Source organism: Strigops habroptila, chromosome W (assembly GCF_004027225.2).
Source record: "Strigops habroptila isolate Jane chromosome W, bStrHab1.2.pri, whole genome shotgun sequence".
Taxonomy (NCBI): Eukaryota; Metazoa; Chordata; class Aves; order Psittaciformes; family Psittacidae; genus Strigops; species Strigops habroptila.
The window spans coordinates 22,168,142-22,455,243 of NC_044301.2; the positions used below are offsets into that span (position 1 = coordinate 22,168,142).

General features: G+C 47.0%; 1 protein-coding gene and 1 long non-coding RNA gene across 2 annotated transcripts; both read left to right on the plus strand.

Annotated features, from left to right (window-relative positions):
* Positions 1 to 42,159: 42,159 nt before the first annotated feature.
* LOC115619057 lies at positions 42,160 to 53,458 on the plus strand. The gene is made up of 3 exons (XR_003994903.1): positions 42,160 to 42,170; positions 45,315 to 45,320; positions 53,356 to 53,458. It is a non-coding gene; the product is annotated as an uncharacterized LOC115619057 (long non-coding RNA).
* Positions 53,459 to 98,421: 44,963 nt separating this feature from the next.
* On the plus strand, positions 98,422 to 239,461 carry LOC115619129 (zinc finger homeobox protein 3-like). The gene is made up of 10 exons (XM_030511174.1): positions 98,422 to 101,044; positions 106,253 to 106,749; positions 146,804 to 147,035; positions 194,497 to 194,571; positions 194,642 to 194,653; positions 205,218 to 205,345; positions 205,550 to 205,750; positions 226,512 to 226,614; positions 227,982 to 233,405; positions 237,864 to 239,461. Exons 1-10 carry the CDS (start codon positions 98,422 to 98,424, stop codon positions 239,417 to 239,419), a joined length of 10,851 nt encoding a protein of 3,616 aa, XP_030367034.1. The 3' UTR covers positions 239,420 to 239,461.
* Positions 239,462 to 287,102: the final 47,641 nt, after the last annotated feature.

Below are 287,102 nucleotides of genomic sequence, written 5' to 3' on the forward strand. Positions count from 1 at the left end.
GCAATGGCATGATGTAGTTTTAACAGACTGTCAAGGCTCCACACAACATTTGGAGTTGCGAGCCGTGGTAGAAGTGTTTGCTCGATGGAAGACACCACCAGTCAGTGTTGTTTGTGATTCACTGTATGTAGTAGGAGTTGTATCAAGTATAGAACGAGCATTGCTGAAAGAGATAAACGATGAGGTATTGTACAAACTATTTTGGAGGTTGTGGCTATTGCTGTCAGAAAGACAATGTGAATATTTTATCACCCATATTCGGAGTCACACAGGAATAATCGAAGGCTTAGCGGAAGGCAACCGGAGAGCCGACAAGCTGGTAGTGCCGCTATGGGCGGCTCCCTCAATGGACCGGTTCGCACAAGCCAGACGGTCTCATGATTTTTAACACCAGTCAGCCAAAGTACTGCGCCGCCAATTCGGGCTGTCTGAATTAGATGCCCGAGGCATTGTCCAGTCGTGCCCCGATTGTCAACAGTGTCCCGGAGGCTTGGCTCCTGGAGTCAATCCTCGTGGTACTGGACCTTTAGAAATTTGGCAAATGGATGTTACGCATGTCCCAGAATTCGGTGAACAAAAATATGTGCATGTCTGCTTGGATTGTTTTTCTCTTGCGTTTTGGGCTACAGCTCAGACTGGTGAATCTAGCAAACATGTGCAGCGTCACATGTGTCACATGGCTATAGCAGCCCTTGGTGTGCCACGAGAAATCAAAACTGACAACGGCCTTGGCTATGTAGCTCATTCCACGCAAGCGTTTTTCCAGCTCTGGGGCATTACTCATGTGACGGGTACGCCCCATTCACCTACCAGTCAGGCTATGGTCAAACGTATGAATCAGACATTGAAGCGTTTGCTTCAAAAACAAAAAGGGGGAGAAAGTGCTATATCACCAACAGATAGATTAAACAAAGTCCTATATGTGTTAAATTTCTTACAATTGCCGCAAGATAGCTTGGTGCCACCAATGGTAAAACACTGGGCTGGTCTACAAGGAGGGTTGGAAGAAGTTAAGAGCAGACAATGTAAGGTAATGATTAAAAACGGGATAACAGGGGCCTGGGAAGGACCAGTTAAGTTAATCACATGGGGAAGAGGATATGCATGTGTTGTTACGGATACAGGAACCAGATGGATACCAGCCAAGTGGGTAAAGCCATGGCAAGAAAAGTTGCATGACCCACCCGAAAACACCCCAGCACCTAAGGACTCCGTGCCATAACTGTGGAACTTGGGAGCCTTGGAGTTTGTGTGTTTGCGAGTATTGTGGGGCCAGATGGTATTGTCGAAGTTCTAGGGCACTCGCGGGGTAGAAGGTTATCAGTCACAATGGTTCAAGGGATGTGCTGTATGAATCTCTCTGACCATTCGGAGTCAATTCCTAAAAGTCTCAAGGAGATAAAAGACAACATGAACAAACTAACGGTGGTCAATTCAGGTTTAGATAAGTGGTTAAGGGGTTGGGGCATAATGGGATGGCTTTTAGATCTTTGTAAACAAGGCATTGTAATTTAAAGTATAACTGTGATTGTATTGTTAATCGTTCCCTGTATCTTCAAGGGAGTGTCTAACATGATTACTAATTCCTTGAAGAAAGTTTGGCTGGTTCAAAGAGAAAAAGGGGGAATTGTGGGGTCGTATTTGGAGGACAGTGGACATGTGATGAGCCAGCCGTATGAGGGCGTCTTCTAAGCATGCAGCTGCATACCAAGAAGAAGATAAGAGGATGTGAACCAGCCATCAGAGAGCTTCTTCTAAACACGTAGCCGCATACCAAGAAGAAGATAAGAGGAAGAAAACATCTGCAGTCAGATACATGGGAAGAACACCAGGAATTAGGTGATCCAATAAGGACACTTACCGAGCCATGTGATTGCCTCGTGCAAGAGGGCTTTTACCAATCAAAAGGCACGTGACCGCATGTAGAGATAGAAAACTCTGTATATAAAGGGATCGTGGGAACAATAAAGTGGCTTCTGCTTGATTCACATTGAATCGTGTAGGGTCCATTGTCATCTCTCCTCATAGAATAGTTAGGGTTGGAAAGGACCTTAAGATCATCTAGTTCCAACCCCCCTGCCATGGGCAGGGACACCTCGCACTAAACCATGTTGCCCAAGGCTCTGTCCAACCTGGCCTTGAACACCGCCAGGGATGGAGCATCCACAACTTCCTTGGGCAACCCATTCCAGTGCCTCACCACCCTCACTGTAAAGAACTTCTTCCTTATATCTAATCTAAACTTCCCCTGTTTAAGTTTGAAGCCATTACCCCTCATCCTACCACTACAGTCCCTGATGAAGAGTCCCTCCCCAGCATCCTTATAGACCCCCTTCAGATACTGGAAGGCTGCTATGAGGTCTCCACACAGCCTTCTCTTCTCCAGGCTGAACAGCCCCAACTCTCTCAGCCTGTCTTCCTACGGGAGGTGCTCCAGCCCTCTTATCATCCTCGTGGCCCTCCTCTGGACTCACTCCAACAGCCCCATGTCCTTTTTATGTTGAGGACCTCAGAACTGGACACAATACTCCAAGTGGGGTCTCACGAGAGCAGAGTAGAGGGGCAGGATCACCTCCTTTGACCTGCTGGTCACGCTTCTTTTGATGCAGCCCAGGATACGGTTGGCTTTCTGGGCTGCGAGTGCACACTGCCAGCTCATGTTAAGTTTCTGGTCAACCAACACCCCCAAGTCCTTCTCTGCAGGGCTGCTCTGAATCTCTTCTCCACCCAACCTGTAGCAGTGCCTGGGATTGCCCCGACCCAGGTGTAGGACCTTGCACTTGGCTTGGTTAAACTTCATGAGATTGGCATCAGCCCACCTCACAAGCGTGTCTAGGTCCCTCTGGATGGCATCCCTTCCCTCCAGCATATCAACTGAACCACACAGCTTGGTGTCATCAGCAAACTTGCTGAGGGCGCACTCAATCCCACTGCCCATGTCGCCGATAAAGATGTTGAACAAGATTGGTCCCAACACCGATCCCTGAGGGACACCACTCGTTACAGGTTTCCAACTGGACATCGAGCCATTTACTACAACTCTTTGCATGCGGCCATTGAGCCAGTTCTTTATCCACTGAGTGGTCCATCCATCAAATTGATGTCTCTCCAATTTAGAGTTAAGGATGTCGTGCGGGACAGTGTCGAACGCTATGCACAAGTCCAGGTAGATGACGAATCCTAACAGATGTCTTTGCACAGACACCCTCACTCCACATGCATACTCCTGAATCAGCCCCTGCTTAGGATCTTTGATTTGTAGGCTTGGAGAGAGGAGTGGAGCATGCACAGAAGCAAGAGCTTCTGCCAAAGGGGAAGATTCAGTTCTTAACCCCACTGCTAAAAAGCCATAGATCAGACACGTCCATCCCAGAAAGCCTCTCAGAGAAGTTGCAAACACCTTTTCTGGTTGGTTTATACCTGTGCTACAGCATCTACAAACTTCCCAGTGAAATGTTTATTGTTATAGGGTTGATGCCATTCCCAAAAGGACCTAATCAACAAGTAATAAGGCCTCAAGAGAGCAATTAGAAACCTGAACTTTAACTCCTTTATAACCATGGTGTAGAAAGCAACTTTTGCTTTGGTTTGGGCTATGCAGCCTGGCATGTTACTGAGGAAGAAATACTGAAAATCCAAAATACAAAATAACTGCAGAGGAGTATTTGAATTTGAACAGTGAGGTAACAGATTAGTTTCTGTAGCAGGGTGAGTGTGTGCCTGGTTAAAAGCATTAATGGGTTGTGGGGATTCATGCCCACATATACAGCCTCTGTCATGTGTGGATTTTTTCAATGTTTCTTAGCTTTAGGCAATCACCGAGGCCGTTCGGTGCTTGCACACTTGCAGCATCTGCCCCCCCTAAAAAAATCCCCTACCTCAGTTTTCCCATTTGTAAAATAACTGTAATATCTGTGTAAATGCAGAAGCTTGAGATGTGTGGTTTGCTTGAAACTTGTTTTGAATACTTTGGATGGGACATTTCAGACAGGAACTGCACATTGGGTAATTCTTGCCATAGAGAGTCACATGGCTACTGGAAAGCAAAAAGTTGCATAAGAATATGTCTGTGTGGCAGGGCTGCACCAGCAAGGATTCGCCAAGAGGGCAAATATTCCTTACTGCCTGCCTGAGAGCATGGAGGAAGCACTTGACTTGGCAGGTATTTATGCAGAGCCATGGCAATGCTAACATGCACTTGCAGGTTGCTAACTTCGCTGTTATTTGAAACGCAAGAGGTATGTTTCTAAAATATGTTACAGAGTGAAAAAGGTTTGCTTTCTTTTTCTTTTTCTTTTTTTTTTTTTTCAAATACCTTATTTGAAGACCATTTGCCCTGGCAGAATGTGTGTCTGTGTATAGAGAAGAGAGCTGTAATTGTTGGACATTTTCTTTTCAACAGGAACTATAGAAAGAAAGCAAATACTATATAGCAACACAAGAATCCAAGAAGAAAAAATTTCTCATGCACCTCTAAGGTTGCTCATCCATTTTGAATTTCTTGACTCTTCAGAAGAGAATTGCTTTTCCCAGGCCCAATACTCAGTATTTAGACTATGTTTCAGGCCAACTTTTAGTGGACTGGATCAGTGGGTTCCACTTAGTGGGTTTCCAGATCACAGCAGGATGAGCAGACTGACCTGTGTAGTGGTAGTTGGTGCCTTGGGTCCTACAAGGATGCTGGAGAGGGACTCTTCATCAGGGACTGTACTGATAGGACAAGGGGTAATGGATTCAAACTTAAACAGGGGATGTTCAGGTTAGATATAAGGAGGAAGTTCTTTACTGTGAGGGTGGTGAGGCACTGGAACAGGTTGCCCAAAGAAGTGGTAAATGTTCCATCCCTGGCAGTGTTCAAGGCCAGGTTGGATGGAGTCTTGGGCAACACGGTTTAGTGTGAGGTGTCCCTGCCCATGGCAGGGGGGTTGGCACTAGATGATCTTAAGGTCCTTTCCAACCCTAACTATTCTATGATTCTATGAGTATGAAGTGCTTTATGTTTCAGTTGTTCTGGCACTGTTCACATGGTCCTGTGAGTCCTGTGAGTGACCACGTAAAATACTGAGAAGCCTAAAGCTAAGCATGCAGCTGTGGCTCCCTTATTCTCTTACACCTCCTACATGTCCTGGTCTTGGCATTATCTTGGTGTTATCCAGTAAATGTGGATAGACATGCTTACAAATAGCTTCTTGCTGATTTCTTAGTTAACTTCTTCAAAAATAGGAATTTTGCAAATTGATTAGTTCTCAGCATCCAGTTGGGATTTATTTTAGACTCATCTTCAATGTGTCTTCAAACACTGAAATACAATTTCCTCTTTTGATTTTTGTCCCTCCTTGTTCACCATTTGATTAGAATAGATAAGAAATGATCTTTATTAAACCAGTTACTTATGTGTGAGCTTCCTCCTAGCTACTTCTGAAGGAGAACTGGCAGGAAAATGCCAACTTTAGTGGTCAGAGACCAGTGTGGGGCTTGGACTGAGAGGCACAACACGCTCATTTAAAGTTGTTTTTCCGGGGGCTCTGCAGACTCCAGCAGACGTCAGTTTACACATGCCTGATGTCATCAAGGTTATATCTGTAAAAAAAAAAAAAAAAGAGGCTGTATTATTATTTTTCACTCAAGCTGGAATTTCTGAACAGTAATACAAAAAAAAAAAAAAAAAAAAAAAGCAAATTCCATAGCCATGGGGCCACAAAAGGCCTGTGCCCCTTCACCTGCTGTTACCCATCCAGGGGGAAGTTCCACTTTGAGTGTACCAGATTTCCCTCAGTATGACTTCAATCTGATGTATAAACATTATTGTCAGGCCTAATTTAAGTTGTTACACTGAGATTTTGTTGTTGGTTACATGACACTGCAAATGAGATACATTTTAGCAAGGGAAAGCAAACAAACCAAATCAAACCAAACCAAAACTAACCAAAACTAACCAAAGAAACAGAAGGTTGGTGAAGCATCTCTTGGAAGTGTGTTTTTCTGAAAGTCATCCCCAGCCTGGATATTTTCAGAAAGTTTTCTTTCCAAAAGTGCTAAGTACTCCCTCCCCCAATCCAGGTTATGAAGAATGAAGGGAAGTAATTTTTTTCTGCTAATTCAGTACTATATTTGATATCTGAGGGCAGGTGAATGCTCGTGAGCCTTAGCTTTCAGGTTGCTGTTTCATACCTTCAGGAGGTAAATGATCATTTCCCAGAGATATGAGGGCGGTGGAGTATGAAATATTGATGTAATCTGTATACACAATAAATAGTTGTGTGTTCTGTACCTATGCTGTATCTGTGTACTATGCCAAAGTTTGATGCATAGATTAGACTGGATTTGTTTCCCGTGGGTCTGTCTGGTGATGGTGGCTGAACAGGCTGCATATACGGGACCTCTTGGAGAGAGGAGAGGAGCATGCACAGAAGTGAGTTGGTCTCGCAGTCTTTTCATCCCAATCTGTAGTCAATCTGCACCTGAAATAAATAGAGAGTTTAGGACATCATTCTCATTGGCTTTTAATTTATTTTAACTTTGTAATGTTTTCAGTTTGCATTTGATGGCATACATGCCAATATGTGATAAATACTGAGAACTGGCAGTAGTCTTTTAGTCTAAAATGTCTGAAAAATTTTGCTATATAGGGGGCAGATGAGCCTGTAATAAGTTTATCTCAGCAATTCCTACTCATTGACCATACTAGCAAGAGTTGGAATTGATGTAGCTTTATGAAAGGCATTTAACACTAGTGTATCAACAGGCAAGCTTTGTGGCGTGTATGTCTGGTGACCCATTAGCTCCTATTCTCTTTTCTCTGGAAAAGAAAATTCAATGCAGAGGTAGTTTGGGATCCAAAATATGATGTGATCAGCCTGCAGCATCCCAGAAGTCAATGTAAGGGTCTCCCAGGGCTGCAATATCACTCCAGTAACCACATGTTTGGAGTTAGAATTCTTGCTCTGCAGGACTGTTGAGAAATTTCCAACTTTTTACAGTCTCATGTTGTTTTCAACGAGAAACTATTCATATAGTTGTATATCCAATATGCTTTTTTTCTGTTTTTAAATCTGTGTTTATACATCAATCTTCAAAGAAATGTTGTTTTTAGCAAAATACAAAAAATTTACAAGTTGGTAGTCTCAATAATTGTGTTGAATACTGTGGAATTAGTTTAAAGTGAGTGTTTCCTCTTTGAAATGATTATATTTGTGCCTGAATAAAGCAATTCTGCATGAGTCTTGAACTTGAAAAAGACAAAAATCAGAATAACCGCTGCAGTATTGAAAAGGTAAAATGAGAACAAAAAGGCATTTGGCCAATGTTTATGAATCACAGAATATGATCATGAAATCATAAGAATAACCACCAAAAGGTAAATAAATTACCTAGCCTATTACTTATTTTCATGTACAATTTGACACAAAAGCGGAAGCCATGAATGACTTATACCTGTTTTAACAATAATACTCATTTTCCTGTTGTCCAGGGTTCAGCAGTAGCAGTCATTTTTCATGCTTAAACCACAACACCTGTGTTCTGGGTTCAGGTGCAGCAGTCATTTTTCTTCTTTTTAGTAGCTGGTGCAGTGCTGTGTTTTTGACTTTAGTCTGAGAACAACACTGATAACACATGGATGTTTCTAGTTGTTGCTAAGTAATGTTTACCCCAATCAAGGACTTTTCGGTCTCATGCTCTGTCAGTGAGAAGGGGCACGGGAAGCCAGGACAAAGCAGAGACAGGACACCTGACCCAAACTAGCCAAAGGGGTATTCCATACCACAGCATGTCATGCCCAGAGTGCAGGCCACAGTTCGCTTTTACTTGGAGGGGCATCCAGTACACTTGGAACCGACTGCCCCAGGGGTGGAAACACAGCCCTACCATCTGCCATGGATTGATCCAGACTGCACTGGAACAGGGGCAAGCTCCAGAACACCTGCAATACATTGATGACATTATCATTTGGGGCAATACAGCAGAAGAAGTTTTTGAGAAAGGGAGGAAAATAATCCAAATCCTGCTGAAGGCCGGTTTTGCCATAAAACAGAGTAAGGTCAAGGGACCTGCACAGGAGATTCAGTTTTTGGGAATAAAATGGCAAGATGGACATCGCCAGATCCCCACAGATGTGATCAACAAGATAACAGCAATGTCTCCACCAACTAACAAGAAAGAAACACAAGCTTTCTTAGGTGTTGTGGGGTTCTGGAGAATGCACACCCCAAATTACAGTCTGATTGTAAGCCTTCTCTATCATGTGACCCGGAAGAAGAATGATTTCAAATGGGGCCCTGAGCAACAACAAGCCTTTGAACAAATTAAACGAGAAATAATTCATGCAGTAGCCCTTTGGCCAGATGTGAAAAATGTGCTCTACATGGCAGCTGGGGAGAATGGTCCTACCTGGAGCCTCTGGCAGAAAGCTCCAGGGGAGACTCGAGGTTGACCCCTCGGCTTTTGGAGTCGGGGATACAGAGGATCCAAGGCTGGCTATATTCCCACTGAAAAATAGATACTGGCAGCCTATGAAGGGGTTCGAGCTGCTTCAGAAGTGACTGGCACTGAAGCACAGCTCCTCCTGGCACCCTGATTGCCCATGCTGGACTGGATGTTCAAAGGCAGGGTCTCCTGTAGACATCATGTGACCACTGCTGCCTGGAGTAAGTGAGCTGCACTAATCACATGACAAGCTCGAATAGGAAATCCCAGTCACCCAGGAATTCTAGAAGTCATCATGGACTGGCCAGAGGGCAAAGATTTTGGAATGTCACCAGAGGTGGAGGTGATGCGTGCTGAAGAGGCCCCACCATATAATGAACTGTCAGAAAGTAGGAAGCAATATGCCTTGTTTACTGATGGGTCCTGCTGTATTGTGGGAAAGCTTCGGAGATGGAAGGCAGCTGTGTGGAGTCCCCTATGACAAGGTGCAGAAACCTCTGAAGGAGAAGGTGAATAGAGTCAGTTTGCAGAGGGGAAAGCCATCCAGCTGGCCTTGGACCTTGCTGAATGAGAAAAATGGCCAGTACTTTATCTCTATACTGACTCATGGATGGTGGTGAATGCCCTGTGGGGGTGGTTGCAGCAATGGAAGCAGAGCAACTGGCAACGCAGAGGTAAACCCATCTGGGCTGCTGCACTGTGGCAAGATATCGCCGCCCGGGTGCAGAACCTGGTGGTGAAGGTACGCCACGTAGATGCTCATGTACCCAAGAGTCAGGCCACTGAGGAACATCAGAACAGCCAACAGGTGGATCAAGCTGCTAAGATTGAAGTGGCTCAGATGGACATAGATTGGCAACATAAGGGTGAATTATTTTTAGCCCAGTGGGCCCATGACACCTCAGGCCATCAAGGCAGAGATGCAACATATAGATGGGCTTGTGATCGAGGGGTGGACTTAACAATGGACACTATTGCCCAGGTTATTCACAAATGTGAAACGTGCTGCAATTAAACAAGTCAAGCGATTAAAGCCTCTCTGGTATGGAGGATGATGGCTGAAGTACAAGTATGGGGAGGCCTGGCAGATTGACTATATCACACTCCCACCAACCCGCCAAGGCAAGCGCTATGTGCTTACCATGGTGGAAGCAACCACCGGCTGGCTGGAAACATACGCTGTGCCCCACGCCACTGCCAAGAACACTATCCTGGGCCTTGAGCAACAAGTCCTGTGGTGACACGGCACCCCAGAGAGAATTGAGTCAGACAATGGGACTCATTTCCGGAACAACCTCATAGACACTTGGGCCAAAGAGCATGGCATTGAGGGGGTATATCACATCCCCTACCATGCACCAGCCTCTGGGAAAATCGAACAGTAAAATGGGCTGTTCAATACTACACTGCGAGCAATGGGTGGTGGGACTTTCAAACACTGGGATACACATTTAGCAAAAGCCACCTGGTTGGTCAACACAAAGGGATCTGCCAACAGGGCTGGCCCAGCCCAATCAGAACTTTTACGTACTGTAGAGGGGGATACAGTTCCTGTGGTGCACATGAAGGATTTGCTGGGGAAGACAGTCTGGGTTATTCCTGCTTCAGGTAACGGCAAACCCACTCGTGGTATTGGTTTTGCTCAAGGACCTGGATATACTTGGTGGGTAATGTGGGGAGATGGGGAAGTCCGGTGTGTATCTCAAGGGGATTTAATTTTTGGGGAGAACAGCCAGTGAACTCAATTGTATGCTGTTGTCTGCTATATAGCACTTTTATAGTCCATCAGCTAGATGCCCATCTCCACCACTCTGGGCTTTGAAAAGAAGATATGTGCCGTCATGGTCATCAGCAGAGAATAAAGTCATGGGAAAAGCCGGCAGCAGCAGCAGAACTCTCCTTGGATCACCATCTACTGACCCTGACTTGCCTCCGATCATCACCTCAACAAAGAATGAACTTTGAGGAAACCAGACGAGCTCAGCAGTGACAAGATGAGTTCGGCATTGTTGTTTGCAGGCAACAACCCAACACTGCACACCGTCCTTCCTGCCCTGAAAGACTATTACAAGAGATGGAGCCTGACATCATGGACTGAATGAATTCAGCAAACTTTGTAGGGATGGTCCATAGACTAAGGAATGTTATCTCTCTTTTTGTGTGTGTATGTGTGTGTATATGAGACAAAAATCGATGGCATATTGAAGAAAAAAAAAGGGGACCTGAGCATGACATGAATGGTATGGAAAAAGGGGTGAATACTGTCCTGGGTTCAGCTGTAAGTCATTTTTCTCCTTCTTAGTAACTGGTGCAGTGCTGTGTTTTTGACTTTAGCCTGAGAACAGTGCTGATAACACTGATGTTTCTAGTTGTTGCTAAGTAATGTTTACCCCAGTCAAGGACTTTTTCGGTCTCATGCTCTGCCAGGGAGGAGGGGCATGGGAAGCTGGAAGGAAGCAGAGACAGGACACCTGACCCAAACTAGCCAAAGGGGTATTCCATACCACAGCACATCATGCCCAGTGTATAAACTGGGGGGAGTTACCCCAAAGGCCCAGATCGCTGCTCGGGTCGGGCTGGGTATCATTCGGTGGGTGGTGAGCAATTGTATCCTCTCCCCTTGTTATTTCCCTTATCAGTATTATTATTGTTGGTAGCAGTAGTGGTTTTGTATTATACCTTACTTACTGGACTGTTCTTATCTCAACCTGTGGGATTTATATTCTTTCAGTTCTCCTCCCCATCCCTCTCTCTGGGAGTGGGGGGGGAAGAAGGGGGAGAATGAGAGAGCGGGTACGTGGTTCTGAGTTACTGGCTGGGCTTAAACCACAACATCTTGAAACATCATCAGCATTCAGGCTGCTGTGGGTATCGTGCCAGTTGTTGAAAGGTTAATGTCTCAGCAGCAGTACATTAAATTATGAATTATGCCCATCTCAAAATGGAAGGTTATTAGCTCAGTATGTTTATTTAGCCAAGCTCGAACTTTACCATCTTCTAGCACTGCCCGTCACTAATACACAGCCATGTGGAATGGGAGGGTTGGAAATAAGATGCCAGAAGCAGGAGAACTTCTGCTTCCATGCATCCTAACTTCAGCTGCTGAGCCTGCCGGGATGCCAGTGCTCTGAAAACCTTGGTAGGTCCAAAGGCTCATCCACAGACCTGCCTCTGGTGATGTCCTCCTTGGTGACAACCAAGTTGATCCCCAGATCCCAAAAGGCACTGCCTGCCGCACAGACCACGCTGAACGTTGCAGAGAGTTCAGGAGTACGAGGAAAACACAGCTTTTCTCCTGAGTCTTTAGGGCTGGTTCTTCTGCCAAAGCATTTGATTGATGCTCATAAATTCCCATTAGAGTTGCGTCCTGGTTACATGACAGACCTTAACAGAAGAGGAAAAGGTAGAAAGGTGAGGGCCCAACATGTACAAATGCACCAGGAAAAGAGCGACGGCTGAGGCTGGAACAGCAGGGCATCTGCCAGGCCAGCGCTTGGATATCTGGGAAGCAACAGCTCGTGGTGGTTTTATTTGCACAGCATCTCTTGCCAATAACTGCAGAAGGCTACAATATTTAGTTTTCCAATAAATATTTAAATTTCACTTAGAATCATAGAATCATAGAATAGTTAGGGTTGGAAAGGACCTTAAGATCATCTAGTTCTAACCCCCCTGCCATGGGCATGGATGCCTCACCCTAGAACATGTCACCCAAGGCTCTGTCCAACCTGACCTTGAACACCGCCAGGGACGGAACATTTACCACTTCTTTGGGCAACCTGTTCCAGTGCCTCACCACCCTCACTGTAAAGAAATTCTTCCTTATATCTAATCTAAACTTCCCCTGTTTAAGTTTGAACCCGTTACCCCTTGTCCTATCACTACAGTCCCTGATGAAGAGTCCCTCCCCAGCATCCTTATAGGCCCCCTTCACATACTGGAAGGCTTCAATGAGGTCTCCACAGAGCCTCACAGCCTTCTCTTCTCCAGGCTGAACAGCCCCAACTTTCTCAGCCTGTCTTCATACGGGAGGTGCTCCAGCCCTCTTATCATCCCCGTGGCCCTCCTCTGGACTCGCTCCAACAGCTCCATGTCCTTTTTATGTTGAGGACACCAGAACTGGACACAGTACTCCAAGTGGGGTCTCACGAGAGCAGAGTAGAGGGGCAGGATCAACTCCATCGACCTACTGGTCATGCTTCTTTTGGCAAAATCTTGGAGCAGATTCTCCTGGAAAGCATGCTAAGGCACATGAAAAACAACGAGGTGGTTGGTGACAGTCAACATGGCTTCACTAAGGGGAATCCTGCCTGACCAATTTGGTGGCCTTCTATGATGGAGCTACGGAACTGATGGACAGCGGCAGAGCAGTTGACGTCATCTACCTGGACTTGTGCAAAGCGTTTGACACTGTCCCGCACAACATCCTTGTCTCTAAATTGGAGAGACATCAATTTGATGGATGGACCACTCAGTCGATAAAGAACTGGCTCAATGGCCACACACAAAGAGTTGTGGTCAATGGCTCAATGTCCAGTTGGAAACCTGTAACGAGTGGTGTCCCTCAGGGATTGGTGTTGGGACCGGTCCTGTTCAACATCTATGTTGGCGACATGGACAGTGGGATTGAGCGCGCCCTCAGCAAGTTTGCCGACTACACCAAGCTGTGTGGTTTGGTTGATACACTGGAGGGAAGGGATGCCATCCAGAGGGACCTTGACATGCTTGTGAGGTGGGCCAATGCCAACCTTATGAAGTTTAACCAAGCCAAGTGTAAGGTCCTACACCTGGGTTGGGGCAATCCCAGGCACAGCTACAGGTTGGGCAGAGAAGAGATTCAGAGCAGCCCTGCAGAGAAGGACTTGGGGGTGTTGGTTGATGAGAAACTTAACATGAGCTGGCAGTGTGCGCTTGCAGCCCAGAAAGCCAACCGTATCCTGGGCTGCATCAAAAGAAGCGTGACCAGCAGGTCAAAGGAGGTGATCCTGCCCCTCTACTCTGCTCTTGTGAGACCTCACTTGGAGTATTGTGTACAGTTCTGAGGTCCTCAACATAAAAAGGACATGGAGCTGTTGGAGCAAGTCCAGAGGAGGGCCATGAGGATGATAAGACAGCTGGAGCACCTCCCGTATGAAGACAGGCTGAGAGAGTTGGGGCTGTTCAGCCTGGAGAAGAGAAGGCTGTGTGGAGACCTCATAGCAGCCTTTCAGTATCTGAAGGGGGACTACAAGGATGCTGGGGAGGGACTCTTCCTTAGGGACTGTAGTGGTAGGACAAGAGGTAATAGATTCAAACTTAAACAGGGGAAGTTTAGATTAGATATAAGGAAGAATTTCTTTACAGTGAGGGTGGTGAAGCACTGGAATGGGTTGCCCAGGGAGGTCGTGGATGTTCCATCCCTGGCAGTGTTCAAGGCCAGGTTGGACAGAGCCTTGGGCCACATGGTTTAGTGCGAGGTGTCCCTGCCCATGGCAGGGGGGTTGGCACTAGATGATCTTAAGGCCCTTTCCAACCCTAACTATTCTATGTTTCTATGATTCTATGATTCTTTTGATGCAGCCCAGTATACAGTTGGTTCTTTGCTTATTTATTTTTTCAACAGAACAAACAGTAAAGAAAGCATTTTTCTAGAAGTTAATTTACTTTTTTTAATCCTAATTATTTGGACCTGATGATGTTTTGAATTATAAGAGTTAATTCCATGGAAATAGAAAAGGGAGAGAAGGGCAAGTGAGTGTGATCAGTGGTAAATGGACATGATTTTGTGTTACTCCACAAAGTCATTGTCTATATGGCTGGGTCTGCTTCCTCATGGTGAATTAGTATTATTCCCATTCTACATGCTGGGAAAACAGGACAAAATGTGGAGTTTTGAAGTCCACCCCCATATGTTTTCATTTTGGGGCACTTCTAGTATACCCTGTGTACTGTTTTGGCTGATCCTTCAGTGCAGACAGCAAGTCTGTGGCAGAGCCAGGAATAGAAGCCAGTCCCTTGTCCCAAGTCCCAGATTCTCAAGGGTATTTTTAGGCACTTAATAACATTAATTTCATACTCTTTTTGGCCAAGGATCTTGGAAACAAGATCATGCTTCCTCTTGAAATAATTTTAAAAATCGTACTTATGTGCTCTTGGTCTTTTTTTTTCAGGGTTCATGTACAGTTTAGCTCTATTTAGGAACAAAGGGGCCTCAAAATTAGTTTGGGGACGAGTTCTGCATGGACTGTGCTTTTGTGCAGCATCAAAGTATGACTAAGGCTAGAGAAGAGATGGTGCAGAATCTTGGTCTTCCGCAGGGCAAGCGGTGTTCGAGAAGGGCTTTGGCAGAGGACAAGGGAGGGCTTCACTTAATGCCTGTACATTTCGGGTTTCTTTTTTCCTGTGTCTGATGGGCAACATTCTCTGCTTCTGTATCCTTTCTATTTTGGTTGTGACTTCCTTCTCTCAAACACAAAATCTTTTACATTTAAAATACAGCAAGACCATTGTTCACCAGTATTTTGATTCCGATGACGCTGGGACACACGGGCACCCAGAAGCCCCGAGAATGCAGGTCTACAATGCGCTGGAGCTTCTCCAGCTGCAGAGGTGCAGCCCTTGTTTGCGCAGCTCACACTGGTATGTTAAAGGTGGCTGAAAAGGCATAGAGAGATACACAGATTTCTACATACGATCATATTTCTATTGTGCTAACTTGGCAAACCCAGCTGAAGCTCTGATCCTGCATCTTATCTATTATTAAGTAATTGATTTCCTATAAGCTCATTATTTAGTTCGCTGTGACTTCCTCACAGCGTGCACAGCTTTGCAGACAATGGAAGACAGCTCCCGTTGCAAAGTCCAAACACATCGAAAACACCAAGTCAGGTAGAGGCGGGAGAGCAGCACAAGCAGCAAATGGGTTATCCTTCTCTTCTTGGTTACACAAGCCAAGATCCTGAGAGCTTTTACTGTGCACCCTCCATCCCCTGACCCCCACAATCACCCATTTTGCCCATCTCATGTGCCTGTGGCCATGTCCAGCCCACATTCCTCCCTGTGGAAAGCTGCTCATCAGATGAGCAGACAAGCTAGGTGTTCTTCAGTGGCTTCCTGCTACTGCAGGAAGAGAGGGTCTCAAGGGGGGTTTGGGGGGCTGGTCACGCGGCCCTGTGCGGGAGGAGTGTGGCTGCCCTTGGGCAAGCGTGGGTGCTAAAGGCATCTCTGCAGTCACACTGCAGAGGGCACGGGCCTGCTCCAGTTGTCGAGGGGCTCCTCTCCCCACTCCATCTAGCTCCCGTGGTAAACGTGCTTATTACAGTGCTAATGTCTTGCAAGTGGAATCCTACCTCCAAGTATATTAGGGTAATGAGTTCACACCTAACTAATGGAGACTTAATAGAGTTACTAATAGGCTGCTTTATGACCCAGCGGGCTGGAGCTGTTAGGAGAGGGAGAGGTGAGAGGCCGTGCTCAGCTCCTTGGCCACCACAGCCCACACCCCAGCTTGGCCTCCAGCTCCCAGCCTGTGCCTGGCCCAGTGGCCAGTTTCCAGGGACATCATCTCTCCACCTTTCTACAAGGAAAAATAAACAGTTTGAGGCTCCTGTGTCTTTATTAAATATTTCCTTTAAACTGCATACTTTGGCTCCCTGCCCAAATGTACCAAGAAAGCTTCCACAGAGCAACTCCAGTCTGGAGCTCTGCTGTGGACTTCCCGAGATAAATAACCCCTGGAGCAGCAAGCACCTGTGCTGCCGGCTGTGGTCCAAGCGTCCCCAGGCCTGCCGAGAGAGGCTGATGCAGCTGGCTGAGCTCCCCACACCAACGGCACCCAGGAGCAGCCCTGGGGAGGAGAGTGAAGGAGGCAAGGAACTGGCAGCACCATTTGCCTGGCTCTGCTCTCTGGCACAGACATGACATGGCAGCGAGGTGGGTGGGGAGGTGGCTGGTCTACGGTGGCTAAGTTCATCCAGTTCCATGGGCCAAGAGGGTTTGAGCTGTAGATGTAAAAGGGGTTGGGAAGCTGCTTCAGCTGGGAAGCAAAAGCAACCATATGTTTAAGCCTGTGTTGCACCAGAGGAGTGATATGATGGTGTTAAGTGTGCTTCACCCGCTGTCGGCACAGGGTCAGGAGTGGGTTGCGTCCCTGATGGCATGGCGGCCACAATTGCACCCTGGGTGCGGAGGGAAGCGGCGTGCCAGGTTGCATGGTTGCAGTGGACAGGACAACATGTCTCTGAGCTGCCTTAGGAAGCAGCAGCAGCAGTAGCACTATGGCTTTGCAGGCGTGGGCTGGCCAGGCAGAGTGACAAGGGCAGCAGGAGAGGGGCCGAGCATGGTGGGCAGTGGGGAGGGGGCATGGTGGCGAGTGATGTCAGTGTTTCCTTCTGGATCGGTCATGTGTGCTTGCCAGGTAAACAGTCTAGAAATAGATGGCAGGAAGGCAGAGGATGGATTGTGCAGCTGGGCTGGAGGAGCTCTCCTTAACCCTTGCCTCCCCACTGCCATCCTCACAGGCAGTTTCCCTGCCTTCAGGGGGGCTGTGGGAGCAGAAACACAGAGGAGTAAAGCAAACCCACGTCTCTCCTGTGTCATGGCTTTAAAACACAGTGCCTGCTCTGGAAGACAGTGCTGGCAGAACAGAGGAAGAGTGTGTGGATTTTCCAGGCAGTGGTTGGAGCAGACATGCTCCATCAAGAGCCCAGGTGAGGCTGGTGGGGAGCCCTGGGCGCAAGGTGCCGAGGAGCACTCTCTGGACCAGGGGCCAGCCAGGCCAGGAACAGCTCCCCGTGCTGGGAACAGGTTAAAATCCAGGTGTTTCTTACAAGCATTGAATCTGGCTTAAATCGAAGGAAGCATTCCCAGCAACTGAACAACATGAGTTCAGGTACAGAAAGCTCCGCAGTGTGCCAAGAATATTCTTAGTTTGCTCTTTCCTCATTCGCTAGAAATGTGCCTTTTCTGTGATGCTTTTCAGAGCAACCTAGCAGTTAAATTAGTAGCTATGAGAAAAACTGCTTGGAGACAGGCAGTTAAATCCCCTAAATCCCCACTCATCCCAAACACAACACAGGGACTGAGCATGGCTGGGAGCCTGGCCCTCCAGTCCCCTCCCTCATCACTGATCTCAGCAGAAGAAACACGCAACACCATGCAGGCTCCTGCCGGAGACAGAGACCGTGTCTTTTCCAGGCAGGACAGGGTATTTTTTTCAGGCATTTTCCAGGCATGATAGTATGATCTGTGCATCATCCATATGTCTGTCCTGTCTGGAGCAGCAGAGAAAAACTGCAAGGATCAAAAGCTGGGGAAAACACCCTCAGAGGCACTGCTGATGGCCAGGTGCCTGCTTCTCCTTGCTCAGCACTTTCCTTTTCCCCCAGAAAACAAAGCTGCCGTCATAGCAAGTACCCATAAAATGCAAGGCATCCTGAGTGCAGAGATTAGTAGTAATTTTACAAGGATTCAAATAACGTTGGTCTACAGGGTGCAGCACTGCCTTGAAAGGGAACAGCGGACATTTCCCCTGGAAGCAAGTTTCCTCTTTAGAGCAGTTTACGGCTGAGGCACAGTGTCAGATTGTGGCACAAATATACTATCAGCCTTTGGGTTGGAAGATGAACATTTGATACCACTTTCTGTTGCCAAAACATGCTGCCCAGACATGACTCCCAGCACGGTTATTTTTTGAAGCATTATGTAATTGGATTGCATGGTCACTAGTGCTTCCTTAACAAGCCTTTCAGCAAACCCTCTGCCTGCCGCAGCCAATCCTCAACCTTTACATACACACTTACTCATGCAGGCTCAGTCTGGAGTAAACTTGCTGCTAAATACAGTTAGAAAACAGATGAAACCAGGCTGGGAATAGATCATCTGCTCCCTGTGCTATGTGAGACGTGGTGTGGCCAAGCCCTGGGTGCTGCTGGTGTGAAAACAGGGTTGTGCTGGCATCTCCTGGCTGATGGGTTGCCTCCTCTGCCGTGCCTGTCTCTAACGGGAGAAAAAGACCTGGTTTTTGGAGCACAGAGGGGCAAATGAATACGGGGCTGGTCCCAGTGTCCCTGTCCTCTCTTGCCCTGCCGTGATGGCCCTGCGTGTTGGGGACCAGCTTTGGGAAACCTCTCCTATGGTGCTCAGGCCCAGAGGGACACCTTTATCTCCTGGGTTTTGGTGTAAGCTGAAGTGCTGAATTAGGAACTGAGTCTCCAGATACCTTCACGGGTCTGTTCACCAGTCCTGCAATACAGCCAGCAGCAGTGCCCAGCCAGCCCCAGTCCTGTGTGGGCTTTTGCAGGATCTTCCCTCTCCTCTGGCCACAGTCAGCCCGCCGGTTCTGGCTCTGCTGAGTCACGGCTTCCTGTTTGCGATTGCTGACTGGTGGCAGCAGTTGCAGAAGCAATAAGAGATATTAAAAAGTGTGAACTTTCACTGGGACCAGAAGATACAATTAGGGCTGTGCCAAGAAACACACTAAAGTGAAATGTTGTTTAAAGGGATGTGGAGCACTGCAACCCCCCTATTCCCTTGCTGCAGGAAGTAGGAAAAATGAGCATCACTAGCCTTTTATCATCTCTGAACCCGAATAAAAATTGTGTTTGACTTCTGAAACACGCTCTGGCTCTTTTCCATGCTCTTCCTCAAAGCGTTTGATCCAGCCTTCCAGTTTGGGTCTCCTCTACCTGCTGCTGCTGAGAGGTAGGGATCCTTGTTTCTTGCTTTCACCGGAGACTGATTCTCCATGGAAAGCCTACATGCTACTGTGTAAAGGGGGCTGCTTTAGAAAGCTTGCACAACCGTAATGCTATTTCCATTCTTTTTTTAATGGGAAATATCTCTGGGGAGAAGCATGAAAGTATATGGAGAAGGTGCCCTTTGATCATTAAGATCTAAATGCAGCATCGAAACAGCATGTCTGTTTCTTCATATTATTCTAGAAATTCATCTTCAAGTGCTACTCCTGGGTGGGCATTTTCCTGTTTCTCCTTTCTTGGCTTGAACTTTTGGAAGCATTGCCACCAGTTTCATCTCCAGCCCTGGTGATGATTGTCTCCAAAAGTTATTTCTCCACCCTATTGTTTACTGTATTTATATCAGGCTTTCGATTTGTGTTTTAATTCCACAGTAACTTTTTTAGCCTTATTGTCAGAATATGCATCCTGGTTATTCAGTTAAGGACAGGAATTAGAGGATGGTGTTCTATGGATTGTGTGTCACTGAAGGACAGAAAATGTGCTGTCATGGTTTAAACCCAGCTGGTAACTCAGAACCATGCAGCCGCTTGCTCACTCCCCGCCCCTACTTCCCTCCCCACTCCCAGAGGGATGGGGAGGAGAATCGAAAGAATGTAAATCCCACGGGTTGAGATAAGAACAGTCCAGTAACTAAAGTATAATATAAAACCACTACTACTACCACTAATAATAATAATGATAAGGGAAATAACAAGGGGAGAGAATATAAAACTAAAAGGGGAAAAGGAAAAGAAAACAATAAACACAAGTGATGCACAATACAATTACTCACTACCCGCCGACCGATACCCAGCCCGACCCGAGCAGCAATCTGGGCCTTCCGGGTAACTCCCCCCAGGTTACATACTGGGCATGATGTGCTGTGGTATGGAATACCCCTTTGGCTAGTTTGGGTCAGGTGTCCTGTCTCTGTTTCCTCCCGACTTCCTGTGCCCCTCCTCACTGGCAGAGGATGAGACTAAAAGTCTTTGATTGGAGTAAACATTACTTAGCAACAACTAGAAACATTGGTGTGTTATCAGCATTGTTCTCAGACTAAAGTTAAAAACACAGCTACTAAGAAGGAGAGAAATGACTGCTACAGCTGAATCCAGGACATGTGCTTAGGCAGGTCTTTTCTGGATTGAAGCTATAGTAGTTTGCAGCTAAGATTAAAAAAAAAAAAAAATCTTAATTTTTGTACTGGCATTAGACTGATTTTATTTTTTTTTTTTAACCTTGTGACAGACATAAGGCTGAGGACTGGCACACAGAACATACATTAGGGGCAGACAGAAACACCCCACAACATCAGTTATTTCAACAAATACCAAAAGTGGATTGAGAGTGGATGAAGAGGAGGAGGAGGCAATAGTGAACACACAAAACAGTTCAAGCTGGCAAGGAGCCCTTTCTTGAAGAATGTAAGTTTAACTTTTAGTATTCAAGTGTCTGGGCTTAAGTGTCATTATGAGCAATACTTTCCTCCAGCACAGCCTCTCCTGCCTAGAGGAGGGTTCTGTGCAACCTCATCAGTTTTCCCCTTTCCTTTACCGACTATAAAAATGGGTCTGTCTGCTTACATATGCTCAGCAAAGTTACTTTTAGTGGCAGCGCCTCACTTGGCAAAGCGAGGATGGCTCTGGAGGGGTCCAGGGAGGGTCTGCCCCATCCCGGGGTGGCCGATGCAGGTTCTGCTGCAGCTATGGCCTGATAAAGTGAGCGCTGTGTCAGACCAGTGTTCCCTGCCTGAATTTAGGTTAAAGTTTCTGTGCCCCAGGCTCCCCAGTGGAGCCAGCTGGCTGGGGCAGGGGCTCCCCCAAAGCCACTGCCTGCAGCCAGCCGCTGCATTCAGGGCTTTCGGCTGCCCAGCAGCCACACCAGGTACTGCTGCTGTTCCCACCGGCTTGTTTTGGCCGCAGGAAGAAAGAGGATCTGCTAGCAAATTGCTTTTGTGAGAAGCAAACTAAAATGAGAAGGAGGGAGGGATGGGCCTGGTGTCATCATCATCACACACCCCCTCCCTGTGCTAATCTCACCTTTTGATGGAGACAACAAAGAAAAAACTTAGCAGCAGACAAACATCAGACCTGGCTGCAAATGGACAGGCTAGATGTGCCCTCCCAAATCATCTGCAGCTGTAAAACACTTCAGGGCTGATAAAAACCATATGCATCCCAGGCATAACCCAATCTGCAAAGCTGCATTCCAATAAAAATGCAGCACAGACCTAAAAGAAATACTGCCTGGGATTCGTGCCTTGGGCTGGGTGCTGGGGTGGGGGGTGACCCCTTCACTGGATGCAGGGCTGGGTGCCCACTGGGGTGCAGGGGTAGCAGTGGGGCCCTCAGCCATCGCTGCAGCTCCTTGTCCCAGCCCACCCAGGGGACAAATCAAAGCAGCTACCCAGCTAATAGGGGAGGGTTGGGGTTAGCTGCAGGATATATCACCAGCTGAAATCTGAATTTCAATAAGCATGCCTCACATCAGAGGCTATGCTGCAAATGTCAAATGTGCTTATGTTAAATACAGGTAATACCGCGAGTGTATGTTTAAGAGCATGATTCTTTCAGATATCTTGTCTGATGAATTTTGCATCTTATGTTTATGATTTTTCCATGCAAAGAAGTACGTTTTCAAGGAATGAGATCTTTCTTACATTTAGAAAGAAGTAAAAATGAACTATTTGATTAACTGTAGCAAAGATGCTATGTCAGATCAGATTTCTCACTGCTTACAACTTAGGCTTTGAGTACATGGTTACTGTATAGTAAGTACAGTTTGTATTGGTGCTTCACTCAGAATAATTTGATGTAGGCTTTTCTGTAAATCTCCATCTTAATCCTAAAATAATTTCGAAGGGAAGAAAGTGGAAGGAGCATTTGGTAGCAGTCTTCTACTGAAAGATGAAAGGTTTGCAGTGCTGTCCCTTGTTCCTGGCCCACAGTGGGGGATGACAATAGGAATGTACCAGCCCTGGGCCAGGGTCCCTCTGCCACTGGTTCAGCCTGAAAGACCCAGACTAGCCCCCAAGATAAGCCACATTGTTTTAGTCACTGTGTTGACATACTCTGAATGTTGTGGAAGCTATCCTGTAAACCAGAATTCTGCTCAGTGCTGAAAACATTTTTGTCTTTCTAATTCCGTGGGAACTGTAATGTTATTTTGTAACTTATTTCCCTCTTTTTCTCCTTTAAGATAGTTCCCAAACATTTATTGTGGGATTTTTCATTTAAAATAGTTTTCTAGGGAAATTACTGTGACAGTGATTTAATTGTTTAATTAAAATCTGACATTGATGACAACAAATACAATAGGCATGAGGTGATATAGGCATTAAACAAGTGCAATCGTGGAATACATCAAGTACTCCGAGCACGCAGAACAGCTCACAAAGAAATGATGTTCAGTATTTACCAGGTTAGCGAGTCCTAATTAAATGCCAAGACTTTTTTCTTAATTTCTCTAAAAAAAGCAAAGAAACATATAGATGTATTCCAAGTGTTTATTTCCATTGCAAACGCATCTATTCATGTTGTGTTGTGGCCTGCCAAAAAAGAAAATTCATACTAAAAATCTGCTAGTTGACTTCAGGGGTATTTACTCAGCCTGACTACAGGAACCTAGCCAGAGGTTTGGAGGTGGCTGGAATAGCCCAGTGATGTCCCGTCACTCCTTGTGGCTATAGTAAATCCAGTGATTACAAAATGGATTGACAGATTTATTAATAATTGCGTAAGACCCCAGAAATATATTGAAGACAAAAGAACAAACCTTCCTCTGAATTCCTCCCCCCCCCCCAGCCTAAATCTCTCCCAAATCCTACAGCATATATTTCTTCTAAAGAAATACGTATGCCTCCCTCTAGCATACCCCTACATCTCAGCAATAAAGGAGACAGCCCCATGCCCATTGAACCACGCATACGTGCCTCTGTTATCTGGCTAGAACCGCTTGGCAGTGCGTGTCTCAGCCCTCTCCTTCAGAGCCCTGCTGCATTTCTGCATCCCAACAATGAACGCACTGCTGTTGGAATATCCCTTTCCATGCTTCTTGCCGAGCATCTTTAAATAGTATCAGATCACTTCTGCAGCTTAGACAGCCCTTTGCAATCAGTCGCTGCCAATTGTCTGCCCTTTCCCCCTTCCCAAACCCCTAAATACTGCATCTGCTCCAGCCTAATTCATGTCAGCCTTCCCCCTTCTTGTATGCAACTTCATGCAAACAAACTTTCTAAATGAAAAGATAGCTTACCTGGGCAATGCTCAAAGTATAAATTAATAACAACTGATAAAGGCAGACATCCCAACTCCAGTACAGGGATTTGATTGCAAATTTCCATTGCAAAGGAATAGAGGGAACTGGAAATCTGACAAATGCCTTCAAATTGACCTGTGTTTTCACAATGCATGCTGTGTTTAAAATGAACAGCAGACTTTATAATTTGGAACTCCTTCAAGTACTCTGGCCTTCTACGCTTTGTTCTGATTCTTCAGACACGTTTCCAAAAAGCACAAAGCTACATAAGTGGATAAAACTGTGGAGATTTTTCCTAAGCAGGATTTCCTCCCCCTCCCTCCAATAATTTTTAAAGCCTAAATTTAAACAAGCTAGCCTGGAACATCTTTCTTACTCTATCCATACATTAGTCCCTCATGTCCAGTCAGCCTCTTCAAAACATCAGCCCGCTCCGCACAGTGCCAGGCAGATGGAGGCAGCATGCAGCCACCTCGTGCTGAGCAACAGGACATGGTTGTGGTCCTTAAAAATTCACACTAGTCAACTGCTTTCACCACAGCCCTGGGCAGATCTGGCCCAGGACAGAGCTGCTCCGAAGCCACTCGGCAGCCAAGTCCTATTTCTAGGGGAGGACTCAGTCTCCCTGCAGAACCCAGGGAACTGAAGCCACTTTACCCTTATTTTACATGTCCAAGATAACAACTATCTTTTCCAAAAGTTATGTCCAGAAAGCCATATATGCTGCCTCAGAAAAACCTTTTGCTTCAAAGTCGTTCCTGTAATCCATATACATTTTTACAAATAATTTTCCTTTAAAGCACTGGTATTAGTTCCATCTGTTCAAAATAACATAGAAATGGAACTATACAATTCTATGTGCAAATAGATCAGATATGCTGTGAGAGTTAACCTAATAATTCAACTGCATCTTTAACAAGTTTCCTATGGGGAAGGAAGAAAAAAAAAAAAAAAAAAAAAAAAAAAAAAATCAGTCGTCTTTTCTCCACAGATCTGATACTGACAGCTTTTTTCTACTAAGCACATTAAAAGCTATTTGGACCAAAAATCCCACCTATGCATGTGTAGAGATACATACACAGAACCAAGTGGTATCTGTAGCATTACAGATGAGGTTGTATCAAGATTTCTAATTAAAGCAAGGGTAGTCCCTTGTTGTATTTTAGTAACTGTCTTTTTTAGCAATTATCTTTTTGCTTAGAACAAAGAAACCTTGAGGGAAGTAAATTTTCAAGAGGAGAAACACATGCACATATGTGTAATCATACCTAATGATTCCTGTACAAATTATTCCTCAATTCCTTAGATTTATTTTGGTACTTGTGCAGTGGTTTATCTGGGTAGTCCTGCAGCCATCACTTGTTTGGTCCCTTCTTTTCACACACATCATCACCTTTTTCTGCCCCCCAGTAGAACTGGGAGCTCTTCCATCCCCCAGGCTCTGGACAGCCATATCTAAGACACAGGGCAAACCTCTGCCATGGCTCCATCTGGCCGTTCCCCTCCCCAGCCTCACCTTCTGCCCTCACCAGGAGGGGAAGGAAGATGTCCTAGGACTTGAACCCAGCACCGAGCCTGCACAGGCTGGACCCAGCTCCCTGCTTAACCCCTGAGCACCTCCAACCCTGGCACCCACTGCCCTCCTCCCTTTCAGGGCACTCAGGATCACCCTGGGAGCATGAAAGGACAGGAATGTAGGAGCAGTGAGAGGCTGTCACAGGAGCACACGGCACGGCCAGAGGAGCAGCAGAACCACCAAACAGGGGGATGTTTGGTTTGTGTTAACTACCCAGACAGATGCACTCCGGCATATTTGCATTTATGGGATCCATATGTTGTCATGGGAAATTAGAGGACAGCAACACAAAACTAGAATTCGCAATGCAAATGCAAAAAAACCATACATGGCTACCAGACTGTGTTTGCACATGTTCCCATGAAGCTGTCTATTTCTGGAGCATCGACAGTTACCAGATCTACTTGCCACCTTCTCCACATATTTACTTTTTATTTGCTCTGCAAAAAGTGTGTACACAGGCAGCAGCCATTCCTAGCCTGGTCCACCGGATCTACAGCCTCTGGTGGAAACATGCACTACTTCTAAGTTACACCAAGTACCAAAAGACAAGGGCTACTTTATTCTCGCCTCAACTTCATCATCCAAACATGTTTGTTTCATATTCAGCAAGAACAACAGTTACCAATTACATGCACCTTTACAGACAGCACACCAAGCAGCCCCAAAAAATCCAACCAGCCCCAGGGTTTGTTGGTTTGGGCTCCATCCCCCCCCTTTCTTTTTTTAGTTGGGGTTGGTTTTGTTTGGGGCTTTTTCTTTTTTGGAAGGGCAAGTAATTTAACAATTATTCTTCCATAAAACTAGACAAACCTGTTTTGACACATTTTTAAGGACAGTTTATAAAGGCAAACTGGTAACGTACTAGAGTCTATGCATTTAACAAGCCATCAGAACCCATACGCAGCATGCACATCACAACAGTACACCTCAGTGCTGCATTTATAAAACGTATAACTATGGTACATATTAAACCTCGAATCTAAAAACCTAGGAATACCTTCCAAACGCAAGACACTTCCAGTACCTTATCAACTAGTATGGCCCTTCTTCAATTTCTGATCATCTGCCCCCTTCTTTCATCCCCCCATCCCACCAAAAGGGACTTGCCAAAATTCTAAAGGACTACCCCCACTGTAAGAAACCTAGATACATTTCATTACAAATACTTACTAACAAACATGCAGTTTATTACCTTTCAGTATAAAATACATCTACATTAAGGTTTTCCCAAATGGAAAAACTGACTGCAACTACATTCCTTTTTCAGTACGATGAAACAAACCAGGAAGTTAATTATTTTGGTTACTAGGGGAGGAAAAAAAAAAAAAAAAAAGAAAGAAGGGGGGAACCCCAAGGCAATTTGAAAAGCTTCTTTAGATTTTCAAGAGATAATTCAGCTGCATTTCTGCCAGTAATAAAATAGCCTCTTACAGAAAGATGAAGAAAATATATTCTTGAAGCCTGGATAGAGGTTCTTTACTGGTCCTTCTAAAATTCAAATCCCACATTTCCAACGATTGTCTACATTTTTCACTAGGGCTGGAACAGGGAGGGAAAATCTGCTGGAAATAAAACTTTAAAATAACAATCGCAGATGAACCCGAGCAGGAAGTGAAAAACGTTACCGTAAGGCTAGAGAAATATTTATTTAATCAAACCAGACGTTCTGTTAGGACTAGAGAAATGTTGCATCCTTTCTTAAGAAAAAAGAAAAAAAAGGGGGGGAGGGGGAGAAAAAAGAAAGCAAAAACTCCTGGAGTTCCCCATTGTCCGGGGCTACAGAGACCCCCGGAATAGCATTAAACTCACAAAAGGCACATTGTACGGAGGACAAAAAAAGCCTCTCCTTCTACAATAACTTTTAGCTTCTTATTTTTAGAAAATGACAAAGCTGTTACCAGCGACGGCTAGTGAAACCTGTAGCCTGGCTCCCAGCGAGGCCGGGCACAGCCGTATCGATCTGATGTCCCGCCTCAGAGCGGCGGCCGCAAAGTTTAAGCGGGCGCGGGCCGCGCCGCAGGGCCGGACGCCGCGGGGATGAGAGCCGCAAGGCCGCTCCGCCAGGTTCCGCGCCCGCGGCCTGCCCTAAGCGGGGGCCGGGGCGGCGCGAGCACAAAGTTGCGCTTCGCTGCCAACGCAGCTTTCCCGGCTCTTCCTAGGGAAACTTCGGCAGTAGCCGTCCTGGCCTGGCCCGGCTCTGCCCTGCGCGGGGCTGCACGGCCCCGCCCGGGGCGAGGGGACAGGTGGCCCCACGGAGCGTCCCACCGTCGCGGAGCGGAGCCACCCGGCTACCCGCGTGCCCCCTCCCCGGCACGGCTGGGCGCGGAGCTGCCCCCTGCTGCAGGCTAGGGGCCAGCTGCTTGCCCCAAGTTTCGGTGCTGCCGCCGATAGTCGCAGTCGCCGTCGCCGGTCCCCCCCCCTCCCCCCTAGGCTGAATCTTATTGATCCAGAAGGTGGCTAATTAGCCCTTCCCGTCGTGCCTGGGTGATGAGGCACATGCGCACTGCACTAATCAGCCATTTTTTGGCAGGAAACTAATTAGCAGAATAAAGATCCAAAGAGTTTTTTTTCTTCCCAATCATCAGATTTGAGTCTGGGCGCTTCCTGCTCTGGCGACCGCCAGCCTTACCGCCCGCTCCACCCCGACTGCTGCTGCTGCTGCTGCTGCTGCCGCCGCCGCCGCCGCCGCCGCCCGCGGCCCCCTCTCTCCGGGGGACTGCAAACTCCCTGACAACGATGCTGCCGCTGGGCAGCGGCGGCGGCGGCGGCGGCGGCAGTGGCTCCCGCTCGGCTCCGGCTGCTGCCCCTGGCTCCTGCTGCTGCTGCTGCCGCCCCGGGCCCCTCCGCGGAGCGCGCTCCTGCCGCCGCAGCTGCCGTAGCCTGCGTGGGATCTGTAGCCCCCGTGCTACTGCCCGGGATTAAAAACGCCGCCGCCGGAGCAGTGACCGCGTAAGTGGCAACTTTTCTGCCCTATCTCCTGCTCGGGCTCCTCCTGCTCGGGGCGCCCGGGCTGCTTTGCATGGGGCTGGTCCGGTCCCCCCTCCCGCCCGCTCCTACCCACCACCTCGGATCCCCTAGCAAACTTTGTGCCGCTCGCCATCCCGGAGCCCCGTCGCCGGGGACGCGCAGGTGCCGGCGCCATGGGGGCCGCTGCGCGCCAGCAGATCCCCTGTCCTGCCCGCCGGCCACGGCCGTGGGGCGCGGAGCGGCGCGGCTTTGTCCGCGGCTGGGCGCGGGCGGCGGGGGCCCGGTGTCCCCCAGGACCCCGCGCGGAGAGAGGCCGCTCGAGCGGACCCCGCGGGCGCGCCGAAAAACAAAGGGGTGAAGAAGTGCCCGAAACTGCCCCGGTGTCCCTGGCCCGGCCCTCCGTCTGTCTCCGCCTGGCCGGACCCCGCGCCCGAGCGGCCTGGCGAGCCCGAGTAATTCTGATTTTTGTTTTCCGCGGGCAGGCTCGGTTTTAGGAAGAATGCGGCTAGGGGGATGGGGAGGTGAAGCAGCGAACGACGCTATAGGCCGTTCCCCCTTTCTCAGTTTCAGTTTTTAATAGTTTAATGCTGAATCGTACGGTGCTTATCTAAATATTTGTAAATGCTCTTTCGTGTTGATTTCTCTGAATAAACTGTGCTCCTCTCCCGCGGAGGGAAGGCGGCTCTTGAGCCAGCCCTCTCGAGCGGAGCCGGGGTGCGCGGGGCCGCGGCCGGCAGCCGTGGGGCTCTCTGTACACTCGTGTGGCACGCATCCGCGGGCTTCGGGTGCGATATTTATCACTTAGGTTGCATTTGTTGTAGTTTTGTTGTTTGTTTTTTTGCTATTAATTAATATTATTTTTAATTTAAATTGTTAAACTCCCTTTCCTCGCTTTTTTTTTTTATTTTTTTTTTTTCTTCCTCCAAGAAAGTCTGCTTCTCTTTTAAGCTGGGCTTGAAGCCGCTCGCGGGTTTGTCCTGTACTTTGTGTGGATATAGAATACAGACGCGTCCCTTCCTTGGCCGTCTGTCTTTCTCCTCACTCCCGTTTAATATGGAGCAATTTTCTGGAGGCTCAGTGACTCCCTCCTTAGGGTCACATTGAGTTTGAATCCCACTGAAGGTGCAGGGATCCTGCGATGGGGGAAATAAGAGAATAGAGAGAACGGGGACAAGTTGGCTGCTCAGAGGCCAGAACTCCCACAGCTGCCTTTAAAAAAACAAAATATATATAATATTTGTATTTCCTCACTGTATCACAAATTGCAGCCTCCCCTTTCAGGTATTTTCTTTACAGCTTAAAGCCTTTTCTTCCTTTTGCTCCCCCCCCCCCCCCCGTTAGGGGAGAAGGGGGGAGGAGGGAAAATGAAAAGAAAAGAAATTGGGGGGGGAGAAGGGGAAAAAATAAACCCCATTGAGTTTAGGCAAATAAGGTTTGGTCTCTGTATCCTATTACAAAGCACTTTGAATATGCAAGACACCACACAAGACCAGTTATTCCTGTTACAACAAACTTAAAAAGGGGGGGGGGGGGGGAAAGGCATGTTTAGATCGTAATTTGTTAGAGCAAGAGTTGTATTTAAAACTGTCATTTAATTTTTTTTTTTTCCCCAGTCTTTTTCTGTCTAGGGCTTCTGTGTTTTTGTGTGTGTGTGTTTTTTTTGTTTTTTTGGTTTGGTTTTTTTTTTTATTTCATTATTATTATTAAAATCTTTCTGTTGAGTTTAGGAAGACTGCTGCGAGCAACACATTTTCTGTATTTTTGTTCCTGTATCTTGGAGGAGAGTTGGCAGGGATTCTGTGGTTTGCAGTTACACAATATGTTATCATGTTTTTAATCACTAAATCATTGCAGTGGTTATAGATTTACAGTCTTAGGGTATTACTGCAAGGAGCAGCACAGACTGCGTGTACAGAACATATGAGAGCATGCAGTTAACATGCTTGTGAACTTTGCTTTTAAACTGCTTCCCGGCCGAGCTCTGGCAGAGAGGAGAGCGAAGCTTTTGGCATCACCCCTCCATGTGTTTAATGAAAGTTTGTGCAAGGCTCCCGGCCAGGCACAAGCTTCAATGGGTGCTGCGTGCGCCCTGTCCTGCAGCACTGGCGGTAAGCAGCAGGTCAGGGGTGTGGGGGTCTGCTGGGGAGCCGGGGGAGTGGGCACCCCTCTGGCCGCCCCCTGTGCCTGCTTCCCCTTTATTACGTAACAGAGCCCTCGGCAGCATTAAAAATTCAGCACTGTCTGGTCCAGCGTCAAGCATAAGACAGAGTGTAGCTTTTTAGCTGGAGGGCAGCCAGGTGGAAGGTGGCTGTGGAGCGGAGTGCCCTGGCCCCCATAGCCCCCGCATGGGGCTGCGCTGGGCTCCTTGCTGCTGTGCAGCGCCAGGCCCGGGGCTCCCGCTCAACCTCCTGGCTGAGGGCTCTCCTACTGCGCTGGCTTCCCGAGCTGCCCTCCTGCCTGGGTCCCGCTCTGCAGGCTGCCTTTGGCCACAAACAAAAGCAAATAAAAGGCATATTAAAGGGGAGAGGAACTCTGTGCCTGGACGCAGAGATTGCTTTGCTGTATTTGTATTCCCCCCCCCCCTTTGAACGCGGTGTTTTTGGGAGCAGTGGGCAGCAGGAAGTCTGCTGCAGCCCCTCTACTGCAAGGCAATGGTGCAGCTCTCGGCAGCACTGGACATCAGGTGTGGGAGCCCTGTGCCCTCCCTCCCATCTTGCTGCTTGCCATTTGTTCCCGCAGGACCGAGCCAAGGTGCTGCTTGGTGGCAGAGGCAGTGCGGGGCCTGGCACCTTTGCCTGGCTTCGTCATGGCTGCTGTCAAACTGGGGCCTGGCAGTGGCCACTTTGACAAAGGCAGAGGCATGTGTCCCTCTTTTATCCCTCTGTTCTGACCCCCCCACCCTGGTCCCATTGGTGTCATGCCAGAGGCCAAGAGCAGTGCAGAGGAGCAGATTTACTTTGGGCCTGGCCAGCAGTTGAACGGTTTCAGCAGGGATTGCTAAATCCCAACCGATGGACATGTGGCTGCCTGTTAATGCTTCCGCTTTCCAAAATAAGTAGAGTAGTGATAATAATAAAAATGTTCCATGGAGAAGCTGAAAAATGACTAGTGGGCTTTTACATCAACTTTATTCACACACTGTTCTGTTGGGGCTCGACTCCCTTGTGCGAGTGTTTTCTCTGCCAGTGTCAGGCTTACTCATCTGTGGTGGGAGAGTTTTCAGCAACTATCTTCTCATAGGTGCTGGTGCTGCTGGTGGTGGTGTGTGCACTGGCCCTGCTGTGGTGCTGGAGCTGGAGAGGTGTGTTTGCACTGGGAAGATTGGTGTGGTTCAGGAGGGATGGGCTGGGAAGAGGCCAAGTGTTTCATGGCTCTGCTTCCCTTCATCAGAGCATGGCCAACATTCGGCCTTTGTGTGGCTTTGGGGGGCATGTCTGGCTGGTGGGTGAGCTGGGCCATGAACAAAGCTGGGCCTCACCTGACCCGCTTGGCCACATGTGGGGCCCCCATGCTGCTCGTGGGGCTGCGCCTGTCCTGCAGCCAGCCTACTGCGGGGGCTTTGGCCTGGGAGATCCCTTGGGGCTGGAGTGGGGTGCCCATGGGGCTGCCCCCCGTGCTGCTTCTGTTTTCTCATGGTGAGGTATCCCTCCATGATCCTCTGGGAGCCCCTGGGGGAGGCCAGCAAGGGGAGACTGGAGGGAGGAACATCTCCCGTGGGGAGCAGGGCTGCCTTTCCCTCCTCACCCCTGCCCTTGCCAGCTGAAATTTGGGCTGGGCATCCAGCACGTGGCAGTGACAGGGCTGCGGAGGGCTGTCCTGGCAGGAGAGTGGGAATCAAAACATCTGTGCATAGGCCTGGGTGCTGCAGCCTCTAATGGTTTTGATGGAGATGTTGTGGTCTGTTTTCTGGAAAATGTGCATTCTGCACCGTGCCTGAGGGGGGCCGCGGCACTGCAGACGGTGGCAGTACCTAAACATAACTGGCTTGCGCCGTGGGGTGAGGTGAGGGCAGGAGGGAGCAGGGCCGTCCATCCCTCCTCCTGCTTTGTCTCTCATCTGTGATTCATGCATTTGTGTTTGCTCCTGAGGTTGGGTTTGTGTGTAGGCAGAGATTGGAGAAATAGAGAAATGCCAGATAGTTTAAAAACCCTCAACAAACAGGGAGATGAGTTGGGCTTCTCTTGTTGCTGGTGGCCAGGAGGCAACAGCTCTCACTGCCGTGTTGGGGATCCCACTGACCTGGAAGCCCCAACATGTTCCCACTCCGCAGCCGCCAGTGTGGCAGTGGGCTGCACCACCCTGCTTGTGCTGGTGATTCTCCTTCTCCCAGTAGATGCTGTGGGTCTTGCTTGGGTCCTGCTGTGCTGGTGAAGAGCAAGTGCTTTCTAGCACTTCATTGTTGGCTCAGCTGGACAAATGTGTGTCCATCTGTCAGTGCAGGAGGCGGGTGTTCATCTCCATGGCATTGCCAGCTGCAGAGCGGTGGCATTCTGCGCCAGGTGTGCGCTGTGTGTGCTTCCAGAGGCGTACTGCAAATACAGTTTAAAGTTCATTCCCATCTGAAGTTATTTCTCAGTTGGGGGTATTGGGAGGGAGACTTATGCTGGTGGCTGTGCGGCCACAGCTGACAGGTGGCTCCCAGCATGTCCCAGGAGGGATCTGGGGTCCAGCTGTGTGGGATGGAAGGGCGGTGGGACAGTCTGGTGCTGAGGTGCCCTGCTGCTGGCAGGCTGCAGCCACCCTGCTTTGCCCTTGAGTTTGCTGCTGGGAGAAAGATACTTAGCTGTTGATTGTAATTTCATTATGTCACAAGAGCCAAACATGCCTCTTGCTAATAAAGGCAAAGCAGAGCAGCAATATGTTTTGTTGTTGGTGGTTTTTTCCTACCCCTGGAAAACAAACGTTTCCCAGTGTTTTGCACTGTGTAGCGCATATAGCTGGGGAGCAGGAGGGTGCTGGCCCTGTAGTGCTTGGGCTTTTGGATCCTAAATCTGGTGAGGGCTGAGCCGCGTGGGTTCCCTCACTTGGCAGTGATGCTGGAGCAGATGATGTGTGCGGCAGTTCTGGTAAAAAGGTTTTCTTCCATCTTCCCCCCCACCCCAGTATCTGGGAAAGTGGAAACTTGCAGGGCATGTAACATGTTAGCTCTTAGTAAATGTTTGTTTTGATGGCCCAAGGGTGCCTGCTGGGGGGAGTTGGTATCTCCTCAGGCAGGATGGGAGCAGATGTGCTCTGGGAGCTGCTCCTGACCCCTTGGGTCCCCGGCAGCGAAGCACCCTGCATCCCACCTTGGGTGTGCCTCCGAGCGCAGTTGCGCTTCCCTGGTCAGTGGTAGCCTAGCTCCAAAATGGCTGGTTGGCTTGGTACAGTAGCAGGAGTTTTAACCCTCCTTTTGCCACACTGCCACTGACTGTCTTGTGCAAACAGGCTGATGCTCCCCACAGAATTCGGAGCACGTACTTAAATGTTGATAGTAACATTGTGATGATGTGCTTGATTCTGAGAGGTCGGGTTGATGGGTTTCCTGAATATCTGCGATGTCTGGTACGGGCTTGGTGTTTTTTGGTCTATTCCTTCTTGTTATAGTGGAGTTGAGTGAAGAAGGGGGAGGTGAGGGGGGTGCAGAGGCACAGCCAGCTGAGCTGCAGTCAGATGCACCTTGTTTGGGCTGAGAGCTGCCATCAGGTGCATGTTGTTTGGGATGATGCAGAATACGGGGGTTCTTCACCAAGGTATTTTTGGTGACATACCACATAATGGGAAAATGTGCTAGCAGGCCTTGGAGGTTAGTTCAGAAGACTTAGCAGGGGGAGTGTGTGAAGCACAGAGCTGCTTGGTGTCTTGAGCACATGTTTGAGAGTTGCAGGATCTGCTAACTAAAGCTGAGATGTGAAGATGTTCAGGATTCAGGCTGCGCACATGAGCTTGTGTGCTTTACCCATGCCTCTTGTGTTGCAGAAGCTGGTGCGCAGACCCTCGGACACCTCCAGAAGCAGAGCAGAAAGGCTGCCCCTGAGATGTTGGGGTGCAGTAAGTTCTTACAGTATGGCTGCGGAGGTGATGCCATGAGGCTATAGCTCTCTCCATTTGCTCTGTTTGATGGTGTTGGTGGTCCATGTGCAGTGGCAGGAGCTGGTCTCAGATGAACTCCAGCAGTGTGTGGTGGCCACTGGGGCTTCAGTGGTACTGCCCAGGCAGTGTCACCAGGGTGGGCTTTGCTGCTGGCATGTGTCCCCTAGCTGGGCTAAGGTTGCATTGTTCTGCTGGCACAGGAGCGAGCACAGCCAGGCCAATGGCCGTGGCTGGCTGGAGGAGCAGAGCATGACTGGCCACCGCCACCTCACTGTCCTTGCGTGGCTCCCACTGCAGCACCCTGACTGCACCAGACAGAACTGTAGATGTCAGGCTTTGCACAGAAAGGAGAGCAAGGAGGGAGGGTGAGGGAGAGATGGAGACAAGTGCGCAGCACCGGGGCTGTGATCTTCAAATTAACCTTCTGTTTTGTTGGTGTCTTGGGTGAGGTGCCCCCGGCCCCCCCAGTGAAAGGGGCTCAGAGCCAGTTGTGGTTCACATGCTGCTGAGCTGGCAGTTCTGGCGCTGGCAGCAGCGAATCCCTCCCCAATGGTGCTGGGGACGAGGGGACAGCAGGTGCCCAGGGCAGTTGCTGGGCCTGGCTGCTGGAGGCAAAGGTGCCTGCTGGGTCCCACCGGGTCCCTGCACACCCCAGGGTGCTGCAGCCAGCACTTTCGCCTCCGGCTTTGAGGAGCAGGAGCTCCAGCCTTCCCTCAGGGACATGCGTCTGCAGTACCCAGGCATTTGCTCCTCAAAGGCTCCTTCAGATGTCAGAGCCTAAATTTCTCCTCTTTAATTTTCTCCTGTTAATTTTGTCTCTTTTAGTCTTACATACTTCCTTACCCAATTCATTTCTTCTTGCTGTTTTTCATCTTCCACAGAGACAGTTAAAAGCAACTTAACACTGTGAGCTTGTTTGGAAATCAAAAGATCTGTCTTAGCTCTGATGCTGACTTTGGGCAAGCCAATCATAATTTCTTAAATTCCCAGAGCATTGTTACATCCTTAAATTTTGTTCTTTGTTGCTTTCCCAATCCCCCCCCCCCCCCCCCCCCGATAACTCACAAGCTGTTATACTTTGTACCCACTGCTTTCTGGCATACAAATACCTTCCCACCTGGGGCTGCAGTGCTCTAGCCATGATTGCACTGGAGTCCTTACAGAAGGATGTCCTCTCCTCCTCTGTCCATGTCATAGATGCAGTAATTCATGCTGTTGGCCTTTCTTGTTTTCCCAGTGCTTTGCATGCACCAGAGGATTTTGTTCTGGCACCTTGGAGAAGAGGGAGGCAGCAGGGTGGATGCATTTGTAGTAACATGGCAGGTCTGAACCCGGTCAAGGCCAAGCATCCTGCAGTACCTGTGTGTCATCTGAGTGACTGCGCTCCTGGATGGCACAGCAGGGCCCTGTTCCTTGGCCTCCTTGCTGCAGTTACCTGGTCACAGGCCTTGTTCTGCGGGATCATTGCCTGTCCTGCTTCAGTTGACCTTTATTAGGGTGGTGGAGGAGGGGAGGGGTGAATGTCTTATCTGAGCCAGGTTTTTCACCGGGGTGATGCATGTGATGAGTGCCAGCCCTGCTTGTGGAGTGGGGATGGGGAAGGGGTACATGCCATTCTGAGGGCAGCTAAGGGGTTGCTCAGAGTGGCTTGGCACCTCCTGGAGGGTGGGTCATGCTAGAGAAGCAGGATGGTTGGTCTTGTAACATTTTTTCATCCTTCCTGGTTTTGCTGCTTTCTGGAGCAGAGCACTGGTGTGGAGGAGGCTTGGTCATGTTGGCCAGGGTTCGTGGTCCTAGAGAGTCCAAGCCTAAACAGAGCCACATATGACGTGTGTACATTGTGAACTCCATCCTGTTCCTCAGGATGAGCTCCTGTGGGCATTGTGTTGGTTCTGCAATGCAGCCGGAGGGAGAGGCGGTGGGAGGAGTGTGCCAGCAGTTGGGCTGAATTATTGGCCATGGAGTGAGGATGATGGAAGAGAAGCATGTGCTGCCTCATGACAGGCTGATGCTGGAGGAAGACCAATGGGATGACCTTTGTGGTGATAGTGCATGGCTGGCAGAGGGGAGAGGAGGTGGTGTACCAGGTGTTGCTGCCAGCCTGTGCCCTTTGCTTGCTGTGTTGGAGTGGGATGCCCGGCCCCTGGTCAGCACCTCGTGCCTCTCTGCTAGTTCAGAAACCAGTTACTTGGCCAATAGCAGCATCTGTCTGAAGGATCTGCTGCAGATTTTTTTTTCCTTGATTGCCTTATTTTAACCAGTCTCTCCACTGTTTCCTCTTTAATTTTAACAGCATGGAAGCCCTGGAGGTTTGCATGAGATCCTGGAAATCTGCCAGGTGGTGGGTCTGGTGCCAGTGCAGCCCTGTGTGAAAAGCTCCCTTCATGGTGGGCTTGCAGTGGTTTCACCTGGAACTGCAGATGTTTGAGCAACTGAGCCAAGCTCTGGAAGCGCCCAGGAGATGGCTCAGAGTGCACAGGGGAGGAAGAGGGTTGAGCTCTGCTCTGTGCAGTGCTGGCTGGGCTCAGCATCACAGTAGGGGTAGCACAACTGACTTCTCTTCATTGAAACCTTCCAGCTGTGCCCAGGGCTCTAGACCTGGGTGCCAGAAGCCCCCTTCAAGGTCCTCCTGCTGTTGGCAATGCAATTGGAAGTGTCGAACCAAGCAGTCCTCCATTGATGCTTCTCTGAGTAGCATCGCTTTGTGACTCTGAAGGGATAGGTGCTCTTTCCTTGGAGTTGAGATTTCTTTCCATTTATTCTGCATGACTGCTGGGCTGTGAAACCGGTTACTGCAGGCAGAAGCTGGATGTCAGGACTCTTTTTTTTTTTTTTTTTTTTTTTTTTTTTTTTCTTCTTCCTTCAGCCATCTTTTTCTCAGCCCCTTCTTGCCTCTGGGTGTGAAGCCTGTGAAGTAGCAATGATTAGCGAGATTCTTCTGATGAGATTCTGCAAGAAGCACTGGCCATCCTCTAGAAATCATGGGTTACGTGGTGTCACTGGTTTTCAGTGTGGTAGAGCTGTCCACTGAGTTCCATCCTCTGTCGAAACCATGGCTGGGCCTCTCCTGGTGTGCCAAGGCAGGGACAGTGCAGTGGCAGTCTGCTGAGCTGCTGAGGCCAAACAAGAAATACCTCAGTATGTTTTATTACAGAAAGCAAAGAGCACGAGCAAACCAGCTCCCTCCTTACTGCCCACCTTGGCCCATGCAGGAGGAGCTGGGTGCCTCACAGAGCTTTGCAGAGGATTCAGACCTTCAGAGGTTTAGGTGCCACCTAAATAGAAACAAGGTGGCCAGCAGGATGTTGGGAGCAACGTTCTTTGCTGCTGAATTCTTGCCGTGCCTTCTTCAGCTGGGGCTGGTGAGGGTGGTGGGAGCAGGAGGGAGGCTGCTGGTGCACCACTGCCAGGGGCTCTGGGGTGGGATGTGGTGGTCGGGTCCCCCCACTGAAGTTCTCCACCACTAGCTCCAGGAGAACCTGAGTGGAGAGGTGGCAGGCACTACTGAGGGTGCCCAGTGGGTCTTCTGCATGTTAAAAATAAAAAGCCGGGGAAACCAAAAGAGCTACAGCCTTCCATTTAAACATAGCATGCCAAGAGGAAAAATATGGTATTTTTGTCACAATTTTCCCCATTCAAAGTATTGGGGATATTAAAAGCTGTTTCTGTATCTTGTTGGAGGAGGCCTTGCTGGATTATGGAGCAGGAATGGATGCTTTCTTTGCTTCTGTTTTAATTTACCTTTGTTAAGACTTCCACTTGCTTTGTTACTGCTGGTATCTGGATGTTGAATGGTTCAGCCCCTGCAGACAGTACAGAGTGATGCTTGTGGCTGCACTGAACCCAGGCAGCTCCTGGGAGAGGAAGCAGGTCTGGAGTCAGCCCTCCGATGGCAAAACAGGCAAGGGACAGGCAGGATTTGGGAAGGAGCAGCCTTCCTCTTGCTTCTACTCCCCGGGTCACTGTCGGAGCATGTGACACATCCAGCAAGAGGATCCCAGGGCAATTGTAGCTGCAAAGATGATGTTTGAAACTGCTTTTGGGGACTGCTCCTGCCTCCTGACAATTAGAAATAAAAGAGGACTGAGAGTCTTATGGTACAGATAGTTTACAAAAGGAGAAGATAATGATAAAATAAGGCTCCTTTTCGTAGAAACAGCTACTTTGGATACTGCAGCAGAGCTGATAAGAGGGTTTGTTCTTTAATGGTTTGATTGTGTGTGGAGTGTAAAAGTGGGTTTTGGTGGGTTTTGTTGTGTAGTTTTTTGGTTTTGTTTGGTTTTTTTGGGGGGGTTTGGGTGTGTGTGGTTTTTTTTGGGGGGGGGGTTTGTTTTTTTTTAGGTTCCTTCTTCCTTGTATGAGCCTCTTGCGCAGCAGAGAAACACTTAACAAAAATAGAGCATGTGTTTTCCTAAAATGAGATTGCTGTGGCATGTTTAGGACTTGAAACTGTGTGACTTTGAAGTTGACTTCATTTCACTCTGGTGATATCCTTTTAACTGTCTTAAGTAAACAGTGCAGTTCAGCTCTGAGAAGTGTCTTGTAAAAAGTTGGGCTTGGTTTCTAATTCTGACTGTTTCAAAGCTTTTCATAACAAATACCCTCTGCTTACCAGCAACCTTTCCTACTTGGAAAAGTTTGCATTGTTTTACTATTATTTTTTCAAAGGATTTACTTACACATTAGAATGCCCTGTGGACATTACTTTCAGTTCAAGAATGTTTAAGTTTGGCTTAATTAAACAGTTACAAGTTGTACCAAACCTAGTTGATTTCGAGCCAAAATGAGAGTGTCCACAAGCAGGTTTATGCCCTGGTGAGCAAATTGTGCTGTGTTCACGTGCTGGCCATTGAATTTCTGTGCCTTACTCATGGATACAGACTCTGGGCAAGTAAATCCCAGGGATCCAGCCTGTGGTGCTGTGCAGGGGTAAGATGAAGCAGGACCATGAGCAGTGTTGCAGAGGCCAAAGTCTTGCCTGTATTTGAAGCGGATACTGCTGCTAAGGGCAGTCTTGCCTTGGATGCTCCCCCCCCCCCCCATCTTCCATTCAATTTGAAATAATCATGAGCTAAGGTATGTTGCTGCAGAAAACACTGTGTTGAACTAGAGAGGGTGAGCACAGAGGCAGGGATGAGTGCCCTTCCCGAAGGAGCAATGGCAGGACTGTGTGTTTTCCTGCTGTGCTAGCTTAAAGTGTGTGTTGAATTAGGGCCCAAGTGTGCATTTGGTGCAGGGCTGCTGCAGAGGAAGGCACTGCATTTGGTGTTTTATTTTGTTGTTATTACTTAATTTTTTTTTTTTTTTTTTTTTTTATTTAGTATTTTTTCCTTTGAGGAGTTCAGTGTGATTAAACTCAAAGGATCCCTGTGTGGCCTTCCAGGACTGGCTGTGCAGCAGCTCTGTCCTGCTGTGGAAGGAAGGAGCTGGTCCCTGCAGTGCCCTGGGCTCCTCCTGAGTGTCCTTCGGCTTTCAGGAGCCCTGGCATGGGGAGCTGGTGCTTCTGCTTGGGGCTGAAGGTGGAAATTGCTAAACTCTGCCTGCAGGCTGCTGGGGCCATTTGCAGTCCTGCGTGCTAGGCTCCTGCACTGCTACAGTTTTTGTGCCCTGGCGAGTTCTGCCCCTGTACCTCCCACTCTGCCAGGCAGGCTCATGGAGCGACTGGTGAGCCTGGATTACTTCTGTTTGTGTTTTCACCTGCTTAAATAAATAAATAGCTTTGCTTCCCCCTGGTCCTCTGCAGCAGCATTGGCCAATTTTATTCTGAAGGCAGTGTCTCCTGTTCTTCAAGAAGTTCGTGCATGCCCTGGGCATCTTCATCTCCTCTCTCCTGTCATCATAGAACAGAATCATAGAATAGTTGGGGTTGGAAGGGGCTTTCAAAGGTCATCTAGTCCAACACCCCTGCAATAAGCAGGGACATCTTCAACTAGATCAGGTTGCTCGGAACCACATCCATCATCAGATGAGCTGATATTAGCACATCAGGCTAAGTTCATGGAAGTGCATAAGGTTAAAAAAAAATAATTCAGGGTCAGTTGTGAGGTTTCTTCAGAAGAGGTACAGGAGCAGTCTGTTTCCTGGACTAAACTGAGATCTGAAGAGTTTAGAAATAAATTTTCCAACTGTTCATGATCTTCTCATTTATGCCTACATCTGAAAATTCTTCTCAAAATAAAACAGTGTTACAGCAGAAGCAACCTTCTGCAAGCATTCATCCAGACCTCCAAAAATAACCTTCCAGTGCATTGATTTGAAATTATTTTTGGAATAATAAGAACAGAAGAAAGAAGAAAATTTGGGTTAAAAAGACTATTGGTGCTGTAACATCAACCTGTAATATCTATAAATATATATATTTGTATGGACGCCCATTTTCCTGGTCATTAAAGAGTGATTCCTGTATAAAGCCCCCAGATTCTGATTGCTTCTACAGACCAATGATCTCTTAGTGGTTTATTCTGTACAAAGTCATTAGTGAAGAAAAACTTCATACCCTGGAGTGAAAATGTGAGCTTAACAACTGGCTTCCAAGTCAGGCCAAATAAAAGTGATTACTCCTGCAAACATGCACTCAAGAGCTTGAACAAGAAGGATGGTTTCTAAATCAGACGATGCAGGACATGAGAGTGGGAATTGCTGTGATTTCTTTGATAATGTCTGTTTTGAAACTTTGCATTTAAGGCAAAAAAAATCTAGTCTAGAATATTTCAATTTTAGTACTCTTTCAGAACAGTTTAGTTATGTATTATCTGTTGTGGTGGGGAAGCTCATCCTTTCTATCTTGCTTGATTGTTCAAACTTGGCTCCTGTTTAGATGTGTCATGCTGCGGCCTCTCTGAGAAGCCAGGCACGCTCGCTGACTACAGATAAGGAGGTAATGCATTTCTAACCACTGGTTTGGAAATGCCTATCTAGGTGTAGCTTAATGAATGTTTCCTGTTTGCGGAGGGGCTTAGTCTCCCTCATGGTAGCCCCAGGACGCTCTGCAGAGGCAGGTTTGCTTTCTGCTGGAGCTGACAGGCTGTGCTCAGAGTTGCAGTGACGAGAAACTTGCATTTAATAAAAGTCACTGTGGAAGGGTTCTTGGGATCTTGCCAGGGAGAGTTTCCTGTTTAAAATTAGGATTTATTTTTTTTTAAGCCTTGATGTAAACTGGTAATTGCTAGAGTTTTCTTTTAAATCCTAAGATGCCAGTCGGGACAGGGGGAATGGGGGGCACAAGCAGAACCCCAAAACAGTGGAGTTGCAGATTTTGCCTTTGTGAGAGGAAAAATAGTAAATTTTATTGAGCCCTCTTCTCTGTGGTAATAAGTGACTCCTCATTAGGCAAATGCAAAGTGTGCAAATGCAGGGAGATCTGATTCCATCCTGGTCCTTGCCATGGTGCTGGTGGGGCTGTGCTGCTGAGCACACCTGCAGCCTCTGCTGATGCTAGAGGAAGTGCCAAAAATCTCAGCAATGAGGAGGCAAGCTCAGATGAAACAGTGTGGTAAAGCAAACTGCTGTAGCTGTGGCTTTGGAAGGGTGAGCTTGTTGAATTGCAGTTAACAGCCCTAGAGTTTCTTCTGTTCAGGTCCTTTTTACTGTTTCTGGCTTTTGGGCCTGTTCTTTTGACACATCAGGTGCGTGGTTTGTTATTTATGATGTGTGCTGCCTTCTGCATCCTCGGAATCTCCAGGCTCTCCTGAACTCACCCTGCCCTTGTCCTGCCTGAGGAGGAGCACAGCTGCTGTGGTGGGGCAGTCACTGCTTTGGGTTTTCTCTTGCCAGCTCTTGAGTGGGACTGAAGGATTTATCCTGTTCCTTTGTTTTATATGGAAAGAAACCTTATCCCTGTGGCTTCTGTTGCTGCTTGGAGTAGGAGTGTTTGGGGGGAGATAAGGCCCCTTCCCGCTGCCTTCCCCAGGAGTGCTGGCAGCCTGCCTCTGCACAGAGCAGCAGCGGCTCTGGGGCTGGAGCTGTGCATGCTAATGGGCTTGGCTTGTCCTGGCTTGTTTGTAATGATTTGTGGCTGCATTTATACGCAAATCCTAACAACTTGCTGCTGAGTTAATTAGTGTTTTTTCTCTCTGCTTCCTGGTGCTTTAGTAAAAGGTCTTTATTCTCCCCATTTTGGTTGTGTGACCTGCCCCGTGTGCTCCCCCATGCCAGCAGTCCTGCGCAGAGGATGCTGGCTCCCTGCTGTCCACACAAAGGGTGATGCCAAGGTGTGGGAAGGATGGTCACTGGCTGCTCTGCAGGAGCAGCACACATGGGAAACAGGCTGTGCTCTGCTCCGGGTGTCCTTCAGGGAGTTCAGGCCCAGTTGTGTGAACTGGCTGGAGACCAGCATGAACCTCAGGTGGAAGCTGTCTGTTCTGCGTGTCTTCCCAAACTGGCCGAGGTGGTTGCTGTAGCATTGGGTGTCCGGGTGAGCGTTCTGCTCCCTGGCTCCAGTAGTTGCTGCTTGGTGGAGGAGGAGAACCAAACCAACTTTTTATGTCCTGAAAATGCCGAGTGTTTGCTTTCTAATGTTGAGATTGCATCTAATGCACTCAATCAGATTAATGATTCTCACCAGACAAGAGGCTCTGAGGGGCCTGTCTGGTGACTTGGACATGACAAGGATGGAGTGGGAATTGCTGGCCTTTGACATCAGCTGGGAGTTTGATTTTTGCTTTTGCGGAGGGGAAGGCAGGCATTTCCTCTCCTCCTGGGAACGGTGTCTTTGTGTCCTTGGCTGGGCTTGAGGATTTTACTTGTTTTGATCTGTCATTCAGTCTTATGTTTTCTGGACCCTGCAGGTGTTTGCTTTTGCCAGAGCTGTAAGAGTCATAGGTTAGAGAAGTTACTTGCTTTGCTTTGGGGCAGAGGTGGAAGGTGAAGACCCTAGGCACCACTGGGCAGGAGCAGCTCTAGGTGTTGCAGTGGTGTCAGGGCTGTGGTTCCCAGCTGGCATGAGGAGCCCGGGCAGTTCTGTGGGCGTCTTGCACTGTCACAGCTCTACTGTCTGTGTGCTTGTCCCACTCTTTCTCCTTTCTGCCCTCCAGCTGTTGTGGTTTAAGCCCAGCCAGTAATTCAGAACCCAGGACACCAGCCAAGGCTTTTTCACAGTTACTGAGTCAGCCTTTGGTTTTATCCTGGAAGGTAGGGCTGTGGCAGAGCAGAGGAGCCTGAGCCTGCTGCAGCCTCTGCTCCCTGCTAGGGCTCCTGCTGCTTGCCCTGCATGGAGGAAGGGACCTGCACTGCACAGCCCTCTCTCAGAGCTGGGGTAGGTCTCCATGGGCTCCTGCATACAAGTCCCTTGGGGTAGGGACTGGCTGTCCTGGGTAAGAGCAGTGCTCGGCTGAAGTGCCAGCAAGTGTTAAGAGCAGGGGGCTGGTCTTGGGAGACATGGTGATTCTCTCTCCCCTTGTGCCAGGTACTTCAAAAGGTTTTATTTTGGGCTTTTACCTTTCTTTACTTCTGTATCTTTAACTTGCATGCTATTTAGCTTGTGAGTTCTTTGGGCAATAAAATCCCTTCAATGGAATATGAGATGTTGAAGTACCACCTAGCTCATGGGAAGGAAACAACTTACAGTCTGAGGCCAGGGACTGGTAAGTCCCAAGTGGAAACTGGCAACCCTTTGCCCCTAGATTGACACTTGTCACCCCACTCCACATTGCTCATATTTAGAGCCTTGGTGCCTTCATGCCTGATGGTGGAGGAGTGAATTTGAGGTGGACCAGAGTAACTTCTGCAGCATTGCATCCATCTGGAAGAGGGGATGTACCCAAGTTAGTACTGAGCTCCACATCCTGACAGGAAAGCTGCTGGAAGTGGTAGCTAGCTGGTCAAGAGGCTTTTACCAGCTTCTGGAGCCCTGATTGCTGCATGTTTTCACTATCACCTGAGGGCTAATGAATGGAGGGGGTTTAGATTATTTTATTTTGGTTTCCTGCTCCAATGCCCCTTTGAGTTGAAGAAACTCTTCTTGTACCTAGTGGTGTTTGTCACCGTTGGATTTTTAGACCTGGGAGATGTGATTTTTCCCCTCCTCTGACTTTTACTCTTCCATTTCACATTCTGCAAGACAAAGGGATGTGGAAATGCAAACCTGTCCTGCCGCCATGCTGAATAACATGGTTTTGATTAATCCAAGGGGAGAAAAGTCAGTTTCTCATAGCAACCCTGATGATTAAAGCTCTGGGAGAGGTAATTATTCCTGGTGTATGAAACTCTCCTACCACAGTTGTCATGGGTGGTTTTCTAAAGCTCATCCACTGTGGCAAGTCGCTGACGCCGTTCATAGCAGCACTCAGGAAGTTGGCAGGCAGATGCCTTCCCCTGCCCCCTGCCCTGCCTTTATGTTTCTAGACTTTTCTGTGCAGGAGACAGTCCTGGGGCAGCACTTGGCAGGAGGAGCCTGGCCCCTGCTTTCCCACCGCCCCAGCCGTGTGCCATCATCCTTCTGTGCCAGCCCAGCTGCTAGAGGGACACTGTGTGGAGGTGTTTTGGATCTGGAATAATAAAAGCAGAAACTTTTTGTTGGAGGCCTCTAATCCTTGGGGTTTCGGTGAGAAGCTGGCTCGGTGCGGCCACAGAGTGGTACCATGTGGCACAGCCCATTGGTGCTGGTGGTGGTTTGTGAGCTGGGATATACCAAGGGCCTGGTGGAGGTTGCTGGCCTGGGCTGGGTGTCCTGTGGCCTCAGAGAGAAGGCACCCTTCAATCCAGGTCATGAACAGGCTTTCCCTTAGAAGTTCAGAGAGAGATTTTGTCCCTCCGAGCATCCATAATGAGTGTTGAAGGTGCTTATATCAGAGCTCACCAGTGCTCCCTATGACTCTTCCCCATGAATGCCTTCCCAGGGCTTTCCCTTCTTTGATCTCTCCTTTCTGGTTGACTTGCTCAAGCCTTACTCAAAGTGCTTGGTTTGGATTCATGACTTCCTCAATGTGCTTGGTTTGGAACAGGCTCTAGCAACCGATGGAAACCATACAGGGGGCATGGATGCCTGTCAGCCTGCCCCATGCATGCAGTGTTAAGGTTGCTCATGGGGCTGCTGGGGTTTGCCTGGAGAGGTGCATGAGTGCTGCCCAAGCTCTGCTTGGAAGGGTGACATTTTACCCTTGTACCCAGGTGGTGTGGGTAAGTGATGTTCCCAATGTCACCCCAGGGAACAGAGTTTAGATTCTGTCACTGTAACCAGATTGCTGCTTTTTTTTTTTTTTTTTTTTTTTTTTAAATCTTTCAAAAATACTTAACTTGGAGGAAAGACCTAAATACCTGTTTACCTTAATGAGCAGCTGAACATCTCAAACTTCTCCCCAGAGGAGCAGGTAATGCACTTCCCTGAGCAGCAGCTTTGAACATCAGTCCGGGGGATGGCATCTTTATAAGTGTTGGCTGGAAGTGTTAAATTCAAGCTCTGGGTTGCAGTGGTCTTGTTTAGCTCAGCTGCAAGAGCCTGCTGAAAAAGATCCAGTTTTTCCTCCAGGGTAGGACTCCCATGAGGTTTTCTTTGACTTTTGCTCAGGACCTCACAGCTAAGTTAAAGTTGGGACAGGCAGCTCTGCAGAGGCCCTGGGTAGCACCTACCAGCTTTCATTTGGTTATTGGAGTGTTCAATGTAGGTAGCTCAGCTCCTGTCTGTGTGGCATCAGGCTGCCTCTGTTAAAGTCTGGAGCCAGGGTCTGGATGGAGATGAGGCCCTGGGGTTTCAGGCGGTTCCCACTCCATTCTGATGCACAGGAGGAGGTGTGTAACCTGCTGGGAGCAAGGGTCCAGCTCTGGCTGCAGGATGATGCCCACTGTTCCACCTCACTGGGGAGATGGGTTTTGTGACCTTTGGTTGGGGTGAGGCTGGGAGAGCAAGGGCTCAGGGGAGTCTCCACGTGCTCGCTTTGTCTGCTTCAGTGCTTCAGCAAGGAGATGATACAGGGTCCCAAAGTTTAATTTGGGTTCCTTTTTGAAGGTGGCACAAGTGCAATCTCATATTGCTGTACCGAGGTCATTGCTATCTAGTGCTTTCTGAGAAGGGCATCTCATGGTGGTGTGACTGCCTGCTACAGCTGTCCGGCTGTAACAGGGAAAGGAGATGATCCGTGTGCTTGGAACTCTTAATTTGAGGGTGGGAAATAAGGTTTGGGGGACAAACCTCATACTTTCTCATTTTCTGTGTAGGTGCAGAAATGCTGGTTTGTGTGTGGTGTGTTGTTTGTTTGTGTGTGGGTTTTTTTTTTTGTTTTTTTTTTGTTTCAGAAATCCTCATGAACAGATTCCCAATGCTGTGGTGGGCTTTTAACTTCATAAAGCTGAGATTTTATAGGAAACAGAGGTCAGCCTGGGTAGGGTCCAGACAGGAGGGTCTCAATTTAGGATCTTGTGGTATGAAATACAGGTTTTCTTGTTCCGTTTGGGCTGGTGGAGCTGTGTCTGTCCTAGTGACTCAGTGCAAAGGTCTGAGGTGAGAAGCAACTTGAAAAGGCTGTGTGGCATGTGAGGAAGCAAGTTAGCTCTTAATCATATAATATTAGCCTCCTTTGCAGTAGACGCATCTGCTGTAAAATGCTTAGTGCTGAGAGGCTGATTGGGCAGCCCATGCTAAGTGTTCAAACTCCTGCTGCCTTTTTTCTTCAAACAATATCTTCTGGCTTCTAGATTTCTGATAAATTGATAAGAGGAATTGCGTGAGTCAATAGAGTTGTAGACACTTTGCCAATATAACCTTAGCGCTATTGATCTGCCAGTAAACTAAAGTCCGTCTTAGAGGCTGCCGATATTTCTAATCTCCTGTCTCACCAATTACAACCTCCCAGCTACCTGGGAAAGACAGCAGATTGGAGATGAGGCTTCAGAGGTTTTTCCCAGCGAGCCTGGGGCAGAGGGGGCTCCAGGAACAGCTTCTGGGGCAGCAGTAAGGCAGGTGCATGTTCAGGATTGCTGAAGAAGGGTCTCCATCAGTTCAGGGTTTATCCTGCCACAGTTCCCAGGGTGTAGCCTTGGCTGCTGGAGGATGGAGACAGTTTGGAGGGGCAGTGAGCCCGTGTCCCTGGGCTGCATCCAGCCCTAGCTGGGACACTGTCCCCAGCCCCCTGACTGACCATCGTGGCACAAGGCGGATGATGCCATTGGGGTTGTGGCCACAGAGGGGGACTCGTGGGTCCCTGTGGCAGAGGCAGGTCAGAGGGATGCTTGCTGGAGGAGGAGGGATGTGGGGAACCCGCTGTCCTGTGGTTCCTTCCCCTGGAGCTGTGCCTCTGAGGCTGGGGACAGAGCAGGGTGTTCAGCTGTCTGAGAGCTGATGGATCATGGATCAGATAGCTCCTGTAGGGTTCCCACTCCAGGTGAGGTTTCAGCAGATCCTTGCCCAATAAGCCCCTTTCAAGTCTCATTTATGTTTGAAAGTCTGTAGTTAGCTTTGGGAAGAAATCTCCAGATAAATGCTGTGTTCTTTCTAATACCCCGGAGTGAAAATCAATGGGAAGGATAATTCCTTCCCTTGTCCTACACAGACTTTCACGTGTTTCTACCTCCAGTGGCACCTTTTAAATAAAGAAACAGCCCTCCCCTTCCTCTTCTGCCTCTTGGGGCACAGCCCAGGCTCCTGGCAGATCACCCTAGCTGGCAGAGCAGGGTGGTCAGTCGGAGGGTCTCTGTCAGCCCCTTGGCATTGATTTGGGCTTTTACTGGGGTGGGGGGTGGCTGCAAGCACAGCATGTTGCTGGGTTTGCAGGGCTCAGAGTAGAGATGTTTCTGGGAATTATGTAGAGAGTGGCCTGGTAGCTGGAACAGAGGACCCAGGTCTTGAAGTTGCTGGTAGAGCAATACCATGGTGAAGGGGTTTATGAAAAACCCCAACATCTTCCTTTCCATAAATCCAGCAGAGTGAAGGTACTTGCTGTTACTAAACAGCTAGGCAGGTGGAAGATGTGCCCACAGTATTAGATCTTTTTTTATCCTAAGCTTGTGCAGAATGCTCTGGGCAATGACTTCTCTTCTGCTGGGCATCTGTCAGCATCTGTTTCAAGGCAGATCCAGTTTCCAGAAATACCTTGGTAGGAATTAGTAGCTGTGACATTATGAGACAGCTCCTTCAGAGCCCTGGAACATGCTTATGTCTAAAAGATGTACCCTCCAGAAATGAAGTTATTTATCTGGCCACCTCTGTGCAAGCTGTATTGAATTGTATTTTCCCTGATGTTGTGAAGTTACCGTATAGGATGTACATTAAAAGTTGTAACTATTCCAAGTGCTGCTGTTTCGGCAGGGTTTTGCTGAGTCTCATGATCCATTTGTAATGGAGTGGAGATGCTGAGCTGCAGCAGGATATATTCACACCAAAAGCTTTTTTGTGGAGGAATCAACTGAGCAGTCGAACTGTCTGAATGCTTTCTTTAAACTTCTGGTAGCTCAATGTACAGTGCTGGTAGCAATGGTGAAGGTAAAGAGGAGCGGCCTGTTGGGCTCCAGGTTGTCTCCCTGGTTAGAAGAGATGCAGCATTGCTGAAATAGCAGCAATGGAAAGCTGAAGAAAATCTTCAGTGTTGACCATATTCTCAAAAACGATGGTGTTAAAAAGGTTGAAGCTGACTCAGTCCTTTATGTATTGAGATATTTCGATCTTGTTCACACCTGATGATGCTGATGCCCAAGGCAAGGGCAGGTTGGAACAAGGTTTCTCTACTGTTTCTAAATAAGTTTTCAGGGTTTGCTTGGGTTTTGTTGGTTGGTGTTTTGGGGGGTTTTTTTTGGTGGGGTTTTTTTTGTGGTGTGTGTGGTTTTTTTTGTTTTGTTTTTTGTTTGGTTTTTTTTTTTTTTTTTTTTTCTCTGAAGATGCAAACTTTGTTTCAGCAGCTTGGGACCATTCCGTTACCTCTGTAGTGGATGGCCTGAAGCAGCAAAGGGGTTCTCTAGAAGTGGTGCACTGCTGACTCTTGTGGTCAGTACAGGAAAGGGCATTTCAGCACCCCAAGTGCTGATGTAATTGCTTTAAGGTAATTACTTGATGTAACTGGAGGTAGCACGTGCTAGGCATGCCTCAGCCGTGCTAATTCCTGGTCCCCAGAGCGCAGGGTGGTGTGGCCAGAAGGTGCCAGTGCCCAGGAAAGATGCTGTGGGATGTCCAGGCTGGGTCCAGCCCTTGGGTTGTGCTCCTGCAGATCTGTGCCCAGGCCAACAGACCCCATGCGGTGCAACTCCAGGAGCATCTCCTTGACTTGGGTGGGAGCATCTCCCCGACCTCCTGCTCCTTTGCAGGGACCCAATTCCTTGTGCTCCCTCCTTGCTGTGGCTTGCGGTCCCATGGTCCAGGGTTAGGCTAAAGGGTTTGTGAAGCTTTGTGGATGGCAGATAATTCCTTGCTCCTTTTAGCTGGTGCAGATAATGGACCAGGGGTTCAGCTTGCTTTTTCCACACATTTCTGTTGGCTGAGGCTGAAGCTGCTGTCTGCAGCAGAGCGGGGAGTCACTCAGGGTGACTTCCATCATAAATACTGCATGGCACTTGACAGGGAGAGATGGCACTGGGATGAAAACCATTCATTTGCAGCATCTCTGTGTCTATCTAGGTTTGCTTTTAGGATCAGGATCAGCTGAAGCATATTTCTGGTGGGTCAGTGGTGATTTCTCTCCAGTTGTGGAGAGTGTGACTCAGCCACCAGACCCTGCATTTCTCCTTCTTTAGATCCTGAAATATTTAGTGCTCTGTACATGAATTTAATCACTGAGCTAGAGTATTAATGGGTTACAGTCCAAAACCTCTAATTCAAATGTCTCTTGACTTGCAGGAAATTTTAAGTTTGGGATTTTTATGTTCTTTGCCAAGGTTGGTAATACAGACAGTGTTCCAAATTTCTTTCCATAAATTGGAGGAAGCTGTAATTTACTATTTTAAGAAGCACATGGTTCAAAAGACCTTTAATTAAAAAAAAAAAAAGTTCAGTGTGTGTCTGAAACTGTAAGAATTGCTAGACTGAATCAGAACAGTAACTTGTAGTAATTTGACCTGTGCGAAGTGGACATTTCTTCCTAATTTTCTTCTCCTCTGACCTGTCTGCATAGCAGTGTATTTATAGAGTCATGGAGTACAGGTCTGGAAGGAGACTGTTGCTGTACCAAGGGAGTGGTGTTGCTGAGACCATACCTGGCTGTCCTGCGATCTTGCTCTAGGCAGCCTGTGCCAGTGCTCCATCCCTCGTAGTTAACAGAGGGAAAACTTCACTCCTAACCTAAAACTTGGCCTGCAGTGATACAAGAATGTATTTTGGGGGCTTGGTAAATGAGTAAAATAGGTCACAGCTATTTTAAAACAATTAACTGTATGTTGGAAAACTTACCACTCTGTCTCTTTTCCAAAGCTTTACAAGACCAGTTATCTGTTGAAACAGAAAGGTTCGCATAACCTTCAAAACAAATCTTGAGATGTTTCACTCCACCTATCCAGTACCTCCATATGGTTTTGAGCCTGTGTAATCTCTTGGCTTTGGGATGGCTGGCAGCACTGAGTTTCCCAACATGAGTGAGAGCTGCCTTGCAGTGTAGGCAAGTGTCATTTTGGTTGTGGTAATACAAGGCAGGAGCACCCAATCTCCTTCTTTCTATTGTTTGTTGCTTTTAAATCCCTCTGTCTTACTCTTGGCCTTTTCTCTGCCTTACACTCTCATTTCTTGTAACCTCAGGGTTTTTGCTTTCTTGCTGCCTAAAGGTCTTTCCGCCCCTCCTGTGCTTTGCTGTGGTGTCTGATGCCCCTCCAGCCCGGGCTGGGTGGCACGGCTGGTTCTGGGCTTCGGGCTCTAATTGAGTTACAGATTTTGCTACCTGACTATTCAGCTGTTTTCTGGCATCACTAGTATATTTGAAACAAAACCCACTGGATTTGGTGTATACAGTCTACAGCAAATGCTGGCACCTCAAATATTAAAAAGGAAGTTGAGGCTAAAAGTAAAGTGCTGTTTTTGTAAAATAGTAAAAGTTGGATAAAAATAAATACTCCCATAGGAACAGTAACTTCAGCAGGCATGTGCTTACCTCAGGTTCAGACTGAAGACATGCTGTTGTACGTGAGGCTTTAAGACCATGCTGGATCACATCTGCCCTGTTTGGCCCCTGTTTTCAGGAGGTGTTCCAGTATGGGTGTATCGTACTGCCCTGAAGTACTGCTCAGATCTGCTGCAGGAGGCAGTGGCTGGGAGGGGATGCACGCCTGGCTTGTATCCCTTGGGTTTGCTGGGGTTGGTGCAGTCTATAAAATATTGTCCCTGGTGGCCTGGTGGAGGTGTGGCGTGAGCTATAAAGAGTGCAAGATGCTCAGCAGTGTATTAAACACTACTTGAGTACAGGAGGGCAGCATATCACAGGAGAGAGATAAGCAAAGTTCTCTGATTGTGGATCAATAAAGGTTAGTGACATCATATCTCAAAGTGAGAGAACTTGCTTTTTGCAGAGCCATTTATCAGGTTGCAGGCTGAAGCAGTGTTAACTTCTTCCTAACCAGATATCTGTTTCTCATCTGACTCCAGACCAGATAACTTTCCCTATCTGCCACAGAAGGCTCCCTGACCTTGCCCTCATAATCCTGGCAATTTAACATTAATGTGGCCATGCTGGAGGGGTTCTTTTCCAAACAGTTCCACTCAGCTCTTTGCTGCAGCATACTGTGTCCAGCAGGACGTCATGGCACTCTGCCGGCTGGGAACTGGGCACTGCCATTGGAAGTGCTTCACATCTTGGTGTTCATCTGCTGTTCTCTTCTTACTTGATGCTGTTACGGCCTTGGCGAGGTGGAAGATGGTACTTGTCAGTGCTAGGACACCAACAGAAGTTAGTTGTTTTGGTCAAAGGTCTGGCATTGTGCCAGGCATCTCAGGATGTGGTTGCAGAAAAGAAAGCATCCTTTGATTAACTTGTTTTCCATGGCAGCAATGGCAGTGAAATCATTGTGGCATGGTCTTTAGGGAAAGTCATGTGGGGTGGCAGGAGGCCCTAGGCGGCTGCTGTATGGCTGGCCCTCCTCGCAGGGTCTGTGCTCCTGGGTTTGCTGGTATTGTTACTAAAATAGATTATAGCTAAATTGAATGTATCAACCCATTCTGCAGTCCCATTTGCTGCATACTGTGAGGCACCAGCTTTCCACATGAATGCAACTTCTGAATGTGGAGAACGTGGAGCCGCATGTCTGTGCTGGCTGAATTCCAAGCGGGGAGTTGTGGGTGAATCCTTTGTGCTGCCGGCATGAGCGGCTCTGTGGGATCCTCGGAAACCTGCCCTAGCAGCACATGAGGGGATCTTCCAGTATGCTTTTGTGTTGCTTTTCACTTTTCGATCTTGTCTTCATGTTGTTGGTAACATCAGATACCTGCAAATTACCAAACTGTCATTCTTGTTACTTAATGCAGTGTGCTCTGCATTGCTAAACTAATTAGTACATCAGTAATGAGTTGAGCAAGAAGCAAAAGCATGAATGGTTAAGATATTTTGTATTTTCTTGATGTATATGTGTTAGTTTTAACTGTGTTTTAAAGCCTGCTGTTTTCAAAATAACCTTGGTCTGTTGTCTTCCACCTCTCACTCTTCTAAATATCCAAGTGATGAGGATGGCTTTTCTTCCCATAGTGGGTTGGAAGGGAAGTAAAGGCTCTTGTCCCCCAGTGAATTTATTGGGACTTTCCACCTGTGTGGCAATAGCTGCTTACACCAGTGTCCTAAAAGCTTCCTGGCAAACCTCCAGGGCCTCATGTGTTGCTTACAGCTGTTTTAGGAAAAATCCATGTTTTCTGATGCTACTCCTTAGGACTTCTGCCTTGCAACCAACCTCTGCTTGTGTCTAATTACCAGTTCCTATTATGGCTTGTATTCTTAGAAAAAGAGCATAACCTTTTTGGAAACAGCCTGTGTGATGTGGTGCTGCAGTCTGGGAGCTGTGATGCAAACTTCTGTCCAGATGCTACAGGTGAAGCATTACCTTGCTTGAGATATTGTGGCACTTTCAGCTCTACTTTTTCAGTGATGTTGAACTTGGAACACAGTTACAACATGTAAAATAGGGCTGTTTGTCCACTTTTTGCTGTGTTTTGAGGTTTATGTGTGACAGTGCTATATTAGGACAAAATTAAATATTCCTATGTATTTGGAACTTTAATTATACAATCCAAAACAAATGAACAACCTAATTTTTCATGAGAGTCCTTCATGCAATCGTTGCAGTCGAGATCAACGTTTACATCAGAGATGTACAAGAGCACATGTGTGCATAGTGATGGAGACTGCTAAAGTGAGTTCCATCGTGCTGTGATGGGAGCTGCCAGAGAGCTCTGGAGCTGCCTCTAGGTGCTGGCATCCCAAGTGCCTGGGGACTTCCAGCACAGCGGAGTTGGAGCATTAATGATCTGCCAGAGCATCTGTGCCCTGTGGTACAGGAGTAGGATGTAGGTATTTCTGCTGTGCAGGAGCAGGTCTCTTGTTTTCCATGAATGAGAGACTTCTGCCTGGAGGAATCTGTGGTCTTAGAGATAAGATAGCAAAGAAGGATGACAGATGGAGGGTAAGGGGCAAGAGGAGAGTTAATTCACTGAATGAACTTCTGTTGTCTAGCAAGGAAATACCTCCCTCCCCCCAAACCTACAGAGACTTGAGTTATAAAGACTTTTTGATTACCTTTCATCCTTTTTCCATTAGTGATTTCTCATTGCTAAAAGAGTCCATTTCCTGTGCTCCTCAGGCTGTGCCCTGGGGAGCAGCCACGGGCTGTGTCCTAGTGGGGCGGGGGGCTGTGATGTGAGCCTGTGCTAATGGGCCAATGTCCAAGTGGAAAGTGTATTTTCAATGAGGAAGTGCTGAGATATTAGTGGAGCCTGGATTACCCTGTGATTGTGCTGTCAATACTGCTGTATTGAGTCAGAGAGAGCCTGTACAACACAGGGAAACACTTAGCTCACTACTGCTGCTTACTGAGAAGCCAATAGCAATTTACTTGCTGACAGTTGACATCAAATCCATTCCCAGAGGTACAGCTCCTGCAAAACCACTGTTGGGCTCTCCTTCATACCTGTGCCTTCCCTTGGCCTTGGAGCTGCCTGTGTGATGATCCTGATGCTCCTCCAGAGGCACCTGCCCACAGGAGAGGAAGGAGGGACCAGTGCCTGCCCCAGAGTGAGGCCATGGGACTGGCAGGTAGGGACCAGCCTCCATGGAGCAGTGGAAAACCTTCACTCTGGAGAGCTGGTCTTATGTGGGAATAACTTTATGCAGATATGTTTCCTTTTCTTGCATGTATTCAGTGAAGAAGAGAGAATGTGGGTGCTCTGGTCATTCCATCCCACATCCTGAAAACTTGAAGTGCCTGGGGCCTCTGGGCCAGAGCAGCTGGATTCCTCCTGTCCTGCTTCTCTCTTTTCCTGGGATGAGCACAGTTGAGTTCTGGTGGCCCTTCCTGCATCCACACATAGCATTAAAGAAAAACTTCAGATCATCTGCTGCCAAATGTTTTTGAGAAAAACAACATCCAGGATATTTCTTTGAAGACTGAACTCCCTAAAATGGGGACTAACAACATGAAGGAGCAAGGGTAGGATGAGAGCAGAGCTGGGGTACGGACGCAAGATGACTGGAGAGGGGAGGGAGAAAGTGGGTGTGGTGGTTTAAGCCCAGCTGGTAACTCAGAACCACACAGCCGCTTGCTCACTCCCCCTCCCCCCTTTCCCCCCTGCTCCCAGAGGGATGGGGAGGAGAATCGAAAGAATGTAACTCCCACAGGTTGAGATAAGAGCAGTCCAGTAACTAAGGTATAATACAAAACCACTACTGCTACCACCAATAATAATAATGATAAGGGAAATAAGAAGGGGAGAGGATACAATTGCTCACCACCTGCCAACTGATACCCAGCCCAACCTGAGCAGCGGGTCTGGGCCTTCCAGGTAACTCCCTCCGGTTTATATGCTGGGCATGACATGCTGTGGTATGGAATACCCCTTTGGCTAGTTTGGGTCAGGTGTCCTGTTTCTGCTTCCTCCCGGCTTCCCCTCCTCCCTGGCAAAGCATGAGACTGAGAAAGTCCTTGGTTGGAATAAACATTACTTAGCGACAACTAAAACCATTGGTGTGTTATCAGCGTTGTTCCCAGGCTGAAAGTCAAAAACACAGCACTGCACCAGCTACTACGAAGGAGAAAAATGACTGCTATAGCTGAACCCAGGACAGTGGGGAATAATCCCCAGTGATGTGCTCAGCCAGGAGCATCTGAGCCCAATGGGCAGCCTCAGCCCCCAATGCGGTGGGGCAATGGAACTCCCACAGAGTTTTAATTGCAGCTCTAGCTGTTCTCATACATTGCCTGGTAAACAGTTCTAAACATCCTGTTAGCTGTGGTGTTGCTCTTTGGTGCACTGTTCCCTTTGTGCCTGAACCTTCTGGGAGGAGCAAGAGACCTGTGTCCTAAATATAAAAGGAAACAAAGAAAATGTGATGCACGAGGAAGACAGAGCTACTATTTTCATTTTGCAGAAGTAAAATTTAGGTTATGTTGCAAGTTGTGTTTTAAATATATCTGTCGTTCTGTGCTTGCTGTTTGTGTAGCCTATGTAGAGCTGTCCTGGCTCTGCAGGGTGTGGAAGAGAACTGTGGTGCTCTGGAGCCTGGGCAGGGTCTGTTCCAGACCAGCCATGTAGGAGGGCACTGTACTGCACCAGGGTGTTTGCTCATAGTAAGAGGAAGCTGTTCCCAAATGCTTGGGAAGTAGTAAATGTAAAGCAGTTGGTGTTCAGCTCTCCTGTAGCTTCCCTGAGGAGAGCAGGGATGCGATGGGAATGTGTTTCACTGTCTTCAGACTCCTGATAAAGCAGGGCTCAGTCTGGAGTGGGAGTAGGCGAGGTGCTCCAGGTGCCCTGTGTCTGTCCTGTGGTCCCAGCGTGTGGCTTTGCTGGCTGCCAGTCAGAACTGACCTGCTGTCTTTGCTGAATGTGACTTCCCTGCCAGGAAGCTCTGGACACAGGGTGCCTACTCCCCCCTTCCCTCCCTTGCCCAGCCCAGCTCTTGTCCTGAGGCAGGACAAGCAGCAGGTGCCTGTTGTGGAGACTTGCTGCTTGATGGGGTGGCTGTAACCAGAGCTGGGAGGTGATGTGGCCAGGAAGCTCATCCATGGACCTCTGGGACATGACAGCTCAGCATCAGCAAAGCCTGTCAGTGATACTGGCCTCCCTCGTGCATTTCAAAAACTAGCAAAAACCGGTACAAAAATGGATGTGGTGAGAGCGTAAGGAAGCGGAGCAGTGGTATGTGGTGGAGGAGAGCAGAAGGAATAAGAAATACCAACATGCCTTCTGAACATCAGTGGAGGGTGAAGCAGCAGGTGCATACTTTGGGCTGGATGGCCAGGAGGGCAGGTAGAACACCTCAATGCATGCTTTTGTAGAGGTCCCTATTGCTGGTTATATTTTGTTCTAGTCTGTTGCTAATCTTGTTCAGCAGTTGCTCCTCTTAATTATTGAAGTACTTTTACAGAGATGTAGCAGATTAATCTTTTTAGTTCTGCTTGCTGCCAGAAGAGATTGCCACCAGTATTCTCATGCTCTGGAAGGAGAGGTTGGAGCAGGGCTAAATTCAGCCTGCTGCTCTGTTAGGTGTATGGCAGCAGGTACCAGTCATGAACAGTAAGAATGCACAGGCAGGGGTGAGGCTGGGACAGTTGGGTCTGGAGAGTGTGGACTGCAAGGTCTCAAGGGTGCTGCTGCCACACAGTGACCTGTGTGTGGGACCTCTGCAGCCCCTTGGCACCTGGTTCCAGCAGGGAGGGCAGCTGCACAGGCATCACTTATCTGGTTCTTGCCTCGCTGGAACACAAATATTAACTGATAAACAGTTACATAATAAATGGCACAATCGCTTTGGCCTGTTGACTTCCCTTCCAGCAAAAGAAATAAACAGGGGACAGTAGGAAAGTTAACTTATAAACCAATAAACTGTTATTGCACTTGCATTAGTGTGGCCTGAGACTTGCATGATGACTGCTGGGCTCATGTCTCCCAGAAACTCAACTTGGAGGTGTCCTGGGTTCAGCTACAGCAGTCATTTTTCTCCTTCTTAGTAGCTGGTGCAGTGCTGTGTTTTTTAACTTTCAGCCTGGGAACACTGATAACACTGATGTTTTTAGTTGTTGCTAAGTAATGTTTACTCTGACCAAGGACTTTCTCAGTCTCATGCTCTGCCAGGGAGGAGGGGAAGCCGGGAGGAAACAGAGACAGGACACCTGACCCAAACTGGCCAAAGGGGTATTCCATACCACAGCACATCATGCCCAGTATATAAACCAGGGGGAATTACCCAGAAGGCCCAGATCACTGCTCGGGTCGGGCTGGGTATCGGTCGGCGGGTGGTGAGCAATTGTATCCTCTCCCCTTGTTATTTCCCTTATCATTATCATTGGTGGTAGCAGTAGTGGTTTTGTATTATACCTTAGTTACTGGACTGCTCTTATCTCAACCCGTGGGAGTTACATTCTTCCGATTCTCCTCCCCATCCCTCCGGGAGCAGGGGGAGGAAGAAGGGGGGGAGTGAGCAAGTGGCTGTGTGGTTCTGAGTTACCGGCTGGGCTCAAACCACGACAGGAGGAAACAGAAATATTTACTTGTTAAATATACAGGACAACATGAGTGCTATAGGTGCTGTGGTGTAACATGCATGCACCTGATTCCAGTGGTACGCAACCTCCTCAGTGCCTGTTCTCCTCAGAACAGTTTCAAAGCCTTGCCTGGCTCTGTCCACAGGAGCCTAGTAATTTTCTAGTGCAGAAGTGTCCAAGGGTGAAAGCTCCTCTGTCCGTGTTTACTAAAAGGTATCTGGAGTAGAAATATAAATCTGCCAGAGCAGATCTTATGTATATGCAGGGTTGCCTGAGTTACCTTGTCAGAAATGTTAATCATAGAATCAACTAGGTTGGCAAAGACATTTAAGATCAAGACCAACCATTACCCCAGGACTGCCAAGACCACCACTCAACCATATCACTGAGGGCCTCATCTACATGGTTTTTGAACGCTTCCAGGGATGGTGATTCCACCACTTCCCTGGGAAGCCTGTTCCAATACCTGATCACCCTCTCTGTGAAGAAATTTTTCATAATATCCAATCTAAACCTCCCCTGGCACAGCTTGAGGCCGTTTCCTCTTGTCCTATCGCTTGTTACTTGGAGAAGAGACTGACCCCCACCTCACTACAACCTCCTTTCAGGTAGTTGTAGAGAGTGATAAGGTCCCCCCAAGCCTTCTCTTTTCCACACTAAACCCCCCCCACTTCCCTCAGCTGCTCCTCATAAGACTTGTGCTCCAGACCCTTCACCAGCTTTGTTGCCCTTCTCTGAACCTGCTTCAGCACCTCAATGTCTTTGTTGTAGTGAGGGGCCCAGAACTGAACACAGTACTTGAGGTGTGGCCTCACCAGTGCTGAGTACAGGGGGATGATCACTTCCCTGGCTCTTCTGGCTATGCTATTTCTGATACAGGGCAGGATGCTGTTGGCCTTCTTGGCTGCCTGGGTGTGCTGCAGGCTCATGTTCAAGTGGCTGTCAATCAGCACCCCCAGGTCCCTTTCTGCCGAGCAGCTTTCCAGCCACTCTTCCCCAAGCCTGGAGCATTGCGTGGGGTTGTCGTGGCCCAAATGCAAGACTCAGCACTTTGCCTTATTGAACCTCATACTATTGGCCACAGCCTATCAGTCCAGCCTGTCCAGATCCCTCTGCAGAGCCTTCCTATCTTTCAGCAGGTCAACACTCCCAGCTAACTTGGTGTCTGCAAAGTTACTGAGGGTGTACTCAATCCCCTCATCCAGATCATCAATGAAGATATTAAACAACACTGAGCCCTAAGGGACACCACTAGTGACCGGTCGCCAACTAGATGTGATGCTATTTACCACCACTCTTTGGGCTCAGCCATCCAGCCAGTTTCTAACCCAGCGAAGAATCCTTCTATCCAGGCCATGAGCAGCCAAGTTGCCCAGGAGAATGCTGTGAGAGACAGTGTCAAATGCTTTACTTAAGTCCAAATAGACAATGTCCACAGCCTTTCCCTCATCAACTAGGTGGGTCACCTTATCATAGAAGGAGATCAGGTTGGTCAAGCAGGACCTGCCCTTCATTAACCCATGCTGACTGGGCCCAATCCCTCTGTTTTCCCACACATGCTTTATGATCTCACTTAAGATCAACTGCTCCATGACCTTCTCTGGCACTGAGGTCAGGCTGACAGGCCTGTAGTTCCCAGGGTCTTCCTTCCTGCCCTTTTTGTAGAGAGGCATCACATTGGCCAACCTCCAATCCCCTGGGACCTGCCCACTAGATCAGGACTGCTGATAGATGATGGAGAGTGGCTTAGCAAGTTCCTCTGCCAGCTCCTTTAGTACTCTTGGGTGTAACCCATCTGGCCCCATAGACTTGTGTATGTCTAAGTGGAGCAGGAGGTTGCTAACCATTTCTTCCTGAATTATGGGGACTCCAATCAGCTCCTCATCCCTGCCATCCAACTCTCAGGGAACTGAGTACCCTGAGGATGGCTGATGTGACTATTAAAGACTGAGGCAAAAGCAGCATTAACTACCTCAGGCTTTTCCTCATCCTCAGTCACTAGGTTTCCCCTAGTATCCAGCAGAGGATGGAGGTTCTCCTCAGCCCTCCTTTTATTGCTAATACATTTGAAAATGTACTTTTTATTATCTTTTATGGCAGTGGCCAGATTTAGTTCCATCTGTGCTTTCTCCTTTCTAACTTTCTCTCTACATAACCTAACAACATCCTTATAATTTTCATGGGGTGTAACTGTCCCTTCTTCCACAGGTGATAAATTCTCTTTTTTTCCTGAGTTCAAGCACTATCTCCCTGTTCAGCCAGGCTGGTCTTCTTTCCCACTGGTTTGATTTTCGGCACATAGGGACCGCCCGCTCCTGCGCCTTAAGGATTTCATTCTTGAAGAGTGTTCAGCCTTCCTGGACCCCTTTGTCCTTTAGTAATGTTTCCCAAGTAATTCTACCAACCAGTGTCCTAAACAGGCCAAAGTCTAAGGTGGAGGTTTTGCTGACCACCTTCTTGACTTCTCCAAGGATTGAAAATTCAATAATTTCATGATCGCTTTGTTCAAGACAGCCTCCAGCCATCACATCACCTACCAGTCCTTCTCTGTTTGCGAACAGCAAATCTAGCCAGGCATCTCCCCTAGTTGGCTCACTAATCAGCTGGATTAGGAAGTTATCTTCCACACCCTCCAAGAACCTCCTGGATTGTTTCTTCTCTGCTGTGTTGAACTTCCAGCAGACATCTGGTAGGTTGAAGTCCCCCATGAGAATGAGGGCAAGCAATCATGAAACTTCTCCCACTTGTTTGAAGAATGCTTCATCTGTAGCTTCATCCTGGCTGGGTGGTCTATAACAGACTCCTACCAGGATATCAGCTTGGTTGGCCTTCCCCCTGGATCTTCACCCACAAACATTCAGCCTTCTTACTCACAACATTGAGTTCAAGGCAGTCGATGCATTCCCTGACATACAATGCCAACCCCACCACCTCTTTTTCCTTGCCTTTCTCTTCTGAAGAGCCTGTAGCCATCCATTGCAGCACTCCAATCGTGAATCATTCCACCATGTCTCTGTGATGGCAATTATGTCATGATTTCCCTGCTGCACAATGGCTTCCAGCTCCTCCTGTTTGTTGCCCGTGCTGCGGGCACTGGCATAGATGCATTTAAGTTGCCCTGTGGATCTGGACTCCAACAGCAGCATGCTATCCCGTGGCTCATGTCTAGTGAGCCTGGTACTATCTCCTTTCCCCTTCAAACCTAGTTTAAAGCGCTCTCTGTAAGTCCTGCTAGCTCCTGGGCTAGAATCCTTTTCCCCCTTTGGGACAGGTGTATCCCATCTGCCACCAGCAGGCCTGGTGCTGTACAAACTGACCCATGGTCAAAACCTCCAAATTTCTGGCACTGACACCAGTCATGGAGCCAGGAATTAATTAATGCAATTTTCCTGATGTAGCCATTGTCATTGTTTGCAACTAGCAGGAGGGATGAGAACACTGTTTGGGCTTCTGAACCCTGAACCAGTCACCCCAAGGCCCTGAAGTCCTTCTTGAAGAGATTTCTCCATTGCCCACCTGGAAGACTAATAAAGGATAGTAGTCACAGGGCTGTACCAGATGAGTGAGTTTTCTGGTGATGTCCCTTACCCTGGCCCCTGTGAGTCTGGTCAGGCTGACATATGGGACCCTTTGTTCCCCTTAGGGTGGAGTCACCAATCACCACCACTCTTTTTTTTTTTTTAGTACACCTGGTCATAAAATGAGGTGATCTCCAACTTTTCTGTGAAAACTCCTCTAACCTGGATGATCCCTTATCATCATCTTCCTCACTTTCCTGATCCTGAAGTACCAGGGTCTCATATCTATTGTTAAGGGGGTACTTGGGAAGGTGACACAAGCTGGGGGGGGGAGGTAATACACCATGTACTCCGAGGAGTAACCCATTTCCAACCTCCCTTGTCACCTAGGTTCCTTCCATCTGCCTGATAGCAAGAAGGTAGGGGATCCTGAAGTTCTTTTGTTTTGGGTGGCTGGCTTGCCACTCTCAAGGATGATAGAGTGCCGGTCCACCAGTCAATCTCCTCAGGTTCCCTTATGCTCCTTAGCCATTCCACCTCTTCCCATAGCTCTGCCACCACACAAAGTAAATCATCAACCTGCTGACATCTTACACAGCCACCACATGACATCGCCAACAGGCTCTGGCACTCACTACAGCCAGATGCCTGGACTGTTACATGTTTATAAGGGACCTCTGGGTCACCATGTCCTTCCTGGCCAGCAGAGAGAACTTAGTTTTCTTTGCTTTCTGTCAACAGGATACCATCTTAGAGCACTTTCTCGATCACCGCTAGCTGAACTTATCTCTGCAGCCTGCCGGACTACTACACCCTTACCACTCGGCTTGCCTGCACAAACTGCTCGCTATGTTCCCAAGGGCGGTATTTTATCCGCTCAGGGGTGGTGCCGTCCCTTCTGGCACCGCCCCCTATGAGTCAGCTGCTCGCGTCGGCTGAGCTGCCGGCTCCTGAGCTGTCGTGGTTTAAGCCCATCCGGTAACTCAGAACCACGCAGCCGCTCGTTCACTCCTCTCCCCGCTTCCGGCGGGATGGGGAGGAGAATCGAAAGAACGTAAATCCCACGGGTTGAAATAAGAACAGTCTAGTAACTAAGGTATAATACAAAACTACTAATACTACGAATAATAATAACGATAAGGGAAATAACAAGGGGAGAGAATATAAAGCTAAAAAAGGAGGGGAAAACCCCCCAATAAACACAAGTGATGCACAATACAATTGCTCACCACCCAGCCTGAGCCGAGCAGCGATCTGGCCTTCCGGGTGACTCCCCCCAGTTTATATACTGGGCATGATGTGCTGTGGTATGGAATACCCCTTTGGCTAGTTTGGGTCAGGTGTCCTGTCTCTGCTTCCTCCCGGCTTCTTGTGCCCCTTCTCACTGCAGAGGATGAGACTGAGAAGTCTTTGATCAGGGTAAGCATTACTTACGAACAATTAAAACATTGGTGTGTTATCAGCATTGTTCTCAGACTAAAGCAAAAACACAGCACTGCACCGGCTACTAGGAAGGAGAAAAATAACTGTTACAGCTGAACCCAGGACACCAGCAGAAGTGGAACTGCTCAGTGTACTGGTGTTACTCTGAGGTGTATTCTGGGAAAGGATGCCTTTGAGGTCTCTTTCAAATTTTCAGGTTTTGTCTATGCCTAAATTTCATTACTATGTCTACATTTCATTACGTTTTCTGGAGTCTTCTGGAAAACAAAGCCTTTGGGAATTCCTGAGCCCAAGGAGCACTGATGGGTGGGTACTTCAGGTGTAATTCCTCGTGTCTTTGGTAAAACCTTTCAGTCCATCCTAAGGCTCTGTTCTCTTCCAGCAAGCTCCAGCAAGGGCCAGACGCTCCTCTGAACCCATGATAAATTCCATAGTGCGGTCTGGTTTGGGATAGCTCCTTTGTACTTCTCCATCTTCTGAACAGCAGAAGGTCTGTCTTTGGAGCAAACAGAGCCGCACATGTTCCTTAATTTAGCAGTAGTCATGTTTTGAGGCTTAGGTAAGTTGCTGGTTTTGAGGTAGGCATGAATTGCGTTGATTAGTGAGGAATCTGATGAATAACCCTGTTGTGTGTTATGGAGTTGAGGATGTCTATGTCCCTGAGGTGCCATTGCACCTCACTGGTTTCCATTTGGTCTCCCTGAAGAAAGGTGGGGTCATCCTGGGCCTGGGCTATTTCAAGTTTGGAAAGGCTGATACTCAGCTGATACTTCTGAGAAAGTAGTTGAACCTGAAGTCATTTGGGGTTATTATTTACAGCCAAGGATTGTGGTCCTGCTGGACTTGCACACATAGGCTGGATCTGGCCCTAAAAAGCCCAAAGTGCACGATGTTCATAACTCTGCATCCCCCAGTGCCAGGGCTGGAGGGAAGGAGCCCTGGGGCTGCCGCAGGGGTGGGCAGAGCACTGCTTCCTCCTGGCCTCCTTCCCATGCCATTTCGGGAAGCTTTGCCTAGAGGGGGATGTGGGCAGCACTCTGGGACACTGCCCTGTCCCACCCACCCTCCTTCCGCTTCCCACTGCTCCCAGGGCCAGCAGAGTGAAAGCTGGTGTGTGAGATAAGAAGGGGACAGTGCACCTTGAGCTTAAAAGTGAAAGTGGGATTTGTCTTTTCTCTGTACTTTAATAATGGGAATGAGACTTTAAAGAAGTAGTAAATGAGTCTAATGAATAATGGAAACTGAAATGAAATAGATGTTTATAATTGAAACATTTGACAGAACACAAAGCATGCTAAAGCAGACATCCTTCTCTATGAGGACCTCCCAAAAATGATGCTGGAGGTGGCTGGAAGGGAGCAAGAGGTCAGGACCAAAAATATCTTTACCCCAAGAGTTTCTTTAGGCACATTCAGCATATGTTGTGTGTGCAAGGCAGTGTGTGAGGAGCTAGGGTGGGTGGTGGAAAGCTCGTCTGCACGGCTGGCCAGGGGTGGGTTTGTTCTGACAGTTTTTCCTGTTCTTCCTTTTAGCTTTGTTTTCAATTTTTATTACTACTTTTCTAAAATTTTGTTGCTTTTAGGGCCTGTGATCTCTGGTACACAGGGTTACTGGATAGTTGTCCCACTGTGTATTCTGATGCCTTCTGCCTTTGCATCTTTCTGAAGTGGTTATTGAGCAGCTTCCTTGTGTCTGGATCTCCTTGATCTTTTCAAGCTGGCTGCTCGCTATTCCTTGTGTTCTTTGCTGTGCACACATGCCAGCTCCTGACTTGCACCACATCTCGTTTCTACAAGCTCACAATGCCAGCAGTGCTTGATATGTAGTCTGAGCTGTGGCTGTGACAGGTCATTCTGCCAACTGCAGCTTATGATTAAAAAGAAAATCAGTTACTGTCATCTTGGACCCCAGCACCAGTGATTTGACAGTCCACAATGCATCAGCTTCTTCCTCATCAGAGGATCTTAGACTCAGGACTGCCCCAAGGGTTGTCCTTTGACTCAGGCTGCTACCAGAAAGCTCATCTTATGACTAGCACAGGCAGCCACAGGATTTTCCTGCCAGAAGAGGCTGTGGTGAGACCCAGGTGACCCTCGAATCCAATTTTTGGTCAGATCTTCAGGGCATTGGTGTGTAGCTTTGGAAGAAAACCAGAGGGTAGGAACTGCAATTATTGCTGCTGTGTGATCACACCCAGGAAATTCCCTTGTGTCTTTGATCCTCCAGGGAATTTCAGGCAGGGCTACAACTGCTTGCCACAGCCTTGAGTCTCGCAATTCAAGTGCAGGACAGTGGCTGCAGCTGAGATCATCTCCCCCTTTTAGAAAAGGGAACTGGTTTACAACGCCACTCTCAGAGCATCGAACTTTGCATATTGTGTGACCACTGGGAAGAGCAGCCATCCCACGGTTGCCAGAGGTCTGCTGTCGGTGATGCTTATTGCTTCTTGCTGTATCTTAAGGGTAATGTGTGCCTCAGTGCAAAATACTGATAAGCTGATTTGTTTTCCAGAACTGTAGTCCTTGGAAAAAATGTAGTCATGCAGGGTTAGTTTTCATCTTCCTTCTCATTCCCACTTTGTGGTGTGTTAAAATTGGATTTTAATTGAATAGCTTGTTCCCAGATGTATCTTTTAATGCTAGCATTTGCTGTTGCTACCAGAGATATTTTAAATAGGATGGAGAGTCACCCATAGGATTATCTATGGCAATGTGTCACCCACATCAGGAAATTATTTAGGCAGCAGTTAAGGAAATGTTATTTATAAAATGTCTTTAACTTGTCACATCCCTTTAAGAGTTAGGAGCAAGGAGAAGATTTAGTTGAGGTCTGAAGAGATGGTGTATTGATGCGTATGTAAGTGCATATTGCAGAGGGCACGGGAAAAGATCTTGCTTGCATCATCTGTGGCAAGAAACAAGCTGTGTAGTTTACCAAACACTACTGTCATGGGTTGGACAGGTTTCAAGGATTTGATGGCTGGTTTTATATCCCCTTGGAGCTGAAAGATCAGCTTCATTTGGAGCTCGGCTAAGGTGCATCTATACAAATGCCCGTAGTATGGGGAACAAGCAAGAGGAATTAGAGATGTGTGTAAGGCTATGAGAATATGATGTCATTGGTATCACAGAAACATGGTGGGATGGCTCCTATGACTGGAGTGTCAGAATGGAAGGTTACAGGCTGTTTAGAAAAGACAGGCCAGGCAGACGGGGAGGGGGCATTGCTATTTATGTCAGTGATAGGCTGGAGAGTATGGAACTCTGTCTGAGGACGGGTGATGAGTTAACAGAGTGTTTGTGGGTCAGGATCAAAGGGAGAACAGCAATGGGGGACATTACGGTGGGGATCTGTTACAGGCTGCCTGATCAAGAGGACTCTGTGGATGAAGCGCTCTACAGACAGATAGGAGCAGCCCCACGCTCGCAGGCCCTTGTCCTCATGGGGGACTTCAACCATCCTGACATCTGTTGGAGGGACGGTACGGCCCGGCACAAGCAATCCAGGAGGTCCCTCGTTTGTGTGGAAGACAACTTCCTCTTTCAAGCAGTAGAGGAGCCGACGAGGAGAGGTGCCATGCTTGACCTCGTGCTCACCAACAGGGAGGGACTGGTTGGAAATGTGACGCTCCAGGGCAGCCTTGGCTCTAGTGATCACGAGATGGTTGAGTTTGAGATCCTCAGGACAGTGAGAAGAGCATGCAGCAAGCTCACTGCCCTGGACTTCAAGAAAGCAGACTTTGGCCTCTTCAGGAACCTGCTTAGTAAGGTTCCATGGGATACAGTCCTAGAGGGCAGGGGGGCCCAAGACTGCTGGTCGATATTCAAGGATCACCTGCTCCAAGCTCAGGAGTGTTGCATCCCGACTAGAAGAAAGTGCAACAGGAGGGCCAGGAGACCTCCATGGATGGTTAAGGAGCTGCTGAGGAAACTTAGAGGGGAAAAAAGAAGCTTATAGAAGGTGGAAGTGAGGACAGGTGGCCTGGGAAGAATATAGGAGCATTGCCCGGAAAGCTAGGGACCAGGTTAGGAAAGCTAAGGCCCAGCTAGAATTAAGTTTGGCGAGGGATGTGAAAGATAACAGGAAAGGATTCTATAAGTACGTAGCAAATAAAAGACAGACTAGAGACAATGTGGGCCCTCTCCAGGAGCTATCGAGAGAACTGGCTACCCTGGATTTGGAGAAGGCTGAAGTTCTTAATGACTTCTTTGCCTCAGTCTTCACTAGCAAATGCTCTGACCACACCACCCAAGTCTTGGAAAGCAGATGCAGGGACTGTGAAAATGAAGACCTTAGGCCCACTGTAGGAGAGGATCAGGTTCGAGACCATCTTAAGAACCTGAACGTGCACAAGTCCATGGGACCTGATGAAATCCATCCACGGGTCCTGAAGGAGCTGGCGAATGAAGTTGTTAAATGACTGTCCATCGTATTTGAAAAATCGTGGCAGTCAGGTGAAGTTCCTGATGACTGGAAGAAGGGTAATATAACCCCCATTTTCAAGAAGGGGAAGGTGGAAGACCCAGGGAACTACAGACCAGTCAGCCTCACCTCTGTGCCTGGCAAAATCTTGGAGCAGATTCTCCTGGAAAGCATGCTAAGGCACATGAAAAACAACGAGGTGGTTGGTGACAGCCAACATGGCTTCACTAAGGGGAAATCCTGCCTGACCAATTTGGTGGCCTTCTATGATGGGGCTACGGAACCGATGGACAGCGGCAGAGCAGTTGACGTCATCTACCTGGACTTGTGCAAAGCGTTTGACACTGTCCCGCATGACATCCTTGTCTCTAAATTGGAGAGACATCAATTTGATAGATGGACCACTCAGTGGATAAAGAACTGGCTGGATGGCCACATGCAAAGAGTTGTGGTAAATGGCTCGATGTCCAGTTGGAAACCTGTAACGAGTGGTGTCCCTCAGGGATCGGTGTTGGGACCGGTCCTGTTCAACATCCTTGTCGGTGACATGGACAGTGGGATTGAGTGCGCCCTCAGCAAGTTTGCCGACGACACCAAGCTGTGTGGTTCGGTTGATACGCTGGAGGTGAAGGGATGCCATCCAGAGGGACCTTGACATGCTTGTGAGGTGGGCCAATGCCAACCTTATGAAGTTTAACCAAGCCAAGTGTAAGGTCCTACACCTGGGTTGGGGCACTCCCAGGCACAGCTACAGGTTAGGCAGAGAAGAGATTCAGAGCAGCCCTGAAGAGAAGGACTTGGGGATGTTGGTTGATGAGAAGCTTAACATGAGCTGGCAGTGTGCACTTGCAGCCCAGAAAGCCAACTGTATCCCGGGCTGCATCAAAAGCAGCGTGACCAGCAGGTCAAAGGAGGTGATCCTGCCCCTCTACTCTGCTCTCGTGAGACCCCACTTGGAGTACTGTGTCCAGTTCTGGTGTCCTCAACATAAAAAGGACATGGAGCTGTTGGAGCGAGTCCAGAGGAGGGCCACGAGGATGATAAGGGGGCTGGAGCACCTCCCATATGAAGACAGGCTGAGAGAGTTGGGGCTGTTCAGCCTGGAGAAGAGAAGGCTGTGTGGAGACCTCATAGCAGCCTTCCAGTATCTGAAGGGGGCCTATAAGGATGCTGGGGAGGGACTCTTCCTTAGGGACTGTAGTGGTAGGACAAGGGGTAATGGCTTCAAACTTAAACAGGGGAAGTTTAGGTTAGATATAAGGAAGAATTTCTTTACAGTGAGGGTGGTAAAGCACTGGAATGGGTTGCCCAGGGAGGTTGTGGATGCTCCATCCCTGGCAGTGTTCAAGGCCAGGTTGGACAGAGCTTTGGGCCACATGGTTTAGTGCGAGGGGTCCCTGCCCATGGCAGGGGGGTTGGAACTAGATGATCTTAAGGTCCTTTCCAACCCTTACTATTCTGTGATTCTATGATTCTATGCAGGCTGGCTGGGCTCTAGCTGTCTTCTGCTATGGTTTGGCTCATGGTGTCACTGAGAATGAAGGACCTGAATCAAACTGAAGATGAGAAGGACATTTAGGATGAGCCTGATGGTTGGAAAGTACCCCATGTCTGTATATCAGGGTACATGTACCAGCATGTCAGTAGAGGGCAAACGGGGTTTGGCCTTCCCAGAGACACCGTTCCCAAGCAGCCAGCGTATCACTATTGTCAAAGCACATGTGTGAGAGGGGAAAGAATCTCAGCTGAGAGAGAAAAATTGCCAAGCATTTTTGGTGCTGGAGACTTGGGTTCAAGTTCAGCTTTTTCTTCCTATCTCTGGGGACCAGTGATAGGACACAAGGAAATGGTATGAAGCTGAGTCAGGAGAACTTCCAATTGGACATTAGGAAAAGATTCTTCACTGAAACAGACTCCCCAGGAAAGTGGTTACAGCATGAAGCCTGTCAGAGTTCAAGGAGCATCTGGATGTCACTCAGTTATATGGTTTAGCAAGGATCCAGGAGTTGGACACAGTGATCCTTATGGGTCCCTTCCAACTCAAGATATTCTATAATGGCCTTGAGCAAACCATTGGCCTTCCCTTGTTCTGCTTCTCCCAAGTCGAGCAGAGCTCCTGTGCTGGGAGGGTGTTCACTGGTGTCAAAGCTGGCCCGGGCTCACCCATGACTCCACTCCCTGGGGCTGAGCAGCATGTGCTGCCTCTGCTGTGCCAATGTCTCAGTTTGTGCCGGGCATGGGGAGAGCTCCTAGAGGGGGAAAGGAACACTGGATGTTGCATGCACATCCACTGTTTCAGCACTCTTGTTCAGTTTTTCACTAATGTATAGATTAATGTCAAAAGGATATTAAAATGCACTTTAGTTGTTTTTGTGTTTGGGTTTTTTCATTTCGAGTGTTTTTCATTTTTAGTGGGAAAGCTATTTGTAAATCCCTCAGCATTTTAACAGGGACATATCTGTAATAACCTATGGCTTGAAAGTCATCTATTTCCTATTTTAATTGATAAACAGAGCATGCAGGCTTGTGAAAAAGTGTGCAAACTACTTCTCATCTTCCCTTCCAGACTGATCCTCTTGGATAGAGCAGACAAAGAGCCTCAGTCATTCAGCCTTTGATGCACAGGAGGCCAGGCTGGATGGTATAATGATTTCTTTAGGTCTTGCTTCCTGAAGGTATCTCCTTATCCTCATTTCCCCACACAGTTAAAACCTTGCCTGTAAGCAAATAGCAGGATGCCTGCTGCTTCTCCCTGCCTGGCAGAGAAGGTATGTGGGGGTGAGGAAGAGAGTTTGTAAATTAGAGACTTGTTTTGTAAATTGGTTTGTTCTTTGACTTGCAAAGCTGGTACCTCTGCCTTGTGGCTAGGCAGAGGGGAGAGCAGGGGAGAGGAAGGAGCCATAGAAGGATGTCCTTCAAAGGGGACAGGCTGAGTGATGAGTTGAAGCTTCATGGGTGAGATTTCTTGCCAGCCTCTCTGCATTAGGGATTTGGACCTGCTTGGCTGCAGGATCAAGAAATATTGCTGAACATTCTTGGACTTCCACCAGTCTCTGAAAGGTCTTGCTGAAGTATCATCCTCTTGGTGGTTGTGTTAGGAGATCCTTCTGTTGGTATAAAAGCAGTGTTTTCAGTGGCAGAAGTCTCTGAGATCACCAAGACATTCCTGTATTGGACAATTAACCTGTAGATTTACTGCAGGGATTTAGTTTGAAAGGCCAGCCAGGCCTTTGGTGTTGCCTTGGGTGAACACCTATGCTTGCTCCTGCTGTCACTGCGGCAGTTCTGACCATGCTGGCACATGGCATAGGCAGGTCTTGGTGTGCACAGACCACATCATCTTGTCAGAGGGGAAAACATTTAGCTGGATAGATCACAAACCCCACCAAGAACAGAATAAACCCCTGCAGTTGTGAGGCTCTTTTGTAGGTTATCTCACAGGGAGAGCATTGCCCTTTTGGAGGGGAGGTGTAGAGGAGGCTGTATTCAGACCTGGTCACAGGAGATGGTTTTATTTGATAGCTTAGCCCTGTTCTTGCTCTGAGGGGCTTCTTGCCATTTATCCTGGGCACAGAAAAGTCAAAAGAAACCTTGCCTGAGAAGCTGTCTTTGTTCCCTGTGCCCAGGCAGCCCAACCAAGCCCTCACCTGCTGGAGAGCAGCCCCGTGTTTCTGGGGTTGGGAGGCAGTGCTGTCACCCCTGGGGCTCTTGGAGCAAGTCCCAGCCTCTGTTTGTTCCAGTCTCCTCTCGCTCTGCCATGCACCCTCCCTTGCATAGAGCTAAAACAAGGAGCCAAGAATTAATTGTTTTGTGTCATTTTTTCCCCCTTGTTGCATTGTGATCTGATCGGTATCTGGGCTCATTGGGCACTGGAAGTGTTCGCTTCCTCTTCTCCAGAGACAGATGTTGGAGAGCTGAGTAAATGCTTGAATACAGTGTGAGAGGATGGGCTGAGCCAGGCAGGGATCCTCAGAGTGGTCCGGGTGAGGTGTGGAGCATGTGTGTGGGACCCAGCATGGTGCTGGGGGCTCGGCTCTCCCAGGCTGGTTCTGCAAGGTCCCCATACTCCTCTGCTCCAGAACAGCCAAAGGATCTGCTGCTGTTGGCCTTTTGGTCCATTACACACTGCAGATAATATCCCAACTTTGTAGTGTAAGTAAACTTTCCAAGACAAGAGGCATAAACAAGGGTTAAATAAATAAATAAAGTTTATTTCACATCTACCAAGGACTTTCACTGAGGGAGTATCTAACTCAGTGCTCAGAAAAGGGCTGCAAGGGAAGAAGGGCAAGTTGCTGTGAAGTTTGAGGAAGAAGGGAGATGCAAAGGGGAGCATGAGGAACCGGATGACTTAGGGGATTACAAATTTGATGGAAAATATAAGATTAGTGTTATTTTAAGTCTTGTCATTCTGTGGACTTGTCATGGTTTAAGCCCAGAAGGTAACTCAGAACCATGCAGCCACTCGCTCACCACCCCTTTCTTCCTCCCCCTGCTTCCGGAGGGATGGGGAGGAGAATCGAAAGAATGTAAAACCCACGGGTTGAGATAAGAACAGTCCAGTATCTAAGGTATAATACAAAACTACTACTGCTATGTCCTGGGTTCAGCTATAGCAGTCATTTTTCTCCTTCTTAGTAACTGGTGCAGTGCTATGTTTTTTAACTTTCAGCCTGGGAACAACGCTGATAACACTGATGTTTTTAGTTGTTGCTAAGTAATGTTTATTCCGATCAAGGACTTTCTCAGTCTCATGCTTTGCCAGGGAGGAGGGGAAGCCGGGCGGAAGCAGAGACAGGACACCTGACCCAAACTAGCCAAAGGGGTATTCCATACCACAGCACATCATGCCCAGTATATAAACCGGGGGGAGTTACCCAGAAGGCCCAGATCAGTGCTCGGGTCGGGCTGGGTATCGGTCGGCGGGTGGTGAGCAATTGTATCCTCTCCCCTTGTTATTTCACTAATCATTATTATCATTGGTGGTAGCAGGAGTGGTTTTGTATTATACCTTAGTTGCAGGACTGCTCTTATCTCAACCCGTGGGAGTTACATTCTTCCGATTCTCCTCCCCATCCCTCTGGGAGCGGGGAGAGGAAGAAGGGGGGGAGTGAGCGAGTGGCTGTGTGGTTCTGAGTTACCGGCTGGGCTCAAACCACGACATGCTACTATGAATAATAATAATGATAAGGGAAATAACAAGGGGAGAGAATATGAAACTAAAAGGGGAAAGGAAGAGAAAACAATAAACACAAGTGATGCACAATACAATTGCTCACCACCCGCCAACCAATACCCAGCCTGACCCAAGCAGCAATCTGGGCCTTCCAGGTAACTCCCCCCAGTTTATATACTGGGCATGATGTGCTGTGGTATGGAATACCCCTTTGGCTAGTTTGGGTCAGGTGTCCTGTCTCTGCTTCCTCCTGGCTTCTTGTGCCCCTCCTCACTGGCAAAGCACGAGACTGAAAAGTCCTTGATTGGGGTAAGCATTACTTAGGAGCAATTAAAACATTGGTGTGTTATCGGCATTGTTCTCAGACTAAAGCTGAAAACACAGCACTGCACCAGCTACTAAGAAGGAGAAAAATAACTGTTACAATTGAACCCAGGAAAGTACTTTAGGATTTTCAAAATGGTTCTGGAATACTCTCTCTACGGCAAGTCTTGCACTCCAAATACAAGTCGGAATTTTGGTAAGCGTGGTGTCGTTGGGCAGCTTCTGCTTCGGCAGTGCTTGACGAGATATGGAGAAACTGAGGAAAGAGCAAAACGTGCCTCTTGGATTCAGCACAGTGCAATTGTACCAGTGCAGTGAAAGCTATTAATTGTGCTGGGAAATTCATTTATTTTTTCACTTGTTTCTTTTACATGCATTAGACTTTTGGACTTTATTATATATGTGAACTCCTGTAAAATTTTGTTCCTGTATCCAAGCAAAGCACTGCATTTGGGAAAGATGAGTGGGAAACATCCTGGTCACCTTTCCTTATGGGTTCTGCCCTCCTGGGGCAGGAGCGGGGTGCTGAGGGTGTGGGTTCCCAGAGGACTGCCTGCACCTTGGGGTGCTTGTGGAGCAGTGTGATGGGGGAATATCAGCCCTGATTGAACTAGAGAGGGGGATGATAGATGTGGTTTTGCTCAGTGGTGACTGACAAGTTTCGGAACTTCATGGCTTGTTTCTAATTGAAGGCTTTGATCTGTTGATGCTGTGCACAGATGCTGAGGAGGTGGTGGTGGCCCATGGGACAGCCCTTTCCCACGGCATCCTTCTGACTCTTCACCTGTCCATCTTGATGCTTTCTTGAAAATGGCTGAGGCCACCTCTTGGGGCTCTTTGGTGGATGTTTCTCACTGCTGGTTTTTGAGAAGTGCTTGATCAGGAGACCATGTTTCTAGTAATTATGTTTCATATGGACCTGTTTTCTTATAGAATCATAGAAAAGTTAGGGTTTGAAAGGACCTTAAGATCATCTAGTTCCAACCCCCCTGCCATGGGCAGGGACACCTCGCACTAAACCATGTGGCCCAAGGCTCTGTCCAACCTGGCCTTGAACACTGCCAGGGATGGAGCATCCACAACCTCCCTGGGCAACCCATTCCAGTGCTTTACCACCCTCACTGTAAAGAAATTCTTCCTTATATCTAACCTAAACTTCCCCTGTTTAAGTTTGAAGCCATTACCCCTTGTCCTACCACTACAGTCCCTAAGGAAGAGTCCCTCCCCAGCATCCTTATAGGCCCCCTTCAGATACTGGAAGGCTGCTATGAGGTCTCCACACAGCCTTCTCTTCTCCAGGCTGAACAGCCCCAACTCTCTCAGCCTGTCTTCATATGGGAGGTGCTCCAGCCCCCTTATCATCCTCGTGGCCCTCCTCTGGACTCGCTCCAACAGCTCCATGTCCTTTTTATGTTGAGGACCCCAGAACTGTACACAGTACTACAAGTGAGGTGTCACAAGAACCGAGTAGAGGGGTAGGATCACCTCCTTTGACCTGCTGGTCACACTTCTTTTGATGCAGCCCAGGATACGGTTGTGTCCTGGGTTCAGCTACAGCAGTCATTTTTTCTCCTTCTTAGTAGCTGGTGCAGTGCTGTGTTTTTGAATTTCAGCCGGGGAACAAGGCTGATAACACTGATGTTTTTAGTTGTTGCTAAACAACTACTTGTTTTAAGTTCTTTGTAGCACCCAATGTGGGGCACGAAGGGTTGAGATAACGACAGATCTGACCAGAGTGCATCTAGCCATATTCGTGATAAGCATTCATTGTTTCGGATTAATATTCACTCGTCACAATATTGATTTATTGACTCTCAGAGTTGTTGCACTTGGTCTAAGGGTTTCAGCATGTCGTACCTTACATAGAGGCAGTATTTACTGTATTAGTGTTTATCGGCTGGGGGGCCTGGGCTAAGGTTCTTGTTTCACTGTACTTCATGGTAATGACTTGTAATACAATAGACTCATTGATCATGAAACTGGTCTGGCTTGCGTTCCCAGCATGGTCATCACCTCTATACTTTGGGAGGTATATAATGAAATTTTTTAGCAATTACATATCTTTTTTTTTCTCCTCGGGGGGTCAACCTACGAAGGAGGCATTTCCTTGCTCCCCCACCAGGCTACTTACAACAGCATTTGAGAGTTCTGAAAGATTTGGATGGCCTTTGAATACCCTTGAGACCTGCCTGCTGATTGTGCAGGGGATCAGCATATTGGCACACATATGGACTGTGTTTTACCCACGGCCATCCCACCCTGGGAACACCCTATTTTGTCTGATCTTGAAAGTTAAGCAGTATCGGGTTCAAGTCTGGTCTAGGGTTAGATGGCGATATAGGAGGACCACTGAGAAATTTTCCCTGAGGCTGGACAGTCATGAGTGGCAGGGTGTGTGGGATAGTATGGGCAAGTATTGAGGCCAGTGGGCCCCTCCAGTGCTTTGGAACTTCACCCCTGAACAAGTGCAACATCCGGAAAAACTAGGAAAACACTTAAAGGAGGTGTGCTGTCATCCTGGTTATACCAGTGAGGGACAAATCATGGCAACGTGCTGGGGCTTGGCCTACGCCTACAGAGCCCTGCTCAACACTATCCAGCACCTTCAAAGGGAAAAAAATGTCTCTGGATCTGATGGCAAAGCAACAGACAATGCAGCTACTCCAACTCCAAGCACAGCAGCTACACCAACCCCAGTGACAAGCACAGCAGTTGCTCAAACCCTGACCACAACAGACAACGCAGCTACTCCAACCCCAGTGACAAGCACAGCAGTTGCTCAACCCTGACCACAACAGACATCACAGCTACCCCAACTCCAAGCGCTGCAGCTACTCCAACTCCAGCAAAAAGCACAGCAGCTACTCAAACTCCGACAGCAATAGACAACGCAGCTGTTGGTGTTACTCAACCCCCAAGCACAGCAGCTGTACCAACCCTAGCAACGGACACTGCAGCCACTCCAACCCTAGTGGCAGGCACTGCAGCCACTCCAACCACAGTGACAAACACTGCAGCTAAACCAAATGGCCAATTTGTGACAATATCGGTTGCCCCTGTAGGCAAGGGGAAAAGCAAACGAGAGGCACAAAGAGCAACCCCTGCAGCGAAGAAAGATGAAGACCCAGTGCATTTTGCTACAGGGGACAGCATCTGAACAAGAGTTATTCCTAAGTGAATCAGAGGAAGACGAAGAAGAAGAGGTGACTTCTCGACCCTGGACCTTGACCAAGCTGCGGAATATGCGAAAAGATTTCAGCCATCTTCCAGGGGAGCACATCGTCACCTGGTTGCCCTGATGCTGGGACAATGGGGCCGACGGTCACGAACTAGAAGGTAGGGAAGCCCTATGGTTTTACCTGCAGGATCACGGAGAAGACATGAGAAAATGGGAGGGAAAACCTACCTCACTTCTGGAGAAAGGGGTGTGTCAGTTTAAGAGGAGAACAGCGGTCAACGATGATGCTCCCATGAAAGTTGCTGCACTAGTCTCTGGTGAGCAGTTTCCCAGATGGAGTGGAAGAGATGATTTTACTCCAGCTCCTGTGATAAGGGATACTAATCCCTTTCTACAAGACATAAGTGGACAATCTTATGATCACTATTAGAGGGGCCCTGGCTCCAGCCAGGTGGAGGAGAGGGACATTCGGGTTTACTGGACTGTGTGGATCAGATGGCCTGGCACATCAGTCCCACAGGAGTATAAGGCTCTAGTAGATACTGATGCACAGTGTACTCTGATGCCATCAAGGTATCAAGGGGTGGAACGCATGTATATTTCTGGAGTGACAGGAGGATCCCAAGAGTTGACTGTACTGGAGGCTGAAATCAGCCTAACTGGGAGTAAGTGTCAAAAATACCCCATTGTGACTGGCCAGAGGCTCCATGCATCCTTGGCATAGATTGTCTCAGGAGAGGATACTTCAAAGACCCAAAAGGGTACCGATGGGCTTTTGGTATCGCTGCCTTGGAGACAGAGGAAATTAAGCAGCTGTCCACCTTGCCTGGTCTCTCAGAGGATCCTTCTGTTGTGGGGTTGCTGAAGAACAACAAGCACCAATCGTAACCACAACAGTGAACCGGCGGCAATATTACACCAACCGAGACTCCCTGATTCCCATCCATAAGCTGATCCGCAGACTGGAGAGCCAAGGAGTGATCAGCAGGACCCGCTCACCCTTTAATAGCCCCATATGGCCAGTGCAAAAGTCTAATGGAGAGTGGAGACTAACAGTAGACTATCGTGGCCTGAACGAAGTCACACCACCATTGAGTGCTGCTGTACAAGACATCCTAGAACTTCAGTATGAACTGGAGTCAAAGGCAGCCAAGGGGGATGCCACAACTGATATTGCCAATGCATTTTTCTCAATCCCTTTGGCAGCAGAGTGCAGGCAATGATTCGCTTGTACTTGGAGGGGCGTCCAGTACACTTGGAACCGACTGCCCCAAGGGTGGAAACACAGCCCTACCATCTGCCATGGATTGATCCAGACTGCACTGGAACAGGGGCAAGCTCCAGAACACCTGCAATACATTGATGACATCATCATGTGGGGTGATACAGTGGAAGAAGTTTTTGAGAAAGGGAGGAAAATAATCCAAATCCTTCTGAAGGCCGGTTTTGCCATAAAACGGAGTAAGGTCAAGGGACCTGCACAGGAGATTCAATTTTGGGGAATAAAATGGCAAGATGGACATCGCCAGATCCCCACAGATGTGATCAACAAGATAACAGCAATGTCTCCACCAACTAACAAGAAAGAAACACAAGCTTTCTTAGGTGTTGTGGGGTTCTGGAGAATGCACATCCCAAATTACAGTCTGATTGTAAGCCCTCTCTACCACGTGACCCGGAAGAAGAATGATTTCAAATGGGGCCCTGAGCAACAACAAGCCTTTGAACAAATTAAACGAGAAATAGGTCATGCAGTAGCCCTTGGACCAGTCTGGATCGGGCAAGATGTGAAAAATGTGCTTTACACCACAGCCGGGGAGAATGGTCCTACCTGGAGCCTCTGGCAGAAAGCTCCAGGGGAGACTCGAGGTCGACCCCTCGGCTTTTGGAGTTGGGGATACAGAGGATCCAAGGCCAGCTATACTCCCACTGAAAAAGAGATACTGGCAGCCTATGAAGGGGTTCGAGCTGCCTCAGAAGTGTTTGGAACTGAAGCGCAGCTCCTCCTGGCACCCCGGTTGCCTGTGCTGGGCTGGATGTTCAAAGGCAAGGTCTCCTTTACACATCATGCGACCGATGTTACATGGAGTAAGTGGGCTGCACTAATTACACAATGAGCTCGAATAGGAAATCCCAGTCATCCAGGAATTCTAGAAGTCATCATGGACTGGCCAGAGGGCAAAGATTTTGGAATGTCACCAGAAGAGGAGGTGACGCGTGCTGAAGAGGCCCCACCATATAATGAACTGTCAGAGAGTGAAAAGCAGTATGCCTTGTTAACTGATGGGTCCTGCCATACTGTGGGAAAGCATAGGAGATGGAAGGCAGCTGTGTGGAGTCCCCTGGGACAAGTTTCAGAAACTGCTGAAGGAGAGGGTGAATAGAGTCAGTTTGCAGAGGTGAAAGCCATCCAGCTGGCCTTGGACCTTGCTGAATGAGAAAAATGGCCAGTAGTTTATACTGACTCATGGATGGTGGCAAATGCCCTGTTGGGGTGGTTGCAGCAATGGAAGCAGAGCAACTGGCAACGCAGAGGTAAACCCATCTGGACTGCTGCACTGTGGCAAGATATCGCTGCTCGGGTGCAGAAGCTGGTGGTGAAGATACACCATGTAGATGCTCATGTACCCAAGAGTCAGGGCACTGAGGAACACCAGAGCAACCACGAAGTGGGTAAAGCTGGTAAGATTGAAGTGGCTCAGATGGACTTAGATTGGCAACATAAGGGTGAATTATTTTTAGCCCAGTGGGCCCATGACACCTCAGGCCATCAAGGCAGAGATGCAACATATAGATGGGCTCATGATCGAGGGGTGGACTTAACAATGGACACTACTGCCCAGGTTATTCACGAATGTGCAATGTGCTGCACTTAAGCAAGCCAAGTGGTTAAAGCCTCTCTAGCATGGAGGATGATGGCTGAAGTACAAGTATGGGGAGGCCTGGCAGATTGACTGTATCACACTCCCTCTGACCCTCCAAGGCAAGCGCCATGTGCTTACCATGGTGGAAGCAACCACCGCATGGCTGGAAACGTATGCTGTGCCCCACGCCACTGCCTGGAACACTATCGTGGGCCTTGAGAAACAAGTCTTGTGGCAGTGCGGCACCCCAGAGAGAAGTGAGTCAGACAGTGGGACTCATTTCTTGAACAAGCTTATAGACACTTGGGCCAAAGAACATGGCATTGAGTGGGCTGTTTAATACTGCAGTGAGAGCAATGGGTCATGGGACTTTCAAATACTGGGATACCCATTTACCAAAAGCCATCTGTTTGGTTTACACAAGGGGATCTGCCAACAGGGCTGGCCTAGCCCTGTCATAACTTTTACGTACTGTAGAGAGAGATAAAGTTCCTGTGGTGCACATAAAGAATTTGTTGGGGAAGACCGTCTGGGTTATTCCTGCTTCAGGTAAAGGCAAACCCACTCGTGGGGTTTCTTTTGCTCAGGGACCCGGATATACTTGGTGGGTAGTGCGGGAAGATGGGGAAGTCCGGTGTGTACCTCATGGGGATTTAATTTTGGGGGAAAACAGCCAATGAACTCAATTGCGTGCTGTTGCCTGGTCTATAACACTTTTATAGCCCACCAGCTACATATCTTCAGGCCACCAGCAACTGACCCTGACTTCCCTCCAGTCATCACCCCAACAAAGAATGAATTTTGAGGAAACCAGACGAGCTCAGCAGTGACCAGACGAGTTTGGCGGTGTCATCAGCAGGCAACAACCCAACACTACACACTGTCTTTCCTGCCCTGAAAGACTATTACAAGAGATGGAGCCTGACATCATGGACTGGATGAATTCAGCAACTTTATAGGGATTGGTCCATGGACTAAGGAATGATATCTCTCTCTTTGTGTATGTGGGGGTGTGTATATATATATGAGACAAAAGCGATGGTATATTGAGAAATGTGGGATCTGAGCATGACGTGAATGGTATGGAATAAGGGGTAGATACTGTCCTGGGTTCAGCTATAGCAGTCATTTTTCTCCTTCTTAGTAGCTGGTGCAGTGCTGTGTTTTTGACTTTCAGCCTGGGAACAATGCTGATAACACCGATGTTTTTAGTTGTTGCTAAGTAATGTTTACTCTGACCAAGGACTTTCTCAGTCTCATGCTCTGCTAGAGAGGAGGGGAAGGCGGGAGGAAGTAGAGACAGGACACCTGACCCAAACTAGCCAAAGGGGTATTCCATACCACAGCATATCATGCCCAGTATATAAACTGGGGGGAGTTACCCGGGAGGCCCAGATCACTGCTTGGGTCGGCCTGGGTATCAGTTGGCAGGTGGTGAGCAATTTCTATTCTCTCCCCTTGTTATTTCCATTATCATTATTATTATTGGTGGTAGCAGTAGTGGTTTTATATTATACCTTAGTTACTGGACTGTTCTTATCTCAACCCATGGGAGTTACATTCTTTTGATTCTCCTCGCCATCCCCATCCATCCAGGAGCAGGGGGAGGAAGAAGGCGGGGAGTGAGCGAGCAGCTGCGTGGTTCTGAGTTACCGGCTGGACTTAAACCATGACAAGTTGGCTTTCTGGGCTGCAAGCACCCAGTGCTGACTCATGTTAAGTTTCTCATTAACCAACACCCCCAAGTTCTTCTCCGCAGGGCTGCTCTGAATCTCTTCTCTGCCTAACCTGTAGCTGTGCCTGGGATTGCCCCGACCCAGGTGTAGGACCTTACACTTGGCTTGGTCAAACTTTATGAGCTTGGCATCAGCCCACCTCACAAGCTTGTCAAGGTCCCTCTGGATGGCATCCCTTCCCTCCAGCGTATCAACCGAACCACACAGCTTGGTGTAGTCGGCAAACTTGCTGAGGGCGCACTCAATCCCACTGTCCATTTTGCTGACAAAGATGTTGAGCAAGACAGGTCCCAACACCATCCCTGAGGGACACCACTCGTTACTGTTTTCCAACTGGACATCGAGCCGTTTACCAGAACTTTTTGCTTGCAGCCGTCTAGCCAGTTCTTTATCCACTGAGTGGTCCGTCTATGTTACGCGTTTAACAGGGTTCTGTGTCTTCAGCTTGTCCTTGGCCTGAACTTGTGAGCAAATGAAATGATGTCAGGAGCCTTCACAAGTGAGATAGGCATTAAAATCTTTGATTTTTCTCAGGGCAATTATTGTGACTAGGTGAGGAAGAGGAGGCCATTCAGTGAATGATGTGGGGCAGAAGCCTTAAGACCCTTTCATTAGTAATGCTGAAGTTTATTATCTCAAGTTCCTGACTTCAGTAGTCCACTCATGCAGCAGGAATCCTAGGATGACCTGCGGGCTTTGAATAGTGCCTGAAGATACCCCTTCAAGATAGTTCCATTTAAAACTAGGTAACTTGGCCTTTAGCTCTGCTGAGAAACTAATTTCTGAAGATGAGAAAAAAAAAATCCCTTAGTGCACCTTCTAATTGTTCATTTAGGAGCAGAACTTTCCTTTAGCTGGGAGGGTTTAAGGCAGCTGTAAAGTGCTAATTAAAAGTAATAGTGATAATGAAAACAGGTGTTTTCAAGGAAAGGAAGGGGTACCAATTTGCTGTTCCTGGTTTCTCTGCAGGAGGAGGACATGTTCGGGTCTTGTCAGCTGTGTTTTCAGGAGGGCTGGGGAAGGGCACTGGATCCTGGATAGCTTGTTCTGTTTTAACAAATGGGGATGGTTCTTGATAAAGTGTGAGGTGCAGTGTGAAGCTTGTGTCAGTTGGATGGAGCTGTCATCTAGAACACATTGAAGGGGGTGTACAAAGGTGGAGCTACATTGCTGTGCTGGGACCACCATAAGCCTGGGGCATGGAGCAGTGCGGACTACTGCTGGCCATGGGGCAGCCTGACATCACTGGAGCCTTCAGGAGCTGTTACAGAAGGAATGGTAACTCATGCTGAAAGATGCAAGAACTGCTTGATCTGCAGCAGTCAGCTGAGGACTTCACAGTCCTGCATGTCCCGGTGGCTTCCAACAACTTGACTCTAGCACTGCTGCAGTAATCCTGGGAGCAGTGGGTTTTGCAGGGGATTAAAAAAATGCTGGGGAAAAAAAGGATGGCATGTTTCAGAGCTAGTTTATCTGTTTTATCCTTTTTTTCAGCTGTAGTTTATTAGGAACTGGGAAGGTGCTGTTATTTAACTGAAATGATTTTGAGTTTCTGGCTTTTTTTATATGAGCAGAGCCTTATGCATGTTGGTTACAATCCCCAGCAATCTTTGCTGAGGAGTCTGTTATCTATGTCCACCATGCTTGGCAACTGCTATTTCTGTTTCAGCACTAATTACCATGCCTAGTACTAAAGGGGTTTACATGGGGAGCTTGGAGTTACTTAGCTAAGGTTAGCCTTTGGCTTAAGAGGCTTTCTGCAATAGCTTTCTGAGCACAGAGGTATTAACAACACAGGCGACAGAGACCACTTGAAATTTCATTGATCCTTTTTGGTTGCTGCGTTGGGTTTTTTTGTTTTGTGCTCAAAAGATTGATCCCTTTCTTCTGTTGCCTAGCATTGCTGACTGTAAGGGGTGACTTTTCCGGGCCTTAGTGGGGAAGTGGGGGTGTCTGAAGGACGGGCTGGCTGTTTATTAGTCATCTTCAGGACCATTGTTTGACCTTTTCTCTTGTGTTGTAGAAACAGTCTTTCTCACTGCTAGAAAGTTGATATATTCTGTGGAGCTTTCCATAAGTGACCAGAGGATTTACTGCCTCATGTTTGTTACTTGTCCCTCCTTGACTTAAGCTGTTCAGGTGCTCTCTCTGTTGTTAAAACATTCCCCATTCCTCCCATTGTAAGGAGGAGTAGAACAAAATTGTTTAAGACTATGAATCCTTTTCTAGAATATTGGTCTAAAACTCGAGGGTGTGGGGGGAGGGGAATAATTCCCAATGGGGCTTCGGGAAGTGCCTGTACCCTGTGTGCTAGGGAGAGTGGTCAGCGGTGCTCAGTTGTTGTGGCCAGCAGGTATGGATTTTCTTGGAATAACAGAGTCCCCCTTGTCTTGGAGAACCTGATGCACTGGTGCTTGGTGCTGGCTACAGTTGGCTTTTCTGCTCCTTCTGGCCCTGGTGGGAAGGGAAAGGCACAGGCTGGACCTCTCTAAGGGTGATAGGAAGGGAGGTTGCTTCCCTTGTCTAGGTTGGGAATGGGGGGTAGTGGAGAGGCACCAGGGAGTAAGGGTGTCATGCTGATGAGAGAAGGCTTTAAGAGGAAGAGGAAGGGCTAGAGCATTAGCTAGAAGCACCATCTGTGATCTAATCCAGTTGAGGCCAGCCCGTAGTAAGACTACTCTGACTGGTGTAAAGTTATTTTGTAACTGTTGGTTGTGATTTCTTAGAGAAACCCACATAGACTATGAAAGCAGCCAGCCAAAACAGTGGAGTCTGCACCAAGTACTGCCTGCAGTCCATGGCATATGATCCTTCTGGTTAATACTGAGATGAAGCTGTCGGAGCCTTGTCCATAGTGGGAGATAATGGGACCCATACTTCATAATTACTGTCTGTAGAACTGCTGACAGAACCCTGGAGCTTCTGCCCTTGTTAAACTCATTTTTAGCTGTCATTTGGCAGTGGTGGCAATGTGGAGCCCAGTTATGTTATAGCTTCCATTGCTCCTGCTGTTGGAGAAGTAATAGATGCTTTTGCCAGAGTAGATATAATCTGACAGTTTGTGTTTTGCTTATCTTCCGAAGGCCAGTTGATGCCTGTAACTGTGTTTAATTCAAGAGAAACTTTTTTCTCTAAGAGTGAGACTACAATATGGGGCGTACACATGGTAAATAGCACAGGGACTGTGTCTAGTAATGCAACCTTCTCCATCCAGGCAGTAGCTTTGAGGTGAAGGTGGCTTGTTGGTACAGCAGGGGGTGGAGGACTCTCACCAAGGTTCAGAAAAGCTTCAGACAGAAGATCATGCTCTGGCAATTCTTATTTCTGTAAAAAGCTCAAGACAGCACTAGGAGCGTCTTGCAGGCACCCTGCAATTATCATAATAAACAATTTTATCATCTGCTTGGCAATCAATAATGTGGCTTATGCTGCTTTAGTATCTCACTGGTATTGATTACCTTAACAACTGTGCTGTGGTCAGCTTCTGTTAACCTGTGCTCCACTGATGGGGCTCATCTGTCCTGCTGCAGGAGGCAAAGGCCTCTGGTTTCAGCCTGGGCAAAAGCAGAAATTAACAGCAGGACAGGTCAAACCCAGCTTTTAATCACAGAGGCTTGATGGTAGGATTTTGATCCTGGAATGTGGAGTTGAGTGCGTATTCTGTGTATGTGGTATTTTAAAACAGAAGGATTGAAGTGTGATGCTCAGATGAGTTTGAGCTTGTGATAGTGTTGTGTAGTGCTTTGTCAGAAGGGATTTCTGACCCAAGACCCCTACCCTTGAAGAAGGAAGGCTGCTCCCTCTGCAGCAAAGTACAGTGCTTTTCCAGGGACCTGGGCTCCAAATGGGGCTGGAATGGGAGTGTGCACACTGGACATCCCCTTGGCTGCTGGTGGCTCTACTGGGACTGCCCCAGAGCTGGCTGATATGCTGATGTGCCGGTACCTCTTGCACATACCTGGCCTGTGAGAGCAAAGGCTGTGGCCATGGCATTGGGCATGTGCTGTAGAGCTCCAGTGGCCCTGGGGCAGCCCAACACTGCTGCCTCTACCAAAGACTTTATCTCAGCTAAGTGAGCTTTCGGGGGTGTTTTGACAGTGTTGCCTCCACTTCCGGTAGAGCAGTTGGCAATTAAGAATATCAGGTCAGTAGCTTACTCCATTTTGGGAAGATGACTGTGTCAGCATCCAGATGGGACATGAGGGAAAAACAGGGCTTTCTGGGATTTGGGTGTACCTGAAGAGTTGGGTTTTGTGGCCCAGTATTTTTCCTAATGGAATTTCCCCTCATTTACTGCCCTGCTGACTTCTGATCAATGAAAATAAAATGGCATTGTCTCTTGAGAGGCTCCATGTATGGCTACAGCCTCCAGCTGTGTCAGTTCCGGTAAGATAATCTCATCAGGTTTGCAAGAGGGTAATAGGAAATAAAAATAAACCCCACAGTTATCAAGAGGCCAAGCAGCAGAGTAACGCTTTCAGTCCTGGAGGTCTGGAGAAGTGTGTGTAGCAACTTCCCTGTCTCTGAAGGTGCCTCCATCCCTCATGGGTTTGGGAGTCTGTACAGATCTACCAGGCACATGCTTTGAAACCTGTATTTATCTGAATCTGTGTCAGCTCTCCCTTGTGAGATGGTTAAACTTGCACAAGAGATGTTTGTTCTGAAGTTGTCGTGGTTTGAGCCCAGCCGGTAACTCAGAACCACACAGCCGCTCGCTCACTCCCCCCCTTCTTCCTTCCCCCGCTCCCGGACAGATGGGGAGGAGAATCGAAAGAATGGAACTCCCACGGGTTGAGATAAGAGCAGTCCAGTAACTAAGGTATAATACAAAACCACTACTGCTACCACCAATGATAATAATGATTAGTGAAATAACAAGGGGAGAGGATACAATTGCTCACCACCCGCCGACCGATACCCAGCCCGACCTGAGCAGTGATCTGGGCCTTCTGGGTAACTCCCCCTGGTTTATATACTGGGCATGATGTGCTGTGGTATGGAATACCCCTTTGGCTAGTTTGGGTCAGGTGTCCTGTCTCTGTTTCCTCCCGGCTTCCCCTCCTCCCCGGCAAAGCATGAGACTGAGAAAGTCCTTGGTTGGTGTAAACATTACTTAGCAACAACTAAAAACATCGGTGTTATCAGCATTGTTCCCAGGCTGAAAGTTAAAAAACGCAGCACTGCACCAGTTACTAAGAAGGAGAAAAATGACTGCTGTAGCTGAACCCAGGACAGAAGTGTATCAGGGATGTAGCAGCTGATAGAGTGGTTGCATACTGTGGACTAGGAGCACGTGAACTTGAGACTTTGAGCCATCAAGTGGCGTGTAGTTATTGACTCCTCTTGGTTGCTGCAGTCAGGAGGGTTTATTTTGACCAGGTAAAGAAAATGCTTAGACTGTATCTGAAGTCTAGAGCAGGTCACTGTTTTGGTAGCCAGATGAGTGAGCAGATGCTCTGTTTACAGGAGCACGGGACTGCTTGGATCTGCTAAAAGTCTGCCTAAACAGCACTCCAAATGGGAAGGTTTCCTACTCATACTGGCAGGTTTCTTTACCTGTTAGAGGGTTCTGGGTTTTCTAGGTTATCTTCCAGTGATACAACTGTGACCAGTAAAATTTGCTTCATACTAAAACATTAATAGCTGATCTGAGCATACATCCCGGTGACCTTTGCAATGGGGCTTTGCTACACCAGTGCGTAATTCAGAACTAATGGTCCAGATGGCTGTGGTGTCTAAGTAGCAAGTAGAATGGTTACTGAATGACCTAATGCTGCTGAGCCTGCTTTCTGTGCCCGAAGCGTTGGCTTTCCTGAAGAGTGGGAAGAGCAACGGAGCCCAGGACCACTCAGCGTCTGTTTCCTAACAAGGACCGGGTCTGAGCCCTGGCAAAAGAGATTTGCATGACTTATGAATCTAACTCTTGCCCTCTGCTTGGCCCTTGACACTAGTCTGGAATGCAGATGTTTGGGTAAATCAGTAGAAGGAAAGAGCATTTGCAGGATTTCTTCCCTAGGTATGGGTCTGCACGTGCGGAGCATTGCTCAGAGAGCGCAGTTTAGCAGTGGAGCATTTGCTTTTCAGGCTGGGCCATCTAAGGGTGCCACTGACTGCTCTGAAGCCATGTTGCAGGGCTGGTTGAAGCTTAGTGATGGTGGTTTGTAGGAGTTGGCTCTCAGAGTAGCAGTGCAAATGTCTCAAGTGTTTCTGAGTGGGAGAGGCTGCTTAGTGTGTTGAGTAGCTGGAAGATGGGAGGTGGATAAACCATGAGCAGAACTGCAGAAGCCAGTTGGAATCCCTTGCTTTTAGGAGTCACTGCTGTGGTTTGCATCCCGTAGTCTTGCTATAAATGCTGCAATTTCTTCTTGGATTCAAGAACAGTGTTCTGGCAATTTAAATACCATCTTGGATTTGTTTATATGTCTTTATGGTGTTTGAAAACTCAGAACAACTCAGGACTTCTCTCTTAACAAGCATCTCTGTGGGTTAGATGGGTGTAGGTGTTGCCTAGTGCAAGGTCTTATGGATGTAACTGCCCTTTGTAGTAGGGACCAGGTGGCCCAAATGGAGCTGTGGCAACTCTTACTGGTACGAGCTACTGGACAGGCTGCTAGGGTGAAAATGAAGGAGAGGGAAAGGGCAAGCTTCAGACTGGCAAAGGAGGGGAACAGTGAGGCGAAGAGCACTAAGGTATGGGGGCCTTGGGGGACGGTGGAGTCCGTGTGACAGAGTGAGGCAGATTGTCCTCGACAGCTCTTCAGTTAGTTTTGGAGTGATGTCAACAACAGTGCACTGAAAATGTGAACCAGATGCAAATGTAGTTATTTATGCATCAGCATAGGCTGGAAAATGCATTTGACAAGAAATGTTGGGGTTTTAGAGCAAAGGGGTGAATTGCACAACTGCAGGTTCGTGGAATGTGTGATGTTTTGAAACAAACCAGTGTAGAAAAAAATCTGAAACTTCTGTGGTGTCCTACACAAGAGAAGAGGTTCGTGCAAGGCCTGAAAACAGGCTCTGTGTCCTGGGAGCATGTAAATGTTATGAACTAAGCAAGTGCTTTGCTTTGTTTTGTAGGGAGAAATGCATCCTAAGCTAGTTTACCTCTGCTACAAAATGCTTTCAGTGCAAGAGTCTCTCCGGAGGAATAAACGCTCTTTTCCCCAGCTGCTCACTTCAAGCACTCTGACACTTCTCTGGATTACTCTGCTTTCAATGGCAGTGGGTTGATGATTATATAAATATTTTTGTGTGTAGTACAGTAGCTGGCTCAAAAGGATCAGCAAACTTTGAATAATAGTTCATAACAAAATGTTTTCTGAAAAGCTGCCTGAATCTTGTATTACTCTCTCTCAATTTTAGCTGGTGTGAAGGACAGGAAAAAATGTGGGTAATATAGAAGGTTCACCTCTTCAAGGAGACCCTTTCTCTTAGTTTCATGCCAAGTGATTGAGCCCTACAGCTTTCAGTCCTGTTTTGTTCAGCATTTCCTTTGTTTCCTGCTGCTTGAAAAGCTGTTTATGCTAATGAACCTGTGAAGATCTGAGGAGCTGGCTGTGCCTGTGTATGTGAGCCTGTGTGTTGGGGAGTGCTTGCCTTTTCTGTCCTGTAAGGAGCACGTGCAGTGCAGTGCTTGTTTGTGCTGTCAGCATGCCAGCTCTGGAGCACTGCCGGCTGCCAAAGGCATGCCCTCTGTGTGGTTGTCTTCCTGCTGGGAGAAGACCATCCTGTCCTTTTGAGGTGCCTGATGGATCTTTCCTTTTTGTAGACCACTGTGTGCTGCCTTATCCTCTTCTGGGACCTTGTGCCCTTCAAGAGCCATTGGCTAGAATCCCTCAGAAGGAAAAACATGCAGTATTCACAGGGGCTTCCAGAGAGGCATGTGAATTTACTGAAAGGGTTGTCAAGCATTGGAATAGGCTGCCCAGGGAAGTGGTGGAGTCACCATCCCTGGAGGTATTTGAAAGCCATGTAGATGTGGTGCTTAGGGACAGGGTTTAGTGGTGGATGTGGTAGTGTTAGGTTGATGGTTGGACTCAATGACCATAAGGGTATTTTCCAACCTAAACAATTCCATGATTCTATGAATTCTTGGCTTTGCCAGTATAGCAAAATGGTTTGCGAGGACTGGCAGTGCCAGGAATCTTGTCAACAGGTGTTGGAACTCATGGGTCAGTGTCAGTTGGATCTTTCTTCCATCAGCAGACAAGTCTGGTTTGCTAATTCCATTCCTGATGCAATGGAGTTGGACATGGCCATGTGTCCAGCTGGAAACAACAGTCTGGCACTGAGCAATGTTTGCAGAGAAACTCTAGAAATCAAAACTGAGCTTGGCTTTTGGTTGGTAAAGCCTAACAACAGAAGGGGAAGAAGGCTGGATGTAGAGCTTGTTCAGGATTTGGCAGGATGGATACCTCATTATGAATACTCAGCAAACCACTTTTGTTGATGAGGCAACTCCACTGAGATAGGTGCATGCTAAAATGCAACTTGATCTTGTTTGGAAAGGTGCAAGATGTAACTTGCTGTGTGAAAGAAAAAAATTAGTTAATTTCTTCTTTAAAATGTTGAACTTGGCAAATGTCAGTATTTCTGGGGGGTGTTTTTGTTTGGAATTCCGTAAGAGGAATCCCAAGGTACTGACATTGTAAAATGTTGATGGAAAGCCCCATTTAGAAAAAGTTCTTGAAGTTGTGCATCCTCATTCACTGTTATGCTTAGATTTTTGGCTGATAAGTATCATTTTATCCTAATATTTCAAGTCTTTTTGCAGAGTCCTCTATGCTTCCCTGTCGTGGTTTAAGCCCAGCCGGTAACTCAGAACCACACAGCCGCTTGCTCACTCTCCCCCTTCTTCTCCCCCTGCTCCTGGAGGGATGGGGAGGAGAATCAAAAGAATGTAAATCCCACAGGTTGAGATAAGAACAGTCCAGTAACTAAGGTATAATACAAAACTACTACTGCTACCACCAATAATAATAATGATAAAGGAAATAAGGGGAGAGAATACAATTGCTCACCACCCACCAACTGATACCCAGCGTGACCTGAGCAGCGATCTGGCCGTCTGGGTAACTCCCCCCAGTTTATATACTGGGCATGACATGCTGTGGTATGGAATACCCCTTTGGCTAGTTTGGGTCAGGTGTCCTGTCTCTGTTTCCTCCCAGCTTCCTGTGCCCCTCCTCCCTGGCAGAGCATGAGACTGAGGAAGTCCTTGGTCAGAGTAAACATTACTTAGCAACAACTAAAACCATCAGTGTGTCATCAGCGTTGTTCTCAGACTAAAGTTGAAAAAGACAGCACTGCACCAGCTACTAAGGAGAAAAATGACTGCTACAGCTGAACCCAGGACATTCCCTTAGGCTGGCAGGTATTCTTGCTACTTTCTGGCACCTTAATGAATGAGAGAGATCTAGAATCTGTATCTTCTGTTTAAGTTAGAAGATATAAGCATTTTATGAAATTGGGAATTGAAACTATCACTGTATCGCTCCCAAGCTTGAATATCCAGCCCTTGTTGCTTAGGAAATTTAAAAAGATCTTTCTATTCTGTGAAGTAACTTTCCACATGTGTGCTAACAGCTGCTGTATAAATCTCAAAGTGACAATATGCTCATGCAACCTTATTTTACCCTCTTATGTGATCATCCTGCTTACTGAGGCAGTGTGTGAATATGTAATTAAAGACAGTATCATAACGCATATGCATAAAGGATCAAAATTAAAGTTGCTTTGGCAACATACATTCTGTTCTTCCTTAATTTTTGAATTCTCGATCTTGGGTAATGACTTTTATCAGGTCTCTCCATATGCAATTTCTTAAGTGGTACAAGAGTGCTTTGTAGCATGCCAGGTGCAGGGAAGTGACACAGAAAGCTTTGGTGCTCCAGGTTTGTTGTGTCAAAGCTCCAGGTGGACATGGTAATTGCCTTGCTTCCCTATCCCGGACTTCCTGCTCTCAGGAACTTTGAACATACCTGGTCCTAGGGATCATGGGGTTTACTTGGTTGCTCAGTCACCTTTGGTACATCCATCCCTAGTTTTTAGACTGGAACAAATGTCATCAAGTGCCATTCCTGAGACAGGAGCTTCTTGGCTGACCTGAACATCAGCATTCACCAGGCTCTGTGCTTCTGAGGTCATTTTAAATGGCTGAGCTGCATGCATAAGGAGGGGGTGCATGGAGCATCTAAGCCCACCTTTAGTCCTTATGATGTCTTTGTCCTCTTGTCACTGTCCCTTCCCACTTCCCCCTGAATCATAGAATCATAGAATAGTTAGGGTTGGAAAGGACCTTAAGGTCATCTAGTTCCAACCCCCCTGCCATGGGCAGGGACACCTCGCACTAAACCATGTCACCCAAGACTCTATCTAACCTGGCCTTGAACACTGCCAGGGATGGAGCATTCACAACTTCCTTGGGCAACCCATTCCAGTGCCTCACCACCCTCACAGAATCACCAGCATCTGTGCTGGAGCTAGTCTGGGGTTGTGTCTCAGCCTGTATTTATGGTATTGATTTATAGGGCATCTGTTGGCACAACAGGTAGCTGTGTATTTACAAAGTTTAGAGGCCGTTGTGCAGTTCTCTCCAACAGGAACAGCTCATTTGCTGACTGAGCATTTGTGGGAGCTGCTCCTGTGGAGCCATGGTAAAATGTATAAGTGCTGGCTGGAGCTGAGCCTCTGCCGCCTGCCAGGATGCTCTGAAGGAGCAGACCCTGCTCATTACAGGGTTGAGCATTTCTCTCCACTGTGCAGCTGTGGGAATAGGCAGAGGGAGGGCTGCCTTGCTGGGTATCTTCCAGGGTAATGGCTGTGGATGTAATGCATCTGCTCGTATCTTTTCCCTGTCCTCAGCACCCTTCCCCCCCCCCCCCCCATGGTGCTATGTGGGTCATTAGCTGAGAGAACAGTTTCTCACTGTCTCTTTCTCCTTTTGTTTTTCTCCTTCCTCATTGCTTCCAGTCTTGGTTTACTGCCAAACAGCCTCTTGTGAAAGGGCCGCCTAATTAACCTCATGCTAATTAACAATTTAAAATTACACAACACGGCTGTTCATATTTAATTCTCAGGAAGCCTGGGCAGCAGCAGGAGCTCCCTCCTCCCTGCTGCTGCCGCTGCCGTGCATCCCTGGGGGGGAAGCAGCCTGGTGTCAGGTGGTGCATGCTAAGGGAGCCCCAGGAGCCCCCAGCCTGCTGGGGGTGAGGGTGTTGCTTCAGCACCAGCCACTCCTCAGTGGTGGAAGTGTTGTTGTAAGGTGGCACCTCTGTCCCTGTAAGGATGGGGCTGAGGGGGGGAAAGATGTGAGGATTGACTCCACTTGTGTTCTGTCCCGAGTGGGGCTGCAAACTGCTAGCTGTGGTTAGTAGAAACTCCTGATGAAAGTGTGGGGCACACAGTGCTTTTGCTTGTGCTGTGCCATCCAGATGTAGCTCAGCTCTGGACTGCTGTGGCTGCTGCTCCCTGCCTTGTGGTGTCTGCATTCCTCCAGCCAGGTCCCAAATCTGCTTGGAGGGGCTGAGTGTTCTGCTGACAGGCAGGGTAGGCAGCAAAATGACCACGTGCAAGCTGTATAGCATGCACAGTTTATTAAACAAGCACACTATAATGCGAATGGGGTATATATCTCTATATATAGTAAATAAGTACAATAAAGCAAATCGGAGGTGTGTATATATATATATAAGTACAGAGGAAAATTAGCAATGTATCAAATCATTACTGCATAGAGAGAACAGAGATTAAGAAGAAATACATCACCAGTCACCACTGAATCATCATCCAGGCCCATGCTTCAAGCTGGAAAGCCCCATTGCAGCCAATGCCAGGAGTCTCGGATAATTGGGAAAATTCCTATGTGGTGCATCCACCCATAGGTGAGGCTTCGGATTCAGCTACAAGAGGGTCCTGCTTTTATACCCTTAGAAAAACAACTGGCTTTATGCCAGATCTCTAATTGTTTACTTGTGGGGCTGTGCAGTTTCTCATGATCTCACTGTTGTCCATGCTGAAAGCATTGGCCAGGTGCCCTGGTGCAGCCAGGTATGAAGGTCCTAGAACAGCTGCACACCTGTTTTCCTGTCTCTTTCAGGCAGTCATGATGAACATAAACATATATACTCTACCAAATATATTTTGACAAAAAATAAATATACTTTGTTATGTCTCTCAGTCATGAGAGGGAATCAACTTTCAGCTAGGTTCCCATTCATTACACTGCAAGATGCAGCGATGCTGCAGAGGAGCAGGGGCTTGCGCAGGCTGTGTGCCAAAGGCATGGTGAGCACGGCTATGGGAGCAGTAGTGGGACACAAGGACAGAGAAGAGACTGAGGAGAGCCCTTCCCTGGTGATGGGAGCACAGGGAGTCTCTGGAGCTCAGGCTGTTCTTTCTGTAACTGGAGTTCATTGATTTTACAGGAAACCATGTTTACAGACAGAGTGCTGATTGACCTGACTAGTTGACTTCTGCCTCCTTAAGAACTACCTTTTCTTATTGACTGGCTGATAAACAGAGCAGAGAGGGTGGGGGATGGGGAGAGGATGTGAGGTGTGGAGCATGTGGTCATTGGTCTGTCCTCGCAAGATCTCCCTGTCCCATGCTGGTGGGTTAGGGGTGGTCTGGGATGGAGGAAGATGTAGGGCCCATAATAGCAGACTAATGAGTACATTGTACTGTTTAGAGCCTGGTTTGCTTTAACGAGGCAATTGCTCCTTTCAGTTTAAAGGGACAACATCTGCAGTTCCTGTGAAAATAGAAACAAATATTTCCATGCCTCTTCCTTATGAGCATAGCTCTTCAGGAGTAGCTCTGGTGATGAACTGAGCAGGCAAGAAAAGTTTGGCCTGTGTCTAGGGGCTTTGGCTGGCCATGTTTCAGCTGTGGGTTTTCCCCTGCTCTGGAAGAGCTCTTCTGTGTCAAGGAAAGGGAGAGAAGATTCCTTTGGAGTAGCACCTCCTGAACTGGTTAACCTGGGGTGAGTGGGGGGAGAGATGTTAAAGCAACCCAAGGCAGAAAAGCCCACCAATTAATTCGTAAGTGCTTGCAGGCTTGCCTGGTCTGGTCTGGCCTGGCCGGGGGGAAGAGATCGGCTTTCTTGTCAATAAACAAGTCCCCAGTGCAGCATCAAAGCTGCAGTCCTTTGTCAGTTGTGGTCTCCTCTTCCCGCATGTTTTTGTAACTTACCAAGCATTTATTACATTGATTTTCTAATCGGGCTGTTAACCTTCCCACCCCATCAGCCCCACTAACCCTTTTGGCATAACTGTCAGTCAGGTATCTTCCTGCCAATCAAGAATTCTTGATAATGGAGATGCTCAGATTCATGTCGTAGTTCACCTGCTGTGTGTCCTGGGGTGCTGGCTGAATGCTTTTTGTTTAAAAGTGTTTATGGGGTGCTGTTGTTCCACATTGCATTTTGAGGTCTGCATAAGTATTTCCAAAACATTACTTGGCAGAAGTAAGAGGCTTATGAAGTTTCTTATTTTACTTTTTTAATCCAATATGGACTTTTATCGGTTTAATTTGGATTGCAGTTGTCGATGCGAAAAGTAGCAGTGAGAGGGAGAGAGTATGTCATGTTGTGGGAGGGCGAATATGCAGCCTCAGCACAGAAGGATCTGGGATCAATCTAAAGAAAACACAGAGCTAAGGACAAATGTTCAGTGGGAGAGAGCTGTCACAATGCTGTGCTGAAGTGTTGGTTTAGCTAAGGTAAGCAAAACTGGCTGATCAAGAAGACTGAGCCTTTTGGCAACAGGGTTATGGTACTCTTTCTATTCCACTCAGTGCACCAGGTTATTTTTATTGCAGCTCAAAATCACTATTTATTCCCAGTGCAACCACAAAGACAGCTGTGTATGGCAGAGAATCCAAGGAAGGTGGGGGCTGGAAATGCTGTAAGGTAATACTATGTGTGAATGCTTTGGATCATTACACCATTGCGCCTCCATGTCCTTCCATCAGCATCCTTCACCACACTCACATTGGGAAATGTTACCTTCTACCTTCACGAGGATTTGTAAATACTTTTTGTCAAGCTTCATCAGAAGTAAAACAGGCCAAAAAAACCCCAAAACACATGAAGACAAATCAGAAAAAGTATGGACGGGTTCATGTGGTAAAGAAAAACAAACTGGCAGATAATGAAACCAGGGGAAAAAAAAAGCAAGCATTGAATGTTGCTCCATTTTCTTATGCTTGAACTAACTCGGGCAAGTCATTTAGTGCTGTTGTGGCATGCCACCTACTTAACTGATCAGATCTTCTCTGGCAAATCTTCAGTTCTCTTTGTACTTCTGCTTCCCAGGTATTGATGTACCAGTTTACGTGTCCATGCAGCAATGACTGTATGCAGTGTGTGCTGGGCAGGCATACATGCAGGGAAAGGTGGATGTCTGTTACAGCACACTGCTCTGCCAGAGCTCGCGGGGGTCTTCCACGTCCCATGGGCTCAAATAGAGGTAGAGAGCACTGGAAACACTTTCAAACTAGGATTGTAATATTTAGCTTTTAGGTAGCAGCGTAGGTTGCCAAAAAACTAATAGTCTTTGGGGAGAGAGCCCAAGGGTGGCAGCAGGCTGCTAATGTGGCTGGAGGCATTGAAGGCAGACCCCTGAAGCCCATGAGGTGCCAGCTGGTCTGTACACAAGTCCGCCATGTGCAAATGGGGGGTGGAGGGGTCCCCACTAATAGTCCAGTCTGGCCAGAGCTCCAGCACTGCATGCTGCTTGGAGTATCTCATGAGATGAAGCAGCAGCTACTTGGAGGATGCTCAGGTAAGAGTAACTTTGAGGAAGATGTGGTAAATGAGAGGGGTTTCAAGATGTTGTGGTTTAAGCCCAGCTGGTAACTCAGAACTATGCAGTCGCTCACTCAGTCCCACCCCTTCTTCTCCCCCTGCTCCCAGAGGGATGGGGAGGAGAATCAAAAGAATGTAAATCCCACGGGTTGAGATAAGAACAGTCCAGTAACTAAGGTATAATACAAAGCTACTACTGCTACCACCAATAATAATGATGATAAGGGAAATAACAAGGGGAGAGAATATGAAACTAAAAGGGGAAAATGAAAACAATAAACACAAGTGATGCACAATGCAATTGCTCACCACCTGCCAACCAATACCCAGCCCAACCCGAGCAGCGATCTGGGCCTTCTGGGTAACTCCCCCCAGTTTATATGCTGGGCATGACATGCTGTGGTATGGAATACCCCTTTGGCTCGTTTGGGTCAGGTGTCCTGTCTCTGCTTCCTCCCAGCTTCCTGTGCCCCTCCTCCCTGGCAGAGCATGAGACTGAGAAAGTCCTTGACTGGAGTAAACATTACTTAGTAACAACTAAAACCATCAGAGTGTTATCAGCGTTGTTCCCAGGCTGAAAGTCAAAAACACAGCACTGCACCAGCTACTAAGAAGGAGAAAAATGACTGCTACAGCTGAACCCGGAACACCAGTATATAAACTGGGGGGAATCACCCAGCAGGCCAGACTGCTGCTCAGGTCGGGCTGGGTATAGGTCAGCAGGTGGTGAGCAGTTGCATTGTGCATCACTTGTGTTTATTGTTTTCCTTTTCCTTTTCCTCCTTTTTAGTTTTATATTCTCTCCCCTTGTTATTTCCCTTATCATCATTATTATTATTGGTGGTAGCAGTAGTAGTTTTGTATTGTACCTTAGTTACTGGACTGTTCTTATCTCAACCTGTGGGATTTACATTCTTCCAATTCTCCTACCCATCCTTCTGGGAGCGGGGGGAGGAAGAAGGGGGCGAGTGAGCGAGCGGCTGCATGGTTCTGAGTTACCGGCTGGGCTTAAACCACAACAGTTCTTTTTGGCACCCAACCTTGGGCATGAACTCACGACCCTGAGATTAAGAGTCTCATGGTCTACCGACTGAGCTAGCTGGGTGCCAAAAAGAACGCAGGACACAAGAAAGACTTAAAAGAAATTGTATAACTGTATTATTTAAAGTAAATCCCACTGAATCAGTTCAAGAGTAACAGCATTTTGTTAAATTAAAACCCGCCCTGCCCCCTGTCCTGGGTTCAGCTGTAACAGTTATTTTTCTCCTTCCTAGTAGCTGGTGCAGTGCTGTGTTTTTGACTTTGAGCCTGAGAACAACGCTGATAACACACTGATGTTTTAATTGTTGCTAAGTAATGTTTACTCCGATCAAGGACTTTCTCAGTCTCATGCTCTGCCAGTGAGGAGGGGCACAGGAAGCTGGGAGGAAGCAGAGACAGGACACCTGACCCAAACTAGCCAAAGGGGTATTCCATACCACAGCACGTCATGCGCAGTATATAAACTGGGGGGAGTTACCCAGAAGGCCCAGATCACTGCTCGGGTTGGGCTGGGTATTGGTTGGCAGGTGGTGAGCAATTGTATTGTGCATCACTTGTGTTTATTGTTTTCTTTTCCTTTTCCCCTTTTAGTTTTATATTCTCTCCCCTTGTTATTTCCCTTATCATTATTATTATTGGTGGTAGCAGTAGTAGTTTTGTATTATACCTTAGTTACTGGACTGTTCTTTCAGTTCTCCTCCCCATCCCTCTGTGAGTGGAGGGGGAAGAAGAGGGGGAGCGAGTGAGCGGCTGTGTGGTTCTGAGTTACTGGCTGGGTTTAAATCATGACACCCCCAAACCCTTATACTGAGTATTGGTAAAAACTCTCCCTACGCATGTATTCAATTTGGGAATAGTCTGATGAGCAAACCGGTGCTTGTGTTCAGTTAGTAGAAGATAAAATACTGTGGAAGATTTCCTGTGTGGCATTGACAACCGTGGATATAGAGCATGAGTCTTCTCTTGTCTCTTGGGTCACAGATTGTAAAAATGTGGTGAAGTTGGCCTCTGCTTGCACGATTTTTCCTTGGTTGTTTTCTATGGATCCTTTGTATCTGTATACCCAAGGAATTCTGTGGACCACAGGTTAAAAATCACTCTTACAGATGAGGTAATAGTGCTTTAATTTCTGCTGGTGTTTCCTCCCGTGTGTCTTGTGCCGGAGCTCTCTATAGGAAGCAGGATATAGAAATGCTTCTTTGCGGACAGGATTGTGTTAGGGTTGCAGCTGGACTGGTAATCTGCTGCTGATCTGTGGTCTGCCTTAAAATGGTCCAGATCCTAACAGTAGCATTCCCTAATCTCATAGGTATGTAACCATCTATAGTTAGGAACCATCTATGTTTGCTATGCTCAGCAGCCCCTGCTTGCTGGCAGCCTGGTATTTAGTGTGAGTTCCCCAGCTCTCATTGTATTTGGTGGAATAGAAGTAGTAGGAAGAGTGTCCTCCCTTTTCCTCCAGGACCTGCATTAGCCATCTGCCTCTGGGGGTGAGAGCAAGCCATTTGTGCACATAGGCTGTGTCTTGCAGCATCTCTGGGAGCTTCCAGGAGCATGGTGGGCTGACTGCTTTCTGATGCCCTGCATGGACCCTTGTCAGATCTGGAATTTCCTGTTTGGTTTCTCTCCTGACGTGTCTCTGTTTAAACTCTGTCCAGAACACAGCAATTAGATCTCCTGTGCATACCAAATGCTTTTACTCTGAAATCTCTGAGTTGCTCAGGGTCCCATGGTCTGCCACGGAGGTGCACATGTGGTAGCTCTGGTTCTATGCTCTCCAAACCACTCAGAGAAGGAAATCACCTGAAAATAACAGCATTTGGCTTAGGGAGCCACAGAGTACCATTCTTACAACGTTTTAAAGCTCCAGCATTATTCTGTAGTGGTGTCTTAATTTGGTTTCTGTCAAAAGCTTTTCTATTAGATTTTTGTTTTGTGAAGATCTATGGCTTTGGGTGCAGCAGTGCAGGTCCTACAGTCTTCCTCCCCCTCTTCAGGAAAGGTGTTGGGGGAGGTTTTCACCACCTCTCAGGTCCCTTTGCTTTGCCTCTTGTGCTCCTCCTCCTGTTGTATTTCCATTGCTCATTTCCAGCGGTGCATTACCCGAGGTCAGGCCACCTGTTCCTGGAGCCCATCGTGGGGCACCAGCTCTCACAGCCTCCCATTTGGTCCTGAAGAACAGGGTTTGGTGGTCCTTGTGGTGGGGAGGTCTTCATAGGAACTGTCTCTTCTCCCTGACTCACCTGCCTTTCTCCATCTCTCCCTGCCTGCAGGTCCGAGCTGTACTGGGTGCAATGAGCGCTCCATGCCGGCCCTGCCATGGAAGGCTGTGACTCGCCCGTCATCCCTGGGAAGGACAATGGGTGCAGCATCCCTCAGCACCAGCAATGGACTGATATCAACAGCGCCCACCTCCCTGACACAGTCGGCAGCATGGAGCAGCCCATGGTGGAGACCTGCAGCCCCCTGGACAGCCTGAGGGTCCCTTTCCCCGAGAGCAGCACAGCGGCTGGCCCCAGCGCCAAGCCCACCGGCAAGAAGGTGAGCTGCAGGCAGTGCACTGCCTCCTTCACCGGCCTGCAGAGCTACATGGAGCACCACTGTGCCGATGCCTGCCTGGCCTTGCCGCTGCAGGGGGACAGCGGGAGTGAGAGCAGCGAGGATGGGGAGGAGGAAAGTGATGTGGAGAACCTAGCTGGCGAGATCGTCTACCAACCTGATGGCTCGGCCTACATTGTGGAGAGCCTCAGCCAGCTGGTGCAGAGTGGGGGTGCCTGCAGCAGTGGGGCTTTCTCCTCGCTGCTCCCAAACTCTCTGCCCAAGCAGGGAGAGCCCTCTGCTGCCACTCCCGTCTACCCACAGATCATCAACACCTTCCACATAGCCTCATCCTTTGGGAAGTGGTTTGAGGGCTCAGACCAGGCCTTCCCAAATACCTCAGCCCTGGCGGGCATCAGCCCCGTCCTGCACAGCTTCCGTGTCTTCGATGTGCGATACAGAAGCAACAAGGATTACCTGAACAGTGACGGTTCTGCCAAAAGCTCTTACATATCCAAAGATGTTCCCAACAATGTGGACCTGTCCAAATTCGATGGCTTTGTGCTCTACGGGAAGAGGAAGCCCATCCTGATGTGTTTCTTGTGCAAGCTCTCCTTTGGGTATGTCCGCTCGTTTGTGACCCACGCAGTGCACGACCATCGAATGACTCTGAGTGAGGAGGAGCGGAAAATTCTTAGCAATAAGAACATATCCGCTATCATCCAAGGGATAGGCAAAGACAAGGAACCCCTTGTCAGCTTTCTGGAACCAAAAACCAAAACCTTTCAGCACCCTCTTGTTTCTGCAGCTAACCTCATAGGCCCTGGACAGAGTTTTTATGGTAAATTCGGTGGCATTTGCATGGAAGGTGAGCAGGCACTCCAGGCTGGGGCAGCCGGTGGAGCAGAGCCACCACCGGCAGGTGTTCTGGCCCCCAGTGCGCTCCTCAACCTGGGCGGACTGACCAGCTCGGCTCTGAAGACTCCCATCACCTCAGTCCCCCTGGGCCCGCTGGCTTCCAGTCCCACCAAATCCTCAGAGAGGAAGGACCTTGGGGTGGCAGAGGGGGAGAAGCAAGGGGGGGACAAGCAGGACATCCTCTTGGAAAAGGCAGAGCTGGTGGAGGAGGGGGAAGAGGAGGAGGAGGAGGAAGAAGATGAGGATGATGAGGGTTGCAAAGGACTGTTTCCGAGCGAGTTGGAGGATGAGCTGGAGGACCGGCCTCAGGAGGATGCTGGGGCTGTGGCAGGTGGTGACAGCAGCAAAAAGGACTTTGCTCTCTCAAACCAAAGTATTTCTAACTCTCCCTTAATGCCTAATGTGCTCCAGACCCTGTTGCGGGGCACAACTTCTACTAGTTCTAATTCTGCTTCTTCCTTTGTCTTTGATGGTGAAAACAAGAGGAATCGCTTAAGCTTTAACAATGAGGGTGGTGGAGCCAGCATGGCAGAGGGCAGCAGGAAGCTGGACTTTATCCATGAAAGTGCCAATAAAGACAGTGCCACAGCACCAGAACCAAATGAGAGCATGGAGGGCGAGGATGGGAGCTACATCTCCCATCACCAGCATGCTGGCCCCCTCTGTGAACTTGGGGGTGGGGAGTGCCTCTCGGGGAGTGGCGTAGAGTGCCCGAAGTGCGACACAGTCCTGGGCTCCTCACGGTCGCTGGGTGGCCACATGACTATGATGCATTCTCGCAACTCATGTAAGACACTCAAGTGTCCCAAGTGCAATTGGCACTACAAGTACCAGCAGACGCTTGAGGCGCACATGAAGGAGAAACATCCTGAGCCAGGTGGCTCCTGTGTGTACTGCAAAAGTGGGCAGCCACACCCACGGCTGGCACGGGGTGAGAGCTACACCTGTGGTTACAAGCCCTTCCGCTGCGAGGTCTGTAACTACTCCACTACTACCAAAGGCAACCTCAGTATCCATATGCAGTCCGACAAACATCTCAACAACATGCAGAACCTGCAGAATGGAGGGGGAGAGCAAGTCTTCAGCCACACTACTGGGGTGGTGGCAGCAGCTGTGGTGGCCACAGCAGCCAACATTGGTAGCACGTGTGGGGCCCCCTCCCCCACCAAACCAAAAACCAAACCGACATGGCGGTGCGAGGTGTGTGACTATGAGACCAACGTAGCTAGAAACCTCCGTATTCACATGACTAGTGAGAAGCACATGCACAACATGATGCTGCTTCAGCAAAATATGTCCCAAATCCAACACAACCGGCACCTGAGCCTTGGCAGCCTACCGTCACCCGCTGAGGCTGAGCTATACCAGTACTACCTGGCGCAGAACATGAACCTTCCCAACTTGAAGATGGACAGCACTTCCTCAGATGCGCAGTTCACAATGGGTGGATTCCAGCTCGATCCCATGGTGATGGCTCCATCTCTAGGTGAGGCTGAAGGGTTTTCCACTGTGTCCATGGGGGGGGGGGATTGTGTTTGTGTTCCAGCAAAGCCCTGGTGCACAGACTGGGTGATGCATGCCACATCCCTTCGTTCCATGGGGGGGGTGATTGTGTTTGCATTCCAGCAAAGCCCATGTGCGCAGACTGGGTGCTGCATGCCATATCCCTTTGTTCCATCACTGCAGCCCTCTGTGTGGTGCAGCTGCGCTGTGGTGAGTTGCTTTTGTGTGGTGGTTGAGGATGAAGACTGCACAGTGGAGACCTCTTCTGCATTCCCCACACACTGGTTTTCCTCATCCCGGGAAAATATGATACTTTTCTAGTACATTTTCTAAGAGTTTTAGTAGGGAGCTAATAAAACAGTAGGTATGGTTTATTGCTGACATGCATAAAATGTTCCTTGTTGTGGAAAGCATCCTTACTCTACAGTGTTTCCTGATGATTTTTCCTTTGGTTTGTCAGGGGGCATGAGTAGTTTGGCAGGTGACTTTGTGAGAGGGTCCGATCAGTTTCTGGTGCTCTCAAAGGGAGATGTTGAGTTGGTTTGTTACATGCTGTGTTGCCCTGAGAAGAAAAGGAAAGTAGGTTTTGAGAGTTGTGATGAATTTGGTGGAAAGGGTGGTGTTCCCCTGCTGAAGAAACTGAGCTGAAATGGTTCCTCTGTTGCCAGCATGAGATATAAGATTCAAGGCTTGACCAGATGAGAATTATTAAACTGGATGGGAATGGCTAGAGAGATTATTTCTCTCATCAGATCACAAAAGCACTTGAAAATGAGCTACCAAATGCATTTTCCCTGCCAACAAGCATTCACCATGTTCTGTGCTTGGCACGGGGGGGGCACACCCCATCCACACACAATGTAGCCCAAGAATTAGACTGAGAGTGGGGATAGAGGGTCGGGTCCTGTTCGGTTCCTCCCCCAGCAGTTGCTGGCTGTGTGCATGTGCTGCCTGGTGTGTTTGACCATTGCAAAGCTCTAGGGTGGGAGCTGGTGCAGGACAGACCCCTCCACTCCTCAGGTGTGGCAGATGCTGGCTGAAATCACTCTATGTTGGTTTGCTGGTGCTGAGAATCTTTGCACAGTGCCTTGAGAAAGTATGTGAAAAGAAATGCACCGCTTTACCTGCTTTCCTCTGAACTGACTCCTCGTCGCTGCACTCTGCCCTCCCTAACCTTGTCCATCCATTGATGTGGTTATTACTGATGCGATCCATTGCTGGTTCATTGGTCTCATGCATGTTCTCCTCTCCTTCAGCTATTCATAGTGCAGTTTATTATTAGTCCAGAAGGACATGGAAGTCGTACGAGAGAACGCCACCACAAGATACTAAAAAAATGAAAAAGAAAATGGAGTAACTCAAGTGACTATAAATTAATTAGAATTCCCCCCCCATGGCATCCCAGCTTGCACCTTTGGAAGGTTAAGGACGCAATCTATTTAGTGTATTTTCAATGGCTTCAAGTTGCCAAGAGATGTAGTAGACACTCATTTGTAATACAGCTTGCAGTGTATAAAGTTACAGTGTTGTCAGTGGTGGGGTTCTTGGAAGGCTCCCTTCTGGAGCTTACAGCGTCTCTTCACTGAAGCACAGGGCAGTTGGCATTAGAGAAATTGGGAGGATTTTAACAGAAGCCTCCTAAAGTGCATGACAAGGCCTTGAGTGTACATGAGCTTGCCTGGGGAGTGATTTGTGAATTGTACACTTGATAGCTGCAAATATCAAGCTGAGGATTATGGAGGGAGGCCCTTCCTATGTCAATAAGCACTTGACACAAACTCAGCTCGTTAGACTCGTACACACACCATGAACTTTGCTAGAAGTGAAGCAGATTTTTCCCATTTTTACACTTCAGTCCAAAACTGGATTTAAGTAGAATATTAATAATTCAGAAGAGTCTGCCTTTGGGTTTTTACTGCATGATGTGTTCAGGAGAGACTGATTTAAAGAGAGGATTTTGGGATATATGCTAAAAAGGATGCTTGGAAAAATCACTGTGACTAGGAGACATGGACCATAGCAGGCAAGTGGTGGGTTCCCTGCTCTTCAGATATTTAGGGAGCAGATATGGAGGGTATTCTGCTGTGGCAGAAGGGATAGAGCAAATCAAGAAAAAAGATCATTGACTGTTTTCATGGAAATACAGGTATATGGTGGTGCATGTAGATGGGATTTACGCTCTCCAACCAGTGCTTCTCTGTGTGAGCATGAGATCTGCTTGATGAAAATGAGGTGCTGTTCCTCTAACAAGCTCAGCATTAAGGTTGCCTTGTAAGCTGTAGTTCATCCTGATCAGGACTGTAATGAACATTGTGGTATTGCATTTCTGCAGGAAAGATAGTAGGACATACACTGCCCAAAGCTGTGGTCTGCACCAGCTGTGGTTCTGTGCTTTCAGAAAGGTTAGTACAGTTCTGCCTGAACTTTGAGTGTCTTCCCAGTGTTGGCTTCTTCTCAGCAAACAGGTTGAAACACAGGAAACTATAAGTTAAGGAAATAAAATATCTCATTTTGATTGACTGAGTAACTATTGACCTAAAGTTTCCTTTAATAAGGTTGTTAAGCTGAGCTATAATGTAAGATCAAGGTAAAATACCAAAAAGCTGCAGGAAGAGCATAAATGTCTTAAAAATGGAAAAGGAGAGCAAGGTGGAGCAAAGAATCATAGAATCATAGAATCATAGAATCGTAAGGGTTGGAAAGGACCTTAAGATCATCTAGTTCCAACCCCCCTGCCATGGGCAGGGACACCTTGCCCTAAACCATGTGGCTCAAGACTCTGTCCAACCTGGCCTTGAACACCGCCAGGGATGGAGCATCCACAACCTCCCTGGGCAACCCATTCCAGTGCTTCACCACCCTCACTGTAAAGAACTTCTTCCTTATATCTAATCTAAACTTCCTCTGTTTAAGTTTGAACCCATTACCCCTTGTCCTACCACTACAGTCCCTAAGGAAGAGTCCCTCCCCAGCATCCTTGTAGACCCCCTTCAGATACTGGAAGGCTGCTATGAGGTCACCACGCAGCCTTCTCTTCTCCAGGCTGAACAGCCCCAACTTTCTCAGCCTGTCTTCATATGGGAGGTGCTCCAGCCCTCTTATCATCCTCGTGGCCCTCCTCTGGACTCGCTCCAACAGCTCCATGTCCTTTTTATGTTGAGGACACCAGAACTGTACGCAGTACTCCAAGTGGGGTCTCACAAGAGCAGAGTAGAGGGGCAGGATCACCTCCTTCGACCTGCTGGTCACGCTTCTTTTGATGCAGCCCAGGATACGGTTGGCTTTCTGGGCTGCAAGCGCACACTGCCGGCTCATGTTAAGCTTCTCATCAACCAACACCCCCAAGTCCTTCTCTGCAGGGCTGCTCTGAATCTCTTCTCTGCCCAGCCTGTAGCAGTGCCTGGGGTTGCCCCGACCCAGATGTAGGACCTTGCACTTGCCTTGGTTAAACTTCATAAGGTTGGCATCGGCCCACCTCACAAGCATGTCAAGGTCCCTCTGGATGGCATCCCTTCCCTCCAGCGTATCAACCGAACCACACAGCTTGGTGTCATCGGCAAACTTGCTGAGGGCACACTCAATCCCACTGTCCATGTCACCGACAAAGATGTTGAACAGGACCGGTCCCAACACCGATCCCTGAGGGACACCACTCGTTACAGGTTTCCAACTGGACATCGAGCCATTTACCACAACTCTTTGCGTGCGGCCATCGAGCCAGTTTTTTACCCACCGAGTGGTCCATCTATCAAATTGATGTCTCTCCAATTTAGAGACAAGGATGTCATGTGGGACAGTGTCGAATGCTTTGCACAAGTCCAGGTAGATGACATCAACTGCTCTGCCGCTGTCCATCAGTTCCGTGGCTCCATCATAGAAGGCCACCAAATTGGTCAGGCAGGATTTCCCCTTAGTGAAGCCATGTTGGCTGTCACCAACCACCTCGTTGTTTTTCATGTGCCTTAGCATGTTTTCCAGGAGAAACTGTTCCAAGATTTTGCCAGGCACAGAGATGAGGCTGACTGGTCTGTAGTTCCCCGGGTCTTCCACCTTCCCCTTCTTGAAAATGGGGGTTATATTACCCTTCTTCCAGTCATCGGGAACTTCACCTGACTGCCACGATTTTTCGAATATGATGGACAGTGGCTTAGCAACTTCATTCGCCAGCTCCTTCAGGACCCGTGGATGGATTTCATCAGGTCCCATGGACTTGTGCACGTTCAGGTTCTTAAGATGGTCTCGAACCTGATCCTCTCCTAAGGTCCTAAGAAAAGGCTGGTGGTTGGTCTCTGTGCTTTGGCATAAAATCTTAATGTTAGAAAAAGAAGGTCTCTCTGTCCACATCTTCAGAATGCTGATATAAGAGCTTGCTGCAGTCATTTACTGTAAGTGAATAGAGTTCAGCTCGTGGTTTGAAGGGTAAGTCTGACACTTGGAGACAGTAAGCGTCCTGCTGTCTTTCCTTGACATGCTCTTGCACTCTCATCATTAATAGTGGTTATCTTTTCCTTGGGCATACAAAGCATCTGTCAACACTATTTTTAGAAGAGAATCCACCATTTTGAACTGTTGGACAAGAGATGAGATCTAGTAGTGCAGGAGTGGCACTTTTCAGATTGTTTTTTGTAATTGCCACATTCTGCACTGTTGCCCACTTGTGACGGCAGCATGGTGACCAAACTGCAGTACTCCCATCACTTGGACCTGTGGCTGTTGACTATTTTTATTTGGCAGGGACTGTGCTCTGGCACTGTGTGAGGTAACAGTTCTTGCTTCTCCAGGTAGGCAAGAAAAAGCCAGGATGAAGTGTTAATGCTGTTCTTGAAATGGCCACAGAGGCTTTGGTGTGGTACTAAGGAATTCTTTGTTCTCTGAAACTTTGTAGGGTTTTTCTTGCCCCTTTCATAGGCAGAGGGTTGGATACTTCTCCTTCAGCAGGTGGGTAGCAAGAGCTATTGTGTCCTTTCCCAGACTCACACGCTGGTTATGATTGCTTTTTTCTTCAGATATGGTACTGACCAGAAGCACAGAGGAGTAGGTGAAGGGACAGCTGTGCTTGGCTCCTGCTGTGTGTTTGGTGGGTGCAAGAGTTGCACTGGGAGCAGCGTATGTACTGCTGTGTGTGCTTCTTTCTGGCAAGTAAAGAATTCAGCTTTTCTGACCTCTTTCTCCCCTTTTTTTCTTCATGCAGTGGGTGGAGAGATCCCCCTGGACATGCGGTTAGGTGGTGGACAGCTGGTGTCTGAGGAGCTAATGAACTTGGGTGAGAGTTTCACACAAACAAATGACCCATCTCTGAAGCTCTTTCAGTGTGCTGTGTGCAACAAGTTCACTACAGATAATTTGGACATTCTGGGCCTTCACATGAACATGGAGCGTAGCCTTCCTGAAGACGAGTGGAAGGCAGTGATGGGGGACTCATACCAGTGCAAGTTGTGCCGCTACAACACACAGCTCAAGGCAAACTTCCAACTCCACTGTAAGACAGACAAGCATGTGCAGAAATACCAGCTGGTAGCACATATCAAGGAGGGTGGCAAAGCCAATGAGTGGAGGCTGAAGTGTGCGGCCATTGGGAATCCAGTACATCTGAAATGCAATGCTTGCGACTACTACACCAACAGTCTAGAGAAGCTGCGTCTTCACACAGCGAACTCAAGGCATGAGGCCAGCCTGAAGCTCTATAAGGTAAGGGTTGGCTTTGCTTCATCTTCCTTCATTGCCCAAGTGCTGGAACAAAGGAAAACCTATTTTGAGCTGCAGTAGATTGTGATCCTTTGGAGATGAGCTGCTCAGATCTCTCCAGCAGGACCCAGTCTCAGTTGCATGGTGCAGCTCTTCAGCCTGCATTCTGATAGCAGCTGTGGTGGTTAAAGCCTTAGGCCAACAGGTGTTTATGTCAAGGTGCTTTAATGGGGGCTTGTATGTCTTCTAGCACTGCATGTAAATTATACTTTTCCACAAAAATTCAACAGTCACTGTTGAAAACATTGTGTGAGGCGGTGTTTGCCATACTGTTGGCTCTCTTCCATGAGGAAGTCTGTTAAGCCATACGAGATTCTTCACAAGCACTTGGAGGCTTTTGCTGTTGTTGAAGTGCGTTCATTCTGGCATGGAGAAGGCTGGGTGGATGGAGTGGGGAGGGGTGAAGAGGGCTGCTGTCTCTCTGCTTTTATGCTCTATATACATTAATGCTGGGACCAGCAAAGTGTTGTGAGGCTGGAAAAGGGAGAAGGCTGGAAGAGAAGCCTGTATACGCATGCATGTACTTGACCTTGTGTGTGGACAGACTGTATTTGGAGGCATTGCAGGTTTCCATCCATGACAGTATTTGGCCTATGCCATCTGGTTTTCTTTCCTTTCCCCAGCCCCCTTCATTTTGTGTCTTATTTTATGTCCTGGGTTCAGCTATAGCAGTCATTTTTCTCCTTCTTAGTAGCTGGTGCAGTGCTGTGTTTTTTTTAACTTTCAGCCTGGGAACAACGCTGATAACACCGATGTTTTTAGTTGTTGCTAAGTAATGTTTATTCCAACCAAGGACTTTCTCAGTCTCATGCTTTGCCAGGGAGGAAGCAGAGACAGGACACCTGACCCAAACTAGCCAAAGGGGTATTCCATACTATGGCACGTCATGCCCAGTATATAAACCGGGGGGAGTTACCCGGAAGGCCCAGATCACTGCTCAGGTCGGGCTGGGTATTGGTCAGCGGGTGGTGAGCAATTGTATCCTCTCCCCTTGTTATTTCACTAATCATTATTATTATTACTGGTAACAGTAGTAGTTTTGTATAATACCTTAGTTACTGGACCGTTCTTATCTCCACTCGTGGGAGTTACATTCTTTTCATTCTCCTCCCCATCCCTCCGGGAGCAGGGGGAGGAAGCAGGGGGGGAGTGAGCGAGCGTCTGTGTGGTTCTGAGTTACCGGCTGGGCTCAAACCACGACATTTTATAATCATCTTCTCTTTCTTAACTTGTTTCTCTTGCTCACAACCCCCTCCCCTTGCTGGCATGAACCCTGTGGGCTGTCAAGAGGAGCTCTGGATACAGTAGTCATTTCACTTGTGCAGCAGAATTGCTCCAGACGTTTGTATTGATTTTCACTGGGCTTAAAGCTTCACCTTTTTCTCTAATCATCCCATAATGGCTTTAGTATGAACAATCAGGTACAAATTGCCACAAATCTAAGCAACCGCATACCTTCCCTTCACATATATTGTCCCACTCATTGTCTCCTCATTTCTCTCAGGTCCTCATACTTTTCTTCCTGCTTTCCCCCCAAATGTGGTGCCATTTTTTTTATATATCAGTATGTATACATACACAGACTGTATTTTGTACTTCAAAATTATTTCTTTGAGTGTTTTTCTTTATGTAATGGGAATTTAAAACTTGACATTGAACTGTACAGTAGCCCACCCATGTCACAGTGCACACAGATGTCAAAACTCCTGGATTTTCCCTAGGAATGAGCAGTTCCACAAAATTCAGAGAGGAAAGAGATAGCCAGGAGCATCATAGAGATTTTGCTTTGAACTATGGTTGATGGACCTGCCTGGAGTTGATGGGGAAGTGCTCAGAGGAGGAACCAGTTTCTGCTAAGCTCTCTATTGAGGCCAAGACTGCTGTGATGATTGCTGTTACCATCATCAGCTGGGATCCAGCATAACACAGCAGACTGGCTCTAATAATGGTCAGGTCTACACATAAGCATCTGTTCTCAGATGTGCAGGAGACCTGAGAGAGTAAAATCAGCTTGGACATGGGGGGCAGGAGAGTCCCAGTGAGACTTTAAAAAGCCAGCTGAGGAATTGAATCTCTTCTGTGGAATTCAATTTGGGGTACAAAAGAGTTGTTCAAAAGCTCTATTATGAGTTTTAACACATAATATTGTTCTCTTAAAAATATACATTGCAGAGGTTTAAAAATTCTTTATCTAGACCCTTCACCTACAGCGTCTGCTGGGAAGAAGCAATTGGGGTTTTAGAGTTCTCTCACTCTGAGGGGAGGGGGGAAACAAAGTCAGACTCAAGGACAGCCATAGATGCTTGTAATAAAGATTCCTGAAATGCTTTCCTCAAGACAGGCGAAGAGGAATTGTCAGGTTTTAGGTTCATAAGAGGCCTGGGCAGTTCTCAGCTGCTACAGCACTGTGTTGCTTCTGACATAAAAGCTGTGAAACACTAGATGGAGAATAACACATTTCAGAGTCATGAAGTCTGCTGTATGGTTCATGTATTTGCCTTCTAGTATGTCTATATAAAGCCTGTAGCAGGGGACAGTGGACAGCTGGATTCACAGTGTCTCACTCCAGCATAGCTGGAATCAGTGTTTGAAAACACTGGAAAAACCTTTCTCTGGATCAAGCAAGCTTCAGTGCAATTCTTGCAGTCTTCAGAAGGGTTGTAATGCCACGTCTCTCTTGATAGCTGAAAAGATGCAGTGGCAGTGGGAGTAGTTCATGGAATGGTTTCTATCGGGCCTTGGTGTGGTCTGCAGTAAATTGAGATTGATTGGATGTTATTTTTCCTCTTGCTAATGTAATCCATTAGCCTGGCACATGCATAATCAGTTTAGAGCACAGTTAACTGGATGTAATAGAGTTCTTCCCTGCCTACTGGAGAAAATCCTTTCCAGATGCTGCTGGGTGAGAGTGCATACTAGGCTTATCACGCAATCCTCCTTATTCTGCTTTTCTTTTTTTGCCATTTTCCTCTTAAATCACATGTTAATGGCTGCTTGCATTGCCCAAGAGCCACTTCTATTAGTGCTACTTGCTTCCAAAAAATGTGATCTGGAGACACTGTTAGCCCATAGTTTGGTGAACCTCTCTTAGTTTTCTCCTGCAATGCTTCCAGTGCTGGAGGAGGAGGTCTGGTCTGCTGCTGCCATCTTCATCCTGCACGTGGCAATAGCTTTCGTCAGACCTCCTCATGTCAGTGATGAGGGGGCACGGATGCTGCAGTGGGGGCCTTGCTTACAACAAGAAAACTGGTAGGGTCTGGTAATCCTTCCTTTCTTCTTATGTTCTCTGAATCCCTACTGTCCCTGTAAAATCCTGCAACTAAACTGTAAATCCTGTCATTTATCTTGCACTTGCTGGGGGAATGTGGCACTTAGGCCTCTGTCCTGGGTTCAGCCGACAGCCTCTCACCATGTGCTTATCTCCTCCCTGTGGCTGGTGGCTTTTATATTCTGAGAAACTACCTGGAAAGCAAGAGTACCGTTGTAAACACGCGTGCTTAAATTTTTGAGGTGGATGTACTGGCTTGAGGTAGATGATAGGTTTGAAGAGCCTTTATCTCTTAGCTAGGACAGCCTGATGAATACAGTGAGACTGGGGCTGAGCTACACTGGTGGCTGTAAGCAGGGAGGCAGAGACTGTGCAATCTCTTGACAAGTGCAGGCTTACTGTAACAGAAGCTAAGTCTTGTCTCCTCATGATGGCAGAAGACTAGACCAGACTTGAAGCAGAGCAACCTTCCCCATATATGGAAGAGTTTGGGCACGAGTTCCCGGCATCTATTGCACAGGTGGAATTTCCAGAAGGAATTAATCTGCTCAAGCAAGAGCCAAGTTTGGACATTTCCTACAGCTTCCTGAAAATCTTTAGTTCAAAATCTGCAACTCAAAAGAAGTTTAAACAAAGAACTACTGAAGAAACACATTGCTGGCCAGACTGCCAAATGAGTGCATTCAATGAGTTCAGTATCTTCAGTCTTTCCAAGTGCTGACAACTTTTTTAGGGGATAGGGAGTCTGAAGGAGAGGGTTTGGGTTACATGATGCCCTGCATAGAGGTTCTTTGGTAACTGGGAGATGTAGAGTGTGCAAGAAAACAACTCCTTAATGTCAGTACTCAGAATACTAGCAGTAATGAAACTTTGTGGATCTACACTGACTTGGAAAGAAATGAAGATGACCTGTGAGAAGGCAAACGGGAGGTACAGCTGCAAACCTAGCAGAAGGTGGTGGGAGTTCCCGGTTCCGCTGAGGAGCGTGTGTCTCGCCCTCCCTCTCCCACAGGCACAGCAGGAGTATGTGTGTCTCTTGAGAGCAGGGGGCTGAGCTGGAGTAACTGCAGCAAGATGCTGCTCTGGGGTTTGGGAGCCACGCTTTACAGTTCAGTTAGTACAATACATAAGACTGAAACCAAAAGCATATGTTCTGTGTGGTGTTAATTGAAGAGCTATGGTGGGTCTGTTGGCCTTAAATGAAGCTACTGATCAAATAGGCAATTGAGAAAGCTGGTGGAAATGAAGATAATCCCAAGGACACTGTAGAACATTTAGGAGTGACAGAGGAGTTGGGGTGACAGTGTGCATTAACTACTTGACTCCAGTAAAATACTGTACAATCCCCAGCAATGATTTACATCACACAGTTAAGAAAAGCATTCATGGCTGTATCACCAGCTGCCAGACATGGATGGATGCTGTGATGGGCAAGGGGAAATTCAACAGCCTGCAGTATAGAAAGTGCAATAGGAGACTTTTTTAGCTACCACTCTGCAAATAGTACAGCATTGTGTGATAGTGTGGGATGCAGTGACTGAACTTTTAGAGGCTCAAAGTGTCAACCTGAAGAAACTTGTTGGAAAATCCCCAAAAAGTCTTAATACTAAATGATGCATGGAATATTGCATGAGATGTAGTTACCATAATACTATCTAGCTTTGAAGTTAAAACTACATGAAAATGGGTGAGCTACTGTTAGAGAAATTAAAAGGGTGTTGATGTGTGCAGGTCACAGAGGATTTACTTAAAACCACAGTAGGTGCTTATATTAAGTGTATACTACCCATGAGAAAAAGTTTAAAATAGAGCGGGGGGGGGGGGGGGGGAAACGACACGGGATGGAACAGGATGGGATGGGATGGGACCCTGCCAAAGTTCACAGAAAGTCCAACATGATTAAATAGGAAAGTATTTCAAGAGTAGGTAGAAAAAGGAAAAGGGAAGAAGTACCACAAGGCCGGGGGGGGGGGGAAGGGGAAGGAGAAAGAGGGCTGAATTCTTCTCACCAGTGTTCCAAAGAAGAACTGAAGAAATTCTCTTAACATAGGATAAATCCAAGAGGTGGTCTCAGACAGAGGTACCAGTGAGGCCAGAAGTCACTGGGGTTACCAAGACTCCACTAAAGAGCTCTGCAGACTCCTGGCAGTAATGCGTGCCTGAAACTGCAAAGCCATAAGTCAGCAAATTGGTAGAAACTGTAATAAGAAGAGTCTTAGTAGGCATATGGATTAGAAAGGGGGAAAGACAGACTTGGGGAAGAGAAGGTTTTCTGGCATTACTCGAAGCTGTCAGCCAGCCCACAGCCAGGTTCATGCAGACAGTAGGCTTCCCACCATCTTTGCCAGGATTCTTAAGCAAAGATGTGGTTATAGTCACTGGGGTGGAAGAGGTCTGTGAGTTGATAGCGAGGTGAAGGATGAGAAATAAAAGGTAAAATAAAAACTAACTTTTCACAGTGGAGAAAAAAAAAAAGATTAGAAATATGCGGGTTTTTTGGTTGGTGGTTTTTGTTTGGTGTTTTTTTTCTGTTTGTAAGTGATCAGAAATGGAGCAAGCTGAAAAATTTGCTATAAAGTAAAAATATGTAGACTGCTTAAATGTAAAGCTGGATGACAGTTGCAGAAGAACTTTATAACACTAAGTGCTTTCACAGGAGATGATAGATGAAACTTGGTGTCACAGAATGTTGGAGGAATGGAGGGCAGACAGCCCTGATAGGGATGTCTGGCCTTTCTCCTTGCTCCCCCCATCATGCAAAAAAAAAAAAAAGGGGGGAGGGGAGATGAAATAAAAGAGGGTTCTTGCAAGGGAGATGTGGAATCATTCCCAATCTCTTTGAAAACATTAACTCGATGATCAGTGACAAGCAGGATAAAACATGGGAACTGTGTAAATCCTTGATTTGCCTGATTGTTGAATATTGTGTTCAATTTAGGTCATTTTAGGAAGGATTAAAAAAACCTAGAAGAGGCCCAGAGAAAGTGGCAGAGATGGGAGCTAGCTGGAGTAACTTGTGTGAAGACAACAGACTTTGGAGTTAGCTTGACACAAATCCAGAATGGAGCAGAGGAAGTGAATAGGCAGCAGTCACTCACTTTTTTTTGTACAGCATATCATTTACCTGTGAATCTTATTGCCATGGGATGTTGCAGAAAGTGGATGTGCAGATGGACTGAAAAAGGAGCAGGATGGATAGGTGAGGAGCTGGCACGTCAGTGCTCATTAGGTGGTTGTTGGGATGCAAGCTCTAGCTCAGGAAACTCTCAAATAGCTGGTAGCTGGAAGTTTTGGTTATGTACTAGGAAAGGATTGTTCTAGATGTGCCCTGTTTCCTTTTGCAAATTTCCCTGCTAGTGGAAATTGCTGGTTTGTTAAAATCTGGTTTCTATTCCTTTTTGGATTGTTAAGTATGCCGTCATTCTGCAGCAAGGTGTAGAGCTGGGAGTCACCTCATCCCACTGCTTGGCTGACAGTAGATGTTTCCTGTAGGACTTCAGTATAGGAAAGCTCTATGCTTTGCCAGGTAAAGGGTTTTAAATAAATATCTTGGGGGTTTCAAGCTTTAAAAAGAAAAAAAGGCTTAAAATTAATGGTATCAGTGAGAAGCAAATAAAAGGAGTTCTTGGCTTTTTGCTCCAAAATACGAGAGACTAAAGGGGAAAGTTTTTGTTTGGGGTTTTTTTTTTTGTTGTGTTTTTTTTGTTTGTTTGTTTGTTTGTTATTTTTCTCTCCTCAATGGGTTTTAATCAGCCTACCAGAAGTTTGGACAGCTCTGCATTGTGCATCCTTCTGCAGCTGTTGGTAGAGGTCTTCTGTCACACAGAGGATGGCAGGAAGCCCCGGCTGCCACCAGGACATGGTGGCTCCATTGTCACCCGTGGGACCCAGCCCAGCCTCAGCCTCCAGACCCTGTGGTGGTGGAGGGAGCCCAGCTTGATGTAGCCAGAGCTGCGAGTAGGTGCTGTGATTCAGCTTTCAAATACCCGAGTGATTGAACATAGGCAAAAGGAAACATGTTTGAGGTTTGATTTTTATCAAAAACTTCCTTCAGTCTCTGCCTTTTGAGGTTCTTAGGATGAAGTTGCCCACAGTCTGTTGTGCTTGTTACAGAGGATTTAGAGCTGTATTAACCTTTGATTTACTCACTGACTGCCTTCTGTGCATTTTAGGTTTATTTTTGCAAGTTTATCTTTTGAACTATAGATGCAGCATCAGAGCTCTGAATTACACTCATGAGTAACATGAGTTGTGCCAGGACCCTGTTTAAATTATAGAGTATAATGAACTTTTAGCTGATTTCCTTACAAGGTCTTAAGCTAAAATTCCAATGGCAGCTTTGCTTAAGTCTCCCCACAAAGTTGTTTTTAAAGCTGGACTTTGAAACCTTTAATTCAAATATGCCATCCTCTAGTCTCAGATAAACTCATAATAAAAGATGAGTTTATGAACTGAAGCAGTTCTGAGGACTAGTGTGCTTAAATCTGGGTTGAACTTTGAACCTTGCTGAACCCATAGCTGGAGAAACTTTGTGCGCTACACCCTGATCTGCCCACATTATGGATGTGAATCGAGGGGTTTAGGTGCTGGACCGTGTGCCTGGCTCAGCTCCCTGGCCCCAGCATCACCTCTTACAAGCTCTGTGCTTGTGCTCTGCCTTCTTCCAGGCTGAAAGAAATTCAAGCAGCGCTTTGCTCCTCCACAAAACTGTTTTTCACAGTACAGCCAATTACAGGAGGAATGAACCCCTATGATCTGGTTCTACTTTCGCATTCTGTTGGGATTGCCAAGTATTTTAATACAAAACGCACTGTCTGTTTAACCCTTTCAGAAACCTCCATCTTGGGACTGCATGTTTCTCTGAGTGACAGATTGCTCTATTACAACATTGGCATTAAAGTAGGTTTTTACCTTCCTTTAGGTATTTAATAATGAAGTACATTAGTATAGGATCACAAAATTTACACTTTCTCTGTACTGCTTTTTGAAAGAGTTGAAATGAAAACTATTGAGAATACACGGCACTGCTTTCTGTATGTTTTATGTATGGACTTCAGTTGCTTAGATTCTTCTTTCAACAGTTTTCCACTAAGTACTGAGCCATGTGCAACCAGTGGCTAAGTGAAGAAACCACCCTGTAAAAGCAACTTGAATAACAAATGAGGGAGACTGCAACTGGCACAGGAACAAGTGATGGCCACAGCAGGAGCTAGGGGTTAGCCAAACCATGCAGCTAAAAGCTCTCTGTCAAGCAGGATTTAGAATTCAAAATATTTGTGAGAATGGGTAAAAAACACCAACCAACCAACCCCCAAAAATCACCTTGAAAAGTTTTTTGTTTGTGTGTGGTTTTTTTGTTTTTTTTTTTTTTTTTTTTTTTTTTTTTGGGGGGGGTTTTTTTTTTTTTTTTTTTTTTTTTTTTTGCAAGAAAGATCTTGCAAAGCTGCCCCAGACCTGTTCTCTCACAACAAGGTGTTATTGCTTCGATGAGGCATCAGTGTGAATCTTGTACAACCTTTCCCCATGCATGATGCCAGGTTTGTCTGTGTTTATGGTTAATTTTTTTTATCCCATTAATTTTGGAACAAGTGGATGAATGTGTAAATTTCAAAGCAGGATTTCTTCCATTTCAGGTGGTACTCATACAGACTTTCAGGGTGAGGACAAGGTGGTCGTGGTCATCACTCTGACATAGGGTCATTGGCAGAAGCTCTAGCAGACCTTGCTGTGGTGGTGTAAGCTGTTGGGGACCTGCTGATGTGGGAGGTCACTGCTCTCAGAGGAGAGTGTCGAGGGTGAATGTGTGTCAGAGATGCTGGTCTGGATCTGAAAGACCTGCATTATTTTCCAGGTGATCAGCTACCATCAGCACAGGTTGGCACAGAAGTGTGTGTGTTCTTACTCTCCTGCCTGCAGGTTTAGCAGTGATGAGGAGCTCCAATCAGGACAGCTGAAACGAGATTAGCCAGGGACGGGTAATGGGCCAATTTATTGGGGTCTTATCCCAATGTTCCTGCAGGCACCTAATGCACATAGTTGAGGACAAGTAGGTAGGACTGGAAGAGGCCTGGGTGTAGGAGTGCTGGAGCAAGTTGGGAGAGGAGATGGGGAGGATGGTTCTGTACAAGGCTGAAGCTGGTGAGTGGAGTTGCAGTGTAGGGCTTGTAAGCCCCTGCTTGCCAGTGTTGGCTGAAGACCTGTGCTCAAGTGATTCCCCTGTCTGATGATCCTGTGCTCCTATCTGGGTGGTCATGTTTCTCTTTGGGTAGTATGCCTCGAAGACCTAGGAAATGCTCTTCGTTCCTTTTCCTGGTCGGGCTTTCAGCACCATGGGTAACAGTCCTGGCCAGGTAACCGCAGCGCAGCTGCAGGCTCTTTGATGACAAGCTTATTAAATAATGGATGGCCATTCATCTCTAGCAGTAGGTTCATTTACAAGCTGGGAAGGAGCCATAAGGTGCTTTCCCCAACCTGTTCTGTGTGACGTGGTGTGAAAGGCTGATTTCTGTTTGGCTGTGCTAGTGCAACCAGGCTGCAAAGCACTTTGTCATCCTCTCTCCTGAGATAACTGAGCTTTTTCTGAATAAAATTTTGTAACAGTTAAAGTCCCCAAATTTACTGCAGAAGCAGCATGGGAGGTTCTATGTTTGCAATCTCTTAGGGAATTCATTAAATTACAATAAGTATGCATGCATAATACATAACCTAATACCATAATGTTCTTTTGGTCCTACTTGCCAGTCCTAAAACTTCTGGCCTCACACTGTAATGCATGCAGTCAAGTTCTGCAATTCAAATTAGGCAATACGTTACACTTGTGCAACAGGTTCTTTGGAAGTTATACCTTTGGGTACAGTTGGGCACGCTCCGGTAAACCCTATTGCAGCAGTTTGAAGATACTTGTCTCCGGGTTACTTTGCCTCTTTGCCAAAGACTGTTTCCCCACACTGCAGAGCTGCAGGCAGAGCGTGAGCCGTGACACTGCTGGGGCAAGTGGCACCGCCGCCTGAGTGGCATGGAGAGCTCTGGGCCCACTGGCCTGGCAGTACCATGGTGGCAGTGTTTAAGATGGTAGGTGGATATTTACTTCAAAGCTTTGGAATACCAGTTTGCCCCTTACTACCTCCCAGGAGCACTGCCGGGATGCAGTAAGCCAGCGTGCTGGTGATGTGTTAGGAGGAGCAGGCTCCAGCTCACATGGCTCTGGCAAGGACTTGGCGTGTCTGTGCAGAGTAAAGATAATAAGCTGGTTTTGGAGGCAGTTGATTTTTGCACTGCTGATCATTGTTCTCAAAAACTGCCTTTCCACTACCTGATTTTGAACCCTTCCTGTTGCCATGAGCTGTGAAAAATTAAGCCTGGATGTTGTGGCACAATATGGAAAAGCTGCTGGGATCAACTTGCAGTACAAATGCTTGCTTAGGTACTGGTTGGATTTATGCTGGAGTTGCTGTACAGCTCCATTGTTACATTACTTTTTTCCCGACACCAGAAATTAATGCCTTGATTCCTTCCTCCCTTCTCTTTTTCTGTGTATAAAGCAGGGAGGTGGATTTCTGAGGATGTACCTCTATTTGGCCATTGATCAGCAGAGTGCAGTTAATCCCAGGATCCTGGTTTTCTCTTTGTCCTAAGCATTAGCTCAGAATTTTTCTGCCCAGCAGAACAGGCTGCAGTGGCTCAGGTAGAAATACTGTCACTGTCTTGTCGCATGGCTGTTTGAGCCTGCTTTGACTACCCCCTTGTCAGCTCAGGCTTGCAAGCTGGGGAGGTGAGGAGAGTGGCCAGGATGCTCTGATCTAATTGGGGGAAATGTAAAAATCTGAATTATATCCCATCCCTTGTGCAGGCCTGCCATGGTTACAGAATTTACAAGGACTGATGCATGTGACCTGTTGGGGTTTCACCACGTTTACATGGTGGTTGGGGTCCTCTGACCTGCTGCCATTTATTTCCCTTCAGCTGCCTAATGGCCTCTAGCCTTTATTCCTGTCTCTCTTTATGAGCAGGCATTACAATCGTATCCCACCCACTCCTCCCCTTCTCATGCTTGGAGAAAGATGGTTATAAAGAAAATCACCTGGGGAAGTTTCAGGCAGCAGTAACAAAGCCAGTCTCCACAGAGGGGAGGCTAATTACACAGCTAATTAATCCAACAGATGTCACTTTAAATGCCTGTTTCTTTGTGATTCTGTTGCACACATCATGCTGGTTAAACAGACTTCATGGACCCTGTTCAAAATTCCTGCACAGGCTGTGGGAAGCTGCCAGTTTAGACCCTGGTGTGTCCTGTTCACTCCCTGAGGTTCATATTGAGGAATGAGTCCCAGAGAGACAAGTCTAGACTGTGCTCCAAACAGATTGCACTTGGAGAGAAATGCTGTTTAATAGTTACGTTTGGTTTAAAACCTCTAAAATAGCAGATGTGAGGTTTGAAGTGATTGTTTACATTCTTGCTCTAAGCTCGTAGGTGAGGCAGAGGTGTCAGGAGAGGAGACCCTATCCTGCTGCACCAGAAGCTCTGCTCCACCGCTGGGAAAAGAGAACTTGGAAACCTGAGCTGCTCTGGTGAGGTCAGCAGTTCAACCCCAAGGCTGCTGGAGGGCCTGAAGCTGCTCCCTCTGATGTGAATGTGGTCTGTCTGGTTCTTGCAGCAGCACTCCTGTGCCATTGTGAGGGTTCCCTTGCTCTGGCTCCCTGGGGTAAGAAAAAACGACCATTTCTCCACTATCTGAGTTTTGCTCATATGGATGGGGATATGTCCTGGTTGCCCCCCCCCCCCCCCCCCCAGGAGAAGGGGAGCAGTTCCTCATTCTCATGTGAAGCTGGCTGCTTGCTGCTGAAGGTCAGCGGTCACTGCATGGTGACAGCTCTTGTCACCTTTGCTGAGACTCCCCTGATTTGGTCTCCTGCTGCATTTGACTGCCAGCCTGGGGGGGTTAGGGGACATCCCTAACAACACAGTGGTGTCAGTGCTGGTGGTCTTACACACAGGCACTGTGGTGTTTTCTCCCCTTTGTGCTGTTCTGCAGGCTGGTAACATTAAGGCACAGTGCGGATGCCTCGGCAGCATGTCCATCACCTGAGGAAAACCCTGCCATTGTCAAACGCTGTTATGCTACATGCAAATGTCCCAGGTTGGGATTGTGATTCTGAAATGTCCCGTTTCCTGGGTATGTGCTTTTCTGGCTTAGCCTTTTATTCCCCTTTCATACTTAGCAGAGTCAGAGGGCTCCCTGCTTCTTACTGAGCAGATACCTTCTGGGGACAGGAGACTGTCTGCGGTGCTGGACCAAGGCCCACAGCACTCTGCTTGGAGGGTGGCTGCTGGAATGGGGAAAGCGACCCTGGTGCTCTGGATGTAACACACCAGGCCCTCCTGAAGACGGCAGATTGAGCTGCCTAGTGTGAAAGGAGTGGGAGAGATACAGTTGAGGGGGAAGAGCATCTTTCTTGGGGTCTTAACATTATTGGTAAATCACAGTTGGCGCACTTGATTCAGTGTAATGGATGTGTTCTCGTTTCCCGCAGCTGATGAGGATTATATCAGCTTGGTTTAACAGTCTCATTTTCTGCTCCCAATGCACACTTGTTTTAATGCATTTCAGTTAATGAGGTAGAAGAGAGAATGAGGTGTTACTGTTTATGTACAGACAGCAAGTCTGTGTGAAGAACTTTGGAGCCCGCGCAGTCCCTTCCCATTGCTCTCAAAGGGACAGTATTAGCTGGTGTTTATAGAAAAATTTATTGGCTGTGGTTTATCCAGGTAAATTTTTTCCCAGTGGTGCACATTTCTCTCTCATGCTTTCCTTATGCATTATTACAGGCTACAAGACATGTCACCAGCAGCTTGTCTGTGGGTAAGGAATGTCAGTGAGCTGAGGTGTCTTGGAGTGGTGTCTCACAGAACATGGCAATGTATTTGATTATGGCAAAAGTGCTGCAATCTACCTGGGGTAAAAAGTTCATGTGTGCCCTGAAGTAATTTACAGCTGGGGCATCTCATCCCTCCATTGTTTCACTGCCATGATGTTTGCAGGTCCCAGCGAGTCAGGGCTGCTTGATGCAGGCGCTGTGCAGGCAGGTTCATTAGCCGGTCCCTGGGAGCGCTCAGCCCGGTGGTGTCTCCTCCTGAGGAGAAGGTGTACCATGGTGATGGACCCACAGCACAGGCTCCGGGCTGTGCCTCCAGTGCCCTAGCGAGAGGGACTCTGCCTTCCTGAAAAACAGGCTGTCCTTGTGCTGACAGCAAATATTTGCTGTGGGGTGGGCTGGAGCTGTGTTTCTCTGAGTAGCATCCCAGCCCTGCACCTGGCTCACTGCTGGCGAGAAGGGCCTATAAACAGTTAACATTGTTACCTCATTGCTGGCCCAGTGCCATGGCCTGGCATCACTTGGCTGACAGGGAGCCTGAAAGGCCCTGCACATTGTACCACTTTGAAGGTAAAGCTGCTGTTAGTTTAAGTGCAAATTAAACAATTACCACATCTTAGTTCTCCCCACCTTCTGTGTATTGACTCTATAAATTGTCAGCCTGTTGACATTTTAATGTGAATTATGTCATACGGTATCCCCTTTGATTTCAACATGCCTCAGTTTGTAAATACACGAGCCTCTCAAAAGGTTGTGGTTAGCATACATGTGGGAGGCCTCGGGGGTTTTTGGTGGGGAAGGAGCACAGCACTGTCTTGGCAGCAAGCGTGCCTGGCACAGCGTGGAGCTAGAGGCACATGCAGTGAGGGCTGCCTGGGGTACCTGTGTCTGTCAGGGCTCCCCGTGTGCAGTGGGTCCGGGCAGCCCTGAGACCCAGGCAGGTGCTGCATCCTCCAGCCTCCCTTGCTGTGGGGTCCCTCTGCTTCCCTGGCTCAGCATGGGGTAAGAGCTGCCCATGTCTGCAAGGGGAAAGGGGCTTCTCCACTCCCTGTTGTTGGTGTCTCCGGGCCAGGGGCAGAAACTAGGGGGGTGCTGGTACCACGCAGAGACTCAGGGTAGTGGAGAAGCTGCATGTGGTCATGCCAAAAACTTTTTGGCAGGTGGATTTTGGTAAAAGTAGCAGAACAGTGAAGATGATGGAAGGAAGAGGCAGGAAGAGCTTGTGTGGGTGAGGGAGCCAAGATAGGATCATGTCAAATACTCTCATGGCATGGGGCTATGAATGATGGCTTGCACTGTGGCAAAGCCTCTGGGTGCCACCCGGGTCACACTGCAGGCAGGGAGGTCCTGTCCCCTTGTCTGGTTTCTTGCTTGGTCTCCTTGCAGCCCTGTCCAGCTGTCCTCCTGTCCCCCAGCCTGTGCTGCAGAGACACTCTTAATTTAGCAGGTCTCAACTCTCTGGATCAGCCGTCCTTTCTTTTTTTGAAACTGGCTAAAAGAGTTGTAGTCTTCACATATGTGCCAGAGGAAGGAGGATCCTTAAGCGGGGTAAGAAGAGGAGCAAGGAACAGCTGGGAGCTCTCTCAGGGTGACAAATGCCTTCTTCCCTTCAGGTATGACTTGCATCCTCTCCAGGAAAACCCCTGAGGGTATCTCAATTTGAGACCTGCCAATTTAAATTGTAACACCTACAGCATTTGTGCGACTGTTCTGTAACTCTGGGGTGTTGCATACAGGTTTGTCACGTTAGGACCGTGTTTGTACATATGTGGTGGTTGCAGAGTGCACCTGCTCTTGGTATCTGTTGATGAACCCAGGGTAGATACCCAGAGGAGGAGGCTCCAAGGACAGTTCTCTTGAATAGTTTCGGCTCTTGACCTCCAGCTGCATTGCTAGAAATGGAGCAGATGCTGATGCCTGTGCTCTGGTAGAAGTCCCTTGGAGACGACTAGCTGTCCCAGAGCTGGTTCTTGAGCATGCTTTGACCATAGGTGGGAGAGTCATTCTCTAGATGGAGTTTTCATGTCATGGGGTCTGTGTTACAGACAGCTTCTGTCTGCCTGTGTGTTTTTCCTGTAGTCCCACGAAATAGGGACCTTGCTTTTATTGTTTTCACACCTCCTTGGTTTTTGACTTACCTGGGTTTTCTGGTGTAGGCACTGCAATGCCCAGATGGACCTATTGCAGTATCTAACTCTGGGCTGGACAAGTAGATTAGCAAGACATGAAACCTGCATATAGGGCTCTTGATAGCATACACTAACCCTGAGCAGGTATCTTTGCAAAGAAGTTAATCCCACATGGACACAGAAATGAGAATTTTAGGGCTACTGGAGTAAATGGAGTTAAACATGAAATTTCATAAACAGGATTTAGAAATTTGTTGTCTCTTTGCACTTCTCTGCCGTGAGTGGACACTGCTTCCAGAAAAGATTCTGCTGCTTCCATTTTATTTCTGAATTGCAGTAGTCAGTTAGTACTCTTAATGCTGATTAGTGCTGCCTTCACAATATTTATCATTTACCCTGTGTATGTCTCTACAGACTTCACATTGTGGATTGCAGATACAGAATTGCTAAAACCAATAAATACTGTACCAGGCTTTTCCCAGGAGTTTCTGTATGTATATGGCAAATACAGGTGGATGCAGATACACTTGAACAAAGGGAGCACCAAAGAGCAGAGATGTTTATCATCTTGGGTTTTATTCTGTTTGCTTCAGTGTACTTCTACAAGCTCCCTATTTTCCATTTTTGCAGTCTGTCTTGGAGGGAATAGCTGCAGCTAATATTCACAGCAGTTCTGGTCTCTTGTGGATCCCTCTACAGAAGGATACTGCAATTGAATTAGGTTTTAGATACAGATAGGAAATTTTACACAAACATTACCAACACTGTTACAGCTGCACCAAAATAAAGCACTGTATGAACTCTGGATGCTAGAGCTTCACATTCAGCAGGAATCCAAACAGGTCCAGGCCCTGAAACCCCTCTTCACTACTTGTATTGTGCTCAGTGCCATGTGCACCATGGGCTGGACAGCAAAATGATGGGGGGGGTGTGGGGTGGTCTTTGTTTTTAAAAAACAGGAGGGACCATTACAATCTGCAAATCCAGTTTATTTTCAGAGCTGCACAAAGCTGTTTTGTCCTTTTGGACAAAGTCCCAGCCAGTATGCAGGGTCTGCAGCCAGTGCATGAAGAGCGGGTGGGATGTTCTGGCCCTCAGCCCCCATCCTCAGTTCCTGCTCTCCTCACATGCCTTGACATCTTTCCTTGGGCTTAAATTGCTTGGGAATGAAGACTGACAGCCAGGGAAGGGGCAGCAGGTATCTCTCTCTGTCCCTGTTGTTTCAGGTTCATTGTCCCATTTGCATGGTGGTGAGGCAGTTGTAGCAACAGTGCCAGCAGACCTGTTAGCATCCCCTGGCTGCTTCCCAGCTCTGTACAGCCGTGCCTGCTCTTCTTTTTGTGGCATTGAAATACGGGTTTAGTTTCTGTCCTTCTGGTCAGCATGATGCCTTGTCCAGTGTCAGCTCGTGATGATAGAATAAAAAGCAGACTGACCTTTTCTGCTGAGAGGCTTGGAAAAGTCTGCGGCAAGGGCGGGAGGCTTTGCCAGCCCCAGGGCTCTCAGCATGTCTTGGGGTTGGGGGGTTATACTTACCATACCAGTGTCCAATGGGATTATGGAGAAGCATTGTCCTTATTCCTGGCGGTCTTACAAACTAGGAGCCTGTTGTGGATGAAGTTAGAGCAGCAAACCTAATCCATCCGTAGGCTGCAAACAGCTTGGAGGACATGTATGTAATATGAGCCAAAGAGTTCCACTGTTGTGAATTGTTATGGGTCATTGACATGTCCTTTCTGGTGGAAACCAGGCCTGCAAACATGTGCTAGGAGCCTGCAAATGTGTTCAAGGGCTGAAGAGATCTTCCAGTTAAATTTGGAGGCTGTGGCTGGAACACTTATCCTCACCAAGAACTTGGTGGCTTTCCTCACAGAGTAGTTGCTCAGTGGTAATGGGCAAGGAACAATTGCCTGAATTTATATACACAGTTCTTAAGACACATTAGTTTCCATTCAGTCCATGGAAGCCCTCACAACCATCTTAAACATAGGAAACACCAGACTTCAGGTTGCCTTAATTCATCCCTTTGTGTGCAGGCATTATTACGGTTTTTAATTATAAGTATTTCCATACGTATTTTTCTAGTAGGATTCTTGCTTCATTCTGTGAGTAATTATTCAGTTTCTTTTTATCTCCCTCTTTCATTACATTGCCCCAGGCTTTGTCTAATACAATCCAAAGCTTTCACTGAATGAAGAATTATTTATTTTCTCATGGGCATTTCTGTGGTGCTCTGTGTTCTGTTTGTGTGTTTCACAGACACTTAATGAATTTACCTTCACAGCACTTGTCTGCAATCAGATGGGGCTCCTGTCCTTGTGTTTTGAGTTTACTGATGCACAGCAAGTGCATCCAAAGGTTGTAATCTTGGCTGCCCAGCTTGGTGCCCAGCCCTACAGTTGACACCTCTGAAAAAGGGCTGCTCTGCTGGGAAGGCTTCACTGGCTTAGTCTTGCTCTACTGGTTTTCATTTCACCTTCAAGACTCAAGGAATATTATATATTTCCTCTTTCTGCTTCCATTCTCTGTTGGACTAATTCACTGCACCTTCCTTTGGTTCTCTCTCCTCCCATATCACCTGCTCTTGCATCACCCCCATCTTCAGACTGTCACAGCTAACCATCAACACTGCTGCCCAACGTTCCTTTTGTTGTAGCTGCTCTTAACATGTCCCAGAGTGCAGACAGAGCCTTTTCTTTGTCCAGGACTCATCTGTGTCCTAGGGCTGACCCTGAAAGCTCAGTTCAAGTCAGAGGTGTTGGATGAGGAGAAGGCTGATGCTGTGTGGGATGCTGGAGAAGGGAGCAGAGCAGAGGCTGGTGATGATCCTGAGGGCCTACCTGCTAAAAAGGTACCACCATAGACCACAGCAGGTGGGGTTTTGGAAGGGCTGATGGCTTCATGTCTGGGGCATGCGATTCTGTGTTGCAGGGGTGCTGTGGTGAGGCAGGAGAACAGAGTTTGGGCTTCCATTGTCCAAGGTCGCACAGAGTCCTCTAGTTGATTGGAGAAAGTGGAAATCATTTCCCACAAATGTTTCTCTGTTAGGACTGTGGATGAAGGATGAGTTTGGTTCGTTGTTCCTAAATGCATCCTTGTTGGCTTCTGCAAGGGGAGGTTGTGTCATCCATCTCTTCAATATTGATATTCTTCAATTTATGGAGAGGATTAAAAAAATCTTGTGTATTGTTATTGTATGCTTATCTGTTGGGATTTAATGTGGTACATTGCTGTAGGAAGTTATAAAGAAGCTATATGAAAACAAGGAAATCTTCAGTCTATCACAGCGCTTGTAACTTCTCTAGAGATAGATGAAACAATAAATACTGGGTGAGGGAAGTTAATCTGTGTCTGTAGTATTTTATTAAATAATGTGAACTTGGTGTGGGTTTCTGTGGCCAATTTGATTTCCCACATGGTTTTATGGAGTGTTATTACAAAGGTCCCTTGCTGTGTGCTTGTTGGTGGGAAAGCTGCCCATGGTGCCCTCCTGTCCCACCTGGTCCTGCAGCGCCACGGGAAGGTCCTCGCTTCCACAGGTTCCTCTAGCTTGCTGCTCAGGTCCTAGCTGTGGGTGCTGGGGCACACTGAGTGTGAAAGGACTGGTGAGGGCTCACTGGACATGCATCCAGCCTCCTGTCTGTCCTTCTGTGTGCTGAGAGCTGGTTGCCCACAACGTAATAGGAGCCACTTCTCATTGGGGCTGCTTCCCTCTGTGCAGGGGTTTCCTTGTGCCACTCCCCAGCACTCCTGGGTACCGCTTGGCTCCAGGACATGGTGAGGAGCACAGTGGGTGCAGAACAGCCCTCAAGCTTTTCCTTCAGAGCATGGTGGTTTCTTTTCCAAAGACTTAATTATGGGGAAAAAGAATGCCATTTTAATTTAAATTCTTAAAGCAGGCTCCACACACAGAGAGGGTTTGGGGTAATTGTTTTAAGTCTGAGCTGGCATTAACACCACAAGACCAAGTGTGTGTTACATGCCGTGCCTTCAAACACGCAGAGCCTCCCCCTTGCAGTGTAACTTATGGATCATTCCTATCACTGCTGGAGGAAAGAATCCATCACCTGTACAGATAGTCCTAGTCTTGTTCTGTGTTATGGAAAGCCTTTTTCAATCACTCAACAGCCATATAATTATAATATGGACAACAGATTTTTATCCCTCTGTCTTTCCAGGTTTCCCTCAGCCCTTTTTATTATATTTTATCCAATGATTTTCCCATATTCTCAGGCTGCTCTAGTTCACCTGAGTGTTCACAGCTTAACAACTCACACTGAACTTATTATTTTTGAGTGTATGTACAAAATACATTAAAAAAGAAAACCAATCAGGTAGTGGGATTGCTGAGCCTGCTTTTGGTGACTATCTTGTTTTCATATTCAGCTGTTCTTTTCCTGTTTCTTTTCCTAACCCTGGGAAATATAAGGCTCCCTGAATTCCTCTGCTCTTGGCTGTCTCCAGCACTGAGAAAGGAGTGGACTGAGGGACACGACCTCCTCCTCAGTGACGTTGCTGAGTCGTGGCAAAAAATTTCTTGCTGTTTAACTTCCTCCTGTTGCTGTCCATGCAGTACTTTGCAGGCACTGCTTTTCAAAACAAAGTTCAGCTTTCCTGCTGTATTTTTCCAGGGATGACAGCATTCATGGAAAATATGAGGTGACAAAACCGTATACTTTCCTGAGGAGCAAAATGTCATCAGTTCAGGTTTTGGTTAACTTGCAAGAGGAACTTGTCACCAAAGCACTGTAGAAACTGCTTTGCAGAAACTGCTGTGTGAAGCTCAGCTCACAGTTGACATCCCGCACATCCCTCATTTGTAACAGGAGAGTACCCTTCATGTGCAGTTTGTTGGGTTCATGTTTGTCAGAGGTGCACCCGTGAGGAGTGCAAGGCTGTCACGGGTCCTGTGGCCAGAGCCATGGCTGGAGCAGGAGTACACAGGGTTGAAGGCAGCACTTTTCAGAACAGCTGATAGGAAATGTACTTGCAATTGTACTTTGTTTTTATCATTATAATTAGCAAGATCAATACACACACTCCTGTACTCATCTCCACATATAGCAGTGCTTACGCCTGTGCCTCCCTGGGGAGAGCTGTGAAGATTTCAGGGATCTGGAAAATTCTCTGAAGTTGCAGTTGCCCAAGAGTAGATGTGTTGTGAGTGCAGCTCTAGTAACGCAGTAGTGGGAGAAAAGAAAGTTTCACGGCTGTACGAAGGTGCAGTGAGACCTTTCTCTTCTCTCCCTTTTGTGGCTGCTCAGCCATCTCTGCTCAGCCAGTGTACATGTAGTGTCTAGCTGTACAAAGGGATACCTGTGTGCTACCAGAATTAAATCATACAGATGGAGAACGGCATCTCTGACTGCTCCCTTAACATCTCCTCCCTCCCACTGAGAGGTTTCCAGTTGGCATTCCATTATGCTTCCTCCGGTGTGTTGGTGCCTCTCCTGGGGTGAAAGGGCACAGCTGGGCAAGTGCAGGCTTTACCCTGGATTTTTGCTTCCTCGAGAGCAGGGGAGGAACCGTAGCGATGCTCTTGTACTTTCAATGGTCCCACACAGATTTTCATCTTTGGGGATCTCTTCTAACGAATGATTAATTAGTACTTTCAGGTCTACTGCATAATTAAAAAAAGTGGTGGGGAGGGATGTAAATACAAGTCAACCTTTCTTGGCTCTTGTTTTTTGTTAATCTCTGTTGGTTTTTGCCCACTGACCCTGGGGGAGTGTGAATACGTGGGGATGCTGCTCATCACAGCCTGCGTAAACAGTGTCGTCATTAAGAGCTGATGGGCTCAGCAAGGCCCCATGAAGAAGTTAGCTGCTAGAGCCAAGCAGAAGCTGGGACTGTTGCCTCCCTCTGGGCTTTAGCCCCTCCTCATTAAGCAGGTCCAGGCTATTGATTGGGAGCTTGTGTTTGGAAGTCTTACTTACTCCATGCATTATCTTGACAGATTGATCAGACCTGATTGAGATCCTCTTAAAGGAAGGAACAGCTGTAATGGGAAAGTTGGACTCTGTCATCCGTTAGGATGATTTTGGGAGTGAGAAAAACGAGGCTGACATCTTGGAGCAATTGTATTTACAGTTAACATGGCTGAAAACGATTGCCTCTATTGATTCCCCCTTCCTGCAATTACAGCCCCATTGTTTACATTCCACACTTCAGTTATAAAAAGGAAATTCAGTAATTATTGCATTACTTAAAGTGCTACAGAGTTTGCTGGCTACGCTTACTGATTGATTTAATGTTCAGTAAAATCCATGCTGAGCTCTCCATCTTTAGGCTGAGCAATATTTGGCTTTTAACAAGACTTCAAGGGCTGGTGGAACTAACCCAGTTTTCTGGGTGGCTTCTGGGGTCATTGATGGGGGAATCCAAAAGCGTTTCAGCATGGCAAGCACCAGCCTCATGGCTAGCAGGGAGAGCATCTGTGGCCCATAGCCCCTGCCTGGGTGGGACCCCATGGGGATGGCTCCTTTCCCATGCTGCAAGGGCCATCAGCTCTTCCTTGGTGCCTCGTATGTTACTGACCTCTCCCCAGGTACACAGGTCTCTGCTCAGCCACCCTGTGTGTTGCTGCTGGGCTCCTCTTTGAGGAAAGTCCTTGGTCTTGCTTCCCTCCCACTTTGCAGTGTTGTGGCTGGGGGCTCGTAGTGCAATGGCTCTGTGGGTCTGTGCCTGCCTGCCTGCCTGGGGCTTGCAGTTGTCTGCATTGGCCCTGTCAGGGAACCAGGGGCATTCACTTAATGCCAGGCAGAGCTGGAGGGCATGGAAAACTAGAATCAGAAGGAGGGTGTAGGGACTGGCTGTTAATTGGGGCAGTTTGTGCTGTTCTTCAAGGCTTTCTGCATGACTTAAGGACTTGCATCAAGTGGCTGAGCCTCTTTGGCAGGAGGGAGTACTACATTTCCAGCCTTTTGGAAAGAAAAAGATCAGAAACCAAATAGCAAATTGAAATACATGTTTGTTGCACAAAGTCTCCCTGTCCTCATCTTGTGGTGGTGTTTTTAAGAGCTTGGGTGATACTGAGGAAGCTTTAGCTGGAGGTGGAGGAGTGATGCTCACCGTTAGGCTGGTGCAGTTACCACAAGCTAAACTGCAAAAACATGTGGGCATATGAGTCTGAACTCTCGAGTCAGCTGTTGTGCAAGGAGCCTGCAAGGCTGGAAGGAGGGAAGGGTTTTGTGACGCCACTTCTTCAGAAGCAGTAAACAATTGCAGGACGTTGGAATATTAAAGACCATAAGTTCATCTTTCGAACGTGCTGTATGGAGAATCAATTTTTCCTCCTTTCAAAATGTCTGGGCCAGGGGCTGTGAACCCACCAGCTCTTCCCAGCACACAGCCATCGTGCTCCTGCTGTGGCCGCCCCGTGTCTCTGTCATTGCCAAGAAATGCCAGCCAGGACTGCAGGTGTGAAAGGAGAGCAAGACAGATGGGCCAGCTCTGATTTTTATGGAGTACTTGGAACAGGCTGGGATCAGACAGCTGCATCCACATGACTTTCATTAAAAATTCAGATTCTTCTCTTCCAGGGTTGTGTGATTTATCTCATGCAGCAGATCAGAGGCACATGGGGGCCAAGAGGCGCTTACGAGGTTTCTGAGGTCTGCTGCAGGGTCTGGTCCCTTTCCACAGTGACCTGCAGCCTTCCCCTCCAGCTCTGGCATAAGGGTCGCATCTTGCCTGGCTTCCTGGGGTGCACTGTCACAGGCATGGCTCTTGCTGGCATGTGCAATGTTTCCTACCAAGCCTGTTACTAATTAACCATGTCTGACTTCACCCTGAGGAAGAGTCAATCCCTGGGCATCCTTCTGTGCTGCAGATGTGCTCACAGGGCTGGCAGGGCTCCAGCAGCAAATCCTGAGCACGAGAGGGTGTGCTGGTGGCTTCCACTGTAACCCCGTGTGGCTCAACATCTTGTGTAACCTCTGCGCTGCTCCCCTGGCTCTGTGTGCCACTGTGGTGTAACAGGGGGCCCGTGGGCTCTGGGTCGTGTTGCTGATGCTGGTCAGATGTGGGCACTCACAGGAAGAAGTAAGAGCGGTGCAAGCCTGCAGTGGTGCTCCCTTCCGTGGCTTTTGTAACCCTCCAGTTTTTTGGTTCTTTCTTCCTCAGCTGCATCTCTCTGTTCTTTTAAATCACTACTAATTTTACCCATTCTAACAGAGCAGACGTTGTGCTGAGTTCAGTGGTAACAAGAGTGTTACTTGGGGGAAAAAACCTCTTCCAAAGATGTTCAAGTCTGAAAACTTTTTCTTAAAGAAGCTCCCAGTAATCCAGTGGCCTCTGGTTTTGTGCAGGATTGTCCTGTAATATGAGAGCCAGCTGGAGAAAGTGATCCAAAGTGATTTGGAAGAGATTTTTTCAGACTGTTTCTCAGTTACCCATACCTCCAGCTGGCCTTCCTGAGGATCAGGGTTGGTAAGCGGGAAGGATGTTTGTGTAAACACGAGGGGGTGGACTCCCCTTGGCTGTCCCCGTTGGCACTTTTGCCCAGATCCCAGGTTCTGTTGGTTTGGGATCCAGATCACTGTGCAGCTGGTGATACTGTTAGCTGGCTGGTGGTGAGGAAGGGTTTTCCTCTCATTAGTGCTGGTTCTCGGTTTGCTGCACAGAGTTCATGAGATCATTTTCCCACTTAGGGTTTTGGTCTCTAGGCCTGTTACTTCACCTGCTTTTCCTACCTCGATATGTGCAGACACCTCAACATGTGCAGGAAATCCTTGTGCACCCAACTGGGGAGCAGGAGAGCCCAGGCTGCTTGTTCTGGGGGGCAGTCACAGGGTTTCTTTTTACTGCTTGTTGTCCTTTTGAGGCCTGCAGAAGAAGGGGGCCATCCCTGAGCCTGTAGAGAGTTTTCTCACGTGTTCTACTGCTTTTTGGACCATTGAGACTTCCTGAGGGTGGAGGTGGGATCTCACCACTTCCAGAGATGGTTGGTCTTCTGGCTTGCAGACCAACGGTTTGTGAGATGCCCTCTGTTGTCAGTGTGGGTTTGTCCTGAGAGGCTTTTAGGGCCTTCCAAAGGGGAAGCTTTATGCAGGATGAATAAACATCAAAAGCATAAGATAGTCAAAGCAGTTATTGTGTCTCCCTAGTGAGCTGGGGTTACAGTTCAGATATCTGCCAGAACAGTATCTGACCCACTATGCAGAGCAAATAGGGTTTGGAAAATAACATTGTGCCTTCTGGCAACAGACTGCTATAGGGAGGATTACCTGTTCATGTTACCATGGGAATCGGGCTCTGCACACAGTGGCTGCAATAAACTTAATACAGAAGAGGTTTGGAGCAGATACAGCTTTGACATCTTTAAAAGACATAACAAAAGTTTTTAGAAATTGGATTAAATGGTGAACATTAACTACAGTAACACCTACAAAGGTATTCAGCAGGAGAGTTCATTACTTGGGTAATAGCATGTCAGGGTCCAATTGGAGAAAACCCCAGTGCCGGACCCTGTTTCAGTTCGTGATCCCAAGAGTGAAATTAAGACTCAAACGAGGTCATGTCACCTATTATGCGTTCCTGGTGGACCAGTTTCCCTGGTCTTGCAGCCAGCTCTTCAACTGCAGGTAATTCTTGGGATAATGGGCAATTCCTCACACCAATCCTGGAGGTCTTAGCTCTTTCCCACTCATCCCTCAGAGTGGAAGAGTCTTATCTCAACTCCTCCCACCCATCTCTGAGACAAAAGATAGGTGGAATCCCATCTCAGCTTCTCATATCAATCTTTGAGACAAAGGACAGTGGAGTCTGATTTCAGATCAGTCTCTCACACCACCCTGTGTCTCAAAGATTTTTCTGGATCCAGGTGGCTTTTAGAAAAGAGATAGTACAAAAAGAGGCCAAGAAATGAAAAGAGCAGTGGTTTAAACTATTTCTACAGTTGACAGTTTCTGTGGATGTATTAATCTGATTCGTTTAGTTCTGTCAGGAGAGGCAGTAGTTACAATTTGCACATTTGTTACAACACTCCAAATTAATTGAATGAGACAAGGAATAATACAAGATAAAAATAAAAAACATTGAAAAAGCCAAATAACAAACAGAATAAAATTTGTTTAACCCACGGGCCTCCAGGAAGCCAGGAAAAAGGGTCAAACTCCCATCCTTTCCAGGTTTGGATAGGAACATGAGCAAATTTTTGGATTCCGAATGTGATTCATTTTACTACTTTACCATTATCATTTTTCAAACAACAATTAGCATCATTTAATTTGCTACCAACTCCCCCTTCCATGGCTAACAGGTAGTTGAGAACCATGCAATGTTGAAATATTGCTGTCCACATTTTCCTGGCCTGATCTGCTAACAGATCATGGGCACGGTTTATTCATAACTAAATAATGCAATTTCAGTTATAAATAGGTTCTCGAGCACTGCTGACCAATTTGTTAGGGTTCCAGGTAGCTGGTCTGTAATGCTTTATAATTTGTTACAATGCTTTATCAAAGCCTCCCAAGTGACTGAGCCATCTGGGGGCCCACCAGTTTGTTTACAAATATTCACTAGATTTCCTGGAATTACAATATTTGCATTTTAATCACTCATGCGCTTCCTTGCTGGGTGGTGGTCGAGGGGTCTCTGGTGGTCGTCGATAGTCTTCCTCACTGTGTCCGCTGATTAACCTCTGTGCTTGTGCAAAAGGCTCTTGTGAATTACTTAACTGTGTCCATGGTTTAGGTCAGTTTGTTCTGATTTGTTCATTACCTTGAAGAACAAGCCCCATCTTGCTCTCAACAGAGTGGTCCCAATTTACAGCTTACAATTAACAGAGTGGTTTTGTTAGCCGAGAGAATGAACACATAACCACTCTAAGGAGGTTATATGTGGTGCTTTATTTCGAGGCCCCGGGAACCAGGGGTACGCACCCAAATCTGGTTCCAAAGACCGTCACAACGTGCTTACAATTTATCCTGTAAAGTATTACATATGCATCGCCTCTCCCAATATGCTGATACATATTCATGACTCATCCCCGCTTCGTATTATAATGAGTATAAAAGTCATTTCCATATGTTCTGCGCTTGCGCAGTGCCTCCTGGTGGTCGTGGGCAGGGGTCTCAGGATGAAGTAAGTAGTTTTCCTCAGATGAAGTAAGACGTCTTCCTCGCTATGTCCTTTTTACCTTTTAGGGTCCTGGATAAATCCCAACGATTGTGTTTGCGCCAGTATTCTTCTCTCTCTCCTTGACTGGTTCTTAGTATACAACTCTGTTTCTTAACACAATTAAAAGTTCTACTTGAATAATCTTTAAAGTACTGTTCCTTCCAAACCACTACCTTATAGGGATATCGCTTGAATAGTCTCATAAATCTATGTCCATATCCTAGGTACTAGGTCTCTCTGACCTAAGACACAAATCAACCAAATCAGTAAGGCTGAATGCTATATATGTATGTATTGATTAAAACTTGATTAAACTTCTGTTAATCAAACATTATGATTTCTAACATTTCCCCCCTTTGAAAATACTTCATTTTCTGCAAGTATTTTCACTCATGTAGTTGTTTCCTGATAAGTAGAAGGTGGAGGTGTTGGGTGTCGTGGATAGTCTCGAGTCACTGCTCCAATGATTTTATGCGTCCAGCTGGTATTTCGGGTCATTTCTCTTCGAATACAAAAATATACCAAATAGATTACAAGGAACACAAGTAATAGAGTAAACACTGTTTCTATGAGGGAATGAATCCATCCAGTAAGGTGGATTCCCAATCCATCAAATAATGCTCCTACCCAATTTTGACTTATTTCTTCTTTTTCCTTTTCGGCTTCCTTTTCAATTTTTCCCAACTGAGTAATGTCATATTCTACATCTGCAGTTACATTTGGTATATGCACACAGCAGTGATCGGCTCTATCCTTGAGATATCCACAAACACCATGTTCTTTCAACAACCATTTCACTGTTTCTTTAGCCTGATTGATGAGACAGGGAGAGGCTTCTGGCCATCCAGAAAAAGTGTCAACCCCTACTAACAAGTATCGGTATCCCTGTGTCTTGGGTAATTCCACAAAATCAATTTGCCAGTAGTCACCCGGCTCTATACCTACTCTGATATGTCCCATTTCTACTTTCCTTTTGACTACTGGATTGTTTTTTAAACAAATTTCGCATTTAGATCCTATGGATTTTGCCATTGTTAACATCTGTGTAGAGATCATTCCTCGTTTTAAATATGTTACTCATGCCTCTGCCCCCCAATGACATTTTGATGTTCGATTTGTAAAATTGTCCGCATGATGGCAGGTGATACTACCACTTGTCCAGTAGTGGTTACGTACCATCCTTCCGGATTCAGTCGAGCCTTTACTAATTCGGCTAATTTAACATCTTCTTCCGAGTATCTTGGTCTTTGATTCATATAATTCTGTAATGGGCTTACCTTCATTGGTACCAGGGCCATAACAGTCTGTACCTGTCGTGCAATTCGTCTAGCCATCCGATCTGCAAATGTATTTCCTTCGGCTATCTTAGAATTTCCTCCTTGATGTGCTTTACAGTGCATGATAGCCACCTGTTCTGGTAATTGCACAGCAGTTATTAAAATCAGAATTTCCTCTTGGTATTTTATATTTGTCCCTTGTGAGGATAGGAGCCCTTGTTCCTTCCATAGAGCTCCATGTATATGGACCACACCAAATGCATATCTCGAATCTGTCCATATATTTACCTGCTTTCCTTTGCTCAGTTCTAAAGCTCTGATGAGAGCTATTATCTCTGCCCGTTGTGCTGAAGTCCCTGGGGGCAGAGTTTTTGCTTCTATTAGGGCGTTTTGTGTGGTTACTGCATATCCAGCATAACGGACCCCACCTTCCACAAAACTGCTTCCATCAGTAAAAAGTTCCTGATCAGGTTGCTCAATTGGGGTATCCTTCAAATCGGCCCTCGTCGCATATGTATATTCAATCGTCTCCACATAATCGTGTTCTAATATGCCGTCCTCTGTATTTGTACCTAGAAAAGCTGCTGGGTTCAACAAGTTAGTTGTCTTTAGAGTCACATCATCTTGTTCAGTTAATACCGCCTGGTATTTCATCATCCGACCCGGGGATAGCCAGTACCCCCCTTTTTGTTCTAAAACAGTCATTACCATGTGTGGCACATATACATCAATATGTTTTCCTAAAGTCAATTTTCTTGCTTCTTGTATTAATGTCACTGTTGCTGCTACGGCTCGTAGGCACGATGGCCATCCAGCACTTACCGGATCCAGCTGTTTGGAGAAGTATCCCACTGGTCGCTTCCAGCTTCCCAGTCTCTGCGTCAGGACTCCCAATGCCAATCTTTGTCTCTCATGCACAAACAGCTGGAAGTCCTTGGTTAAATCCGGTGATCCCAGGGCAGGTGCTTTTATTAATGCTCCTTTTAGCTCCTTAAAAGCTTCCTTTTGGGACCCTTCCCAAAGGAAGGTCTGAGATTTCTGTGCCTCATATAAAGGTTTAGCTATCAGTCCATAGTCCGATATCCATAACCTGCACCAACCCGCCATTCCAAGGAATGTTCTCAGTTCATGTAAATTCCGAGGTTCCGGAATAGCACAAATTGCCTTTATACGATCAATTCCCAACCTCCGTTGTCCCTGGGAGATTTCACAGCCCAAATACATTACAGTAGTGCAGGCAATCTGGGCTTTCTCCCTCGAAACCTTGTATCCATTTAGTCCCAACTGATTCAGAATCTCTATTGTTACTCGTATGCACAGTGATTCTTGTTCAGTCGCAATAAATATGTCATCTACATATTGCAATAAGAGATATTGTGTCCTTGGTACCTGAATTTTTCCTTGAGTTACCCAGAGTTCCAATTCTTTCGCCAGCTGATTTCCAAAAAGCGTCGGGCTATTCTTGAATCCTTGTGGAAGTCTCGTCCAGGTTAACCGAGTCTTACGTCCATCGTGTGGGTTTTCCCATTCAAAGGCAAAGAGTTTCCTACTGCTTTTGTCAAGGGGAATGCAGAAGAAAGCATCTTTCAAATCAATTACTGTAAACCATTTATATTTCTCCTTTACAGATGTCAACAATGTATATGGATTAGCCACTACTGGATAGATATCCTTTGTTATTTCATTTATTGCCCTTAGGTCCTGTACTAACCTGTATTCACCATTCGGTTTCTTTACTGGAAAAATTGGTGTATTATATTCTGATTCACATTCTTCTAAAATTCCAAATTTTAAAAATTTCTCAATCGTTTTCACTATCCCATATCGTGCCTCCAATTTTATGGGATATTGTTTTATCCGTACCTGTCTTGCCCCTTCTTTCAATTCCACTACTACCGGCTGAGCCATCTTTGATTTTCCCGGAATTTCTGTTTCCCAAACTGTGGGAATCACTGCTTCCTCTACTTCTCTAGGTATTTGGGCCTTCGGACTGTCTTTTAACACTAGTATCTGTCCGGACTGTGATTCCAGTACCTGCATAATCAATTCCCCATCTTCAAAAATAATTTTAGCGTTCAATTTTGATAACAAATCTCGTCCCATTAGGGAAACAGGACAGTCCGGCATGTATAGAAACTCATGTATCAACTCCTTTCCCCCAAACCGTAATTCCAGGGGTCGCATGAACGGCCGCACCTCCTCTCTCCCTGTGGCCCCTATTACGGTGGTAGTCTTATCCCCTATTTTCCCATACAGGTCATTTAACACAGAATAAGTTGCACCAGTATCGACGAAAAATTGTACCTCCTCTTCCCCCAGCCTTATTTTCACTAGTGGTTCACCCTTTTCCGATTCTAGTCAGCTCTGACTCCCATATTCTCCCAGGACCATGGCTTTTGCTACCTCGGATTTCCCGAAGGAGTATCCAGGTTGTGGGTTCTGTCTCAGTCTCTGAGGGCATTCATTTTTCCAATGCCTCTCCTGTTTACAATAGGCACATTGATTAATGCCTAATCTGCCTGATCCTGACCTTGGATTATTAAGTGTTCCAAATCCCCTTCCTCGCCCACGCATTATTCCTCTACCTCTTCCCCTATTACCTGGGGCACCTTGTCCTCTGCCTTGTATTATAGCCAATAAATTTCGCTGCTGCCTCTGAGCACCGTCTTTTTCTCGGTTATTATACACTTTCCAAGTTGTTTCCAGCAGCTTAGCTAAATCACGTAACTCAGCACCCTCTAATTTCTGCAATTTCTTCCTGATATCATCCTGAGATTGCCCTAAGAAAATTAGAGCCAGCTGAGCTTTAGCCTGTTCCGTTTCTATATCCAGATCCGTATATTTCCTGGCCACTTCTTTAAGTTGCCCCAAAAACACGGATGGAGGTTGTGTCCTTTCCTGTCTGACATTATAACTTTGACCAATTTATTGTTCTTGGCATAAGCCCCAGTGGATTGTTTCCAAAGCACCAAATCTCCTGGGGAAAAAGGAATCTTAACATACACAGGTCCCTCTGTTCCTACTCCCTGATGGAGCGGTGCCAATAATACACTGGACGTTTGAATCCTTGCCTCTTTACCCTGCATATCTCGCTGTCGCGTCCGATGTGAAATTGGGGTGACGGGATATTCCCGTTCTTCTCTACATTCACATCCTTTATCTACTTCTAGGTTCTCATCATCAACGTCATCCCTTACTTTCCTGCTTCTTAAGGCAGGTGGGATTGACGGAGTTGGTGGGGCTATCAACAAATCAGAATCATCATCATCTTTCTGATGTTGCAAAACATTATTCGCAGCCATGCATCCCAGACATTTCTTCTCACCCACACAGCCTTTACATTGCTCACTCGATTTTGCACTAACAACCATTATTCCACACGCCTTTCTCCATTCATCATTGTTTCTTAACGTAAAGAACAATTCCACATATGGGATCTCGTCCCACTTCCCGTCTGCAAAATAACATTAATTGCATAATCGTATCATAATCTAAAGTTCCATTCTCTGGCCAACGGACTTGATCCTCTAATGCATATTGTGTCCACCACACATTACAGTAATCAATCAATTTCCCTTTTTGCATCTCTTGTCCAAACCGTCCCTCCTTCCAATGACTCAAAATACACCCTAACGGCGACGACTTTGGTATTGATGACATTCCAAGCTTATTTCAATACAGACTAATACAGACAAACTCAATTACAAAATATAAAAATATACCGAATACTTTACCAAACCAAACCACTGTTGCCTGAACCTGCAGGCTTTATACCAAATAATTTACCAGACCAGACCACTGTTGCCGAACCTGCAGGGCTTTTGCCACTGTCTGACGGACGGCACCTAGGCTTCCCCTTGGAGCTCCGTAGCCCAACCACGCACAGCTTTCGCCGTGTCTAACAGGCAGGCTCTTACCAGACCAGAAAATGGTACCAATACCGAATAATAAAGCACCGTCTCTTACCAATACCGTTGGTCCGTCGAGAGCACCGGAGGTCGGTCGCGGTCGATGGCTCCCCGAGAATCACTTGGTGCCGGCTGGAGCTGGATCGATGCGCGAGCCGCCTCAACAATGCTCGCGAGGTCCCATCTGGGTCGCCAAAACTGTTAGCCGAGAGAATGAACACATAACCACTCTAAGGAGGTTATATGTGGTGCTTTATTTCGAGGCCCCGGGAACCAGGGGTACGCACCCAAATCTGGTTCCAAAGACCGTCACAACGTGCTTACAATTTATCCTGTAAAGTATTACATATGCATCGCCTCTCCCAATATGCTGATACATATTCATGACTCATCCCCGCTTCGTATTATAATGAGTATAAAAGTCATTTCCATATGTTCTGCGCTTGCGCAGTGCCTCCTGGTGGTCGTGGGCAGGGGTCTCAGGATGAAGTAAGTAGTTTTCCTCAGATGAAGTAAGACGTCTTCCTCGCTATGTCCTTTTTACCTTTTAGGGTCCTGGATAAATCCCAACGATTGTGTTTGCGCCAGTATTCTTCTCTCTCTCCTTGACTGGTTCTTAGTATACAACTCTGTTTCTTAACACAATTAAAAGTTCTACTTGAATAATCTTTAAAGTACTGTTCCTTCCAAACCACTACCTTATAGGGATATCGCTTGAATAGTCTCATAAATCTATGTCCATATCCTAGGTACTAGGTCTCTCTGACCTAAGACACAAATCAACCAAATCAGTAAGGCTGAATGCTATATATGTATGTATTGATTAAAACTTGATTAAACTTCTGTTAATCAAACGTTATGATTTCTAACAGTTTTAATTTACAATTTAGCAATTCAGCTTACAATTCCCCCCTTTGAGGCTTACAGGATACACATATATCCTATAACCTCATCTCATATTATTTTCCCATGTTTAATTCTGAAACACCATTGTGAACAGCAACATTGAATCATGCCTGCTAGGGTACAAACACAAATAATTATTATTATAATTATTACAAACAAGTTCTTTAACCATGTCCAATTTGGTACCCTGAGGTAAGTTTGTACCACGACTTCTCAAAACCCATGATATATCATCTCTAGTGACTTGGTGCAAGAGTTGTCTGTTCCCAAATTTCAGCCAAATCTGTAGATATTTTGCTGCTCTGATCCATATATGTGCAGCAGCTTGTATTTATAATTGTACAAACACCTCCTTGGGAAGCTAATAGCAAGTCAAGGGCCAGACAGTTTTGTAATGTCACCTAGGAGAGGCTGGATACCTCAATCTGTAATGCCTGTATAGCATCTATAATTTTGCTTTCAATGTTTTTAATTACTGCAGATATATTTAGAATAATTTTTTCTAATTCACTCCCAACCAAGGGAGAAACCATCTAACAAAATTGTGAAATCTTGTGAAATCTTGTGGGACAGTTGGCAATAGCATTATGAGTTGAGTTCTCTATGAGGTCGTACAAAGCGTACAAAGCATACAAAGTAAGTGAAAAATGTGGCACCAGATCAGGTCCCACAAAACAAGTAATTCACCTTAATTATTTTCAGTGAGCTGTCAAATATATATCCACCCTCCACCCCTCTGCTCACAATCAAGGGGTGGAGCTAGTTAGTGGTGGGGGCACTGGGGCCTTCCACATTTTTCCTTTTCTTTAGGGCCCATGGGGTTTATTTCGGGCCACTCTTAACACCAGCTTTTCCAATTTATCAGTGGGTAATCCATCCATCAAATCTTTAGGAACACCCTTTCGCCACCCCAGTGTCCGCAACCCTTGCCTTTTATTAGGAATATTTCTACCCTCTGGGCAAGTAGGGGGTGTCCGGTGTTTCCCATTAGTCAGGCAAGGAAGGGTTTTTACCTCTGTTCGCCTCAGTCCCTTAGTATCAATTTTACTAGAAATATTGACGGGACCGTACTTTCTCCCATAATTAATCAACTCCTGGGCAACTTCCCCCCACATCCATACTTTCTTTTCTGTCTTTCGATCAGGTGATAGCAGTCCTTCCAGGGCAGCAACGGCCCTTTCACTTTGGGATGTTGCTTGTATCTTTCCCTGCAATTGGATCCCACGGCTTTCAGGGAGTCGGGAAGACCCCGAATGAGGGGAGTCACACGTTCGGGATCGACTGGTATCATCATCGGGGACTCCTGTTTAAGTCTTAAGTTCCCGGTCGTACATTATTTGCAGACATGCCGCTTTCTGTACCTTTTTCTACCAACTGGTTGACTGTCCCTGTGATGGAGAGGGGATCTCCCCTTTCCAAAGGGTTAAGTCCTCCAGCCCAATAAGTTGCTCTTTGAGTTAAGGACCAGGGTGCGCGGTGGTCACCGGTGGTTAAAAATACTCCTGGCCCCCAATATCCCTCAGCTTCCTTCTCACTTAGTAAAATTTTATCTACCCCAGACAGCGATACTCTCCAAACATATTCGGTTTCTGATTCTTTTGGCGTACAACCGAATTCCTTTTTAAGTTTAGCTAATCCCGTAGCAGTATACGGAACCTCTTTGGTGGTAATTTGTGGGAATTCGTCCTCTCCGTCTTTGTAAGTATATTCAATTTTTCTCAAGGGTCGGAGAGAAGCAGCAGGAACGTTTAATTTTTCTAACCTTAGTCTCCCCTCTTCCAGGTCACTGTGGGGGTATTCGATTGTTTTCTCGGACAGCGGAGAGGCGCTTTTCTCTGCCAGGAGTTGCTCTTTCAGGGTTAATTGCAAGTAGTTAGCCTGATTTTTCTCTTTGTCTAATTGTTCTTTTAAGTTAACTACCTGGTCCTGCAGGGCTCGGACCAGGTCTTGTAAAGTTTGTATGAACTGAGAGTCAGCTGTTTGTTGTTGTTCTCTAGCCTCTACTGCAGCAGCCAAGCTGGCACCCAGTACGGCCCAGACAATCGATTTACCCTTTCCGGGCCAGAGTTTTGCGTCCTTTTGCAGGGCGCTTACTCGGTCTGTCACACTTTGCAAATTATGCCAATTTTTCTTGGCCCATTCTACCCCTGGCAGAGAGGGGCGAGCCTTATGTTTCTCTAAAAGACCATGCAACACATCTCTGCCCTGAGGGGCAGATTCGCTGCTATTCATTTCTGAATGGGACAGTCGTCTCAGGAAAGCAGCACGTTTTGTTTCAACAAAATCCACCCCTTAAGTCCTTGAGAGGTAAGCACGTAATACATAGTAAGTTAAATACAGCAATAGGTTGGGGCCGTTGTCTCAGGGAGGCAGCACGTTTGTTTCAACAAAATCCACCCTTATGTCCCTGAGAGGTACGCACGTAATACAAAGCAAGTGAAATGCAGGACAATCGTCTCAGGAAGGCAGCACACAAAACCCACCCCTTAAGTCCCTGAGAGGTACGCACGTAATACAAAGCAAGTGAAATGCAGGACAATCGTCTCAGGAAGGCAGCACACAAAACCCACCCCTTAAGTCCCTGAGAGGTACGCACGTAATACAAAGCAAGTGAAATGCAGCAACAGGTTGGGGTAGTCGTCTCAGGGAGGCAGCACATTTGTTTCAGCAAAATCTACCCCTTACATCCCTGAGAAGTACACGCGTAATACCTTACACTTTACGTGACATTATGGTACTTTTCACTGCAAGGGATCCTGTCCGTGACGCCAATTTAATGTCAGGGTCCGATTGGAGAAAACCCCAATGCCGGACCCTGTTTCAGTTCGTGATCTCAAGAGTGAAATTAAGACGCAAACGAGGTCAAGTACCGTAATCGGTCGGTTTCTTTATTACGAAAGGACAATTATTATAAAAGAGGGAAATTACTGTAATAAAGGCGATAGCGGTAGGATAGATTGGAAAAAGGATGGAAATGAAGCAAGGATTCGGGATGCAGAGAGAGAGAGAGTCACCACCGTGGATCCAGCAGTGTCCCGGGAATCCGTCGTCGTTGGTGATGGGAGTCCTTCAGGGTTCGTAGTCGGTATCGGAGCAGAGTGTCCTCCAGGAGTCCGCAGTAGTCGTTGGAGGTGGGTGTCCTCGTCGAGGCGTCCTTCTGGAGTCGTCCCCTTGAAGGTACCCCATGGAGTGTGTCTCGCGGAGTTGCCCTCATGGCGATGTCTCATGGAGGGTGTCCCTCAGGGTCCATAGTAGTTATCGGTGGAGAGTGTCCTCATGGAGGTGTCCTTCTGGAGTCATCCTCATGGCAATGGCTCCCTGGGGATGTGCCTCATGGTGATTACCTTTTCCCCCTTTTATAATGAGTTGGGGGGAGTACCTCTGTTCTTCATGTCACCTATTACACTGGTGGACCAGTTTCCCTGGTCTTGCAGCCAGCTCTTCAACTGCAGGTAATTCTTGGGATAATGGGCAATTCCTCACACCAATCCTGGAGGTCTTAGCTCTTTCCCACTCATCCCTCAGGCAATGGACAGTGGAAGAGTCTTATCTCAACTCCTCCCACCCATCTCTGAGACAAAAGATAGGTGGAATCCCATCTCAGCTTCTCATGCCAATCTTTGAGACAATGGACAGTGGATTCTGATTTCAGATCAGTCTCTCACGTAGCAGCAACATGGATCCTCAGTCCTGGTTACACCAGCCTCGTCTCCGAAGAACGTAGTCTGAGTACATGGCACAGGGGTGAGGACTGCCTGCAGTCAGACGGATTAATACAGCTGTCACATTAAATTACATGATTACTGAAAAATAGTGTGGGTGAGGCAGTGTTAGATGGGGAAGAGAGAGATGGTAAAATAAACAAAGTTTGGGGTATGTGAAGGATGGAGGTAGAGAGAAAGAAGAATTGAAAATAATGTCATTCCTTTGTTTAAAAATCAGATTTCTATATTCATGTGCTGTGAACATTTATTATGCTATTATTTATTAGAAGAAAACAATTCTAAGCCAGGTGTTAGACAGTGAAGGCTGGAAAGTCAGTTCCCCAGCCCGGTGCAGGTCAGCGTGTCCTGGCATATGTGTGCTCGCTCGTGCTCGTGCCTCTCCCGCACTTGTCAGTCTGTGCCTGCGCCCCCTGCACCCTTCTCCTGCTGTGGCTGATGCTGCGCTGGCAGCCGTGGGCAGCACTGGTGTGAACACCACCTGGGTGCCCTCATCTCCCTCCTCCAGGTTTCGGGGAAGGGGACTGTGCACAGTGCAATCCCCAGAGAGGTTAATTGCTGTCTGCTGGCCCCCAGTGCTCTGCGGTGCGTATAAGCACAAGTTATAATTTTAATCTTATCTATTTAAACCTTCTTCATGTTCAGACCTTCTAAATGGTGCCGACTTCTTCCAGCCAAACCCAGAGGAAGGGGGAGGTCATTCTGCAATACTCCCTAAACTGTCCCAAAATGCTCTTGGGGGGGGCAGATCATGTGGGGCAGGGCTGAAGCCACTCTGGGGCGCACAGGGCAGAGCTGCAGTGGATGGCTCTTGATGTTGAGATGAAGTTGCCAGACCTGGGGTGTTTGTAACCAGTGATGAGCTGGTGTTCCCCCAGGAAGGGTTGTGGAGGCTGGGGGCAGGCAGTGCAGGGGTTACAGCAGATGGAGGAGGTGAGGTCTCTGAGCAGGATCCTCCTGCCCTAATCACCGTGCAGCTTTGCCCAGAGACCCGAGCACTTCCCCAATGGAAGACGGGCTGAATTTTGATGTGTGTGTATGGATAGTTGTTGGGAGCGGCACAGTGTTGTGCTGCGGTTAGCGTACGTACAGGAACAGTCCGTGTCCCCCAGGAAGCTGTACTTGTGAGCCATATGGTTGCCATCAGAGTGCTCCTCTGTTTCTGATTTAAAGCAGAGCTTTGACTAAACCTGATCAATATTTTGCATGCCATGCATGAAGAACCAGATGTTGGAAGTTTCCTATCGTTGAGAGGGAGGGGGCAAACACATCCCACACACCACACACACCCTCCCCCCAGACTTGCAGAAATCAATGTTCTCTGACAGAAGTTGGTTGGTTTTCCAAAGAACAATATATTCTTTTGATTTTCAAGTTGATTTGCCTTTTAACAAGGTTCTGGTTTAATATTTTGAATTTTTTTTCTGTGATATGGATAAATTCTCACAAGGGGAAAGCTTAACGGTGTGATGGACAATAACTACATGTACTTGTCCAGCATCTTATCGTTTCCACCAACTCACAGCTAGTACTTGATCATCCATCATGTTGTCTTGCTTTGGCCTGCTCCTCTCCTCCATTGGAAGACTGATGTGAATCAGAGGTAGGCATGCAATGTTGTGCCATGTCCAGGGTGGACTTGGTGGTATTGGCACCCTCAGGCACAACAGGCAGGTGAAGCTATCACAAGGGATATTTGAACATGCGTGGAGTGGGAGCAAAAGAAGACCAGGAAATAAGACACATTTATTAAACTGTTTAAAACAAATGTTTTCCTAAAATCCCTTTTTAAATGGGAGCAGTACAGACTGTGCCTCTGGTTCCCACAGAGACTATGTCCTTAGTATTTCCTTGAACCTGGGACCAGATTTTTCACTAATTGCTCACCAGGGGTTTCCTCTACCTTCTTGCAGAAGCTGCTCCTGAGCCTGTTGGCACTGCCTAAGCTTGAACGTGGTGTTTTCAGGACGAGGGCTTCCTGACTGCTGGAAGACAGGGCTTGCCATGTATCTCCTGGAGCGAGACCCCCCCCCCCCCAGCCCACAGCACGATGGGGTGGAAGGGAGGTTTTATTGCAGAGGTTGGACCTAAGTGGGGCAGAGCAAGGCTGGTTAAGCTGGGCCATGCAATGCTTATGTGGCTCTTGCAACCAGCTCGCTAACCTTAGCTTTTTATGTCTTAAGCCGTTTCTCTTTTTCTGGCTCAGGAAGAGGGTAATGCATGCAAACAATAGAAATGAGAGGAAGAAGAAGTTCTTATGAGGGAAAACAGCAAAAAGTCTTTTGAGGGAACCAGTGGGATTAGCGCCCTAGTGGATTCTTCAAATATTACAGTGAATTTAATTAAATACATCATGATCCCAAAAGAGGCCAGTCTAATTAGCCAGATCTAGAATACATTTATTCTCTTCCCTCACCCTTCCAATCAGAAACATCAGCATCAGCTCCTATCCTATTTTTAATCATTTTTAGACTCAGAGGGCTCTCCTTCCTCCATGTTAGCTAAGCACACAGCACTGGGTAATATGTGTCTTTTATCTTAGCTGTAACTGAGATAATACCCATCAGATTTTTTACCAGAAGGTCCTGGCTGCATGTAGGCAATATTTTTGATTAATGAACCTTGAGATCATGTCCAAATCACTGTACTATGTGTCTTGGGTGAAGTGCATGGTGAGGACAGAGTTTCACGAGATGACCTAGAAGACATAAAGAGGTCTTGGGGTTGGACGGTGGGAGCTGGCAGGGATTGTTGTGTAGCTGAAATGTAGGTGTGTGGTGGAAGCACCAAATGGTCTTCACTGATGAGTCTTGTGTCATTCGACTTTGGTATCCATTTGTCCTCCACTCGTGATAAGCGTTACTGTGGGAATTGGAACAGTTACTGTGAACTCAGCCCTGCCGCTGCCTGGCCACTGTGCCACAGCAGCCAGCATAGCTGTAAGCACTGAATTCTTCCCTCTGCTTTTGACAAGTAATTGCCACATCCTTGGGATCTGTGACATAAAATAGCTGTTTGTTTCCCTAGCATGGACCTCTGTGCCAGACAATTGATAGATTTTGTTAAATAATCCAGGTATAATACTCCTGAATTAGCCACATTGGCTGTGGTAGCACAGCTTCAGAAGGGGGCAGGGGTTTTCCCAAGTGCTAACCTCTTGTGGCGATACCCAGCTGCATGCTCACCATGGGCTTCTCAGTCTGGATCACTGTCACAGCTGTCTTCCAGGCCAGGCTGCTGCTTTCTTCCACATCCAAGGGAGTAAAACCTAGATGTCAGGGAACAGAGTGCTGGGTGATGGATAGGATGGCACACGTGCTCTGCTTCCATATGCTGTTTCTAGGACCTCTCGATCTGATGGGTTCATTGTGTTCTAGGATTGTTTTGATTTTATTCTTCCTAGTTTTCAATGAGAATTTATCAAATTTAATTTTATCTGTTTGACATGTAGTTGGGTCTCCTCCCAGGATAAGCTTTAAATGTGAAAGAATTAACCACACATAGGTCGTGAACAGTTGTTAATGTTGGATCTGCTATTTTCTTTCACTGAAGGAGATGATCTCGCCTATCTCAATTTTTGCTTCTGTGCTTGTTTCAGTATGTTATGTTTTCTTGCTTCTAAGTGGGAGCGTGCGTGGTACCTTGAGAATAAACAGGCTTGATCTTACTGTGTCTTTGTCAAAATGTGGTTTCTTACTTAGTTCCCAGGTGGCTTTTAGCAATTTACAGCGGACTAACCCAGGGAGAGTAGACATGGTAAAGGAAATTCACATCTCTACTTTGTTCTTCACAGCACCTTCAGCATCACGAGAGCTGGGTTGAGGGTGAAAGCTGCTATTACCACTGTGTCCTCTGTAACTACTCCACCAAGGCCAAGCTGAACCTTATCCAGCACGTGCGATCCATGAAGCACCAGCGGAGTGAAAACCTACGGAAGATGCAGCGCCTCCAGAAGGGTCTTCCTGAAGAAGAGGAAGACCTGGGACAGATCTTCACCATCCAGAAGTGTCCAGCAGCTGAGGCTGGTGAGTGCTGCCTCCCTTGCATGCACAGGGTCAGGCTCTTGCCTCCTCTGTGTCACAGGATTGGACTAGCAGTATCAGACCTTCCGTGCAGTTCCATGGCAAGCTCGGTGGCTTTCTTGCTTCTCTTCCCTGCTGTGAGGATGATGCTTATTGCTTATCAATAATGTGTTATGAAAGTCCCGGCTGCCCTGAGGTAGGACAAGACCCTGCTATACCTGCAGCATCTAGCATACCTCTGCCTCATGGGGCTTGTGGGTGGTAGCTCTGAAGCACCAAATATTTACACGTGTTCTTCATTTTGTAATATTTGAGTGTCTAGAGATACCATCACATTAGGACAGCTCTAACAAACTTGTGTACTATACTTTTAATAGATATTTTGCAATGCATCAAGTGAGGTCCTGAGGTGCAAACCTGTCCCAGTTTGTTCATTGGTTTCTAGTATTTCAGATACATTGGATCGTGAGGAGGAGCTAGTTGAAAGGGGTGGGCAGGAGAAGGGGTGAGCGTCAGTCTGTTTGCTATGTCTCCTCTTGACATGGTGGAGAAGGTGAAAGGCTTGGATGAAGCATATACTTATACAGAAAGGACAGATAATAGGAAAGGGATTGCAGCTGTGAATCTAGCAAGAGGAAAAGGTGCCTTAAGGGGACAGTTAGGCTGGGCAGAACAGAAATTGTACTTTGTTTAATCATTTAAAGGGTTAAAAAGTTTTTTATGTTGGGGAAAAGCAGGACGTCATTAACTCCTCTTTGGAGGGAGGAGGGGGAGGAGGAGGAGGAGAGCCTACCCAAGTCAGCTGGTGCATGTGCTGTCAGGGATGTGAAGATGCTGGAGCTGGGGGGATGCCAGCGAAACCCTTCAGAGCCCTCCTCGGCTTCAACCAGGACTTCCCTCCAGGACTGCTGTTGAAATGGCTAAATCTTACAGAAAAGTGCTCTGAGGAACTGGCATTCCTCAATTAATGTGCATAGAGACAAGGAAAGTGATTTTAGCTTAAAGGCGTTGAGAAAGGAAAGCAGCACCACTGGAGGAAAATACGTGTGGGTCTTAGAAATATCTCTTGAATTAAGACCTGGGTTGCGTTGCTGTTATTCATGTTAGTAACAAGGATGTGAAATAGTTGCAAAATACCCAGAAAGTAAAAGAGGAGAATTTTCAGTAAGAGTTAAATTAAGTCTCATGGAAAAAAGTGACCAGTGTGTGAACTAAGCAGCCCAGTGGAGTGGAGGGCATGGAACATGCTTTCCCAAAGGTCACGGTGACAGGGAAAGCATGCTGTGGTTGCCACACCACCCTGGAGGGGACAGCAGCTCTCAGAGCTGATCCGCTTCTCTGCGGTGCTCTGCTGTAAAAAAACATTCAGATTTCGAAAGGATATGTTGAAGTGTTGTATGGTTTGTGAGTTTTCTTTAAAGCAAAATGGACAGAGAGGAGATAACATCTGTGCCCTTTTCTGATACACAGAACAATCTTGGAAACCCTTGTTTGCTTTAAAAATATGTGTTTACCTTGTCTTTTACTTCGGAAACTTTATCTTTCCTTGTATGTTTGCCAGGATTATGACGTTGCAGGTACTGAGAGTGCAGAAGCTGACTAGCTGAGAGGGAAAATGGTCTGTTGACCATATAAAAAAAATTTTTTTTTTTTTTTGTTAAAAGTCTTGATAAATCACTGCAGGTATCATGGTTTAAGGCCAGCCGGTAACTCAGAAGCACGCAGCTGCTTGCTCACTCCCCCTCTTCTTCCTCCCCCTGCTCCCGGTGGCGTACTTTCACCACCAGGTTCTGCACCCAGACAGTGATATCTTGCCACAGTGCAGCAGCCCAGATGGGTTTACCTCTGCGTTGCCAGTTGCTCTGCTTCCATTGCTGCAACCACCCCCACAGGGCATTTGCCACCATCCATGAGTCAGTAGAGAGATAAAGTACTGGCCATTTTTCTTGTTCAGCAATGTCCAAGGCCAGCTGGATGGCTTTCACCTCTGCAAACTGACTTGATTCACCATCTCCTTCAGCAGTTTCTGCAACTTGTCCCAGGGGACTCCACACAGCTGCCTTCCATCTCCTATGCTTTCCCACAATAGGGCAGGACCCATCAGTAAACAAGGCATATTGCTTTTCACTCTCTGACAGTTCATTATATGGTGGGGCCTCTTCAGCACTTATCACCTCCTCTTCTGGTGACATTCCAAAATCTTTGCCCTCTGGCCAGTCCATGATGACTTCTAGAAATCCTGGATGACTGGGATTTCCTATTCGAGCTCGTTCTTTAATTAGCGCGGTCCACTTACTCCATGTAGCATCGGTTGCATGATGTGTAGAGGAGACCCTGCCTTTGAACATCCAGCCCAGCACAGGCAACCGGGGTGCCAGGAGGAGCTGTGCTTCAGTGCCAATCACTTCTGAAGCAGCTCGAACCCCTTCATAGGCTGCCAGTATCTCTTTTACAGTGGGAGTATAGCTGGCCTTGGATCCTTTATATCCCCGACTCCAAAAGCTGAGGGGTCAACCTCGAGTCACCCCTGGAGCTTTCTGCCAGAGGCTCCAGGTAGGACTATTCTCCCCGGCTGCGGTATACAGCACATTTTTCACATCTTGCCTGGTCCAGACTGGTCCAAGGGCTACTGCATGACCTATTTCTCGTTTAATTTGTTCAAAGGCTTGTTGTTGCTCAGGGCCCCATTTGAAATCCTTCTTCTTCCGGGTCACGTGGTAGAGAGGGCTTACAATGAGACTGTAATTTGGGATGTGCATTCTCCAGAACCCCACAACACCTAAGAAAGCTTGTGTTTCTTTCTTGCTAGTTGGTGGAGACATTGCTGTTATCTTGTTGATCACATCTGTGGGGATCTGGCGACGTCCATCTTGCCATGTTATTCCCAAAAATTGACTCTCCTGTGCAGGTCCCTTGACCTTATTCCATTTTATGGCAAAACCGGCCTTCAGAAGGATTTGGATTATTTTCCTCCCTTTCTCAAAAACTTCTTCCACTGTATCACCCCACACGATGATGTCATCAATGTATTGCAGGTGTTCTGGAGCTTGCCCCTGTTCCAGTGCAGTCTGGATCAATCCATGGCAGATGGTAGGGCTGTGTTTCCACCCCTGGGGCAGTCGGTTCCAAGTGTACTGGACGCCCCTCCAAGTAAAAGCGAACAGGGGCCTGCACTCTGCTGCCAAAGGGATTGAGAAAAATGCATTGGCAATATCAATTGTGGCATCCCCCTTGGTTGCCTTTGTCTCCAGTTCATACTGAAGTTCTAGGATGTCTGGTATGGCAGCACTCAATGGTGGTGTGACTTCATTCAGGCCACGATAGTCTACTGTTAGTCTCCACTCTCCATTAGACTTTTGCACTGGCTATATGGTGCTATTAAAGGATGAGCAGGTCCTGCTGATCACTCCTTGGCTCTCCAGTCTGCGGATCAGCTTATGGATGGGAATCAGGGAGTCTCGGTTGGTGCGATATTGCCGCCGGTGCACTGTTGTGGTCGCGATTGGCACTTATTGTTCTTCGACCTTCAGGAACCCCACAACAGAAGGATCCTCTGAGAGACCAGGCAAGGTGGACAGCTGCTTAATTTCCTCTGTCTCCAAGGCAGCAATACCAAAAGCCCATCTATACCCTTTTGGGTCTTTGAAGTACCCTCTCCTGAGATAGTCTATGCCAAGGATGCATGGAACCTCTGGACCAGTCACAGTGGGGTGCTTTTGACACTCCTTCCCAGTCAGGCTGATTTCAGCCTCCAGTACAGTCAACTCTTGGGATCCTCCTCTCACTCCAGAAATACAAATGGGTTCCACCCCTTGATACTTTGATGGCATCAGGGTACACTGTGCACCGGTATCTACTAGAGCCTTATACTTCTGTGGGACTGATGTGCCAGGCCATCTGATCCACACAGTCCAGTAAACCCGAATGTCCCTCTCCTCCACCTGGCTGGAGGCAGGGCCCCTCTAACAGTGATCATAAGATTGTCCGCTTATGTCTTGTAGAAAGGGATTAGTATTCCTTATCACAGGAGCTGGAGTAAAATCATCTCTTCCACTCCATCTGGGAAACTGCTCACCAGAGACTGGAGCAGCAGCTTTCCTACGAGGATCATCCTCGACCATTGTTCTCTTCTTCAACTGACGCACCCCTTTCTCCAGAAGTGAGGTAGGTTTTCCCTCCCAGTTTCTCATGTCTTCTCCGTGATCCCGCAGGTAAAACCATAGGGTGGCCCGTGGTATGTGCCTCCTATATTTTCTTTTTTGAGCAGTAGGGCGCCTTCTGTTAATAGTTGAGACATGGGTTGGTACACGTGGGGAGCTGGATAGATCGCATAAATCGTCTCTCAATTGTTTGAACTCCTGGGACAGTTTTTTCCACAGCTGAAATGATGGAAGGGGTGAGATTGTCTTTGAACTCTCGGAGTTGATGAGTCACTTCATCCACTGTTGGTGGTGCTACGTCATTCCAGGTCATTGATGCCAATGTGTGGGCATATGATGATGGTGCACTCCGTGTAAGTTTTCACCACATGGGTCGTGTACATTCACGTTCATCTGGATCTACAGCTGCATTCCCGGCATCCAGCCTAGGATAGGTCATCTCTATAATGGCTGATTCCCTCAGGGACTGGATGCCTTTCTCTATCGTGATCCACTTGGCTGAGCGACTCATAACATCGTCCTTGTAGGGAAACCTTTCCTTCACAGCTGCCAAGAGCCACCTCCAAAGGCTGAGGGCTCGTTTCTCTTTTGCAATCACTTTTTCAATTCTCCCTTCCCTAGCAAGTGATCCCAGCTGCTTGGCTTCCTTACCTTCTAGTTTGTGACCATTGGCCCCATTGTCCCAGCATCGGAGCAACCATGTGACGATGTGCTCCCCTGGAAGACGGGTGAAATCTTTTGGCATATTCCGCAGCTTGGTCGAGGTCTGGGGTCGAGAAGTCACCTCTTCTTTTTCCTCTTCCTCTGATTCACGTAGAAGTAAGTCTTGTTCAGATGCTGTCCCCTGTAGTAAATGCTTTGGGTCTTCATCTTTCTTCACTGCACTAATTGCTCTTTGTGCCTCTCGTTTGCTTTTCCCCTTGCTTACAGGGGCAACCGATATTGGCACAAATTGGCCATTTGGTTTAGCTACAGTGTCTGTCACCGTGGTTGGAGTGGCTGCAGTGTCTGCCAGTAGGGTTGGAGTGGCTGCAGTGTCTGTTGCTAGGGTTGGTACAGCTGTTGTGCTTGGGGGTTGAGTAACACCCACAGCTGCGTTGTCTGTTGCTGTTGGGGTTTGAGTAGTTGCTGTGCTTGTCAATAGGATTGGTGTAGCTGCAGCGCTTGGAGTTGGAGTAGCTGTGTTGTCTGTTGCTTTGCCATCAGATCCAGAGACACTTTTTTCCCTTTGAAGGTGCTGGATAGTGTTGAGCAGGGCTCTGTAGGCGTAGGCCAAGCCCCAGCACATTGCCATGATTTGTCCCTCTCTGGTATAACCAGGACGACAGCACACCTCGTTTAAGTGTTTTACTAGTTTTTCCAGATGTTGCACTTGTTCAGTGGCCAAGTTCCAAAGCACTGGAGGGGCCCACTGGCCTGGATACTTGCCCCTGCTATCCCACACACCCTGCCACTCATGACTGTCCAGCCTCAGGGAAAATCTCTTGGTGGTCCTCCTATATTGTTGTCTAACCCTTGACCAGATTTGAACCCGATACTGCTCTTTCGAGATCAGATGAAATAGGATGTTCCCAGGGTGGGATGGCCATGGGTAAAACACACTCCATATGTGTGCCAACGTGCTGATCCCCAGCACAATCAGCAGGCAGGTCTCAAGGGTATTCAAAGGCCATCCACAACCTTCAGAACTCTTAAATGCTGTTGTAAATAGCCTGGTGGGGGAGCAGGGAGTGTAAGGGAATGCCTCCTTCGTAGGTTGACTCCCTGAGGAGAAAAAAAAAGATATGCAATTGCTAAAATATTTCATTATATACCTCCCAAAGTATAGAGGTGATGACCACCCTGGGAACGCAAGCCAGACCAGTTTCATGATCAATGAGTCTATTGTATTACAAGTCATTACCATGAAGTACAGTGAAACAATAACCTTAGCCAGGCCCCCCAGCCGATAAACACTAAAACAGCAAATAGTGGCTGTAAGTAAGGTACAACATGCTGAAACTCTGAGATCAAGCGCAACAACTCTGAGAGCCAATAAATCAATATTGTGAGGAGTGACTATTAATCCGAAACAGTGAATGCTTATCACAAATATGGCTATCCACACCCTGGTCAGATCTGTCATTATCTCAACCCTTCGAGCCCCACATTGGGCGCCACAAAGAACTGTCATGGTGTAATCCCAGCCGGTAACTCAGAACCATGCAGCCGCTCACTCACTCCCCCCCCTTCCTCCTCCCCCCGCTCCCGGAGGGATGGGGAGGAGAATCAAAAGAATGTAACTCCCATGAGTGGAGATAAGAACAGTCCAGTAACTAAGGTATTATACAAAACTACTACTGTTACCAGTAATAATAATAATGATAAGGGAAATAACAAGGGGAGAGGATACAATTGTTCACCACCCGCCGACTGATAGCCAGCCCAACCCAAGCAGCGATCTGGGCCTTCCAGATAACTCCCCCCAGTTTATATACTGGGCATGACATGCTGTGGTATGGAATACCCCTTTGGCCAGTTTGGGTCAGGTGTCCTGTCTCTGATTCCTCCCAACTACCCCTCCTCCCTGGCAAAGCATGAGACTGAGAAAGTCCTTGGTCAGAGTAAACATTACTTAGCAACAACTAAAACCATCGGTGTTATCAGCGTTGTTCCCAGGCTGAAAGTCAAAACCACAGCACTGCACCAGCTACTAAGAAGGAGAAAAAAATGACTGCTGTAGCTGAACCTAGGACAGCAGGGAAGTCTCGTTCTAAAAGTGTTTTACTTTTTCAAATGGCCTGAGATAGGTTCCTTTAAGCTTGTTGGTTCTTCAACAAAAACTAACAGCAAACAAGACACTGTCATTTTCTTTATCATATTTTATTTCAAAGCTTAAAAATACAAGTAAGGATAAGACTCTAGAATTCAGGGGGATCAGGGGAAATCCCTGATCCGTTCTGGAGGTCTCGTTGACCTGAGCTGTTTGATTTCACACAGTTTTCCAGCCCATTGTTGAGCAGAACTGAGCAGACACTCCTCACTGGTGTGCTAGTGGCTATGGGCGCAAGGTGCTGGTCTGGTTGGACCCACAGTGATGGGAGTTGGATTTGGCTGCAGTACACCCACGGGGGAGATCAGGTGCTTTCATCTCCCATTTATTCTGATCCCGTTATGGTATCAGAACATCAACTCGAATATACAGCAGGGTGGTCCTGTCACCCCACCCCAGCGGCTGGGCTGAGGACGTATCCTGGGGGAAGGCACGTCAGGATGCTGCAAGCATGGCATCCATCAGGGGCGGGCCTCTCAGCAGGCAAGATCAGCCTCATGCAGGGCACAACAGCAGTTTGTTTCTCAGCTTTAATTTATTCAGTGTAATTACTTAATGTGTAAAATGATCTCCTTCCAGCAGGCTGATCCTTCCCTTTTTTCTGTGAGTTTTAAACTCCTAGTCTTGTTTTGCTGTAGTCTTGGCTGTCAGCACTATGTAGCAGAAATATGCACATTCCTGGGCTTCAGTTCTCTCTTCTGTCATGTTTGTTTTGTCTTGGTTTTGAACTTTGCTGGTATGTTTGGCTGTTCCAGCCCTTCAGGAGAGCAGCACATTCTGTGTGGCTTCACCGACGAGTCTTCCCAGCCCAGTGCTGCCAGTGTAGGAAATGCGCGTCCTCCGTGGCAGGGCTGCACTTTGGGTGTGCAGGTGGCTCTCTGCCTTTCTTCCTCCCATCCAATACGATGGTGTCTACTGTATCCCTGTTACATTTTCTTTTGTTTTTTTCTGAGGGCTAGGTGGCTTCCCTTGCTGCCTTTTGATAAGGAGTCTCTGGTGGTAATGGATAACACAAGAAAGTCTTCTCTCTGTTCAGGCACCTTGAGCAGAAAGCGCTTTTCTGATCTGTGACATGTCTCTGTCAGGGGCCCAAAGGGATGGTGACTTTTTTGCTGGTTTGATGCATTACAAGTGCAGTGGTTTGTTTTGATGCTGCTGTTACTCTCTGATAATCATCGCTGTGATTCTCCCTCCCCTTCTACTTAATTATATTTGGTTTTAATTGTTTCCCTACACATATAATATCAGTTTGCCTTTTTTCCCCAAAGTGAGTCACCTTTTGTTATCACCGCTATTTCTGAGGACTCTCAAAACATTTTGGTCCTCACAGCTTTTCTACCTCTGCAAAACTCCTTCCTGGGATGGGGCCCAGCTCTGGGCTGGCTGCCTGGGGAGGTTGTGGAGTCCCCATCCTGTGAGATGCTTGAAACCCAATGGGCAAGGATGAGGCTGAGGTCCTGAGCACACCATGACTTGTGCCTGTCTCCTCTCCTTGCAGAATTGTAAGTACTCAGAGCAGGGCTGAGCTGGCAGAAAACCATTCCCTTCTTGTGCTGGCGTGGCTGGCCAGCTGTGGGTTCACCTCAGCAGCAGTGTGAAACATCATCCTTCTCCTCACACTTTGGTCTGGTGTGCTGTGACCAAGAGCAAGCAGGCACAAGGGATCATGTTGTAAGGGGATCCCAAGTTCCCAGGGGATGGCAGGGTCCAGCCAGTTGCTTCTGCTGCTTCCAGGGCAGACCCCCAGGCCAGCCATGACCCAAGGCAAGGTGCCGTCACATGCAGCCACGATTACTCCTGCTGCTGCTGGAGACCTTTGTGGATTTGCTAGAAACGTTGAAAGAGTAATTACCACTTTTTTCTTTCCCTAACTTCAGTCAGTTTGTGCCAATCTTCTCATTCCCAGCATTACATAAAACTGCTGGTTGCAGTAACAAAAGGTGGCTCACCCCTCATACCATAGCCTTGTGTTCCACAAGGCTGCGTAGCCCAAGTGATGGAGTTGCCTTGTTCCCCTTCCTGCTCCGTCCTGTTTGCTCTGTGGCAGAGAGCAGATGCCGGGGTTAAACGCTGTGTCTCACTGTGTGTACGTACTTGCTGGTGTGTGCAAGCATGTAGGAAAAAGCATTGCTGTCTCTGGGGCAGTGCATAGATATTTGCTTGTATAGATGCATCTCAGTCCGTTGGAAGAGAGTGTCTGATCATACCTTAATTAGTCCTCTAACAGTCTACAAAGGTCAGTGCCAATTGCCTGTTCATTTACGTTTGTAATTGTGATGGTTCTTGATTGCACATTAGTTGCAAATCATTCCCTCCCACCCCGCAGAAAACACATGCAGCAGCCTAAGCAACAGCCTTGTAGACACGAGGACCTTTGTCTCTGCTTGTGCCAGCAGTACAGCCTTGACTGAAACTTTTGTGTCTTTTGTGGAAGAGAGCTTTACAAGCTGCACTTCACTTCCAGTAAAGGGATGATGAAGTCGTTGGCAGGGAAATTATATGGACATCAGGCAAGAAACCCAATCCTCCTTGAACTGGATAATTAAAGATAATTAAACTTTTCTGCTTGCTCTGAGAAGTATGCTAATTATGCAGGAGATAGGGAAGTAAGCCCAGGCTGGATGTTCAGCTTTCTTGATCAGAAAGAATACAGCTTTAGGGCTGGGGGTTTATTTTCCTCTATGGGTATTTCTGCACATCTATTGCTGTAGTATCTGGGCTGCTGCCACTGCAGATGTCAGCCCCTTGTTGCAGAAGCATCTGCATAACATTACCTGTAAGCTAATTGATTTTTAATGATGGGGGTTTAGAGAAGAAAAAAACCCAACAACCAACAACATAATAGAAACCAAAATGTTCTCAAGATGTAGGGATGGATGCACTTATGACTCATTAGGTAATGATAGAAATAAGAGTGAAACAACCTGCACCGAATTTTCGTTGTAGCTTTGAAAGTGATTCCTTCTAGAAGGCATCGAGTACAGGCAGCCCAGGTTTCCCCGCTCTTCCCACTGTGTAGGACAAAAGTCCATCAGGTGGATGTCAGGCATCTGTGTGCCTCACCTGCACTGGGGTCCTGGGTGTCCCTGGCCAGGGACTGCTGCTCACACAGCTGCACGGGGTCTGCCACACTCCTCAGGTCAGGAGAAAGTCCTGGTGCTTGTGGTAAGCTTGGCCTGAGCTGAGGTCCCTCAGGAGGAAATACTTCATATTCTCCACAGGAGAATAACTAGATCCAGAAGGGTCAGGTGGAGCTGAGGCAAGAGACCACCTAGAGTTTTATGATGCCCAGGAGTTTCATTTTGATCATCCCCTCATATGAGTCCTGAAATTGTTAGTATCTTTGAAGGGAAACAGAAATTTTTGGCAGATGTAAGTGCAGAGGACAATTTGCATGGCCAAGGAGTTGTGCTGGTACAGGGAAGGTGTGCAGTGCCTCTGTGGCTGGAGGAGAGGTTCCTGCCTGAGGCACGAGCAGCTGAGGCACTGTCCAGGGAAGGGAGCAGAGCCATACCACTCAGTTTCTGAAGGAAAGGCTGCTGGGCACATACAGCGAGGGGATGCTGCAGAATCCCTATTTCACTGCAGAGGACCAGTCCCCTGTGCTGGACATCCTGTTTCAGCAATCCTGCTAATCTCTGCCAAATCCTTAGCAACCATTCTCTTCTGACACACAGAGTCATTGTTGGGGCCCTCGCATGTGAAGAGTGAGGGCAGGCACTCTGGAAGTCCTTGCTAAACTTGGCCAAGTGCAGTCAAAAGCCCCTTTGTCTGGGCAGGAAAGGGGCTGGAGTGGGCATCAGCAAGAGAATCCCTGCTGCCCATCTTCCCATGCCCTGCCGTGCTGGAGCATCCGTGCTGCTTGCTTTGCCAGCAAATAGCGAGGGACCAGGCACTCTCCCTGCTCCAGACAGGTTGATTACAATTAGTTAGAGGAATATCTTTACTGTAAAGCGCTGTTCTGGTGACTCCCTGGGAGGAGGGGATACCCCATGGCTCCTGCTTTTCCCCTCTCTCTGTTCCCCGGACAGAGGCGGGTATAGTGTCCATCTACGTCTTCCTCGAATTTCAGTATTCAACCTTCTGAAGGGCTGCAAACTGTGGACTGAAATCATGATGTGAATGTTTAAAGAAACCAAGTGTGTAAACAGAAGTGAGGTACAGCTAGAGCAGTTGCCTGATGAGAAAACCCCATGTGATTTAAAAATAGTAGCTACCAAACTCAGCTTGGCTCTGCCTGTGGTGCTTGCAGACAGCTGGATGCTTGTATGGTGCTTGCACCTCTGTTTCACTCTGAGTCATATGAAATACTTTGCTTGTGTTCCTCTTTCTTAAAAGCACTTTTGTAGCTGCACCAGGGATGTGAAGGCATCGCTGTCAGGAGAGAGGTGACGGCAAATGGGAATGGAAGCAAGTTCCTGTGTGATTGGGAGCAGATTTGTTCATGAAACAGGATGTGGTTTGCAGTATGGAAAGGTTTCTCTTAGACGAAATGTTTCTATTTAGCAGAAGGGAGGCTTGATGTCAGCCACATTTGCCAGTTTAAATGTGTGACTTGGAAGTCCCGCAGCATGTATTATCTTCTTCCTCGAGGCCGAGGAATTGCTCTCTGAATTCTCTCCTGTCCAGGCTCTCCAGTTCCTCCCTTCCCTTGGTGGCCATGCCCTGGACTTAGGAATTGTGATTGGCCCATCAATAAAATGAATGAAACAAACTGTGGAGAAGGGGAAAGGATCTTCCACAGAAACCTCCTGTGGGGGAACCATCCTGTTATTTTCCTACCTTGAAGAGTGGGCAACCATGCAAGGCATTTCTCCTTCACAATCAAGAATAGAGTAATTATTAATATAATTTGTTACAACAGGGATGTGAGATGCTCTTTTGGAGTGGATTTTTCATGATTGCAGGCTCTGTAATTCCAATGGAACTTTAAGACTTGAAATGAAAATTGGTAATGCCAAATTATATTCCTCCCTGCTTGGAATAAATTTATTGAGGTCTGATGTCATCCACTTGGTCTTAGTTAAAGGAAATGTGGTCATTGCTAATACTGGAGAAACACACGTGTTGCTCTCCTACATCTGATAGAGGTAATGGAGGGTTTCAGAAAGGAATAATTACTTTGCTTTTGTAAGCCTCTCTCCACTTTTCCATGGGACTTATTGCACACAACAGATAAAAACTTCCCAAAGCACATTACTTGTATAGTGTCTGCAGGAGGAGAGCGTACAGAGTTCGTACTACAGTGCCTACCAACCAGAAGCATGCCCCAGGTCTGGCTCTGCTGGCGATGCACAGATTTGTCTGGCTGGAATGTGTGGCCCTTGCAGGAGGCTAGGGAAGAGCAATGTGCAAGGTGCATGATGAGGGATTTGGTGTACAATTTCACACCTCATGCAAGTGAGAGTTCCAAGTGATGATCTTCATGCCATCTCCTCCCCATCTCCTCCTACTGCCCATGCCTCTTCTGTCTGGAGAAGCTCCTCTGGTCTCGTGCTGCTGCCAGTCACCCTCTCCTCCTCAAAACAAGATTCCTTCCTCTGGTGTTTAACAGCTAAAACCTAGCCTCACATGTTTCCCCTTGCTGTTTCCAGGCTTGTTCTTGATTGACACATTTAATAATCTGCCAATCCAAATGACAGTCTGAGCTCCTGTGTGCAAACATCAAATGCTGCCCAGCTTCACTAGCTGCTTCTCAGGCTTTTTACCTCTCTCTCTTGCTCCCCACAGCCCAATATTGTCTTTTCCCAATATGTTATCTGTAGCCCCTGAAGGCAGCAGCCTGATCAGCCTTTGTTCCCAAAACATGGCATGTAAATCCAAGCAGATCATCAGCAGGTGAGCGGTCAGAGGTGCTTGGCGCTGCAGCAGCCCAGCTGCAGCAGGCACTTGCAAGGGGGCAGGAGGCCCTTGGGTGCCCTGTCCTGTGCACCCAGCTTTCTGCCAGGGGCTGTTTCCTATTGCTGGTGTGTGCAACAGCTTTGCTGTCGGAAGAGGAAATCGTTCCTGTCAGCTCATCCTCAGACATAGGGAGTGAGACGATCTATTGTCCTGTTTTGAGAAAGCATTCATCCACAGTGCAATAACATACGTGAAATAGCAGCAAAGGAAAACAGCTCGTGGCGATGCGTATGTTAAGCTGATTAAACTCGCAGTTCCTCTTTACAGCAGCATTTCTGATCTCTGTGCAAACCCCACCAAATACCCCCACGTGCAAGATTATCATCTTGTTTTCCAAGATCTCATGTCATGTGTGTTCATTTAAAGCGGGAGGACAGTTTGTTGTGTTCCCCTTTGTTGTTCTGCTGAACCTTGGAATTTTTTTCTTTTTTTTTTTGTTGTGTGGATTGAATGGCTTGAGGACCTTTTTTTACCTTTCCAGCAAGTTCCTGATGGGAGTCGTAGTATTTCTGGTCAGGGTATCTCCTCTTGAGGATGTCCAGAGACTGGGCAGACAGCAAACTCTCTCTTTTGTGGCTGGACAGAGGCAGATGAAAACTTTTGGTTCTGCTTTAGTTCCATGTTGCTTTAATGGTTATCTAAATCCAGCAGAAGTACTTCTTGTGGCCATGGGTCAGGGTTGCTGTACACAGCTCCTTTGGAAGGTCTGAAGACGTGAGGAGAACCATATGCTTTAAGAAAGTCAGTCCCTTTAAGGGACTTCTAAGTCAGCATAAGGGGACTTCCCTGTCCTGATATTATTCTGTAGCATAATTTGTAACTGTTCCCTCCTTGCATCCTTTCCCCTGCCCACATTTTGGAGAATGCTGTTCCCGTCCCAGCAGCATCTTTTTGTCTTTGTGCATACAGGACACCATGGGACTGTTGAGATCTGTCTTTGCAGAATGCATGGATAAACTTGGTTCCCCTTTAATATCTGGCAGAGGCCAATTTCCTTTTGTTATTTATTTTTTGGGGTTGGTTTTGAGTTTAAAGTAAAAAGCAGTTGTGCCTTAGCTCTGTTTTGACCAACCAGCAGTGACTAGATAATCTCTAAAGGATATGAAAGGTTTAATCATTTTAATTTTGTTTTTATTAAAGTTTATTGTGACTTTTTTCATGTGCCCCTGGTAAAGCAGGGGGGGGAAAGAAATCTACACAAACCTCCAAGCATTTGCTTAATGAAACTCTAATGGGAGGCGCCTGGTGGGAAGGAAGTGGTTAGATAGCTGGGCTGGGGAAGGCAAACCAAAGGCACACTGTAATATTACTGGAATGTGGCAGGAATCTCATAAACTCCCCATCTAGCTTCAGCAGACACTTGTCACTGGGAGCTCATGGCTTTCATTAAGCAGAAAGAGAGGAAGCTCTGGCAGCTGACTTGTTCCAGAATGTTTGTCTTGTTTGACTGCATCTTAAAGCCCTTTCCACTTAAGAAAAGTAAAGGGGAAAACATCACCAGATGCTGTAGTAAAACGCTGGGAAGCTCCTGGTCCCTCTCCTACTCTACTTTTTTTATCCCCATCAAAACAAACTCCAAAGCCAGACTGAAACCACTTTGTCAGTGTGCAAAGTCTCTAGTGAGCTCAGGCAGCTGCTGTTCCCTTTGGAGCAGAAGAGTTGCATCCCTGTCCCTGTGGTCTCACCCTTGGTATGGAGCTTGGTCACCAAAAGCTCTGCTGCCGGTGCCAGCAGCACCTTCTGCTTCTCTTCACTGTTTCTCTTCCCCCTCTCTCCTTTCCAGTATTAGTATAGAAAGCTCTTCTCTAGAGGACTTCAAGGTGGTTGTTGCAGTGGTGCAGGTTAAATTCAAGACTGAAGGGCTCTCCCTTTTTGGAGTGAATCAGTAAAGCCATGAAGACATTACAGGTTGAACAGCAGTAGGTACTGCAGCCCTGTTTCAAGACATGTTGTAGAAGCGTTAGATTTCAGTGTGAGTGTCGTGGTTTGAGCCCAGCCGGTAACTCAGAACCACACAGCCGCTCGCTCACTCCCCCCCCCTCCCCCCCCTTCTTCCTCCCCCCGCTCCCGGAGGGATGGGGAGGAGAATGGGAAGAATGTAACTCCCACGGGTTGAGATAAGAGCAGTCCCGCAACTAAGGTATAACACAGAACCACTACTGCTACCACCAATGATAATAACGATTAGTGAAATAACAAGGGGAGAGGATACAATTGCTCACCACCCGCCGACCGATACCCAGCCCGACCCGAGCAGTGATCTGGGCCTTCCGGGTAACTCCCCCCGGTTTATATACTGGGCATGACGTGCTGTGGTATGGAATACCCCTTTGGCTAGTTTGGGTCAGGTGTCCTGTCTCTGCTTCCTCCCGGCTTCCCCTCCTCCCTGGCAAAGCATGAGACTGAGAAAGTCCTTGGTTGGAATAAACATTACTTAGCAACAACTAAAAACATCGGTGTTATCAGCGTTGTTCCCAGGCTGAAAGTTAAAAAACACAGCACTGCACCAGCTACTAAGCAGGAGAAAAATGACTGCTATAGCTGAACCCAGGACAGTATCCACCCCTTATTCCATACCATTCACGTCATGCTCAGATCCCACATCTCTCAGCACACCATCACCCCTGTCCCATATATACACATATATATACACCCACACCCACACACAGAGAAAGATATCGTTCCCTAGTCCATGGACCAATCCCTGTAAAATTGCTGAACTCATCCAGTCCATGATGTCAGGCTCCATCTCTTGTAATAGTCTTTCAGGGCAGGAGGGACGGTACATAGTGTTGGGTTGTTGCCTGCTGATGATACCGCCAAACTCATCTGGTCACTGCTGAGCTCGTCTGGTTTCCTCAAAATTCATTCTTTGTTGAGGTGATGATCGGAGGGAAGTCAGGGTCAATGGCTGGTGACCTGAAGATATCTAGCTGGTGGGCTATAAAAGTGTTATAGAGCAGGCAACAGCGTACAATTGAGTTCATTGGCTGTTTTCCCCCAAAATCAAATCCCCTTGAGGTACACATCGGACTTCCCCATCTTCCCGCATTACCCACCAAGTATATCCAGGTCCCTGAGCAAAAGCAACCCCACGAGTGGGTTTGCCTTTACCTGAAGCAGGAATAACCCAGACTGTCTTCCCCAACAAATTCTTTATGTGCACCACAGGAACTTTATCCTCCTCTACAGTACGTAAAAGTTCTGATTGGGCTGGGCCAGCCCTGTTGGCAGATCCCCTCATGTTGACCAACCAGGTGGCTTTTGGTAAATGTGTATCCCAGTGTTTGAAAGTCCCACCACCCATTGCTCTCAGTGTAGTTTTTAACAGCCCATTGTACCGTTCGATTTTCCCAGAGGCTGGTGCATGGTAGGGGATGTGGTATACCCACTCAATGCCATGCTCTTTGGCCCAAGTGTCTATGAGGTTGTTCTGGAAATGAGTCCCATTGTCTGACTCAATTCTCTCTGGGGTGCCGTGTCGCCACAAGACTTGTTTCTCAAGGCCCAGGATAGTGTTCCGGGCAGTGGCATGGGACACAGCGTATGTTTCCAGCCAGCCGGTGGTTGCTTCCACCATGGTAAGCACATAGCGCTTGCCCTGGCGGGTTGGTGGGAGTGTGATATAGTCAATCTGCCAGGCCTCCCCATATTTGTACTTCAGCCATCGTCCTCCATACCAGAGAGGCTTTAACCGCTTGGCTTGCTTAATTGCAGCACATGTTTCACATTCGTGAATAACCTGGGCAATAGTGTCCATCGTTAAGTCCACCCCTCGATCACGAGCCCATCTATATGTTGCATCTCTACCTTGATGGCCTGAGGTGTCATGGGCCCACCGGGCTAAAAATAATTCACCCTTATGTTGCCAATCCAAGTCCATCTGAGCCACTTTAATCTTAGCAGCTTTATCCACTTGCTGGTTATTCTGGTGTTCCTCAGTGGCCCGACTCTTGGGTACATGAGCATCTACGTGGCGTACCTTCACCACCAGGTTCTGCACCCGAGCAGCGATATCTTGCCACAATGCAGCAGCCCAGATGGGTTTACTTCTGTGTTGCCAGTTGCTCTGCTTCCATTGCTGCAACCACCCCCACAGGGCATTTGCCACCATCCATGAGTCAGTATAGAGATAAAGTACTGGCCATTTTTCTCGTTCAGCAATGTCCAAGGCCAGCTGGATGGCTTTCACCTCTACAAATTGACTCGATTCACCCTCTCCCTCAGCAGTTTCTGCAACTTGTCCCAGGGGACTCCACACAGCTGCCTTCCATCTCCGATGCTTTCCCACAATATGGCAGGACCCATCAGTAAACAAGGCATATTGCTTTTCACTCTCTGACAGTTCATTATATGGTGGGGCCTCTTCAGCACGCGTCACCTCCTCTTCTGGTGACATCCTAAAATCTTTGCCCTCTGGCAAGTCCATGATGACTTCTAGAATTCCTGGACGACTGGGATTTCCTATTCGAGCTCGTTGTGTAATTAGTGCGGCCCACTTACTCCATGTAGCATCAGTTGCATGATGTGTAGAGGAGACCCTGCCTTTGAACATCCAGCCCAGCACAGGCAACCGGGGTGCCAGGAGGAGCTGCGCTTCAGTTCCAATCACTTCTGAGGCAGCTCGAACCCCTTCATAGGCTGCCAGTATCTCTTTTTCAGTGGGAGTGTAGCTGGCCTCGGATCCTTTATATCCCCAACTCCAAAAGCCAAGGGGTCGACCTCGAGTCTCCCCTGGAGCTTTCTGCCAGAGGCTCCAGGTAGGACCATTCTCCCCAGCTGCGGTATAGAGCACATTTTTCACATCTGGCCCGGCCCGGACTGGTCCAAGGGCTACTGCATGAACTATTTCTCGTTTAATTTGTTCAAAGGCTTGTTGTTGCTCAGGGCCCCATTTGAAATCATTCTTCTTCCGGGTCACGTGGTAGAGAGGGCTTACAATGAGACTGTAATTTGGGATGTGCATTCTCCAGAACCCCACGACACCTAAGAAAGCTTGTGTTTCTTTCTTGTTAGTTGGTGGAGACATTGCTGTTATCTTGTTGATCACGTCTGTGGGGATCTGGCGGCGTCCATCTTGCCATTTTATTCCCAAAAATTGAATCTCCTGTGCAGGTCCCTTGACCTTATTCCGTTTTATGGCAAAACCGGCCTTCAGCAGGATTTGGATTATTTTCCTCCCTTTCTCAAAAACTTCTTCCGCTGTATCACCCCACACGATGATGTCATCAATGTATTGCAGGTGTTCTGGAGCTTGCCCCTGTTCCAGTGCAGTCTGGATCAATCCATGGCAGATGGTAGGGCTGTGTTTCCACCCCTGGGGCAGTCGGTTCCAAGTGTACTGGACGCCCCTCCAAGTGAAAGCAAACTGTGGCCTGCATTCTGCTGCCAAAGGGATTGAGAAAAATGCATTGGCAATGTCAATTGTGGCATACCACTTGGCTGCCTTTGACTCCAGTTCATACTGAAGTTCTAACATGTCCGGTACGGCAGCACTCAATGGTGGTGTGACTTCGTTCAGGCCACGATAGTCTACTGTTAATCTCCACTCTCCATTAGACTTTTGCACTGGCCATATGGGGCTATTAAAGGGTGAGCGGGTCCTGCTGATCACTCCTTGGCTCTCCAGTCTGCGGATCAGCTTATGGATGGGAATCAAGGAGTCTCGGTTGGTGCGATATTGCCGCCGGTGCACTGTTGTGGTCGCAATTGGCACTTGTTGTTCTTCGACCTTCAGCAACCCCACAACAGAAGGATCCTCTGAGAGACTGGGTAAGGTGGACAGCTGCTTAATTTCCTCTGTCTCCAAGGCAGCGATACCAAAAGCCCATCTATACCCTTTTGGGTCTTTGAAATACCCTCTCCTGAGATAGTCTATGCCAAGGATGCATGGAGCCCCTGGACCAGTCACAATGGGGTGCTTTTGCCACTTCCTCCCAGTCAGGCTGATTTCAGCTTCCAGCATAGTTAACGCTTGGGATCCTCCTGTCACTCCAGAAATAGAAATGGGTTTCACCCCTTGATACCTTGATGGCATCAGAGTACACTGTGCACCGGTATCTACTAGAGCCTTATACTTCTGTGGGACTGATGTGCCAGGCCATCTGATCCACACAGTCCAGTAAACCCGATTATCCCTCTCCTCCACCTGGCTGGAGGCAGGGCCCCTCTAATAGTGATCACAAAATTCTCCACTTCTGTCTTGTAGAAAGGGATTAGTATTCCTTATCACAGGAGCTGGAGTAAAATCAGCTCTTTCGCTCCATCTGGGAAACTGCTCGCCAGAGACTGGAGCAGCAGCTTTCCTGGGAGGATCATCCTTGACCATTGTTCTCCTCTTCAGTTCACGCACCCGTTGCTCCAGAGCTGAAGTAGGTTTTCCATCCCACTTTCTCATGTCTTCTCCATGATCCCGCAGGTAAAACCATAGGGTGGCCCGTGGCGTGTACCTCGTATATTTTCTTTCTCGAGCAGTAGGGCGCCTTCTGTTGATAGCTGAGACATGGGTTGGTACGCGTGGAGAGCTGGATAGATCGGATAAATCGTCTCTCAATTGTTTGAACTCCTGGGACAGTTTTTCCACAGCTGAAATGATGGAAGGGGTGAGATTGTCTTCGAACTCTCGGAGTTGACGAATCAGGAAATCCACTGTTGGTGATACTCCGTCATTCCAGGTCATTGATGCCAATGTGTGGGCATATGATGATGGCGCACTCCGTGTAAGTTTCCGCCACATGGGTCGTGTACATTCGACTTCATCTGGGTCTACGGATGTGTTCCTGGAATCCGGCCTACGATAGATCATCTCTATAATGGCTGATTCCCTCAGGGACTGGATGCCTTTCTCTATCGTGGTCCAGTTGGCTGAGCGATTCGTAATATCGTCTTTGTAGGGAAACCTTTCCTTCACAGCTACCAGGAGCCGCCTCCAAAGACTGAGGGCTCGCTTCTCTCTTGCAATCGCTTTGTCAATTCCTCCTTCCTTAGCAAGTGATCCCAGCTGCTTGGCTTCCCTACCTTCTAGTTCATGACCGTCGGCCCCATTATCCCAGCACCGGAGCAACCAGGTGACAATGTGCTCCCCTGGAAGACGGGTGAAATCTTTTCGCATATTCCGTAGTTCGGTTGAGGTCCGGGGTCGAGAAGTGACCTCCTCTTCTTCTTCCTCTTCCTCTGACCCACGTAGTAGTAACTCTTGTTCAGGTGCTGTTGCATATAGTAATGGCACTGGGTCTTCATCTTTCTTCGCTTCACGGGTTGCTCTTTGTGCCTTTCGTTTGCTTTTGCTTACAGGGGCAACAGACATTGTCACAAACTGGACATTTGGTTTAGCTGCAGTGTTTGTCACTGTGGTTGGAGTGGCTGCAGTGTCTGCCACTAGGATTGGAGTGGTTGCAATGTCTGTTGCTGGGGTTGGTGCAGCTGTTGTGCTTGGGAGTTGAGTAACACCAACAGCTGCATTATCTGTTGCTGTCGGGGTTTGAGTAGCTACTGTGCTTGTCACTGGGGTTGGTGTAGCTGCAGTGCTTGGAGTAGCCATATTGTCTGTTGCTGTCGGGGTTTGAATAGCTTCTGTGCATGTCACTGGGGTTGGTGTAGCTGTGGTGCTTGGAGTAGCTATATTGTCTGTTGCTGTCGGGGTTTGAGTAGCTACTGTGCTTGTCACTGGGGTTGGTGTGGCTGCGGTGCTTGGAGTAGCCACATTGTCTGTTGCTGTCGGGTTTTGAGTGGCTGTTGTGCTTGTCACTGGGGTTGGTGTAACTGCTGTATTTGAAGTTGGAGTAGTTGCGTTGTCTGTTGTGGTCAGGGTTTGAGTAGCTGTTGTGCTTGTCACTGGGGTTGATGTAGCTGCTGTACTTGGAGTAGCTGTGTTGACTGTTGTGGTCAGGGTCTGAGTAGCTGCTGTGCTTGTAGTTGGCATAGCTGCGTTGTCTGTTGCTTTGCCATCAGATCCAGAGACATTTTTTTCCCTTTGAAGGTGCTGGATAGTGTTGAGCAGGGCTCTGTAGGCATAGGCCAAGCCCCAGCACGTTGCCAAAATTTGTCCCTCTCTGGTATAACCAGGACGACAGCACACCTCGTTTAAGTGTTTTACTAGTTTTTCCGGATGTTGCACTTGTTCAGTGGTGAAGTTCCAAAGCACTGGAGGGGCCCACTGGCCTAGGTACTTGCCCATACTATCCCACACACCCTGCCACTCATAACTGTCCAGCCTCAGGGAAAATCTCCTGGTGGTCCTCCTATATCGTCGTCTAACCCTAGACCAGATTCGAACCTGATACTGCTGAATTTTTGACATTAAACGAAATAGGATGTTCCTACGACGGGATGGCCGTGGGTAAAACACACTCCATATGTTTGCCAACATGCTGATCCCCAGCACAATCAGCAGGCAGGTTTCAAGGGTACTCAAAGGCCATCTAAAACCTTCAGAACTCTCAATTGCTGTTGCAGATAGGCTGGTGGGGGAACGGGGGGTGAAAGAGAATGCTTCCTTCGTAAGTTTACCCCCCGAGGAGAAAAAAAAAGATATGCAATTGCTAAAATATTTCATTATATACCTCCCAATGTATAGTGGTGATGGCCACGCTGGAAGCACAAACCAGACCAGTTTCATGATCAATGAGTCTATTGTATTACAAGTCATTACCATGAAGTACAGTGAAACAAGAACCTTAGCCCAGGCCCCCCAGCCGATAAATGCTAAAACAGCAAATAGTGGCTGTAAGTAAGGTACAACATGCTGAAACTCTGAGATCAAGCGCAACACGTCTGAGAGCCAAATAATCACCATTGTGACGAGTAGTAACAATGAATGCTTATCACAAATATGATTAAACACACTCTGGTCAGATCTGTCGTTATCTCAACCTTTCGAGCCCCACGTTGGGCGCCATAAAGAACTGTCGTGGTTTGAGCCCAGCCGGTAACTCAGAACCACACAGCCGCTCGCTCACTCCCCCCCCCTCCCCCCCCTTCTTCCTCCCCCCGCTCCCGGAGGGATGGGGAGGAGAATGGGAAGAATGTAACTCCCACGGGTTGAGATAAGAGCAGTCCCGCAACTAAGGTATAACACAGAACCACTACTGCTACCACCAATGATAATAACGATTAGTGAAATAACAAGGGGAGAGGATACAATTGCTCACCACCCGCGGACCGATACCCAGCCCGACCCGAGCAGTGATCTGGGCCTTCCGGGTAACTCCCCCCGGTTTATATACTGGGCATGACGTGCTGTGGTATGGAATACCCCTTTGGCTAGTTTGGGTCAGGTGTCCTGTCTCTGCTTCCTCCCGGCTTCCCCTCCTCCCTGGCAAAGCATGAGACTGAGAAAGTCCTTGGTTGGAATAAACATTACTTAGCAACAACTAAAAACATCGGTGTTATCAGCGTTGTTCCCAGGCTGAAAGTTAAAAAACACAGCACTGCACCAGCTACTAAGCAGGAGAAAAATGACTGCTATAGCTGAACCCAGGACAGTGAGCGACAGAGGATTCATATTAGCAGCAAATTCAGCTCATGTTTGAAGTCTTATCAGCACAACCATGCTGCTTTGTCCAGGCCTCGCACTTCCTCAGGTGCCGTGTCTGACTGAGCACCCTGCTGTAATGTTCTGGTGGTAAGGAGAAAAATAAACCTTCCAAAAACTTAGACATGCATGCTCCAGCAACTGCTTCTGTCAACCCTAATTTATGGTGTTCATATCCATAGTATTGCATGGTAGCAGGTCGTCTCCAGTATCTTTCCTACAGGTTTGACTGTTCTGGCCATTGATGCACAGCTGTTTTCTCCCTTTCAAATTAAATATATCTAGAATGAACATGCCTCCTTCTGTTTTAACAGGTTAATGAGTTTAGCAAGTTGCCTCACTTGCATGCTTTTGTTGGTGTATTAGCTTGGAGTATCCTTTCCTGTTCTGGTGGTGACCTGAGCCAGAAGGGGCTGAAGCTCCAGCACAAAGAATTGCTGATACCTCAATACTTTCTTTCCTACTAAGTTGCCCAATAACAATTTAGATGGGGACAGTGGCAGAAAAAAAAGCTTAGTCATGTTCAACTGGGCACAGGCTTTGTGTTCAGAGGCAATAAGGATGTTTAATTCGTTTATAAGTAAATAGTGAAGTAGGGTGAGGAGGGGCCATGAGAGGTGTCATGGTTTAAGCCCAGATGGTAACTCAGAAACACACAGCTGCTTGCTTACTCTCTCACTTCTTCCTCCCCCCGCTCCCGGAGGGATGGGGAGGAGAATCAAAAGAATGTAACTCCCACAGGTGGAGATAAGAACCATCCAGTAACTAAGGTATAATAGAAAACCACTACTGCTACCACCAATAATAATAATGATAAGGGAAATAACAAGGGGAGAGAATGCAATTGCTCACTACCTGCTGACCGATAGCCAGCCCAACCCAAGCAGCGATCTGGGCCTTCTGGGTAACTCCCCCCAGTTTATATACTGGGCATGACGTGCTGTGGTATGGAATACCCCTTTGGCTAGTTTGGGTCAGGTGTCCTGTCTCTGCTTCCTCCTGGCTTCCCCTCCTCCCTGGCAGAGCATGAGACTGAGAAAGTCCTTGGTTGGAATAAACATTACTTAGCAACAACTAAAAACATCAGTGTTATCAGCATTGTTCTCAGGCTGAAAGTTAAAACCACAGCACTGCACCAGCTATTAAGAAGGAGAAAAAAATGACTGCTGTAGCTGAACCCAGCACAGTATCCACCCCTTATTCCATACCATTCACGTCATGCTCAGATCCCATATTTTAAAATATAGCATCAGTTTTGTCTTATACATATACACACATTTATATACACCTACACACACATAAAGAGAGAGATATCATTTCTTAGTCCATTGACCAGTCCCTATAAAGCTGCTGAATTCATCCAGTCCATGATGTCAGGCTTCATCTCTTGTAACAGCATTTCAGGGCAGGAGGGATGGTGTGTAGTGTTGGATTGTTGCCTGCTGATAACACCGCCGAACTCATCTGGTCACTGCTGAGCTCGTCTGGTTTTGTCAAAGTTCATTCTTTGTTGAGGTGATGATTGGAGGGAAGTCAGGGTGAGTTGATGGTGACCTGAAGATATCTAGCTGGTGGGCTATAAAGGTGTTATAGAGCAGGCAACAGCATACAGTTGAGTTCATTGGCTGTTTTCCCCCAAAATCAAATCCCCTTGAGGTACACATCGGACTTCCCCATCTTCCCGATCTTTATCCTCCTCTACAGTACGTAAAAGTTCTGATTGGGCTGGGCCAGCCCTGTTGGCAGATCCCCTCATGTTGACCAACCAGGTGGCTTTTGGTAAATGTGTATCCCAGTGTTTGAAAGTCCCACCACCCATTGCTCTCAGGGTAGTTTTTAACAGCCCATTGTACCGTTCGATTTTCCCAGAGGCTGGTGCATGGTAGGGGATGTGATATACCCACTCAGTGCCATGCTCTTTGGCCCAAGTGTCTATAAGGTTGTTCCGGAAATGAGTCCCATTGTCTGACTCAATTCTCTCTGGGGTGCTGCGTCACCACAAGATTTATTTCTCAAGGCCCAGGATAGTGTTCCACACAGTGGCATGGGGCACAGCATATGTTTCCAGCCATCTGGTGGTTGCTTCCACCATGGTAAGCACATGGTGCTTGCCTTGGCTGGTTGGTGGGAGTGGGATATTGTCAGTCTGCCAGGCCTCCCCATACTTGTACTTCAGCCATCGTCCTCCATACCAGAGAGGCTTTAACTGCTTGGCTTGCTTAATTGCAGCACATGTTTCACATTCGTGAATAACCTGGGCAATAGTGTCCATTGTTAAGTCCACCCCTCGATCACAAGCCCATCTCTATGTTGCATCTCTGCCTTGATGGCCTGAGGTGTCATGGGCCCACTGGGCTAAAAATAATTCACCCTTATGTTGCCAATCTAAGTCCATCTGAGCCACTTCAATCTTAGCAGCTTTATCCGCTTGCTGGTTATTCTGGTGTTCCTCAGTGGCCCGACTCTTGGGTACATGAGCATCTATGTGCTGTACCTTCACCACCAGGTTCTGCACCTGGGCGGCGATATCTTGCCACAGTGCAGCAGCCCAGATGGGTTTACCTCTGCGTTGCCAGTTGCTCTGCTTCCATTGCTGCAACCACCCCCACAGGGCATTTGCCACCATCCATGAGTCAGTATAGAGAGAAAGTACTGGCCGTTTTTCTTGTTCAGCAATGTCCAAGGCCAGCTGGATGGCTTTCACCTCTGCAAACTGTCTGGATCCATCCTCTCCTTCAGCAGTTTCTGCAGCTTGTCCCAGGGGACTCCACACAGCTGCCTTCCATCTCCGAAGCTTTCCCACAATATGGCAGGACCCATCAGTAAACAAGGCATATTGCTTTTCACTCTCTGACAGTTCATTACATGGTGGGGTCTCTTCAGCACGCGTCACCTCCTCTTCTGGTGACATCCCAAAATCTTTGCCCTCTGGCCAGTCCATGATGAATTCTAGAATTCCTGGATGACTGGGATTTCCTATTCAAGCTCATTGTATAATTAGCGCAGCCCACTTACTCCATGTGCTATTGGTCGCATGATACATAGAGGAGACCCTGCCTTTGAACATCCAGCCCAGCACAGGCAACTGGGGTGCCAGGAGGAGCTGTGCTTCAGTTCCAATCACTTCTGAAGCAGCTCGAACCCCTTCATAGGCTGCCACTATCTCTTTTTCAGTGGGAGTGTGGCTGCCATAGGATCCTCTGTATCCCCGACTCCAAAAGCCGAGGGGTCGACCTCGAGTCTCCCCTGGAGCTTTCTGCCAGAGGCTCCAGGTAGGACCATTCTCCCCGGCTGTGGTGTAAAGCACATTTTTCACATCTTGCCCGATCCAGACTGGTCCAAGGGCTACTGCATGACCTATCTCTCGTTTAATTTGTTCAAAGGCTTGTTGTTGCTCAGGGCCCCATTTGAAATCATTCTTCTTCCGGGTCACGTGGTAGAGAGGGCTTACAATGAGACTGTAATTTGGGATGTGCATTCTCCAGAACCCCACAACCCCTAAGAAAGCTTGTGTTTCTTTCTTGTTAGTTGGTGGAGACATTGCTGTTATCTTGTTGATCACATCTGTGGGGATCTGGCGACGTCCATCTTGCCATGTTATTCCCAAAAATTGACTCTCCTGTGCAGGTCCCTTGACCTTACTCTGTTTTATGGCAAAACCGGCCTTCAGAAGGATTTGGATTATTTTCCTCCCTTTCTCAAAAACTTCTTCCGCTGTATCACCCCACACGATGATGTCATCAATGTATTGCAGGTGTTCTGGAGCTTGCCCCTGTTCCAGTGCAGTCTGGATCAATCCATGGCAGATGGTAGGGCTGTGTTTCCACCCCTGGGGCAGTCGATTCCAAGTGTACTGGACGCCCCTCCAAGTGAAAGCAAACTGTGGCCTGCACTCTGCTGCCAAAGGAATTGAGAAAAATGCATTGGCAGTATCAATTGTGGCATCCCCCTTGGCTGCCTTTGACTCCATTTCATATTGAAGTTCTAGCATGTCCGGTATGGCAGCACTCAATGGTGGTGTGACTTCTTTCAGGCCACGATAATCTACTATTAGTCTCCACTCTCCATTAGACTTTTGCACTGGCCATATGGGGCTATTAAAGGGTGAGTGGGTCCTGCTGATCACTCCTTTGCTCTCCAGTGTATGGATCAGCTTATGGATGGGAATCAGGGAGTCTGGAGCAGTCACAGTAGGGTGCTTTTGCCACTTCTTCCCAAGTCAGCCTGATTTCAGCCTCCAGTACAGTCACCTCTTGGGATCCTCCTGTCACTCCAGAAATACTTAGCAACAACTAAAAACATCGGTTTGGTATCAGCGTTTTTCCCAGGCTGAAAGTCAAAACCAGAGCATTGTACCAGCTGCTAAGTAGGAGAAATATCACTGCTATAGCTGAACCCAGGACAAAAGGGAAGCTGCCTGCTAGGCTTTATGCTTAAGCCCTTGCTGAGGAGTTGCTGTACAGTAAGGTCTAGCAGCTCGGCTTGGCAGTGCTGGTTCCTGCGTGTCATTACTGTTACAGAATGAGAACTCTCCTTCAAACCAACTGCCTCACCAGACTCCATGTAGGTAAGAACAAACCTCCAACTCCTGCTTGTGCTTCCTCGGTTTTGCTCTGTTTCTCATGAGGGTGTGCAGCCGTGCTCCACTGCAGCATCCCGGTGTCCATACAGACCTCCCTGTGCTAGGAGGAGAGGTAGGAAGTGTAAACAGGACCCTAGTCCCAGATGGTACTTCAGGGTTTGCTGCAGCTCCACACACACTGAAGTTTGATCTCTCTCTGGTGGGCAGCCTCGAGTCGTTCCTAATGACTCCTGAAGAGCACTTGTAGGCTTGGGAGTGCGGTGCTCTGCCAGCTCGTCTCCACTCAGTTGTACAGGCTCATCCTTCAGGAGCGTTGGAGGCTGAGGCCACTTCCCTGGGACGGGGTTTGCCTTGGCTGCGTGCTTGGGTTTTGTGTGGCAGCAGCACTGCTGTGAGGTGGCAGTTTCCAGGATTCCCTTCCACTCAGCTGTTTCCTGCCCATCTGTGCATGTTGTCAGTAGTGAACCTTTCTGGCTGATTTCTTTGATGGGGATAAAAACGGAAGTTGTGCTTGAAGCCAGGCATCTTTTCTGGGCTCGTGACTGTGTTCCCAACTGCTGCTGTTCAGGGTCAGAAATGGGGTTAACTCCTCTCTGACGCTGACACCCAAAAGGTGTTGCGGTGCACCGGGTCCTGGCCAAGGACTGCAGTTTGCTCTCAGGAGGAAGCATCAGCAGGGCATCAAGAGGTCCTGGGCAGGAATTTTCCAGCTCAAGGTAGCCCAGACCTGCCTCTGAAGGTCTCACTCTGTAACGGATAGCTCATATGGTCCAGATTGGTAGGATGTTCCTAGGCAAAAATGCCAAGCTTACTTTCTTCCACAGTTTCATTGCAGTGTAAAAACAACAGGGAAAGAGGATGTGGGATGGTTTGTGTTTCTCGAGATGCTTATACGCAAAGAGGGAAAGCAAACATGGGAGAGCTTTTCCAGAGCTTGCACACTCAGACCTGTAGCACTAGCATGCTGATGTGCCATCCCATTTGGAAGGTGACTGTGAAGCTTGTTGCCACTGAACGTGCTGATTTTGGGTTATAGTGTAGGCTTCATTGCCCTGTACAAGAGATCCATTTGTTTAGAAAAGCTGATGCACATCCACAGGGTCACGCTCAGCACTGGAAGAGAATGTCCTGCACCTTTCCTTTCTTCAGGGAATATCCCTGCAGAGCATCAATTCCTTTCTTGTTTGTTTCTGTCTTTTTCCTGTCTCGATTCTCTCATACTTCATTCTGCTGCAGAGGCAGGTGTCTGATGGTCTTTAACTGGCAGGACCGGAGCAGGAGAGTGTCTGACCTAAGCGAAAAAGTGCTTTCAGATCTTTGTTCAGAGGAAAATGGAAAGTATTCTCATCCTGCGGCTCACTTGTTAGGATTATAGACTTAATTGCAAGAGATGCAGAGCTCGGCTTCTGAAATTGATTTTAGTTTTCTTTAAGAGCCATAGGCAAAATGAGATTGTATACGTTAGCAATGGGATGATTTGTGAAAGGGGCAGCTGGCACAGGGCTGGTATTTGCTTGTATTTCTCATATATACATGCTTCCTTTTCCTTCTGTAAGGCCTCTTGATCCTCTGATGATGACATTAAAAGTCCTCAGAACTGCCTAAGAAGGAGCTGCCACGCACTTTTCTTTTTCCACTAAAACCTTGAGATTGTTTAGTAATGTGTCTGGCAATGCCAGTGTCTTGCTCTAGCTGCTTCAGAAGGAAATTTGGGCACCTATAAACAAATAATAACCTACCTCAAATAAAGGTCTCATTCCTACTAAAATTTAGTTCATGGCTGCCTTAAACAAGAGGGTTTCTACTTCTTCCAAATAGTCAGTTTGCTTTTCCGAGTTGTACGTCTTGATGCCTTTGTTTAGACCTCAATGATTTCTTAAGGCCACGAGTTCCAAAGGTTAATTGGGAGCTGTATGAGAAAGTATTACCCATATTTGCTTGAAATTTGCATTTCTTCCATGTTCGTTGTCAGTCCTCTAGAGACTGGAGGATGACAGGAGCAGTCCAGCTCCCTTGAACCAACCTTCATTTGGATGCTCCTGTCAAGGCCACCTTATTTCTTTTCAGACCAGGCAGCTCTAATCGTCTCCTTTTCTGTGTGGGTACCTTTTCCTACCCCTCTTTTCATTCTTTTAATTCATCTGTGGCCACTTCATTAAATAAATGACTGTTTAATTTTTTTGTCCTGTTCCATACGTCCTAACGTGCCGTTTCTCTCCCACACAGTGTGTCAGGTGTAGATTTCTTTTGGTCTGCCTACAGGGATGTTCTGGCCTTCCCAAAGCTGACATGATGCAACACGTAAATCTCCACTTAATGCCCTCCCTGGTCCTGCCTTGGGCCCTGAGCCCTGAAATCTCAGCTTTTTTCTGGAGTGGAGCATGGGGGCCCCTGCTACCGCTCGCCAGGCTCACAGGGATAGAACATGGGGATGGACTGAGCGTGACTTGGGAGCATTTTTCTTTGCTTTCCTGATCCGCTGGTATTCATGCAGGGCAGATGCTTCTGCTCCTTTTCTGGGAACTACTCTCTCATTTGGTTACCAATTAAGCTGAAGCGTTCTGGCCTTTTCCATCCTCCTTTTTATTGTTATGAAGGGTGAATTAGGGCTTGGTGTTTAGGATTGTTCTCTGGCCTCCACTGCTACTTTGCTGCCTCCTTTGTGGCAAAACAATGGCATTAATTTTGGCCTTTGCGGGCAGGCAGGCAATCTGGCAGCACACAGTGCCTGTCCGTTCCACTTCACTTGTGCAGCCACTTCGCCTTTCCACATCACCTACTCACTTTTCTCCTCCTATTCTTTTTTTTTTTTCCCTTTTGTGCATGTGTGTGTGGTGTGGAGGATTGCTCAGAGTGTATTTTGTTAGAGGTCACAGCCTGGATGCCAAGTGAAGGGAAGCAGGCATGTGGGTGATATGGGATGAGCAGACCTTTCCCTGCTGCACCAGTGCACCCAAGACAGAGAGCATGGATCTCACTGGAGAATTTAGAGCTGACTAGGGATGTGCACCAGGGACAGTCAGAAATGTGAAATAGAAGTCTCGTGCATGGCAGGACCCTAACATCCACTGTGCTCCTCCTGGAGTCAAGTCACAGCTCACGGGGAAGTGGTGACCCCATTGTGGTCTGAGGTCTGGATCCTTTTTTGTTTCTTTTCAATAATGTAAAAAAAGAATAGATGAGTTGGAAGCTGTTGCCCACAGCCCATTGCTGTTGTTGCTGACAGCATAAGGCAGTGCTTTCTCTGGCTCTGTGCAGAGTAGCAGCTCCAGCTCGATACGGCCAGCCAAACGATGAAAGGAGGATGTTCTCCACAGCATGTGCCCGTGTGCCCCTCGCTACCACCGGGCTCCTGTCGGCACGCTGACAGAAAAGCTCTGCAGGTCCCATGGCTGCTTTCAGCCCTTGGAAGAGCTGCTCTGGGCTCAGCTCTTCCTCTCAGCACTGAGACTTTAGCACATGATGGCTCTCATCTGCTGGCCCACAGCCACCTTAGGGCCCTGGCTGAGCTTACTGCTCCAAGGAGTGTGGCAGGCGAGGTGCTGCCAGGTGAGCCAGCTGCAGCCATGAAGCACACACAGAGTCAACAGTTTCCTTTCTTCTGCACAAATTGGCAAGGACTAACCTTGTCATATCTAGTGCAGCACTAACGGGTGCCTGCCTCCAAGGAGTAATCATGCAGGCATAAATTTGGAAAGTTGCTAAGCTATGAGCAGTCTTATGAGCATTAAAAGTGTCCTTTTTGCCAAAAAGGTCATTCATAACTTGGCTGTGCTGCTGATGTACAGTCAGTGATATTGATTGATTAATGTATAAAAAGCACCAAATCCATTTGCTTCTATTAAAGAGAATAAAGTGCACTTGACTCTCTCTTATTTTCACCTCATCCTTTTGTTTGAAGGATGGGGTTTTTTTTCTCTTTTTGTTTTGCCAGCTAGGTTTAAGGGGGTTACAAAAAGCCAGTTTCTGCCAAGTAATGCGTTCACAAAGGGAACATTGATTCACATCAGTGTTGCTTGAATTACCCTTAAAGGTTTGCCAAGGAGTTGTTCTTACATTAACCTTCTGTTCATCAAAGACTAAATAAATAAGTCATAAAATCAGCTTCACTGCCTGTGCTGGAGTTGGATGCAAAACAGGAATTTCTTCTGAATTTTTGCTCCAGGTGCTGCTGCTCAGCCTTCTTCCTCCTGCAAAGCTGCTTCCTCCTAAGCCCACCGGCCAGCCCTGTGTCTCCCCTCTCCCCAGGCGAGGGCTCTCCCTCCCTGCCCGCTGCTCCCTCCTCCCGGGCGGCAGGACGGGCTCAGGGGCTGCCCCAGGTCCTCTCATGCGGCACAGGGTGGAAATTCACTCCAGTGCAGAGCTTTGTTCTAAGTAGCTGCCCCATGAGCCCTGGCCCTGGGGACGGGCAGGGGAGTGGGAGCTGGAGCTCTGTCGGCGCCCTGCCAGCACTGGGCCAAGGGTTAGAGCCCGGACTCAGTGAGCCCTGAGCCTGCTGGGGCTGGACCTCTTTTGCAGTGGGAGTGTCCTCGTAGCTACCTTGGCCACTCGGGTGCCGGGACTGCGTGCTTGCCCCCAGGATGCCATGCTATGTACGAGTGCAATGTGAGCTCTGTTCTCAACTTGGACAAATGTTGACCTTTTCAGGGGAGGGGGATTCCTGCAGGAGGTGTTTTCTGAAGGATTTTGTATAAAGTGTTGATTTAATCATTGCAAGATTAAATAGAATGATTTCTATGTGGAAAGATAGCCTCATGATGACCCAGGATATTCTGCCCCATCTAGTTTTAGCATTCTTCTAATTCCCCGCAAGTCTTGTTTGTTCTTCTGGACTTATTTGTCCACTGATAATTAATTACATGTTGTTCCCATCTCCTGGTTAATTCTGAAATGGGAGATATTCTTGTGCCTGTGGAGCTTTGTGCAATGACATCTCACCTTTGTCTCTCCAGAGTGCATCTGCATTTGTCCATCCCAAGTTATCCTCTCCCCGAGTGAATGAGTAAGGGTGTTGCAGTTGTCTGCTCCTTTTGGAACAATGGCTGGGGAATGTGAGTCTGAGTGATTGCTGTTCTCTGAAGCAGGAGCTGTGGTGCTTTTTGTTAATGGTGTTAAATTAACAAAACTCTGTTTTCACTTGGTCCCTGTTCCAAAACCCATGAAGGACCATTCTGTGGCATTTCTTCTCTTGAGCAGGGAGTTTCTTAGGATTTGTTCTGCATGTCAGGCAGCTGTGCACATCACCCTCATCCATAAAACACAAAGCTCAGATATCAGCCTCACTTGGAAATGTCTCTGCATGAGCTATCCCCACCTGGCTGTCACAGCAGTCTCCCCAGCTTGCAAGCTCATAACAGCCCCAGGTTCTCTGTGTCATTCCAGATAACCTGAGCCACTCAGCTGCGAGTGGTACAGATGCCCGTGTCAGACCCCAGTTCCTGCTGAGGGCTGTGTGAGGGCAGTACTGACACTGCAGCACAAAGCAGAGAGTACCTGTGCTCAGCAGCACCGGCTGGCTGAGGCCGGTGGGGGTGCTCAGTTGTGTTATGGAGTGCTTGGTGGTATTATGGGTGCGAGCCTGTGGGTAACTGAGGTACCACCAATCTCCGCAGTGCTGCCCATGTGACACTTTTATTTCAATGTCTCTTACCTGATGAAGAATGACAGCGATAATCCTACTGACTGTTGAGGGTGGTGCTGTGGCATACACCAGAAATGGTAGAGAGAGCAGGACCACCACAAGATGTCCTTCCCATGTGTGTATCTCTGTCTACATGTTTGTTGATGTGGCACAAGCACTGGGGTGAGCCTTGGACCTCGTGCTGCCGATTTAACATCCCCAAGAAGTAAACCCCTGCGTGCTGTCCAGCACCTTGTGTTCCCAGGAAAAGATTTTCTCTGTGGCTGCTGAAAAATCCAAAAGGAGAATCATCTTATTTTTTAATCTTATTGTGGGAGAATTGCAGAACACTGAGGCCCCCTCCAGCGAAGCGGTAGGGATTGGATCAGACACTACAGAGTGAGCATGCTGAGAATGAATCCATTTTCTCTCCTCCATCTCCTCCAGAATAAATTAGAATTTGCCTGATTTAATAAAGTGGCTTAATCTCTCTGCCATCTTTTCCGTCTCCCATGCATTTCATCCCCACCCCTACTGCAAAATAATAGATCTCAGCTGTAGAGTGTCCTGTTAGAGGCTGGCAATTTAACATGGAGGGTAGGTGTGTGAGCACCTGCACGCACAGCCTGTGAGGGGCCCAGCTGATGAGGTGCACAGAATTTGTCCCTGTATCTCAATTTCTTTATTGTCAACTATAATAGCTATAATTGCTGTTGAGGTCAGTGTAATTTACTGTCCATCTGTCATTAACCTGACCTCACAGGTGGATATGACTGCCATGCAGATATTGTTTGGGGACTGGGAGTGGTTAGTGAAAGAAATTTTACAGTACAAATTTGCCCCAGCCATTTTTCTCTTTAATTGGCATGTATTTGGCTATGCACAGAGTGGAACTGGAGCTCTTTGCCACAGACTGAGAGGAGGGGTTATTATTAGAATTGAGATGGTTTCACTACAGCTAAACCTTTATCTCTCTCTTGAATCTGGTGTTTTAATTTCTGGTTCCTAGGTTGATTTTTTCCTTTCTGTTCTGACACTAATTATGCCAGGTGCATTGGGAGTGATTGCTGCTGAGAGGTACCCAGCCTAGGGTGGGTCCAAAATTGTAAACTTTGCAGGCAATTTTCTTTGCCTTCCTGCTCCTGGGTCTGGCTTCTGTTGTGTTGCTGCTCATACTAATCCTAGAAGACCTTTCAAATGTTTATTTTGGAGGAAGAAGTAGGGGGTGAAGGAAGGTCGAGGAGCGCTGAAGTGGCTTGTCCAGTGTAGCTCATTTCCTGCAGAAATGACACAAAAGTGATCCAGAATGGAGCACTGCTGTGACACTCCCAACAGTCAGGGACTCCCAGAGCGGCAGTGGTTGGCAGGGACCTCTGGATGTCCCGGAGCCAGGCCAGACACAGCCACTGGTCAGGACCGGCCCTGGATGGAGACTCCCACCTCTGTGGGCTGTTCCAGTGCTCAGCTCCCCAGGAGCCGGGAGTCCAGGGGAAGGGATGCAAAGTAGATGATGTTGGGATGGGAAGAGGCAGGAGAGAGGTGATGCTATTATCTTTATGGCATAGAAAAACATGTTTGAAGCAATCAGCATGGAATTCTTAATTGCTTCACTTACTTCTGCTCCCCACATGGGACAAAGGCAGGAGCTGCCAGGACCCTCACATCAGCATCTTCCCTGCTGTACACACTATTTTTAACTAGCGCTTTGTTTTGCAAAGATACACAAAGCTGCTGCATTGGTTTTTTTCCCCGAGGATGCTAATAAACAGCAGAGGCAGGAAAAGCTTTCTGCTCTGCCTGACGGTGACTCTGCTTTCTTAGCCTGCAATTCCTTTTTCCTTCTCTTTGCATTTAAATTTCCTTTTTTCCATTTTCTCTTCCTTCCTTTTAGCTTTTCTTTTACTCCATCTTTATTTTTTTCATCTTTATCCCTTAAAGAGATTGAGATTTCAAAATAAAATAAAAGTAAACTCTGCTTTAAAAACACTTTAGCAGGAAAGCCAGGCTAATTGTAAATCAATGAGTTTTAAAATGCAGCATTGATCTGCAGTTACAAGTTTGAAGGGGAAAGCAGTAATTACTGCACTGAAGGTAGATTTTTTTTTTTCTCTTAGTAAGTTCTGGGCAGAAGGAAGGCTCATTAGGGCAGCACTTTGGAATCTGAGTAATTAGTTTAAAAAGTACTTTTGTGGTGTTATTCCCATGGCTAGAAATTATCAGAGTCTTCACAGATTTATAGTTCAGCTCTGATAAAGTTTGATTTGTTGTGTTTGGCAGGGAAGATCCTTCCTACATAATCACCTGGGTGAAGATCTGGAGTGGGGGTTATGCCAGGAATTGCTGCTGGCACGCAGGGCTGCCATGTGCCAGCAGGTCACCCCGGTGTTCTGGTGGAGCTCATAGAGTACCAGGTTGGAAGGGACCTCAAGGATCATCCTGCCCAACCGTTCTTGGCAAAGCATGACCTAGACTAGATGGCCCAGCACTCTGTCCAGCCAAGTCTTAACAAGTAACCAGCATTGGGGAATCCACCACTTCCCTGGGGATATTATTCCAGTGGCTGGCTGTTCTCATTGTGAAAAATTTTCCTCTTGTGTCCAGTCAAAATCTCCCCTGGAGTAACCTGTACCCATCACCCCTCATTTTTTCCATGTGACTCCTTGTAAAAAGGGACTCTCCATCTTCTTTGTAGTCACCCTTTACTGTGACTAATCTTTCCTAATACTAGGAATCTGATCTTTCCTCAAAAAGACCAAAGTCATCAACATTGTTAATGCACATCCCTGCTAGAGATGTGCTGTGGCACCATGGCCTCACCCCTGAGGCTTATGAGCTGTCACCTAGCAGTGTCCCCGGAGCCACAGAGGCTCCAGGACACACAGAGCAGGTTGGGGTGTCACAGCTGGCCTGGGAGGGACCAGGAGGTGATGGCATGCTGGAGAACCAGGGAGAGAGAAGGGCCCCCGGCCTTCGGCTCAAGCTCGCCTGCTACCAGGGCAAGTGCCCATGTAGACCCTCATGGTGAGGGGGCAGTTCATGTGTGCCCTACAGCTTGTAGGTTTATATTCTTTCCAAATTCTTTTGTTAGATTTAGCAATTATATCTCTAGATAGTCTCATTAACCTTATTTCTAATCCCTTTTGTGAACATTGCTGAATTCTTGGCCACAGCAGCATCCTGTGACAGTGATTTCCACGATCTAATTACCAAGTCTAATTCTATGGGAAACAGTGTTTGTTTCACCTGCGAGGTCCTGCAGCTCCATTAGCTGCTGGGTGTCCTGCACTTACACAGCTGCACAGGCAGAACCAAGGCGGCTAGCAGCTGGGGAGAGGGACGGAGGTCAGGAACACTGAGTGGCATGCTGATATTTCCATCTGCCTCTGTGGCTGTAGGAACGTCTACCAGGCTTACTGCTACAGTGCAAATGCTGCTCTGAAGGAAAACAATACCTACTGCATCAAGGCAGTTGATGTGACACATCTCTGAGCCCCTTGTTATCCTCTGGCAGCAAGCTGATGTCTGAGAGCACCAACATCCTCCTGAGCTACAGGACCCCGTCGTGTGGTGGGCATATGGGATAACCCCTAGCTGTCCAGTCCCATCAGCTGGAAATTCAGCAGCTGGATGCTGAAATCAGCTGCAGTCACTACCAGGTCCTCTCACAGGCAGAGAAAAACTAAACCCAAGTAGGATGGGGTTTGAGCTCTTTCTGAACATGTTCTGCTGTTGAAATCTGTTTGGTCAGTAAACCAATGGAAAGCAGAGGACAAAGTCTCTGTAAGTCAGAATAGGAGCTCTTACTCTTGGTGAACATCATTTGCCTCCTGTCAAGTTAACTGAAAGTCCCTTCTTCTTGCTCATGGGAGAAATGGCTCAGAAAATTTCTCTGTCTCTTCAGACGACTCCTAGTTTTGTGCTCTTCTGTCAGGTCATCCCCTTTGCCACCCTTCTCAGGAAAAGGAGGGCTGATCTCTTCAGTTTCTGTCCAGGGAAGATTTAGGTCCTGTGTTCTTTATACTCCTTTCTTCCCCCGAAGATTTGGGCGAGGGGTATGTTGTATTACCCCCAGCACTGCATGTAGCATTGCAGCCAAGACTGCCAAGCTCATGAAGACCACATAATATTCTCTATCTGTTTCCCAGCATCAGCTAATTCTGCATGTGAGCAGCTCAAGTCCTGGTCTCCTTTTCCAGGTTGAGGTTGACAAAAGGGGTGAAGGCACCAACTGGGATGGGGATGCCTGTAGACCCATGTGACAGGATGGTGTAAAGATGCAAAATGGTCCAGGTTCACTCTGGAAGGTAGGGTAGAGCAGGAATATGAAGGGCTCATTGTTCTCTGACAAAACCATGCTGGCTATGGGGAACTGACCCTGTAATTAAAATTAATCCATGTGCAAGGAGGTCTTTCTGGCATGGCTCTTGAGCCCCTGCCTGTCCTTTGGGAGTGGGTTTGTATTCCTGCCTATCTCTCCAGTGTGTTGAACTGGGGTAGTCATACAGTCTGACTTCTTAACCTGACACCTCTGGCTGTCCTGCTTGCGTAACTCAATAAATATTTTTACAGAAATGATTTAGTTTACAGTGACTGTTATAGATCTGATTCTGCAATGGGAGGAAAGGGAAAGGTCTCTGAAGGCAGAAAACCCTTGTGTGGCAGAAAGCCTGCTGGGAAGTCAGCTCAAGAAGAATTAGAAACCCTTTAAATAAATGCTTACTTGACATGACTCTGTCTTTCACAGTCTAACAAGCAGGGAAGCGAATGGCAGCCGCTGGCCAGAAATTGATTGCATTAATTGATATGCCAATAAGAGAGCTTGTTACATCCACCATTGGTTAGGAGGCTGGCTAACAAGTCCTGCTGATCAATAGAACCAATAAAGATTTCATCCATTAATGAGCAACATGGTAATTAATGTTATCCATAAGCCAATTAGCCTGGGTAGCTAATGTGCTGGTTAGCACAGTGAATGGCAGAGTGAGGGTGTACGCAGACCGGCCACCCACTGCAGCGAGGGCATCATCTCACCAGTGCAACCCTGGGCTTCAGGAAGACAGATGGCTCCCTCTGGGCCAGCCAGAGAGGAAGGAATTGGGAGGATGGCTGATGGCATGGGTCCCTTTTGCTGGAAAGGGACACATTTCTCTAGATTTCTGAGGCAATTTCAATTATTTCTTTCTCTTGTTTTTAACCTTTGTGGAGCACATGTGAGGATCTATTCCACTTCTAACATGTTTTCCAGAGATGTTTATGGAGCTTGTGTTCAGATGGCAGAATGCAGTGTTTGGTTCCCTGCTCTGCACTGTTGGAAAGCTGTTTATGTGTTCCACCTAGACCCTGAACTTCTTAGATCCAGCTTGCAGGAGGTGTTGTGCCCACTGCTGCATTGTGCTTTCTCCACACCATCTGTATTAATAACTGCATTAGTGCTGAAAACGCAGTGTGTATGTTGAACGTTGTTGTCTAAAACCACTTGCAGCAGGGTTGCCTTAAGCTGCTGGCTTGCTCCCTGTGTGCAGGGAAGCAAAATACCTGCATCTGGGGGGGATGTGCCCCTGCGAGCTTCAGGTGGACGAGGGGCCTTGGGGGCTGCGCAGGCACTGGCCCCTCTCCGGGAGGCTGCAGCGCCTGGGGCATCCGGAGGGATCAGGGCAGGGGGTGGAGGAGCAGCCTCAGAGGCACTGGGCAGCATCAGTCCCACTGTTGGGCTGTGGAGTTACCTCATGTTGTTAGATATTGACCCTGGGAGACCCCCTGTGGGTTCCCTAATTGAAAATTAATACTAGATCAATGCCATGGGCAATTTGCATATTGATCATAAACAACTTTGAAGGCACCAAGTGTGTGTTGGATCAATAGAGCTCTTGAGCAGGCTGCAGTGGGAGAGCATCCCCCTGCGCCACTCTCTAGGAGAGGTTAATGCTTGGGAAATTCAGGAGCTGCTCCGTGGTGGTGGCAGCACACCAGTGGTGCCAGGCCGGGGGCACCTGGTGCTGGGCTGGAGTCATAGCAGTGAGTTAACAGACTTTTCCTACAGTTCACTTTGGAAGGGGAACCAGAAGTGCTTTTGCTTATTTGTTTATTTAAACCAAACAACCAAAGCCCAGAGGCATCCCACAGTAGAGGCAAAGCTGCCCGGCCTCCTGGGCACACAGGCTGTGCTTGACTTTGTCCCTCCATCCCTCCCCTCCTGTGATGTGCAGCCTGTTGTGCTTGTTTTAAATACGGGTTTCCAAAAGCAGGGTTGTTATTTTTCTGAGGATACCAGAAGAGATCTCATCAGTGATTTTATTTTTTTCTTGTGTTCTTGTACTGTATTTCCTTTTAAGGGCAATATTTAGATTCCTTCTCTGGCTACTTGGGACATTCATGGGTTTGTCCATCATATTTGAAAAATCATGGCAGTCAGGTGAAGTTCCCAATGACTGGAAAAAGGGAAATATAACCCTCATTTTCAAGAAGGGGAAAATGGAAGACCCAGGGAACTACAGACCAGTCAGCCTCACCTCTGTGCCTGGCAGGATCTTGGAGCAGATTCTCCTGGAAAGCATGCTAAGGCACATGAAAAACAACGAGGTGGTTGGTGACAGCCAACATGGCTTCACCAAGGGGAAATCCTGCCTGACCAATTTGATGGCCTTCTATGATGGGGCTACGGAACTGATGGACAGGGGCAAAGCAGTTGACGTCATCTACCTGGACTTGTGCAAAGCGTACGACACTGTCCCGCATGACATCCTTGTCTCTAAATTGGAGAGACATCAATTTGATGGATGGACCACTCGGTGGATAAAGAACTGGCTCGATGGCCGCACACAAAGAGTTGTGGTCAACGGCTCAATGTCCAGTTGGAAACCAGTAATGAGTGGTGTCCCTCAGGGATCAGTGTTGGGACTGGTCCTGTTCAACATCTTTGTCGGCGTGATGGACAGTGGGATTGAGTGTGCCCTCAGCAAGTTTGCCGACGACACTAAGCTGTGTGGTTCTGTTGATACGCTGGAGGGAAGGGATGCCATCCAGAGGGACCTTGACAGGCTTGTGAGGTGGGCTGATGCCAACCTCATGAAGTTCAACCAAGCCAAGCTCAAGGTCCTACACCTGGGTTGGGGCAATCCCAGCCACAGCTGCAGGTCGGGTGGATAAGTGATTCAGAGCAGCCCTGCAGAGAAGGACTTGGGGGTGTTGGTTGATGAGAAGCTTAACATGAGCCAGCAGTGTGCACTTGCAGCCGTGTCCTGGGCTTCATCAAAAGGAGCATGACCAGCAGGTCAAAGGAGGTGATCCTGCCCCTCTGCTCAAGCTCTTGTGAGATGCCACTTGGAGTATTGTGTCCAGTTCTGGTGTCCTCAACATAAAAAGGACATGGAGCTGTTGGAGCAAGTCCAGAGGAGGGCCACAAGGATGATCAGGGGGCTGGAGCACCTCCCGTATGAAGACAGGCTGAGAAGGTTGGGGCTGTTCAGCCTGGAGAAGAGAAGGCTGCATGGTGACCTCATAGCAGCCTTCTAGTATCTGAAGGGGGCCTACAAGGATGCTGGAGTAGGACTCTTCATCAGGGACTGTAGTGAATAGGACAAGGGGTAATGGGTTCAGACTTAAACAGGGGAAGTTCAGGTTAGATATAAGGAAGAAGTTCTTTACAGTGAGGGTGGTGAGGCACTGGAATGGATTGCCCAAAGAAGTGGTAAATGCTCCATCCCTGGCGGTGTTCAAGGCCAGGTTGGACAGAGCCTTGGGCAACATAGTCTAGTGTGAGGCATCCCTGCCCATGGCAGGGGGGTTGGAACTAAATTACCTTAAGGTCCTTTCCAACCCTAACCATTCAATGATTCTGTGATTCTAAGCTTGTTTGGGAGATAACCAGAGACCTAGATGCTGTTGTTGGGTTTTCAAATCTGTTCAGGGAAACTGGCCAGAAATTCTGTTTTTTTTCTTTGGAGCAGAAAACAAAGGAATAGAAGCTAAAAGTTCACAAACAAGTCTTCTGCTTTTGAATTTCTTATTTTATTTATCTGAACACTTGCCTTTATAGTTAACCGCACAAAAACCAGATAAACTTTGCCTTGAGAAGATATGCAACTGAGGATGGCTTTATCAGCTGGGGACTTGTTCATAGGCAGTGTTGGTTTTTTTTGTCATTGAAAGCAGCACAGATACACTATGCCCATGCTCTGAAACAGGGCCAGCTTGGAAATAAGTGTCATTAAGCCAAGATACATGTAGGATTATTATTGTTTTTCTGCAGCCTTTTGTCAGATGATAGGACTCAGTCCACCAGGTTTTGCATCAGGGCTGGAGCTCTGTGGCATTTCTCTCATCACCTCTGCTTCATGCTTTCTGTTCACTGCTTTTCCATTCAGGAAAACAATAGGAATAAACAAGTCTATGTAGAATAATCCAGTTAGGAGCGAGCACAGAGTGTATTTGTGCATATATATGCATCCTGAATCTGAGCTGTAAGGGCAGTGACTGCCTGGTAGCCAAGGTTACCTTAGGAGACGTGCCCCAGGTGAGCTTGAGCTGGGTGAGTGTCATGGTTTAAGCCCAGCCGGTAACTCAGAACCACGCAGCCACTCGCTCGCTCCCCCCCTTCTTCCCCCCAATTCCCAGAGGGATGGGGATGGGGAGGAGATTCGAAAGAATGTAAATCCCACAGATTGATATAAGAACAGTCCAATAACTAAAGTATAATACTAAACCACTACTACTACCACCAATAATAATGGTAAGGGAAATAACAAGGGGAGAGAATATAAAACTAAAAGGGGAAAGGAACAAAACCAATAAACACAAGTGATGCCCAATACAATTGCTCACCACCCGCCAACCGATACCCAGCCCGACCCGAGCAGTGATCTGGGCCTTCCGGGTAACTCCTCCCAGTTTATATACTGGGCATGACGTGCTGTGGTATGGAATACCCCTTTGGCTACTTTGGGTCAGGTGTCCTGTCTCTGCTTCCTCCCAGCTTCCCGTGCCCCTCCTCACTGGCAGAGCATAAGAGACTGAGAAGTCCTTGACTGGAGTAAACATTACTTAGCAACAACTGAAAACATTGGTGTTATTAGCACTGTTCCCAGATTAAAGTCAAAAACACAGCACTGCACCAGCTACTAAGAAGGAGAAAAAATGACTGCTACAGCTGAACCCAGGACAATTACTTAGCCACAGCTAAAACATTGGTGTGTTATCAGCATTGTTCTCAGACTAAAGTTGAAAACACAGCACTGCACCAGCTACTAAGGAAAAAAATAAGTTACAGCTGAGCCCAGGACAGTGAGAAATAGAAGATGGCAAAAATACCTCTGAAAATGGATTTATCTACATTTCCATGTGGATGGATTGTCTCATCTTTAAATGCAAATCATTTGCAAGTCAGGGAGAGGTGGGAAACTTTTTTTTTCTGTTGGGCTGGTCACAAGCAAACAGTCGAATCGTGTCCAGGGTGCTGTTCTGTGTCCTGACCCTGGCCAGCTTCTCCCACAAACCTGTTCAAGGTTGTGCTCCCACCCAGATTTCAGGAAGCTGAAGGGCAGTGGTGGGGTTTGCCTTCACTCCGTTCCCTTGTGGGTCACCACCAGCTTCAGCAGCACACGTGGCTGCTCACCTCAGCCCTGTGTGCTGAACACAGCCCTAGCAGGACAAGTGCTTCAAAATGCAGGTGGGGAGAAAACACAAAAGGCAAAACAGTGTTTGCTCCTCTGGCTTGGGAAGGTTTGTGTGCCCCCAACAAGAACCATGCCACTGGCTGTGGGACTGGAGCCCTCAACAACCATCATCAGCAGTTTGAGCTCCTTGTGGGCTTCCCAGGATCTGGGAGGGCATTGACCCCCCGTGGACCACCTGAAGCCCCTCCTGCTTCCGCAAGGACCCAGACCATGGCATATCTTCTCCCAGGGCCCTGGGACTTCACGTTTAAAGTAGTTGAAAACACTTGAACTTGTGCAACAGGCTGAGCCGCAGCACGGTGGCGTGACCCCGACACCAGCAGGGGATGCAGCCCCTCGCTAGTGGCAGCTCCCAGCGGTGCCACAAGTGTGTCTGTGCATGTGCAGTCATGCAGCTGACTGCACACAGGCTGTCATCTCCCCTGACAGTGTCAGCTTGCACAAGTCAGCCAGGTCTCAATCCTGTCTTTCTACAGGCTTTTTGGGCTACTTATCCTGAAAAGGGGAGCATCGGGGTTTCTTTTTGTTTCAAAGGAGAGACCCTGTGTACAATTAAAACTTGTTTCTGGTAATCCTCATTCCAGGAAAGATGAGCTTTTAACAAAAGGCTTTTGACAGCTGCAGGGTATTTCATTTTTTTAATGCCAAATGAAAAATCAATACATTTTTTCTAGGTTATACATATTCAGAACAGGCTTGATATTTCCATTATAATGGAAAATGGGTGTCTGCACATCTCGCCTGTCAGAGCTGCAGCACCGCATTTCCCAAGCCACTGCTAAATATTTCAAACCTGATTTGATTGTGGTTCATGACAGCTAATGTTTCTCAGCTCTTGAGCCTGCCGGAGGGTAGAGAGGCAGCACACGGTCTTTCCCTCCCATCCCTACATTTCCGCCACCTCTGAAATGCCCCTTATCCCTTTGGATAAGAGATCTGGGTTTATTAAGGAAAATCCATCTGAGAGGAGAGGTGAGAGGTCTTGGGCTGTTCAAGCTGGCCTGGATCCAGTTGAGGTTTGCAGACTTCTCCGACCCTCAAACTTTCTGGGCTTTGAAAGGGGCAGCAATGCAGCAGTGTGGTCCAGTGTGACAGCGTGTGGGGATTCGGGCACATTTTCAGTGTGTAACCAAGTCAGAGATTCCCTGACATCTCCAGATGTCAGATAGATACCCATGACTTTCTAGACTCTTATCCCCCTCTGCCCTCTGCCCTTCCCCAGTGAATGGTTTAATTTGAAATTAAAAGGAAATACCACTGTCTATTTATTCATGAAGGAAGAGTCTTCCTAGGATGTTGCATGGGGCAGATTGGGTATGATGGAAGACCAAGCTCCTTGGACACAGGTGCCCCCCCGGTTACACTTGCTCACTCTTGGTATTGACCTGAACCCTGGCAGCTGGAAAATTCCTTTAAGAAAATTTATTCATAAGGCATCATGGCCTTATGGATGGCACTCGGGCACAGGGACCCATGTGCAGTTTGTGTTGTTTGTATTTCAATGGGACACGATCTCCCTCATGCAAATCCCACAGCAACAGCTCTTGCACCTGCCCTGGCGAGCTCCCTGCAGTGGATGGAGTCCATTTATCCTTCATGAGCTCATAAACCCTGTGAAGCTGGAGTTTCTGGAAACCAAAGACACCAGTCTGGCACCTGCAATAGCATCTCTGGCCTTCTGAAGCCCCTTACTAAGGTTCCCAGGTTGGGAGGCAACCCCATCTCCTCTTACAAGCCATCTCCTGTGGCAGAGCTCCACATCTCCAGGTTCAGCATCCCCGCCACACTCTGAAATTCCTGGTTGGAGTCCTTGACTGGCAGAGACTCCCATTATACTGCTGAAATACTGGAGGGACTTCTCACCCTTTGGATATCATCCCCAACTAGGACACTTGTTAGAACGTACAGTTTTAAGCTGAGTACTTTTTAACTACAAAGTTACTGGTGATTTTATCCATCTTCTTAAGGAAGTCAAGCCATTAGGTGAATGTGTCCTAATAGTGTGTGCAGCCTCAAGGAGGTATGGTCAAGCAGTAACAAAAGGGTCACGGTGGTTTGGTAATAAATTGCCTACGTCTTGCTGACCACAGCCTCATTGGGCCTTTGGGAGCTGGCCATGAGGTGGTCTCCACACCCAGCTGCAGGTCTGTCCTTTGGGGCTCTTTGGACATTAAATAGTAGGCAGTGGTTAGCTCTGCTTGAACGCAGCATGGGAACAACTCAACACTGGGACTTGCAGACAATTAAAAGGGAAGCTCAAAAGCTCCTTGTTGCATGTGCAGTGGATTGAGGAGAAAAGCAGACCTTTCCCTACCAGATGTGATGCTGGCCTTGTCCGCTCAGAAGGATGCCCCCAGGAAATACTGGAGGATGATGGTTGGGTGCCATTCACCCATGTGTTTGCTACCCAGACCTGCCAGCGCATTCGGAGCTGCCACTGCAGAGCTGTCATCAGGGAGCAAATCCTCTGGGAACAGGAGCTCTGCTGCATTTCATTTTCAGTGTTGGAGGATCTCATTGTTAGAAGCTGGGTCAGATCACATGCTTGGGCCCTGCGTCCAGTCTGTTGGAGGCTGGTTCTCTGCAGTTCAAAGCCCTCCGCAGTGCATGTGGCCAGCTGAGGAGTGGTATGGCTGAGGACACTCCTGACCATCCCTGGTGTCAGCTTAAACACTGGTGGCTGCAAGACAAGTTAGGCTGAGTGTAGTGAGCACAGTTGCATCCAGCCTTCCAAACAAGTCTGCTGGAGGAGGATCATGAGGCAAACAGGGTTAAGGCTTCCCCTTCCCCAAGTCACAGCACCAGGCAGCTGTGTCCCCAGGGCCCATGGGTGCATGGAGCTCCCAGGATGTGCTGCAGAGAGGAGCCGGAGGATTGTCCTCAGCAAAGGCCCTGGGAGCAAGGAGGCACATAGGGACGGTACCAGGGCCTTTCGCAGCTGATTCAGAGCCTCCCTGGGAAGATGTGTCTTGTGCTCTGCTCCCTTTAACAAACACACTTGTCAGAAACAATCAGCTCAGAGCAGAGAGGGGAGAAGGAGGGTTTGAAGGACGCAGATGCTTTTTGCAGCTCAGCAAAGAGGTGTTGGAGCCCGGGAGGCAGATCTCGTCCTCAGCAGGAAGTTGTGTCCTGGTTCAGGGTGTGGTGGCCACTTGGTGCAGGGGGCTGTGGAGGGACAGGCTGTGCCTGCAAGCACGAGGGGCTCAGGGCAGGAGCATTTGCTGTTTGTAGCCTTGTTTTTTAATAATTTTCTACCGTTATTGGTATTCATAGCTCTCATTTTTCCCGTTACTGTCAGCCTGGGCTTTCGTCCATTTTAAAGAGCTATTTTTACCCTTGTTGTTGATGATGATGATGGTATAAAGACAGATGGTGTAACTGCTCATGAATGTCCTATTTTATTCCCCTCGAACCATACAGTGCACTTGAAGACATGTATTATTTCCACATGCTCAGGTTAGAGCTCAGACAGCGTCTGAGCAGCCACCGGCTTGCCCTTCCTTTTCCTCCTATGCCAATGCTGACACCTCCGGGTTGCAGCCGGGAGTGCTGCCGCGCCGGGCACCCTTTGTTGTTCAGGGGGGCTCTGGGATGGGGGGCCTGGGGGGCCGTACCCAGCCCGCTTCCAAGCCCAGTCAGAGTGGTTGGGTTGGGCTGGGTTTGGGGGGGGGGGGGGGGGCAGTTTGTTGGTTTTTTTTCCCTAGAGTGGAATAAAAAAAATACTGGAATTTTAATTTCTGAAACATGAATCCAGCTGCTGCTTTCACAGCCCTTCTCTGCAGCAAACCTGAGCACTGGTCTCACAAGGCAGACACTCATCTCACCCCTGCAGCAGTAATTTGTGTCTTCCCACTCGTGAGGTGCCTTTGCCTAGCGATGCCACCCGTTGCACCTCTCGCCCTGGTGTCCTGCTTTCCCAGGTGAAGACCACAGGGATCCCTGCAGCTCTCAAGAATTTCCAGCTTTTAGAAGAGTGAAAGAGGGGTAGAGTATAAATCACAGTGCTTCTACTTAATGTCAGTGCTGATCTCTGGGTGCTTTTACAAGTTCCTCCCTGATTTAGGTTGTCACATTCTCAAAGGGCACTGCTGAGCATCTTCAATCTCCTAATATATATATTTTAATCCTGATTTCTAGCCCTGTCTTTGTTAGGGGGAGGTTGAGGTGGTGCTTTAACTGGTTAGGTAGTTCAGATAAAACCCCAGGATAGCCTAGGATTTACCATGACCAGATAATGCAAGTTAAAATTTTGAACTCTCCTGCCTAAAAGAGGATATAATGGCTTAAAAGTACCCTTCTTCCCAGTGCCGATGTAGCCCCCATAAATTACACGGTAGCTGTCAAGCTGCTCACACTGTTCATAAATACCCAAGATAGATGATAATGCAGTGTTGGACCCTGGTGTACAAGGTCTGGCAGCTGCAGCCACCTTGCTCCCAGTCTCCTACATGGTGAGGAGCTGCCCATGCTGTGTTGACATGCTCTGTGCCATGGCCTTGGCACGCCGGTGCCCTGGTTAATGGTGGGGTAGTGGCACTTTGTGGTTTGTTCTGAACCTTTGGCGCTTCACTGAGTGTTTTTCCCCTTTATGCTTTTGCATCTGTATGATGCTGCCTGTGTGCTCAAACTCTTCTCATGACTGGGATGAAAACAAGACCCCCAGCAGCTTCCCCCCGTGCCTTGTGTCAGGGCCATGTCTGCAGGAGACAGTGCTGCTCCTTGCTTTGCCTGAGCAGAAGTGAGTGGTGGTGTTTCTGTGGTGAACTTGGGGGTCTCGGTGACTGGGGTCAGTACCACACCGTGCCATTTGGTCCAGAGAGCTTGAGATGGGGGCGAGGAGGAAGTCTGAGGCTGAAGGTGCTGGAAGCTCCGGTCAGTCCTTGACACTTCTCTAATCCATGGCATGGTTGGTAGAACCTTCTCATACCAAGCAATGTTTTAATGTACATTACACTGCAAGGGACAGCAGTAGCTGTAAGTGGCAGAAGTGGGTCTTCATCTCTCACTTTTTTCCTCTGTAGTTTCTTTCTTGACCAGCTAGCAGGGTGTTGGGAAAGTGCTGGGTGACGCTGATATCTACCACTCAATGCTTGTGCTTCAGCATTGGCTGTTGTTCAATGGCAGTTATTTGCTCTGTTGTTTTGACTTCCATTTTTATGTTGCACTTTCTGCTTCTCTTGTTTCAGAAGAATCCATTGAAGATGTGGAAGGGCCCAATGAAACATCTGGCAATGCTGAAGAGCCTGCCGAGGACCAAGAGAGTGGAGGGGACAAGGACCAGAGTAAATGGACAGGTGGGTTTTGGTCACTCTTTAAATCCAGGAAACAAAGGTGGGAAGAGCAGTGGTCTGCAAAACTTTCCTTAAATGACCACACCATGCATCACTGTCGGCATGACACAAATGTTGTCCTCTGTGAAGTCTCTGGGTGTAGCTTCGTGACACACTTACACAGTTTGAGCATGGTTAGTCATGTGTCCCCCCTCTCAGCCCCAGGCTTGCGCTGGGGCAGTGGGTCAGAGCTTCCCTGTTCTCAGTGGTGCCAGACCTGACCCGGGCAGTGGGGATCAGCAGCTGGGAGGGAGCAGGGAGAAGGGGATGGCCCTTTCTGGCAGCAGCCAGCACTTAGATTGGATTAAGCATATAATGAAACTCTACCCTATGTTGTCAAGACTCGAGAGACTTAGCCTGCTTTTTCATCATGGTCCTGGCTCTGGTAGCAAGATTTTGACACAGAAAGGCAGCGCAGAGAGGTAGACCCTGTGCCTGTGTTCTGTTAACTGCTCACGTGTTGCTGGAGCCATGACATCTTGAAACAGAAATTGCAGATGTGCAACAAAACTTACATTATTGCAGTGGAATCTGAAAGGTTTCTCTCTGCAAAATCCTTAGCTGGGTTAATTACAAAGCTATTAGGTTACCCTGTCTTTCCCAGAGGATGGTTGCTATCTTGCAGAGGTGAGTGGGAGGAATCTTTTAAATATTCCTTGCCTTTGAGCAGAAAGCAGCTGCAAGATTGTCCTCTGAAGAGGGCCATTCCCCTCCTCAGCTGGCACTTGCTGACCCCTTCAGCATTGGGCACTGGATCTGGTCCTCATTTTCCTTGCCCCAGGATGGAGCAGTTCTGACTCCCTGTTCCCGCACAGTAGCCCAGGCGGTTTGCAGACTTCTGGTTGCTTAGTCCAATGCCTCTCACAGTCGGTGCAGGGACCCTTCTTCCAGGCAGCCATCACCTTCCATGTTTGTGGTTGCCTCTTGGCAAGCCACAGCCAAAGAGATATTTTGGCTTGCGCAGTCTTCAAAAGGGCGAAATGTGGTCTTTCACCTCAATACAGTTTTAATCTCAACAAATCTCAGTCTCAGTCAATTGGAAGATGAGTCCAAACTGGTGAAGAAAGCAAGCTCTGCTTTACTGCTTGGTGAAGCTCCTGTTCTCAGTCTAGACTGCACTCGCTGAGATTGCTCTTATGTCGCTCCCCATAAGTGCTAAGTAAGGGTAAGTAGGGCCCTTTGACCAATCCTGAAGCACTTCCAAAAGCTGATCTATGTGAGAGGATTATTTTTATATATTAAAACATGTAAGGAAGAATGAAGGACCTACTTTTTATACCCTTTACTATCCAGATGGTTTTATTTCTTCATCCTGCCAGTGAAATTCCTAACCCATTTTTGGTGTTTGTCAGTCAGACAGCAGATAAGAAATGGACAGCTTCATCAGGTCTTCAAAGGAAAACACGTAAAGGAATATGCAGACTATGTACATATGCCTACAGAGCTCTGGACAAGCCTAGCTATTGCAAGGCTGAAGAGTACAGTCTCAGCAAGATGTGTGCACATGATGTTGTTGAATTCAGGTTCTGCTTTCAAACATGTAACATTACCCTGAACTTTAAAGCAAAAAAAAGTTATCCATTGTTTATGTACAGCAAAGCAAGTACCACACCTGTCTTGTTTTGTTTCTGCTTTTGAGGTCCCTTGAGGAACATGGCTGTGTTGCCTTCTGGACCTCGGACATGGAAAGGAATGGAAACTAGGTCAGGTTATTCATGACAACCACAGAAGAGCAGTGTCCACATGTATAGGACTATCAAAATGATGCAGTACAATTTGAGATATAAGCAGGGAGGGAAACAGGCAGCACCAGGGAAGCACTCCCTTGCTATAAGAGGAGACTGCAAGAGCTGATCTGCAGCTCAGAGGAGCGGGAAGGATATCAACCACAGTGTCGAGAGCACTGAAGAACAGAAAGCCTTCTTTGCATTCGTGTTCACTAAACAGAGGAACGCGTGAGAGGCCAGAGCAGCCCGTGTCAGTGGCGCTGTGGGGAGAGCTCATCCCCCAGCTAGGAAGGAACAGGCTGCAGAGTCCTTAGTTAAGCTGAGTGTTGTCACATCAGTGACCTGCTGCTTCATACCTGGGTGCTCTGGGAAAGTGACTGAAGCATCCTCAGACCTGTCAGCTGCTCCCTCTGGTGAATTTACAGAGAACAGGGGAGGTCCCCCGAGGCGCCAGGGATAGTGCTTGTCTACTGAGTAGCCAGGGAACCACACAACTGCCAGCTCCATTTGCCCCAGATTTCCCTGGGAATTGACCAAACAACTGTTTGTAAGTACCGATGGGAAGATAATGAGATGAGGAACAGTCAACACGGATTTGTCAAGAACAAATCATGTCAGCATGACCCAATTTCCTTTTGTGTGAAGAGGGTCCTGTTTACAGTCAGTATCTTGCATCTTTTTCTTAGGAAGACTTTAGACAGTGTTTTTCAGGACAGTCTGAAAATGAAGCATAGGTATTATGGTGTAGGTGAAAATATTGTGCGATGTGTGCATTTCTTCAGCACTGGAAAGCTGTCCATTTCTGAGCTTGGGGTGTCAAGAAAGTTGAAGAGCAATTTCAGAAAGGCCAAACAGCAAGAATGACCCAGAACAGAGCATGGTCTGCATAGCATCAGCTGTGAGGAGAACATGGAATTAACAGGCTTATTTGACCCAAAAAGAGAAGATCAAAGGCAAGGGCAAGATAAGTCTCCTTGTGCATAAAATACTTCTGAAAGTAAGGAAATTATTTGTTCTCCATGTTCAGGATATAGACAACAAGAAGCAATGGGCTTAAATTGAAGGGAGAAAGCTTGAGGTTAGGTAATAAATTAAAAGAAAAAATCTCCTGGTACAGCTTGTGAAGCACTGGAGTAGATTTTCTGGGAAGGTTCCTCAGAGGTCTTTCAAGAAGATGAGATGAGCTGCTGTCAGGAATGAAATAGGCACAGCTTATCCTGCTTTGGGTGGACTGGCTGACCTTTGGAGGTGCCGCTGAGCCATGCAATTCCATGCAAGCGGGAGATAGGCAACAAAGTAGTGCAGGCTCAAAGCCAATAAATAGTGTGTTGAAGTGAAGGTGGACCTGTTTTCTGTTCATCATGCTGCAATTTGATCATTATGTTCCATAGCAATTTACTCACCTTTTGTGCCTCAGTTTCTTAACTGCTCCCTGGGTGATTGTTTTTTTCCCATTTCTTAAAGACTGAGATCTCTGAGGACATGTCGAATGTCTCCCAAGCTCCCTCTGCCCAGAGACATCAGTGATGTGTCAGGGTTGTTTGGCTGCTCTGTGGTTCACAGGTCCGCATGTGGCAGACTGTACCTGTGTCGGTGTCAGATCTGGAAGGAAAAACTTCTCTGCTTCCATGGTACGTTTTCAGAAAGTCTCAGCTGCCCAAATAAATTTATCAATTAGATTTTATTTATTTTTAAATGGAATAATCTTAAGCAGAAACATTTTCTTAGGTAATACTTTCCATTAAAATACACACGTGGAAAACTCCATCCCAAATAAGGATTCATTTTACCTTGATTTTCACATACATCTTTGTGACTCCTCAAAGGTTTCTGGAACGCGGCAGTGCCATCTGCTTTAAGCAGTGCTCCTGCTGCTCCCCTCAGCTCCTAACAACCAGCCGTGCTTCCAGGCACCAGCACTCTTCTGTGACTACTAAAATACTGCGTGGAGAGAAAAGGGCTGGTGATCCCTGTTTCTAGACGGGACCTGTTTGCTTTCTCTTTTTCCTCTCTCTCCGGCAATGGGACTAAGCATTTCCCAAGTGCCGCTGGATGCAGCCCCCTTGCACTGGAGCTGCCTCTGCCTTGCCAGCTTCCCTCTTTCTGCTCCACAGCTGTCCCCTCCGTGCTGGAGAAGGGAGATGCTGTTTGCCTGATGGCCAAGCTTTAGAAATTAGCTCATCATGACTAATGTGAGATTTATCACAAGCAAACCAGCAAGGAGGAAAGAAATCGTGGCTATTCCCAACTCCATTTTTAAGGCAGGATGTGAATGATTAATATTCAACACACTGTTTTCCAGCTAAAGCCTGAATCAGACTGGGGTAGATCAGTACGAGACTTTGGAGATTTAGGGTGGGGTTTGTATGCATTTTCTGACTAGAGAGGAGCACTTCATCTGCAGTGACCCAGCTATGAAAGGGACTTTCTTAATGTACTGTCAGTTGTATAGATGTAGAATATCAGATTTTTTTTTTCCCACAAAAACAAGAAGCAAACTCTACTTAAAATATAGATTGAAATCTTTCTAGAGGACTAGCCTGAAGGCCTTTTATTTTTTTAATGATTTTTTTTTTTTTAAATCCATGATGCTCACCTAACAGAGCAATTAGTGCAATGGAGCATCCCTGATTTGAATCCGTGGTAGATTACATTGCTATTAAAGGAGGTATTAATGGGCTGCCGAGAGCTGGGAAATTGTTGCAGAAAAGTGTGTTTATGGAGTATAGTGCTGGCAGGTATGATTTCAATCGGATTTGACATGTTTAACATAAATGTATACTGCACAACTCCTGTAGTTTATGAATAATTCCTACAGGCCTACTGCCTTTCTAATTACTGAAATTAAAAAAACCCAGGTCAGGCACATCCTAACAGAAATCTATTACTGCCCCTCCCCCACTGCTGCTTTTTACTTTTCTTTTTTTTTTTTTTAATATATGGCATTTGTTGAGCACTTAATGGCTGGGATATTGTGTGGAGCAGAGTAAAGACAGGGGGAGATTGGGCTGGGAGGAAGGGATGAGGGGCGGGATGGAGTGGCTCTCGAACCTGGCTTCTGCATGAAGGAGGCCTAGGAGAGGGGATGTCCTGGTTTTGGCTGGGATAAAAATTTTCTTCCTAGGAGCTGGTACAGTGCTGTGTTTTGGCTTTAGTCTGAGAATAATGCTGGTAACACTACTCTCATGGTAAGTTAGTTGAAATATTTATTCAGTTGAACTGGACAGTAACTTTTACACAGATTGATAGCTGGTTCAAGAACCGTATAAACCAGGTAAATATTAAAGGTTATTGCTTGTTTCCTTTCAGCCACTTTGTAAGTTAAAAAACCCCAAGATTTCCCATGGTTCTAAAGATACCATCTTAGACACCATCGCTGGAAGAAAAGGTACAGCGCTTTAGGGTACCACTTTGCAAAGGTGGGGTTGTGCTGGACACAAGATGGGATGATTTTATACGTACCTGTCTTTCCCTCTGCCCTGTACAAGTCTCTGAGCAGCAGAGAGGGAACTGTCACTCCTGGGACAGGGAAACCTCGCAGCTTTGGTTCAGGCCTTTTCTTTTGGCTACGTCTGCTGGAGCATTTTGCTACTCAAGTGCCGGGGTTGCTGCCACATGTGTGTCTGTGAGCACCTGGGCCCTCATCCCAGCATGCCGGGACCTCAACCTACTCCTGCTCCTCAGACCAGAGCCGGGATTCTCAGAACCTTTGGGATTGATCCGTAACTTCATGCATTGGTCATTTTCTCTCCCCCAGTGCCCTGGCTCTTGGTTCACAGCACAGTGCTGCATTAGAGCACTGCGCAGGGAGCAGCATCTCCTGGCAGGTCCCAGAGCCTCCTTCAGGAGCTGACAGGAAATGGGCTGATCTGCAGGGCTGTGGGGAAGGCCTGTGGTGCTCATGATGACAAGCCAAGCACTGCCTCCATGTGCCCCTTGTGCTGCCTGGCGCCTCACCGCAAGGTTTTCTGGGTGGCAGAAAAGTCTGGTGGTGGCTGGGGCTTGTAATATGAATATTTAATAGTAATTCAGTTGTTTGTACTCACTGCAGGCTGGAAGGTATGACAGAGCATTGGAAAAACAAATTATTTGACTTTTTTCAGGGCCACATCTCTGAAAGGTGGCAATAAAGGCCTTGGTACAAAAGTGTGCTTGCAAATCTCTATGTATTTACTTCTGTCTATCATGTGATCATTTTATCAAATACAGAGTTGAAAAAATACTGTAGAGCAACAGGCAATATACAGGCCTGTTAGTATGGCTACAACATCTTATTAGAATGAATGGTACCTTCAGGGCATAAGGAATGTAAACAGAAAATGTTTCAGAAAGAAACATTCAACCATATATTACTAAGACATGAGGTAGTGAATGGGCAGCACCACAGCAGCACCTCAGTGCCCTTTTGGAGAGGCTTGAGCGGGGCTCCAGCCAGTCACTGTGGTCTCTCAGTGGAGTTACCTTCTTGCTGTATTAATACAAATTGTGTGTTTCTTCGGGATAGCAACTGTCTGCCAGGGAGGCTGAGACCGAAACTTTGTGTGCCCTTATCCTGGGCTCCTGAGCTGCTGTTAATGGAACTGCGCAGGGAGGTCTGGACCACAGAGCCTGAACTTGCCTGTCACCCGCAGTGAGGGCTGTGCGAGCATGAAAACAGATAAAACAGGCCATTCCAGTCCCAGGATTTCAGGAGGTGTCATGGTTTAAGCCCAGCTGGTAACTCAGAACCACACAGCCGCTTGCTTACTCCCCCTCTTCTTCCCTCCCCCCCCCACTCCTGGAGGGATGGGGAGGAGAATCAAAAGAATGTAAATCCCACGGGTTGAGATAAGAGCAGTCCAGTAACTAAGGTATAATACGAAACCACTACTACCACCACCAATAATAATGATGATAAGGGAAATAACAAGGGGAGAGAATATGAAACTAAAAGGGGAAAAGGAAAAGAAAACAATAAACACAAGTGATGCACAATACAATTGCTCACCACTTGCCTACCAATACCCAGCCCAACCCGAGCAGCAATCTGGCCTTCTGGGTGACTCTCCCCAGTTTATATACTGGGCATGACGTGCTGTGGTATGGAATACCCCTTTGGCTAGTTTGGGTCAGGTGTCCTGTCTCTGCTTCCTTCTGGCTTCTTGTGCCCCTCCTCCCTGGCAGAGCATGAGACTGAAAAGTCCTTGATCGGAGTAAGCATTACTTAGTAACAACTAAAACATTGGCGTGTTATCAGCATTGTTCTCAGACTGAAGTTGAAAACACAGCACTGCAACAGCTACTAAGGAGAAAAATAACTGCTACAGCTGAACCCAGGACAGTTGTAACAGCTGCTTTGAGGATGCTCCACTGTGACACCTGTGCAGCGGGATGGCTACCATCAGGGCATTTCCAGCCACAGGGCTCTGCAGGCAGGTCGGGCTGGTCCATGGGCTCGTGGTGCTGAGTAATTGCTCCAAGAAAATGTTGGGGGAAGTTGAGGGGGGAGGCACCATCAAATATGGAATTTCGTTTTCCACCAGGCACTGAAAACACAGTTCCCTGGTCCCACGGAAAACTTTTTCCCAGGCTGGCTGCTGAACTTAGTAGGAAGGAGTTTTGTCAGCAGGCTGGGGGCAGGGAGGGTGGTGTTTCTTAAATCAATGGAGATAGATAGCAGAAACCCCACTGTAAATTTCTAGGGCAAGTGGCAAGCTGGTTTACGGAATGTAGGGAGATGAGAACCTCTGGCTTATGGAAAGCAGCATGAATTAATAATCATTTAATTGGCTTTTCCATTATGTTGCTGGGTTGGGAGATGGAAGTTTAGATGAAGGGGTTGTCAGTGGTACTTTAGCTAAAAGAACCTGATGGCTGGGAGGTGGGGTGGCAATTCCCTTCCCACCAGGATGGAGAGAAGGCAGCTTTGGGGACCCTTGCTGGTTTTGCCTCTGGACCTAGCAAAGGAAAGGATCCTCACTTCCAAGGGAGCATCCCATCTCACCTCTGAAATAACACCTGGGAGGATTTCTCTTCCTCCTCTGAAAAGCAGCTGCTGAGGAAGAGTGACAAGACAAGCAGATCTCTGAGCAGTGCTATGGCAGGGCAGCGTGCCTGCAGCAGCGCCATCCCCTTGCACTTGGCTTTCGGGTACATTTGTTGAGAAATGTGTATTTTTCTCTAAGGTCAGCAAATCTGAACTAAATCCATTTAAGAGTCAAAATAATAAAAATACTGGTACACAGTTGTACATCATACTTTAAACCCTGATTTCTTTTCTTTCCTGCAAGGCCTGGACCTCTAAGCATGATGTTGGATGTGGTTAGGGTGCAGGCGTTGGGCTCCACCTTCCCTGGTGCTGAGCTGCCAGTCAGGACTTGAGGCCCTTTTGATGTTCTCAGCTGAGGACGTTCTGTCCTGACTGCTCTGTGCAGACGAAGGTCCCTGGCTGCTGGGAGAGCTACAGGCAGGTGCCGAGCCACGTGCCCTCGTTTCTCCAGGCAGAAGAGAGTTCTGAATTCCTCTGATCTGTGACATGGAGTGAATGTGTCACTTTGTGTGTTTGGCTGTTTATGAACAATAAACTTTGGTCTCTGTGTAAAAATTCCCACTTGAGCTTTCAACTCAAAAAACAATACTTAGAACAAATATTCCATATGCATTTTTCAGAACTCTGCAACAAACCAGTTATTCTGGGGTCTGGACAGTCATTAATAATTCTGGGTTTGAAAGATTGAAGTTATGTGTTGGATCAAGTGCATTTAATAAAATTGGGCACTTTGGAGATGGTAAGTAAAAGTAAATTTTTATTACTTTTTACTTTGCCCTAATTCTAAGCAGGCTGCTTTTCAGTAGAAAAGAAATAAGGAAATGCCCTGTCATGACTCCAGGGGTTACAGCTAGTGTTCAACAGCTATGGGACCACTCACACCACACAAGGCTCAGACTGGGTGTTTTAAGGCAGGGTGGTCCTCTGCCTTCCATGGTGCTGGCTCTCGGTCATGGCCTCTGCCTCCCCAAACCCACCCAGAGGAACTGCTTTCCTTGGTGGAAGAGCAGTGCAGGTGGGTCCGGGGTGGTGCCATGTTTCTTGTGCTCCAAGCACATTTCATTAGTAGGAAGCAATGAAGGCCAGCTTTGGTCCTGTAGACATCTTTAATGACTTTCCAGTCCTGAACTCCAGGGAGGGTCTGGGGTTCAAGCTAGCAGGTTGACCTGGGAAGCAACCTATCATTCTGTGTTGGTGTCCATGAGTCAGCACTGACAGTGCAGACTTGTTCTACGCAAAGAAACTCTCAGTTTGGATATTTTTATGGAGTTGGAAGCGCAGTGGGGTCCTGTGGTTTTGGATTCAGGTACAGCCAGAACTTTACATAGTGCATGTAGGCTGCATAACCAGACAGGGCTGAAACACCAGGCTCGTGGCAGGGCAGCGCTGCGGGGAAGGAAATCACCTCTAAGCAGGCTTTGGCATGGCCAAGTCTACCAGGAGAAATTCAGTAGTACCAGAGCTCCTCTGATCCCTGCCTCCCTCTGGCAGTATTGTTATCTATTTGCGATACCTATTTTCCCTCTCCTGGAAGTTATTTTGCCTCTATTTAACTGAACCCTTAGAGGTGGGGTCTGGCAGGGAAGGTGGTTAGAAATGGGGAGCTCTTCCTGTGATGTGGTACCTTTTGAAATACAACTCATGCCAGTGGACATTTGGCTGTTTATCAACAATAAACTTTGGGGATCTTTGAGAAGGAAACAGTTTGCTTGGATCTTACTCTGACAGCATCTTCTGAAACAAGGAGCTGATAGCAGCAGGTTCACAAAGAGAATAAGAGACAAGGAGAAGAGTATGGGGGGACTGGTCGAAGAATGCTACAGTGCCTTGTTAATTGGCAGCTGATCCATCTCATTAAATATCCAGCTGTCATATATTACCTTTCAAGTGAAAATGAATAACTCCCATTAAGGGCAAAATGGGTTTGAAGTCGATTCGAGACAGATTAAAGTACTGTTATGAATGTGTGTTCAGGGAGGAGGAGATGGGGGCTGTGTATAATATACTTGTCCTTACAGCTTTTAAATAATTGATGTCCCACAAATTTATGTACTGCAGGCTGCCAGGGTTTGGGGGAGGGGTAAAGGTCAGGGATGCACTTCTCGGAACACTGCAACTTGCTGAGGGTTTTGCTGTTGACTTCTGGGCTCATTTGCCTTTTTGTGTTTTGCTGAAATAAAATTGCCTTTCTTCAGCTTGTTATAGCATGAGGGTCTGAGTCCCATCCTGGCACTGGCTGTAGGCTGTGTCTCTGCCATCGTGGGTTTGGTGGGACCCTCAGATGTGCACTTTTCCCTGGCAGTGTGCCACTGCTTCCAGCACAGAACGCACCTCACTTGGATTGATGGCCGCAGCTTCCAACCACCTCCAAGGCAAACATATTCTAGAGTGTTCATATGCAAAACATTCAGTGAGCTAGGAGTATGAGTTCTGCTTTGTCGAATCAGTCCAACTGCTCTTGGAGCTGACGCATTGGCCTTTGCGTCTGGCCAAGCATTTGTGTGTCCAGTGTGAGCATTGGACAAGACTTTCCTGGATGGCAACACCTAGCAGGTTGTAAGCAGCCCACAGAAATAGCTGAGATTTCTCTGCTTCTAACTATAAATGACACCATTCCCTTACTATGAAAGATAGTCAAGAATGAATGTTTTTTGGCCAGGCATGCTTTGTAGGATGTAAGTTAGTCCACAGACTCATCCTTCTCCATGTCTTTGGTATGTGTTTCAAGCAACAGCAGCAGAGTAAATGGAAGTACCGTCTTTGTCCAACTTAAGCCTCTTTGGGGATGTCCTGATATAAATCTCATTTTGTTGCAGCACCAGCCAGCCAGGCAGAGAAGGAGCTGACAGACCCTCCAGCATCCTCTAAACGAATATCGTTTCCCAGCAGCTCTGAGTCGCCTCTCCCCTTTAAATGGTCAGAAACTTCAGAGGAGACCAAATCAGAGCAGGTAAGGAACAAGAAACCAGTTTTTTGTGCATCTACAAGCAGGTAATTTGTTTCATATGTGCCAAAAGCAAAGAATAAAATAGGAGGAGGATGAAAGGCAATAACTGATGGTAGGAGAAGGCATCAAATTATTAAAGTCTAGCTGTAAGGAAAGAGGAAAGCAGCAGTTGTATCAAGTGCATGATTCATTTGTCTTGCTCTGCAGACATATCAGTGTCCATATTGCAAGTACAGTAACACAGACGTGAATCAGCTGCGGGTCCATGCCATGACCCAGCACTCGCTGCAGCCCATGCTCTGCTGCCCTCTCTGCCAGGACATGCTGAACAACAAGATCCATTTGCAGCTGCACCTCACCCATCTGCACAGTGTGTCGCCTGACTGTGTTGAGAAGCTCATCATGACGGTAAGTGCTGCGTAGTCAAGCATGTCTGCTGCCTTCCTAGCAAAGATGAAGAGTAAAGGGATGGCCTGACCTGTGTGGGCTGACTTGGCTGTAGTGGGCAGCTCCTTCATGTGTCAGGGCTCTGTCATCTAGGTTTTTCCCATCCTTGTGTGTTTTGTCGCAGAGACTATCTTGTCCATACTTGAGCACTGTGGAAACTGGCAGTGTTTCAGCATCAAGTAATTTCCCTGCAAATAGATTAGAATAAATATGATTTCCTTTAACTACTGAGGTCATTTGGGATCATGCATGGGATCATATTTTGCACAGAAGTTTCTGGGAGATGCAGTAGCTGACATGCTGCGCTGCTCCTGCGGCAGAGGGAAAGTGCTTATGTGTTGATGGGCACTTCCCAAGAAGGGCAGCCAAGGTGATTAACGTAACATTACAGGAAATTAGATAACATGTTTCTGCTTAAAATATGACTTTAAGAACGAATAGAGTAACTTGCCTTGGCAGTCTCATCTCATGGAGGGGAGACAGTCCTATTGTGCAACCCATGTTCTGTGCTTCATTCACTTAATGAGCGTCCTGGGTTCAGCTGTAACAGTTATTTTTCTCCTTCTTAGTAGCTGTTGCAGTACTGTGTTTTCAACTTCAGTCTGAGAACAATGCTGATAACACATCAATGTTTTAGTTGTTGCTAAGTAATGCTTACTCTGATCAAGGACTTTTCAATCTCTTATGCTCTGCCAGTGAGGAGGGGCACAAGAAGCCAGGAGGAAGTAGAGACAGGACACCTGACCCAAACTTCCATACCACAGCACATCATGACCAGTATATAAATCGGGGGGAGTCATCCAGAAGGGCAGATTGCTGCTCAGGTCGGGCTGGGTATCAGTCAGCGGGTGATGAGCAATTGCATTGTACATCACTTGTGTTTATTGGGGTTTTTTTCCCCTTCCCTTTTTAGCTTTATATTCTCTCCCCTTGTTACTTCCCTTATCATCAGTAGTAGTAGTTTTATATTATACTTCAGTTATTGGACTGTTCTTATCTCAACCCATGGGGTTTATAATCTTTTGATTATCCTCCCCATCCTGCCTGGAGGGGAGGGGGAAGGGGGGAGTGAGCAAACAGCTGCGTGGTGCTGAGTTACCAGCTGGTAACAGCCATACCTACGGCAATACCTTCCTGAAAACACCCAGTCTCGTCTGGTCTTGGAAGCTAAGCAGGGTCAGGCTCTGTTAGTCCTTGGATCAGAGACCGCTGGGAATGCTGGGTGCTGTAGGTTTTGCATCCACCCCTTATTCCATACCATTTACGTCATGCTCAGGTCCCACATTTTTTGATATACCATCACTTTTTGTCTCTTGAGAGATATATATACACACACACACACACGCATGCGCGCACAGATATCATTGCTTAGTCCATGGACCATCCCTATAAAGTTCGCTGAGTTCATTCAGTCCATGATGTTGGGCTTCATCTGTCATAACAGTCTTTCAGGGTAGGAGAGACGGTGTGTGGTGCTGGATTGTTGCCTGCTGACGACACTGCCGAACTCGTCTGGTCACTGCTGAGCTCGTCTAGTTTCTTCAAAGTTCTTTCTTTGTTGGGGTGATGATCGGAGGGAAGTCAGGGTCAGTCGACGGTGACCTCAGGACAGTACTGGGAGACTCCTGCTGGTGCTGCTGGCTTTTCCCATTACTTTATTCTCTGCTGATGATCATGAGAGCCCATATTTTCTTTTCAAAGTCCAGAGTGGCAGAGATGGGCATTTAGCTGCTATGGAAACGTTATAAAACAGTCAGCAGCATATAATTGAATTCATTGGCTGTTTTTACCCAAAATTAAATCCCCTTGAGGTACACACCGGACTTCCTCATCTTCCCGCATTACCCACCAAGTATGTCCAGGTCCCTGAGCAAAAGCAATCCCACGGGTGGGTTTGCCTTTACCTGAAGCAGGAATAACCCAGACTGTCTTCCCCAGCAAATTCTTTATGTGCACCCCAGGAACTTTATCCCCCTCTACAGTATGTAAAAGTTATTCTGGAAATGAGTCCCATTGTCTGACTCAGTTCTCTCTGGGGTGCCGTGTTGCCACAAGACTTGTTTCTCAAGGCCCAGGATAGTGTTCCAGGCAGTGGCGTGGGGCACAGCGTATGTTTCCATCCATCCGGTGGTTGCTTCCACCATGGTAAGCACATGGCGCTTGCCTTGGGGGGTTGGTGGGAGTGTGATATAGTCAATCTGCCAGGCCTCCCCATATTTGTACTTCAGCCATCATCCTCCATACCAGAGAGGCTTTAACCTCTTGGCTTGCTTAACTGCAGCACATGTTTCACATTCATGAATAACCTGGGCAATAGTGTTCATTGTTAAGTCCACCCCTCAATCAGGAGCCCATCTATATGTTGCATCTCTGCCTTGATGGCCTGAGGTGTCATGGGCCCACCTGGCTAAAAATAATTCACCCTTATGTTGCCAATTCAAATCCACCTGAGCCACTTCAATCTTAGCAGCTTGATCCACCTGTTGGTTGTTCTGATGTTCCTCAGTGGCCTGACTCTTGGGTACATGAGCACCTACGTGGCGTACCTTCACCACCAGGTTCTGCACCCGGGCAGCGATATCTTGCCACAGTGCAGCAGCCCAGATGGGTTTACCTCTGCGTTGCCAGTTGCTCTGCTTCCATTGCTGCAACCACCCCCACAGGGCATTTGCCACCATCCATGAGTCAGTATAGAGATAAAGTACTGGCCATTTTTCTCATTCAGCAATGTCCAAGGCCAGCTGGATGGCTTTCACCTTGCCTGGCTGGAGGCAGGGCCCCTCTAATAGTGATCACAAGATTCTCCACTTCTGTCTTGTAGAAAGGGATTAGAATTCCTTATCACAGGAGTTGGAGTAAAATCATCTCTTCCGCTCCATCTGGGAAGCTGCTCACCAGAGACTGGAGCGGCAACTTTCATGGGAGGATCATCCTTGACTTTTGTTTTCCTCTTCAATTCATGCACCCGTTCCTCCAGAACTGAGGTAGGTTTTCCCTCCCACTTTCTCATGTCTTCTCCATGATCCCTCAGGTGAAACCATAGGGTGCCCCGTGGTGTGTACCTTCTATATCTTCTCTCTCGGGCAATAGGGCGCCTTCTGTTAATAACTGAGATGCAGGTCTGTACACGTGGGGAGCTAGATAGATCGTCTTTCAATTGCTTAAACTCCTGGGACAGGAGTTTTTCCACAGCCAAAATGACAGAAGGGGTGAGATTGTCTTCAGTCTCCCAGAGCTGATGCCTTACTTCATCCACTGTTGGTGCTGCTGCCTCACTCCAGGTCATTGATGCCAATGAGTGGGCATATGATGATGGCACACTCTGTGCAAATTACTGCCACATGGGTCGTGTACATTCGACTGCATCTGGATCTATGGATGTGTTCCCAGCACCTGGCCTGTGATAGATCATCCCTAGAATGGCTGATTCCCTCAGGTACTGGATGCCTCTCTCTACTGTGGTCCACTTGGCTGAGCGACACATAACATCGTCCTCGTAGGGAAACCTTTCCTTCACAGCTGACAAGAGCCGCCTCCAAAGGCTGAGGACTCCTTTCTCTTTTGCAATTGCCTTGTCAATTCCCCTTTCCCTAGCAAGTGATCCCAGCAGCTTGGCTTCCTACCCTCTAGTTCGTGGCCATCAGCCCCATTGTCCCAGCTTTGGAGCAACCAGGTGATGATGTACTCCCCTGGAAGACGGGTGAAATCTTTTCACGTATTCCGCAGCTCAGTCAAGGACCGGGATCGAGAAGTTACCTCTTGTTCTTCCTCTTCCTCTGTTTCTTGTACTAATTCCTCTTTTTCAGGTGTTGCCCCCTCTAGTTCTGGCATTGAGTCTTCTTCATCTTCCTTCACTACATGCGTTGCTTTTCGTTTCCATCTCCTTTTGCGTATAGGGGCAGCTGATAGCAGCACGGTTTGGTCCTTTTTTTCAGTTGCAGTGCCTCCTACTGGGGTTAAAGTGGCTGCAGTATCTTTCACTGAGGTTGGAGTGGCTGCTGTGCTTCTTGCTGGGAACGAAGTAGCCATTTTGTCTGTTGCTTTGCCATCAGATCCAGAGGCATCTTTTTCCCCTTGAGGGTACTGGACAGTGTTGAGCAGGGCTCTGTAGGCAAAGCCCCAGGACTTTGTGATCATTTGTCCCTCACTGGTATTGCCATGACGACAACACACCTTGTCTAAGTGTTTTACTAGTTTCTCTAGATTTCACACTTGTTCAGGAGTGAAGTTTCAAAGCACTGGAGGGGCCCATTGGCCTAGGTTCTTGCCCATACTGTCCCACACACCCTGCCACTCATGACTGTCCAGCCTCGGGGAAGATCTCCTGGTGATATTCTTAGATAGTTGTTTAACCTTAAGCAAGACCTGAACCATATTCAACAAAATGCTGGTTCCCAGCAAAAGGAGCAGGCTGGTTTCAAGGGTACTCAAAGGATATTCACAATCTTTAAAATTCTCGAATGCCATTGTAATAGCCTGATGGAGGAGGGGAAGGTGTGGGAGGATGTCTCCCCCATAGGTTGACCCTCCGAGGGGAAAAAAAAAGAAGTGTAATTGTTAATAGTTTCCATTACATGCCTCCCAAAGTACAGAAGTGATGACCATGCTGAGAACGCAAGCCAGAGCAGTTTCATGATCAATGCTTCTATTGTGTCACAAGCCATCGTCATAAAGTACAACAAAATGAGAACCTTAGCCCAGGCCTCAAAGCCAATAAACACTAAACCAGCAAACACTGGCTACAAGTCAAGTATGACATGCAACACCTCCAAGAGCAAATAAATCAACATTGTGACAATTGACTATTAATCTGAAACAGTGAATGCTTATCACAAATAAGTGTTTAGAGTCAGATCTGTTGTTATCTCATGCCCCATGTTGGGAGCCACAAAAGACTGTCATGGTTTAAGCCCACCCGGTAACTCAGCACCATGCAGCTGCTCGCTCACTCCCCCGCTTCCCCCCCCCCAGGCAGGATGGGGAGGAGATTCAAAACAATGTAAATCCCACAGGTTGAGATAAGAACAGTCCAGTAACTAAGGTATAATATAAAACTACTACTACTACTGATGATGATAAGGGAAATAGCAAGGGGAGAGAATATAAAGCTAAAAAGGGAAGGGAAAAAAACCAATAAACACAAGTGATGCACAATACAATTGCTCACCACCCGCTGACCGATACCCAGCCCGACCTGAGCAGCCATCTGCCCTTCTGGATAACTCCCCCCAGTTTATATACTGGGCATGACATGCTGTGGTATGGAATACCCCTTTGGCTAGTTTGGGTCAGGTGTCCTGTCTCTGCTTCCTTCTGGCTTCTTGTGCCCCCTCCTCCCTGGCAGAGCATGAGACTGAAAAGTCCTTGATTGGGGTAAGCATTACTTAGGAACAATTAAAACATTGGTGTGTTATCAGCATTGTTTTCAGACTAAAGCCGAAACACAGCACTGCACCAGATACTAGGAAGGAGAAAAATAACTGCTACAGCTGAACCCAGGACAATGAGGATCATTGTTATGGTCATGTGAGATAAGTTGGATCTGTGAGGAGTTGCTCCATCCAAAATTACAATGGTTTTGTTATGTAACGATTCCCTCTTTTCAGGGTAACCTGAACAAGCAAGGGATATGCTACCATTTGCCCAAGGGAGGTGGAACCTTAAAGGACTCTTGAATACTGGAGCTACTGTTTCAAATGCTGTTTTTAAAATGTTTGGAAATGCCTGGTTTTAACTCAAAAGCTAAGCATAGGTATTTAAAATTCTCTGAAGTAGGAAGTTAGACATTTAAGTGTGGAGTGAAAGTTTACTAAAATTAACTGTCTTCATTTAGAGCTCAAAACTTCTAACAACTCCGCTTCTCGAGCTCTTTGTCCAACAACATTGTGCTTGTGTATGGGTTGTGATGGCTATTGCTTGTGCAGCTTCTGATGGGGAGCAGAAACTTCAGATAGCAGATTGTGGTTCAGCACAAACACATTTGCATCAGGCTCTTGTTCTGCCCTACATCCTCGTTGTAGCACCCAGCATGGGAATACTTCTCCAACACCATCTCCAAGGAACCGAAATTCATCTGACTCAAGAGCTAGTGCTTGATGAGAAGTAGCAAATTAACAGTGCAGTGTTCAAGTTCTCATTTGTGAGACCTGGGTTTGTGCTCTGGCTTTACCCAGAGCTGCTGACCCAGCAGCCCTCTCTGCAGCTAGTGTACACGTGGAGCTGCTGGACCTCTTCTATGGGACTTGTATGTGCTGTTGCGGTGCACAAATGCTCGTAATGGGTTACTGCACTCTCCAGCACTCAGGCACTTGCTTCAGTAAATAACATTCTGAGTTCCAGAATGTTTTTTTCATAAATTCCCTTTTCATAGGTTTCACATGAGTGCACCTTTCCATTTGCTAGTCTCAGTTTAAGATACAGGTAGAATTAATAAGACATATTTTCAAAACCCCTTCTAAATTCACAAATGGGATGTATTGTCAGATTTCTACACTGTTATTTCTTTGGTATAATCTTCAAGGCAAGGTTGTGTCTGCATTTAAGAACTTGTCACCAAGTATATAAGTGTTTATTTTGATTCCTTTCAGTTCTTTCTCTTTGTGATTTTTTTTTTGTACCCCGTTTCTGCTTGTATTCCCCCTTCTTTGCCAATTCCTGACAATGGAGGTCAATAACATCATGTTTGTCGTAGTACTCATGTTCTTTATCAACTCCCCTCCTGTGACATCATTTGAGCAAGCACATGCAGCGTTGCCCAGCTTTTTTCTTACAGTTCTCTCATCTCTTTCTATCACTCTCCCAGTCCTCCTGTGGCTCCTTCTCAAATGCCTTTATGCTTTTTATCTTCCCACTTTGCTTTACCAGCTCCCTGTCCTCTCACTGTCCTGCCCTCTCTCTGGGCCCCGCCGAGGTGTCCTGTGCCCCGTGGGCTGCAGGGGCTGGTGGTGGCCACTGTTGGACCGAGCGCTCCAGACTGACTGCAAGAACCGTACGTGCCCCAAGTAGGCACCATGCTGTAAACCCATTAAAAATCCAGCCAGGCTGATGGGCCCCAGCACTCTCTGAGTAACAAAATATAGGGAGATAGGGAAGAAGAGCACCAGCAGTTCACTAACCCTGTGAACTGGCTGTGCCCACAGGCTCGAGCAGGGCACAGCTCAGCTCTGCCCACCACTCATGTTCCTGGGTCAAGGAGCTGTCCCATCACAAAGACCTCAGTCTCTGCGATCTGCATCCAGTTTGATTCATGGTGCTTAGTGTGTAAATACCTTCTGAGGACTTGAATGAATCTTATTAGCTTCTAACTAAATTGATGGAAGACATCTTGACCTTGTAAGAGCAGTGAGCAGAAGCTGAGCCCCTTTCTTAGGCCAGCAAGCATAACCAGTTTGCTAAGGGTATCTGTTACGCTGGTGTGAAATGGTTTGTCTCTGAGCTGGGCTGTTGGCAGAACGTGCAGTCTGGAACGGGTGCAGTTGGGCCAGTCCATCTTCTTGGCCTGAGCAAGTCTGTGTCCTCCAAGATACAGGGAGACTGGCAGAAGCCACTCATTAGGAACTGGAGACACTCCACAGAGGACGTGGCCAAAGCAACTGCAGTTCTGTGGAGGACAGTCCCTTTAGGTGAGGCATCTACTGAGCTAGAGTGGGGCCTCATCCTGCTGCTGCAGAGCACAGGACTTCTGCTGAGAACCGTGAAGACTGGCTTAGCCATGAAGCCCATCTTCTTGCTCATTCCTGTTTTTCCACCTTGCCATTGCCACTGGCCCTGGGCAGCTGTTCCCTTTGGTACCCAGAGAGATGTGTGGAGAGGAAGATTGTCTCTCTTGCTTCAAGTCAAACAGCATGTGGGTCGAGAAGGTGGTTCTTTTTTTGCATTAAATGACAAATATTTTGAAATCAGTATGGCTTCATGAAGTCATGTGGCAGAATGAAAGGTTCCTAATTTTGTTCATTCTAGCTGAGATTCCCATCTCAGTCTGACACGTGAATTGGGTCTTGGTGCTACCATGAGGGAATTGCAGTCCAGTAAATGGGAGCCAGGTCCCTTTCGACACAGCATCTTTGCGCTGGGTATTTGGAGGAGGCTCCAGTTAATAATACCTTATCAGATGCCTTTCAGGAACCTGCAGTGTCTAATATGTCTGTTACTATAGTAATGCTGCTTGCTTGTGCTCAGCATCCCAGAGCTGGCTGTTCCAGGCTCCATCCTTTCCTATCAGCAAGCAGCTGGTCTGGCCGTCCCATGGGATGCCCCGGGTCCTCTCCGCCAGCCCAGCTGCGGGGACTGGGGCTTCAGGAGGGGAGAGGAGTGCAGGATGCTCCCACATGGTGTGGGGCTAGGGATGTGCCATGGGGCAGGGGCTCCCACCATCCCCCATCTCCTGCAGCTTCCCTTCCACAGGGCTGGCGAACAGATGTGGTCAAGTTCATTTCATGTGGCATCACAGCCGCTCCGAGAGGGTCTAATTGCCATCTTTCCACATAACAGCCTCTTGGCTAATCTTGGGCCTGCACCGCTTCAGCAGAGAGTCCCTTAATGAGGGTGAAGTGCAGTTCGCTAGCACAGTCAATTGACAAGACTGATGGGCTCAAGCCAGGAGAAGGGACAGCTTCCCAAGAGCCTCCAGGAGCGGGGAGCTCTCCCTCCTCCTGTGGCCAGTTTTATCCTTCTGCACATTCCTGTCATTTCTGTTGTCAGTTTTCTCTTCCTTGGTTTAGGGCATATTCCCAGTGTTTCAGCCGCCTTTCCATCTTTTTCTGTTCTTCCTTGCTCTAAGAGTAATTCTTGCCTGTCCCTGCCATCCTCACTTCTCCCCTCTTGCCATCTTTACATTTTTTCCCTCTTTCCTATTGTCTTTTCTTATTGCTCTCTCCCTTCTGCTGTCATTCAATTTTTCTCTCTCCTTCTCGCTCCCTCTCACTCCCCCCTTTCCCTCTCAGTCTGTGTCTCATTCTCCATCTCGGATGAAGGTAATGAAAGTAATCGGGCTTCATTAATTCTGAGCCCTGTGAGATGATAGCCATTTGGAGCCATGTTTGCCAATTAGATGGTCTAAATTAAAAGTGACCTTGGTATACTGCCATTGCTTTGCCTCTCTGAGTCTAATGAAGCTTTTCACTCCAGCACCCCCTCTCTCTCTTTGTAATGGAAATTACTTCCTTTGTCTGGTTTGGGAACCTTGCATTGCGTGTGTGTTTCCTCCGGTTGCATGGACATAGGGATAGTAATATATCTCCTCAAACCCCTTCGAGAGATTTGCTTTTCAAAGCCACATGATTTCAGCATTTTGGGTTATTTACAGAGGAACTGCATAGACTGTCCACAACTTTGGTCGCTCAGTCCAGAGGAAGGTCAGAGCAGGCAGATCCAGTGCATGAGGGGAGCTGGCTATTCACCCTGTCCAAGATTAATTCATTGAACGTGCCAGGAATATCCTTGTGTCACACTGCCAGTGCCAGCACAGGAGGGGTGTTCAGCTCAGAGCCTCCATTCCGTGCTGATAAGCAGCTCTGCAGTTCATTGTCTTAAAGATCTGGTAGATTCAGTAGTGGCAGGAGCCATGCTTGTCACTGGTGCAGGTTGTTTCCAGTGAGGAGTGGACCCACAGGTTGTTCTCCAGACCAGTGACAGGTCTGTAGGTGTCAGGACATGTGTGATCTGCTGGGGATCCTCGTGGGGCAGGTAGGCTGGAGACGTGGCGTGTCAGCCCTTGGGTGTTTTGTACAGTCGCTCATTGGACCACATTGTCTATAGAAATGGCCATTGAATTGGGGGGCCCATGCATGTGAGTGGATCTTTTCATCATAAAGAAATTTTGTCTCCTTAAGGCGATCTGAATTTCATCTGAAAGGGAGGGTCCTTGGAAGCAAAGAGGCTTGTCCCAACAACTTTCCATCTAAGGCAGATAATCAGCTTCTCTGTGGTCTGCTCTAGAGGGAAGTTCCCCAGCCAGCACTCCCATCTCCAGTACAGACCACAGGGGAGATGTTTCAAAGCGGGGCACAGGAGGGGCTGCCACAATCTCTGGCCCAAACTTCCCCCTCCTTTGCTCTTTTCACTGCAAAGGGGATACAGTTTAATGTTAGAGCAAAACAAGTATGTGCAGAAGAAGGAAAGGGAAAAGCCAGTCACATTTGTCAAACTTAAATCTGTAGTGTTGGTTTTTTAATAACGGTTCACACTGACTGACATGTTGCCATTGGGGAACAGTTGGTGTTGAAGAGACACTTAGACAGGGAGATGGAGGTACTGAGCAGCACCACAGATGGATGCCAGGATTTCATGCCAGGTGTTGCCTGCTCAGGTGAGAAGGAGGTAGAGAGCATTGAAAAACTGCATGCACTAACACAGGTTGTGCTTGAGAGAAACATGTTCCCCTCTATCACCAGAACAGTTAATGCTGTTTATATACATCTGAAGTAGGAAATGCTGTGTTGCAGAGCACTGCTCCTTGTTTATCTGTCGGGTGGCCGTGGCCTACTAAACCTTCCTGCCCCTTGGTACTCCCAGCATTTGTTTATATTAAAACCAGCCACAATGTGCGAGGCATTTCCTGCACGTACAAGGAAATGGTGTATCCGCGGATGGGTTTGAAGTGTAAAAGGACAAATAGTTCAAAATGAGCAATCTGGAATTCAGTGTAAATGCAAAGCGATTTGAGACGTGCAGCAGCCTCACCACCATTTCTATTTGTACTACGTGCTTGGGGGTGTTCGTGGGGATGAAGAGACAGAGTGGTCCTGCCCTGAACAGTGGCAGTTTGAGGAGAAGCCTGAATGGTGCCGAGCAGGTAGAGGAGTGAAGTGGTCTAGTTGCTGAAGCAAGACCAGTGCCTTATTTTCAAGGTTTTGCTTCCCAGGGCCAGCTCTGTGTGGCTGGCTGGACTGCCTGCAGTTGCCCTACATCTATATCCAGAATTTCCAGTTTCCTTTACTTTTTTCCAAGCTTTTTCTGTTTGCCTTTTGGGATTTTGTGCCTGTAGCAATTCAATGCACCACAGCCTCTTTTTTTTCTTCCCACCTTTTTTTTTTTTTCCTTTTTATTGGGATGGGAGGGGTAGAAGTAGGGTGAGAACTGTGGCTATGGAGATGCAGGTAGATAAAGCTAATTACTTAAACGCATATAGGGCAGGACTTACTGGTTTGGAGCCCCAGATTAAGATGCAGAGGAGCATGTGAGTTTGATGATTATATTTCGGGGAGAGTTAATTGACAGAAGGTGAAGGCAGACAAAGAACCGCTGCTTACTGCCTTCTTGAATCCCAATCAGGAATTATGATTAAAGACACAGCGAGACAACAGAAGCCTGATGAATTGGTGTCTTTTTTTTTCTTTTTGCCATCATTCACACTTGATTGGCTTCAACCTTTCAAGTGCAAAAGTCTCTCTTTTCCATTATTATTCATAGACATCTGAGTTTTTCTAATTAAAGTATATGAAAATAATTACTGATCCATCGTACTGAGTGTGGTAGTGGGGATGGCTGCCTTACTGTAATATGTATAAAAAGCCCACAGTTTCTATAATGATGTGCAGCTTAGGTGTTAGATAATTTTATTCTTTTTCTACTCTGTTGGGGTTTTTTTTAATTTCTCCTGATTTATTTTTTGTAATTCCTAAAGATTCTAGGAAAGCACTCTCCCTGCTGATAAAGCTGAGAGGGACAGCTCCTTCTTGCCTTCCCCCCTCGGCGTCCCTGTTCATCCCCCTGCTCCAAGCCCTGCTACCAGGAATTAACTGGTGACCTTCCATGTCTCCTGACCCACCACCCACAGCCGTCAGATACTCCTGCTTAGAGTAAAAGGTGGAATGAACATGGTGTACTCAGCTTTCCTCCTGGTGATTTATCAGGGTCAGCTGCCCTTCCTGCAGACACCGGTGGGACCTGGCACTCGCCCCCATGCACTGGCCACCCCAGTAAAGGGTGGAGCTCAGCACCCCTCCCCAGCACGGGTTGGATGGCTGCAGCCCGTCATACACCAACATTTGTTTCTGAGGTTTTTCATGGACTGTTTTTGCTTCCATTCACTTAGGGAAGCCAAGGTCTAGTCTGTGTTTGCTTGGATTTGACATGTGTCAAGGAAGATTTCATGTCCTGCACATAGGTTTACCTTCAGCTTCACCACAGATTTTCTAATATCTCATGCAGTTCAGTCAGAGCCTTGCGGTCCTTGACTTTGCAGAAAGCAAGATACATGGCGTGCAGATAACAGCCTCACTCTCTTCTGAAGTCCAAGGTTCTTAGTATCTGACAGAAGGATGGAGAGACGTGTTTTGCTACGAAACATACACATCTAGGAATGTTTGTTTATGCCTCACTTTCCCAGCAGTCAGAGGCTGGGAGCAGAAGCACCACAAGCATTGCAACTCAGTGTTGGTTTCTGTTCCTTCAAGTACCTCAGCCCTGGTGAAAGGGCAGTGCTCCCTGAGCATCAGTGGGGTGAGGCGTGCAGCTGCTCTGAGCTGTAGAGATGTCTTCACTTGCCACAGGCATCTAACCAGTGCTGGCAGCCGTGCGCCAGAATATGGCACAGTGATGGTGATGTGGGTCTGTCTGTCCAGTTGCTGCGCTGGGAGAAGGGCTGTAGGCAGCTTTTCAGGTGGTGCAAGGTACTGGTCTGGATGTTCAGAAGGGTATGCGTTGTCCTGCGTCCAATGCCAACCATGTGCAAATTGCTAGTGAGGTAGTTTGTATGTTCTGTGTGTGACTGGGTACACCCAAAGAAACAGTTTTCCAGAAAAAGATGAGTGTGTGCATTTGACTCTTTCAAAGAGCATCTCCAACTGAAGTACGCAAACTCTCCGGCTCTTTAAAACTGTTGGTGTTCAAGCACTGCACTGGTTATGGTGGTGCAGGTTATAGGCAAACACTTGAAGAGAGGCAAAGGGAACACATCAGTCAGAGCAAGGAAAGGTTTACCAAAAGCTTTCCAGTTTGCAGACTATTTGCTTTCTTTTTAGTCTTCCCTTATTCATCCTTTCCTTTGTCACCTCTCTCCTTATTTGTACTTTTCTTTCTCATGCCCCTCCTTTTCCTGCATCAATACACTTTGGAAACACTGCTGCAATGCTCCCTAGTTCAAGATTACAGCGTACTTTATGAGGTATGATTTAATTAGGGGACTTATGTTTTCAGCAGCTTAAGGTGGGCCTTTCAACTTATCTACCTAATTGGTTGCAAAAGAAGTTTCAAAGCCCATGACAAAACATTGTCAGTGATCAAAGTCTGAATTCTACATAAAGGAAAAATATTAATAAGATTATTCTTCAAGTGTGCACTGCTAATTATGTCCAGAATATAACTGTAGAAACACTTTTGACTGATGTGAGCTTTGTCTAATAAATATGAGTCTTCAGTGAGCTATGAAAAGTGACACCTCTGACTTTACAATACTGGTGTCTAATTTTGCCACTGAAGATGTGTAAAATATTGTCGTGGTTTGAGCCCAGCCGGTAACTCAGAACCACACAGCCGCTCGCTCACTCCCCCCCTTCTTCCTCCCCCCGCTCCCGGACAGATGGGGAGGAGAATCGAAAGAATGTAACTCCCACAGGTTGAGATAAGAGCAGTCCCGCAACTAAGATATAATACAAAACCACTACTGCTACCACCAATGATAATAATGATTAGTGAAATAACAAGGGGAGAGGATACAATTGCTCACCACCCGCCGACCGATACCCAGCCCGACCCGAGCAGTGATCTGGCCTTCCGGGTAACTCCCCCTGGTTTATATACTGGGCATGACGTGCTGTGGTATGGAATACCCCTTTGACTTGTTTGGGTCAGGTGTCCTGTCTCTGTTTCCTCCCGCCTTCCCCTCCTCCCTGGCAAAGCATGAGACTGAGAAAGTCCTTGGTTGGAATAAACATTACTTAGCAACAACTAAAAACATCAGTGTTATCAGCATTGTTCCCAGGCTGAAAGTTAAAAAACACAGCACTGCACCAGCTACTAAGAAGGAGAAAAATGACTGATATAGCTGAACCCAGGACAGTATCCACCCCTTATTCCATACCATTCACGTCATGCTCAGATCCCACATCTCTCAACACACCATCGCCCCTGTCCCATATATACACATATATATACACCCACACCCACACACAGAGAAAGGTATCATTCCCTAGTCCATGGATCAATCCCTGTAAAATTGCTGAACTCATCCAGTCCATGATGTCAGGCTCCATCTCTTGTAATAGCCTTTCAGGGCAGGAGGGACGGTGTGTAGTGTTGGGTTGTTGCCTGCTGATGACACTGCCAAACTCGTCTGATCACTGCTGAGCTCGTCTGGTTTCCTCAAAATTCATTCTTTGTTGAGGTGATGATCGGAGGGAAGTCAGGGTCAAATGCTGGCGACCTGAAGATATCTATCTGGTGGGCTATAAAAGTGTTATAGAGCAAGCAACAGCATCCAATTGACTTCATTGGCTGTTTTCCCCCAAAATCAAATCCCCTTGAGGTACACATCGGACTTCCCCATCTTCCCGCATTACCCACCAAGTATATCCAGGTCCCTGAGCAAAAGCAACCCCACGAGTGGGTTTGCCTTTACCTGAAGCAGGAATAACCCAGACTGTCTTCCCCAACAAATTCTTTATGTGCACCACAGGAACTTTATCCTCCTCTACAGTACGTAAAAGTTCTGATTGGGCTGGGCCAGCCCTGTTGGCAGATCCCCTAGTGTTGACCAACCAGGTGGCTTTTGGTAAATGTGTATCCCAGTGTTTGAAAGTCCCACCACCCATTGCTCTCAGGGTAGTTTTTAACAGCCCATTGTACCATTCGATTTTCCCAGAGGCTGGTGCATGACAGGGGATGTGATATACCCACTCAATGCCATGCTCTTTGGCCCAAGTGTCTATGAGGTTGTTCCGGAAATGAGTCCCATTGTCTGACTCAATTCTCTCTGGGGTGCCGTGTCACCACAAGACTTGTTGCTCAAGGCCCAGGATAGTGTTCCGGGCAGTGGCATGGGGCACGGCGTATGTTTCCAGCCAGCCAGTGGTTGCTTCCACCATGGTAAGAACATAGCGCTTCCCTTGGCGGGTTGGTGGGAGTGTGATATAGTCAATCTGCCAGGCCTCCCCATACTTGTACTTCAGCCATCGTCCTCCATACCAGAGAGGCTTTAACTGCTTGGCTTGCTTAATTGCAGCACATGTTTCACATTCATGAATAACCTGGGCAATAGTGTCCATTGTTAAGTCCACCCCTCGATCACAAGCCCATCTATATGTTGCATCTCTGCCTTGATGGCCTGAGGTGTCATGGGCCCACCTGGCTAAAAATAATTCACCCTTATGTTGCCAATCTAAGTCCATCTGAGCCACTTCAATCTTAGCAGCTTTATCCACTTGCTGGTTGTTCTGATGTTCCTCAGTGGCCCGACTCTTGGGTACATGAGCATCTACGTGGCGTACCTTCACCACCAGGTTCTGCACCCGGGCAGCGATATCTTGCCACAGTGCAGCAGCCCAGATGGTTTACTTCTGCGTTGCCAGTTGCTCTGCTTCCATTGCTGCAACCACCCCCACAGGGCATTTGCCACCATCCATGAGTCAGTATAAAGTACTGGCCATTTTTCTCATTCAGCAATGTCCAAGGCCAGCTGGATGGCTTTCACCTCTGCAAACTGACTGCATCCATCCTCTCCTTCAGCAGTTTCTGCAACTTGTCCCAGGGGACTCCACACAGCTGCCTTCCATCTCCTATGCTTTCCCACAATATGGCAGGACCCATCAGTAAACAAGGCATATTGCTTTTCACTCTCTGACAGTTCATTATATGGTGGGGCCTCTTCAGCACGCGTCACCTCCTCTTCTAGTGACATCCCAAATCTTTGCCCTCTGGCCAGTCCATGATGACTTCTAGAATTCCTGGATGACTGGGATTTCCTATTCGAGCTCGTTCTGCAATTAGTGTGGCCCACTTACTCCATGTAGCATCAGTTGCATGATGTGTAGAGGAGATCCTGCCTTTGAACATCCAGCCCAGCACAGGCAACCGGGCTGCCAGGAGGAGCTGCGCTTCAGTTCCACTCACTTCTGAGGCAGCTTGAACCCCTTCATAGGCTGCCAGTATCTCTTTTTCATTGGGAGTATAGCTGGCCTCGGATCCTTTATATCCCCGACTCCAAAAGCCGAGGGGTCGACCTTGAGTTTCCCCTGGAGCTTTCTGCCAGAGGCTCCAGGTAGGACTGCGGTATAGAGCATATTTTTCACATCTGGCGTGGCCCAGACTGGTCCAAGGGCTACTGCATGAACTATTTCTCGTTTAATTTGTTCAAAGGCTTGTTGTTGCTCAGGGCCCCATTTGAAATCCTTCTTCTTCCGGGTCACGTGATAGAGAGGGCTTACAATCAGACTGTAATTTGGGATGTGCATTCTCCAGAACCCCACAACACCTAAGAAAGCTTGTGTTTCTTTCTTGTTAGTTGGTGGAGACATTGCTGTTATCTTGTTGATCACGTCCGTGGGGATCTGGCGGCGTCCATCTTGCCATTTTATTCCCAAAAATTGAATCTCCTGTGCAGGTCCCTAGACCTTATTCCATTTTATGGCAAAACCGGCCTTCAGCAGGATTTGGATTATCTTCCTTCCTTTCTCAAAAACTTCTTCCACTGTATCACCCCACACGATGATGTCATCAATGTATTGCAGGTGTTCTGGAGCTTGCCCCTGTTCCAGTGCAGTCTGGATCAATCCATGGCAGATGGTAGGGCTGTGTTTCCACCCTTGGGGCAGACGATTCCAAGTGTACTGGACGCCCCTCCAAGTGAAAGCAAACTGTGGCCTGCATTCTGCTGCCAAAGGGATTGAGAAAAATGCATTGGCAATATCAATTGTGGCATCCCCCTTGGCTGCCTTTGACTCCAGTTCATATTGAAGTTCTAGCATGTCCGGTACGGCAGCACTCAATGGTGGTGTGACTTCGTTCAGGCCACGATAGTCTACTGTTAATCTCCACTCTCCATTAGACTTTTGCACTGGCCATATGGGGCTATTAAAGGGTGAGCGGGTCCTGCTGATCACTCCTTGGCTCTCCAGTCTGCGGATCAGCTTATGGATGGGAATCAAAGAGTCTCGGTTGGTGCGATATTGCCGCCTGTGCACTGTTGTGGTCGAGATTGGCACTTGTTGTTCTTCGACCTTCAGCAACCCCACAACAGAAGGATCCTCTGAGAGACCGGGCAAGGTGGACAGCTGCTTAATTTCCTCTGTCTCCAAGGCAGCGATACCAAAAGCCCATCTATACCCTTTTGGGTCTTTGAAGTCCCCTGTCCTGAGATAGTTTATGCCAAGGATGCATGGAGCCCCTGGACCAGTCACAATGGGGTGCTTTTGCCACTTCCTCCCAGTCAGGCTGATTTCAGCTTCAAGCATAGTTAACACTTGGGATCCTCCTGTCACTCCAGAAATATAAATGGGTTTCACCCCTTGATACCTTGATGGCATCACAGTACACTGTGCACCGGTATCTATTAGAGCCTTATACTTCTGTGGGACTGATGTGCCAGGCCATCTGATCCACACAGTCCAGTAAACCCGATTATCCCTCTCCTCCACCTGGCTGGAGGCAGGGCCCCTCTAATAGTGATCATAAAATTCTCCACTTATGTCTTGTAGAAAGGGATTAGTATTCCTTATCACAGGAGCTGGAGTAAAATCAGCTCTTCCACTCCATCTGGGAAACTGCTCACCAGAGACTGGAGCAGCAGCTTTCCTGGGAGGATCATCCTTGACCATTGTTCTCCTCTTCCGTTCACGCACCCGTTGCTCCAGAACTGAGGTAGGTTTTCCATCCCACTTTCTCATGTCTTCTCCGTGATCCCGCAGGTAAAACCTTAGGGTGGCACGTGGCATGTGCCTTCTATATTTTCTTTCTTGAGCAGTAGGGCGCCTTCTGTTAATAGCTGAGACATGGGTTGGTACGCGTGGGGAGCTGGATAGATCGGATAAATCGTCTCTCAATTGTTTGAACTCCTGGGACAGTTTTTCCACAGCTGAAATGATGGAAGGGGTGAGATTGTCTTCAAACTCTCGGAGTTGACGAATCAGGCAATCCACTGTTGGTGATATTCCGTCATTCCAGGTCATTGATGCCAATGTGTGGGCATATGATGATGGTGCAGTCCGTGTAAGTTTCTGCCACATGGGTCGTGTACATTCGACTTCATCTGGATCTACGGATGTGTTCTTGGCATCCGGCCTACGATAGATCATCTCTAGAATGGCTGATTCCCTCAGGGACTGGATGCCTTTCTCTATCGTGGTCCAGTTGGCTGAGCGAGTCATAATATCGTCTTTGTAGGGAAACCTTTCCTTCACAGCTGCCATGACCCGCCTCCAAAGACTGAGGGCTCGCTTCTCTCTTGCGATCGCTTTGTCAATTCCTCCTTCCCTAGCAAGTGACCCCAGATGCTTGGCTTCCTTTCCTTCTAGTTTGTGACCATTGGCCCCATTGTCCCAGCATCGGAGCAACCAGGTGACAATGTGCTCCCCTGGAAGACGGGTGAAATCTTTTCGCATATTCTGCAGCTCGGTTGAGGTCCGGGGTTGAGAAGTCACCTCTTCTTCTTCTTCCTCTTCCTCTGACACACGTAGTAGTAACTCTTGTTCAGATGCTGTTGCATGTAGTAATGGCATTGGGTCTTCATCTTTCTTCGCTTCGCGGGTTGCTTTTTGTGCCTCTCGTCTGCTTTTGCTTACAGGGGCAACAGACATTGTCACAAACTGGCCATTTGGTTTAGCTGCAGTGTTTGTCACTGTGGTTGGAGTGGCTGCAGTGCCTGCCACTAGGGTTGGAGTGGCTGCAGTGTGTGTTGCCAGGGTTGGTGCAGCTGTTGTGCTTGGGAGTTGAGTAACACCAACAGCTGCATTGTCTGTTGCTGATGGGGTTTGAGTAGCTACTGTGCTTGTCACTGGGGTTGGTGTAGCTGCGGTGCTCGGGGTAGCCACGTTGTCTGTTGCTGTCGAGGTTTGAGTAGCTACTGTGCTCGTCACTGGGGTTGGTGTAGCTGCAGTGCTTGGAGTAGCCGCATTGTTTGTTGCTGTCGGGGTTTGAGTAGCTGCTGTGCTTGTCCCTGGGGTTGATGTAGCTGCTGTACTTGGAGTAGCTGCGTTGTCTGTTGCTTTTCCATCAGTTCCAGAGACATTTTTTTCCCTTTGAAGGTGCTGGATAGTGTTGAGCAGGGCTCTGTAGGCGTAGGCCAAGCCCCAGCACGTTACCATGATTTGTCCCTCTCTGGTATAACCAGGACGACAGCACACCTCGTTTAAGTGTTTTACTAGTTTTTCCAGATGTTGCACTTGTTCAGTGGTGAAGTTCCAAAGCACTGGAGGGGCCCACTGGCCTAGATACTTGCCCATACTATCCCACACACCCTGCCACTCATGACTGTCCAGCCTCAGAGAAAATCTCTTGGTGGTCCTCCTATATCGTCGTCTAACCCTAGACCAGATTTGAACCCGATACTGCTTAACTTTCGAGATTAAATGAAATAGGATGTTCCCAGCGCAGGATGGCCATGGGTAAAACACACTCCCTATGTGTGCCAACATGCTGATCCCCAGCACAATCAGCAGGCAGGTCTCAAGGGTATTCAGAGGCCATCTGAAACCTTCAGAACTCTCAACTGCTGTTGCAAATAGGCTGGTGGGGGAACGGGGGGTGAAAGAGAATGCCTCCTTCGTAAGTTGACCCCCCGAGGAGAAAAAAAAAGATATGCAATTGCTAAAATATTTCATTATATACCTCCCAAAGTATAGAGGTGATGGCCACGCTGGAAGCACATACCAGACCAGTTTCATGATCAATGAGTCTATTGTATTACAAGTCATTACCATGAAGTACAGTGAAATAAGAACCTTAGCCCAGGCCCCCCAGCCGATAAACAGTAAAACAGAAAATAGTGGCTGTAAGTAAGGTACAACATGCTGAAACTCTGAGATCAAGCGCAACAAGTCTGAGAGCCAAATAATCACCATTGTGACGAGTAGTAACAATGAATGCTTATCACAAATATGATTAGACACACTCTGGTCAGATCTGTCGTTATCTCAACCCTTCGTGCCCCACGTTGGGCGCCATAAAGAACTGTCGTGGTTTGAGCCCAGCCGGTAACTCAGAACCACACAGCCGCTCGCTCACTCCCCCCCTTCTTCCTCCCCCCGCTCCCGGACAGATGGGGAGGAGAATCGAAAGAATGTAACTCCCACGGGTTGAGATAAGAGCAGTCCTGCAACTAAGGTATAATACAAAACCACTACTGCTACCACCAATGATAATAATGATTAGTGAAATAACAAGGGGAGAGGATACAGTTGCTCACCACTCGCCGAACCATGCCCAGCCCGACCCGAGCATTGATCTGGGCCTTCCGGGTAACTCCCCCCGGTTTATATACTGGGCATGACGTGCTGTGGTATGGAATACCCCTTTGGCTAGTTTGGGTCAGGTGTCCTGTCTCTGTTTCCTCCCAGCTTCCCCTCCTCCCTGGCAAAGCATGAGACTGAGAAAGTCCTTGGTTGGAATAAACATTACTTAGCAACAACTAAAAACATCAGTGTTATCAGCATTGTTCCCAGGCTGAAAGTTAAAAAACACAGCAATGCACCAGCTACTAAGAAGGAGAAAAATGACTGATATAGCTGAACCCAGGACAAATATTTTCCTGTGTTTCTCTTCCCCCCACATATCCTTTTTTCTTTTTCTCCAGGTGGCAACACCTGAGGTCATGATGCCCAGCAGCATGTTTCTCCCAGCAGCCACTCCAGAGAAAGATGGGAACACCGCTGTGGAGGAGCTGGGGAAGCAGCCTGGTGAGTGCAGGTCACTGAGGTCCACAGGTCCCACCACTCCCCCAGCTTCCATCACCTGGTCAGGGGCTGTATCTGGGGACATATCCACATGGGTGAGCTCCACATGCCCGGTTGTCTCCTGAGAACTGAAGTCAGATGATGCCCTGCAGGGCTGTCTCCCTTCACCTGTGCCACAAACAGGCTGGTGCCCCGGGTGTCCCCATGGCAGGGTGGCTCAGAACTGAGGAGCACAGCTCACCACTGTGGCCATTCATGTGGAAGTGGTGTTGAATCCTTGCAAAGAAAAAGACCAAGTGTGAGTGGTGGAAAGTAGAGGTGCTGGAGGGCTGAGGGGATTGGTAGAGAAATGCCAAAGGTTGCAGCTGCTGGCTGTAGACTGCTACCACCTCTGCCGTGCCTGCTCCACTGCCATCACAGCTCAAGTACGGATGCTGGGCATACAGTTTGGGGAGCTTTGAGCTGCTGAAGTCCTTCTCCAGACCAAATCCCAGCCTTTTTTCATTGCCATGTTGCATTATGAAGGCATGGCTGTAAATCCATGGCTCTTCAGTCCTGGCTTTGTTGTGTGAAATGAGAACACCCCAAGAACATAGTTCTGCATGGACAGAAGAGTCTGATCTCAGCCCTGGCAGGGAAGCAATGCTGGTCTTCCTTCTGTGCCCTCTTGGAAGGTCTGTAAGGAATCAGGGAATTAAGACATCGTTTCCTTTCAGCCAGCCAGCCCTGAGGCAGTGATGCTGGTGGGGCAGCACTGGCACAGCCAGGGTAGCTAATGCTGCCCTGGGCAAGTGGACCTCTTTTTTGGCCTCTACCCATATCATGCTGTCTTTTCTGGCAGGATTGTGCTCTTTGACCCAGGATAAGTGGCACTGCACTGAGTACTTGTTCCTTCTTCTTCCGTCCTCTCTCAAACAGCACCCTTTGAACTGCTGCCAGAAGGACCCAAATTTCATTCCTGTTGTTTCTAGCTTTGGTAGGAACAATACTACATTCAGTTTGATGAACTTTCTTATTAGAAAATAGGCAGGACATCAAAGCAAAACAGCAAAGACACACAGGTGGCTGAATGGCCTTCACTTGTAAGGAAGAATTAAAGGTGATAAATGCACTAAGGAAATGTGCGTGTGTGAACAATTTCCAGATATTCAAAGTGGGCAAAGTAAAGTAAATTATGTAGGTTTATGCAATGGGCCATGGTGAGGGTAATGGACTGGTATTAAAATAAATGAATAAAGATAGAGGAGTGCTAGAAATACCTATCGTCTTGCAGAGAAAAAACACAGACGTATTAGGGACAAAAAGAGGGTGTTGATCTGCCCCAGTGTGCTGGTGTAATTGTCAGATTTCTTCTAATTCTGTTTTCGCAGGGATCTCTGAGGCCTCAGGAAAGAGTCTTCTGCCATCAGACAGCACAGAGCACAGTGGAGATCCCAAGCCAGTTCCAGCCGATCCGAGTTCTGCCAGGGAGGACTCTGGCTTCCTCTGCTGGAAGAAGGGCTGCAACCAGGTGTTCAAGAGCTCATCAGCCCTTCAGACACACTTCAACGAGGTTCACACAAAGCGGCCTCAGCTGCCAGTGTCTGATCGCCACGTCTACAAGTACCGCTGTAACCAGTGCAGCCTGGCGTTCAAAACCATTGAGAAGCTGCAGCTCCATTCCCAGTACCATGTCATCCGGGCATCCACCATGTGCTGCCTCTGCCAGCGCAGCTTCCGAACCTTCCAGGCCCTGAAGAAGCACCTGGAAACCAGCCATCTGGAGCTGAGTGAGGCTGACATTCAGCAGCTGTATGGTGGTCTCTTGGTCAATGGAGACCTCCTTGCGATGGGAGATCCTTCGCTCACAGAAGACCACACTATCATGGTTGAAGAAGATAAGGAGGAGGAGAGTGACTTGGAAGATAAGCAGAGCCCAGCAGGTAGTGATTCGGGGTCATTGCAAGAGGACTCTGGCTCAGAACCAAAAAGGGCCTTACCCTTCAGAAAGGGCCCTAACTTCACTATGGAGAAATTCCTAGATCCATCTCGCCCTTACAAGTGCACAGTCTGCAAGGAGTCTTTCACGCAAAAGAACATTCTCCTGGTCCATTACAATTCAGTTTCTCACCTGCATAAACTGAAAAGAGCCCTCCAAGAGTCTGCTACTGGGCAGCCCGAACCAACCAGCAGCCCAGACAGCAAGCCTTTTAAGTGTAACACCTGCAACATGGCCTACAGTCAGAGCTCAACCTTGGAGATACACATGAGGTCTGTCCTGCACCAAACCAAGGCTCGCGCTGCCAAGCTGGAGGCGGCTGGGGGCAGTGGCAGCAGTAACAGAACTGGCAACAGCAGCAGCAGCAGTCTCTCTTTGGGTTCATCCACACCAAGTCCAGTGAACACTACCAACAGTAATACTTTTACAACCACCAACACAAGTAATTCAGGCACAGCTCCCATTCCCAGCCTGCTCAACCAGGTATCCAGTGACAATGTGAGAATTCCTCCTTTAGGTAACCCTGTAAGCACTAGTATCTCCTCCCCTTCAGAGCCCAAAGAGGTAAACCAAAAAAAGCTGGCAGACATGATTGCATCCAGGCAGCAACAGCAGCAACAGCAGCAGCAAGCTCAAACCTTGGCCCAGACCCAGGCCCAAGTCCAGGCCCATCTGCAACAAGAACTGCAGCAGCAGGCTGCTCTCTTGCAGTCTCAGCTCTTCAACCCAGCACTTTTGCCGCACTTTCCGATGACCACTGAGGCTCTTCTGCAGCTTCAGCAACAGCAGCATCTTTTGTTTCCTTTCTACATCCCTAGTGCTGAGTTCCAGCTCAATCCAGAAGTTAGTTTGCCTGTCACCAGTGGTGCACTGACATTGACCGTTACAGGTCCAAGTTTACTGGAGGACCTGAAGGCTCAAGTTCAGATCCCTCAGCAGAGCCATCCACAGCTCTTACAGCAGCAGCAAGGCCAGCTCTCCTTGTCACAACCTCACTCTGTCCTTATACAGCAGAGCCAGCACTCTGAGAAGAAGAATAAATCCATAGTGAAAGAGAAAGAAAAAGAAACACCACGGGAAAGGGAAAGTGCAGAGAGGGGAGACAGTAATGTAGCATCTAAAGAGTCTCTGCCTGATAACTTAAAGCCCAAAGAAAAGAAAGACTTTGTACCAGGCAGTAGTTTGGAGCCCTCCTTACTGCCGCCGCGTATTGCCTCTGATGCAAGAGGGAATGCCACAAAAGCCTTGCTGGAAAACTTTGGCTTTGAGCTTGTCATTCAGTATAATGAGAACAAGCAGAAGGTGCAGAAGAAAAACGGGAAGACAGAGCAAGGTGAGAACTTGGAAAAGCTTGAGTGTGATACGTGCGGCAAGTTTTTTTCAAACATCCTCATCCTGAAGAGCCACCAAGAGCATGTTCACCAACATTACTTTCCCTTTAAGCAGTTAGAGAGATTTGCCAAACAATACAGAAAACACTATGACAAACTGTACCCGCTACGGTCTCAGACCCCAGAGCCTCCGCCACCACCTCCGCTCCCTCCAGCACCTCCTCAGCCAGCTTCTACTCCTACCATCCCTACTTCTGCCCCACCAATTACCTCTCCTACGATTGCACCAGCCCAGCCGTCTGTGCCACTCACCCAGCTCTCCATGCCAGTGGAGCTCCCCATCTTTTCACCACTGATGATGCAAACCATGCCACTACAGACATTACCTGCACAGCTGCCACCCCAGCTGGGTCCTGTAGACCCTCTGCCTGCCGACTTGGCCCAGTTGTACCAGCATCAGCTCAACCCTAGCCTTCTCCAGCAGCAGCAGAACAAGAGGCCACGGACACGGATCACCGACGACCAACTCAGAGTCCTTCGGCAGTATTTCGATATTAACAATTCCCCAAGTGAGGAACAGATCAAAGAGATGGCAGACAAATCTGGATTGCCCCAGAAAGTGATCAAGCACTGGTTCAGGAACACTCTTTTCAAAGAACGCCAGCGCAACAAGGATTCCCCATACAACTTCAGTAATCCTCCCATTACCAGCCTGGAAGAACTGAAGATAGACTCACGGCCTCCTTCTCCAGAACCTCAAAAGCAGGAGTACTGGGGAAGCAAACGGTCCTCCCGGACACGCTTTACTGACTACCAACTCAGAGTCCTGCAGGACTTCTTTGATGCCAATGCTTATCCAAAGGATGATGAATTTGAGCAGCTTTCTAACTTGCTGAACCTCCCAACACGTGTTATAGTGGTGTGGTTCCAGAATGCCCGTCAAAAGGCTAGGAAAAACTATGAGAATCAGGGAGAAGGCAAAGACGGGGAACGACGGGAGCTTACAAATGACAGGTATATTAGAACAAGCAACTTGAACTACCAATGCAAAAAGTGCAGTCTAGTCTTTCAGCGCATTTTTGATCTCATTAAACACCAGAAAAAGCTTTGTTACAAAGATGAGGATGAGGATGGACAGGATGATAGCCAGAATGAAGACTCTATGGATGCAACAGAGCTTTTGACTCCAACCAGTTCCTCCTGCAGCACACCAATGCCCTCACAACCTTACAACACACCTATGTCTTCAGTCAGTGCAACCTCCTCAGCTTTTCTGCATCTCACAGCAGAGGCAGATGATTCCTCCACCTATAGTTCTAAAGTAGAACCTACAGAAGAGAAACCAAAGCAGTCTGAACCTCCAAGTACACAGCAAAACCAAACTCAAGAGAAGCAAGTGCAACCAAAGCAAGAGTCTCAGCAGCAACAAGACCAAGGAGAACAAAAGACAAGTTCAGCACACCAAAAGATTTCAGAGTTATCCTCCCCCTCTTCATTGCAAAAGCCACCTCCCTCTCCTCAACCCCCTCAGTGCTCCTTGTCGCAGTCAATTCCAAGTCCATCTCAGCTCTCACATCTCTCCCTCAAACCCATTCACACATCCACCCCTCAACAGCTGGCAAATGTACCTCCTCAGCTAATCCCATACCAGTGTGACCAGTGTAAGCTGGCATTTCCCTCCTTCGAGCATTGGCAGGAGCATCAGCAGCTTCATTTTCTGAGTGCACAGAACCAGTTTATCCACCCCCCATTCCTGGACAGAACACTGGATATGCCGTTCATGCTTTTTGATCCCAGTAATCCACTACTTGCAAGCCAGCTACTATCTGGGACATTACCACAGATTCCAGCAAGTTCAGCCACTTCACCATCAACTCCAACATCCACAATGAACACACTGAAGAGAAAGCTGGAGGAAAAGGCCAGTGCAAGCCCTGGAGAAAATGACAGTGGGACTGGGGGAGAAGAACCACAAAGGGATAAACGTCTAAGGACTACCATTACCCCAGAGCAGCTGGAAATTCTTTATCAGAAATACTTGCTTGACTCCAACCCAACGCGGAAAATGTTGGATCACATTGCACATGAAGTGGGCTTGAAGAAACGCGTGGTGCAAGTTTGGTTTCAGAACACCCGTGCACGGGAAAGGAAGGGGCATTTCAGAGCCATAGGGCCTGCCCAAGCCCATAGACGGTGTCCCTTCTGCCGAGCTCTCTTTAAAGCAAAGACAGCTCTGGAAGCTCATATCCGATCCCGTCACTGGCATGAGGCCAAGAGAGCAGGATACAACTTGACATTGTCTGCTATGCTTTTAGATTGTGATGGGGGACTGCAAATGAAGGGAGACATCTTTGATGGAGCAAGCTTTTCCCACATGCCACCAATGAGCAGTGATGGGCAGAGTGTTCCTCTCTCCCCAGTGAACAAGAGCATGGAACTGTCACCTCAAACTCTGCTGGGTCCATCCTCCATTAAGGTGGAAGGGATAGAAGACTTTGAGAGTCCCTCCATGTCCTCGGTCAATCTGAGCTTTGACCAAACAAAGCTGGACAATGATGACTGCTCCTCTGTCAACACTGCAATCACAGACACTACAACAGGAGATGAAGGGAACGCAGACAACGATAGTGCTACAGGGATTGCAACCGAAACCAAATCAACATCGGGACCCAGTGAGGGTCTTGCAAAAACTGCCATGATAGCAATGTCTGAATATGAAGATCGTCTGTCTTCTGGCCTGGTCAGCCCAGCTCCCAGCTTTTACAGCAAAGAGTATGATAATGAAGGTACTGTGGACTACAGTGAAACATCCAGCCTTGCAGACCCCTGCTCACCCAGCCCTGGTGCAAGTGGTTCAGCCAGTAAGTCTGGAGAGAATGGGGATCGTCCTGGACAGAAACGCTTTCGCACTCAGATGACTAATCTCCAGCTAAAAGTTCTTAAGTCATGCTTTAATGACTACAGGACACCTACCATGCTGGAGTGTGAGGTCCTGGGCAATGACATTGGACTGCCAAAGAGAGTCGTTCAGGTCTGGTTCCAGAATGCTAGGGCAAAGGAGAAGAAGTCCAAACTCAGCATGGCCAAGCATTTTGGTATAAACCAAACAAGTTACGAGGGACCCAAAACAGAGTGCACTTTGTGTGGCATCAAGTACAGCGCTCGACTATCTGTACGTGACCATGTCTTCTCTCAACAGCATATCTCCAAAGTTAAAGAAACCATTGGAAGCCAGTTGGATAAGGAAAAGGAGTATTTTGACCCAGCTACTGTACGTCAGTTGATGGCTCAGCAGGAGTTGGACCGGATCAAAAAAGCCAATGATGTTCTTGGTCTGGCAGCTCAACAGCAGGGCATGCTTGATAACACCCCTCTGCAAGCTCTTAACCTTCCTATTGCATACCCAGCACTACAGGGCATCCCTCCAGTCTTGTTCCCAGGCCTCAACAGCCCATCCTTACCAGGCTTCAGTACATCCAACACAGGTGGGTATGGATATTATCACACTGCTCAGACACACAGCTTAACTTGATGCATCTTTAGCACAAGCAGATGTTCCCTTGAGGAATGACTGATAATAGGATACCTGGTCCTTTAGTGGAGCATGTTTACTTGACATCAAATGAGCAATAGGTATTTTATCTTTAATTCCTGAATGTGGGTTTTCTAGCCAAGTCTGAAATAGAGCAAGATGTAGACATTTCATGTATATCTGTTTCCTTAGCACACACTGAAAATTCTGAAGCACTTTTGAGAAAATGAAGAATAAAGGATTTATCAAATGGAACAGGAAAAGGAGTAATGTGCTGAATGCATTGTTCATTATACCTTTCCTTTTGCTATTAAATTCAATTTATGTAGTGCCATCCCAAATTTTCACTAATTGTGAACTGTTTCTAGGGAAAAGTGTGACGTGCCTGGTGGCACCGGTGACAGACTCCTGGAGCATCTTCATGTAATGATGTAACATCCTTATAGTGACCTCCAGAACTAATCCCAGTGCAGCTGTGGGTTGGTTTTTGAGTAATGTCTGGGTAAAACCTGAAAGTACCTTCTCAACAACCAGCAGTGTAGTCATGGGATAAATCTACTTTGTATTTTAGTAACATTTTTCTCAACAATACTACATAAAAATGAAATTTGGTACAGTCCTTTGGGTGGACTAATCCCAGATACTGGACTTTGGTTTTTTGAGGATGCGCCTTTCCCTTGTACCTGGTGGACGGGTGGAGGGTATAAGATCTGCAAACACTGGCAGTGGAAGATACTGCTCAGTAGACTAGCATGGGCCTAGAAAACTTGATCCAAGGGCCTTGTTTCACTCCTGCTACATCCATGGCATCCCAGGGACATGCCTGTGTCTGAATTCCCACTTGTAACAGAGTAATCGATGTTCTCTCTGAGACTTGCTTTCACTTGGAAGACTTCCCTGTTTACTTCTTCAAGTTAACTTTCACCAGGGCTGCTCTGCATTTACAGAGATATCCCAAGAACTGATTCCAGTGTCTTGTCTCCACAACAGGCTGAGTCTGTCTCGGGCTGGAAAGCCCATGGCACCATAACGCCTGTTACAGTTACACCGGATGCCACTGTGCATCCTTGTTTTCTGCTCTGCAGCAGTACAGGTCTGCCACTATTAGACAGTGTCCAGAAACGATAACTTTCTCTTATTGTACTGAACTGATTGGCTAATGATGAGTTGTAATCCATAGTGTGAAGCCTAAATAGGATCTGAGCATCTTCCTGGCTTCTTAATCAGAAACCGGAGTGCTATCAGTCTCCAAAAAGACTTTCTGATGCTTTTTATTCAGCAGACTGACTCCAAAGTTCCTTTTTCAACAAATTGAAAAACTCAGTGCAGATGCTGCCAAGTAACATGGTTGTATCATGTTAATTGCCATCTTCTTTTGTCATCGGGGAGGTAAATCTTTGGATAAGCAAATCAAAGCCTTACACAAAAGGATAGTAGCTATTGTGAGCCTCTACGTGGAGCTTGAGCAGCTCATCTGGCATTCGCAGCAGGACTGGCTACAGAGCTGCTCACTGTAAATCACATCACTAGCACCTGAAGTGTGTCTGTGGTTGCAGTGACACTGGCTGTAACACCCTAAAGAGAGCACTAGACCCATGACTCAAAATGGGCATCTTTCTCTCCCCTTGGAAGTGGCTGTGTTCACCTTTTTCTCCATTGCTGCTTGTCTCTGAAATATCTTCTGTTGACAAATGAAGAAGAGTTAAATCTCACTGTATTTTGGGGGCTTTTGTCCTTTCCAAAGATGATCCACTATTTTGAAGTTAAGGTCCTTTTTTCCACGAGAGCAGCAGTGGGGATTACCTTGTGGCATGGTTGCTGATGTCCATGTCAGAAGGACCTATCAGAGAGCAGAAAACATCACAGTGAGTTTTTCTGGACTCTGGAAAAGCTTTCTGCTGGGAGTTAGGGCCTCTGTGAGGTTTTTCACGTAGTTACAGAACTCTTCCCATGACCCCCAAAGCAAAAGTAAAATTATTCTTGACTATAGTTGAGGGATAGGTCATTGTAATTAAACCATTTTTAAAAAACAGTTGCTGTTAGAAATTCTTCTGTTCAGGGCCGCTGACTATTTCTGCTCCTTGAGTCTAGTCCTAGCTACATGCCCCAAGGGCATCTTTCAGTGCCAGGGCTTCTTCATGCAATACTTCTGTTCTTGCCAAAGATCTTGTTTCAGAGGCCAGAACTAGGCCAAGAGAATCTCTTTGGCAAATTGTATTGTCAGCCTATCGCAGACAGCTCTGAGCTGTTTACTTAGTACCCCAAATTTGTAACAAGATCTAAAATTACTTTTTTGCACTCCAATCTATATTGTTGCTTTTATTTTTCTCCAAAGACCAGTATGTGTCCTGGGGAGATGGGGCTACGTACTATGAATGTTAAAAGCAATCAGTGACTGCCTAGACAGGACTAAGCTATTTTAGAAAGTCAAACAGACTGTTTGTGGCCTTTAGATAAAGCTCCAAAGGTCAGGCCATCTCAGCTCAAAGCCTGTTGAAGCAGATAAGGTTGTGCATCCAGGAATTGTGGCGTATGAACGGCACGGACTCAGAGCATCTTCATGCAGCTAATCACTTTATTGCCTATTGCTCTAGCTTTTATACCATTCTAGCAAAAGATATTTTTAGCCTATTGCTCTACCTTTTATACCAAGCTATTTTTAGCACATCATGTTTAGTTCCTGATTTATAGTTTTGTTTTTTCAGCCTTCGTCGTCGTTTCACAAACAGTCCCAAAATAACCAGTTCCTTATCTGTCGTTTCACAAACAGTCCCAAAATAACCAGTTCCTTATCTTTCTGTTCTCCTGCTCCTGTCCAGCTGGGTTGCTCTGCTTAATCACACAGTGTACTTTTTGCTGCTTCTTTAACTCTTTCTTCTCCAGCCAAGCAGTTACTTCTCTCTGGCAATAATCAAATAGTTTCCATCCTCTCCTACAAGGAATATTATGAATTAGCTGCTGCTCCAGCACTTGAACCTCTCGGGGAGCATTCAGTTTCAATGGCATCTATCCATAATATGCCCTTATCTGAAATCTGTAAGGCTGCTGTGTGGAGGCTCACTTCATACACTTCATACCTTCACAAATCACCATTGTCTTGATACTGCGTCAGGAGCAGATGCAGGTTTCTGAAGGGCTTTGCATCAGCCATGGCTGAACTCGGCTCTCGGCTGCCCTCCTCCCAGCCCTCGGGTAGGCTCCTTCACCAGGCCAGCCCCCGAAGACTGCAGTGCCTTTCTCTCCTGCCCTTGCTTGGGAGAGCAGTGCTGGGGAGTGAATGCAGTGCTGTAGACAAATGAGCTTTTCATACCCGGGTGTAGTGCAGCCAGGCTTTGGAGAGTGCTTTGCTCCCCTTAGCTGCTAGCTACTACTTGGAGCATGATGCTGCAAGAAAATGGTTCCTGTGCTGTATGTTGAGAAGTTTGGATTCCTTCTGGGCTACATCAGCTTTACAGGGCATGGTTAAGTGACAGGCTCTTGTGATGCAACTGTGCAGGTAGCAGTCTAGGGCTCAGTGTCCAGAAACCTGAGGAGCATGTGTGTCTTGGCACAGAATTTACATCTTGTGCTACATCCATCAGCCTCTGCCCTGGCTCCTGATGTCTGTTCTGTCCAGGGACCTGGGTATCGGGCTGCCTGCTAGTGGCAGGGATAAGGTGATGGTTGAGGATGCCTACACTTGTTCCTCAGGATTGATTATGACAATTTATTAATCCTTACCAGGATAAATGGGGCAGACGCAGCTTGGAGCCGTTGGCCCCAGCCCCTACCTGTGTTTGAGTCCCTTTACACTGCCTTTGCAAGGCAAAGGAGCCCTGTAGCAGCTGGATTTCCCTGCCAGGAATCACTGCCTGCCCTGTTAACAGGATTGCCCTGCTGGCATGCTTCCCTTCCTATTCCTGCTGTTGGGAAGATGGGTGGACTTCACATTGCACCATTAATCCATGTCCTTTGTGAGGAAGCATCATGACCCTTGTAATTCCACCCAAAACATGATGTTCATGCCCTGGGGGATGTCTGAATACCAGTTAGTGCAGATGTAGGAAAAGTGCCCATCCCTGACATCAGCTGTTAATCATTCGGGAATTTCAGAGGGGTCAGTAAATCAACAGCTCTGCTGAGCATCCCATGCAGGTGGTGGGTGTCCCCAGCAGAGACACCACATTTGGTGCTGCTGTTGATGTGGGCTGTTGAGGCACATCCCCTTGGCACAGGGCCGTGGGGAGGGGAGCGGTTGTCCCAGAGGGAGTGGTTGACAGGCTCTCCGATCTGCACTGCTGCAGCACAGGAGGTCCAGCCAGTCGCTGCCCTTGTGCAGAGGAGACTGTGGTGCAGGGGTGGCTGTGGGGGGGCCTGGGGTCACCCCACCTTGTGCTTTCTGCCTGTCCTCACCTCTCTCTCCTTCTTGCAGCTTTAACTTCTCCCAAACCCAACCTGATGGGCCTGCCCAGCACAAGTGTCCCTTCTCCCGGCCTCCCCACCTCTGGATTACCAAATAAGCAGCCCCCAGCCACGCTGAGCTCACCCACCCTGGCACAAGCCACAGCAACCATGGCCCCGCAGCAGCCACTGGCAACAACCCTGCAGCCGCAGCAGCCACCCCCGCCACAGTGCAAGGAGAAGGAGAGTGAGAAGGCAAAAGAGGAGAAGGCACCCAAGGGGAAGGGGGACCCCCTGCCAGGGCCCAAGAAGGAGAAGGGGGAGGCACCGGCGGGTGCCCTCTCAGCCCCACTACCTGCCATGGAGTACACCATGGAGCCCACCCAGCTCCAAGCGCTGCAGGCCGCCCTGAATTCAGACCCCACCACCTTGCTGACGAGCCAGTTCCTTCCCTACTTTGTCCCCAGCTTTTCCCCCTACTACGCCCCGCAGATCCCTGGTGCCCTGCAGAGCAGGTACCTGCAGCCCATGTATGGGATGGAGGGGCTCTTCCCCTGCAGCCCCGCGCTGTCGCAGGCGCTGCTGGGGCTGTCCCCCGGCTCCCTGCTGCAGCAGTACCAGCAATACCAGCAGAGTCTGCAGGAGGCATTGCAGGCGCAGCGGCAGGTGCAGCGGCAGGCGCAGCAGCAGCAGAAAGCACAGCATCCCAAAGGAAGCCAAACCCCCGTCCCCGTGGGGGCTGCCACCTCGGACAAAGACCCTGCCAAAGAATCCCCCAAGCAAGAAGAGCAGAAGAACGCACCCCGCGAGGTGTCCCCCCTCCTGCCCAAACCCCAAAAAGAGCCCAAAGCAGAAGGCAAGGGTGCGGACTCCCTCAGCAACCCCTTCATCATCCCAAAGGTGCAGTACAAGATGCTCTGCCGCAAGTGCCAGGTGGGCTTCAGCGACCAGGAGGCGGCCAGCGACCACCTGAAGTCCCTCTGCTTCTTCGGCCAGTCCATGGCGAACCTGCAAGAGATGGTGCTTCACGTGCCCACCGGCAGCAGCCAGGGCAGCGGCTTGTACCAGTGTGTGGCGTGCGAGAGCACAGTGTGTGGGGACGAAGCCCTCAGTCAGCATCTCGAGTCAGCCCCGCACAAACACCGAACAATCACAAGAGCAGCAAGAAACGCCAAAGAGCACCCCAGTCTATTACCTCACTCTGCCTGCCCCCCCGACCCCAGCACCGCATCTACCTCGCAGTCGGCCGCTCACTCAAATGACAGCCCCCTGCCCCCCCGGCCCCCCCCGGCTTCCCCCCATGCTGCCAGAAAGCTCTGGCCCCCAGCAGCCCCCCGGGCCCCACCAGGGAAGCCTCCGCTGCCTCCTTTCCCTCCTCTTTCCTCATCTTCAACGGTTACCTCAAGTTCATGCAGCACCTCAGGGGTTCAGCCCTCGATGCCAACAGATGACTATTTGGAGGAGTCTGACACAGATCTTAGCCAAAAGTCAGATGGACTGGCAAGCCCGGCAGAGGGGCCCCGGGACCCCAGCTGCCCTAAGGACAGTGGTCTAGATAGCATAGGAATGGACACCTTCAGATTGTAAGCTTTGAAGATGAACAATGAAAATGAATTTAAATAAAAAAAAGTTAATAACAAGCCAATTTCAAAAATAGACTAACTGCAATTCCAAAGCTTCTAACCAAAAAAGAAAAAAAAAAAAGAAAAAGCGTGGGTTGTTTTCCCATACAACGATGCTGGTGGGTTTTACATTTCTTTTTTTCCTTTCCTTTTAATAAAATAAAACTTAAAAAAGAAAGAAAAAAAATCTGTTACATTTGTCCTTTCGAAGGTACTGTTGGTCTGGGAGATGAAAGCCCGTGCTGCCTCCTCCCTGTCTTTGGAGCTTGAGCCCCTTGTATATTGCCCCTTTTCAACCACCTCACATCAATAGCACAGCAGAGGCCAGCACGCACTGTATGGGAAAGCAGCCCACCTGTTACAGTTTTAAATTTCTTGCTATCTTAGCATTCAGATACCAATGGCTTGCTAAAAGAAAAAAGAAATGTAATGTCTTTTTATTCTCAGGTCAATTGCTCACACTGTTCTGTTTTTAGAATCATTGCTTTTTATACATATATAATTTCTTTAATTTGTTTTGGGGTTTTTTGTTTCATTTTCGTTCCAGAAAAGAATTTTATTTTTTTTTTTAATTTAAAATGGGCAGAAAGTATTCAAGAGAAAAATAATGTGAACTGCTTTAGCTTTTCGGGGATTTTAAGGGTAGCTTTTCTGCTGAAGCCAATTTCAAGGGGAAAAGTTAAGCACTCCCACTTTTCAGAAAATGAAAAAAAACCAAAACCCACACAAAGAGTGCTGAGGACTCAGAGCTTAAAAAAAGTTTTAAAACAACTGACTTTCTGTATTTATGATAGATATGACCATTTTTGGTGTTAAGTAGATTGTTGCATTGGAAATTAACTGAAGCAGTATGGTAGATTTAAAAGAAATATCCTTTTGTGTACATTTAGCTTTTGTATGGTCCAGCTGACAGCTTCTCATTTGATGTTGTCTTGTTCATTCCTAGCCAGGTAGATTGCAATCCATTGACTTGCCTAAGCTTTTCTCCCCTTTGTACCTTTACTCCCCATTCCCCCATCCTGTAATCTTCCACTTATGGTTGCTACCTTCGTTTCTTAGAGGGTGGTTGCATAATTATTTTATAAAAACTAAAGAAAGGAGTTCAAAGGGTTTTAGGGGGTCAGTAGGATCCCTTGCAGAATATTTTTTGTTGGGGGTTTGAAACTTTTTAAGGCATATACATATGATTTACCTATGTCTGTTACCCTTGTGCACTTTTTCTTATTTTCCATTTTTCCTTTTTTTTCTTCTTCCCTTCTTCTTTTCCTCATTTTGTAAATTCTTCAAAGACTCTGTTCCTAAACTATAAGCATTTGTTTCTGTTTGTGTAATTAGGCTGCACTCTGTTCCTTCTTTTAAAAGAAGGTTTTGTTACTTTTTTTTTCTCTAAAGAAAATTCATGCTTTAAATAAAATCCAAAGACATACCCTTTCACCACTGGTGCAGAATGAGCAAAAAGGATTATTTTTACTTGAGAATTTGTTTCTGATTTAAACAAAGAAGTCTACGTTTAAATAAAGAATAATAATTTAAGAAAAAGTACCCAGGTTGTTATCTGTGCTTCTTCTGCAAGCAGAGAGACAACTCTCAGCAAAAACCCAGCACACCAAAAGGCAGGTTTCTCTTTCCAAGTTCTCTCCCATGGTGGGCACTGGTGTCCCTGTCCCGCTCCGTGCCCCACTCGTGGAACGTGTGGACGCTCACATGCATCTCGTACAGTCTGGACTTTGAAAGGAAAACTTTGTGCTGCTAAAATGTAGGTTTCGGAGACAAATAGATGCTGTTTCACTTCTGTAGCCAAATGTTAACAGAAACAATCTTTCCCCCCACACACCACCCCCCGTTTCCTCTGCCCTGAAAGTGCAAGAGCCTTCTCCCCGTCATCTTCATCCTCCTCCTGCTTCAAAAAGGAACTTTGAAGACTGTGAACGCAGGTTCCTCCTGCTGCCTCCAGCATCTCCTCCCTGTGCTGAAGCCACTCGTTAACCCTGCAAGAGACTGGAGCATTCGAGAGATGAACGTAGGGTTCATTTTCTAGTGGGACACTTCTTTTATTTTTATGGAGTTTTGGTTTTAGTTTGATGAACGACTAGATCCTGAACTGTTGTACATATTTTTAACTAGGCTAATGCACAGTGCAAATTCCTTTTTTAATTGTTTTTTAAGTAGACGATACTAAAGAGAGTACCATCTAATATTCCTACCAGTACCCAGTTGTAGCATAAGGTGTCAAAAATGGAAACAAACACAAAAAGAATTTGCTGTTTTAGCAAACTGTTTTAACAAAAGTTCTTGTATTTCTCCCCATGTTTGAGATGAACATTTTTTAAATTCTGAAGTTGTACAGTTTATGCTTTCCATTATTTTATCTTGTTTATAATTCTATGATTTTTTTTTTGCCATTTAACTGTTGTATGTTACTCTATCATATAGAATTTTTTTTGTTTGTTTTTGATTCTCTGTGTGATACAAGTTAACAATTTAACACTAGCTTTATCTGTCCAATTCTGCAAGGTCTCTTTTGGAAATCCTTTTGTTTTGTCTCATTTTGTTTCAGTTTTTTTTAATTATATTGTTTGGTCATAGTGCAATTTCTCTCTCCTTCTTCTTCCCCCTCCTCCTTCCCACCCACCAAAAGGTTTTATAAATTCATTTCCTTGTATTTTTTCTAACCATTTCTAGAGACACTCAGTGTGAGGTTGCCTCCTCCTCTTGCAGCCCCTGGGCTGTGTTGGGACCCGCACCCCAGCCCCACCGGCTGCCCCCCGGCCCTGCGCCCCATTGCCTGCCTAGCGACCCCACCTTGGGAGCCTCTGTGCCACCCCAGAGCCCATGCGTGGCCTTTCCAACGTGTGTCGGAGGAGGGCTGGGAAGGACATGAGGAAAAGATTCTAAACTTAGCATTGAACGGGTTTCTGTTTTATTTTTAATAAAAAGCTTTTTTAAGTGGTGAAGATGGCCAAAATTTCATACATTTGAGAATCACAGAGGTGTAGGGTGTGTTGGGGCTGCCTGTGCCCGGGGCAGGCACTGATATGAGCCGGCACACACGCTATTCGTGGAAATATATTATGCTTTAAAAAGAAAACCTAAGCTTTTAAATAGAAGCAGAAATTGAGTGGATTGGTTGGTTTTTCGGCACTGAGATAATGCCCACTGTGAAACACAAAACTTTGACTATTTTTTTCACTTTTATTTTGGGGGGAGGGCGAGGTTGGGTAGAACAGAAAGCATAAATGAGGTGAAGAGGGATACGAACAGCCTTTGCAATGTACAAAAAATAGAGCAAGTGAAACCAAAAATTGTGTTCTTGGTGTTTTTCTATAATGTCTTGTTAGGTTTTTTTTGTTACTGTAACAATGCTGATCTTGAACTGTACCAAAATACATGGAGACAAACAGAAAACCATGTGGGACTTTCAAAACTATACAGAATTTGTCACAAAAGACTTTGTTGTCATAGTTGACTGTAGATGGTAATTGAATATACTCCTTTGGAAATATTTCATCACGTATGTTTCCTGCTCATTGTGATACATTAAAAACAAAAATGAGCAAAAGCTCGTCTCCAATGTCCACGCTCGTGCGGTGCAGGGTCTGTGTTGGGGTGGGTGTGTGCCATGCTGTGCCACTCAGATTGGCTCGGATAGGCTCCACTTGCCTTGCATCCACCCAAGCTCCTGCATCCTGCAGTCCTCGTGCACCCACCAGCACACGCCAGCATGCACGGGTCCACATCCCTCCCCACACGCAGGCGTCTGGGTGCCGCCAGCGTGAGGGCACCTGGGCTGACACTGCGAATTGTTGCTGAAGTAGAGGGAATGAGCCAAATGGCACAATTCATTCATGGCTTTGGGAATGCATTGTGTATTGAAAAGACATTACAAGTGCTTTTAATTTTACTAAATGATTGTGTGAGAATTCTGGGCATGCTGCTGTAATGGTTAAAGGGGAAGCATGATGCCTTGATGGGTTGAGGTCATCTGGAAGCCTGTAAGCCAGAAGTGAACTAAAATCACCATCTGTTTTCTTCTACTGATCAAACCAAAAGGAGATGAAGGTAAGAAAGGTAAGTGGCTGACTCACTGCTCTTCCCTTTGCTTCCAGTGCCTCTTGAGCAGGGAGGAAAACTTGATAAAGTGCTGAGTGTTAAATACACAATTCTCTTACCAAAAACTGCCCCTTGCAGCAGAACACTTTAATTAATAAGGACCATATCCAAAAGAGAGCCACGGGGGCCACCATTCGTCTCTAATTTATAAATGCAGCAATAAATAATTTAATAAACAACAGAGCAGCCCAGCATTGCAGATGGGACAGGCAGTCTGCTCAATTCAGGCAGCTTTGGCTGTGCCGCTGCTTCCCTGACAGCAAGGGGCTTCCTCCCCTTCCCCAGGGAGCAGAGGTCTGAGCTCCACAGGGTCATCCAGCTGGAGCAGGGGTCCCAGGGAGGAAATCTTGCAGCTGGTGAGGATGTGGGAGCATCCTTTAATTAACTGGGTCAGGACATTCACTTGCGAGCTGGTAAGTTCAATAACCAGGTTGCTGATGCACCTTCACAAGAAAATAATATAAAAAAAAAAGAAAAACCAACACTCAGATGGATTCAGGCTCAAAAGAAACATGAATTCTGAAATAAAGTGGGTCAAGATTGCCAAGCCCCCGATGACTCCTGGTGCTGCAGAGTACCCGAACCAAGGCAGCCAGGCCCTGGCCCCAGTGCACAGCCCTGAAAGAGGAGACCCCCTGCCCCTGGCAATAGAAGCGATTGCACCTGACTGCATGCTGCAGCTCAGCACTCCAAAATTGCCCCCACGCCGGGCTGCCAGGTCCTGTCTCAGGCTCATGTGTTGCTCTCCTGGCATGAGCCTGGACAGGTGGGCTCTGGGTTGCCTCTGAGCTGTTTGGGGTTTTTTTATGGGAAAAATCCATTCTGCATTTCCCATGAGCGGACAGGACTGTGGCAGTAATGGGATCACCAGCACAACCCTTCCACCAGCATTCACATGGTGCCACATTAATGACTTCACTGTTGTTCACAGACATGCCATTTTGTAAGTTTATTATGTAATGCTGCTATTTATTCCTGGGTTGAATTCCAGTTTAAAACAGCTACGCTTGAGAAAGCACTTCTCTAATGCTCAGAAAGGTGTAAATGGCCTCTAGTAGCTGCACAAGCTGCAAACTAAAAACCTCGGTGAAAGCCCCTCTGTTCAGAGCTGTGCACCAGTGGAGATTGTGCAAACCTCTGACAGAAATAAAGAGGTTTTTCCATGCTGTGATTCTGGTAAGAGGAGACTGGGAGTGATTTTTAATAACCTTTCATTGTCATTACCTAAAAGACAAGGAAGAGATTTAGCTCTTCCTAGTACGCTCTTGCAGGCCAAAAATTACATGTTTTTATCAAAACAGAGCAGTGATGGGGTATCCGCTACAGACCTACCTTGCTGATGGATTTGGAGCAGCGTTCCCATCTGGAGTGTGCCTCTGCTCTCTGGTGCAGCCTGTGTGTTGCTGTCCTCAAGGCAGCAGGAGCAGGGGCTTTGGCCAGCAGCCCTGGGGAGGTGGCTCGAGGTGGTCCCATCACAGCCTGGTGTGCGGTGCCATGGGATGCCCAGCATGTGCTGGCACCAAAGGAGGAAACGCCATTGGTCTCCCTGTTGTCTCCAACTGGCTTTTCCACAGGGAATCCCAGACAGGTGCACAGCGGAGGGGAGCCTGGCACATGAGCCCTGCAGCAGCCCACATGCGGGGCACCATGGGCACTGTGTGCAGGAGCTGGGCACTGTGTGCAGGAGCTGAACACTGGTGCAAGCCACATCCCATCTGACAGGCAAGGCCCTGCAGCTCTCGGAGGCTACAATGGAGGATGCCTTCAGGAGATGCTCTCCCTCCTGTACCCACTGCCAGTGCACAGCCCTGCAGGATGTCACAGCAGCTGTGGGCTGCCTGTGCCAGGGCTGAGCCACCCTGCTTCTGGGCCCTCTGCATGCAGCACCATGTCCCAGCAGCACGGTTGGCTCCAGGGGGGCTGGGGACAGGCACAGTAATGCCACCATGCAGCTCAGCATGCAAACACACTGAGACAAGGAAGTACAAAATGAAATATAATCCTTTGCAAACAAGAAAATTCAGTTTCAAGTAACTTTAAGCTTGGTGGGTTTGTACATAACAAAACTTTCCAAACCTAAAAAGCCCAACCAAAAGAACATAATAAGGATCCTTGTATAAGATAAATCATTGTAGCTGACAAAGTTTTAGAACCTTATGACCTTTGTATAAAATTTATTGTAAGCAAAATAAGGACTGTAGATAAAGAGTGTCTGAAACTAGCAGATGTTCAGGATGTGCTGTAGCTAAGTTAACTGATAAGTAGGACGAGAAGAAATCACTCACTCATGTCAGCAGTGTTACCAAACTAATTAAACTGGCATAAGCACTTATCTACTGCACAGACCTCAAAGACTACCAGAACAAGAATTCAAGGAAGAGATAAAGTGATGAAGAGGAAGATGATGAAGAAACGACCACCAAAGGTCCCAAAGACCACTACCAAAATAAAGTGCGCATGCGGGAAGAATGTTCTAGGAATGTGATGTCATGTATAAACAACTTCATGAATATGAATACAATATAATGAATATGTATGACTAACGACAATATAATCACGGTTTGGTTGATGCTCGGACAGAACACGCTAGGAGGAGCTATCCCCTGTGTTCTCCGGCGCAGCAATAAAGAATACCTGCTTGTCAACTTAAAACTTTGTTGACGAGTTCCTGATGAGTTCCTGACGAGTTCCTGACGAGTTCCTAATGAGTTCTACGAATCCATTTGGTGACCCAGATGGGACCCTCTCTGCTTGCCTGCAGGACCCGCTGAGAACAGGGCTCCCTTGGGTACCCCCGGGGAATTTTCCCAGAAGGACCCCTCGACTCATTCGGATCACTGCAGGAGCAGACAAGGACCATCTCCACATTAAGGTATTCTTTCTGATGTTGATTGATAAACTGGTAGTGGAAAAGAGAGCTCTATTGTGTGGTGCCTCCCGTAAATTGTGCAAAAGCTGCATAGGTAGAGGCATATACCCGGCTTGCTAGTGTCCGTATGGTATACACTGGGGGATAAAGTGGAAATTAATATAGACTTAAGAATACAGACTAATCCTAATGGGAAATCAACAAGGTGGAGAAATATTAAAAAAGAGCCCATTGGGCTGTATTCTGAGTCATTGGAAAGAGATCGGGGGATCTCTGGGTGGATCAGTAAACAAGAAAACATTGGTAAAGTATAACAATTAATGTTAACAAATAACTTGTATTTGACCTAGTTTTGCGGATTAACATGGTAACAATTTTGGTATTGACGATATGATACGGTTAAGGCTGTACTGTATGTTGTGATTGTGTCATTAATAGTTGTTTGTCTAATTGGATTTCGTTTGTGTTTTAGGTATTGTAGTTGTGTGAAGCATGTTTGTGGGATCCCTTGTGTGTGTGTGTAAAATTAATAATGGGATATCAACAGAGCGAAGTAATGTATGCAGATATGTTTTTCACATTCAGAAACCAGCAGGAGTGGCAGAAGGAATGTGGAATTAAGAGAGCTCTGCCAGATCCCTTAATTTTAGCTTTGGAAAGGGACAGAAAAAAACCAAACAAAAAAAAAAACAAAACAAAAAGAAAACAAAACCCAAACAAACAACAAAAAAAGCAACAGAAACCTAAGTTGGAGAGGTGTTGTTCGGGTTGTGATATTGGAGAAATGTGTTTAAAATTAAGGAAAAAGGAGGAAGATAGGGTAGAAGATTATGTATTACTGAGACCTCCAAGAGGAGCATCCCCTGCTTTTAATCCTTCTGATACTGACGAGGAGGAGGGGGTTGCTGTTGCTGACAACCGAGCAGGAGGATCTGAAAATGTTACCTCAATTGCTGCACGCATTCATAGTAAAACAGGACTGGTAACTCAGGCACATTTAAGACAGGCAATGGGACCGGAGGGTCGGACGAGAATAAAAGTGAATTTTTCAATGGGAGATTTAGATGCTTGGAAGTTTGCTGTGAAAGACTACTGAGGTGATCCAATAGGAGTGGCAAAAAGGTTTGAGTTGATTGTTAAAAGCCAAGATCCTGACTGGGGAGCTATAGATGTAATGCTGGATGCTTTAACTGAAACAGAAAAACAGTTAGTATTAAAAATGGCTATTAGGCTGGTAGGGGCTCAAATTACTACAGGAGCATTAGCAGGGAGAATTGAAGATCATATTCCCTCCACAGCTCAAGACTGGGATTATGACGTACCAGCTGATTATGCTGCATTAAAAAGATACCAGAATCTAATTAAATTTGGGTTAGAAAACACAATACCTAAAGCTGTAAACTGGTCAATCTTGTTTGAGATAAAACAAGGACAAAAAGAAACTCCGACTGAATTTTTGGACAGACTGAGAGAGCCTATGCGAAAGTTTACTACTTTAGATCCTTCCTCTGAGGAAGGAAAATTACAGATTGCTAATCTGTTCTTGGGGCAATTTTTAGAAGATATTAGAAAGAAGCTTCAGAAGTTTAAAGAGCCAGATAATCGTGATATAGAAAAGTTGATAGAAGAAGCGTGGAAAGTGTATACAAATTGGGAACAGGTAGAGAAGAAAAGCTGGGTCGTGCCATAGCCACGGCTACGGTGGCAGCTTTGGGACAAGTAGAAACCAGTAGAGGGACTAATATGAGAGGATGAGGCAGAGGCAGAAGAGGAATGTCAGGCAGGGGTGGAGGAGTAAATTCTTCTCCTTTGGGTCCGGATCAGTGTGCATACTGTAGGGAAATTGGACATTGGAAGCAAGATTGCCCTAAGCTAAAGAATCTCCAGGTGGCTCCAGTGACAGGCGCAACCTATTCAGTGTTAAATCAGAGTTTGATTCCATTACAGTTGTGGGAGCTACTGGCCACCAAGAGAAAGCATTCTTTCTGAAACCTTTAGAATATAAATTAGGGAAACAAATAGGAATACACAAATTTCAGTATATGCCAAATTCTCCAAAATCTTTATTGGGACGAGATCTGTTAGAACATTTGGAAGCATTTATAACGTTTAAAGAATGGGAAATGGAGTTAAAAGTAAAGAATGAGCAATTAATTGAAATCTTAAGTTTATCTTTAATCCAACAGAAAGATGAAAAAGAGGACTCCCCTGACCTAGAAGAAATCTTTAATCAGGTATATCTGGGAGTATGGGCATCTGAAGTTCCAGGTAAGGCGAAAAATGCTTTGCCTGTCAAGGTAGAAATAAAAAGGGGGGCCCATCCAGTCTGGATAAAACAATATCCCTTAAAATTAGAGGATTGGAAGGGAATCAAAGAAATCATAGATAAATTTTTAAAATATGGATTATTGGTTGAATGCGAATCAGAATATAATACCCCTATTTTACCAGTGAAAAAAACAGATGGGAAAAGTTACAGGTTAGTTCAAGATTTGAGGGAGATCAATAAGATAGTGGAAGATATTTATCCAGTAGTAGCTAATCCTTATGCCCTGTTAACCAAATTAAATAATAATCAAAAATGGTTTACTGTATTGGATTTAAAGGATGCATTTTTCTGCCTGTCTCTAGCAAAAGAAAGTCAAAATTTATTTGCCTTTGAATGGGAAAACCCTGACACAGGTAGAAAAACCCAATTAACTTGGACAGTGTTACCTCAAGGATTTAAAAATAGTCCGACAATCAACTGGCACGAGAACTGGAGTCTTAGAAGGCACCTACTCAAATGGGAACCCTGCTGCAATATGTTGATGATTTGTTAATTGCTACTGAAACTAAAGAGGAATGTATTCTGTGGACTGTTGAACTGTTGAATTTCTTAGGATTGAGTGGATATCGAGTGTCCAAACAAAAGGCTCAATTAATCCAGACTCGAGTATCTTATCTAGGATACGAAATAATAGGAGGGCTGCAAGGACTTGGAACAGCTTGGAAGGAAGCTATTTGTCAGACACCACGGCCATCTACAGTCAACCACCTTCGGACATTCCTGGGAATGACAGGATGGTGTCGACTTTGGATTCATGACTATGGTATCCTGGTAAGACCCTTGTATGAACTATTGAAAGGAAATCCATCCTTTCTGAAGTGGACTGATCAAGCTGAGGAGGCGTTTAAATGCCTAAAAATAGAACTCATGAGAGCTCCAGCTCTGGGGCTCCCAGATGTGACTGAGCCTTTTTGGCTATACTCCTATGAAAAACAGGGAGTGACTTTAGGGGTCTTGGCTCAGACATTAGCACCCTATAAAAGGGCAGTGGCCTATTTCTTAAAACAACTGGATGAAGTGAGCAAAGGATGTCCAGGATGCCTCAGGGCAGTGGCTGCAGTCGTCACTAACATCCAAGAAGCTTGCAAATTTACCCTGGGACAGAAAATCACTGTGTTGGTATCGCACACTGTATCAGCAGTTTTTTAGAGCAAAAAAGGGACTCATTGGTTGTCCCCATCACGTTTTCTAAAGTATCAGGCCACTCTTATTGGAACAAGATGATATTGAAATTGTGGTAACTAATGTTGTGAACCCAGCATCTTTCCTCCAGGAGACTTCCACTGAACCAATAACTCATGACAATAGAAACTGTATACTCCAGTCAACCAGATCTAAAAGAAAAACCTTTGGAAAATGCAGATTCCTGGTTTACCGACGGCAGTAGCTTCATGAGAAACGGTAAACAAAAAGCAGGATATGCTGTAACCGCAACTTCACAAGTGATAGAAGCAAAGCCTTTGCCTAGTAATACATCAGCACAAAAGGCTGAAATAATAGCTCTGAAGAGAGCATTGGAATTGGCAAAAGACAGACGAATAAATATATGGACTGACTCTAAGTACGCCTTTGGTGTAGTTCATGCACATGGTGCTATTTGGAAATAACGAGGACTTTTGGACACACAAGGAAAACAAACATGCAACAGAAATCTTGCAATTACTGGAAGTCGTGCCATTACCTAAAGAAGTGGCAATCATGCACTGTAAAGGACACCAGAGAGGTAACACTGAACAAGAAATTGGAAATAAATTGGCCGATTATGAGGCTAAATGTGCTGCAGAACAGGCTGAAATTGTGACCTTAATTCCTGATGGCAAATTAATAATTGAACAAACAAAACCTGAATATTCAAAAGAGGATGGAAAATTAATTGAGGATTTGGAAGGTAAGGAAAATAAAGAGGGTTGGGTCCAAATACCAGATGGATGAATTGTAATTCCATATAGCCAATTATGGAGAGTAGTAAAAGAAGAACATAATAAGACACATTGGGGAGCAAATTCATTATATAAATATTTAGATCGAAGAATTGTGAGTAGGAATTTATATACAACAGTTCAATTGGTAAATAAGCAATGTCAATTATGTTTGAAAAACAATCCTAAAACTGAAAATAGGAATCAAATTGGGACAATTAAAAAGGGAAATTATCCTGGACAACAGTGGCAGATAGATTTTTCTGAATTACCAAGAAAAGGAGGTTATCGATATTTGCTGGTATTAACGGACACTTTTTCAGGTTGGCCAGAAACTTTCCCTTGTAGGGTAAATAATGCAAAACAAGTAATTAAAATTTTACTAAATGAAATAATACCTTGCTTTGGGGTACCAGAGGCTATCTCTTCTGACCGAGACATGCATTTTAGTGCAAAATTGTTTGCAAGTATAATAATGATAATAATTGTAATCCTAATCACATGTGTTTCAATTCAATGTTTCTTTTGGTGTTGTAAACAATCAATGATGGATTATGAAGAATGGAAAAGGAATGAAGTTAAGCACCAGGTAGAAACAGGGAAATATTTTAGAAAAACATTAAATGGTAATGGGATAATTTAAAAGTTTGCAAAAGAATTTGCAAAAGGACAGAAAAAGGGGAGATTTGAGACAAGGAAGTACAAAATGAAATATAATCCTTTGCAGCTCAGCACTACACACAGGTCAGCACTACGGAGGGTCCATTCCTGCGTTGGCAGCCATGGCCAGTGCTGCCAGATCCTCCCTCACTTTACCGCAGCCCAACACTGCAGCCAGTGCTGCCAGATCCCCACATGGACCCTGGCATCCAAGTGCAGCATCAAGAACACACTTTCCATGCCACCAAGTGACAGAAGAGCTGCATTTGTAAAGGTGCCTGGGGCATGAAGTGGCAGATCACTGGGACTAAAACAAGGCCAAAAACCTTGCCAGCCGCCAACTTCCAGTGAGACCAGTTTTGCAGCACAGGACAAATTCAGTACATGGGGTGGCTGGTCCTGCACCCCCCGTGGTCACAGCAGCTCATGGAGAGTTTGGGCCAGGCACTCTCCTGAGAGCAGTGGCTGCAGCCACTTCGCTGCTGCAGCCAGGTCCCTGCTGAACTGAGCAGGGTCCCATGTTAATGTATTTGCTAAATGACATCTGAAGTCTGCTAAGAGTTGACTTCTCTAATGCAGATGGAGAAAACTCTGAGAAACTGCCACCAGGCTCAGGCTGTGGCAGCAGTGGTGAAGGGTTAACTCTATCAGCACTTAAACTACAAATGTGGAGCCCATTCTCTCCTCCAAGCTCGTTAACAATGTACACCTGATGATCTAAAGCACTAGAGAGTCATTTTAATTAACGCTCTGCCAGAGGGGATGTGGTGAATACACTGATTTCACTCCAATGACTTTCTATTTTGGTATATTGCAGAATTGGTGCATTAGTTCCCCAGGGCTGATGTGGTGAGCTAATCCAACTACAGCGGCATGGGCACTGCCTGGCTCCAGCAGCTTCGTGCCCTGGCAGGACCGGGCTGGTTGTCCCCATCCCACCATCATGGTGCAGGTGCCACTGCAGAAATGACAGACAAAGCCCTGCACCATGGGGGCCCTTCCTTGTGCCCAGTGGGGCCAGAGGTGGGACTGCTGGGCCAGGCACCCATCTGTGCCCGCCATCCTGCCCCAGGGAAGGCAACAGCACGAGCTGCGGGGGAGCTGCAGCTAGCACTGCTCTGGGTTGCCCACGGCCTCCGTGGTGATGGAAGAGAGACTTCACACTGCACCCCAGAGAAAAGAGAGCAGTACCTATAAATGGTATTGTGCTGTTGGTTAGATGGTAGCATGATGTTAATTAATGTTTTAATACCCTAGGCATCTTCTGTGCCATATAATTCATATCAATTCTGCTGTGAGCATGTTCAGTTAAAAAGACTCTCTTTCCTAAGCAAGCTTTCAATTATATTGAATTGTCACAGCAAAAAAGGGCCTTTTCTCAGCATGGGGGAGGGGATTCTCTGCCAAACCACTGCCAGCTGGGTTGGGCACAGACCTGTCCTCACCACAGGTAGGATGGGCTGAGGACCACCAGCTGCCTGCAACACGTTGCAGGGATGAGGGGCCGCAGGTCACTAGGGGCCTTGCTGCTCCCCGGCCAGACCGCTGGGAGCTGAGCAGGGACTGAAGGACAGGCTAGAGCCTGCATGGGTTGAAGTCGTGGCTTTGGGGATCGTTGGTGTTTTCTGAACTTTTGCTGGTTTGGTCTCTGTGTCCCATTTTGCAGGGACCTGCATACCTGGGGCAGCTGAGCTTCCTGGGGAGTTGCTTCTTCCCCCCTTTCCCATAGGATTCCAGGAGCACTGTCTGATGCACTCGTGTCTCCGGAGGTGGTGGGTCTCTGCTGAAAGCAGGTCAGTGGGGGTAAACCCTGCTGTGGCTGAGGCACCTCCTGATGCCTTGGTGCTGGCGAGCTGGACACACCAGGGCTTGGAGGAAGGTTAAAGACAAATCAGAATTCACAGAAAATTATTAGCAGGGCAGAGATGAGGAAAAGCCCCCCCTTCCTCCCATAATCAGGTTAATGCATGCATGGAATGCTGAGTGTTTTGGCAAAGCAGCACCTTTTCTTTTTAAAGCAGAAATTCAGTTTCCATTATGTGAAGCTGTATCCCTCCAGCTCCAGCAGTGCCTCTGAGCAAACACGGCAGGGGAGAAGGACAAGGGCTGTGACCAGCTTCACTGCTTGTGCTGTGGCCCTGCTGTGCCCTGGCAAGCAGCAGCTGGAAGGGGTCCCCCTGGGTGCCCATGGCAAGGGAGGGCCCAGGGGACAGATCCCTTCTATCGGGGCACCCCCGTCCCCAGCACAGTCACAAATCTCACAGCAGTGGGCACACAGGCCATGTAGCATCAGGGGGATGCAGGAGCCGGCAGGGAGTCAGTGATGTCCCACACAGGAGCAAGACCATGCATTAGGGGCCTTGCCCCATCCTTGCAGGGCTTTTTGAGGCTGGGATTCAGCTCTGGGCATGCAAGCAGCTTCTGGAAGGAAGCCTGCAAAGCCCCAGCTGTGTGTGGGACCCTGTCACCACAAACGGGGCCAAGCAGCCAGGAAATGTACTATGGACCCACTGCCCTCGACAGCACCATGCATGGCAGCACCAGCCCCAAGCACAGCTCCGGAGTGGGGGGGAGTGTTTGCTCTGCACCTTCAGTGGTAGCAGTGAAGGCAGTGGCTGTGTGCAGCTTGTCCCCTCTTGCCATGCCGCTGAGCCCTGCCTGCCACATCCCGCTGCAGTGTCCCAGGGGCACAGCTCCATGGCAGCTGGTTCTGGACCTGCTGTGCTGGCCTGGGGCACACTGTCCTTGCAGTGTGGGAGCACGGCCATGCACAACCACCACAGCCCGGCCTCGCTGGGGACCTGCAACATCCCTCCCCTGTGCTGGCTGCCTCCCCAGCCAACTCTGCTTCTTTGGGCTCCTCCTGCTTTCCAATGGCACTGAGAACAGGGTCCTGGGGAAGCAGTGCAGGGAGGTGCTGGCAAAATTTGTAAGGAGATATGTTTGCTTCCAGCAACAGAACACCTTGACATCCTGGAAGGATAAAATGTGCCTGTGAGCAGAGGGCCATGGCACATCAAATCAGCCATATGCATCGTGGCAGCAGGCAGCTGCCAGCTTTGTCACCAGCCCCTGCCACAGCACCACAGCCCTTGGGTCATCCCTCATCCTCAGCCCTGCTGAGCCTGTCATCTCCAGGATGGGGGGACATGAAGGCTGCTCCCCGCACAGCCTCTCCTTCTACGAGGAAGGTTTTATTAAAGATTTCTGTCCTTTTTTTTAAAAAAAAAATGAGCCAAAGATAAAAATTCTGTATTTTTATTGCTCCCTATTTTCACAGCCTGCTGAACAAAAGCACAAAGCGCTTCTGCTGCTGCCTCTTGCTCCCTGGCCCTGCTTCTTTCTCCCATGGAGTTCAATTAAAGAAAGGCGAAAATTGAAGCTGTTGTACGCAAGGCGATTGCAACATGCATATTTGATTTTTATGATGGATCTAAATTGCTGAATAAGGCTGTGGAACAAAGGGAGACTGCTGCTTACTGCCTGTCACAGCCAGCCAGCCACTGCAGAACAAAAGTGCCAGCCATTAGGGGCTCAGCAGGGAGACACATTATATAAATGACTTTGTTTCTCTGCCCCTTCCCCCCCATGAGGTGCTCTGGACCTGGCTGGGGGGCTCCTGATTTGCACATCCCAGGAAGAGCGTGCGGCTGGGACACAGCTACCATTGTGGCGCAGTGTGGTGGGAGCCATGCTGGCCCAGTGCAGGTCCCACAGCCATGCTGGGGCTGCTGGGTGCAGGGGACATCCTGCGGGGCCCAACCAGGGCAAGCAGCCATGGCTGGGCAATGCTGTGGGGGTGGCGTGCAGGGACCTGTCAGCAGCTGTAACCCTCACTGGTACTTCGGCGTGAGGCCAAGGCTCTGCCATTGCTTTCCTCTGGCACTGTTATAAACACTTCGTCTTAGCCATAATTTGGTTTAATTAATTTTTATTACAATTGATTAATATCAAGAGGCAATAAGCAAGCAGCGCTGGGTGCGCCGGGGAGTCTCCGCTCCGCCAAAGACGCGCATCCTGGGTCCTTTTGGGAGTAATCTTTTATACTTCTCGGTCTTGGGTTTTCAACCAATCCTGTTGTCTTCTTTACCCGGATGTCGACGTGGCTCTTTATCATTGTTCTCCTCCAGTTGCTGGGGTCTTATCTCTGGGTGAAGAAACGTCTTGGTAATTCGTTAACAGGAAGATGTCTATCACGAGCCTAACCACCATCTTAGCCCCCACACATTCCATTCCTTATATGGTTATTTGTTCACTGTATAGGTTCCACAACATTCTGTAACAGGATACACCTTCAGGTTTCCTAACCCCCTAAAAGCATCTAAGCAACCAAACAAGGAACAAAGCATTTCTTTTCGCAATAGCGCGATTGACCAAGGGAATTATTCCCTTGTTTCTTCTTCCCTCTCACTGTGGTATCGACAGGGACATTTATCATATTCTTTACACATAGTACAATGATCACATGGGGTTCCGATTCCACACCAAGTGCAATGATCACTAAGACTTCCGAGTTGTTGACACGAATCACTCCTATGTCCCTCACAATTCCCCCCTTTGTTTTTGTGTAAGTTATTGATTCGTCTCTTAGCCTCCAATTTAATAACTGCTCTATGAGCCACGGATAACATGGGAGTCGCTTTAGTTTTTAATGTCATTAACGAGTGGGTTTCTTCCTTGTTTGGTTCCAACGGCATGACAGTTAATTGCATGTTTTGTACAACTGCATGTATCAGTCTAGTGAAACACGGGATTATACATGGAATGATTAATAATCCTCCAAATATTCCCAATATCACTATGCCAACTTTAGTTTTCCAGCTCCCATTGAAAAATTGTTCCCAGGATCCTATTCCCCCAAGGTTGATCCCATTCCATGTTTGCACTGGAACATGGGCTATTTTTTTCATTTCTCTTATAAGTTCATTTATGGCTTTTCCTTCATCATCTATTTCTAGGCAACAATTACTAAGATTAAATTTTCCACAAACTCCTCCTTCCTGAGCTAGTAAATAATCTAAAGCCAAGCGATTTTGATATATTGCAGTTCTCATTTTGGTATTCTGCTTTGCAACTAATCCTAATGCATCTCCTGTTTTATTAGCTACTATTTCTACTACAGCCTGTAACCTGATAATCCTATTTAACATATATATAGGAGTCCTATATACCCAGGACCCATCTTCAGCCCAAGTTGCCGGATCATAGTAAGAGATTATTCGTTCGGGTGGCCACTCATTATCCTTCCAATTACCAATTTGCAGTTCCCTTTTATATCGTGTTTTCTTTAGTTCCTCTGTTTCTGTGTATAACTGGACTCCCAAGCGTTCCCCTCAGTTTGTAGGTAATAAAAAGAAACTAGGTCTAATCGTTCCTAAGATACACGATCCTGTCCAATTTCGAGGTAAGAATGCAAAGGCTATTTTACCACAGATCCAATAATGTCCATCTGGGGTGGGCCAACCCTTTGGTATATTGGTTCCGTTAGTCCAGTTACTAAATTGTTGATTTATTTCCATAGGATCTCCCCATTTTTCCCAGTCTTTCTTTGTTTTGTTCCATATATATCCCCCTTCACAAAGTAAATTCCCTACTGGTTCCCCATCATTTTCTAGGTTCTGCCAACAACTTTTCCCAATTATACTCGTTTGTAAGATCCATTGCTGTCTTCTATTGTTCCCTTCTCGATTTTTCCAGATGGCTGGGTCGCTTATATTACTCTCCATCGCCTCCCAGGGCCATCTCTCCCCCTGGTTAGTTCCCCCACAAACATAACAGTTAGTTACATTTAATGCCTTAGCTATATTCTCAGCCAAGTTTACAAAAAGATTTTTAGCAACTGTGGGAATTTCATACTGGACTCCTGTTTCCATTTCATGATAAAAAGAATTGAATAATAAATGATGCTGTATTGACTCCCCAGATTTTTCTTTAATCATTACTTGTAATACTGCTCCTGGGTCATCACTGGGACCGTATATTTGTAGTCCAATTCTTACATCTTCCTGTCTCCACCGTTCGGGATTCCGAAAGGTTAGATTGACGGGATTACAGGAACGACTGGTACAGTTCGAGTGAGATATTCCTTTAGTAATTTCTGCCTCCAGTCTGGTTCCTGCACATGTTGGTGGCCAGCCCCAAGTAGGGGTTGTACTCCAACAGGCACAGCCCCATCCCGAGTACCCACAATAATAGTAACTTCTGTCAATATTATCATCACCATTGTGGTAACAAGTAGTAGGTGATGACGATTTAGGTTTAGGGCAAATATATTTCTCACACCCACCATAATATTTTCTCCAATTCATGTTTCCACAATTAGAATAAGGATCGTCATCAATAGCGTCGCAGGCATCAAAGGTCACCCATACAGGGTGTTTTAGGCTAGCCATTGTTTGACTTGTTGCTATTAGTCTTCCTTCTGCTGAGTTTGTTCTTATCTCTACCCAATATTGATAGGGGAGTTCTTTTGGATTAAAACATACCGTTCTGCTTTCTTTCTCTTTACAAAGTCCATATTGGGTTTGGTTATGTATACAGTAACCAATTATTGTTCCTTTACATTCATATACAGTGTGATAAACCAGTGTTTGAGAGGTTACTCTCCCTCGTCTTGTTGTGGTGACGCATTCACTGCAGTTGTTGTGAATGTTCTTGGAAGCCACAGTATTTCCCCATATGGTTCCTATCAGAACCCACACCAAAAGAGGTCCGGTCAGGATCATAGCACTCAGCGGTCACAGCCCCAGGGGTTGCAGCCCTCGGCAGACCTTTCCAGCTTCAGCACCGATTCCCTCCGGTCTTGCCCTCTCTGGTAGGTCAAGGGTATATTTCCCGTCGGCTATTATGACGATAATATTTGTCCCATAACAACTGTTCCAACAAGGTTGTGGTCTCACACCGAATGCAAGGAACAACTTTCTTACTCCCCTGTGATCTCACACCAAATGCAAAGGACTATGATTAATTTCTCAAAAATTGTTCTCTAGTCTTCCCCACGAGTAATAATATAATTTTAACTATACCTGCGTTCCTATATCATATTTACAGGAGTCAATATGAATTCCCTCAGTTACTTGTTTAAGTCCTCTTGAGGGTTAGCTTGGTATCCCCAGGTTCAGTTACGACTTTCCATTCTTTTATGGGTCCTTTTACTCGTGACACATGTGTCCATCCTTTTTCAGTAGTTCTTATCGCCGTTTCTGTAGTTAAAAGAACAAGAAATGGTCCTTCCCAACGAGGGGATAGACTATCCTCCCTCCAACTTTTTATCAATACCTTGTCCCCTGGTTGAATTTTATGTATTGAGAATTCCAAGGGAGTGCTTTGAGCTAGCATTCCTTTGGCTCTGAGTTCTTGTATGTTTTTATTCAAAATAGTGATATAGCGTTGGATAGTCACATCTTCCAATTTGGGGTGACTTATTGGTAGCCCTTGAGTGTAGGGCATCCCATATAGCATCTCAAAAGGTGAGATTCCAGTTGTCGAATTTGGCATGGTTCTAATATTTAACAGCGCCAAAGGGAGACATTTTATCCATGACATTTTAGTTTCAATCATTAATTTTGATAATTGATGTTTTAAGGTTTGGTTCATCCTTTCTACTCTCCCAGAACTTTGGGGATGCCAAGGAGTATGATAATCCCATTGGATTCCCAAAGCTGATATAACATTTTTAAGGACTTTAGAGGTAAAATGAGATCCCTGATCTGAATCTATTATTTCAATCATCCCATATCTGGGAATTATTTCCTCCAATAATTGCTTTGCCACCACCTGAGCCGTTGCCCTTGCAGTGGGGATGGCCTCAACCCAATGTGTTAATTGATCTATTATTACTAACAGGTATTTATACCGTCCTACCTTTGGCAATTCGGTAAAATCGACCTGTATTCTTTCAAAGGGTCGATGGGCCAAAGGCCTTCCCCCTTTGGGGCCTGTCTCATTTGTTTCTTATTAATTTTCTGACATGTTAAGCATCCTTGTACTTCTTGTTTTGCCATTTCAAAAATTCCAATACACCCATAGAATTTTAAAAATTGATCAACAAGTGCTCTTGTTCCCCAATGTGTTTGCTGATGTAATCTGCGTAATATCCTTCTAGCAAAACCTTTAGATACCATTTCCTTTCCATCTGGTAATATCCATTTATCATTTTCGAATTTAGCTCCTAATCTCTCATATTCTTTTACCTCATTTTGAGAGTATGTTTCGGGTTCACTTACTTCTTCCCCTCTTTCTCTTAGATGTTCGCTAACAGTTAAGACCAGAAGAGCTGCTCGCCTCGCTTCCTCATCTGCCAAATTGTTTCCTCTGATTCTAAAATGGAGCCCCTTCTGGTGTCCTTTAACATGAGTTACAGCTATTGCTTCAGGTTCCCTTATGGCTTGTAATATTTGTTTTATTAATTCCTCATGTACTAACCCTTTTCCTTGGGTATTTATCAGGCCTCTTTCTTCCCATATCTTTCCAAAGGTGTGAACTATACCAAAGGCGTATTTTGAATCTGTGAATATAGTTCCCTTTTTATTTCGCAGCCTTTTTAGTGCTCTCAACAGGGCATATAACTCACATGCCTGTGCTGACCAGCTTGCGCTCAATGGTCCGGATTCTATTACTTCCCATTTTCCTCCATCCACGATTGCATATCCTGACTTTCATTTCCCATTAATTACCTGCGAAGATCCGTCCACAAATAATTTTTCTCCCCCTTCCAATTCTTCTTCCTCTAAATCTGGCCTAATTTTTGTCTGTAATTCCACCATGTCTATGCAATCGTGAAAAAGAGCTAAAGTTTCCTCCCACTCTCCAAATAAGAACTGAGCTGGGTTTTGAGCTGTTGTTGATTTTAATTCCAGATCAGGGGAATGGATCAAGATGGCCTCATATTTTAATAATCGGCTATCAGTAAGCCATTTATCTGCTTTCTGTTGGAGGATTCCCCTTACGTCATGAGGAGTGTAAACTACTAGGGATCCCCCAAAAGTGACTTTCTGGGCTTCTTCGACCAATAAGGCTACCGCTACCACGGCTTGTAAGCAGGTTGGCCAAGCCTTACTCACAGGGTCTAATAATTTTGAGAAACATCCTACAGGTTTCTTGTTTCCTGCCTAGTCTTGAGTCAATACCCCATATGCGGTTTGATTGCTCATATTTACAAACAATCGAAATGGCTTTCCTAGGTCTGGTAAGCTTAACACCAGAGCCTTCATTAAGGTTTCCTTTATATCTTGAAATTTCTCTTCATCCTCCAAAGACCATTTCATAACATTCAAAGTGAGTTTCTCATATAAAAATTTTACTTTCTCACTAAATCCCTCTATCCACTGTCTACAGTATCCTAATAATCCTAGTAGCTGTCTAACTTCTCTTTTGGTTTTTGGTGCTGGTAAAGCTATAATTCCTGCGACCCGATCTGGGTCTAGTCGTTTTTTCCCTTTACTCAACCAATGACCCAGATACTTAACCTCTGGTTCCGTGAATTGTAATTTTGACTTTGAAACTTTTAGTCCCTTAGCTCCAAGGAAATTTAATAACACTATCGTATTCTCCCGAACTTCCTCTTCTGACTTTCCAGCTATTAACAAATCATCAACATATTGAAGGAGTTTCACACTTCCTTCAGTCTCAAAGGACATTAACAGTTTCTCTAACGCTTGCCCAAACAGGTTAGGTGATTCAGTAAAACCCTGGGGCAACACTGTCCATTGTAATTGTTGCTTCCTGCCTGTTTCCGGATCTTCCCATTCAAAGGCAAAATAATCCCTGCTTTTTTCTGCTAAAGGACAGGCCCAAAAAGCATCTTTTAAGTCAATTACACTATACCATGTGTGTTCAGGGGACAACTTATTTAACAATGTATATGGGTTCACCACCACTGGAAACCGGGTAACAGTTCTCTGATTGACTGCCCTCAAATCTTGAACTAACTGATAGCTCCCATCTGATTTCCGGACTGGTAGTATCGGAGTATTATGTGGTGACATACAGGGCTCTAAAGTCCCTCTCTGTATTAATTCTTCAATTATTGGTTTCAATCCTTTTCTTCCTTCCAAGGAAATCGGGTACCGTCTGACCCTAATGGGTTCCTTTGGGTTAGTTACCTCCACTTCCAAAGGTTCAATGTCCAGTTTTCCTATTTCTCCCTTATCGTGCCAGACTTTTAAATTAATCCGCTCCTCATCCTTTTCCTTTAATTGATATAAGTTTACGGTAATCATTCCCTTTTCCACCTCTAAATTTATTCCTAATTTTATAATTAAGTCTCGTCCTAATAGGTTACTCTCTGCTTCTTCCACTAGTAGAAAATCTCCTATACAAATTTTCTTTTCCGATTCTATTTCTACATTTTTGATAATAGGGACCCTAAAGGGTTCCCCTTTTGCTCCCACTCCTAGGGTGGTATCTTTACTTATCTGACATCCCATAGGAAGATGCCAAACCGTAGATCTCTTGGCTCCAGTATCAACTAGAAATATTATTTCTTCTCCCTGGGGACCTATATTTAATTTTATCAAGGGCTCTGATGATGTTCTTGTCCCCAGAATATATAGCCCCTGACACCCCTATTCCTCGTCTTGAAACATCTTCTCATCCTGCATCCGCTTTCTACAATTCCTCTTAAGGTGTCCCTTTTTTCCACAATAATAACATTCTGGTACCTCTCCAGAGAGGGTCCTAGTCTTCTCCTTCTGTTCTGTCTGTTTCCTTTCTCGATACCCAGGTCCTGAAACCTTGGGTATTGATCTTGGCTGTTCTCATTTCTGAGTTTCTCTCACTGCTGCTACAAATATTTTTGCCTTTGCTTTCTGTTTCTCCTCATCCCTCCGTACATAGACTTTCTGGGCTTCCCTCAGCAACTCCTGCAATCCGCGATCTTGCCAATCATCTAATTTCTCCAACTTTCTTCTGATATCCCCCCAAGATCGTGCTACAAATTGGGTTTTTAAAAGTGCTTCTCCTACTGGGGAAGCCAGATCAACTCCGGAATACATTTGCAATGTTTTCCTTAATCTTTCTAACCAGTCGGTAGGAGATTCATCTTTTTCCTGATGTTCACTAAAGGCTTTATTAATATTTTGTCCTCTCGGAACTGCTTCCCGAATTCCCTGTATAATAATTTCTCTCAAATCTGTCATGTTTTGTCTATCATGACCATTTTGATTATTCCAATTGGGATTTTGATTAGGCCATTTTTGCTCTCCAGAAGGACCCTGCTGATGTCATCTTTCCCAATTTCACATTCCGGCTTGCCTAATCATAGATCTTTCTTCCGCAGTAAATAATATTCCTAAGATTGACTGCATTTCCTCCCAAGTATAAATATTGGGACCCAAAAATTGGTCTAGCCATTCAGACACCCCCAAGGGGTCGTCTAATAAACGGCCCATCTCCTTTTTGAAGGACCTTACTTCTCCCGTATTTAGGGGTACTGCCACAAATCCGATTCCCCCCACATTCCCTCCCATCGGGACTTCCCGGAGGGGAAACAGAGTCTCCCTTCCTTCTGCTCCCTCTGATTCCTCATTCTGTTGTAGTTTTGCCTTGCTTCTAGTTCTCGAAGAGGGAGGAGAAGGAGGAGAGGAAGGGGGTGCCGTTGGAGTATGGTCTATTGGCAGTGGGGGATAAATGCTTCCCTCACTGTTTCCCGAACCCCGCCTATGATAAGGGGGTGGGAGGTTGTCCAATGGCTCCCAAGATGCTTTATCTGATTTCTTAGCTTTTCCTTTTTTTTCCCTAAGGGGAAACAAGGATATTGTTACAGATGATCCCTTCCATAATGCAGCATAATCACTTTCCTCCTGGTTGAAGGGTTCTTTACCATTCACATACAGGTTTAAAGCTTGACAAGTCCAATCATCAAAAGACCCAAATATGGGCCAAAAAAGGTGGTCAGGTCTGATTTCTTCCTTGGTCCAGACTTCCATACAGTAATGGACCATTCTCTCCTTGCTCTTTCCTTCTTGGGACGGCCAAGAGCCCCAATTTCTGATCATTACCCCCAAGGGACTGTCTGGGGGTATTTCTGGTAGTTCGCCCCCTGCTTTATTCCTGGGACCTCTCCGTGGGCCCCTTCCTGGGTTAGAGCTACGACTCTTACTCTGACCCATTTCCCGCCGGGTGTGTCTCCTTTCAGTCAATCACTGTCACTTCCCTCCTTCAGCGGCCAAGTCCCTCGTGGGAGATTGGAAACGCGCTTAGAAGAGGTCCACACTCGCTTCACAGATCTCGATGTCCTGGCCTGTATCTTCACAGGTCCAGGATACCCAGTCCGTGTCTCAATTGTGCACAAATGCAAATCACCAAGCACTCTGTCTCTTCACCGGCCACTTCTCTCACGGGAGATTGGGACTGCGGTTAGAGGAAAACTCTGCACTCACTACACAACATTGTTATGTCTCAGTCACACACACACCGGCCTTCCCACCCAACCAAACGATACTTACAGTCCGTTGTTCTCGTCTGGGTCTTCGTGCACAAGAATTACAGGTATTTTATACTACAGTTTTCCGGGAGCTCGAATTCCTTGGTTATTGCCTCTCTGTTCGTTGATCTCGCGAGACTGCCCGGGACTACAACTCCCGAGCCACAAATTGTGGGGCTCCTCCTCATAAGAGCTATAGTCCGAAGCAGCCACACAGAGATCACATCAGGGTCACCAATTTTGTTATAAACACTTCGTCTTAGCCATAATTTGGTTTAATTAATTTTTATTACAATTGATTAATATCAAGAGGCAATAAGCAAGCAGCGCTGGGTGCGCCGGGGAGTCTCTGCTCCGCCAAAGACGCGCACCCCGGGTCCTTTTGGGAGTAATCTTTTATACTTCTCGGTCTTGGGTTTTCAACCAATCCTGTTGTCTTCTTTACCCGGATGTCGACGTGGCTCTTTATCATTGTTCTCCTCCAGTTGCTGGGGTCTTATCTCTGGGTGAAGAAACGTCTTGGTAATTCGTTAACAGGAAGATGTCTATCACGAGCCTAACCACCATCTTAGCCCCCACACATTCCATTCCTTATATGGTTATTTGTTCACTGTATAGGTTCCACAACATTCTGTAACAGGATACACCTTCAGGTTTCCTAACCCCCTAAAAGCATCTAAGCAACCAAACAAGGAACAAAGCATTTCTTTTCGCAATAGCGCAATTGACCAAGGGAATTATTCCCTTGTTTCTTCTTCCCTCTCACTGTGGTATCGACAGGGACATTTATCATATTCTTTACACATAGTACAATGATCACATGGGGTTCCGATTCCACACCAAGTGCAATGATCACTAAGACTTCCGAGTTGTTGACACGAATCACTCCTATGTCCCTCACAGGCACCATGCAGGGTTGGGGAACAAAGAGAGGCAGGGCTGTGTCCCTAGTCCTCCTGCCCCTCCTGCACAGCTGCTGCAACACTGGTGGGTCCCTGGGTGCCAGTGCTGCCTGGTGGTGGGTCCCTGGGTGCTCATGCTGGGCCACACAGCACTGTAGGAACTGTGGCCTTCATGGTCCCTGGGTTCACCTGGGCTGTGGGATGGCTGTGCCAGTGGCTGAGACTCCATCAGACTATGGTGGTCTTGGCACCATGGGGACACTCCTCAGGCATTTGGTAACACGTCCCTTACCAGTGCATTTTGCAGCTCAGGCTGCAGCACTGTGTGGCAAGTGGCACTCAGGTGACACTGGCTGGATGTCCCTTAGCAGGTCAGAGGGAGCTGCCTCAGCCAAGTGTCGGTGCAGCACCAGCACCGTGCGAGGACACATGGGCAGTGCCAGATAAGACTGCTTTGAGGTCCCACAGACATCCTTGCACCACAGGGCAGCATGTGCCAGGCATGGTGCACCAGCAGGTGGGAGGGTTCATGCTCAGCTGGGGAGCTGCTGCTCTGATCTTGTGCTTGCAGAAACCACCTTTTATGTTTAGTAAGAGGCATTTGTTAGGGAGGCTTCAGGCAGAAGATCTGCGAATCCTCAGTCTGCAGCGGAAGGTACTTGACAAGGGCAGGATCTGGTTAGGATCAGACTGGATTGGGGACTGGGTTTCCTGCTGGTTCCTCAAAGCCAGCGCAGAGAAGAGCTGGGTTCATGCCGGCAGTGCTGTGAGGCTGCACAGCTGCCTGCGGACAGGCAGTGTCTCTGCACGGGCGGGCGCTATGTCCCAGCCTGACATGCTTTGGTGATCTGGGGACAACCCTCCACAACGTGTCTGAGTGATGGGCATCTTCACAGAACACTCGTGTCCCCAGCACAGCCCTCATTTATCCATGGCCTGCAATGCCGCGGGGGCACGACGGGGCACAAGGCTGCCCATCCCGCCTGTCCCAGCCCCAAACATGATCCTCTGGGAGGATCCCAGCCACAGCTGGTGTGTCATGGCCACCGGCCTCTGAAACACTTGAACCAAGGCGGACCCGAGGGGTTGCTGCAAATGGCTCCCCAAGTCCTGTGGGCACAGCAGAGGCTGCCCATGTCATGCTGGTGGCCCAGAGGGCTTGGGAACCAGTACTGTCCTGCTGCAGGGGAAGGGCTTGGGGCTGGGTTGACGTTTGCCCCTGTCTGCTGTGTGAGCGGCTCTGGCTGTCCTGTGGGGTACTGGAGGGCTGCTTGAACTCATCAACTCCTGCTGCAGATGTGACATACCACTGGAGAAAAGAAAACAACCGGCTTGACTAAAAACATGCTTTCCTTCTCTAACACAACCCCAGGTCCTCTGCCTGTCATCTTCCCCTCTGCACTGCACCAGGGAATTGCATGCTCCAGTAACAGCATCTTAATGGATTTCCCCTACCCCCACCCCTGTGCTTTTGAGAGCGGGAGGGAAGGGCTGCATGCCACCATGCCTGCTGCCTCTGGCTGTGCAGGGCTGCCGGCCATCCTGGAGCTGCTGTGGGGTGATGGACACCAAGACCCCACCATAGCCCTGGCGTCCCTCCCTATCCAGCACCGCTCTCCATCGGCTGCTGCAGATGGATGGGTCTGGATGGGCTCGTGCCTCAGTTTTGCTGGGAGAGCATTGGCAAGACCTGCAGCAAGGGAGCAGGGGTCACTTGGGGAGTCTGTCCCAACTAAAACCCTGGGCTGGCTGGGAGGAGGTGGGAAGGTCACTGCCCAGAGACAGACCAGTGGCGTGCAGCTGCAGGGAAGTCAGTCTGCTTAGAGACTGGGAGAAAGCTGGGAGCAGCCTGAGAGCCAGAGGGGATGGGTTTAGCTCTGTAAAGTTTTATTTCCATGACCTTTTTTGCTGCTGGCAGCTGCTCCCCCAGTGCCACTCCCAGCACTGGGTCAGGTTGTGCTTCCCCTGCTAAGGAGCTAAACTGAGATGCTGTGTGTAAGAAATGGGAAGTGACAAGATATGACTGAAGCATTGGAAATCAATCCAAACTAAATGTGCTTCTTAACTATAAGTGAACAGTTGAAAACAATCCTCTTTTATAGCCATGGAGATAAATACTCTGTTTTTATTAGGAAAAAATTGCTTTGGACTGAATAAAATTGTTCGATTAACAAGTCAAAGCAGATGGTTTATTGATGTTTCAGAAAGGAGTTTACAAGGTCTAGTAAAAAAAGAGACTGAGCTCTGAATTAACAAATTACCCTGGTATATGGGACATTGACAGTTCACTGCTAATAGATTTATGGGCTACTGCTGGGTGTTTCATCCTCATTTGGTTTATTATGATAAAATATTGGGGCAGGGGTAACCTATAGCCTCATTGCAATATACTGTATCAACCCCTGACCCTGGGAACCTGACAGCAAACCTATATATTAGATTCTTAATTTGTCTTAATCTAGCAGGATCGGCTTCCATGCTGTAATTATTTTCCAAAGGCGATGGTGTGAGCATGGGAGTGTGTGTGAGATGCAGGTGAAGGTGGATCACTTTGTCTATTGCACTGGACATACATACAATTAAACTGCTGAAGACAAGAGGTTGCAGTAGGAACAATGCAGGAGCATCAATGTCCTGTGAAGCATTGAGAAATAATAAAATTCCCAGGTGCTGTAAATTACTCTCATAAAAAAAAAATTACCATGAGGCCCTAACAGCATATGGAAGTATGCACAGATCTTGACTGGAAATGCAGGGAAATGGTGCAACAGATCCTTTCCTTTTTCTGAAGGTTATTGCAATCGCTTTGCACCCCCATGCCCAGGGCCACAGCAGTGTCTTGCAGGCAGCTTAGGGACCAGTAGCTGACACAAGCAGCTTTGGATCCATGGTGGCTGAGTCTTCACATCCATTATTTCAGGATTAAAATGCAGTAATTGCATGCTTCTGTGTCAGAGCAGCAGTGTATTAGCCAACAGTTTAGGCATGTGGACTGTCTTCTTTCATACTTTGGGGCTAACACACTGGCTGTAATTATAGGACAGTCTCAGCGCTCAGAGCAGTTGAATCAGGCTGTCTGCAGGTCTGGGAGTGCTTGTTCCTGCGCCTACACCTGGGTAACAACTACTGACTCCCGAGAACACGTTCAGATTTCAAACATCCTCAGCCCAGGGTAACATGCAATTAATTGCATGTGAAGTCCATCCACACTGCAGGCAAGCACTGCCTGCTGCTCTGACGTGGGCCTGGGCAGGCAGAGTGGTGCTAAGCCCTGCCAGTGAGAATGTTGGTGAGGAGAACCAGGAAGACAGTCTCCAAATTCCCCTCCATTTGCTGAAGCAATTAGTTCTGAAGACTTTATGTGAAACCTTTACTTCTCTTCTTTGATACCTGTGTCCACACTGGTGCTCCAGGTACCTTGGAGTGATACAACGGGGTCTCTGCTGGCTGAGAGAGAAGCCACTAAACCTGCGGTGTAGAGATGCGACTGCTGTGGGCCAAAGCCAAGTGAGCTGAGCTCCAAAGATGGGTGTTTTAGGATGCTGGGTTATATCAGAGACAACTGAGAATGCCATGCTTCAGCCCCGAAGTGCAATCAGACTCCCGTGGGTCTGGCAGAGGTCTGGGACCTTGCTCTTCAGGGTGGTGTGTGGGCTAGGTATGTCTGTCCTAAGCTCCTGGCACATCCAGCTCTGCCAGTGTCCCAGTGGCAGTAAAAGCACAGCATTGGCATGAGCACTCCAATTTTAAATAGGCTTTATCAGTGGGGTTCAGGCTGTGCATGTGGGTACCCCAACTCAGCTGACACAAAGCAACCACTCCAGTGATGGGAAATTGATGACACTGCCTGATCAAGCCAAAGGATCACTTTAGCTGTACAATCAATGTATTCTTAAGAAAACACTGGAGACTTTTAAAAGTCATTATAAACACATGCTCTGAATTCACACCATCTTCGTGGTGTCTTGCAGCCATGGTGGCTTATCCCTTCCTTTGCGTTAGCCCTGTTTCACTCCTAGCATCCCACTTGCTTGCAGCATGAGTGCTTGCTGCCCTGTGCAGCAGTTTTTGGCACACTAGCACCCTGGTAATGCAGTGGAAGCCTGACCCATGATGTGGGCCCTACATGCCACCAGAATGCAAGCAAGTCACACCAGGGAAAAAATATCATGCATTATATAAATAGTACACTTTCAGAATCAAAACATTTGTGTTAGTAAGGGGTTTGTTGGTTTCTTTTATCTTTTTTATTTTTTCCCCTTTTTTTTACTTTCAGAGAATGGCACCACTGAAACATAAGGGCTGATGGTGTTGGCATTAAAGTGGTTAACGTGGTAGTCTAATTCTAGGCTCCTGAATGCAGTAGCCTATCCCCACTATTAATCTGTTCTTTTACTTCACCAGTTGTATATTGTCTAATTGTGATTTACTGCATATTTTTCACATAAATTACTTTAATGGACTCTTTGTCTGGGCTATGTTGCATGGTAGAGAGTGCTATGAGGTGTCATATGAATAAGGTTATAGGAAAGATTGAAAAGACTACAAACTATTGTGTGAGCTGAGGAATAGCTTGTGTTGTAATGATGCAGACACAGAAGGGGCAGAGTTAAGAGCTGTGTGTACAGTCTTTCTTGACTTCATAGCATTTCTCATCTTGACTGTAACTGCAACCCTAGTATTTTTGTAATGGAGTGTTTTCTAATGGAGTTTGAGGGGATTTTGTTCAAAATGAAAACCAGTAAGATTCTGGAGGACTAGAGATGGGGCAAGGGGAGAGGTGCTCAAAGCATGGTCCGTCCTGAGCTGTGTAAATGAGTCAAGTGCTCGCTTATCCCTGCTGGTGTGCAGCCTGCAGACCCACAGCTCTTCTGGCCACTGTGTAAGACAAGCCCCCCCCCCGCCCTGCAGTGCTGCAGGGTCCCTGCTATGGACCCACCATGGTACAGTCCCTGCGGGGAGCTGTCACATGCCACAAACAGGCTTCACCAGAGATCTGTTAGGAGACTGTGCTCAGCACCAGCACAGCTGGGCACCTTCTCACAGCTGGATTAGCAACATGTGTCAGTTTGTGCATCCTGCACTCATTAGTGGGGAAGGAAGGCACATGGAGTATGCACAGGGAGAAATAAGCCTGGCAGGCAGCCTAGCAGCTGCCAGGGTTTTCTCTCCAAGCCCTCCAGCACTCATGGGAAGCTCCCTGTCCTCACCTCCCTGCTGTCCTGGCCAGAGGTGCCATGGTGGCTGCTAAGCCTTGCAGCTGGGCTTGGTCATGTAGTAGTGGATGAGGCTCCTTCAGCATCAGGAGCAGGGAGAGCTCAGGCTTAACAAACATTCCCAGCACATGCCTTGGGTACAGCCCTGGGACTGTCCAAAGAGGGTTCTGCCTCCAACCTGGGCAGACAGAGTAGTGATGGACAGGGCTTGGTGTGCTTTTCATTGCCTGTCAGCACCTCCTTTGCCCTGCTTGAGGTCAGACCAGCTGGTCTCCACACCTGCAAGCTTGTTACGCCTCAGTGAGGGGACATTGTGGCAGTGGAGTCATGTCCTTCATGGCAAACAGCCAGCACTGTGTGTCATCTGATTCTTGCCGGCACGTGGATTTCTGTTGCTGGCTCACAAGTTCATCTGACATTTTGCTGCATTTATCGCAGGACTCCTCCAGAAGAGCGTCTGGCAGGCTGGTCAAGGTGCAACTCCTGTTGACAACCTGTTGGATGACTCCAGCAGAGATAGTTTTGATGCGTTGTCCTGGTATCCTGCTACTTCTTCATGGTCCGGGTCTATTTTATTAACATTGCCAAGACTGTAGCTCTAGGAGGATGAGAATGGAAGTCTTCTCTCGATTCATTGACTGGGAGCAAATCACTTACTAGGAAGCAATTTCAGTTTCAGGCCCTGGCTTGATGCCAAACTATGATGGGTCTTAGTCTATTACTTGCAATAAAATAAACTAGGAGTTGGACTCTGGCGGGCTTCCTTACACCCTTGCTTGGACACATCAGGCTCTGGTTTGACATCAAGCACAACAGAACAGGGCACACCCATGGTGTATTTCTGCAGACTTGGTTGAATTAATGTGTCCTTGAAGGAGAAAGAAAAGGATCTTCCCTGATAGAGGCATTAGCTACATCAGCTAGCAGCGATGTCCCTGACTCTCTTAATCAGCTTAGTAAAAACAGTCTGAATTTCATACACTCATGAACAAGCCAACTTACATACAGGCATGTTTTGCTTTTTGTCCTGGGTTCAGCTGTAGCAGTCATTTTTCTCCTTCTTAGTAGCTGGTGCGGTGCTGTGTTTCCGACTTTAGCCTGAGAACAATACTGATAACACACCAATGTTTTTAGTTGTTGCTAAGTAATGTTTACCCCAATCAAGGACTTTTAGTCTCATGCTCTGCCAGTGAGGAGGGGCACGGGAAGACAGGAGGAAGCAGAGACAGGACACCTGACCCAAACAAGCCAAAGGGGTATTCCATACCACAGCACATCATGCCCAGATCGCTGCTTGGGTTGGGCTGGGTATCGGTCAGCGAGTGGTGAGCAATTGTATTCTCTCCCCTTGTTATTTCCCTTGTCATTATTATTATTGGTGGTGGTGGTGGTAGTAGTATTGTATTATATCTTAGTTATTGGACTGTTCTTATCTCAACCCGTGGGAGTTACATTCTTTCGATTCTCCTCCCCATCCCTCCGGGAGCAGGGGGAGGAAGAAGGGGGGGAGTGAGCGAGTGGCTGCGTGGTTCCGAGTTACCGGCTGGGCTTAAACCACGACACTTTTCAGTGTGAATCACCGCTGTGCCTAATTTCAAACCTTTGACCCTTTCAAATTTCAGCTGAAGGAATATCAAGAGGAAAAAAGTTCTAAATATATTTTTCAAGATAGGAAAGTTTCTGGTTAGAAAATTGTTAGGAAGTTATGAATAATGGCAAAAAGAGTTGTAGTGGAAATTATTATGAAATATGATTGTAATGACCAGTGCCCAGCATTGGCCATAATTGTGTCTATTCCCCACAGTACTCTTCTTGCTTTCTTGCTGTCTCACTGGATTTCACACATTAAAATGATATCATATTCTGGAAAAAAAATTGGGACTGGACTTCCATTCCCAATACCATACCACACCACAGTGTTACCCCATTCATGCCACCTTGTATTTATTTGATCAATATACTTGGGTACAGGAATGTTTTACATTTGAGCTCCTTTCTATTTTTCATGTGATGGTCCATTGAACTTGGGTCTTTTGCTTGGCCTCATGATGAGCTAGACAAAAAAATTTAGAAGTTTCTTCCGTAGTAGGAACTGCCTCATTATTTCATTGCATCTTGTATGCCTGAGGCTAGTAGGATTAGTGAAGGATTACGATGCATGCATTCATAGCTTATAAAGCTGCTTTGATTAGAAAGTCAAAAAAAAGGATATTAAATTTTTATTACAAAAATATTTGTTTTGCTTCATTCCTCTTCAAGTAGAAGAAAAAGTTCCAAGCATTCTTGTGCTTTGCAGTCACAGATCAGTTCAAAAGAAGGAAAAGGAAGTGAATTTCCATTGCTATTTTTCTTTACTAAGATCACAGCCCAGTTCTTTTGGCTCAGTTTCCCAGTTCCATGAGCAGTCCCCTGGACAAGCTGACAAAGAGCTTCATCCTGCTGACAAAGAGCTATGCCTGGAAGGAACTGCAGCTCCATTGTCATTATTTATGCCTTTAGGATTTCAGTCAGCCTGATTCATTCCCTGCTTCTCTATCAGGAGTGCTGGGACAGCCTGGCAGTTCCTTGCCTCCTGTGATTTAGCATTTGTCTGTACATTTTTAATTTTTGCCTACAGCAATTGGGTTTTCTCTGTGGTCTCATGAACAAAGGTCTGAATCATGCAGGTTTCCCACCTCCAAAGCTTGGCTTATATGTCACCTGTGCTAATGCCGTCTTTTTCATCCACCTTTCCATTTCTGAAACTGGCTGCTGTTGGTACAAGGGAGAGCGAACCATTCTCGGCACCTCCTGGATTTGGATGCTTTCCTCTCTCTAGAATTAGTGTATGGCTTAGAGGCAGCAGTAACTCCTTCAGCTGCTTGTCATAGACATAAATCAGGTGCCTGCCGTGGAGCTCTGGCTTCTTTTGCAGCTCGTGACACGGATGTGAGACGGTTCGGAGCAGGACCGGGGAGGATCCGGCCGCTGCTCTGGGAAAGCCGCGGCCGTGGGACCGCAGAGGGCAGCGCCGCCTATCCCCATGGCAACACGACGCTCGCCCGCCTCCACCGAGCTTGGTTGGAAGCCCCTCCCCCTTTCCTCTGCTGTCCAATCGCCGACACGCATGGGCGGAAGGCTGAGGTAAGGGCGGATGGACGGACCAGTTCCTCTCACCTTCCTCTTTTCAGGGGAGGCTGGAGGGAGGTAGAGTTTCTTTCTCGAATTCCTGCGTGGCGGACGAGCTCTGCTCGATCCTAGTCTGGGTCGGCCGCGCTGTTCCTTCAGACTTCTCTGTGGCTGTTCTGGGGAAGGTGATGGCGGTTACACCGCTGCGTATACGGGAAGGAGCCTCTGCGCTGCCAAGGATCTGGAAAAATCTAGCACTTGCCGAACTGTGTAACAGGTTAATGCTCGGGGGGATTCCATCTAGCCGAGAAGCTTCCCGAGCTATTTGTAGGCAAGAGTGGTTTTAGCAGCTAGGTGCAAGACTCTTTCTCCAGGCTGGCTGTGCTGCAAAGATAGTGGGAACTGTGGTCTGGTCTGTTTCCTCGCGGTAAACAGACGTGTGGGATCAAATGTATCTATGTAGTTTCAGAGATGTATGCCAGACCTGTTATTGGAAGCCTTCCGGAATGGAGATTTAAACTGAAATACCAAGCTGCTAAAAGCTGAATTGAGAAATGAGATATAGGTTCCTGTTTATGTTGGTCCTATTTGACCTCCTTAATTCAAGACCTTAGTTTATTTTTACATCACTGAAGAGAGATTAGAGGTAGGGAGTTGCTTTTACTGAATCAAGCTGAGGGGGGAAGACACTTATTACTCAGGAAACTAAATCCACAGTTCATTAACTTTTAGCCACATTCCTTGTGTCCATAAAGTGCTCCTAGCCCCACTGGTTGCATTTAACAGGATGAAAGGAGAAGAAAGATGTGTGTCTTTAGCATTGGGTAGATCAGGATGCTGTTGAACATCAGCTGGTTTTGTTTTGAGACAAGGAAGTACAAATCTTTTGTAAATAGTTAAATTCAGTTAGGCTTTGTGGCCTTGTAATAGATGACATTGAAAAAAGTAGGATATTGTTTGTAATAGATGACAGTGAGAAAGTATCTTGGGTAAATGTTTCACGATGACCAGCCAGAACTGGACTAGTGGTTGCTGACATGACAATGGAACTTTCCAAACCTAAAGTTCAACTAGAGGATGAAGTAATGAAGACTAAGATGATGAAGAAACGACCACCAGAGGTCCCAAAAGACCACTACCACGTTTTTGTGCGCATGAGAAAATGGGCGTAGATCTATGTAAAGCAGTTCTCAGAAATGTAATGAATATGTATGTTAAGCAACAATATAAACACAGTCTGTTTAACACTCAGGTGAGACACATTAGGAGGAGAGATCCCCTGTGTCTCCCAGTGCTGCAATAAAGAATACCTGCTTGTCAACTTAAACTTTGTTGACGAGTTCTTTGATCTTTGAATCAGTTTCCATTTGGAAACTGATGCAATTGTGGTTTAGAAATGCCTGTGTTCAAGAACAAAGAAAGTGTTCTATCCCGAAACCCTGCTTGCCAGGTCAGTACACAGCTCCTGGTTCCAGGCACAGGGGAGCGACTTGGCAGTCTGATTCTTTGCACCCTGGGGACAGGAGCAGCAGCTCTCCTGTGCTGCTACAATGTTTATTGCACAGAATTTAGTGTAGGTCAACAAATCAGTTGCTATTGCGCAACACTTTTTTTTTTATTTTAGTTGATATACATCAGATAACCTAGTAAATCATCTGTTTGTTTAAAAAAACCCAAACGTACTTGAATATGTATTTACTCTTTTGATTACAACAATCATGAAGGAGCAACTCTGAACTTTCTGGTATGTGATAGTGAGAAATCAATCCCTACTAAACTGTGAAATTTGTGTAGCTTACCTCAGAAAGCATTTATATTCCTGTTATATTGCCTTCAAGAAAATATTCTAGTCTTCTATAAGTTGTGTGGCTTAAAACTAGGTGAGAACTGAAGTGAATGATTAGACAGAAAGATAGCTTCAAATTCAGTTCAGAGTCTGATATTTGTTTTATTAGTAGAAATTTGTCTGGAGTGAAATCATTCCCTTTCCTGTGGGCATTTGTAACTAAAATGAGGCTATAAAGTGCTGCTGAATGTGTCCAGGGAGTCCACGCTCGCCTTCCATTCAAGCAGAGCAAATGCAATCACCAGTGCCTTTATCCTTTATGAAGGGTTGGAACACTTGAAAAGAATTGGATGATTTGTAGACAGTTTTTGTCCCAGGCCTTAGAGTTCTAGGAAAGTGTAGGTGGGTTTTTTTCCCATTTCTGAAAATCAAAACCATTATGTGCAATTCAACCACAATTCATCAGTCTGGTGATTTGGGGGTAAGTATGACCACTGGTGAGGAAAATGAAGAAGCAGATCTGACCTTGGTGATAGAATCCCACTTTAGAAAGCCAGAATATTCATCATGTTTGTAAGAGGTATTTCTTGGGGAAAATATGTGGGTTACAGTGAAAATAACTCTGGTGGAAGTGATGAGTAGTTCGGCTTAATTTTTGGATCACTTCACTCATGGTATTAGGGTGAAGCAGAGCTGGGACTATCTTGGCCAGTGTTCCTGATTTTCCAGTAAGCTGTTTGCTGTACAGAGGTGTATAACCCTAATGACTTGTTGTATGCCATTAAAAGGTATTGTACACTCAGAATGACATTTTGATCAATGCTGTTAAAAGAATTACTGTCTTGACACAAAAGCTTTCCTGCTGCAAATTTAAAAATATGCCTTTAAAAGCTTTTTATTGAATACCTTTGCATCCCTCAGAAATGTGCTTTTTTTGGCACAGGGCTGCTCTGAAGTATTCCATGTTGTAACTTAAATGCAAGATCTGTTTACCATCAGAAGGGAGCGAGGTGAGGCAGGTGTATTCACTTTACTGTCTTGGGGACAAAAGAAAAAGCACCTTGAGCTACTTGTATGCAGTCTAAAAAATAAGAACTCCTCATTTCTAGAGTCCAAAATAATTTAAAAGCTATTTGGTTTTAGTTTTCTATTGATTCCTCTCTGTCCCTCCAGCTTTGTTTCAGTGTCTTTGGACTTTGAAGCTGTGTATTGATGTTGGAGGGAGGCAGGTGGTGGATAGAAAACCACAAATTTCTTCATTGTAGCTGGATCCTGGCTCTTGGGCAGATGGACTGTGTTGAGAGAAACTTGTTTTGGAGATGTCTAGGTGGTCCTGTTGTGATAATACTTCTTGTAGCAGAAATTTCCCCTTAGTGTTATTAAAAGATCTTGTATCAGAACTATTGTTTAATCACAGCTGCTGAAGTAGTGTTGTACCTGGCTTGAGTGTGGCTGGAATTACAGCTAAACTGTTCAACAGTTCTGCTGTGACTATTGCTGACAGCTGCTGTCAGGTGGGGACCTGAGGAATCCCATCTGTGGGCCACACGCTGATGGAGGTCACATCTCTCTCCCCTGCTCAGAATTTGTAACAGACTCCATTACATCTGACTGCTTTAAACACGAGTGTTAAAGCCCTGATTTGGAAAACGGGAGGCAGGGGTGTAATTCCTCAGTTTTGTCATGCTCCTTACATGTCCTCATGCATTTTATATGTTTCTTGAGTTTTTGTGATCAGGTCTTCAGTGTTTTTAGCTGTATGTGATGTACTAAATGCAACTTTGTATAAAGATGGAGGGATTAGCTGAAAGAGCATGGTGGGATGGTTTTTGATATAAAGAGATCCTAGGCAAAATTTTCTGAGTTTTATTCTTCTTCTCCTGTCTATATATTTATGATGAAAACAAGTAAGTGGATGTTCTGGATGCATTTAGTATGCTTCATGTCTTGTCATGGGATTGTCAGCAGCTGGATGGGATCTAAGAGTGCTTACTAAGTAGGTTTTGTAACAGCTGAGTAAGATCATAACATATAGTGGTATTTCTATACATCAGCTGAAAAAAGCTGTGAAATTTAGTGCTGGAACTTCATTGCTGAAGAAAGAAAAATGTTTAGTTGTACCACATATAAGTAGTTCCTCTGATGTACAGCTTTTCAAGTTATGAAATTTCTTTCAGGAAAAAGAAATATTAATACTCTGCATTATCTGCAAAGGCAAGGTACAAAAGGAAGAAGCAAGAGAGCCTGAATACATGTTATTGGCATGTGAGGATGTTACTCAGAGAACTATGATTAGAGTTAAGATGCATACCGTCATAACTGCTTCCTAATTGTCTTTCAGATGCTTGAGTTTTGTCCAATTTACCCTTCAAGGAAGGCATGAAAAGCCCAAATACTTCCTTACCTCTGTTTCAATTAAACTTTTGGTAGCTTTCTAGGAGAGGGGGTTTGTTTCGTTCTAACTATGTGAGTTTATATTGAATTTCAACTGTAACTTGCTAAAGCTGATGTCAAGCAATTTCAAAGTTCCCAACTCTGAGTTTTGTTATAATGGTGTGGGAATAAGGTTCATACCAGCAAGAGCAAAGGCTGACATGTGGCAGAGAATTTGAATGTGGTAGGTGCATGGTAACTTGAGAAACTTACTCTGAGGTGCTAACAGGAACTTGAAATGTATGAAAGGACACAAGGAGGGTTCTTTTTTGTTTATTGTATCCTGCAATATGGCGTTTTCCACCAATGGTTCCAGCTTATTTTCCCATTTTGGGCCAAGACTGAAGCAATTGGTGCTTTAGTAGTCTTTGTGTTTAAAAAGGAAAATATGCTCCACGTGCTACTGGCAGTAGCTTTAGATGATTACTTGTTTATTTTCTAAGTCTTGTCTCCTTCTTCAGGAGAAGCTACACACTCAGGCCTTTAGCTGGGTCATTCCATATTCTTTGCCTTCATGGTTTAGGTCAGTCCCCAACCCCCCCCCCAAAATAGTATATTCTTTAACTGTGTCTTTCCTGTGGTGTGTTTTGGTTTGTTTTTTCTCCTGAGGTTTCAATTTGCATCCAGATACCATGGGGAAAACTAGAGGAAATTAGAACCTTGCAGAGTCAGCATTCCCCCCTATATTTGCTTGTCCTTGGAGGAAGAGGGAGAGAGGGTAGAGTGCACATCAGACTCATGTGCTTGATTATTACCCATGCCAGCCTCCCAGGTCCTCTTGCACCTTCTGTACAGCATGTGGTCCTTTCTGCCACCAGCTGTTGTCTGCTGTTTTTCAACTAAGCCTCACTTGTGTAATTTTAGCTTTGGAGGAAATTTGAAAGCAAAATTATCTCCATAGTCCTGTTTACCCACAGTATCTCACTGAAGCTCCCTTCAAATGTTTTTCTACAGTGACCTTTTAGAATACCTGCTTTCAGGATAGGCTTCCAACCAGTAAGTGTAGCTTAGGCATGTTTTCTTATATTTAGCTATATTAAAAACTATGATCTTTGCTTGACTCTTCTTTACCAGGCAAACTGAATGGCTTTCTATCACTGATCCTTGTTTTTTATCACTCTAATCTGTAAATTTGTTCAGTAATCATCTTGTGCCTTTTTTCAGAGCATAGGCAAAACTGCTGAATAACATAGGGTCAAGCTCTTGAAGGTGGGATAAAATAAACCATTCTCTTTTGCATTTATATTTAATTGATATAAGCTGGAAGCATTTATTTAGTGTTTGGCCTCATCTGCAATTACATTTTGAAGCCTATCAGTCTCTAGCCCACTTGATGTGTCATGTTGATTTTAAGTTTCTTAATCAAATGTCATTTTGCATCAAGTCAACTGCCTCACAAAAATCTGCTATATCCATGTTCTTAATTAGCAATAAACTTACAATGAAAAATCAAGCTAGTCCAAGAATATGTTTTCTGAAAATTCATGTCATTAATATTACATTACCCTCTCCATTTCTTTCTAGCTAGAGTCTTGTATTGGCCATTCTATTTGAGATCTGTTGCAGACTGACAATATTATAGTTACTCCAGTCACCAGATTTAGAAAAAAACCCAGACCTGTTATTGTTTCTCTCTGTCATCTCAAATATCCCCTGTTTTCCAAAGGATACTAAAAATGAGCATTAATGGTACAAACAGCAATTCAGACAAGCTCTTTTCTTCTAATAGCCATGGAAATTGAAACCTAGATCTTAACTCTTTCCCATTTGACCTAGTTCAAGCTACTCACTTAATTTATAAATGTCCTAGCAGAGTCACGTGCCTTCCTGTGGGACTTGAGCTCGCATTAATCCTTTATCAGTATGATGTTTCCTAGAGGTCCTCTACTTAAGAGGCCAGATCGACAGCATTAAATGGTTGATTTTGACCTTGAAGGCCTTGTCACTGTTTTTGGCATCTGTGGCTAGATGAAAGTGGGATAGAAGCTGAGGGTCTACATTTTTTTGGGTTATTATTTTAGGTGAACTGCATTGCTTTGGTTTAAAATTGATGAATATTTTGATAAAAGGTAGAAGTGAGGACAGGCGGCCTGGGAAGAATACAGAGATATTGTCCGGGAAGCTAGGGACCAGGTTAGGAAAGCTAAGGCCCAGTTAGAATTAAATCTGGCAAGGGATGTGAAAGATAACAGGAAAGGCTTCTATAGGTACATACCAAATAAAAGACAGACTAGGGACAACGTGGGCCCTCTCCGGAAGCTATCAGGAGAACTGGCTACCCTGGGTTTGGAGAAGGCTGAGGTTCTTAATGACTTCTTTGCCTCAGTCTTCACTGCCAAATGCTCTAACCACACCACCCAAGTCTTGGAAGGCAGATGCATGGACTGTGGAAATGAAGACCTTAGGCCCACTGTAGGAGAGGATCAGGTTCGAGACCATCTTAAGAACCTGAACGTGCACAAGTCCATGGGACCTGATGAAATCCATCCACGGGTCCTGAAGGAGCTGGCGAATGAAGTTGCTAAGCCACTGTCCATCATATTTGAAAAATCATGGCAGTCAGGTGAAGTTCCTGATGACTGGAAAAAGGGAAATATAACCCCCATTTTCAAGAAGGGGAAGATGGAAGACCTGGGAAACTACAGACCAGTCAGCCTCACCTCTGTGCCTGGCAAAATCTTGGAGCAGATTCTCCTGGAAAGCATGCTAAGGCACATGAAAAACAACGAGGTGGTTGGTGACAGCCAACATGGCTTCACTAAGGGGAAATCCTGCCTGACCAATGTGGTGGCCTTCTATGATGGGGCTATGGAACTGATGGACAGTGGCAGAGCAGTTGACGTCATCTACCAGGACTTGTGCAAAGCGTTCGACACTGTCCCACACGACATCCTTGTCTCTAAATTGGAGAGACATCAATTTGATAGATGGACCACTCGGTGGATAAAGAACTGGCTCGATGGCCGCACACAAAGAGTTGTGGTCAACGGCTCAATGTCCAGTTGGAGACCAGTAATGAGTGGTGTCCCTCAGGGATCGGTGTTGGGACCGGTCCTGTTCAACGTCTTTGTTGGCGACATGGACAGTGGGATTGAGTGCGCCCTCAGCAAGTTTGCCAACAACACCAAGCTGTGTGGTTCGGTTGATACGCTGGAGGGAAGGGATGCCATCCAGAGGGACCTTGACACACTTGTGAGGTGGGTCAATGCCAACCTCACGAAGTTCAACCAAGCGAAGCGTGAGGGTCGGGTCGGGGCAAGGGTCGGACACCTGGGTCAGAGCAATCCCAGGCACAGCTACAGGTTGGGCGGAGAAGAGATTCAGAGCAGCCCTGCGGAAAAGGACTTGGGGGTGTTGGTTGATGAGAAACTGAACATGAGCCAGCAGTGTGTGCTTGCAGCCCAGAAAGCCAATCGTATCCTGGGCTGCATCAAAAGAAGTGTGACCAGCAGGTCAAAGGAGGTGATCCTGCCCCTCTACTCTGCTCTCGTGAGACCTCACTTGGAGTATTGTGTACAGTTCTGGTGTCCTCAACATAAGAAGGACATGGAGCTGTTGGAGCAAGTCCAGAGGAGGGCCACGAGGATGATCAGGGAGCTGGAGCACCTCCCGTATGAAGACAGGCTGAGAAAGTTGGGGCTGTTCAGCCTGGAGACCTCATAGCAGCCTTCTAGTATCTGAAGGGGGCCTATAAGGATGCTGGGGAGGGACTCTTCATCAGGGACTGTAGTGATAAGACAAGGGGTAATGGGTTCAAACTTAAACAGGGGAGGTTTAGATTAGATATAAGGAAAAAGTTCTTTACAGTGAGGGTGGTGAGGCACTGGAATGGGTTGCCCAAGGAAGTTGTGAATGCTCCATCCCTGGCAGTGTTCAAGGCCAGGTTGGACAGAGCCTTGGGCCACATGGTTTAGTGCGAGGTGTCCCTGCCCATGGCAGGGGGGTTGGAACTAGATGATCTTAAGGTCCTTTCTAACCCTAACTATTCTATGATTCTATGTTAATCTTTGCAGCTGTGAAATATGGAAATTCAACAAACTTTGACAGCTAAAACCAAATCTATAGAAATTGATCATGCAAGTATAGTATTGTGATCAATCCACCTAGCATCAAGGCTAATTGATGCCAATATCATGTAGATCTTAGATGTCAGACTGATTGATATTGCTTCAAGAGGACTGGTGGGAGAGGTTCTTTAGGCAATAGAGGAAGGTAATCCGCTTTTTTGTATAATGACTTTAAAAATCAAACTTCTGTGTTGTGTTATGTTTATGGCTGACATGCTGTTGGCATACGTATAAAACATGTAATTTTGCTACTTTATATGTGTAAGGTAATTACAAGGAGAATAAAATGAGAACAATAACTGAAGTATGTGTATTATAGTAAGAGGAATAAAGGGTGTCATAGAGCAAAATGGTTTCCCTTCATGGGAATATTTAAGAAGAAGTTTTATAACTTGACTGGGAAATAAGATGGGTGATTGATACCAATTTTATTGATCTATTTATTCCCAAGAGACATTCAACAGGTAAGATGAGACTAGGACAGTATGTGTTTTATTACTTGCTGAAGTCATGAGAAATACCTTTATATATGTGAAAAGGGCATATTCTGAAATCTGGAAAGCTCGTGCAGAGTTTTTCTTACATCGTACTAAAGTTTTTGAGAAGAAGTAAATCAACTAGTAGCTCAAAGTAAGGGTTTTTTTCAAGTCTAGAACTTTGATTGCAGTATAAGAATATTTTCCTGTTATGGGCCTTGCCTGAAGACTAGTATGCATGGCGATGCTTTAGTGAATTGTCTATTAAAAGAAGCTCTAGTTCATTATGCTTCCCTCGTAGTTTTAGAAATGCAGTTTATAGGATGTTTTCTTTGTAGCTCTAGTGTTTGGGCTATAGGGATTTCAAATCTATCGGAGGAAGAAAGATAGCTTCAAATTCAGTTCAGAGTCTGATATTTGTTTTATTAGTAGAAATGTGTCTCCTGTGTTTTCCCCATTTTAGATAACCTTTTCTTGTCATCTAAGAAATTAATTTCTTTGTTGGAATCATTGCAAGTAAACTTGATAGCAGGAGTGCTGTTATTGAGGCAGCTTATACAGTGATTTGCTAAGTACAGCCTCTTCATATAATGTGAAGCAGAAGTCGATTTATTGACCACTACTGGGATTTCAGGAATCTGTTGAACTACCTGGTTTTTATCCTCCTCTCATAAAATTCACTATTGAATGTCTTTTTTTTTTTTTTTTTTTTTTTTACATTTAATGTAGCTTATGTGACATCAGACTCTTGAAGGCTTTTCCTGAAATACTTTCCCATGCAGGAGGCCATTGACACTTATCTAGGCTGTGAAGATGCTGGATCTGTGGCTATGCTGCCAGTCCTCTCTGTAGAACATATTTCAGTTGGAGCAAAACATTACAGAGAAGCCAACTCTACCATGAGCGCAATATTGCTTATGCATCTCATCTGTAAAATATAATCTGCCACTTTTCTGAAATACTAAGGAAATATTTAAGTATGGAATTTGATTAGTTTGTGATATTTGCTGTATATTCATCATGCTTTTTTACAACTTCCTGCGAACATTCTTCTCTAAAGTAAGGTGTATGTTAGGAATGAAAACTGGTCTCTCTCCAGTTGGTAATCTGTAAAAACATAGTTTTAAAAATAGAATCCAAGTGAACTGTACAAAGTGGAACCCTAACTATTCTATGATTCTATTCTGTTCTATGATTATTGATTCTCAGGGATGAAGAAAAAATGCTTTCTGTTAAGTCCTTTTCACTGCTTAGGATTTTATATATAATCTGGAGGCGCGTGTGTGTGTGTTTGATTAACAGACACTAATGGAGAAATCATCTTATCTCTGGTTCATCTGCTAGATTTCTGACAACTCTTCCCAGTCACTATTGCATACAGGATACCAGAGCTGATGTACTTGGGAATGGCAACTGGAATATTTATAAATTATGGTATATGGCAGTAAAGGCCTCAACATTAGATATGTTTATCTTCTGTGAGATGGGTAACTGCTATGTGATGTCTGACCATAGCATGACACTGCCTGGAACTGAGGGGTCTGTTATGAAAATGTCCAGAGGGCTACTAGAGGCATTAAAAGTGAAGAGGCAAGTTAGCACAGAAGAGAACAATTACTAGAATGGGTTAGATTGTTACAACCAGCTAGAGGGGAAGGCATTGTGTGTGAATTCTGATGCTATATCCACAATGTAACATCTGCCGGCCAAATGCTTAGGTGGGCCAAGCCCATCCAGTTATGTATTATGGTTAAAAGACCTTATTTTTGTTATTACTTATGCAGAAATTTAATTCATGAAAGGAACCAAATTAGTATTTTCTGGACTCCCTCCTTATGTTTGTCTTATGTATTTATTTTGGGGAAACACCTTAGTATTTCTGATTAACTTGACTGCTGGATTGTGAGAGCTTCTTAGCTGATTTGGCTGGTCCCAGATTGTTTCTTTTGCTATCAATTGCAGATTAGTGAGACTCAAAGGGGTACAGAAAACTTCCTGTTCAGAAATAGGCTTCTACCAGAATGTATGGTATGATTATCATCCACATGGCCAGCTTATTTTTATTTCCAAAATATTTTTCCATTTATAATCTAGATAGAAGCTCTGGTCTCTGAAGGTGAAAAGCTGGGATATCAGTCTGCCTTTGCAACTCAGCTTCATGTTAAGTATTGAACTTCTGTCTGCATGCTTAGTTGTTCCAGTCAGAGCCCAAACTCTGTGTTTCACTAATGCTTTGTCAGAGAGCTGTCCTCTTCAGAGAAATTGAAATGAGTAATAGTCTTTTGACACTATTGCAAGTGGCTTTTATGGTCCATGGTGGATCTAATGAACTACAGCTGCCTGGTTGGAAAATCCTGCTTTTGATTGTCTGAAAGGACTTCTGAAGTCTCTACTTGGATTCACTGTTTTTCTTAGGATTTTTTTTCTTCTCTTTGAGAAGTAGATGGAGAAAGCACTATTGGAAATTCCTTCATAATTTATGTTCACAAATGTCATGTTTAGTGCTTTTGCACAGGAAAAATTGCAGTTTACAGACATCACAGACATGCTTGAAAATGGAAATACAGTGAAACATGCCCATTTGCTGTGGAAAGCAGGTGCATAAACCAACTTCCATGCTCTCAACAAAGATCCCCCATGAACAGATATTTATGCCGTACATGTGGCTGCATCTTCAAAAGCTCGGAATCTGTAACTGGGCCAGATTTTCAAAGCAGCTTGGAGGTGAACATGCATCCAGTACTCTGAGTTAATTTGAAAATCTCACTATTCTTTATGTTCCTTAATGAGAGCTGGGTTGTTGAGTGGTTTGCTCTTGGGTTTTTTGAGAAACTGGTCAAGAATGTGAATATATTGTTATTGATGTAAATATCTTTTCTATTCTGTGTGAAAGATGGGGCAGGAAACAATTGTACATACCTACCCATAAAAGTCTGAGGTGAATTACCCCCCTGCCTTTGCATCCTCATCTATATTGTTTATTCTGCCTGCCAGATGAAAAGCTTTTCTTCCAAAATTTGGAAGATGGCTTGTAACTTGCCTGTGACTTGTAGCACAGTTTGAGTGATACACATTACATTCCAGCTTTATTTTTGGACTAGACAATCATAGCTACATTTAACTGGAACTAGACTGGTGTGGAGTTTTGCAAACACTAGTAGATGCTGATCCTTACAGTAAAGAACAGTGTTACTGCACTTTTTCTTCTATTTTTTTACTTATTTTTCAGTTTCATATCCACTTTCCATTTTGTTCCTATTTACACAATTCTTCTTATTCACTTTGACTTATCTCCTGCCTTAGGGATATCAACTAGCCTATATTCTTGTCCTTTGACTTTGGAACCGAAGTGTTGAGAGAGCAGGATCAAACACTAGCAATATTCTTTTCCAGCCAGTGAGTGACAAAGTTATGAACTGGTATGTTTGGTGCCTTTTTCTATCTTTTTTTTTTTTTTTTCTTTCAAAAAGGCATTATGCCAAGACTTCTAGGCACTTGGAGAGGAAATTTAGATGTGAAATGCTAACAAAATTAACTAATTAGAAATGATAAATCTCACTTCTAGTACAGAGTGCACTTTATCTTACTCCCTTGATATTCCTGTTTGTAGTGGTTTTGACATTTGAATTGGGTGGAGAGAAACCTAATGAGGTTCAATAAGGGCAAGTGTTAGGGTACTGCACCTGGGGAGGAAGAACCCCAAGTACCAATACAGGCTGGGAGCTGACCTACTAGAGAGCAGTTCAGCTGAGAAGGACCTGGGAGTATTGGTAGATGATAAATTGATTATGAGCCAGCCCTTGTGGCCAGGAGGGCCAATGGTATCCTGGGGTGCATCGGGAGGAGTGTGGCCAGCAGGTCGAGGGAGGTGATCCTCCCCCTCTATTTGACCCTGGTGAGGCCACTTCTGGAGCACTGTGTCCAGGTCTGGGCTCCTCAGTATGAGAAAGACAAGGAGCTACTGGAGAGGGTCCAGCTGAAGTCCACAAAGATGATTAGGGAGCATCTCTCTTATGAGGAGAGATTGTGGGAGCTGGGCCTGTTTAGTCTAGAGAAGGGAAGACTGAGAGGGGAACTTGTTAATACATATAAATATCTCAAAGGTGGGTGTCAGGAGGATGGTGCCAGACTCTTTTCAGTGGTGTCCACCAACAGGATGAGGAGCAATGACCATAAATTAAAACACAAGAAGTTTCACCTCAACGTGAGGAAGAACGTCTTTACATTGAGGATGGCAGAGCACTGGAACAGGCTGCCCAGGAGGGTCCTGGAGTCTCCCTCTGGAGACATTCAAAACCTGCCTGGGTGCATTCCTGTGTAACATGTGATGTGTTGATCTCAACACAGGTGTTCAACTTGATGTTGATCAACAAGGGTTGATGTGTAACATGTGAGAGCATGTACTCAGCTGGAATTCCTCTGCAGTGAAAAGCAATTAAGAGAAAGATTTAGAGGACTAACATCAGCACTGAATTTAGCTGCAGCCTGGTCTACAGACCAGCAGCATGAGCAGCTGCCCCACTGCAGCTCAAGGCAGCTTCGGGGCCAGCAATCTCAGAAGTATGGCTTTCTAATTAAACATTTTTGTGGAGTTAGGACTTAAGTCAGGGCAACTTTGTTATAACTTGAGATGATCCATCTTTCACAGTTTAACTTCACCCTAAATTTGCCAGTGCATTAGTAGATGATGGACCACATTTCACTCCTAGTCTGAACCACGTTGTTTCTTAAGCACCGCAAGGCACAAAAAGCTGCTGGGGAAGGTGGGGGGTGGAAATCAAGATCTCAAAAATCTTCAAATGGCTCAAAGTTTTCCAATCCTTATTCCTTAACTCAGGTATTTGCTCTGTTGGATTCAGATTAGGGCCAAAAAACTGGAAAGAGTGGTACCAAAGAACAGATTGATGCTCCATGCAGGGTGTATTTTGGTGAAGCAGACTGTATGAAGAAGCCCCTAGGCTACTTGCACTTACACCCTTTCTAATTTCAGGCCTCTGAATTCATACAGAAAAGTCATCTAAACAACTATTTTTAACAACCCGTTGTGTGTCCTCACCTTCACCAAGCAAGAAGGAACATAAGCTCACAGGCCTTAACCAACATTATCCAAATTCATTAATGCAAGATTATAGCTTGAACAGTATGTAAAATGAGTCCACTAATTTAATAAGCAAAATACCTCAAAACTATATCAGAAATGAAATGACAATGCTAGCCTTACTGCCAGCAGCTGTGGTTCGCAATGAAATCATTAGCAATACCACATTACTATTTGAGACCATAATTCATTTGGTTTAGAAAGTCCACAGAGGCCTGACTTGCTTTGCCATGAAAAAGAGAGAGCAGATT

Excerpts from the sequence above, each read along its gene's own strand:
- LOC115619129 (XM_030511174.1), top strand. The coding sequence starts at position 98,422 with ATGGAAGGCTGTGACTCGCCCGTCATCCCTGGGAAGGACAATGGGTGC. Across the intron at positions 226,615-227,981 it reads GGAGCTGGGGAAGCAGCCTG|GGATCTCTGAGGCCTCAGGA; the intron begins GTGAGTGCAGGT and ends CTGTTTTCGCAG. Across the intron at positions 233,406-237,863 it reads CTTCAGTACATCCAACACAG|CTTTAACTTCTCCCAAACCC; the intron begins GTGGGTATGGAT and ends TCCTTCTTGCAG.